General features: G+C 38.9%; 2 protein-coding genes, 1 long non-coding RNA gene and 3 pseudogenes across 10 annotated transcripts; 3 read left to right on the top strand and 3 right to left on the bottom strand.

Annotated features, from left to right (window-relative positions):
• Window positions 1-12,576, top strand: part of LOC111524497 — a 24,398-nt pseudogene extending 11,822 nt beyond the window's left edge.
• Window positions 12,577-32,405: 19,829 nt separating this feature from the next.
• On the top strand, window positions 32,406-148,108 carry MIA2 (MIA SH3 domain ER export factor 2). 7 transcript variants are annotated; one of them, XM_023189662.1, is made up of 29 exons: window positions 32,406-32,718; window positions 35,694-35,827; window positions 39,376-39,462; window positions 45,844-47,074; window positions 51,941-52,159; window positions 52,264-52,364; window positions 75,338-75,463; window positions 77,627-77,648; window positions 77,739-77,827; window positions 87,500-87,577; window positions 89,741-89,851; window positions 90,471-90,542; window positions 91,389-91,493; window positions 96,676-96,798; window positions 98,561-98,681; window positions 99,915-99,961; window positions 100,737-100,827; window positions 104,848-104,986; window positions 109,364-109,465; window positions 110,752-110,812; window positions 111,652-111,687; window positions 113,979-114,046; window positions 115,266-115,348; window positions 116,989-117,117; window positions 122,464-122,622; window positions 142,950-143,072; window positions 145,182-145,240; window positions 146,205-146,439; window positions 147,553-147,878. In XM_023189662.1, the coding sequence occupies exons 1-29, from the start codon at window positions 32,604-32,606 to the stop codon at window positions 147,717-147,719; spliced, it is 4,233 nt and encodes a 1,410-aa protein (XP_023045430.1). In that variant the 5' UTR covers window positions 32,406-32,603; the 3' UTR covers window positions 147,720-147,878. The 7 variants fall into 7 exon arrangements, with proteins under 7 accessions (XP_023045430.1, XP_023045431.1, XP_023045434.1 ...); XM_023189663.1 differs by lacking the exon at window positions 51,941-52,159 and having other exon boundaries at window positions 32,604-32,718; XM_023189666.1 differs by lacking the exons at window positions 32,406-32,718; window positions 35,694-35,827; window positions 39,376-39,462; ... (1 more) ...; window positions 51,941-52,159; window positions 52,264-52,364 and adding an exon at window positions 63,140-63,297 and having other exon boundaries at window positions 147,553-148,108.
• A 31,703-nt stretch (window positions 148,109-179,811) lies between these two features.
• On the bottom strand, window positions 179,812-181,501 carry LOC116418836 (annotated as a pseudogene).
• A 5,201-nt stretch (window positions 181,502-186,702) lies between these two features.
• LOC111524480 lies at window positions 186,703-187,356 on the bottom strand (annotated as a pseudogene). The gene has a single exon (XR_002725799.3). The product of XR_002725799.3 is annotated as a 60S ribosomal protein L21 pseudogene (transcript).
• Window positions 187,357-193,378: 6,022 nt separating this feature from the next.
• FBXO33 (F-box protein 33) lies at window positions 193,379-225,262 on the bottom strand. The gene is made up of 4 exons (XM_023189670.1): window positions 224,327-225,262; window positions 198,097-198,207; window positions 196,869-197,554; window positions 193,379-195,485 (listed from the first exon to the last, which is right to left on the bottom strand). Exons 1-4 carry the CDS (start codon window positions 224,923-224,925, stop codon window positions 195,214-195,216), a joined length of 1,668 nt encoding a protein of 555 aa, XP_023045438.1. The 5' UTR covers window positions 224,926-225,262; the 3' UTR covers window positions 193,379-195,213.
• LOC111524482 lies at window positions 199,391-222,669 on the top strand. The gene is made up of 3 exons (XR_002725800.2): window positions 199,391-201,073; window positions 217,989-218,108; window positions 221,524-222,669. It is a non-coding gene; the product is annotated as an uncharacterized LOC111524482 (long non-coding RNA).
• Window positions 225,263-270,264: the final 45,002 nt, after the last annotated feature.

The following is a 270,264-nucleotide window of genomic DNA, read 5'->3' as shown; positions in this document are numbered from 1 at the left end:
TTTTGAGACGGAGTCTCGCTCTGTCGCCCGGGCTGGAGTGCAGTGGCTGGATCTCAGCTCACTGGAAGCTCCGCCTCCCGGGTTCACGCCATGCTCCTGCCTCAGCTTCCCGAGTAGCTGGGACTACAGGCGCCTGCCACCACGCCCGGCTAATTTTTTTATTTTTTATTTTTTAGTAGAGACGGGGTTTTGCCATGTTAGCCAGGATGGTCTCGATCTCCTGACCTCGTGATCCGCCCGTCTCGGCCTCCCAAAGTTCTGTGATTACAGGCTTGAGCTACCGCGCCCGGCCCTAATTTTGTATTTTTAGTAAAGGCGGGGTTTCACCATGTTGGCTAGGCTGGTCTTGAACTCCTGACCTCAGGTGATCCACCCGCCTCGGCCTCCTAGAGTGCTGGGATTACAGGCGTGAGCCACTGTGCCTGGCCTTCTACATGTCTTTAATAAAGAGTCAAACGTGTTTTCTAGCACATTTGTAGTTTTTTAACATTTAACTGTTAATATATCTGAAATGTATTTAGTTGTTAAGAAAAGGTAAGAATGGCTGGGCGCGGTGGCTCGCGCCTATAATCCCAGCACCTTGAGAGAAGTGTGGGTCACCTGAGGTTGGGAGTTTGAGACCAGCCTGACCAATATGGAGAAACCCCGTCTCTACTAAAAATACAAAATTAGCCGGGCGTGGTGGTGCATGCCTGTAATCCCAGCAACTCTGGAGGCTGAGGCAGGAGAATCGCTTGAACCCAGGAGGCGGAGGTTGCAGTGAGCCAAGATCGCGCCATTGCACTCTAGCCTGGATGACAAGAGCAAAATTCCGTCTCAAAAAAAACAAAAACAAAAACAAACAGGTACGAATCAACTTTATTTTTTTTTCAAGTTGTTGTTCGTTCTTCCAGTATAATTTATTGAATAATCTTTGTCTACCTCTCTGAATTAAAATGCAACCATATAACAAATTACCATATATTCTTGGGTCTATTTAATTGAAGGCTGTATTAATTTTTTTTTTTTTTGAGAGGGAGTCTGACTGTCGCCCAGGCTGGAGTGCAGTGGCGCCATCTTGGCTCACTGCAAGCTCTGCCTCCCGGGTTCACGCCATTCTCCTGCCTCAGCCTCCAGAGTAGCTGGGACTGCAGGCACCCGCCACCACACCAGGCTAATTTTTTGTATTTTTAGCAGAGACGGGATTTCACGGTGTTAGCCAGGATGGTCTCAATCTCCTGACCGCGTGATCCACCAGCTTCGGTCTCCCAAAGTGCTGGGATTACAGGTATGAACCACCGTGCCCAGTCTAAAATTGTTTTATAGTAGATTTTAATATCTGGTGTGCTAAGTCCCCCACCCCATATGCTGCTTTTCCAATTTTTCCAAAATATTTATTTTTATTATTATTATTTTTTTGAGACAGAGTGCCCAGGCTAGAGTGTAGTGGTGTGATCTTGGCTCACTGCAAGCTCTGCTTCCTGGGTTCAAGCAATTCTCCTGCCTCAGCCTCCTGAGTAGCTGGGATTACAGGCGTGTGCCCCCACTCCTGGCTAAGTTTTGTATTTTTAGTAGAGACGGAGTTTCACCATGTTGGTCAGGTTGGTCTCAAACTCTTGACCTTGTGATCCGCCTGCCTAGGCCTCCCAAAGTGCTAGGATTACAGGCGTGAGCCACCACGCCTGGCTATGTATTTATTTTTAATGAAAACTTTACAATCATTTTTCAAGTTCCCCAAAAAGTTAAAATTTCATTGTGATTATATTGCCTTTATAAATTAAAGTAATCAACATCTTTAGAATATTGACTGTAAACAGAAACAAGTATAATTCTGCATTTATTCTATCATCTATATTCTGCAGTAACATTTTATAGTTTTCTTCATCAGGTCTTGTACATTTTTATTAAGTTTAATCCTAGAGTGTTTTTTGCTAAAACAAATTATTTGCTATTGTGAACAGGATTTTTTTCTTTTTATTGCATTTCCACCAATTCGTTGCTTATGTATAGGAAATTTAAAAATGTTTTTCCAGTTTGCAGGAAGCTCCTTCGTCTACCTCTTGTCTCCAGTGGAAACTCCTGTGACTATCTTCTGAGCTAAGCTTGATTGGATCACAGTTAAAGAAAAAGTGAGGCACTTCTCCAGGAAGACAAGAAAATTTCTTTTTGTGGTTGGACTTATAAAATGTTGGAATAGTAAGTCTGTCTTTGTCCACTCTGGCTGCTATAACAAAATACCATAAACTAGGTAGCTTATAAACAACAGAAACTTCTCACAGTTCTGGAACCTGGAAAGTCCAAGAACAAGACAAGATTAGGTGTCTGATAAGGGCCTGCTTCCTCATAAATGGTACCTTCTTGCTGTGACCTCACGTCGTAATATAAGGGATGAGGAGTCTCTCTTCGCCCTCTTTTATAATGTCACGAATGCACTCAAAGACCTCACTTTCTAGTACCATCACCCATGGGGGCTAGGATTTCAACATATGAATTTGGTGGGGGGAGTGGGACACAGATATTCAGATAATAGTAAAGTCTTAATTCATTAATATGTAATTTTTTGCCTGGTGCAGTGGCTCACACCTGTAATTCCAGCACTTCCAGAGGCTGAGGCAGGTGGATCACTTAAGCCCAGGAGTTCGAGATCAGTCTGGGTAAAATGGCAAAACCCCATGTCTACAAAAAATACAAAAATTAGTCAGGCATGGTGGCGCACCTGGAGTCCTTCCTGAGGCAGGAAGATCACCTGAGTCTAGGAGGTGGAGGTTGCATTGAATCATGATCGTGCCACTGCACTCCAGTCTGGCAGAGCAAGGCTGTCTAAAAAAAAAGAAAGAAAGAAAAAGGCTGGGTGTGGTGGCTCAAGCCTGTAATCCCAGCACTTTGGGAGGCCGAGGTGGGTGGATCACGAGGTCAGGAGATCGAGACCATCCTGGCTAACATGGTGAAACCCCGTCTCTACTAAAAATACAAAAAATTAGCCGGGCGTGGTGGCGGGCGCCTGTAGTCCCAGCTACTCGGAGGCTGAGGCGGGAGAATGGCATGAACCCGGGAGGTGGAGCTTGCAGTGAGCCGAGATCGTGCCACTGCACTCCAGCCTGGGCGACACAGAGAGACTCCGTCTAAAAAAAAAAAAAAAAGAAAAGAAAAAGTGTTTAGCACCCCATTAATTAAAAAATAAATAAATGTATAAAATATGTAATTCCCCCCCCACCCCGGAAACTGTTACCAAAAATGTTCTGTTGACTTATCCTGTGATATCAGGCAATATTCACAATTCAGTCCAATTCTATAACCTTAAAAAACACGTTTATTGATTTTTTTTTTTTTTTTAAATTTTATGAGACAGGATCTTGCTCAGTCTCCCAGGCTGGAGTGCAGTGGCAGGATCACGGCTCACTACAGCCTCAACATCCTGGCTCAGCCTTCCAAGTAGCTGGGACTACAGCTGCATGTCACCACGCCCAGCTAATTTTATTTTATTTTTTATATTTTTTATAGAGACAGGGATCTCACCACGTTGCTCAGGCTGGTCTCGAACTCCTGAGCTCAAGTGATCTTCCTGCCTTGGCCTTCCAAAGTGCTGGGACTACTGACATGAACCACCATGCCTGGCCAAAAACCACTTTTTTTTTTTTTTTTTTTGAGACGGAGTCTCCCTCTGTCGCCGGATCTCAGCTCACTGCAAGCTCCGCCTGCCAGGTTTACGCCATTCTCCTGCCTCGGCCGCCCGAGTAGCTGGGACTACTGGCGCTCGCCACCTCGCCCAGCTAGTTTTTTGTATTTTTTAGTAGAGACGGGGTTTCACCGGGTTAGCCAGGATGGTCTTGATCTCCTGACCTCGTAATCCACCCGTCTCGGCCTCCCAAAGTGCTGGGATTACAGACTTGAGCCACCGCGCCTGGCCAAAAACCACTTTTATTATTAAAAGTTTTAAACACACGAAGGTAGAAAGAATATTATAATGAACCTCTATGTACCTATCACTCAGCTTTAACAATTATCAACTCTGCCTGGTGCAGTGGCTCATGCCTGTAATCCCAGCACTTTGGGAGGAAGAGGCGGGTGGATCACGAGGTCAGGAGTTCAAGACCAGCCTGGCCAAGATGGTGAAACCCTGTCTCTACTAAAAATACAAAAAAATTAGCTGGACACAGTGGCAAGTGCCTGTAATCCCAATTACTCGGGAGGCTGAGGCAGGAGAATCGCTTGAACTCGGGGGGCAAGGTTGGAGTGAGCCGAGATCATGCCACTGTACTCCAGCCTGGGTGACAGAGTGAGACTCCATTTCAGAAAAAAAAAAAAAAAATCAACTCATTGCTATTTTGGTTTCAATGTTCCACATATTCCTCACCACACACACCCTTATTCTCTGCCACTTGAATCATTTCCAAAACTTTGTGATGGCGTGGGTTTCCTTGCCCAATGGGGCAACTAGCCTCTTTTCACAATGTCTATTTGATCATGTGGACAGTCACATATTATTATGCCATATAGTAGGAATACCTTGGTCCCACCCCTCCTTTCTTTTTTGTTCATTTCTTTCTCTACTGAGTGGCAGCAAGCCTGAGGCACTGGATATTGTGCTACTTTTTTGGTTTAGCTATCTACAGATGACACTATGAACAGATCCTGACTTGGTAGATGGGTTATGAACACCTCCTAGTTAAATAGCAAGGGGGAGGGGCCAAACTGAATGCCAAACATCCCCATTCCCATCCCTGCACATTAGAAGAGAAGGGGGAAGAGATGATTGACACTACTATGAGCTCTGTGTGCTACCTCCCACCTCCCTGAGTTAGATTTATAGAAGCCTTACAAAGAGATTACTGGACTCAAAGATGTCAGTTTTCTGAAAATAGAATATAAAAGTACTCAGTGCCATTTTTGTTCTCAGCTGTAAGTTCTGTCAGGAAATACATGGAAGACAAGAAAGATACTGCTTAACACATCTATCACCATGTTACACATATAAACTCAAGAAATGCAGGAAATGGCTCCACTGCTGCACTGCTGTTCTGCCTTGCAAGAGAGCTCTGGCACAGAATGTGGGTCCAGAGACCTGGCTCTGCTTGCAGTAGCTCCCCCTTGCCCTATTTCATTCTGCAGGGCCACCAAGGCCTTGGGACACTGCAAGTGCTAAAGCTACAGACCGTTTGGTTGCAACGTGGAGTCCCTCAGGTGTATAGACTCTCTCTCTCTCTCTCTTTTTTTTTTGGAGGTGAAGTTTCGCTCTTGTTGCCCTGGCGGGAACACAATAGCACGATCTCATCTCGCTGCAACCTCTGCCTCCTGGGTTCAAGCAATTCCCCTGCCTCAGCCTCCCAAGTAGCAGGGATTACAGGTGTCCACCACGATGCCCAACTGATTTTTGTATATTTAGTAGAGACAGGGTTTTACCATGTTGACCAGGCTGGTCTTGAATTCCTGACCTCAGATGATCCACCCGCCTCAGTCTCCCAAAGTGCTGGGATTACAGGCGTGAGTCACTGCGCCTGGGCTAGACTCTCTTTTTAAAGATTGACTGGAGATCATCATGGCGGATGGGAGGCAGAACTAGACTGCAGCTCTGACTTTGATGGACAGAGCGGTGTGTGGAGGCTCGCACCATGAATTTTAGCTTCAGATCAACTGCAAGAACAGACCACCAATCTTGAGAGGACCCACAGACTCTCTGACGGAAGCAGACTGCTCCTCCAGGACCCTGGAGACACCCCAAATATTGTGAGAGCCCAAACTGCAAAAGTGGGAAAGGTAGATCCTCCTGTCCCAAACACACACCCTCTCTGGAGAAATTGAAGGACTGTTTGCAGGAGAAGTTTCTGATCTTACCTGGAGCTGAGTCAATTAGAGAGCCCAGTGAAATACAGGCATAGAGGAAGCAGGAGGAAAGGCCCTGGAAACTTGCTGGGTCCCCAGCATGCCATTCCTGCCTGAAACCACAGGGATCTATCAGGAGAGTGGGCAGAAGAGTGAGGGACACCACCACAGGGAGAAGGAAGTGTCCAGCTGAACTTTGTGACAATTCGAACCTGGTGAGAAGCCTCCTGGCCAGAACTCAAGGGAGGGCGCAAATCGATGTGCAGACTCCACAGAGGGGGGAAGAACTAAAGCCCTTTTCTTTTGCAGCTGGGAGGAGGGTAGCCTGGGGCAAGTTCTCAAGCCCAGCTCACCCACTGCCCAGAAATAGACTTGAAGCTGTTAGGGGGTACATAGTGGGAATGAGACTAGCTCTTCAGTTTGTGTGGGAAGTGGGTAAGGCCCGTGACTGTGCTTCCCCCCACTTCTCTGACAAACTGCATGACTCAGCAGAGGCAGCTATAATCCTCCTAAGTACACAACTCCATTGACCTGGGAACCTTACCCCATCCCCCACAACAGCCACAGCAAGACCGGCCCAAGAATAGTCTGAGCTCAGACACACCCAGCCCTGCCCCCACCTGATGGGCCTTCCCTATCCACTCTGGTAGCTGAAGACAAAGGGCATATAATCTTGGGAGTTCAAGGGTCCCACCCACCACTGGTTCCTCTCCATACTACCATAGTTGATGTTTTCTGGAAAGCGCCACCTCCTGGCAGGAGGCCAACCAGCACAAAAATAGAGCATTAAATCACCAAAGCTAAGAACCCTCACAGAACCCACTGCGCTCCCCTGCCACTTCCACCGAACAGGCACTGGTATCTACTCTGTGCGGACAACTCCCAGTACCAGCCCAGAGCCGGGTAGACGTGCTGGGTGGCTAGACCCAGAAGAGAGACAACAATCACTGCAGTTTGGTTCACAGGAAGCCACATCCACAGGAAAAGGGGAGAGTACTACATCAAGGGAACAACACCCCGTGGCTCACAGGAAGCCACATCCATAGAAAAAGGGGAGATCCGTGGGACAAAAGAATCTGAACAACAGCCTTCATCCTTCGACCCTCCCTCTGACAGAGCCTATCCAAATGAGAAGGAACTAGAAAACCAACCCTGGTAATATGACAGAAAAAAAGGCTCTTTAACACCCCCCAAATAATCATAGTAGCTCACCAGCAGTAGATCCAAACCAATAAGAGAGCCCTGATTTACCTGAAAAAGAATACAGGAGCTTAGTTATTAAGCTAATCATGGAGGCACCAGAGAAAGGCGAAGCCCAGGGCAAAGAAATCCAGAAAACAGTACAAGTGAAGAGAGAAATATTTAGGGAAATAGCATAAAGAAAAAACAATCAAAACTTCAGGAAACACTGGACACACTTATAGAACTGCAAAATGCTCTGGAAAGTCTCAGCAACAGAATTTGAACAAGTAGAAGAAAGAAATTCAGAGCTCGAAGACAAGGTCTAACAAAGACAAAGAAAAAAGAAAAAGAAAATATGAGGCTGGGCACAGTGGCTCACGCCTGTAATCCCAACACTTTGGGAGAGGTCACGAGGTCAGGAGATTGAGACCAGCCTGGCCAACAGGGTGAAACCCTATCTCTACTAAAGATACAAAAATTAGCTGAGTGTGATGGTGTGTGCCTGTAATCCCAGCTACTCAGGAGGCTGAGGCAGGAGAATCGTTTGAACCAGGGTGTTGGAGGTTGCAGTGAGCCGAGATGGTGCCATTGCACTCCAGCCTGGCAACAGAGCAAGACTCCATCTCAAAAAAAAAAAAAAAAAAGAAAGAAAGAAAGAAGAAAATATGAACAAAACCTCCAAGAAGTCTGGGATTATGTGAAATGACCAAACCTAAGAATAATTGGTGTTTTGAGACTAGCCTGGCCAATATGGTGAAACCCTGTCTCTACTAAAAGTACAAAAAATTAGCCAGGAGTGGTGGCACGTGCCTGTAGTCCCAGCTACTCAGGAGGCTGAGGTAGGAGAATTGCTTGAACCCGGGAGGCAGAGGTTGCAATGAGCTGAGACTGTGCCACTGCACAACAGCCTGGGTGACAAAGCGAGACTCCGTCTCAAAAAAAAAAAAGAAGAAGAAGAATCAGTGTTGCTGAAGAAGAAAATTCTAAAACCTTGGAAAACATATTTGGGGGAATAATTTAGGAAAAGTTCTCCAAACTTGCTAGAGACCTAGACATCCAAAAACAAGAAGCGCAAAGAACACCTAAGAAATTCATCACAAAAAGAACATCATCTAGGCACACTGTCATCAGGTTGTCATCAGGTTATCTAAAGCTAATACAAAGGAAAAAATCATAAGAGCTGTGAGACAGAAGCACCAGGTAACCTATAAAGGAAAACCTATCAGATTCACAGCAGATTTCTCAGCAGAAACCCTACAAACTAGAAGGGTTTGTGGGGCCCTATCTTCGGACTCCTCAAACAAAACAATTATAAGCCAAGAATTTTGTATCTAGCAAAACTAAGCATCGCATATGATAGAAAGATACAGTTTAGGCCGGGCGCGGTGGCTCAAACCTGTAATCCCAGCACTTTGGGAGGCCGAGACGGGCCTATCACGAGGTCAGGAGATCGATACCATCCTGGCTAACACGGTGAAACCCCGTCTCTACTAAAAAATACAAAAAAGTAGCCGGGCGAGGTGGCGGGTGCCTGTAATCCCAGCTACTTGGGAGGCTGAGGCAGGAGAATGGCGTAAACCCGGGAGGCGGAGCTTGCAGTGAGCTGAGATCCGGCCACTGCACTCCAGCCTGGGTGACAGAGCGAGACTCCGTCTCAAAAAAAAAAAAAAACAGTCTATTTCATACAAACAAATGCTGAGATAATTTGCCCCTACCAAGGCACCACTACAAGAACTACTAAAAGGAGCTCTGTATCTTAGAAGAGGCCGGGGGCAGTGGCTCTTCCTCTGTGCCAGAAGCAGAAGTGTGTTGTCATTATTCCTGGGCAGACAGGAAGATGAAAATTTCCTCCTCTCTTCTCAATTTTTATTTTTATTTAATTTATTTATTTACTTATTTTGAGACGGAGTTTCGCTCTTGTTGCCCAGGCTGGAGTGCAATGGCGCGGCATCTCTGCTCACCACAACCTCCGCCTCCGGGATTCAAGCGATTCTTCTGCCTCAGCCACCCAAATAGCTGGGATTATAGGCGTGCGCCACCACACCAGGCTCATTTTGTATTTTTAGTAGAGATGGGGTTTCTCCATGTTGGCTATATTGGTCTTGAACTCTGACCTCAGGTGATCCGCCCTCCTCCGCCTCCCAAAGTGCTGGGATTACAGGCCTGAGCCACCGCGCCCAGCCTTATTTAGTTTTTTGAGAGGGAGTCTTGCTCTGTTACCCAGGATAGAGTGCAGTGGCACCGTTTTGGCTCACTGCAACCTCCCCTTCCTGGGTTCAAGTGATTCTCCTGCCTCCACTTCCTGAGTAGGTGGAATTACAGGCGCCTGCCATCACGCCCGGCTAATTTTTGTGTTTTTGGTAGACGTGGGGTTTCACCATGTTGGTCGGACTGGTCTCAAACTCCTGACCTCAAGTGATCCGCCTGCCTCAGCCTCCCAAAGCACTGGGATTACAGGTGTGAGCCACCGCGCCCAGGGTCTCCCCATTTGCAATTAAGTGGAAGCACGAAATTATTTCTGGCCAATAGAAGTAAACAGAAGAGGCTGGGTGCAGTGGCTGACTCCTGCGATCCCAGCACTTTGGGAGGCTGAGGCGGGGGATCACTTGAGACTCAGGAGTTCCACACCAGCCTGGCCAAGGTGGCAAAACATTGTCTCTACTAAAAACACAAAGATAATTAGCCAGGTGTGGTGGCACGCACCTGTAATCCCAGCTACTCGGGCAGCAGAATCATTTGAACTGGGAGGAGAAGGTTGCAGTGAACCAAGATGGCACAACTGCACTGCAGCCTGGGTGACAGAGCAAGACTCCTTATTAAAAAAAAAAAAAAAAAAAAGGAAACAGGAGTAATATAAATATACAGCACTTCCGGGTTCCAGGCCTGGTCTTTTTTTTTTTTTGAGACAAGCTCTCCCTCTATGTCCTCCAGACTGGAGAGTAGTGGTGCAATCTCGGCTCACTGCAACCTCCTTCTCCCAGGTTCAAGCCATTCTCATGCCTCAGCCTCCCAACTAGCTGGGATTACAGGCACATGCCACCACGCCCAGCTAACTTCTGTATTTTTAGTAGAAATGGGGTTTCGCTGCATTGGCCAGGTGGGTCTCAAACTTGTGACATCAAGTGATCCACCCACCTTGGCCTCCCAAAGTGCTGGGATTACAGGCGTGAGCCACCGGGCCCCAGCCAGGCCTAGTTTTTAACTGAGTTCTTTAGTTCTCTTTGCCTGCCATGGTGACCTTGGCTAACTCAACTTCCAGATGGTTTCGCTACTGGTTAGCTGCATAAAGGACAGTTCACAGCAGACTGCAGTGTGAACAAGAAACAAACTTTCATTGTGTTAAGCCATTGAGATTTATGGGTTATTTGCAACCTTAGCTAATGAATTACCTTGATAAATACACATTGTGGGGATAATGCTGTATTAACTCCTGCTTTGTGTAACCTCCTTAAGTATCCATATTTGCCATTAAGGAAGTTTTATATTCTGTAACTGTTGGTGGATTTCCATATATCATAACACCATCACTCAGTGTTGGCCATTTGGTAAACAAAAATGTGTCATGCAGCATGATTACTTTTGGTAGTTTATCAGATTTGTAGGAAACAATAGTTTCTCTTGTATTCAAAAGTAAAGAAACTCTGGTTCATAAGGTGGCAAACTCCCTTTTCAGAAACCTCACTGTGTGAACAACGGTGGAGTCTTCCAGTGCTTCCACTGCAGTAAATCAGCATTAGCAATGTGACATAAGTGAATCTTCACCCTCCACTGCACTACACTCTCCTCACTTTCATGTGAGGGGAGCACTGAGACCACTGCAGTCTGATACTATGTAAATATCAACTGTTTCCAGCCATCACTGTAGACATACAATTTTTCTGCTTTTTGATATTTAAGATTACAGAGCAGGGAATATTAAGACCGTGCTTATTTTGCTTGTGAATAGTATGATTTCCCAAAATCCCCAAATTATATTGGTTATTTTGAGACTTCAAATCCACTCCCATTCCTACTCCCTCGCCTATGTTGGCATACACTATTTTAAAAGCAGAACTTACGTTTTAGAGGAGGCGCTGGCAATTTGGAATATGAAAGAATGTGGCTGGTTTTATCTTGGTTGTTCTTGAATGGCTATTCTTACCCGAGTGAGGCAAACCCAGCATGGGTAGGCGCCCTGGAAGTGGACAAAATAAACCTGTGCTTGTGTCAATTTGTATCTCCTCATGCTGTTTCCTGTATGTCTTCCTTGAGAAAAACTGAGAAAATTGACCAGACTTTTGTTTTGTTTTGTGTTTGAGACAGGGTCTTGCTCTGTCATCTAGGCTGGAGTGCAGTGGCACAATCTCGGCTCACTGCAGCCTTGACTTCTTAGGCTCAGGTGACCCTCCTGTCTCAGCCTCCTGAGTAGCTGGGACCACAGACACATGACACCATGCCCAGCTAATTTTTTGTTTTCTGTAGTGATGGGGTCTCCCGATGTCGCCCAGGCTGAGACTTTACAAAAAAAAAAAAGAAAAATATCTGGCCAGGCGCGGTGGCTCACACCTGTATACCCAGCACCTTGGGAGGCCAAGGCAGGTGGCTCACTTGAGGTCAGGAGTTCGAGACCAGCCTGGCCAGCATCGTGGAACCCTGTCTCTACTACAAATACAAAAATTAGTCAGGCATAGTGGCGTGCACCGGTAATCCCAGCCACTTGGGAGGTTGAGGCAGGAGAATGACTTGAACCAGGGAGGCGTGGAGGTTGCAGTGAGCCATGATTGTGCCACTGGACTCCAGCCTGGGCAAGGCTCCATCTCAAACAAAAAAAAAAGAAAAAATATCTGGGGTCCCCGGCCTTATGACCACCTTGCTGCTCAGCCTGCTGGCTGGCCCCCAAAAGGTTGCAGCCAAATGTGGTCTCTCCTTCGCCTGCCCCAAAGGATTCAAATGCTGTGGCGACAGCTGCTGCCAGGAGAATGTGTTCTTCCCTGGCCCCTTGAGGATCTTCGTCATCATGTTCCTGATCACCCTGCCCTCTTGTGCATCTGTGACTGGCTAAGCACTACTGTCCCAACTGCAGAGACCCGGACCCAGACGCCCTGACGGATTGCCGGGGACCCTGGGAACTGCCCTCCATCATCCCGCTAGAGAGGGTCAGAGCATCCCTCTCTGCACCCCCACCCTCCTACAGTGAGGTGATTCTGAAGCCTACCTGGGGCCCAACTTCCACAGAGCCACCCCCTCGCTACAGCTTCAGGCCTGAAGAATATACCGGGGATCAGAGGGCCATTGACAACCCAGCCTTCTGAGTCACCTCCTGCCTAGAATCTTACCATCAGCAACCTCCTCTGCAGTGCCTCCTGGATCAAGCTAGAGACTGCTGGCACCCCAGGAATGTCCCTGCCCATCCTGCCCTGTCTCTGTTCATTCTTGGATTTAACTTGTGGCTTTTTCTGCCTCTGTTCCCAACCCAGCAGCCTCTGTTGTCCTGAGGGTCAGGCTGGAGTGACAGTATCTGCCCACCCCCCAACCCAAGAAAGAGGCTGCTGGAAGGAAAATGCCGACCATTGGAGGTGCCCAACAGCACAATGGGCTACTCTGAGGGGTAGTAAAAGCCCCATTTCTGGAGTTATGCAAATCTTGACTGGACAGTCAGCTCTGAGATTTTATCAGGGCACTTCTATACCTGTGGGAGACTGGACTGGATGGGCTCTGAGCCAGCTTCCAATCTTACTTGAATAGAGAACTCACTGTACCCACCCCCAACACGTGGTAAACACACATCCTCACTGAAAACAAAAAAATCTCTGATCTATGTGAAATATTTTATAAACTATAAAGCCACTAAAAACACTAGCTCTTCCACTTTCAATGAATTGACTGTTAAACCTATATAGAAAGTCACTTCATTCAGTCGCTTAAGTGTACATTTTGCAACTCTTCTTATCCTGAAGAGTATACTAGAAAGATATATTGTTCAAGTTGCTCTGTGGTTGCTTTAATGCTCATACAAAAAAAAAATTAATGACTAATATGAGCATTTGGTTAACATTTTTTGTTGTTGTTGTTGTTGTTGAGACGGAGTCTGGCTCTGTCACCCAGGCTGGAGTGCAGTGGCCGGATCTCAGCTCACTGCAAGCTCCGCCTCCCGGGTTTAGGCAATTCTCCTGCCTCAGCCTCCCGAGTAGCTGGGACTACAGGCGCCTGCCACCTCGCCCGGCTAGTTTTTTGTATTTTTTTAGTAGAGACGAGGTTTCACCGTGTTAGCCAGGATGGTCTCGATCTCCTGACCTAGTGATCCGCCCGTCTCAGCCTCCCAAAATGCTGGGATTACAGGCATGAGCCACCGCGCCCGGCAACATGATTTTTAAGACTTGAAATGTTGCTGCCATGTTCTGTACCTGTGCTATTCAATATGGTAGCCACTAGCCACATGTGACTATCGAGCCTCTGAATTGTGGCTAGTTTGATTAAAGAATTGATTTTAAAATTTTATTTGATTTTAAAAAACTTAAGTTTAAATAATCATGTAGATAACACAAATATAGAAGGCTTCTGTAGTATAAAAAGTACTATTGGATAGCACTATTCTACACAAAATCCTCATAAATATTAGTTATTATTTAGAACTATGCCATCTGATATATAGCTGTTGGTTACATGTAGCCATTGAACACCTGAAATGTGGTTATTCTGAATTGAGAAATGCTGTCAATATAAAATACATTAGATTTCAAAGGCATAGCATGAAAAAATGAAAATATGTAAAATGTCATAATAATTTTTATATTGATCATCATAGTAGGTAGAATAATGGCCCACTGAAGATCTCCATGTACACATCTTGAAAACCTGTGAATATGTTTCATATATTACATGGTGAAGGGGAATTAAGGCTGTAGAAGGAATTAAGATTGCTAATCAGCTGACCTCATAACAGTGAGAATATGCTGGATTATCTGGGTAGGCCCAATACAACTACAAGGGTCCTTAACAGTAGAAAAGGAGATGTGACTACAGAAAAAAGACATAGAGGCTGGCCATCATGGCTCACACCTGTAATCCCAATACTTTGGGAAGTCAAGGTGAAAGGATCACTTGAGCCCAGATGTTTGAGACCCTGTCTCTACAAAAAAAATTTTTTAATTAGTTAGGCGTGGGGCTGGGTGCGGTGGCTCACGCCTGTAACCCCAGCACTTTGGGAGGCTGAGGTGGGTGGATCGTGAGGTCAGGAGGTCGAGAACATCGTGGCTAACATGGTGAAACCCCATCTCTACTAAAAATACAAAAATTGTAGTCCAGCTCCTCAGGAGGCTGAGGCAGGAGAATGGCATGAACCCGGGAGGTGGAGCTTGCAGCGAGCCAAGATCAAGCCACTGCACTCCAGTCTGGGCAACAGAGCGAGACTCTATCTCAAAAAAAAAAAAAAAATAGCTGGGCATGGTGGTGCCTACCTATAGTCCCAGCTTCTCAGCAGACTGAAGTGAGAGTATCACTTGAGCCCAGAAGGTTGAGGCTGCAGTGAGCCGTGACTGTGTCACTGCACTCCAGCCTGAGTGACAGGACAGACCCTGCCTCAAAAAAGGAAAAAAAGATGCAGAGATGCAACATTATTAGCTTTGAAGATAGAAGAAGGAGGCCTCTAAGAAGCTGAAAAATACAAGGTAATATATTCTCCCCTAAAACTTTAGAATAGAATGCAGTCCTGCTAACACTTTGGTTTTTGCCCATTGAGATCTATATTGGACTTCTGACCTATATAAATATGAATGAACAAATGAATGGGCCATGCATGGTGGCTCATGCCTGTAATTCCAGCACTTTGGGAGGCCCAGGCAAGTGGATCACTTCAGACCAAAGAGTTTAAGACCAGCCTGGGCAACATGGTGAGATCTTGTCTCTACCAAAAAAAAAAAAAAGAAAAAAAAAAGAAAACATTAGCCAGGCATGGTGGCGCATGCCTATACTTGGGAGGCTTGAGACGGGAGGATCGCTTGAGCCTGGGAGATTGAGGCTGCAATGAGCCATGATCATGTCATTGCACTTCAGCCTGGGCAACAGTGTGAGACCCTATCTCCAAAACAACAAACTAAAACAAAAAAGCCTAAATAAATCAACAAAATAAATAAGTTTGTTTTAAGATACTGTTAGTAGTAATTTGTTACAGCAGCAAATAGACGATGAATACAATAATATTAAATAATATCTTGTATATAGCGACTTAAGTAAAATATAATGTTGAAGTTGATTTCACCTGTTTCTTTTTACTTTAAAAAATATGGCTATTGGGAGGCCGAGGTGGATGGATCACGAAGTCAGGAGATTGAGACCATCCTGGCTAACACAGTGAAACCCCGTCTCTGCTAAAAAACAGAAAAAATTAGCTGGGCGTGGTGGCGGGTGCCTGTAGTCCCAGCTACTCGGGAAGCTGAGGCAGGAGAATGGCGTGAACCTGGGAGGCAGAGCTTACAGTGAGCTGAGATTGTGCCACTGCACTCCAGCCTGGGCGACAGAGTAAGACCCTGTACACCCCACCAAAAAATATGGCTACTAACTCTTATGTTCATCACAGCACTATTCACAATAGCAAAGACATGGGATCAACCTAGGTATCCATCAAAGGTGGAGTGAATAAAGAAAATGTGGTACATATACACCATGGAATACTACACAGCCATAAAAAAGAGTGAAATCATGGCCTTTGTAGCAACATGGATGCAGCTGGAGGCCATTATCCTAAATGAATTGATACAGGAACAAAAAATCAAATATCGCATGTTCTCATATATAAGTAGGAGCCACTACTTATGGGTATACATGAACATAAAGGTGGCAACAATAGACACTGTGGACTACTAGAGGGAGGAAAGAAGGAACTGGATGTATTAGTCTGTTCTCATGCTGCTGATAAAGACATACCGAAAATGAGTAATTTATAAAGAAAAAAGGTTTAATTAACTCACAGTTCAGCATAGCTGGGAAGGCCTCAGGAAACTTACAATCATGGCAGAAGGGGAAGCAAACACGTTCTTTTCACATGGCAGCAGCAAGGGGAAGTGCCAAGCAAAAGGGTTTAAGCCCCTTATAAAACCATCAGATCTCATAATAACTCACTCACTATCATGAGGACAGCATGAGAGTAAGCGCCCCCATGATTAAATTACCTCCCACTGGGTCCCTCCCATGACACGTGGGGATTATGGGAACTACAGTTCAAGATGAAATTTGGGTGGGACACAGCCCAACCATATCAGGGGTCAAGGGCTGAAAAACTACCTATTGGGTACTATGCTCACTATCTACCCCAAACCTCAGCATCATGCAATATACCCATGTGAGAAACCTGCACATGTACTCCCAAATCTAAAATAAAAGTTGAAGTTATTTTTTAAAATAGCAGAGAAAAATTCCCCAGTGGTATGTTCCTAAGTTGTACAGCCAAAATTTATTATTAAAAAAATTAACATGAAAAAAACCTGTATGCAAATGTTTCTAGGGGTTTTATCCATAATCACCCAAAACTGAAAATAACTCAAAAGTCCATCAACTAGAGAATGGAATGAACAACCTGTTATATATCCATACAAATGGACTACAACTCAACAATAAAAAGGAACAAACACACGCGAAGTAAAATGTGGCTACTAGAAAATTACATATGTGGCTCACTCTGTCACTCTCTTTTTTTGTTGTTTTTGATTTTTCTTTAGAGACGGGGTCTTGCTGTGTCATCCAGGATGGCGTGCAGTGGCGCAATCATAGCTCACTGCAGCCTCAATCTCCTAAGCTCAGGCAATCCTCCCACCTCAGCCTCTCATCATTCTCTATTTCTATTGGACAATGCTGATTTAGAACTTTTTGGCTTGATCATTTTGTGTTGGAGCAAAAGCAAAATTACTTTTTGAGAAGATTCTTGGGCTGTTTCCAAGTGCTCCTTTGGCTTACTTTCAAGGTGGAGTTGGGAAGTGACTTTCTATTTAGTCACTTGACCTCTTGAACTCCTTACCTTTCATAAGATAATATCAGTCTTATCTCTACTCTGTTGAGAGTTAAAAGTATATGATTCAGCATTTAACAGGCCATATAGAAAGTTAGAGTCTACATATTGTCAGTGAACATGACCTCAGACTCACAGTTGTTTGTTCAGTATTTATCAATGTGAACAAAACAAAATCACAGTTTAATGTTCATTTAAAGAAGTCATGGCCAGGCACAGCGGCTCATGCCTGTAATCCCAGCACTTTGGGAGGCCTAGGTGGGTAGATCACTTGAGGTCAGGAGTTCAAGACCAGCCTGGCCAACATGGTGAAATGCAAAAATTGCAAAAAAAAAAATTCCAACTACTCGGGAGGCTGAGGCAGAAGAATCGCTTGAATCTGGGAGGCAGAGGTTGCAGTGAGCTGAGATCACACCACTGCACTCCAGCCTGGGCACACCGTGAGACTCCATCTCAAAAAAAAAACCCAAAAACAAAGTCATGATAACTGCTGAAATTACAGAGACAAAGATAAGCATTTCACACCTTTGGCAGTCCTAGTTCAGAAATAATGGTAGATATTTGCATAAAACCATACTGTAGAGATTTTGTGGTAGAAGCATTTCCTCCTGGGCACACGTACTTTTTAGCCTTTCTTGCAGTTAGACTATAGCCACATGATTGGGTTCTATCTAGCGGGAGTTGGCAGAGGGAATGTACTTTCAGACCTGACCATAAAATTCCATGCATGATTGTCTACACATCCTGTTTTGCTTCTGTGATGACCTCAGAGGCCACATGCTGAAGATAGCAAAGTCACAAAATGAAAGGACTCCAGATCCCTGAGTTACCAGAGGAAAGAAAGTCAACATGGAAAGTTGCGTGACTGACTTTGTGAGTGAGAAGTAAGCCACTGCTGTTTTAAGTCACAGAGATTTCATTGTTTGTTATCACAGCATATCTTCGCTTACCCTAAGTAATATATTTCTATTTAAAAATGACTTTTAGGTTGGGTGTGGTGGCTCATGCCTGTAATCCCAGCACTTTGGGAGGCCGAGGTAGGCGGATCACTTGAGGTCAGGAGTTTGAGACCAGCCTGGCCAACACAGTGAAACCCTGTCTCTACTAAAAATACAAAAATTAGCCAGGTGTGGTGGCGCATGCATGTAATCCCAGCTACTCGGGAGGCCAAGGCAGGAGAATTGCAAGAACCAAGGAGGTGGAGGTTGCAGTAAGTCGACATTGCACCACTGCACTCTGGCCTGGACGACAGAGCAAGACTCCATCTCAAAAAAAAAAAAAAAAAAAAAAAAAGACTTTTAGGGCTGGGCGCCTAAAATTAGATGCATGTAATCCCAGCACTTTGGGAGACTGAGGCAGGTGGATTGCTTAAGCCCAGGAGTTCGAGACCAGCCTGGGCAATGTGACGAAACCCTGTCTCTACTAAAAATACATAAAATTAGTGGGCTGTGGTGGTGCATGCTTGTACTCCCAGCTACTTGGGGAGCTGAGGCACGATAATTGCTTGAACCTGGGAGGTGGAGGTTGCAGTGAGCCGAGAACACGCCACTGTACTCCAGCCAGCACTGCAAAGCAAGACTCGGTCTCAAATAAATAAATAAGACTTTTAGGCTGCAAACAGAGGCTCACATCTGTAATTCCAGCACTTTGGGAGGCTGAGGTGGGTGGATCTCTTGAATCCAGGAGTTTGAGGCCAGTCTGGGTAACATGGTGAAACACTTTCTCTGTCATAAAAATATGAAAATTAGCTGGGCGTGGTGGCACATGCCTATAGTCCCAACTACACAGGAGGCTGAAGTAAGAGGATCACTTGCGCCCAGGAGGTGGAGGCTGCAATGAGCCAAGATTGCAAAACTGCACTATTGCCTGGGCAACAAAGCCAGACTCTGTCTCTAAATAAATAAATAAATAAATAAATAAACGTAAAAGTAAAAAAAAAGTAAATAAATGGTTTTTTAGGAGTTGTTTAATTCTGGAACTCATAGGTAAATTTATCTTCAATTACTTTTTTTTTTTTTTTTTTTTGGGGGGAGGTAGCTTCTCATTCTGTTGCCCAGGCATGGAATGCAGTAGCACAATCATGGCTCACCACAGCCTTGACCTCCCAGGCTCAAGTGATCCTCCCACCTCAGCCTCCAAGTAGCTGGAACTACAGCCGTGTGCCACCACACATGGCTAATTTTTTATTTTTTGTAGGGATTGGGTCTTGCTATGTTGCCCAGGCTGGTCTCAAACTCCTGGGCTCAAACGATCTGGCCTGCCTCGGCCTCCCAAAGTGCTAGGATTACAGGCCTGAGCCACTCTCCAATTACTCATAATTGTTATAATTTGCAAAGTACATATGCCCATCATCCAACAAGTAAACAGTTCTTGAAATATATCTAATGCAAAAATATGGAAAGGGCTCATATGTCCTTGGGAGCTGGTGTGATGCTTCATAAATTCATATGAGAGAGGATCAATCAATTTTGTTATAGTTCTGTGAAGTAGCAGTTTAGTACTCTACCTCAAATGGAATACTTACAAATTCCAAACAAACAAAAACAAACAAAAAGACGGCTCTTTTCCTGTTTCTATTTATAATTTCAGGGTCTTAGTGTTTTCCCAAAGAGAAAGTGCTTCTTTAACTAAATTTTGATTATCTCTAACTGCGCTCCCAGATTCTTCGGGGTAGCCACACTGTTAAATCACAGCATTTCTGGATATTTTGGAAGCTTGAACAATAAAGGCAAATCTTCTGTGTTCTTTTTGCTTTGTTTATTGTTTTCATTGTTTCACATATTTATTCTTCAACCAATAAGAATTTTAACTATAAATCAAAGCTGACTCTATTACTGCAGCTTTCCATAGCCTATGAAGTATTTACACTATGACAAATTGATGAGTCTATTCTCTAAAAATTCTTTTAGAAATACATGAATATTACTACATATTCTGTGGTGAAAAAAAAGCCACACAAATAAAACTCATTTCTATATTTTTATCACCTGACTATAGTGATATCAAATAACATTTGATCTGGAATCCTAGGTTCATACCAATGCTACCAGTGCTTCACAAAACCAAACTTATACTTTTTTGAAGGGGAAGGTGGGAATAAAGGCTGTGAAGAATGATAATCAAACAGAACTCATCTATATAGTAATGAATTACTTGCCTAAGACTTTAGAGGGATATCTTCACACTTTGTCTTGCTGAGCTGAGTCGCGGAATCATGCACTTCACAGCTGTATACTAGTGGCAATATCATGGTCTTCAGTTGTGATGTTGTTGTTGTTTTTTGAGACAGTCTTCCTCTGTCACCCAGGCTGGAATGCAGTGGTGCCATCTCGGCTCACTGAACCTTCCCCTTCCAGGTTAAAGCGATTTTCGTGCTTCAGCCTCCCAAGTAGCTGGGACTGCAGGCATTCACCACCATGCCCAGCTAATTTTTTGTATTTTTAGTAGAGATGGGGTTTCACCATCTTGGCCAGGCTAGTCTCGAACTCCTGATCTCAGGTGATCTGCCTGCTTCGGTCTCCCAAAGTGCTGGGATTACAGGACAGTTGTGCCGTTTCTAATAATGCACATGTTTAAAAACGTAAGAGGACTAATCACAAGGGCTTTTAATCCTGAAAGTACAAAATTTCTACCCCATGGCCTTTGGGAATGAGATCTTGAAAAGAAAGTATTGGAAGTTGTAATAGAATCAAACCTAGGCATAATATATAATGGTTATAACATGAATTTTGACTTCTCTGATTATTTGCAGAAAATTTTAAGCCCTAGCCAATTTCCTTTGCTCCCAGTGATACCTTCAAGCTGATTCTTCTCGTCATCAGTTTGCGTTTGCACAGAGAAATAAAAAATTCATTGTAATATAAGTTTAAGAAAAATGTTACTAGAAAAGTAATGGACAGTTATTTCTCAGGATTTCATCTTATGTTCCAAATCCAAATATAAATGAATCAATTATTTTTATTGTTAATGAGGTTAACTGAGAGTTAATATTGATGCTTTTCCAGTCGTAGAAGACTGCTAAATCCAGAGGGAAAACTTGTGTAGAAGAAAAAAATTATTAGGAATAGTAAAGTTAATATAATAGTGGAGACCCTTTGCAGTCTCCTTCAGAGATATTAAAGTGAGTATCAGTGTTGAAGTGAACAAGAACATAATTAACAAGCTTTTAAATTTATATGTGGGAAGGGAACTTGTTATTCTTTTTTTTTTTTTGAGACGCAGTCTCGCTCTGTCGCCCAGGCTGGAGTGCAATGGCGTGATCTTGGCTCACTGCAAGCTCCTCCTCCCAGGTTCACGCCATTTTCCTGCCTCAGCCTCCAGAGTAGCTGTGACTACAGGCACCCACCACCATGCTCAGCTAATTTTTTGTATTTTTAGTAGAGATGGGGTTTCACCATGTTAGCCAGGATAGTCTCAATCTCCTGACCTCATGATCTGCTCGTCTTGGCCTCCCAAAGTGCTGGGATTACAGGTGTGAGCCACTGCACCTGGCCGGGAATTTGTCATTCTTAAACCAACTACAATAATCTCAATGTTCAGATAATTCCAGAAACTCCTGACATAGTGTGGCTTGTAAAGAGGTATTTCCAATCTCTTTTTCACCGCATTGTAGGAGATGAAGAAACAAAGCATAATCCCACAGGACCCAGGAAGAAATCATAACTTGTGATATACAGTCAACTGCTCAGATTGACTGGCCAGGATGACATCACGGCATGGATCTCAACTAGCAATCTTGCCCCATGGAAGTTTTCTAAGTCAGTGAAAATTGCCTTGGATCCTGATGATTTCGTATAAAGTAAAATATTACTTGGTGGAGGAAACATATACTTAAGAAGGTTGTTTTGTGATATCTTGTTGTAATGAAAAATGTAGGCTCATACACATGAATGGTAAATAGTGTTTGAAAATATTTTGAGTCTTGAGGAAACGTGAAATAAATTCTTAGGTGATAGTAATAAAAAATGCTTGAGGCATTTGTTATGTGATTGCCTTTTATGTAGCTATTGTGAGATGAAGTTGTGGTTACTCCTGAGTGTAAAAGGATGGATGTGTTTAGTAATATAATCAGAGTGGGTTTGTGGAGTATATTTTTGTTGGTGGTCAAAGCCTTGGAAAGCATCTTCTCAAATGGTTTTTTGTTATCAGTAGTATCTTGTTAATCGGTAAGAGTTTGATGAATTAAAATATCATACACTCGAGACAAAAAACAATTAAAACTGAGAAATATTGTATGTTGTTGCAACATAAGAAAGGAGATGAGAAAGCCTATTACCTCATTTTAAAATGATGTCATGCTTATATTTGAGGTTAGTCAGAGTGTACATTTTGTTGTTGCTTTTAAGACTAGGTAGGCTTGTTTCTAGTGGGTCATCGAGTGTTATCCTGTAGACATAGGTTTAACGGAAGATATTAATAACCATGAGTGCTTGAATAAGGGCACCGCCTGCTGAATCCACTCCATCTCCCTTCTCGTCTGCTCCATGGAGCCACCTGGGGAGGTGAGGCCAGTATTCACAGTCCAGAGCCCTGCTGTACCCTCCCACCTCATTCAGCCCTTACCGGAGGCTGCAGAGACTGAGGCTTCTGTTGTTCCTCCCTTCCTCACCTTCCTCTTCTCTCTTCTCTTCCTCACGCTCTTCTGTTCCCTACCCACTGCCCCTCTCTGCCATCACTTCATGAGGAGAAGCCTAGTTGGAGGACAGTTAGGTAAAAGCAGACAGACAGTTACCTGCCAATGTATTAGGACCAGAATGAGTCATGGAAATTATTTTCATGAGAAATAACATTTTAAAAAGCAGTTATTTTGTTTTTAAAATTATTTTAGCACATTTGAGGCTTCTAATAATTTGTTTTTATTTTGCATTTTTGTGTACCCTCAATGTCAGATACATGTGATTGATCTGATTCTTCACTAATGACAAAAGGCCAACAAGATACATCTATTTAAGCTTTCTCACTTTTGAGCTGGTGGAAAGCCTCAAAGGTAACCTTTATTGGAGCATTATATTGCAAAGATGAAGAAACAAATAGATATTTATTTTGCTTTCAATGATCTTATATATTAAGGTTCTATTCTGCTAAAGGATTAATAAGCCTCAGGAAGAGAATCAGCAAAGTAAGAATTCTCTACATAATTCAGATACATTTTCAACTTAAATGTTAACTTTAAAATGACTTTGGGCCAGCCACGGTGGCTCACACCTGTAATCCCAGCACTTTGGGAGGCCAAGGCAGGTGGATCACTTGAGGTCAGGAGTTCGAGACCAGCCTGGCCAACATAGTGAAACCCTATCTCTACTGAAAATACAAAAATTAGCCAGGTGCAGCGGTGCATGCTTGTAATCCCAGCTATTTGGGAGGCTGAGGTGGGAGGAACACTTGAACCTGGGAGGTAGAGGCTGCTGATCATGCCATTGTACCCCAACCTGGGTGACAGAGTGCTCTGTTTCAAAAAAAGAAAAAAAAAAAGGAAAAAATATTAAATGAAATTAAATGAAATGACTTTCAGGCTGGGGTATGGTGGCTCATGCCTGTAATTCCATTACTTTGGGAGGCTAAGGCAGGTGGATTGCCTGAGGTCAGAAGTTCAAGACCAGCCTGGCCAACATGGTGAAACTCCATCTCTACTAAAATAAAAATTATCCGGACATGGTGGCGACCACCTGTAGTCTCAGCTACTTGGGAGGCTGAGGCAGGAGAATTGCTTGAACCCGAGAGGAGGAGGTTGCAGTGAGCTGAGACTGTGCCACTGTACTCCAGTCTGGGCAAAAGAGTGAGACTTTGCCTCAAAATAATAATAATAATAATAATAATAATAATAATAATAATAATAATAATGACTTTGAACTGTTCTGTATGGTATAGTGGTAGTGGGCATATGACTATGCATTTGTCAAAACCCATAGAACTGTATACTTATACTTACACCACAAAGAGTTAATTTTACCATATGCAAATATAGAAAAAATCAACTAGAATGGCAGGAGGACCCCAAGATGGAATGTACTTTGAAGCTACAAGAGGCTAAGTAGTTTGCCAAGACTTAGCATGAGTTCACTGGCAGAGGGGTTGTTTATTTCTATGTCCCAGGGAAGTCTGAACAAGGGGGAGAGAGGAAGAAAAAAAAAAGAGAAGAGGGAAGATAATAGTATCAGATCAAGGTTTTTTTTTGGGTTTTTTTTTTTTTTTTTTTTTTTTTTGAGAGCGTTTCACTCTGTGACTGTGGCTGGAGTGCAGCGATGTAATCAGGGCTCACTGCAACCTCTGCCTCCCAGACTCAAGCGATCCTCCCACTTCAGACTCCTGAGTAGCTGGGACTACAGGTAGGTGCCATCATGCCTGGCTGATTTTTATTTATTTTTTATGTTTTTTTTTTTTTGTAGAGACAGGGTATTGTTATGTTGCTTAGGCTGGTTTTGAACTCCGGGCTCAAGCATTCCTCCTGTCTCCCAAAGTGCTGGGATTACAGGCATTAGCCACTGCGCCAGGCTTTCAAGGTATTTTTATTTTATACATCTTTGAAAGAAATTGATAAAATAAATAATCGTAAATAACTTATCTATTCGTTTTCATGTAGAAATTTTATGCAATACACGCTTTTAAAAATATAATTATTGGCCGGGCGCTGTGGCTCACGCCTGTAATCCCAACACTTTGATAGGCCGAGGCAGGAGGATCACGAGGTCACAAGTTCGAGACCAGACTGGCCAAGATGGTGAAACCCCGCCTCTACTAAAAAAAAAAAAATACAAAAAAATTAGCTGGGCACATTGGTGGGCACCTGTAATCCCAGCTACTCGGGAGGCTGCGTGAGGCAGGAGAATCACTTGAACCTGGGAGGCGGGGGTTGCAATAAGCTGAAATCACGCCACTCTAGCCTGGGCGACACAGCAAGACTCTGTCTCAAAATATATATATATATAATTATTTGGGGGAAGTGTAAATATTAAATTACTGACTTTTTTTTTTTTCTTAAAGACACTTGGAAGCACGAGGTATCTAGTACTGTGGACACCAAAAAGGCAAGAGGGAGGAGAGGGTACATAAAAGAGAAAGGGATGGCTACAGGGAATGAAGGAGGATGATTTGGGAGAGAATAGTGTAAGAGTATCTTACGTTGCCACATCTGAGTCATTTTTTCTTTTTTGAGACCAGATTTCACTCTTGTCATCCAGGTTGGAGTATAATGGCGTGATCTCAGCTCACTGCAACCTCCGCCTCCTGAGTTTAAGCTCCTGCCTCAGCCTCCTGAGTAACTGGGATTGCAGGTGCACACCACCATGCCTGATTCATTTTTGTGTTTTTAGTAGAGACGGGGTTTTGCCATGTTGGCCAAACTGATATTGAACTCCTGAGCTCAAGTGATCCGCCCACCTTGGCCTCCCAAAGTGCTGGGATTACAGGCATGCGCCACTGCACCCAGCCCATCTGAGTTCTTTGTAGACATCTAGGGTATTGATGATTGGGAATTAGTAGGAATATTAAATATTTTTAGGCTGTTGCTCATTAACCTATTTATGTACAGGAACCTGTCCAACATTCTTGAAGTATCTGGGAATCCAAAGGCTTTTCATAGCTTTGCATGCTGGATGTTTGGACTTTCACTGCTACTGCTACTATCAATCCAGTGACAAAGATGAATATGGGAAAAGCTAGATCTGTTTGAAAAAAATTAATCAAAAGATATAATCGAATTTTTTTTTTTTTGAAATGAGAGAGAGAGCAGTTGAGCTACACAACTCCGTACAGAATTTCATTTAGTCATGAGGCATGACTTCTTGAAAAGGAATCACTTCATTTATTTATTCATGTATGTATTCATTCATTCAGTAAAAAGTTATTGAGTGATATATATTTACTAATTTTTTTGAGACAGAGTTTTGCTCTTATTGTCCAGGTTAGAGTGCAGTGGTGCAATCTCGGCTCACTGCAACCTCCGCCTTCCGGTTTGAAGCAATTCTCCTGCCTCAGCCTCCCAAGTTGCTGGGATTAAAGGTGCCACCATGTCCAGCTAATTTTTTTGAATTTTTAGTGGAGACGGGGTTTCACAATGTTGGTCAGGCTCGTCTTGAACTGCTGACCTTGTGATCCACCTGGCTTGGCCTCCCAAAGTGCTGGGATTACAGGCGTGAGCCACTACGCCTGGCCCTATTTATTAAGTAATTTAACCTAAGAACCTAAGTCACCTAAAGAATAAGTAGGAGTTACCAAAGCAAAAAAATAACGTTATATGATAAAAACACAGATTATATTACTCTCTTCCTTAAAACTTCCTATGGTTTCCCATTGTACTTAGAAAAAAACTCACACTCCACACTTCCACAGCAAAAAGACCCTGCACGATTGGGTTCGTCGTGTCTGTGCCTCTTGCTTCATCTCCTAGTACTCATCACTTGCCTTGATGTTTCTTGAATATATAGGTCAAGTTCATTTCTACCTTAAGACAGAGGCGCCCATGCTGGAGTGCAGTGAAGCAATCTCAGCTCACTGCAACCTCTGCCTCCCAGATTCAAGTGATTCTCCTGCCTCAGCCTCCTGAGTAGCTGGGTTTACAGGCACATGCTCCATGCCCAGCTAATTTTTGTATTTATTTATTTATTTTTTTAGTAGAGACGAGGTTTCACCATGTTGGCCAGTCTGGTCTCAAGCTCCTGACTTCAGATAATCTGCCTGCCTCAGTCTCCCAAAGTGCTGGGATTACAGGCGTGAGCCACCGCGCCTGGCCAAGGCCATTTTTTTCTGACATACTCTAATGCATTTATATGCCTTCTTTATTTTTTTCTTTAAATCTGGGGTAATGAAGCTTCAGACAATGAAGTATAACCTCCTCATTAATTCTTTCCTCTGCACAGTAATTCTGTCTCCCCACTCCCCTCGTCTTAAGTCAAATGTCACTCCAGTGATGCCTTCCAAGACAACCTTATCCAAGTAGACATTTTTCTCCATAATAACTTATCACTACCTGAAGTTATCTTGTTCATTTGTTTACTTGTTCTTGTCTGCCTCCCTTCAAAAGCATGCAAGGTCTATGAGAGCTGGAACTTCGTCCTGTTCATTCCTATATCTCCAGTCCCTAGAAGAATGCCTGACACATCATAGGCATTCAACAAATAATACCTATCTTAGAAGTGAGATTTGTATGCGAGATATTAAGCCCACTTGTTCAAAGTTGGTGCTCAACAAACTTTAATTTTCCTTCCTGTCTCTTGATGAGACTAATCCGTTTGGTTCCCTGATGAGCAAAAATCACACACATATCTTGGATATAAAGAATGCTGCATATACTATTATTCTGAAACAACTTGAAAAGGAATAATGACAGTGTGTGGGGGTATTCTCTTTTTGCTACCCTTAACCCTTAATCCACTCTTAATTCTGCCATTCTGCTCAGTGTCCCTGGAACACAGACCTTTAGGACTGCTTCAATGGGTTCCATTATTTGCTGGCATTTGGCTGGGTTTGGCAAGTGGGAGGCTGCATCAGGAGGTCAGAAGGTGGGAGCAGGGTGAGGTTATCTTGACTGAGTTCCTTTACTGAAGACTTCAAGTTCCTGTTCGGCCGTCCTCTCCTAAGCTCTCTCCAGTCAGTGGTCACATTCCTGCCTACCTGGGTATGTTACATCCTTTGTTGGTTTCCCTTAACCCTGTCCCCACCTTTGTAAATAGTCCTTTTATTAAATTCTCCTAAATCATTGAGGAGTGCTATCTCCTTAAAATTGAATGTCCATCTGTTCCCTGGTAAAATTCTTATTGATACAGACAGAATGGGAAAAAGTGGGAGAATTACAATGTGATCTTCAACAACACAAAACAACAAACATAGGAAAAGCCATTGGCCGGGCATGGTGGCTCATGACTGTAATCCCAGTGCTTTGAGAGGCCTAGGTGGGTGGATAACCTGAGGTCAGGAGGCCGAAACCAGCCTAGCCAACGTGGCAAAAACCCGTCTCTACTAAAAAAATATGAAAATTAGCAAGACTCTGTCTCAAAACCAAAAAAAAAAAAAAAAAAAAAAAAAACACAACAACAACAACAAAAAAAAGGCAAGCCATGGAGTGACTGGCACAGATGATGCGTTAAGTCAAAATGTGCATGTTCTGTCATCTCCTCTTTTTGTGCCTGTGAATCACCAGCTTCTGAGGTTAGGTCCTCTAGAAGCAGATGCTAAGATAGAGTTTGGGGTTCAAAGGATCAAACCTATGAAAGGAAGTGGCAGATAGCAGGATTGGACAGAGTGAGAAATCAAATTGTAGTGCAGGCCTTACAAAGACTCAGTCAACCCAACAGGAAGCTCTGGGTGAGAAATGCCCATCAGGTTGTCCCACATGAGGCTGAAATGACTCTGCCTTTGTACTCTCTTGTTTATTCACTAGATTCACTAGATCACTCAGGAAGGGGTGAGCTTGGGTAAGGGCATAGGCCAAATGATCCTGAAATGCAGGCTCTATTAGATTTTTTTGAAGAATATGAAAATCTTAGCTCTGAGAGAGCAGGCTTCCTACTGATCATTGATTTTGGAAAACAAACTTCCTTTACTTAGGACCTTGAAAGCAAAAGTCCTTCCTTCACTTTAGCTTGCTTAGGAGCTGGGTATTTGTCTCTGCAGGCGCTGGTATAGGTCTCTACAGCTGAGGCAGGCCCTGACATAGCTGCTAGTGGAGGCTGTTTACTAACTGTACTCCCTGTAGCTGGGCAGAAAGTACTATCTTGGAGAGGGGATATGGAGGGCCATCTCCATGCCTTCCCCACAAGACTAACATCTTAATCTCTCCCGGGTCTTATCTCTCACTGCACACACATCATACCATGGGAACTCTTTCCAAAGGCTCTATCCTCATCCATAGTAAAATCCCTCTAGATTAATCAGTTCTCGTCATCCCAAGTACCTTCTAATTAAATTTCCCTGTCTTATAAGTTGCCAGAGTAACAGGCAGGTGTTGAAGAAAATATGTTCCCACTTTAGGAAACCTGAGATACTAAGAGAGAAGACTGTACTATATAGTATCAGAAATAACATCACCAAGCGGTAGAAGGACAGCATTCATGATTCTGTCTTTATATTCTCATGGAAAGGGTTGCTCTGTGATTCTATCTCTAGGTACTGAATATGTGTGGCTTTGAGGGTTCATTTTATTATTATTATTATTATTATTATTATTTTTGAGACAAAGTCTTGCTCTGTTGCCCAGACTGGAGTGCAGTGACACCGTCATAACTCACTGCAGTTTTGAACTGCTGGATTCAAGAGATCCTCCTGCCTTAGTCTCCCAGATAGCTAGGACTACAGCGTGTGCCACTATGTCTGGCTCATTTAATCTTTCTTTTTTTGTAGAGATGTGGTCTCCCTACGTTGCTCAGGCTGTCCAGGCTGGTCTTGAACTCCTAGGCTCAAGTGATTCTCCTGCCTTGGCTTCTCAAAGTGCTGGGGTTACAGGAATAAGCTGCCATGGCTGGCTGATGATTCATTTTTTAGCATTATGCAATAAGTACTCTTACTTCCCATATGGTTTGTGAAGAATAGTATAGGCCTTCCAAATCAGTATTCCTGGCTGAGTTGTGTTACCATGACACCTTCCTCAGTTTTAACATTTAGCATTACATTTGATGAATTTGATATATTCTGCAAAATGCATCAGCAATTAGATAATATCTGGCTAAGTTAATATGACTATTTTTTATAGTGAAAGTCACACTTTGGTTTCTTTTAACCAAATGCTCTTTTCCCTTTCATGTGCCATCTCCTCATCCAGCTTTGTTAGAGACAGTTCATCAACATTGTGCTAACACATTTTCAGATATCTGTTAAATTATAATTTAAATAATGATCTGAACATAAAATGAGATAATCTGAGTGCATTAAGTAGCAAGAGTGTGGGAGCATTTCTAGTAGGAGCAAATCTCTCCAGACCAGCATCTTAGGCAAAAATTTTCCTCCACTCAAATCTCCCTCAGGCCAATCAATACCAAATTTAGAATTTGCTGGGCTCTTGCTGTTGTTAACTTAGAACACGATTAAGTCAATTACTTCTGAATTTATCTCTAAATTCTTTATATTATCTTTAATATTTAATACAAAAAGAAGGAGAGTTAAACTACATTAATTACTAAATGTTCTTGATTTAATACTGGATTTGGTAATATGCAAATAACCCTGCAAATATGCAATATTACAAAATATGCAAATAACCCTGAGCTAAATTTTGATGCTGAAGAGCTGATCCTTCTTTAAATATCTTTAACAACAGAGCTAGTAGATTTGCAAAGGTACTTAATAAACTAACCTACATCTTTTTTTAAAAAATAGAGACAGGGTCTCACTGTGTCACCCAGTGTGACAATAGCTCACTGCAGCCTCAAACTCCTGGGGTCAAGCAATCCTCCCGCTTCAGTCTCCCAAAGTGTTGGGATTACAGGTGTGAGGCACCTGGCCTAACCTACACCTTTTTGTATGTGTTTGCATACCACTATGCAGTGCTCCGTTGCAATCCAAGTGATCCTGAAATGCATACTCTATCAGATTCTTTTGAAGGATATAAAAATCTTAGCTCTGAGAGAGCGGGTTTACTGCTGATCATTGTTTTTGGAAAACAAAGCCACAAACAAACTTCCTTTACTTAGGATCTTGAAAGCAAAAGTCCTTCCTTTACTTTAGCTTGCTCAGGGGCTAGGTATTTGTCCTATTTGTGTCAGGCACTAGAGGGGAGCGTGACATCATACGAGTGCTGGGTTCTGACCTGAGAATCAGAAGACCAACTGTATGCCCACTGGTATGCCCAAATACAGTGAAAAAGTATAGCAAAGGAGGGCTTAGACCAATATTTTCCAAAGAATGAAATTGGACAACCATGGTTTCTGAAAATCGACGGAGACCTAGAGTTTTTACCCAAAAATTTCCAATGTGGGATTTTGATCCTTTTTGAGTGACAATAACCTTCAAATGACTGGATTTTCATAGCTTTGTTATTTATTTATTTATTTTTCATTATGTTTTTTTTTGAGATGGACTCTCTTTCTGTTGCGCAGGCTAGAGTGCAGTGGCGCAATCTCAGCTCACTGTAACCTTTGTCTCCTGGTCTCAAGTGATTTTCCTATCTCAGCCTCCCAAGTAGCTGGGATTACAAGTGCCTGCCACAATACCTGGCTGATTTTTGTATTTTTAGTAGAGATGGGGTTTTACCATGTTGGCCAGGCTGGTCTTGAACTCCTGACCTCAGATGATCCTCCTGCCTTGGTTTTTCAAAGTGCTGGGATTACGGGTATGAGCCACTGGGCCCGGCTGATTTATTTTATTTTAAAATAATATATGGGCCAGATGTGGTGACTCATGCTTGTAATCCCAGCACTTTGGGAGGCTGAAGCAGGAAGATCACTCGAGTCCAGGAATTCAAGATCAGCCTGGCCAACACTGTGAGACCTCATCTCTACTAAAAATAAAATATTAGCCAGCTGTGTCCCGCATGCCCGTGGTCCAGCTACTCAGGAGGGAGAGGTGGGAGGATTGCTTAAGCCCGGGAGGCTGACCTGGGCTAGAGTGAGACTCTGTCTCAAAAACAAAACAAAACCAAAAAAGATATATGCTTTCTTTTTTAAAAAATAAAGCCAAACAATATAGAAAAAGTCAAACAATATAGGAAACTACAGAGAAGAAAATACCACCGGAAATCACACTATATACTTCCACCATGTGGGAAGCACTTATTCAGGTATCTTTCTTTCATTCTCTGTCCACTTACAGAAATATGCATAGAGTTTTTAAAACATGGAGTAATACTCTACCTGTTGTTTCTGGAGTAGTATTGTTGCAGACAGAGTGACATCTTTACACGGCAGATGACTTGATTCTTGGTGGTAAAGCAAGTGGTTGGTTGTAAGTATGGGGTCTCATCGTACCTAGGTTAACATTTCTTTTCCACTCACTATGTGTCATTGTGATTTAACCCATCTCTCTGTGCCTCAGTTTCCTTATATACAAAAGTGGGGATGATAATATTACCTACGTCAGAGAGTTGGTGTGAAGGTTAAATCAGATCAAATATTTAAGTACTTACTTAAGACAGTGCCTGGAACATAGTAAGTACTTACCACATTTTAACTATTTTTCTTAACTAAATAAGTTTTAACTTCATAGTAACAATAAGGGGTTTTTAAATATACAAGTGGAATCTTTTTAAAAATACTTTTCACCATGATATTTCAAAGCCATTCTTTTAACATAAATTATTACTCTTTTTGCACACACTATGTACATTATCCACTGAAATTAGTATTTGCAGGTAACTATGCTTTTGTGGAGACCTACTTAAAAACTATCTTGCTGAACACAAGGTACCTTTAAGTGAGACAGTTTTACATGGGCTTCCTTTATAAGACATTAGTCCAACTAAAAATCCATGTTAATTATTAAACCCTTAGGTTTTACAGGAATACCTGACACTGCAGATTGGAAACAGACAGTGTTTGTCTCTCAAGTTAAACCAACAAGCCGGTAGAAAAATGTAGTTATCAAGAAATTTTTAAAACTTCAACCCTTTTTCTCTTATATTTAGTAAAGAGAGTTAAATATCTCCTGTTTTGACTGACATCTCTAAAACCTGAACAATTGGCTTAAACCTCACTTGGGATTCCTGGTTGCTTGTTTTAGCATGGAGAAACTTGGCGTTCACAGAATCTTTCTTCTGGCTATTTCTCTGACAAAGTGTCTGGAAAGTACAAAACTGCTGGCAGACCTGAAAAAATGTGGTGACTTGGAATGTGAAAGTAAGTTTGCTTCCCCCGCTTCTTCTCCTCCTAAACTGAGGCTCTGAAATGACATAAAATCTTATTGTGGTCATGCATGATAAAAAGGAATACTGATATCATTGAGAAATATTTGCATTATGAAGCATAGCTTGGTATAAAAAAGAAATGTTGGAAGCAAAGCATTTTGTGATAGTATTTAATGCAAATATACAAACAGCAAAAATCAGTCTGCTATAGAAATATATCAGAAGTTAAAATGATATTAATTTGTACCTCAAAAACAAACTAATCAGCCCTTTCACTGTTTTTAAAGATAAATCTGGGAGTCTCTGAGCCTATTCTGGCTCAGAAGGCTGCCCCATTAAAAAAAAAAAAAGGGTAAATCTAATTGATTCATATAAAAAAAAGACATCAGGCTAATTTGATAGTCCTTTATTTACGAAGACCTTTTACTTTTTAGTTTCTGTTTCACACACAGAACTTTCTGATTCTCATGACGTTCCTAAAAAGTGTTCTTATTTCAAACCATCATGATTTATTCTTCTAAACTTTATCAAATGTTAATCATTTCTGTGTTATTTATTATGTAAAAATACTGAAACCAGAGTTAGAATATAAATTTTTTATTTGTATCATTGAATATAAAGCTTTCTTTACTGTAAATGGAAATTAATTTCCATTCTATTAAGAACTAATTTTCTGTTATTTTATGGTGCAAAATAAATTACACCCCAATATATTAGAGTTGCTTTAAATAAGTTATTTTTCCTTTTGTTTTTATGTTATAATAAATATGTATTTTTTCTCTCTCAGCAAAATCAAGAGTTGCTTTAAATAAATTCTACCTTTTTGTTTTGTTTTTCTGAGACAGAGTCTTGCTCTGTCACCCAGGCTGGAGTGCAATGGCACGATCTTGACTCACTGCAACCTCCGCCTCACAAGTTCTCCTGTCTCAGCCTCCAGGTGCACACCCGGCTAATTTTTCGTATTTTAGTAAAGACGGGATTTCACTGTGTTGCCCAGCCTGAGCTCAGGGAATCCACCTGCCTCAGCCTCCCGAAGTGCTAGGATCACAGGCATGAGCCACTGCGCCTGGCTGTGAGAATTACTTCTAATTTGTAACATGAAAATTAAAAATGGAAAACATTATTAGTATAAACATAAATAATTTATAAGTAATAATTTTGAGTAAACATTCTTCCTTAACTTTTTGGACATATAATGTAATATATTATATAGAGAAGTTTGCTAGATGATGTTTTATTATCACAATAATCTTCTGGCTGGGTGTAGTGGCTTGCACCTCTAATCCCAGCACTTTGAGAGGCTGAAGTGGGAGGATCACTTGAGTCCAGGAGTTTGAGACCAGCCTGGGCAACATAGTGAGACCTCATCTCTACAAAAAAATCAAAAAAGTTAGCTGAGCATGGTGGCATAAGCTATAGTCCCAGCTACTAGGGAGACTGAGGTTGGAGGATGGCTTAAACCTGGGAAGTGGAGGCTGTAGTCAGCTATCATTATGCCACTGCACTCTAGCCTGTGCAACAGAATAAGACCCTGCCTCAGAAAAAATATATAAAGAAAAAAAAACTTTCTTTCCCTCTTTATATTACAACACCATTTTAGTTTCCTTAAGGCCAGACATAGAACCTGAAAAGGGAACATTCAAATTTATAGAAATTTATAATGTTATTTTAACTTTAATTGCATGACAATAAAATATCTTGTTTTACACATGTCAGATAATATGGTGTGTATATTACTTCATGTGTTGAACTGCTGAATCTGGCATATGTGGCTGTGATTCGTTCATAGTTATTGAGGGCCTACTACATGTTGGGTTGGACGGGGGGCAGGTGCTATGCATCTAAGGGGAATAAAATGAGATGTAAGATAAGTTTCTTCCCCTTCAGAAAATTTAATTTTAGTGAACGATGACAAGACAGGTTAAAATGAAACAGTAAATAATGATGCAGCCTAGTTAAGGTTAATAGGTAATATTAGAGTTCAGAGAAAGGGCAATTGGAGTAGGTTGGAATAATCAGGCTGCCTCACAGAGGAAGCAGGACATGACTTAAGCATGAAGGGGCAAACAGGTGTCTAGACTGGGAAAAGGACAGAAAGAAAAGCTCAGAATAAGGAAGGAGATTTTGCAGTGAGAAGAACCTCGGAGCAAATCGGGCTCCACTAGGGTTGTGTGACCAATTCTCTGAGCCTTCACTAAAGACTCATTTGTTAGACTGAGATGAAATGATTTACCTCACAGATCTGTTTTGAGGATTTAATAAAATAAAAATATGAGAGCAATTATCATAATGTCTAGAGTATGGTAAGTGCCAGGAAGAAAACTGATTATCTTTTTTCCTTTCCTACAGACTAGAGAATGATAATGATACGTTCCAGGGACGATGGATAAACAAGCTTGAGTGTAGCCAAGTCTGTGTGAAGGGATAGGAGGAGGTCCTTTCAAAGAGAGAAATGGGACCAGGTTATGGACAGCCTTGGATACCAGGTCCAAAGGCTTAGACTCGCTAAGGCTACGTAGGTTTTTTTTTTTTTTTTTTTTGAGACGGAGTCTCGCTCTCTCGCCCGGGCTGGAGTGCAGTGGCCGGATCTCAGCTCACTGCAAGCTCCGCCTCCCAGGTTTACGCCATTCTCCTGCCTCAGTCTCCCGAGTAGCTGGGCCTACAGGCGCCCGCCACCTCGCCCGTCTAGTTTTTTGTATTTTTTTAGTAGAGACGGGGTTTCACCGGTTTAGCCAGGATGGTCTTGATCTCCTGACCTCGTGATCCGCCCGCCTCGGCCTCCCAAAGTACTGGGATTACAGGCTTGAGCCACCGCGCCCGGCCGCTACGGAGGTTTTTGAGGCCGTAAATGATATAAAGATATTAGCATTTGGAAACATATAGGATGGATTGAAAGAGAGCAAGATGAAAGGGGAGAAATAACATTTTAATTTAATGTGTGTGTTTTTCTTTACATGTTTTACATAGCTTTAATAAGCAGAGTCTCAGCCATGAGAGATTACAGAGGACCTGACTGCAGATACCTGAACTTCACTAAGGGAGAAGAGATATCTGTTTTTGTTAAACTTGCAGGAGAAAGGGAAGATTTGTGGGCAGGAAGTGTAAGTAACTACTTTTAAAAATTGAATGCAGAATAAATGACCAACTTGCACAAGGATTCCTTCCTTTTCTTTTCTTTTCTTTGGAAACAGGAAACAGGGCCTGACTCTGTTGCCCAGGCTGGAGTGCAGTGGTGTGATCACAGCTCACTACAACTTCCAACCTCCATGTCCTGAGTTCAAGCCATCCTCCCACCTCAGCCTCCCGAGTAGCTAGGACTACAGGTGTGTGTCACCATGCCCGGCTAATTTTTGTATTCTTGATAGAGACAGCATTTCACTCTGTTGCCCAGGCTAGTCACGGACTCCTGAGCTAAAGTAAACTGTCTGCCTCGGCCTCCCAAACTTCCAGGATTACAGGTGTGAGCCACCTCACCCAGCCAAGGATACCTGCTTTTCATCTTTAAAGAAACGTTAAGAATTTCAAAACATAGTGTATATATTAAAAACCCTTAACATATTTAAACAAACAAAAAATGGTCATGTTCAGTGGTAGTTCCAATATTTCTATAAAAGAGGCTTTTTGGGAAGGCAGTATGGTTGGGATGGAGGGCTAAGAGAATGCCTTGAATTCTTGAATTTATTTTACATAGCATGCATCATTTTTAAAATTAAATTTTTATATTTATTTGGAGGGACTTCATATTATGGGATGGCTAGGCAACCCCAGTCATTTATTGGTGCTGCCAAAGGTCAAGGTTTTTTTTTTTTTTCATTTTTGTTGTTGTTGTTGTTGTTGTTTGTTTGTTTTTTGAGACAAAGTCTCGCTCTTGTTGCCTGGGCTGGAGTGCAGTGGTGCAATCTCTGCTCACTGCAACCTCAGCCTCCCAGGTTCAAGCAATTCTCCTGCCTCAGCCTCCTGAGTAGCTGGAATTACAGGAGCATGCCACCACACCTGGATAATTTTTGTATTTTTAGTAGAGATGGGGTTTCACCATGTTGGTCAGGCTGGTCTCAAACTCCTGACCTCAGGTGATCCACCTGCCTTGGCATCCCAAAGAGCTGGGATTACAGGTGTGAGCTGCTGCACCCCGCCAATGGTCAAGTTGTAAAGAGACTGCAAAGTTTTAGTTAATCAGATTAAAAGACATTTCTTTCTGAGCAAATGAAGGGCTGAGTTGTTATTGAAGAGATCCCCAGAAAGGTTGGTAGCCTAGGGAAGCTAGGTGTATAAGTTTTGTTTGTTTGTTTGTTTGTTTTTGAGACAGAGTCTTGCTCTGTCACCCAGGCTGGAGTGCAGTGGTGTGATTTCAGCTCACTGCAATCTCTGCTTCCCAGGTTCAAGCGATTCTTCTGCCTCAGCTTCCTGAGTAGCTGGGATTACAGGTGCCTGCCACCACGCCCAACTAATTTTTGTATTTTTAGTTGTGACGGGGTTTCATCATGTTGGCCAGGCTGGTCTGGAACTCCTGACCTCAGGTGATCCACCTGCCTTGGTCTCCCAAAGGGCTGGGATTATAGGTGTGAGCCACCGCACCTGGCCCTGCTACGTGTGCGGTGGCTCACACTTGTAATATCAGCACTTTGGGAAGCTAAAGTGGGCAGATCACTTGAGGCCGGGAGTTTGAGACCAGCCTGGACAACATGGCGAAACCTCATCTCAACTAAAAATATAAAAATTAACTGGGTATAGTAGTGCATGCCTGTAAACCCAGCTCCTTGAGAGGCTAAAGTGGGAGGATCGCTTGAGCCCGGACGTAGAGGATGCAGTGAACCGTGATTGCACCACTGCACTCCAGCCTGGGTTACAAAGTGAGACACTGTCTCAAAAAAAAAACAAAAAACAAAAAAATAAAAACAAACAAAAACAAAAAAACAAAAAAGACAACCCAGCTGAGAGAGCCTTTTATTTGGCCCAAAGCTTTAGTATGCTGAAATTCCTAGAAGGTTAAATCATCTCTGAATATGTAACATGGGAAAAGTAATGATTAATACTTTCCATTGAAAAAAGGTTTCTCTTTGATTGTATCAATATGGTTTATAATGCAAAGGTGCTATGATAAGTAGTTTTGCTCCCAAGCTGAACAAACATGATAGACTTGATACATATATCACTTCCATATTACATATGCACCAGACCTCTTTTTTTGTATAGCCCCTGTGGTCACTGTTTGAAGAAGCAGATTTTATTTAAAAATTCTCCTTTACCATCAGGGGCTGTAGGACTGGACTTCTAATTGTCACTGGCCAGAATTGCTTGTCTGGCCTCTGCAGTTCTCAACTTTCCCTACTGCTTCTGGTGCCTTTAAAATGCCAGTCTGAGGCCAGGTGTGGTGGCTCATGCCTGTAATCCCAGTTCTTTGGGAAGCTGAAGCAGGAGGAACACTTGAGGCCAAGTGAGACCAGCCTGGGCAGCCTAGCAAGAATACACACACACACACACACACACACACACACACAAATTAGTGGGGTGTTTACATGTCTGTAGTCCTAGCTACTTCGGAGGCTGAGGGAGGCTGAGGCAGGAGGACAGCTTGACCCAGGAGTTAGAGGTTACAGTGAGCTATGATTGCACTGCTGCACTCCAGCCTGGGCAACAGAGCAAGACTCTGTCTCTATTAAAAAACGAAAATGAAAAAATTATCTATGTCTTGAATTCATTGGAGGCATCCAATGCAGCCGTACAAAAAGTGACATCTTAGGTGTCATAAAAGGCAAAGAAAGCATTCTTTTTTATTTACTGTATGTGAACATAATGGTTCCACATAAAAGCAGTGTTTGATGTGTGAAGCCAGGGCAAAGTTTTAGGCACATTTACTTTTGTGCATTTGATGTTTAGTTCAGGCAGTTAGCTGTTTAAGAAACCACACTATGGACCCACAGGCTGTCAGTTTCCAAATAGTTACAGCTATGGAGAGCTGGACAAATCACAGTTGAGGTACAATGGTGCTGGATTAGAGGACCAAAAGAAATATGTTCTTTAAAACTTCAACAGGGTTAGGAAATGGGCTGAGGGTGGCTGTGTAAAACCTTCACCCTTGGGGGACAATCTGCCTTGCTTGAACTGGATTAAGAAGATCTCTGTTATTAAGGTAGCCCCAGAAAAGTAGAATGGAACCAAATCCTCCCTGGAGGACTTGTAGACCTTTACTATCTTGATGAATCCATTTGTGGCCCTTCAGAGTTTACACCGCCTGTCTGATTTTAACATCCTGAAAACATTGAATATGTCACTACTCCATCTAGCTTGGCTACCGCCACCATTGCCTTGCCTTTTGATATCCCAGGTCTACTCGTGTAAATCTGCAGTTGACCTGGACGGGAAAGGTTGTTAAAGAACAGAAAAAGGAATAAAATGAGTAAGTGGAACAGGTTTCCTTCTGAAGTTCGAAACAGTGACATTTTACGATTTGGCTCTTTGTTCCTTAAATAAATGCTCTTCTTTTGAATAACAAAATAATATGATTTTACTCTCTTTTATATGGAAATTGATAGTCAATGTTTGCGATTTGGAGTAGATGAAAGCCAAGGACATGGGACAAAATTAGGTTCAATCATTATTATTGCTTTGATCATTCTTCCTCGATGATCTTTGTTCTTCATTTTGACAGAAAGGAAAAGAGTTTGGATATTTTCCCAGAGATGCTGTCCAGATTGAAGAGGTGTTCATATCTGAGGAAATTCAAATGTCAACTAAAGTGAGTAAACTCATTCTCAGTTGTTAATTGACTTTAAAATTTCTTGGTTAAAACAGTTTTCCCCAGTATCAGTGCCTATTGGTTATGTACCTTTTATAGTGAATGCATGAAATAGTTGACCTGAGAACTTGCTCTAGGAATAGCTTGAGTATCTGAATAAAATTAAGTAAGACAAATTTGGTGACAGTAAAATATTTTGCTTTCTGAAAAATTAACAGACAGGCAGTAGAGTGTAGTTGTTAAGAGCATGGATTCTGGAGATGGACTGAGTTCAAAGTCTGACTCAACCACTTACAAGCTATGTGGCCTGGTATGCCTCAATTTCCTTATCTGTAAAATGGAGGTGCTGAGTATAATACAGTGGTTCACATATACTGAAGAATAAATGAGTATATGTAAAGTACATAGAAGAGCACTAAGTGCTCAGTAAGTGTTAGATATTATTACTAATGCTATTGTCTTACTAAGATAAAAGTTTATTTTCCACCACACTCCTTAGTCTCCTATCTGCACATCCTCTTTTGCTGTTGGAGTTTTTCATGAGCATGATAATGTTGGGCTTCAAGGGAATCAGGAGGTGACTTTTCAATTAATAAACTTGGTTAGCCCATTTAATTCAGATTCTAGCTTAAGCCAATTTACCTTAAATGAGGTCAGTGAGAAGGGAGTCTATCTAGTTAAACAAACTGCCTATTTTCTGGCTCTTTCCCATCACAAACTCTGGGATTAGCTGTCTATTTACTGTATAATAATTGGTCCTGTCAGTTCTATTTCTAAAATATATCTGGAGTATATTGTCTTCTCTTCAATTCCATTTTCATTATCGCCCTAATTCAAGGCACCATCATCTCTTGGTTGGAACGCAGTGGTACAATCAAACTGTACTACAGCCCAGAATTCCGGGGGCTCAAGCAATCCTCCCATCTCAGCCTCACCAATGGTTGGGACTACAGGTGTGCCACCACAAGCGGCTTCATCTATTGATTAGAATACTACAATAGCCTTCTAACTATACTCCTTGTCTATACTTTTGCCCTTTTCAATCCATTCTCCAAATAATAATGAATCTTGTAAAAACGAAAAATCAGATTATGTCATTCCTTTAAAGCCCTTTAGTGGCTTTTCACTGGACCTGGAATAAAACCCAGACTTCTTACCCTGGCTTCACAGTCCCACATGATCTGCTTCTGCCTCCTTTGCTGACTCTGTCTCTGGTGCCATTCTCCTGTCACTCACCATGATCCTGGCCAATCTGGACTTTTGACTGTTCTTAGAACATGCCAAGCTCTTTCCCAGCCCGGGGACCCAAACAGGCTATCTCTTCTGGCTGGAATGCTTTCCCCAAACACTTCACTTGGCTAGTTCTTTCTTATCCTTTAGGCCTGAGATTAAACATCAGTGCCTCCTAGGAAACTTTTGGAAGCAAAGGATATATTTTAATATCTGGATTGTGGTGATGGTAACACAAATGTATACATTCATTATATGCAGTTTATGTATACCAATTATACCTCAATAAAACTGAAATGAAAGTATGTTGAGTTTGAAAATTAAAAATAAAAACCAGTGCCTTGGAGAGGCCTTCCATGATGATTCCAAAGGAATTGTTGCTTCTTAATCACAGTTTTCTGTTTGTTTCCTTCATAGCACTTATTGCAATTTTTTTTTTCTTTTTCTTTTTTGAGATGGAGTCTCGCCTCTTATTGCCCAGGCTGGAGTACAATGGCACAACTCTGCTCACTGCAGCCTCCATCTCCTGGGTTCAAGTGATTCTCCTGCCTCAGCCTTCCAAGTAGCTGGGATTACAGGGGCCTGCCACCATGCCCGGCTAATTTTTGTATTTTTAGTAGAGACAGGGGTTTCACCACGTTGGTCAGGCTGGTCTCGAACTCCTGACCTCAAGTGATCCACTCGTCTTGGCCTCCCAAAGTGCTGGAATTACAGGTGTGAGCCATCGCACCCGTCCTCATTTATTGCAATTTACAATTAGTTTTTTCTATTGTTTACTGCAGAATCCCAGCACCTAGCACAGTGCCAGGCATAAAGTAAGTGCACAGATGCCCCAAATTCTTATGTGAAGTTCCCTGGGAAACAGATATTGAAACAAATCTTTGCATCCAAGAAGTTTGCTGGGTAGTTTGGGAATAGCACCTCTGAAGGAACAGAAGAAAAAGCAGGACTTGGCTGGGCACGGTGGCTCACGCCTGTAATCCCAGCACTTTGGGAGGCCGAGACAAACAAACAAACAAAACAACGAAAAAGAAAAATAAAAAAGAAGCATGACTGGGCAGACAGAGAAGCTGAATTGTGATGTAGTTGCAGTGAAGGTCTCTGCTGATTTCCTAAGGAGCTCTGGAGCTGGAATGGCCCTTCAGAGTTGTCTTTAATAGACAGAGAGGCAAGACAATTGGGCCTTTTATCCCCACATTTCTGGTTGTATTTGGAATACTGTAACTTTGGGCTGGGATATGCGAGTATTTACTAGAGATAGTTACTATTCTAAATGCTTGACTTATTTAATCCTCACAACACCTCGGTAGAATAGGTACTGTCATTATCCCTGGAGGATTCAAGGAGGAAAGTTCTCTCTGAAAGTCAGATGAAAAGTCAACTTGCAAAAGGAAGATTAATACATCAAAAGGCATACAAATTTATTTGATCACAATTTTACGTGACACAGGAACCTTCACAATGGAGAACCAGGCTGGGCGTGGTGGCTCATACCTGTAATCCCAGCACTTTGGGAGGCCAAGGCAGGTGGATCACCTGAGATCAGGAGTTCGAGACCAGCCTGACCAATATGGTGAAACCACATCTCTACTAAGAATACAAAAATTAGCCAGGCGTGGTGGCATGCGCCTGTTTTCCCAGCTACTTGGGAGGCTGAGACAGGAGAATTGCTTGAACCCGGGAGGCAGAGGTTGCAGTGAGTGGAGATCATGCCACTGCACTCCAGACTGGGCGACAGAGCAAGACTCTGTCTCAAAAAAACAAACAAACAAAAAAGAATGAAGACCCGAAGATACAGAGGAAACTGTCCATTTTTATGCTTAGCTTCAATAACGTATGGATAGCCATGTAGAGATATGACTGAACAAAAAGGGTATAATCTAATTCAGTAGACTGAGTGGGGGAACCCAGAAAGGCCTGTCTGTCTAGATTCTCCCTGGCTTTGCTGAGCATGCATTGCATCTTTCTGGTTATAGGGCAGGGCCTTCCCTGGAATGCGGGTCTTATGCCCTACAATCAAACAAGGTAGGTCAGAGAATTTGTGAATAGCTTTGCATAGAAAAGAGAAGGAAACATTAGAGTAATAATTTTAGATTATATGGCTGGCTTTGGAGAAAAGGGGTTCTTGTTTCTATGAGGTGCCTTGGGAAAGCGGGATTCTACTTTCTATGCCTAGCCTCGGGGGAAAATGAGACTGAAAGGTGGAGAATAGGAGAAGGTCAGAGAAGAATTTTGCTTCTGATGTCTTCATTTTGGGGGTATTTCTGAGCCCCAACATCCCCATCTTACAGAAGAAGGGGGCTGAGCCATAGAAAGATCATAAAATTCAACCAAGGTCACAGAGGTAGTAGATGGCAGGGTTGGGCATTGAACCCAAAGGGTTTGACTCCAGAGTCTGTTCTTAATCATGTACTAGACTGCAGTGCCAAGTATATATTGTAAAATTGCAATTCTGAAGTTTATTCTTTAAAAAATCTGAACTTTATCCTCATTTCATAATGGTAGTATCCAAAGGCAGCACACGTCACTGTTTCTAACATTCAGATTTAAAAAAAAAGTCTTCATCATGTTTCTTCTTAATGATTTGGTTGTTCTGTGAGATGGACAAGTAGATCCTCACTTCCATTGGCTGTATGCAATATCTCAATAAATGAAGCCAAATTGTTTCAGTGCAACTTTTTTTTTTTTTTTTTAAATAGGATCTAACTCTGTTGCCCAGGCTGGAGTGTAGTGGCACAATTATAGCCCACTGGAGCCTCAACCTCCCAGGCTCAAGTGATCTTCCCACCTCAGCCTCCAGAGTAGCTGGGACTACAGCGCATGCCACTACGCCTGGCTAATTTTTGTGTGTGTTTTTTTTTTTTTTGTACAGACAGAGTTTCTCCATGTTGCCCAGGCTGTTTATAAATTCCTGGGCTCAAGCAGTCTGCCCACCTCAGCCTCCCCAAACGCTGGGATTGCAGGCGTGGGCCACTACACCTAGCTAACTTTTTTTTTTTTTTTTTTTAAAACAGGATCTTGCCCTGTTGCTCAGGCTGGAATGAAGTGGTGCAACCATGGCTCACTGCAGCCTTGACCTCCTGGGCTCAAGTGCTCCTCCTGTCTTGGCCTCCCAAAGTGCTGGGATTACAGGCATGAGCCACTGTGTCCAGCCTTTTGGTGCAACTTTTAACCAGGTTTTCATGCTTTAGAGCAGAGGTCCAATCTTTTGGCTTCCCTGGGCCACATTGGAAGAAGAAGAATTGTCTTCTGCCACACATAAAATACACAAACACTAACATAGCTGATGAGCTAAAAAGAAATATTGCAAAAAAAAATCCCATAATATTTTTTAAAAGTTTATGAATTCTTGTTGGGCCACATTCAAAGCCATCCTAGGCTGCATGCAGCCTGTAGGCTGCAGGTTGGACAAACTTGCTTTAGAGTCTCTGGTCTGTCTGAGATATAACCATATGCTGTGAAATTCCCCCTCTGTCTTAGTCAGTGTTGTGCTGCTATAACAGAATACCAGAGACTGGATAACTTATAAAGAAAATAAATTTATTTCTCACAATTCTGAAGGCTGAGAAGTCTTGTTGTTGCAACATCTCATACTGGAAGGCAAGATGGGGAAAAAAGCTGGAGAGAGAGAGCAAGACAGGTGCTGAACTAGTGGTCCTTTTATAAGGGAACCCACTCCTGTGATAATAAGCCCGCTCACGCAGTAATGGCATTAATCCTACTCATTCTGCCCTTATGGAGTGGTCACCTCTCACCAGGCCTCATCTGTCAACAATATTGCATTTGGGATTAAGTTTCCAATATATGGTTTTTGGGGACACAGTCAAACCATAGAACCCTACCTCAAATCACTGCAAAGATGCATGTGTTCAGTCAGTGTGTTCTTAGGAGGTGCAAAATTTTGTGGATATGCATGCGTTTTCATGAGATTTTGTTTGCAGAATACACTGAAAGCATTGATTGTCTCTGCTTCTCAATAATTCCAACTATTTGAAATAAATTTTATTAATTTTTTTTTGAGACGGAGTCTTACTCTGTTACCCAAGCTGAAGTGCAGTTGTGCGAACTTGTCTCACTGCAACCTCTGCCTCCTGGGTTCAAGCAATTCTCCTGCTTCAGCCTCCCGAGAAGCTGGGACTAAAGGTGACCACCACCATGCCTGGCTAATTTTTGTATTTTGTAGTAGAGATGGAGTTTCGCCATGTTGGCCAGGCTGGTCTCGAACTCCTGAGCTCAGGCAATCCACTCGCCTGAGCCTCCCAAAGTGCTGGGATTACAGGCGTGAGCCACCATGCCTGGCCCCAAAATTTCAACTATTTAATAACAAATAAATCATAATGGGCCTGGTGCAGTGGCTCACATCTGTAATCCCAGTGCTTTGGGAGGCTGAGGTGGGATGATTGCTTGAGGCCATAAGTTCAAGAGCAGCCTGGGTAAAATAGCGAGACTCCATTTTCACAAAAGATTTTTTTAATTAGCTGGGTAAAATATCAGCTACTTCGGAGGCTGAGGAGGGAGGTTCACTCGAACCCTGGAGTTCAAGCAAGCTGTGAGCTGTGCTCCACCCTGGACAGCAGAGCAAGACCCTGTCTCTAAAAACAAACAAACAAAGAAACAAAAAACCGTAATGTAAAAGGTTTTTCATTTAGGTTTACAAACTTAGCCTCGAAGTCAGTTGTGATACAAGTGTTTGAGTTTTTGCTCTGCTCTTGAGCTAGTCATGTGTTTTGGGAAAATCACAGTCATCCTTTTTACTTCTTTTTTCTTTTTTTTTTTGAGACAGAGTCTCTCTCTGTCCCCCAGGCTGGAGTGCGGTGGCACGATCTCAGCTCACTGTAAGCTCCACCTCCTGGGTTCACACCACTCTCCTGCCTCAGCCTCCCAAGTAGCTGGGACTATGGGTGCCTGCCATCACACCTGGCTAGTTTTTTGTATTTTTAGTCAAGACGGGGTTTCACCGTGTTAGCCAGGATGGTCTCGATCTCCTGACTTCATGATCTGCTTGCCTCAGCCTCCCAAAGTGCTGGGATTACAGGTGTGAGCCACGATGCATGGCCCGCAGTCATCCATTTTAAATGACTCAGGGAGAAACAAGGAGCTCTAGTACATTCATGTTAATCATATGTACATATGTATATTTTTTCCTTTTAGGAATCTGACTTTCTTTGTCTTCTTGGAGTAAGTTACACATTTGACAATGAAGATAGTGAATTAAACAGTGATTATGGTGAAAATATATATCCTTATGAAGAAGATAAAGATGAAAAATCTAGTATATATGAAAGTGATTTTCAGCTAGAACCTGAATTTTATGCAACTTACGAAAGTACTTTGTTTGAAGACCAATTTCCAGCATTAGAGGCTCCTGAAGATATCGGAAGTACCAGTGAATCAAAAAACTGGGAAGAAGTAGTTGTTGAAAGTGTGGAACAGGATCATATTCCAGAAGTGCGTGTCCCACCATCTTCAGCTGTGCCTGGAGTCAAAGAATGGTTTGGATTGAGAGGAGAACAAGCTGAAGAGAAGGCGTTTGAATCAGTTATTGAACCTGTACAAGAAAGCTCATTTCGAAGTAGAAAAATAGCAGTGGAAGATGAGACTGACCTAGAGGAATTAAATAATGGTGAGCCTCAAACAGAACATCAGCAAGAATCTGAATCAGAAATTGATTCAGTGCCAAAGACGCATTCTGAACTAGCATCTGAGTCAGAGTACGTTACCAAACCTCAACCCACTGATTGGTTTGGTGGTGGATTTACAAGTTATTTAGGTTTTGGAGATGAGGATACAGGGCTTGAATTATTAGCTGAAGAAAGCAATTCACCACTACAAGATTTTCCCAATTCTATATCATCTGATAAAGAAGACACAGTTCCATGTACAGAAATATTAACAGAAAAAAAAGACACAATCACTAATGATAGCTTGAGTCTCAAGCCAAGTTGGTTTGATTTTGGTTTTGCTATGCTAGGCTTTGCATATGCCAAAGAAGACAAAGTTATGTTAGATGACAGGAAAAATGAAGAAGATGGTGGGGCAGGTGAACATGAATATCCTCTAACGAGTGAATTAGACCCTGAAAAAGAACAAGAAATAGCAATGATACAAATTATGGAAACAGAAGATCAAATAGACAAGAAAGCAGTCTTAGAAAAAACAGATGAATCTGATACCATACCATATTTGAAAAAGTTCTTGTATAATTTTGACAACCCTTGGAACTTCCAGAACACTCCAAAGGAAACGGAATTGCCATTTCTCAAACAGATACTGGATCAAAATAATGTAATTGAAAATGAAGAAACTGAAGAATTTTCCATTGATAATTATCTCACAGATAATACAAAAGTTATGATGTTCGAAAGTTCATACAGTCTGTCAGGTTGGTGTGAAAATATTTATATTAGAATTTATTTTATTTTTAAACATAATTTATTTTCAAAAGTGCAAATCAGATGAAAAAGTCCAGGAATCCGCATTTTTCAAAATATTTAGCTCTTTCTTTTTTTTCTTTTTTCTTTTTGAGACAGAGTTTCACTCTTGTTGTCCAGGCTGGAGTGTAATGGCGTGATCTCAGCTCATCACAACCTCCACCTACCAGGTTCTGGTTCAAGCAGTTCTCCTGCCTCAGCCTCCTGAGTAGCTGGGATTACAGGCATGCGCCACCACACCCAGCTAATTTTTGTATTTTTAGTAGAGACGGGCTTTCACCATGTTGGCCATGCTGGTCTCGAACTCCTGACCTCATGATCCGCCCACCTCAGCCTCCCAAAGTGCTGTGATTACAGGCGTGACTCACCATGCCCGGCTCAAAATACTTAGCTCTTTCATCAATTTCTGGTTTACTCTGGAATTTAGATCTTAATATTATAAAATAAAATCTCAACAGAAAAACAATGACTGGAGATCTAAAGATGTTCCAAGAAAATCTTAGTTTACAATAAATTTTAATTTTTATCAAAATATTGTATGTAAATAGTTTAAAATTTGAAATAGTGCTAAGACATTTTTTTTTTTGACAATAGCAATGTCTGTTCCCTCCATCTACCTCCACTCCCACTGCTTTCCCAGAGATAATAATTTTCTTTTTTTGTTTTTAAAGCAGTATCTTTTTAGTATTTAAGAGTTTCCTAAATCGAATCTTTATACTGTTCTGCTTTGATTGCCCTATTTTAGACAATGTCTATTGACTTTCTATGCTGGTAGGTGTGGATTTTCTCATTCACATTCACTTTTTAGCCCAATAACACCTTCCCAATACAACTATATTTGAATGGTTTTCTTAGAAACCTAAGCTAAGAGAAACTTTTTTTTTTTTTTTTTTTTTAGATAGGGGTCCGGTTTTTATTTTATCATCTAAGCTGGAGTGCAGTGGCATGATCTCAGGTCACTACAGCGTCGACCTCCTGGGCTCATGCAATTCTCTCACCTTTGCCTCCCAAGTAGCTGGGACTATGGGCACGTGCCACCATGACCGCTAATTTTTGCATATTTGTAGAAGCAGGGTTTCATTATATTGCCCATGCTGGTCTCGAATTCCTGAGCTCAAGCGATCTGCCCCACTCAGCTGCCCAAACTGCTAGGATTACAGGTGTGAGCCATTGTGCCCGGCCAACTAAGGGAAACTTTAATTAAATAGTTTTGATTCCTAAATTAGATCTTATTCTAGGTCTGTAGATTTGCTTTTCCTAAGAAGGACTATGATAACAAGAGTTTTCTTTTGTTTTTGTTCTGAGACAAGGTTTCACCCTGTCATCTACGCTGGAGGGCAGTGGTGTGATCACAGTTCACTGCAGCCTCAAGCTCCAGGGCTCAATCTATCCCTTGACCTCAGCCTCCTGAGTAGCTGGGACAACAAGTGTGCACCACTACACCCAGCTAATTTATTTTTATATGTTGTGGAGATGGAGTCTCCTTATGTTGTCCAGGCTGGTCCCAACTCCTAGGCTCAAGGGATCCTCCTGTTTCAGCCTCTCAAAGTGCTGGGAATACAGGCATGAGCTACTGTGCCCAGCTGATAACAAGGGTTTCCTTTAAGTGTCAATGTAATAAGAAAACTCAAGCAAAAGGGAAAAAGTTTTCAACTTTCTCCCTCAAGCCCCTCAATTCTGAGAGTTCAACAGAGGGCAACAGAAGAGAGCAGAATATAAGATAATACTTTCAGATCTAGATGTCCAGGTATCTAGCAACTCCTATTATTAAAAACATGTGGATTGTATTTTAAGTAGAAAATTTTATAATATGACTTTTCCACATCTCCATCCTTATGACTCTGTGATGGACAGAATATAAACACAGCAAATATTGACCAATAATACAAAAACAATTAAACCCTAGAATGACAGAAAACCTTTCACAGGAAGAGGGCAACAAACTCAGAAGGAAACACATTTCCATTAGAACCAGGTGATTTTTTTGAATTTCCAGAACTATATGTAACACCTTAACATTCTCTAAAATGGGAGCTCTCTACTCAACATCCTCAACCAACATATAGATATTTAGATTCTAACCCTTTTCCAAATGAGAAAAGTGCAGGTGTGATGCTTTTTATGACTAAAAAGCTTAGAGACCTTTTTAGGTTGTTAAAGGCTAATTAAAAGGTAAATTATCTTGTTCTAAACTTGTTAGATCCTAAAGGAATATTTAAGAAAAGGCAGATCTACAACAAAACAATATTAGATACAGAAATCCAGATGATTCCAAAGATTGACATATAAAAATATTTTAGAGCACAATCATAGAAACTCCAGGAATTCAAAAGGATTTCACAAAAAAATCATTTTTGTAAATTTTATTTAGCTGGGAGTGTTGGTGTGCTCCTATAGTCCCAGCTACTTGGAAGGCTGAGGTGGGAGATCGCTTGAGGCTAGATGTTCGAGGCTGGCCTGGACAACACAGTGACACTTTCCCTCTGAAGAAAATATTGGTGGGGTGTGGTGGCTCACGCCTATAATCCCAGCACATTGAGAAGCCGAGGCAGGCAGATTACTTGAAGTCAGGAGTTTGAGACCAGCCTAGCCAACATGATGAAACCCCGTCTCTACTAAAAATACAAAAATTAGCCGGGCATAGTGGTGTGCCCCTGTAATCCCAGCTACTCGGGAGGCTGAGGCATGAGAACCATTTGAACCGGGGAGGCGGAGGTTGCAGCGAGCTGAAATTGCAAAACTGCACTCCAACCTGGGCAATAGAATGAGACTCAGTCTCATATACATATATATACACATATATATATTTAAAATTTATTATTTCATATAGAGATACTGGAAGAATTTCTAAAACTGGTAAATAGTTAAATGAAAATAGGATGTTGCTGCAATTTTAACTAGTTTTGAAGAACTTTTATGAAAATATTCATAAATTCTTTTAAATTTCAGAAAAAAAAGATGTCATTTATTAACAAAGTGGGTTATTCCAAAACACTACAATATTAAATAAAAATTGAATGAAAAACAACCTGAGATCATGCAAAAATTTGTTTTTAAAAAAGCATCCTAAAAGAGAGATTTCTATAAAGCCACAGGCCCTATTTTCTGGATATTAGAGGAAGAATTAAACAGCAAATCTTTTCAGATTTCAACAACTCTTTCAGGGAATAACAAATGAAAACTTGCCGTAATTATAGTGCATAAGCAAGATGAATCACTGATCTTGAATCTATGTTTGTGAAAGGCTCAGACTTGAGATAACCACATTTACAGAAAACTAACATACTGATTTAGGAATTTACAAAACAGGTAAATTAGGGAACAGTTATTTACATTACAATGTGAATAACGACTTTACAAAAGGATTCCAATTGTGCATACTTAAATAATGATTTTCCCAAGTACAGTTAAATATTAAAAATTATTATTTTATTTGACTTAAAATTCTGCTAATAAGCAATAATAAAGAAAAGCATATCCATATTTAATGTAAATCTTAAAACTTAGGTTTAATTGTGTAAATAATACCTAAAAATATAATTAAATATGAAAATAGAATAGGGAATATTCATTTTTCTTATTATATATTTATTTCAAATGCAGTTTAAAACAACATTTTAAAATAATCAATATAGTTATGTATAAATTTGAGTATATTTATTGAATAATCTTTTTATTCTTATAGCATTAAATGTTATTGTAGATCACTACTTGAGTCCTGTATGTACAATAATCCCTTTGAATTCAGACTCCTGATTTGAATGCTTTTAAGTATTATTATCCACAGGTGCTATTACTAAATTACTGATATGTGTTTGCTCAATTGGGACTTTCATCTTTTAAACAATGATAAATAAATGACAGTGTCAAAGTGCTATGTTAAGACTCATTAGCTCAAAGAGCAAAATTAGACATTGAATAATTCACTTCCTACTCTTTATTATTGTTTTTCAGGACCACACTGATACTTTATTTTAGACATTACACCTTCTGGTTAACAAATGCATACATAGCGGGAATAAAATCTGAAGGGAATCTATGTGTTGCCTTATTCTTAGTCATATGCTTATATAGTACAACAGAATTGTTGACAGTTATGTTAGTTTTAGGGTTTTTTTAAAAAGTAATTTTTAGGACAAAAAGGCATGTAGAGAATAGAATTACATATAGCTTTTGTAATTCTTCCTTGGCTGAGGAATAAAGAAAAGGCTATGTAGTATAAAAGCCCCCTAAAAGATGTCTATATCTTAACCCCCAGACCCTGAGAATATGCTACTTTACATGGTGGAAAGGACCTTGCAAATGTGATTAGGGACCTTGAAATGGAGAGATTATCCTTGTGTGTCTAATATAATTACAAGGCTCCTTATAAGAGGAACGTAGGTGTATCAGAGTAAGAGAGACAGAAATTAGAAGATGCTACACTGCTGGCTTTGAAAATGGAGGGTGGGGCCATGTGTCAAGGAATGCAGGAGGCCTCTAGAAAGTAGAAAAAGCAAGGAAATGGATTCTGCCCTAGAGCCTCCTGAAGGAATGCAGCCTTGCCAACTTCAACACCTTGGTTTTAGAATTTCTGACTTCCAGAACTCTAAGAGGATACATTTGCATTGTTTAAACCACCAAGTTTGGGTAATTTATCTTACTAGCAATAGAAAGGTAACACAGGATACAATTTATGTTTTAGTGTATCCTTTCTTTAATGAAGTATCATAATGACCTACAAAAGTTCAGAAAAAAGACCTGCCTAGAAAACAAAAGGGGAGCCCTCAACAAAGCAAGTATTTGGGAAAAACACATTTCTTTTTATTTATTTGTAGATATGGTCTCTAACATAGAGTTACCTATGAGAATTCACGAAGAAGTACATTTCAAACCCTCATCTTCTAAAGATAGTGATGAAAATTCAAAACCATCAGTAGACACTGAAGGGCCTGCTCTGGTTGAGATAGACAGATCTGTGGAAAATACCCTGCTAAATAGTCAGATGGCTTCAACTGATAATTCTTTGTCTTCTCAAAATCATATTTCTCAAAAAGGTAAGAAGCAGGTTATTTATTCTCCAATGCATCAATTAAGGAAGAAATTAGAATCAGAAGTTATATAACATCACGTTAACATATTTTTATTTATAAATCAACAGAAGATGCTTCTGAGTTTCAGATTCTGAAATACTTATTCCAAATTGATGGTTATGATTTCATGAATTCTGCATTTTCATCCATTGTAATTCTTACAGAAAGGGTAAGTTTGCCTTTTAAACCTTTAGCAATAATTTTACCTATTTTGCTAAATATAAGATTGGCTACAAAATATGTTTGAGTGAATCCTCCCTGTATAATGTTTATGTAATATTTCTCTTTCCATGACATCTTACCTGTAAGATTTCTGTTTATATGAATGTTTTGTCAAATGGATATTGATTTTTAAAAACATTTCCCTAAGCTTTGTTGATGTTGACCTTGAGCAGTATTTGCTTTTTACCTCGCCCTCCCCATTTTTCAAATTAGGGAAAATTATGTACGAAATAAGTTAACTCAGGAATAATAGGAACTAGAGCTAGGTATGGTGGCGTGTGTCTGGAGTTCCCACTACTTAGGAGGCTGAGGCAGGAAGAGCTTTTGACTGAATGTAACAAAGAGAATAAAAGGGAAGAGTGAGCCCAAGGGTTTGAGACCAGTCTGGGCAACGTAGCTAGACCTTATCTCTTAAAAAACAAACAAACAAACAAACAAACAAACAAAAAACCGAAAATGAAAAGCAACTTGTTTGTATTCAATTGAGAGTTGTAACCTCAAAATGGTATAATGTAGGAGTACAGAAGCAACTAAAATATCAAAATTTAACCAAACGGTAACTGAAATTCCAAATTCTATTCACTTTTTCACTTGTTGTAAATTTTACTATTAAATGAGATATTGCAAAAGGACTAGCTGTAGTACTTGGCATATAAGAGGCCTTTTACAAATGTTGCTTTTCTCATCTATTGCTATGATAGAAATAATTGAGGAAGTGCTTTTATCTTCTTATTTATATTCTAAGCTGTAATTAATAGTGGTTGTTTTCAAGGAGCTCACTCTAGTTGGAGGACACATATAAAAAAGTAATCCTTTTAATATAGTGCTCTAATAGCCACAGGGTGCTACTGATATGCAGGAGTAGCTGCCTAGTAGATTGATTGGGAGGGTTAGGTAGAGAGGGCGGGGAGAAGGAGCCTGGGAGAGTGTCCCAGAGAAGATCTTATTGGAGCTGATTTTGAAGGAAGAGTAGGAGTTAGTCAGACAAAGAAAGGGTAGGCATTCTAGGTTGAGAAGAGCACTTTTAAAGTAGTGAAGTGGGAGGGAATACGGCACTTTTGGAGCACAATAAACAATTGAGTTTGAACATAGATTGAAGTTGAAGAAGTACAGAGAGGTCAAATAATAGGGAGTTCAATTCTATCTTATAGATGATGGGGCACTATTGAATTTTAAGCAGGCAGTAAAATGAAAAAGTTTTATTTATAAAGTCTGTCAATGCTGTCAAATAAAGATTAAAGGGGTAAAGACCGGAGGCACAGAGTTCAGTCTAGAAGCTGTTGTGTTAGTTCTGAAAATGAGGAAAAGGCGAAAATCTAAATCAGCATTTACTAACTCAAATGAAATGAGTGAAGTGTGGGTAAAGGTGAGAACTGTAGCCAACTAGAGATTGTATGCCCTGTCTAAAGGATAACGGTACTACTTACCTTCAGCTTTGTTTCCCCAGATACTCTGATTTTCAAGAAAAGCTGGAAATCTGGATTTTTGTGTGTGAAATTTCACAGTTTTTAATACTGGCAAATATTCAGAGTAAAATAAAACACAATGTAGGTCAGAAAAAACATTCTGTGAGTGGGATTTGGCCCACTGGCCACATTTTTTAGCCTCTGGCCTAACATCAATGGTTGTAGTCGAAATGATTGGAAGGACAAATTGGATAGATCTTTTGTAGACAGAATCATTGGATTTAATGACTGACTGAATGCAGCATGGAGAATTACAAGGAAAAGTGAGGATACCAGGTTTTGAGCTCGGGGACCCGATAACTTATGAGGTTTCTAGCTTGGGGGACCCTTTAGATGGTGGTGCCACTGAGTCTTTGTGAAAACTGGGCTTAATAACACACATCATTTTGCTTTGGGAGGCCTCTTCCTCAATTGTTTTTTTTGCTTGGTTCAAGAGAGTTGACATTACGTGATAAATAAGCCCAGAGAAATCATTAATTTATTCTGTATGATTTGGTGTTGAAGATGTTGATTATAAAACGTTAGTTAGGCCGGGCACGGTGGCTCCACTTTGGGAGGCCAAAGAGGGCTGATCACTTGAGGTCAGGAGTTCAAGGCCAACCTGGCCAACGTGGTGAAAACTCGTCTCTACAAAAAATACAAAAATGAGCTGGGGGTGGTGGCGCGTGTCTATAATCCCAGCTACTTGGGAGGCTGAGACACGAGAATTGCTTGAACCTGGGAAGCAGAGGTTGCAGTGAGCCAAGATTGTGCCACTGCACTCCAGCCTGGGCCATAGAGTGAGACTCTGTCTCAAACAAACAAACAAACAAACAAAACAAAAACAGAAAAAGTTAGTTAGAAATCTGTCCCAGGTTAGGAGAAAAGAAAAACTAATAATAATGATAATTACAAAATAGTCCATAATAAAACTTTCAACTCCCCATGGAATTAATTCTATTTTTTGGTATGTCTTGCTGACATAACCCTCCCCTTTTAACCCCCTCCTCCACAAATTATATGAATGAAGTTAAATAATTGAACAGATAATTTGCTAATCAATACCATGATATTCACTTCTGTATAAAGTGCTTGTTTATTAATAAAGTCTACACTAAATATGCTCTTATTTGGACTCAGTAAACATAGTTAAATACATTTTACTTGGACCATTTTGGATGAAATTATTTAGACATGAAAATATTGAATTTGCATTTATGTTAATTATCTTGTGATCTTGGAAGGTCACTTATTGTCTGGGAAGGAGTCCCAGTTTGAAAACTCCAGTATCAGAGCTGAGATGAGATCACAGGCTGCTGGTCAAAACTGGCTTTGTATTGTCTAAGAAAATTATGAATGAGTTGTCAACATTTAAAAGGTGAGCTCATCTTAAAATCTGAATTTCTGGGTTCTCTTGAAAAAGTAGAAGACTGTGATATATAGCTGTCAATTTTTCTGGAGCAGAAAGAAACTCAAGTTTGTTAGTGCTTGCTTACATAGACGTGGACTCTCCATTTTCCTACATTTATGTCAACTGTTTGGTCTCTATAGGGCTATAAGTTCATAATCTTCAGACTAAATATTCTGAGAGTTCCTGCTAGATCTAGGATTCTAGCAATCTGAATGTATCTATGAAGCACCCATAATATAGATTTGAATAGCTGTAGTAAATGGAAAATTGGAGCAATTTTCCAGTTACATTTAGGTGAAAGGTTTCCTTGTCTTCTTGTCTAAATACTTTAGGTAATTCTTCCAATTCAATGGTCGTTTCAGGTAGATTTTGTGCAGAACATACCTTCTTTGTAATGTTCAAGTACTAGGGATCAACACTACATTTTTCTTTTGAAAATTAAAATGATATTTCTTAAATGATTCCATCACATCAAAAGCAATGGGAAATTAAATGAGGCAGTTATTTTAAAAAATATAACAAAAAAATTCTGAGAAAGCAAAAGGTTTTGGAAAAAAATGATTTTTAAGTTTAAAGATTCCAAAATTGTGAAGAAATTGGAATCAGCACTACTGAAAACTGAATAAGTGTTTTGAAAGTTCAAATATAGAAACTATCTAAAAAAGAAAAAATAAACATAAATAGAAATTATGAGCAAAAAAAGAAAATACACAACAAGCCAAGAGACTTATGCCAAGAATAGAATTTCCAGAAAGAGAGAAGGCAAATGAAGAGAAGGAAGCAATAATTCAAGAAATTTTAGAAAGAAAACTTATCTGAGCTTTAAAAGTAATCAAGTTGGTTTTGAGTGAGATTCTTAATCCTGAGTTCTAAGTTGATTGCTCTGTGGTCTGAGAGACTGTTATGATTTCCATTCTTTCGCAGTTGCTGAGGAGTGTTTCACTTCCAATTATGTGATCGATTTTAGAATAAGTGCTGTGTGTCATTGAGAAAAATGTATATTCTGTTGATTTGGGGTGGAGAGTTCTGTAGATGTCTATTAGGTCTGCTTGGTACAGAGCTGAGTTCAAGTCCTGAATATCCTTGTTAATTTTCTGTCTCGTTGATCTGTCATAATATTGACAGTGGGGTGTCAAAGTCTCCCAATATTATTGTGTGGAAGTCTAAGTCTCTTTGTAGGTCTCTAAGAACTTGTTTTATGAATCTGAGTGGGTGCATATATATTTAGGATAGTTAGCTCTTCATGTTGCATTGACCATTATGTAATGCCCTTCTTTGTCTTTTTTGATCTTTGTTGGTTTCAAGTCTGTTTTATCAGAGACTAGGATTGCAACCCCTGCTTTTTTTTGCTTTCCATTTGGTTGGTAAATCTTCCTTCATCCCTTTATTTTGAGCCTATGTGTGTCTTTCCACATGAGATGGGTCTCCTGAATACAGCACACCAACGGGTCTTGCCTCTTTATCCAATTTGCCAGTCTGTGTCTTTTAATTGGGGCATTTAGCCCATTTACATTTAAGGTTAATATTGTTATGTGTGAATCTGATCCTGTTGTCATGATGCTAGCTGGTTATTTTGCCCATTAGTTGATGCAGTTTCTTCATCATGTCGATGGTCTTTACATTTTGGTGTGTTTTTGCAGTGGCTGGTACTGGTTTTTCCTTTCCATATTTAGTGCTTCCTTCAGGAACGCTTGTAAGGCAGGCCTGGTGGTGCCAAAATCTCTCAGCACTTCCTTGTCTGTAAAGGATTTTATTCTTCTTCACTTATGAAGCTTAGTTTGGCTGGGTATGAAATTCTGGGTTGAAAATTCTTTAAGAATGTTGAATATTGGTCCCCACTCTCTTCTGGCTTGTAGGGTTTCTGCAGAGAGATCTGCTGTTAGTCTGATGGGCTTCCCTTTGTGGGTAACCCGACCTTTCTCTCTGGCTGCCCTTAACATTTTTTCCTTCATTTCAACCTTGGTGAATCTGATGATTATGTGTCTTGGGGTTGCTCTTCTTGAGGAATATCTTAGTGTTGTTCTCTGTATTTCTTGAATTTGAATGTTGGCCTGCCTTGCTAGGTTGGGGAAGTTCTCCTGGATAATATCTGGAAGTGTGTTTTCCAACTTGGTTCCATTCTCCCCAGGACTTTCAGGTACACCAATCAATCAATCATAGATTTGGTCTTTTCACATAATCCCATATTTCTTGGAGGCATTGTTCGTTCCTTTCCATTCTTTTTTCTTTAATCTTGTCTTCACGCCTTATTTTAATAAGTTAGTCTTCAGTCTCTGATATCCTTTCTTCCTCTTGATTGATTTAGCTATTGATATTTGTGTATGCTTCACAAAGTTCTTATGCTGTGTTTTTCAGCTCCATCAGGTCATTTGTTCCTCTCTAAAATAGTTATTCTAGTTAGCAGTTCCTGTAGCCTTTTATCAAGGTTCTTAGCTTCCTTGCATTGGGTTAGAACATGCTCCTTTAGGTCAGAGGAATTTGTTATTACCCACCTTCCGAAGCCTACTTCTGTCAATTCATCAATCTCATTCTCTGTCCAGTTTTGTGCCCTTGTGAGAGAGGAGTTGCAATCATTTGGAGAAGAGGCATTCTGGTTTTTGGAATTTTCAGCGTTTTTGTGCCAGTTTTTCCTTTTCTTCATGGATTTATCTACTTGTGATCTTTGAGGCTGGTGACCTTTGGATGGGGTTTTTGTGTGGGGGTCCTTTATGTTGATGTTGATGTTGTTGCTTTGTTTGTTAGTTTTCCTTCTAACATTCAGGCCCCTCTTCTGCAGGTCTGCTGCAGTTTGCTGGAGGTCCACTCCAGACCCTGTTCGTCTGGGTATCACCAGTGGAGGCTGCACAACAGCAAAGATTGTTGTCTGTTCCTTTCTTACATCAAGGGGCACTGGCCTGATGCCTGCCGGATATCTCCTGTATGAGATGTCTGCCGACCCCTGTTGTGAGGTCTCTCCCTGTCAGGAGGCGTGGGGGTCAGAAACTTACTTGAAGAGGCAGTCTGCCCCTTAGCAGAGCTGGTGCGCTGTGCTGGTAGAATCCCTCTTGTTATGATCACCTGCTCTATTCAGAGCTGGCAGGCAGGAACGATTAAATCCTCAGAAGCTCTGCCCACAGCCGCCCCTTCCCCCAGGTGCTCTGTCCCAGGGAGATGGGGGTTTTGTCTGTAAGCCCCTGACTGGGGCCCTACCTTTCCTTCAGAGATGCCCTGATCAGTGAGGAGGAATCTGGAGAAACAGTTCTGCCCAGTCCAGACCACCTGGCCAAGGAGGCAGATTTTGGAGAGCTACTAGTATACTGACTCTCCTGGTTCAACAATGGAAAGAGAAGAAGAGTATCTCTTTCAAATCTCCACAAGGAGCCTTGGCAAGGGTAATTTGAATATTTAATGGATGTCTTTTGAAAATTTATTTACCCTTAGCACTTTTCTTTTCTCTCTCTCTCTCTCTCTTTTTTTTTCCTATTTTTTGAGACATGGTCTTGCTCTGTCACCCAAGGTGGCGTGCAGTGGCCCTATCACAGCTCACTGCAGCCTCAGCCTGCTGGGCTGAAGCAATCCTCCCACCTCAGGCACCCGAGTAGCTGGGATAACAGGCATGTGCCACCATGCCTGGCTAGTTTTTCTTTTAAATTATTATTATACTTTAAGTTCTAGGGTACATGTGCACAACGTGCAGGTTTGTTACATATGTATACATGTGACATGTTGGTTTGCTGCACCCATTAACTCGTCATTTACATTAGGTATTTCTCCTAAGCTATCCCTCCCCCATTCCCCCAACGCAGGACAAGCACCGGTGTGTGATGTTTCCCACCCTGTGTCTAAGTGTTCTGATTGTTCAGTTTCCACCTATGAGTGAGAACATGCGGTGTTTGGTTTTCTGTCCTTGCGATAGTTTGCTCAGAATGATGGTTTCCAGCTTCATCCATGTCCCTGCAAAGGACATGAACTCATCCTTTTTTATGGCTGCATAGTATTCCATGGTGTATATGTGCCACACTTTCTTAATCCAGTCTATCACTGATGGACATTTGTGTTGGTTCCAAGTCTTTGCTATTGTGAATAGTGCTGCAATAAACACATATGTGCATATGTCTTTATAGTAGCATGATTTACAATTCTTTGGGTATATACCCAGTAATGGGATCGCTGGGTCAAATGGTATTTCTAGTTTTAGATCCTTGAGGAATCGCCACACTGTCTTCCACAATAGTTGAACTAGTTTACAGTCCCACCAACAGTGTAAATGCATTCCTATTTGTCCACATCCTCTCTAGCACCTGTTGTTTCCTGACTTTTTAATGATCGCCATTCTAACTGGTGTGAGATGGTATCTCATTGTGGTTTTGATTTGCATTTCTCTGATGACCAGTGATGATGAGCATTTTTTCATGTGTCTGTTGGCTGCATAAATGTCTTCTTTTGAAAAGTGTCTGTTCATATCCTTTGCCCACTTTTTGATGGGGTTGCTTGATTTTTTTCTTGTAAATTTTATTAAGTTCTTTGCAGATTCTGGAAATTAGCTGTTTGTCAGGTGGGTAGATTGCAAAAATTTTCTCTCATTCTATAGATTGCCTGTTCACTCTGATGGCAGTTTCTTTTGCTATGCAGAAGCTCTTTAGTTTAATTAGATCCCATTTCTCAATTTTGGCTTTCGTTGCCATTGCTTTTGGTGTTTTAGACATGAAGTCCTTGCCCATACCTATGTCCTGAATGGTATTGCCTAGGTTTTCTTCTAGAGTTTTTATGGTTTTAGGTCTATCATTTAAGTCTTTAATCCATCTTGAATTAATTTTTGTATAAGATGTAAGGAAGGGATCCAGTTTCAGCTTTCTAGATATGACTAGCCAGTTTTCCCAGCACCATTTATTAAATAGGGAATTCTTTCCCCATTTCTTGTTTTTGTCAGGATTGTCAAAGATCAGATGGTCATAGAAGTGTGCTGTTATTTCTGAGCCTCTGTTCTGTCCCATTGGTCTGTATCTCCATTTTGGTACTAGTACCATGCTGTTTTGGTTACTGTAGCTTTGTAGTATAGTTTGAAGTTAGGTAGCTTGAGGCCTCCAGCTTTGTTCTTTTGGCTTAGGATTGTCTTGACAATGTGGGCTCTGTTTTGGTTCCATATGAACTTTAAAGTAGTTTTTTCCAATTCTGTGAAGAAAGTCATTGGTAGCTTGATGGGGATGGCGTTGAATCTATAAATTACCTTGGGCAGTATGGCCACTTTCATGATATTGATTCTTCTTATCCATGAGCATGGAATGTTTTTCCATTTGTTTGTGTCCTGTTTTATTTCGATGAGCAGTGGTTTGTAGTTCTTCTTGAAGAGGTCCTTCACATCTCTTGTAAATTGGATTCCTAGGTATTTTATTCTCTTTGTAGCAATTGTGAATGGGAGTTCACTCATGATATGGCTGTTTGTCTGTTATTGGTGTGTAAGAATGCTTGTGATTTTTGCACATTGATTTTGTATCCTGAGACTTTGCTGAAGTTGCTTATCAGCTTAAGGAGATTTTGGGCTGAGACGATGGGGTTTTCTAAATATACTATCATGTCATCTGCAAACAGGGACAATTTGACTCCCTCTTTTCCTAATTGAATACCCTTTATTTCTTTCTCTTGCCTGACTGCCCTAGCCAGAACTTTCAACACTACGTTGAATAGGAGTGGTGAGAGAGGGCATCCCTGTCTTGTGCCACTTTTCAGAGGGAATGCTTCCAGTTTTTGCCCATTCAGTATGATACTGGCTGTGGATTTGTCATAAATAGCTCTTATTATTTTGAGATACGTTCCACCAATACCTAGTTTATTGAAAGTTTTTAGCATGAAGAACTGTTGAATTTTGTTGAAGGCCTTTTCTGCATCTATTGAGATAATCATGTGGTTTTTGTCTTTGGTTCTGCTTATGTGATGGATTATGTTTATTGATTTGCGTATGTTGAACCAGCCTTGCATCCCAGGGATGAAGCCAACTTGATCTCGGTGGATTTTTTTTTTCCTATATTTTTTGTAGATGCGAGATCTCACTATGTTGCCCAGGCCGGTCTGGAGCTCCTGAGCTCAAGGGAATCCTTCTGCCTTAGCCTCCCAGAGTGCTAGGATTCCAGGCTTGAACCATTATGCCTAGCATCTTTCTTTTCTTTTTTTCTTTCCCTTACCTTCCCTTTTCTTTTTTCTTTTCCCCTCCCTCCCTTCCTTCCTTCCTCTCTTTCCTTTTTTATTTTCTTTCTTTTCTTTTATTTTCCTTTCTTTTCTTTTTTCTGCGATAAGAGTTTCACTCAGTCACCCCTGCTGGAGTGCAGTGGAGTGATCTCAGCTCACTGCAACCTCCACCTCCTGGGTTCAAATGATTTTCCTGCCTTAGCCTCCCGAATAGCTGGGATTACAGGTGCACACCACCACGCCTGGCTAATTTTTTGTATTTTTTAGTAGAGACGGAGTTTCACCATCTTGGCCAGGCTGGTCTCGAACTCCTGATCTTGAGTGATCCACCTGCTTTGGCCTCCCAAAGTGCTGGGATTACAGGTGTGAGCCAACTGCACCCAGCCCTTTCTTTCTTTCTTACTTCCATTTTTATTTTGGATTCAAGGGGTACATGTGTAGGTTTGTTACAAGGGTAGATTTTGTGGTGCTGAAATTTGGGCTTCTATTGATTCTGTCATCTAGATAGTGAATATTATTCAGTGGGAAGTTTTCCAGTCCTTGACCCCCTCCCTCCCTCATTTTTAAGTACCTAGTGTTTATTTTTCTCATCTTTATGTCTGTATGTACCCAAGATTTAGCTGCCACTTATAAGTGAGAACATGTGATATTTGGTTTTCAGTTTCTGCGTTAATTCACTTAGGATAATGGCCTCCATCTGCGTCCATGTTGCTGCAAAGAACATGATTTCATTTTTTATGGCTGCATAATATTCCATAGTGTATATGTACCACATTTTCTTTATCCAGTCCACCGTTGATGGGCACCTCGGTTGAGTTCATATCTTTGCTATTGTGAATAGTGCTGCGATGAACATAAGAGTGCATGTGTCTTTTGTTAGAACAATTTACTTTCTTTGGGTATATACCAAGTAATGACATGGCTGGGTCGAATGGTAGTTCTATATTTAACACTACTTTTTTTCTATTTTACAATTGAGGAGCCTTTTTGGGTTCTAACATTTATATATTCTTAAGTAGAATGCTTCATTTATTCACAGCATATACAATGGAAATTACCCAGCTATTGTTCAACAGGTAGATCCTGATTCAATATGTTCTGAGAACAACTCTTACATCACTAGTACAGAGATTAAAGATATGGCTCCACAATTTTGATTTTCTTCCAAAGGACTAGATCTTAAAGTCTGTAACACTGCCTGTTTAATTAAAAGGGTGTAACTAGTACTTACAGCTTTGCAATGGGACCCTTCATAAGGGATGTCAGTGTCTAGGTTGTGAACAAAGTTTACTGGTTAGCATGTTTCTGATGTTCTTGGATGTTTTCTAGTACCTGTCACAAACACTAACAGCATTTGTTCTAACATCTGCTTTAAAACAGGCACTATATAAGACCAAAAAATCCCATGTCTACTTATGGAGGACAGTCTTTGAATATCTTTTAAATGATAGAGATCATGTACTCTATATGAATAGGCTATAGAATAAAACATTTTAGTGTTTATCATTTATCAAATTCAGGATTTTTCTTTTCAATTACAGATTGTAAGAGGGTAATGATATGTACGACACTTAAAAAAATATATAGGTGCGTATATATGTGTGTGAGTATATATATACTTAATAAGGATTGAGGTCCATGAAATTGGGTTATGGGTTGGTAGTCACAACTCCACCTGTAGCACCCCTTCACCACACAAATGTCAAAACAGGATCACAGAGTAGAAACAGAAGAGTGCAGGATATATTAGAATCTGAAATCTTTCTCAAGGATATGAGGTGCCTGGTAGAACTTTATTTACATGTTAGGAAATTTTAACATGAGCTTTTTAAGAAATGGAATTCAAAAATCCAGAGGAAGAGGTGAGTTTGTAACTATTAAGCATACTGAAAAAAATTAGGTTTGGAATTTTGCACTAAGTTTGTTAAGCTTTACTGTGTTTTTGCTATGGGGGACACTTGGATTTTTCTTTTTTTTAAAATTTTCTCCTCTGTCCTTACTATTTTTAATATTTGGAATGGTAATTATTGAAAATTGGAGAGGGGCATAGAGTGACTTGGGAGGGCAAAGGGACGTTTTGTTTTGTTTTTTATTTTTTGCAAGTTCTAAAACCTGAAAATGATTCTGGAGTCTCCTGAAAATGTTCAGACACACTGAAGAATTTTTATCGAGTAATACAATGTTCTAATTGAGGCATACACATTGTTCTAGGAGACTGTGAAATTCTAAAGATAAAAGTTTGATTATGCTTCTGTTTTGACTTCAATAAAATATTCACATAATGTAATTTTAATATACACTAATACGTATGAAAGTTGTGTATGCTCTCCAAAGTTTAAGGTATAAACCTGGGAGAATTACTAAGGTAATGGAGAATTACTAAGCAATTTCGGCTACTCTGTTATTAGCATTTCCTGAAACTCCGCAGGCTGATGTGGCAACGGAGAAATAGCAATCTGAGTTGTGAAAAGCTAGGCCGCATTTTGGTCCTGAAAAATCACTTGCTGTGAACTTGGGCCAGTTTTTGATTTTTTAAATGGCATAACAATTCGTTGCTACAAGAGGTTACATCAGGAAAATTTCCTAAGGATTTAAGATTTTGTTCATCTATTGAGTTCTTTTGGGTGATTTATTTAGGAGGAAGTATCTGCTCCTTTTTGAGTTGCTTCACCAAAGACTTGAGTGAGAAGGCAGAATATAATAAGAATGATTATGCTGGCAAGGAAGACATATATATGAGATGGGTTATCCTTTACACCTACGTCAGCTAAAACCGTCTCCTACGAACAAATCCAGCACTTGGCACTTTATTCGACGGTCCTAAAAATAGGGTCCTAAATTTGGAAGGCAAGGTGCTACTTTTAGTTCCTCTTCTCGGAGGAAAACAGCCGCGCCGAGCCAGGCCAAGGTCCACGGGGATTTGATTTAGTATTTGGGTAACTGGGTGCTAATGGAATTGAAAACAGCTGGGCCTAGCAAATGCCCAGGTGACTCAGGTAAGCGAAGAAACCCGATCGAGGTTCTCTTGCGTGGGACAGGTTAAACTCTGACTAGACCACAGCTGAGCCTGGACGCCTTCCTGTCCAAAGTCCAAGGTCCGGACATGGTTGGCAGGGCGCACCGGCACCGGCGCGTGCCCCGCAGGCCATTTTTCTGACTGGAATGACGGCGGCGGCTGGCTTCCCGGGGCCGCCGGGGTCTCCCGGGGTATGCCGCCGTCAGGGCTTCTGCAGGGCGCAGAGAGCAGGCTCTAGCGGGACTGCGGCAGGAAAGCCTTGGGTGTCGGGGCTGGGCCTGGCGCCGGTCTCTGGGTCGAGGGGACGCGCTGCGCTCGCCCCCAGGGATTGTGCCGAAACGCCTCTAGGAGAAGCCTCGCCGCCGCCACCGCGGCCGCCCGAGGCGGGGGACCTTGGGACATAGTCCTGGTCTTTGGGGCTGTGCGGCTCACAGGACGGCGCACAGTATGAGGGTGAATCCCATCCTCTAGTCCCAAGCCTCTCTACTACCACGGCTAGGTGACTTCGCTAGGTAGAGCGCCGGCCCCTTTAAGAGCGAACGACCGGGACACGTCTGCGAAGCTTGCGCGAAGAAGGGGAAGTTTGCGGCTGTCCGCTCCTCCCCGCCTTCTCGCGGCTGCCTGGCCGAAACCAAACCGAGGGTTGGGGTGGCGAGGACAGGGTGCGTCGCAGGCTTGTGCAAGTCGGGCTCGGACCTGCGCTGCCTCAGGATGTAAAGTGTAACAAGGGGGTCGGGATGGGCAGCGTGGGCCTGTGAGGCCTGTGGGTGCCCGCGTCCCCCAGCTCCCCCCGCAGCCGGCTCCGCAGTGGTCCGCTCCTGTTGCCGGGTGCGGATTCGGGTTCCGGACCGAAGGCTGTGTGTTCTCAGCCGTTTATCTTGGCCGGGACAGGCCGGGGTTACTGCGGCGACCACGAGAGCAGCTTTGGTGCTATGGAGGAGCCCGGGGCTACCCCTCAACCGTATTTGGGGCTGATCCTGGAGGAGCTACGCAGGGTGAGCCCAGGCGCGATGAGTGTTACGTGGCCCAGGGGTCGCGGGAGCCGCCAGGGAAGGAAGCAGTAGATGGGCTTTGGGGTGTGAGCCGCAGTGGTCAGAGGTCCCGAAGCCAGTCCTCGTCTGCTGCCCGGCTCTGGCCTGTGTTCGAGGCAGTAGTGAGGCTCGTAGGGCGCTTGAGTGGTTTTTGTGTGATGGTGGAGGACCTGGGGCTCTGGAAGGTGAAGAAAGCACTTGCTTAGCTGGACTTTGCAAGGATGTAAATGTTTCCCGATTCCTGAAACTAATTAGCCTTTCCGCTATGTTGTTTATTTTGAGCAGGGGTCAGTGACACGTGGTTCCTTCGACTGTGAGAAACTTGAGGACTCTTCCTTTAAATTAGTTACATTTAGTGATGTAACTTTTCGTTGAACCTTGAAAGGACACCTGAGGTTGGGCGGGGAGTTGAAATTTTGATTCTGCATTTTTTTTTTTTTTTTTTGGTAAAGAATGCCCTTTTGAGATGCTCTACCATGAGTGAGTTTGTTCTTCGCTTCTGTCTTAATGTACAGTCTAGAGATAGTCAACCCCCAGTGTTCAAATTTTGTTTTTTTTCAAGTCTAGTTTATAATCATCTTTTAGAGATTTTTCTCCTTAAGTGTTTCTAGGTATCTTTGTTCACATGTGTAGGGGCATTTATGTTGCCGTGTTTTTAAAAACTGGATTAAATCTTTAAAAAGACCACGTAATTATTGAGGCAGTTATGATTATGTTTTCTTGTTATGTGAATTAAAAGTACTGTTGCCATGGTGTTAGTTTATGAGTTCATAGTTTGTCTAGTGCATACGTATATGTATTTAATATGAAAGGAGAACCTTTATGGAGATTCTAAATGGACTAAGACATAGTTTTGGTCACTAGCATCATGTTGTCTGTTAAGAGAAGACCAAAAAAAAAAAAAAAAAAAAGTACAAAGTAGAAACTGATGAAGTGCTTACCTAAGCATACACACAAAGTGCTTGGGAAATTGAGGGGTGGGAGAGAATACATTTTATTGAGCGTTAGGAAAGTCTTTCCAAGGCTGAGCAAATAATTTAAGCAGAGGAGGCATGAAACAGCACAGTGGGTGCAGGGAACTAGGAGCTGTATTACTTAGAGTGTAAAGTGGGCTTAGGGAGTGATGTGCAGTGATGCTTGTCGGAGATGTAAGTAGGTTCCAAGTGCTGTAGGTGTTGGAGAGCTGTTGAAGGCTTTTCCGTGGTCAGGCTTTGGTTTAAAAGCTCTTGATAGTAGCATGTAGATTAGATGTCAGGGAAACAAAACTTGAAATAGGGATTAAGGGAGAGATAACTAACAGTAATAGGGATAGAAAAGAGGGTACTGTGTGGGGAAATAACCTCATAAGAGCTAAAATATATTTGGCTTTATTGATTGCATGTGAAGGGTGAGAGAAAGAGAAGGAATCTAGAAGGACTTCCAGGTTTCTGGCTGTGGTAACTTATTCATGGAGGTAGGGTTTATAGGAAGAGAAGCATATTGTGGGATGGGAGATAATTTCGGATTGCACATTATTTCCCTTTCTTCACTAAAAACAATAATAATCGAGATTTAGTTTTTATAGGACTGCCAATTTACAGAGACTTGGAGAAATGCAGCCAGATTTTGCAGTTTTCTCTAGTCTGGTGTGTTGTATCTTCACCTGCACAGTTTTTTTTTTTTTTTTTTTGCTAAATGCAACTACCCTGGCCTGGAGGCTAGGATGGTGCAACATTGTTCTGCTTTAAAATTTTTTTTTAGTTTTAAAAATTATTTTGTATTGAGATGTATTCACACAACATAAAATTAATCCTTTTATAATGTCCATTTCAGTGCTTTTTTTGGTATATTCACTATGTTATGCAACTGTCAGTACAGTTCCTCAACATTTTTATCACTCCAGAAAATAAACTCTGTACTGATTAGCAGTCTTAATTCCCATCCCTCATCCCTTGACAACCACTAATCTATTTTCTGTCTGTATGAACATGTCTATTCTGCATGTGTCATGTAGTCATACTCTATGTGGCCCTTTGGCTTCTTTTACTTAGCATGTTTTCAAGGCCTATCCATGTTGTAGCATGTAACAGAGCTTCATTTCTTTTTTCTTTCTTTCTTTTTTTTGAGACAGAGTCTCACTCCTGTCACCCGGGGGGAGTGCAGTGGCACAATCTTAGCTCATTGTAGCTTAGACCTCTCCGGCTCAGGTGATCCTCCCACCTCAACCTCCTGAATAGGTGAGACCACAGGCATATACCACCAGGCCTGGCTAATTTTTTTGTATTTTTTGTAGAGACAGGGTTTCTTCATGTTACCCAGGCTGGTCTTGAGCTCCTAGGCTCAAGTGATCTGTCCACCTCGGCCTCTGAAAATGCTGAGATTACAGGCATGAGCCACTTCACCTGGCCCTTCATTTCTTTTTATAGCTGAAAAAATATTCCGTTGTGTGAATATATCCCATTTATGTCATAGTTGATGGACATATGGATTATTAATACTTTTTGGCTGTTACGAATAATGCTGCTATGTCTACAAGTTTTTATGTATGTTTTTAGTTCTCCTGGGTAGGTACCTGGGGTGGAATTGCTAAGTCATATTTACCATATGTTTAACTTTTTGAGAGTTGCCAAATTGTTTTCCACAGAGGTCACACCATTTTACATCCCCACCAGCAGTTTATGAGGGTTTCAGTTTTCTGCATCCTCTCCAACGCTTGTGATTTTCTGTTTTCTTTTGTTTTTAATTGTCACCCTTGTGGGTGTACAAGTGAGTGGTATTTCACTCTGTTTTTTTTTTTTATTTCGAGACCACGTCTTGCTCTGTCACCCAGACTGGAGTGCAGTGGCGTGATCTCGGCTCACTGCAGCCTCCACCTCCCAGGTTCAAAAGATTCTCCTGCCTCAGCCTCCTTAGTAGCTGGGACTACAGGCAGTAACCACCATACCTGGCTAATTTTTGTATTTTTAGTAGAGACGGGTTTCACCTTGTTGGCCAGGATGGTCTCAATCTCCTGACCTTGTGATTCACCTGCCTCACCATGTTGGCCAGGATCGTCTCAATCTCCTAACCTTGTGATTCACCTGCCTTGGCCTCGCAAAGTGCAGGGATTACAGGTGTGAGCCACTGCGCCTGGCCTCACTTTTTTTTGTTTTGTTTTGTTTTTTAAGAGATGGGGGTCTTGCTTTGTTGCCCAGGCTGGAGTGTAGTGACATGATCATAGCCCACTGCCACCTTAAATTCCTGGCCTCAGGGGATCCTCCTGCCTCAGCCGTCCAGAGTGCTGGTATTACAGATATGAGCCACCACACCAGGCCTCATGGTTGTTTTGATTTGTATTTTCCTAGTAACTAATGATGTTGAGCATGTGCTTATTGTTTATATCTTCTTTGGAGAAATGTCTATTCATTTCCTTTTGCTCACTTAAAAAATGGGTTATTTGTCTTTTTATTGTTGAGTCGTAAGCACTCTTTATACATTTAGGGTGCTAGATGCTTATCAGATAAATGATTTAGAAAGATTTTCTCTCATTCTGTGCATTTTCTTTTCACTTTCTTGGTGTGTCCTTTGAAGCATAAGCGTTCTAAATTTTGATTGAGTCCAATTTATCTTTTCTTCTTTGGTTGCTTGTGCTTTTGGTGCCATAGCTAAGAAACCATTGCTTAAGACAAGGTTACAAAGATTTACAGTTATGCTTCCTTCTAAGAGTTTTAGCTCTTACAGGAAGTTCTTCGATCCACTTTGAGTGATTTTGTTTTCATATGTGTTGTGAAGAATGGGTCTAGATTCATTCCTTGGCATATGGATATTTATTGGCTTATTCTAGTATGATTTGTTTGAAAGGACTGTTTTTTCCTCATTGATTTGTCTCAATACTACTGAAAATAATCTACCATAAATTTAAGGGTTTATTTCTGGACTCTCATTTCTATTTCATTGGCCTGTGTCTGTCCCTATATCATTACTACATTATCTTTAAAACATTTTTTTACCCAATGTCTTGATTATTGTAGCTTTGTAGTAAGAAACAGTAGGGAAGTATGAGTCCCCCAATGTTGTTTTTGTTTGTCAGTATTCTTTTTCTTTATCAATATTGTTTTGGCTATGTGGAGTCCCTTGCATTTCTATATAAACTTTAGGAATTCAGTTTTAGGAATTTAGGATTCAATTTGTCCATTTCTGCAAAAAAGGCAGTTGAAATTTTGATAGGGGTTGCATTGAATCTGTACTCTGAACTCAGTTGCTGTAGATCAGTTTGGGGAGTATTGCTCTCAATAATATTAAGTCTTCCAAGCTGGGTGCAGTGGTTCATGCTTGTAATCCCAGCATTTTGGGAGACCAAGGTGAGCAGATCATTTGAGCCCAGGACTTTGAGAGCAGCCTGGGCAACTTGGTGAAACTGTTGTGGTCTTTCTGCTCCTTAGCTCAGCTAGATCTGAGTTCTTGTCTCACAACCAAGAAGAATTAGGCATGCAGACCCCGGAGAGTAGCGGAGTAGTATTTATTAAGTGAAAGGAAAGCTGTCAGCAAAGAGGGAATGCAGGGGGTGGTTCCCCTACCCGAAGGTGGGAAAGTCACCCTGTGTGACTGGGTCTGAGGCCTTTTATGCACTCAGAATGGGGAGTGCATGCTGACTGGTTTGTGAGTATGCAAAAAGGTTAAAGCAAAGACACCACTCAAAGGTGGGCATGACAATGTAGACAACTGATTAGGAGGCCGGGTACGGTGGGTCATGCCTGTAATCCCAGCACTTTGGGAGGCTGAGGTGGGTGGATCACGAGGTTAGGAGTTTGAGACCAGCCTGGCTAACATGGTGAAACCCTGTCTCTACTAAAGATACAAAAAATTATCTGAGCATGGTGGCGTGCATCTGTAATCCCAGCTACTCGGGAGGCTGAGGCAGGAGAATCGCTTGAACCTGAGAGGCGGAGGTTGCCATGAGCTGAGATTGCGCCATTGCACTCTATCCTGGGTGACAGGGTGAGACTCCATCTCCAAAAACAAAAACAAAAACAAAAACAAAAACAAACAAACAAAAAGAAAACATTAGTAAAGGGGTAGGTATATGTAAAATAGGTGAAGGATGGGAATCAATCAGAGGAAAGCATGCCAAGCAAGAGGGCAAGTTCTCAATCTGGTCCAAGGATTTAACTTGTAGCTTGGCTTTCAAGCTTTAAACTGTCTTTGGCTTGAAGTTGGGGTTTCACTAGGGACCCACTCCTATCTGCCTAAGCATTTGCCTGCCTCCTGCCACTCTCAAAATCGTGTCTCTAAAAGAAATACAAAAATTAGTTGGGCGAGGTGGCGTGTGCCTGTAGTTGCGCTGCTTGGGAGGCTGAGATGGGAGGATCAGCTGAGCCTGGGTAGGGCGAGGCTGCAGTAAGCCAAGATCACACCGCTGCACTCCAGCCTGGGCAACAGAGTCAGTCCCTGTCTCAAACAAAGAAGTCTTCCAGCCCATGGACATGGATTGGCTTTACATTTGTTTAGGTCTTCCTTAGTTTCTTTCCACAATGTTTTGTAGTTTCAGTGTGCACTTCTTTTGTTAAATGTATTCCTAATAATCTTACTTTTTTGATGCTAATGTATATGGAAATGTTTTCTTTATTCCATTTTCAGGTTGCTCATTGCTATTGTATAGAAATTCAACTGATTTTTCTATGTTGATTTTGTATTCTGCTATTTTGCTGAACTTATTAGCTCTTGATAGTTTTTCTATAGGTTCTTTAGGATTTTCTCTCTATGTTGAATAGCACTGTCATCTTCAAACAGTTTTTCTTCTTCCTTTCCAGTCTGGATGCCTTTTATTTATTTTTCTTGCCTAATTGCTCTGGCTAGAACCTTCATTACAATGTTAAATACATGTTGATAGAGTGGATGTTATTGTTCCTGATCTTAGGAGAAAAGCTTTTTTTTTTTCATCATTAAGTATGATGTTACCTGTAGGTTTTGCATAGATGTTCCTTGTCAGGTTGAGGAAATTCCCTCAAATCATACTTTGTTGAGTGTGTTTTGTTTTGTTGTTGTTTGTTTGGGACAGGGCCTCACTCTGTTTGCTGGAGTGCAGTGGCATGATCGTGATTCACTGCCGTCTCAACTTCCTGGGCTCAGGTGATTCTCCCACCTCGGCCTTCTGAGTAGCTAGGACTACAGGCATGTGCCACCATGCTTGGCTAATTTTTGTTGAATGTTTTGATTATGAAAGGGTGCTAGATGTAGTCAAATGCTTTTCCTGTGTCTATTGAGATGATCATGTGTTTTTTTTTCTCTTCATTTTCTTAATATGGTTTATAACATTATTATATGTTAAACCAACCTTGCATTTCTAGGATAAATCCCACTTGGTCATGGTACATAATCCTTTTTATATGTTGTTGAATTTGGTTTGTCAATATGTTTTTGAAGATTTTTGCATCTGTAGTCGTAAGATGTATTGGTGTGTTATTTTCTTTTCTTATGATGTATTTGTCTGGCTTTTAGGGTAAATACTGGCCTCATAGAATAAGTTAGTAAGTATTTCTTCCTCCTATATGTTTGGGAATAGTTTAAGAGTAATTGGTGTGAATATTTTATCTTGGAGAAGTGTACCTTCATGGAACTTTGTGTTTTAATCAAGTATTTACAGGGCCTGCATATTGACATTCTTTTTGTTATTAATATATATCATGCTTGAGATTAGATGAAAAACAATTTTAGTTCATTCTTAATATATTTTATCAACTTGATTAATTGATTTTTTTTAAAGCTACTTGATCTTGAACCCCTTTAGTACTTACGTTTTGGAAATGAAATAGATTTTAAGTGTTCTGTGGTTAGTCACTACCTTATTTTATGGAGGGTTACTCTTGGGGGGGGTTACCCATCACCCTTTCAATTCCAGTTTATCAGATTACATGTAATTCTGTATTATATTTGTTGATATTTGAGAAATTTGGTTGTTCTTTCTATGTTTTTGTGAGATAGGGTGTTATGTTGTAGATAAAATTTAAGGGTGAAAATCTCCTTGAGAAAGCTGGAATAATTTAGACCAGAGCAATGAATTTGAGATGAATCCTTTAGAACTCAGTTGCTTTTTTTGTTTTTGAGATGGAGTCTTGCTCTGTCACCCAGGCTGGAGTGCAGTGGTGCGATCTTGGCTCACTGTAGCCTCCTCCTGGGTTCAAGCAATTCTTGTGCTTCAGCCTGCCTAGTAGCTGGGATTACAGGCTCATGCCACCATGCCCAGCTAATTTTTGTATTTTTGGTAGAGACGGGGTTTCACCATGTTGGCCAGACTGGTCTCAAACTCCTGACCTCAAGTGATCCGCCCACTTTGGCCTCCCAAAGTGCTGGGATTATAGGCTTGAGCCGCTGTACCTAGCCAAGACTCAGATTCTTTGCTTTTCTCCTATCTACCACATCTAACCAGCTCAAGGTTTTATTTTATTTTTTGTTTTTAAAGTCTTTTTTATTTTTATTTTTTGTAATCCCAGCACTTTGGGAGGCCAAGGCAGGTGGATCACTTGAGGTCAGGAGTTTGAGACCAGCCTGGCTAACATGGTGAAACCCTGTGTCTACTAAAAATATAAAAACGAGCTGGGCATGGTGGTGGGTGCCTGTAATCCCAGCCACTCAGGAGGCTGAGGCTGGAGAATTGCTTGAACCCAGGAGATGGAGGTTGCAGTGAGCCTACACGGTGCCACTGTATTCCAGCCTTGGCAACAGAGTGAGACTCTGTCTCAAAAAAAAAAAAAAAAAAAAGGTTTTAATATGGTTTATAACATTATTGTATGTTAAATCAACCTTGCATTTCTGGGATAAATCCCACTTGGTCTTGGTACATAATCCTTTTTATATGTTGTTGGATTTGGTTTGTCAATATGTTTTTGAGGATTTTTGCATCTGTAGTCGTAAGATATATTGGTGTGTGATTTTCTTTTCTTGTGATGTATTTGTCTGGCTTTTAGGGTAAATACTGGCCTCATAGAATAAGGAAGTATTTCTTATACTTCCTAACTTAAAAAAAAAAAGTTTTTTTTTTTTTTAAAATCCCTAATTTCAGTGTTTCCTTAATCCCCCACCCCCGCCCCCCTTTTTTTGAGACAGAGTCCAGAGTCTTGCTTTGTCCCCCAGGCTTGAGTGCAGTGGTGCCATCTGCAACCTTTGCCTTCCAGGTTCAAGCGATTGTCCCACCTCAGCCTTTCTAGTAGCTGGAACTACATGTGCCTGCTACCATGCCTGGCTAATTTTTGTATTTTTAGTAGAGGCAGGGTTTTGCCATGTTGGCCAGGCTAGTCTCGAACTCCTGGCCTCATGTGATCCGCCTGTGTTAGCCTCCGAAAGTGCTGGCTTGAGCCACTGCGCCCGGCCCTAGCTCAATGCTTTAAACTAGAATTTACCATGCCCTTTTAGAGGAGAAGAGCTGATAAAATATGATTGAATCAAAGAAATATTATTGCACTGAAGATAATTACATGTTTGATCTGAGAGATGCTTTTGAAATTGCCTTTTAAAGTAGAGTATCATAAGTCATACTGATTACACAATTTTTGAGGTAGTGTGCATCTTATGTGTGAGTAAGTTAGCTAAAAGTAAGATGCTTGGAAAATGCGTAAACTGTGAAGAAAACTTTTCTCACTGGTATTATGTATTGAATGCCTTTTTCCCCAATTGACAAAATAAGTATTTTAAAAAATCATTAATTGCCTGTAATGATACTAGATTTCTGCGAACTGGTACCTAGGGTAATGTAGGGAGAGGCAGAAGCAGAGATCAGGGTAAAGGGATATTTTTTAGAAGTGTAATCAGGTTTGTTTGCTACAGGTTAATGAAGTATAGATAGTACCTTAGAAGGAGTATATATTTGGATTAGAGTTATAAAAGATTTTGGAGAGGAAAATAACTATAAACAGGAAAATAACTATAAACACTGTTCTTATAGGCAGAAAGGGCCTAAAAGGAAGATTTGCTGTAGACGTTTAGGGTTAAAGCCTGAAAAGAATCAAACCCAATCATACTTCAGATTGTTCTTAAAATGGCATTTTTCTTTTTTCACCTTACCTTTCCCCTTTTCTTTTTGATCGAGTGATATCCTGGGCCTGGTAACAAAGAGCAGAATAACCCCATTAGGTAAGGATGAGTAATGAACTGACCCAGAGAAAGGTGAAATATAGAAGCAACAGCAAAAGCCTTAGGCTGTGTTGTGCTGAAGGTCTGCTATGGGGAGAAGTAATGTGGAAAGGCCATGGTCAGAAGATCAGGACCTTTGGAGGAGATAATAGAAATAATTACCCTTTATTGAACACCTATCTGGCATGTTCAAACAGCATTATTCTCATTACACGTAAGAGAGGGACCCGCAGAGGTAGGGTGGAGAGATTCAAACTCCAAACCCAAAGCTCTATCAGTGGTGTTCAAAACTTTTTTTTTTTTTTTAATTTTTTGAGACAGGTCTTACTTTGTTGCCCAGGCCGACTTTGAATCAAAGTTTTTATTTTTAAAGCTGCAAATTGATTTTTTCTTCCTGTAAGGAAATTGTGTATTAGGGAACTGATTATACTCTACAGATAAAACCTAAACTGGTTGAAATCAGGGTAAGAGTACCTGAACCCCAGGTCACTCAGTTTCTTTCTCTGGCCTTCTCTTATTCTCATCCTTGGAAGCTTTAAGGCACCTCTGTAGAACTCCAGTTTGAATATAATTGCATTTCACCATACTGCTGTTCTTTACTTGGTGATAGTGATTGAAAGTTGCCAAAAAAATGTACTCTGATACCTTCTGTTTCTATGTTAGTCTGGTAGCCCATTTTGTGTTGACCACATAAACTTGTACCTGTGTTTTGTAATCAATATTTTTATCAAAAGTGCATTTTAAAGAACTTAACTTTTCTTTATCTTGAAGGTTGTGGCAGCATTGCCTGAAGGTATGAGACCAGATTCTTATGGTTTTCCATGGGAATTGGTGATATGTGCAGCTGTTGTTGGATTTTTTGCTGTTCTCTTTTTTTTGTGGAGAAGTTTTAGATCGGTAAGTAACCAGTGCTATACTAAGAGAATGTTCATTCTGTCACTGGGCTGAACAAATAATATGAGAAACTTACTTATTTGTTATTTTAAGGAAACAAGTTAGAAACTACATAGGGATTCAGAGTCCTTTTTTTTTTTTAGAGATGAAGGTCACGAATGAGAGTCAGGCCCAGTGCTGTGGCTCCCACCTCTAATCCCAGCACTTTGGGAGGCCAAGGCAGACAGATCAGGAGTTTGTGATGAGCTTAGGAGTTTGTGACCTGGGCAATGTGGTGAGACCCCATCATTACAAAAAATACAAAAATTAGCTGGACATGAGGACACTCGTCTGTGGTCTCACTCAGGAGGCTGAGGTGGGAGGATTGCCTGAGCCTGGGAAGTCGAGACTGCAGTGAGCCGTGATTGCAACACTGCACTCCAGTCTGGGTGACGGAGAGAGACCCTGTCTCAAAAATAAAAAAAAGAATTGAGGGTCTCGTGTTGTTCAGGCTGGTCTCAAACTCCTGGGCTCAAGTAATCCTCCTGCTGGGCCTCGGAGTCTTGGGATTATAGGTGTGAGCCACCATGCTTGACTGAGATCTTTTAATGTAAGATTTTTCATATATATATATATATTTAAAGAGATGGAGTCTGACTATGTTGCCTAGGCTGTAGTGCAGTTGCTATTCATAGATGCAATTATAGTGCACTACAGCCTCAAACTCCTGGGCTTAAGCTATCTTATCTCAGCTTTCTGAGTAGTTGTGACTACACAGGTCCATGTCACTCTGCCCAGCTTCATCTTTTTTTAAATTCTGGGAAATTTTATTTATTTTTGAGACAGGGTTTCACTCCTATCGCCCAGGCAGGAGTGCAGTGGCACGATCTTGGCTCACTGCAATCTCTGCTTCCTGTGCTCAAGCCATTCTCTTTCCTCAGCCTCCTGAGTAGCTGGGACTACAGGTGCGCACTAGTATGCCTGGCTAATTTTTGTATTTTTTTGTAGAGATGGGTTTCACTGTGTTGCTCAGAACTCCTGGCCTCAAGCGATCTGCCTGCCTCAGTCTCCCAAAGTGCTGGGATTATAGACGTTAATCACCACGCCTGGCCTAATTTTGGGAAATTTTTAATGCATTTTTGGGACTGCTATTTTTCAGATGTTGGCCCTTCTACTTCTGACTTCCCTATCTCTTAACTTCTATTTTTCAATTTCTTTATGGTTTTCTATACCTTTTGAGAGAGTTTCTTAATCTGAGGAACTGAAATCTATTCTTCATCTATACTCATTTTAGAGTATCTTGTCTTTTAAAGGTTTTCCCTTTTAATTTTATCTCTATCCATATTCCGCAGATGATTGAAGTCCTCATTTCTTTTCTACTTGTTTGTGTTACCTCAACCCTAAGGCTGATCCTTTTACAAATGAATTCCCCCTGCTTCATTATTTGAGAGAGAGGTTAAGGAAGAAAAAGGTTTGGTTTACTGTTTCTTTAGTCAGTTCAGATCTATGGCCCTATGGTAGTGTTTCTCAGACTGTTTTATTTAGGATATTAGCATCAGGGGATATGATAATGGGGCTTCTTGAAATTATTTTTTTAGGGTCAAATATGTTTGGGGAGCAATGGGTTGCAAGTATCTTTAGAGTAAAGTTATTTCAGAGCATTTTAATATGCTAATTCACAATGTGAATCTTCAATAGGGAGTCTTTATTTAATAAGTAGTATTTCGGCTGGGCTTGGTGGCTTACGCCTGTAATCCCCACACTTTTGGGGGCCCAGGCAGGTGGATCACCTGAGGTCAGGAGTTCTAGACCAGCCTGGCCAACATGGTGAAACCCTGTCTCTACTAAAAATATGAAAATTAGCTGGGCATGGTGGTGGGTGCCTGTAATCTCAGCTGCTCAGGAGGCTGAGGCAGAGGAATCGCTTGAACCCGGGAGGCAGAGGTTGCAGTGAGCTGAGATCACATCATTGCACTCCAGCCTGGGTGACAGAGCAAAACTCTGTCTCAAAAAAAAAAAAAAAAAAAAAGGAACATTTATTTTCTCACTGGAAACAGAATACTTTTGGCTTGTATTTATACTAAGGCAATAAGAAACCTGTATTTTTAAGTTGGGAGAAGTTAAATAAATTGATTTATTTGAGAGTATATTTGTTTTAATGTAATTTTTGTTAAAAATTTGTTTCAGGTTAGGAGTCGGCTTTATGTGGGTAAGTTATTTTTTCTGCTTTAACTCTCATTGTTGTGATGTAAATACTTATAATAATTTACTCATGATAATATTGACTTGACTCTTTTAGGAAGAGAGAAAAAGCTTGCTGTAACACTTTCTGGACTAATTGAAGAAAAATGTAAACTACTTGAAAAATTTAGCCTTGTTCAAAAAGAGGTAAGATATTTTTGAAAATAATATTCATGTTAGAGTCAGAGAACTTTATACTTCTCACTGTAGGTACTTCTGTGTAAATTTAAGATTATGAATGCTTTCTTTGCAGAGTATGAGAGTTCTCTTGCTCTTCATATTCAACACTTAACCAGTCTTACTAATTTTAACCGTTGTAGTAGGTGTACAATGGTGTCTCCTTGTGCTTTCCTTTTGAGTTTTCCTGACTGATGAGGTCGAGCACACAAACACATCCTCTGCATGTGCACATTTCTGGTATCTGTTTGTATATCCAAATGTTCTCTTTTCCTAAAGACAGCAGTCAGACTGGATTAGGGCCCACCTTAACAACCTTATTTTATTTTGACCACCTCCAAAGGCCTTGTCTCCAAATATAGTCACATTCTGAGGTACTGGGGTTGGAGCTTCAACATATGAATTTGTGGGGACACAATTCCGTCCATAATAGTCTTTGATCCATTTGAAATCAGATCTGCGATGGTGCAGTTGAGGGTGTGTGTGTGTCGTGTCGAGTTAACCAATGCCATTTATTGGAAGGACCATCTTTTCTCTGTTGTTCTGTAGTGTCATCTTCTTAAGTCACTGAATATATGTGAGTCTGTTTCTGTTAAATCTTCCATTTTGTTGGGCTTTTTCTTGTTTGTTTTTTGCCAATAACATACTTTTTTATATCCTGTAGTTTTATAATAAGTCTTAGTATCTGGTATGGTTAATTTACAGTTCTTGGCTATTATGAATAAAGTTACTGTGAACATTCTTCTACAATTTTTTTTTTTGTGGGCATGTATTTTCATTTCTCTTCAGTAAGTAGTATTGGAATTGGTAAGTCATTAGGGCAGGTAGTATAGTTTAACTGTATAAGATAAGAAACTGGTCGGGTGTGGTGGCTCACGCCTGTAATCCCAGCACTTTGGGAGGCCGAGGCGGGCCTATCACGAGGTCAGGAGATCGAGACCATCCTGGCTAACACGGTGAAACCCTGTCTCTACTAAAAACACAAAAAAATTAGCCAGGTGTGGTGGTGGGTACCTGTAGTTCCAGCTACTCGAGAGGCTGAGGCAGGAGAATGGCGTGAACCCGGGAGGTGGAGCTTGCACTGTGCTGAGATCATGCCACTGCACTCCAGCCTGGGTGACAGAGCCAGACTCCGTCTCAAAAAAAAAGAAACCCTTCTGGCTATTTTTATCATTTTTTCTTTGTTTTTGGCTTTCAGCAGTGTTACTATGATTTGTCTAGGTGTGTTTTTTTTTTTTTCCTGTTTATCCTTATTGGGGTTTATGATGCTTCTAGAATCTGTGCCTTAATGTCTTTTATTAGTTTAGTTTTTTTTTTTTTCTTGAGATAGTGTCTCTCTGTGTTGTCCAGGCTGCAGTAAGTGGTGTGATCTTGGCTCACTTCATCCTCCACTTCCTGGACTCAGGTGATCCTCCCACCTCAGCCTCCTGAGTAGCTGGGACTACAGGCATGCGCCACCATGTCCAGCTAATTTTAAAAAATTTATTGTAGAAATGGGGTTTTGCCATGTTGCTCAGGCTGGTCTCGAACTCCTGGGTTGAAGCAGTCCTCCTGCCTTGGCTTCCTAAAGTCCTGGGATTACAGCTGTGAGCCACCGTGCTCTACCTTTTATTAGTTTTGAAATGCTCTTGATTGTTACTTTTCCACATACTGTTTTTGCCCTTTTTTCTTCTTTCTTTCTGGGACTATAAAAATGGGTATTTTAACTTTTTATTCTTTCTCATCTGTCTCTTATGTTCTTTTCTGGGATTTCCATCTTTTTGTTTGCCCACACTTTAGTCTAGACATATTCTTCTTTAACTTCCATGTTACCAATTGTTTTCATTTATGTCTAATCGTCTTTTAAACCATCCGTTGAGACCTTAATTTCATCTCTTGCCTTTTTCAGTTCTGCAGTTTTATTGTGGCTCTTTTTGTAGTTCTTTTTCTCTGGTACAATACTATTTTTTAGTTCCATTTACATTATGCTCTCTTATTTTTGTTTTGTTTTGGTTTGGTTGTTTTTTGGAGACGGAGTCTCCCTCTGTCGCCCAGGCTGGAGTGGAGTGCAGTAGAGCGACCTCGGCTCACTGCAGTCTCTGGCTCCCAGGTTTAAGCGATTCTCCCGCCTCAGCCTCCCAAGTAGCTGGGACTACAGGCACACGCCACCATGCCTGGCTAATTTTTTATATTTTAGTAGAGATGGGTTTCACTGTGTTGCTCAGGCTGGTCTCAATCTCCTGAGCTCAGGCAATCCACCCGCCTCGGCCTCCCAAAGTACTGGCTTACAGGCATGAGCCACCATGCCTGGCCTATGCTCTCATTTTATTTATTTATGTGTTATTTTTATTTTCTGATTTTCAGACACCCGCCAACAAATGTGCTCTCCTATTTTAATGTCTACTGCATTTTCCAGTAGTCTGTTTCTGGTGCTAATTTTTTTCTCTTGTTTCTTAGTCAAGTCTTGTCCTCTTGAATGCCAGGTTATTTTATGTCAGCTGTCAGTGATAATATAATAAAAACTGTAGAGATAATTTTGAAGCTGTGAGTGCTGTCATCTCTCTTCAGTAAGGATTTACTATTGCTTTTCATAGGCAGCTAGGCTAGGGACATTAGAAATTTTAGATAACTTTATTTATTTGAGTTTCTTTTTTGTAAAATAAATTTTATTGTATATATTTAAGGTATAGAAATTTCAGATAATTTTGAGTTTCTTTTTTGTAAAATAAGTTTTATTATATATATTTAAGGTATAAACATGTTGAGATACATATATAGTAAAATGGTTACTATAGTGAAACAAATTAACGTATTCTTTATCTCTCAGTTACCCATTCCCTGCCCACCCACCCCCCAAGGGCAACTGTAATGTACTCATTTAACACAAATCCTGAATGCAATACACTATTATTAACTATGGAACTCAGTTGAAATCTTTTAACTTGTTCATCCCACATGTTTTCTTTTCTTTTGTTGAAACAGGGTCTCATTCTGTCACCCAGGCTGGGGTGCAGTGGCATGATCTTGGCTCATTGCAGCCTCTATCTCCTGGGCTCAAGTAATCCTCCCACCTCAGACTCCTGAGTAGCCACGGCTACAGGCACATGATACATGTTTGCCTGATTTTTAAATTTCTTGTAGAGATGGGGTCTCCCTATGTTGCCCAGGACAGTCTCAAACTCTGGGGGCTCAATGATCTTCTCGCCTCAGCCTCCCAAAGTGTTGGGATTACAAGTGTGAGCCAACATACCTGGCCATATTTTCTACTTTGTATATTTTGACCTACATGTCTCTGTTTCCTCCCTCCCACCCAACACTGCTAACCACTGTTTTATTCTCTATCTCTATATATTTGACCTTTACAAAAATTCCGCATGTAAGTGAGATCATGCAATATTTTTCTTTCTATGTATGGCTTATTTTACTTAGCAAAATTCTAGGTCCATCCATGTTGTAACAAATGGCAGGATCTCCTTTTTATGGCTGAATAATATTCCATTGTAAATATATACCACAGTTTCTTTATTCATTTTTTCATTGATGGATACCTAGGTTGTCTCCATATTGGCTACTGTGAATAATGCTGCAGTGAACATGGGCGTGCAGCTATCTGTACAAGCCGCCAATTTCATTTTTTTCGGATAAATATCTGGAAGAAGGTTTGCTGGATGTAGTAGCTCTATTTTAAATTTCTTTAGGAGTCTCCATACTATTTTCTATAATGACTGTACCGATCTACATCCCTGCCAATAGTGTAGGGCAAGCCCTCAATGTCCTTGATAGTTTCTTGAAAATTGACTTTAAGTGAAACAATGTATATACTGAACTCAGTTTTTTCCCCCTCATCAATGTTATAATGAAACAATGTTGAAGAAAACAATGTAATTCAAAGGACAAAGGACCTGCTCTATGCCTTTCTCTTGTCTAGAAAAAAGGTTCTCTCTCTTTTTTTTTTTTTTTTTTTGGAACTTTTATTTTCAGTTCAGGGGTACAAGTGCAGATTTGTTACATAGGTAAACTTGCGTCTTAGGGTTTTGTTGTAAGGTTCCCTTTTCTCCATAACTTCACAAATATTTTTTGTCTCACTTGTCTTTTTGATAATAGCTATTCTAACAGATATAAGGTAATATCTCATTGTGTTTTTGATTTGCATTTCCTTGATGATTGGTGGTGTTGAACACCATTTCATATACTGTTGGCCATTTTTATGTCATCTTCAGAGAAATATCTGAGTCCTTTGCCTGTTTTTTAATCAGGTTATATGTTTGCTTGCTGTTGAGTTGTATGAGGTCTTTTAAAATATTGCATATTAACCCCTTATCTGATATATTTTTTCTCAATCTGTAGGTTGCCTTTTTATTGTGTTTACTTATGTGTGTATATATATATATATATATGTTTTACCTTGCAGCTTCGCCTCAAAGGAACTTTCATTTTATTGTTTCTTTTGCTGTGCAAAAGCTTTTTATTTTGATGTAGTCCTGTTCACTTATTTTTTGCTTTTGTAGCCTAAGTTTTTGATGTGATATTCAGTAAATTATTGCCAAGGCCAGTGTCAGGGAGCTTTTTCCCTGTGTTTTCTTCTAGGAGTTTTGTAGTTTCAGGTTTTATGTTTAGGTCTTTTGTCCACTTTGAATTGATTGCTATGTATTGTATAGAATAAGACTTCAATTTCATTCTTTTGCATGTGAAATCCAGTTTTCTCAGTTCCATTTGTTGAAGAGACCATTCTTTCTGCATTGTGTATTCTTGGTACCCTCTTGAAAATTTGACCATATCTATTTGGATTTATTTCTGGGCTCTCTGTTCTGTTCCACTGGTCTGTGTATTTGTTTTTATACTGGTACCACACTGTTTTTATTACTACAGCTTTGGAATATAATTTAAAATCAGTTAGTCTGATGCTGCCAACTCTGTTTTTCTCAGAATTGCTTTGACTCTTTGGGATCTTTTGCTATTCCATATTAAATTTAGATTAAAAAAATTTCTGTGAAGAATGCCATTGAGATTTTGGCTGTCTTTCCATTTCTTTGTGTGCTCTTCAATTTCTGTCATCAATGTTTTATACTTTTCAGTGTATAGATCTTTCACCTCCTTGGTTGAATTTGTTCCTAAGTATTTTATTTTATTTTTTGATGCTGTGTAAATAGGATTGTTTTCTAGGTTTCTTTTTTGGCTAGGCCATTATTTGTGTATAGAAATGACATAGTTTTGTTTTGATATTATATCCTGCATCTTTACTGAATTCAGTTATTAGATCTGTATTTTTGATGGTATCTTTTGGGTTTTCTACATATAGGATCATGTCATTTGCAAACAAATAATTTTACTTTTCTGATTTGGATATCTTTTATCTTTCTCTTCCTTCTTTCCTTCTTTCAGTTTTTTTTTTTGAGACAGGATCTCACTCTGTTGCCCAGGCTGGAGTGCAGCAGTGTGATCTCAGCTCACTGCAACCTCTACCTCCTGGGTTCAAGTGAGTCTCCCACCTTAGCCTCCCAAATTGCTGGGATTGCAGGTGTGCACCACCATGCCTGGCTATTTTTTTTTTTTTTTTTTTGTATTTTTTGGTAAAGAGAGGGTTTCATCATGTTGGACAGGCTGGTCTTGAACTCCTGACCTCAAGTGATCTGCCCACCTTGGCCTCCCAAAGTGTTGGGATTATAGGCATGAGCCACTGTACCAGGCCTTTTATTTCTTTTTCTTGTCTAATTGCTCTTGATAGTACTTCCAGTGCTATTTTATTTTTGTTTTTTGAGACAAGATCTCCCTCTGTTGCCCAGGCTGGAGTGCAGCGGCATGGTCATGGCTCACTGCAGCCTCAGCCTTCCAGGTTCAGGTGTTTCTCCCACCTTAGCCTCCCAAGTAGCTGGGACTACAGGCATGCGCCACCACACTCAGTTAATTTTTTGTGTTTTTTTTGTAGAGATGGTGTTTGGCCAAGTTGCCCAGGCTGGTCTCAAACTCTGGGGCTCAAGTGATCTGCTCGTCTCAGCCTCCCAAAGTGCTGGGATTACAGGTGTGAGCCACTGCACCCAGCCCTTCCAGTACTGTTTTGAATAGAAGTGTTGATTGTGGGCATCCTTGCTTTGTACCAGATCTTAGTGAAAAAGGTTTCAGTTTCTCCCCACTGATGATGACATTTGCTGTAAGTTTTTCATAAATGGCTTTTGTTATGTTGAGGAACTTTATTTCTTTTTCTTTTTTCTTTTTTTTTTAATTATTTTTAAAATTTTATTATTATTTATTTATTTATTTTTTTGAGATGGAGTCTTGCTCTTTCACCAGACTGGAGTGCGGTGGCGTGATCTCAGCTCACTGCAACTCTGCCTCCTGGGTTCAAGCATTTCTGCTTCAGCCTCCTGAGTAGTTGGGACTACAGGTGTGCCCCACTACACCCGGCTGATTTTTTGTATTTTAGTAGAGATGGGGTTTCACCATGTTGGCCAGCATGGTCTTGATCTCCTCACCTTGTAATCTGCCTGCCTCGGCCTCCCAAAGTGCTGGGATTACAGGCATGAGCCACTGTTATTTAGTTTTTTGAGACAAGGTCTCACTTTGTTGCCCAGGATGGAGTGCAGTGGCATGCTCATGGCTCACTGCAGCCTCAACCTCCTGGGGTCAAGTGATTCTCCCACCTTAGCCTCGCTGGAGTAGCTAGGACTAGAGGTGTGTGCGACACCAAGCCTGGCTAATTTGTGTATTTTTGGTAGAGATGGGGTTTTGCCATGTTGCCCAGGCTGGTCTCAGACTCCTTAGACTTCCTAAAGTGTTGGGATTATAGGTATGAGCCACCATACCTGGCCGGAACTTTGTTTCTATACTTAAACTGGTAAGAGTTTTTTTAATCAAGAAATGATGTTGTGCTGGACGTGAGGGTGTGTGCCTATAGTCCCACCTACTTGGGAGCCTTAGGTGGGAGGGTGGCTTGAGCCCAGGAATTCAAGTCCAACCTGGGCAACATAGTGAGAACCTATCTCTCAAAAGAAAAAAAAAAAATGGATGTTGAACTTTGTTGAATGTTTTTTTCTGTGTCAATTGGTATGATCATGTGGTTTTTCTTTCAGTCTGTGAATGTGATGTAGCACATTAATTGATTTATATATACATATTTTTATTTTTATTTTTTTTGAGACGGAGTCACTCTGTCCCCCAGGCTGGAGTGGAATGGCGCGATCTCAGCTCACTGCAACCTCTGCCTCCCGGGTTCAAGCTATTCTTTGGCCTCAGCCACCTGAGTAGCTAGGACTACAGGTGCCTGGCTAATTTTTGTATTTTTTAGTAGAGACAGGGTTTCACCATGTTGGCCAGGATGGTCTGGAACTCCTGACCTCGTGATCCGCCTGCCTCGGCCTCCCAAAATGCTGGGATTACAGGCGTGAACCACTGTGCCTGGCTGATTTGCATATATTAAACTGGCTTTGCATGCCAGGGATACATCCCACTTGATCACAATGCGTAATCTTTTTGATGTATTGTTGATTTCAATTTGCTGATATTTTATTTAGGATTTTTGCATCAGTGTTTTTCAGAGATATTGACCTATAGGTTTGTTTGTTTGTTTATTTTTTGTGGTTTCTTGGTCTGGCTTAGGTATCACAGTGATGCTGGACTCAAAATGTGTTAGGAAATATTCCCTCCTGTTGTTTTTCTTGGAAGAGTTTAAGAAGTATTGGTAATAATTCTACTTTGAAAATTTGGTAAAATTCAGCCATGAAGCCATCTCTTCCTGGGCTTTTCTTTGTTGGGAGGTCAGATTAATAACAGATGGAGATATTTGGAAGCTGAGCCTCAGTTCAGAGGATTAGTCTGTTTTTGGTTTCGACTTTGTTATAAGGTAGGCAGGTTTTTTTTCTTCTTTGTTTTTTGAGACAGTCTTGCTGTGTCACTCAGGCTGGAGTGCAGTGGCATGATCTCGGCTCACTGCAACTTCCGCCTCCTGGGCTCAAGTGATTCTTGTGCCTCAGCCTCCCGAATAGCTGGGATTACAAGCACACATCACCGCGCCCAGCTAATTTTTGTGTTTTTAGTAGAGACAGAGTTTAACCATGTTGGCTAGGCTGGTTTTGAACTCCTGATCTTGTGATCCTTGTGATCCAGGCTCCCAAAGTGCTAGGATTACAGGTGTGAGCCACTGCGCCCATCCAAGGTACCAGTTTTGCTTGGTAAAGATATTAATTTCCTTTTGCTGCTGTAACAAATTACTGCAAACCTAGTGGTGTAAAACAACACACATTTATTCTCTTACAATTTTGAAGGTCAGAAGTCTAGAACTAATCTTTTAAAAATTATTTTGTTGTAGAGATGGGATCTCACTATGTTTCCCAGGCTGGCCTTGAACTCTTGACCTCAAGTAACCCTCCCCCCTCGGCCTCCCAAAGTGCTGGGATTACAGACATGAGCTACCATACCCAGCCTTAAAACCAATCTTAGGGGCAGAAATTAAGATAGCAGCAAGTCTGTTTCTTTATGCAATGTTCTAGGATAGAATCTGTGTTTTTGTCTCTTACATGGAGTCTACCAACATTCCTTGTCTCATAACTACATCACCCCAATTTCTGCTTCTATCTTCATATCATATCATTCTTTTCTAAGTTTGGTCCTCTTGCCTCCTCCTTATAAGGACCCCTGGCATTATATTGGGCCCACCAAAATAATTCTGGATGCTCTTTCCATCTTAAGATCCTTTATCACACCTGGACGTTCTGGGGTAGAATATCTTTGGACAGGTCATTGTTTAGCCAAGGACAGGGTTCATCCGAGTTGGCAGGTCTTGAACTCCCAAGTTTTTTTTCTCAGTTTCGATTCTTCTGAAATCTCTGCTGAGTTTCTTAGCCCATCAGCTTCTTCTTCTAGGAGGAATAGACATGCCAAATACTAGACTTGCCTTTCTGAGGATTCCCACTTCTTTCACAAATTCTCACTGTTTTGATAACTTTCTGAGGCTTTCAGACAGATACTGTTTTTTTTTTTTTTTTTTTTTTTTTTTTTTTAGTATTTTCATTAAGCTTTTCTTGTTCTTGCCAGAAAGGTGGATCCAGAACAACCTAGTCTTCAATTTAATCACTTTTTTTTGGAATAATTGAAGTGCATTTTGCCAAATGTTATAGCATTATATCTTTTATTGTTCTTTTCATTTTTTGATGGCTGTTCCCTACCTTTTACAGATTTTTATATTCCCCACTTGCTATATTTGTTGTATGGTATGAAGTAAAAGTGAAAAGTGTTGATGGTCAGTTACTATAAATTTCTCTTTAATGAATAGGCTTAAAGAAAGGGTTTACTTGTTGTGGCCATAATTCGATAGCTTACATAAAAATACGCTCTTTGAGTACATCTTTGGATAATCTTTAGTACAATCTTACCATTAGAATTTTTACCTCATTTTTAGTAAAAGATGCTAATATGAGTTATAGTCCTATGTTCTCTGAGAAGCAGACTTTACTCTTATAGGTGAAGTTCTGACATTTGTTGCCTGAGCTAGTGGTCTGTGATGTGTTAGCTGCTCTGGCATTGTTATAGTGGTCAGATTTGAAAAACTTAAAGCTAAGTAAATCCAAGTAAACTTAATGTACGGATTCTGTCTGCTTCTTAGGCATCTATCCAGACAAGATTTAGAATAAAATTGGTAGAGTTTTTACTTGTGCTGTTGCTTTGTTTCAGTATGAAGGCTATGAAGTAGAGTCATCTTTAAAGGATGCCAGTTTTGAGAAGGAGGCAACAGAAGCACAAAGTTTGGAGGTAAAAAATCAAATGCTATAATTTAAAAGCTGGGAAAAAATGCTAAATAACAAAAACTTTAAAAATGTGTTGTCTGGAAACTAACTGTTTGAAAGAAATGTGAAAGAGCATCTCTGGATGTTAAAACTTAAAGAAGAAAATTAATATAGGACATGGGACAATAGTAGGTAGCATAAAATATTATAAAAATTTGAGCTTTTATTGCTAACTTGTTTTGAGTCAGGCATGTTTATGGTCAAGGAATCAGGAGCTATAGAGAAACTTCATTCTGTCAGTCCTGGGAAACATATTAAGGTGATCATTCCTTTTTTGACTCAGTTTGCTCTAGAAAGGAGAAATAAGATTCATTTTTACAAACTTAGGAATAGTTGGCAACAAGAACTTGCGTAGATTATGACAGTATTTGCCTTTACTTTCATCTTGAGGATATTAAGAGCTAACTAGAATTAGGCCAGAGGCTTATGTTATAAGTAATGGTCCGTTGGTAAATGTTTAACAACTTTTTTTAAAAAACCAGCCTTATTTGTAGCCATTTGCTGAGTTCTGTAGTATGAATACTTCCACCGTGGCCAGTTTCAAGCTACCAACATGATGTCACTGAATAAGGAGTCTGGGAAGATAATGCTTAAAGGAGGCTTTCCTGAGCCAAGTGTCATTTGGTTAATTTTAAGGAAAGAGAGTATGGTAATTTGTAATTTAGCTAAACTAAGACTGATTAGGGTAAGTGATGGGAATGCCTTACTACTGTTTAGATATGGATGTGTTGTAAAAAGCAGAGTAGTGACAAAAGTTACCAGAGGACTCCTGCATCTGCAAATATTAAAATAGAAAACAGTAGACCTTGTACCTTTGATAAGTGTCCAGTACAGTATGGCAGTTCTCAATCACTGCTGTCCATAATCATCAGAAACTCTTATTTGTTATGATTCAGAATTTTCTGGTAGAGTCCAAAGGAAGTTATAAATTGGATTCCAAATAAGTTTCTTGATATTTTCTTCACTTGTTGTCTATTACTGTCTTCAAGAAGTTGTTGAAATTATATTTTATTTGCTGACCCTCTGTCTTAACTACTCTTCCAGTAGTAATTTATTAGTTTGATAAAAGAATTTTAGAAGGCATTTGGCTTGCTAACAGAAGAGCAAAAAGTAGGTAGCAAAGACATTTACTCAAGCTTCATAATATCGAGGATAAAATATTACACACTAATTTATTTTCAAGGTAATGAATTATTATAGGAGTAAAATTGGCTGAATTTTTAGCTGCATTCAATATTTTCGAAAATCTTCTATTTTAGTAATTTTTTAGCATGGTATTTTCAGTAATAGTAATCATAATTGAATTCAAACTATAATGTAATGCAATTTAAAAAATATGATAGCTGAATCTGTACATAAAATCAAACCAATAGAGTAATTTTGATTCAGGTCAGGGAATTCCTATAATGAAATAGTCAAATTTGGGGTAATATGTATAAACAAGTTTTTAAATCACTGTAATATAGTATGTGTTTGTTCTGCTTTTATTTTGGCCTGCATTAAAATCTTTGAATCTTTTGGTTTATTTTTCTTTAACAAGTTTGTTGAAGGATCACAAATATCAGAGGTATGTTTATTATAGTATTTAAAATCCAGTTGGAATAATCCAATAACTAATCATTTGAAATTAAAAAGATCATAGAAAATAGGTCTTAATTCAATGTGGAATATTATCATGAAGCAGCGTTGATGGTTTTTTAGTTGATTTTTTATGTCATGCCTTTAATTATATTAAATTAGGTTTATTTCTCATTTTTTTCTTTATAATGTTTTTAAGCGGAGGTTGGCAAACTGTGCATAGTGGGCCACTTTTTTTAATAAAAAATTGTATTGGAACACAGCTATGCTCATTCATTTAGGTATTGCTTTTGTTTCTCACTACAATGGCATAGTTGAGTAATTGCGACAAAGACTGCATGGCCTATAAGCCTAAAATATTTATTCCCTGGCTCTTTACAGAAGTTTGCTGACCACTGCTACAGTTGCTGTTATTTTGATATTATAAAAATGAGCAAATATATAAATGAAAGTTATTTAACTTACAGTACATATTTTTGATTATGCTCATCTGATTTTCTCTAATGAAAAATTCTTATATCTGTTTTATAAAGTTCGCTTTCTCTCTCAGGCAACCTGTGAAAAGCTGAACAGGTCCAAGTCTGAACTTGAGGATGAAATACTCTGTCTAGAAAAAGAATTAGAAGAAGAGAAATCTAAACGTTCTGAACAAGATGAATTGGTAAGGCTTTTTTATTTGAGGAGAATATAAGAAAAAGAAAGTTACTGAGCTTTACAAAATTAATATGATAGCGGTTAAAGTATTACATTTTTGTTAAAAATGTAAAGAATACAGAAGGTTGTAGGGAGCAAAATTTTCTAGATCCACTCTTTTCACTTCCCCTTAGATGTTACTGTGTTAAATTTCTTGCATATTTTCATAGAAAATTTCTATATGCACTATGCAAGTAGCTCATGTAAATAAAAACTGAATCATCATGTACATAGTGTATATTTGTAATCACTTAACGTGTATATTAACATAACTGTTTCTTTTAAAAAACCTATCTCAATGAAAATCTTGATGTAGATGAGATTATTTAGTAAAACATGTTAGTGGACTTATCTTGAGCCTATATAACTTAAATGTTATGAAATATTAAAGTTGATATGAGATATTATAGTTATGTAATGTTCATATAAAATCCCTTTAAGCATATGGCTAAATAAACTGAGAAGGTTTCTTAATTTGAGCTGTCGCTTATGGAGCAAAATTGTTAGATTAACAGTATATCTAATATTTATGGTATTTTGGAAACTAGAGTTTAGTAAATATTTATTGCCTGATACTGTCTTTCTAGATGGCGGATATTTCTAAAAGGATACAGTCTCTAGAAGATGAGTCAAAATCCCTCAAATCACAAGTAGCTGAAGTAAGTTGAATTAGTCTAGTAGGTCTGTTGCTTTTGAAAATCATTTTAATTTAATTTTTTTAAATTAAAAAGATATAATAGTAGAATTTGAGATATAGGGGATCCCAGGTGTATATATATATATATATATTTTTAATAATACCTATATGAATGAGCATGGCTGTGTTGCCTAGGCTGGAGTACAGTGGCATGATCTTGGCTCACTGCAACCTCCACCTCCTGGGTTCAAGCAATTCTCCTGCCTTAGCCTCCTGAGTAGCTGGGATTACAGGCATGTGCCACCACACCTGGCTAAGTTTTGTATTTTTAGTAGAGGCGGGGTTTTGCCACGTTGGCCAGGCTGGTCTTGAACTCCTGAGCTCAAGTGATCAGCCCACCTCGGCCTCCCAAAGTGCTGGGATTACAGACATGAGCCACCACACCCAGCTTGTATTTTCTTTTTTACATGAAGTACTTCAGAAAAGTTCATCTTTTCAATGGATAAGTGTTTGTTGAGCTATTACTATATATTGAGGACTGGTTGCTTGACACTTAACATTAATAGACAAAAAAGTCCCCAGGAAGCTTAAATTTTAGTAGGGGAGACAGAACAAATAGTTATCAAAATTTGCTGCACAGTGCATAGAAAGTTAAAAGAGGTTTGTCCAAGGTCACATCGTAGCAAGTTAGTGGGAGAGGCAGGACTAGACCTCAATTCTAGACAGCCTTTTTTCTGCTATACCGTGCTGCCTCTGCTGTTAATATTGGCATGGTTTTGCCTTTGTTTAATTCTGTGTGCTAGGGAGTATGTGTAAAGATGTGTATTAAATTAATTGTTACAAACTTGATATTTTTTGTTTTACTTAGGCCAAAATGACCTTCAGGATATTTCAAATGAATGAAGAACGACTGAAGATAGCAATAAAAGATGCTTTGAATGAAAATTCTCAACTGCAGGAAAGTGAGAAACAGGTTTGTGCTCTGTAGGGACTCTTCAACTTGTGAATATCTAATTATAAATATTCTTGGCATCCTCATGACTGACCCATGCTAGGGACAAGTGTAGGCTTTTCCCTGAGAGCACGAGAGTGGGACAGTCTCCCTTACATATTTCAGTGTCTGTCTCTTTTGTATAGTATACCAAAGTGTATACTTTTGGCAGCCTCTACCCCCAGGGCAGGGAAAGTAAGCCAGGGCATTTAGCATTTTGGTAATCATAACCAACTTAAAACCAGACTGAAGGGGTACAGAGAATGCGAATGAGGATTATTGAAGTTATAGATCTGGGACCTAAAGATAGAAGCAGTTCTGGCGGCAGATCACATGAGGAGGTGGCATTTGCCCTGTTTCTCGCCCACATACATGGATACTCCCAGGTATATTTCTTCTTCTGCTTTGCCAATGTAATTGTAACTTTTCAGTGGGAAAATTTTTCAGTGATTAAGTTATTATAATTATCCAAGTATTACTCACACCAGAGCCACATTGGTTTTTTTTTTTTTAAAAGACGGGGTCTCACTCTGTTGCTAGCCTGGAATGCAGTTGTGTGATCTTGGCTCATTGCAACCTCTGCCTCCCAGGTTCAAGCAATTCTCCTGCCTCAGCCTCCTGAGTAGCTGGGACTACAGGCGCGCATACAGGCGCGCGCCTCCATGCCCAGCTAATTTTTGTATTTTTAGTGGAGACAGGGTTTCACCATGTTGACCAGGATGGTCTCGATCTGTTGACATCATGATCCGCCCGCCTTGGCCTCCAAAAGTGCTAGGATTACAGGCGTGAGCCACTGCGCCTGGCCTCGTGGTTTGTTCTTATTACATATTCTGTCTTATTCAATATTTTCCTTAAAGTTAATAATTGTTTTGTTTCTTGTATACTTATCTGGTTCATCTGTACACGGTCTTCTAGAGATACAGGTATCTTATTCATGCCTTCAAATGCTTTGTTTAATCTGTTAATTTCGTTTTCTTTTTCTTGGAGCAGTTTTTTTTTCTCGGGCCTCTCTTGGTTTAATAAGAACTTACTCTGAGGCCGGGTGCGGTGGCTCAAGCCTGTAATCCCAGCACTTTGGGAGGCTGAGACGGGTGGATCACGAGGTCAGGAGATCGAGACCATCCTGGCTAACACGGTGAAACCCCGTCTCTACTAAAAAAATACAAAAAACTAGCCGGGCGGGGTGGCGGGCGCCTGTAGTCCCAGCTACTCGGGAGGCTGAGGCAGGAGAATGGTGTGAACCCAGGAGGCGGAGCTTGCAGTGAGCTGAGATCCGGCCACTGCACTCCAGCCTGGGCGACACAGTGAGACTCCGTCTCAAAAAAAAAAAAAAGAACTTACTCTGTAGGTGTGTGTTCTGTTCTGTGTCCTGAGATTTCACTTCACCCCCATCCTAAAGATTCCTCTTGTCTTTCTCCTGTGTTAGATCTTCTATTTCCCATATCTAAGCTCTTTTGTGGTTAATTCTTTTGGTTGACTTTCTGAGGAAGAGGTATAGGAAGTAATTTTTTTAGAACTTACATGCCTGGAAATGTCTTGTTTCTCATACTTGTTGATATTTTGGTTGAAAATATTCTGGGTGGGCATATTTTTTTTCCTCAAAATTTTGACACTGTCACTCCATTGTCTTGACTTTCCAGTATTGCTTTTAATAAGTCAGAAGCTATTCAGATAATTGGACATTTTTGGTAATCTGCTTTTTTCCTCCCTAGAAGCTTTTAATATCTTTTTATTGTTTCCTCTTCTCTGAAATTACAGATCATTACACATCTCTTGACCTCATGATCCACCCGCCCTGGCCTCCCTAAGTGCTGGGATTACAGGTGCGAGCCATCGTGCCTGGCTACTGGTGGGGTTTACTTTTCTTTTCTTTTCTTTTTTTTGGTTGTTTTTTTGTTTTTGAGACGGAGTCTCGCCTTGTTGATCAGGCTAGAGTGATCTTGGCTCACTGCAACCTCCACCTCCTGGGTTCAAGTGATTCTCCTGCCTCAGCCTCCCAAGCTGGGATTATAAGCGTCTGCCATCACACCCGGCTAATTTTTTGTATTTTTAGTAGAGATGGGGTTTCACCATGTTGGCCAGGCTGGTCTTGAACTCCTGACCTCAAGTGATCCACTTGCCTTGGCCTCCCGAAGTGCTGGGATTACAGGCGTGAGCCACTGCACCCAGCTGTTTGCAGGCTTTTCTATAGGATATTCTGGTTAGAGTATTTCTTTATTTCTTTCTTTTTTTTTTTGAGACAGAGTCTCGCTCTGTCGCCCAGACTGGAGTGCAGTGGCCGGATCTTGGCTCACTGCAAGCTCTGCCTCCCGGATTTACGCCATTCTCCTGCCTCAGCCTCCCGAGTAGCTGGGACTACAGGCGCCCGCCACCTCGCCCAGCTAGTTTTTTTGTATTTTTTAGTAGAGACGGGGTTTCACCGTGTTAGCCAGGATGGTCTCGATCTCCTGACCTCGTGATCCGCCTGTCTCGGCCTCCCAAAGTACTGGGATTACAGGCTTGAGCCACGACACCTGGCCATGGTTAGAGTATTTCTTTTCTTTTTTTCCTTTCTTTTTTTTTTTTTTTGAGACAGAGTCTCACTTTGTCACCCAGTCTGGAGTTCAGGGTGCTATCTTGGCTCACTGTAACCTCTGCTGCCCGGGTTCAAGTGATTCTCCTGCCTCAGTCTCCCGAGTAGCTGGGATTACAGGCATGCACCACCACATCTGGCTCATTTTTGTGTTTTTGGTAGAGATGGGGTTTCACCATGTTGGCCAGGTTGGTCTTGAACTCTTGACCTCAAGTGATCTGCCTGCCTCAGCCTCCCAAAGTGCTGGGATTACAGACAGGAACCACCGCACCTGGCCAGGTTAGGGTATTTCTAATTGGAGGATTCTCAGTTGTTGGTATCTGACGACCATTTGCACGGGGATGAATCCTCCACATTTCCCATTTGGGAGGTGTAAGCCTGTTTGCCAACAGTCTTGCAACTCAGTCAGGTAAAGAGTGCTGGTGTCTGACTGTTCAGTAAGTCAGTTTCCTCTCAGTACTTTTATGTTTTCAGTATGTTATTTCCACCTTCACCTGGATAGATGTCCCAGAGTCTTAGGTTCCACCTCTCCAAAGAATAACCCTGTAGGGTTTTGCGTGTCTGTGTGTGTGTGTGTGTGTTTGTGTGTGTGTGTGTGTAAGAGACAGAGATACAGAATGAATGAGAGAATAAGAATGTGTATATATATCTATGTCATGGGAGGCTTTCCAACTGCTTTTTATACAGACTTTTGGCCAGTCCTCCTTTTTTCCAATCCTGCTTATTTTCCCTACTATTTGTGCCTTCAAATCATGAGCCTTTCTGGGGTATATCAAATCAGCCTACTTTTGGGTGTTCCTACGTTCTGGCTTAGATTGTAGTTCTCTCTAGTAGGTTGAGTCTTTTTATCACACTTCTATCTCTTTCCATTTTCTACTTCTACAGTTATCTTTTGTCTCATCTCCTATTCTTTTTTCCTTATGGGTTTATGCCTTTGGAAAAAAAAAATCTGTTTTCTCCCATTTTAGTAGATTTGAGTAGAAAGTGGTGGTAAACCCCGTGTTAAATTTGCCATGTTATGATAAACAGTTACCTTTTCCACCTTGGAAAATATTTCACCTAGATCAGTCTTACTCTTTACAACTGCTTTCATCTAACTCCCTTGTAATAATCAAAGTTTTTGAAACAAACTATTCACTGATGCCATGTTCTAATGCACTCCTTCTCTCATGTTTTAATGCTGCATACTGTGTACTCAAGTCTCTTTACTGACTCATAAGAGATGACCTAATCACCAATGTGAATTGTTTCCTGAATTCTCATTTGTTTTTACCTGTTTCATCTGATTCTGTTATATATACATAGAAAAGGGTTACTTTTCATGTATTAGGAAATATGGTAATGAAGCTTTAGTTTTGCAGAGAAATCCAATAATTACTGTTTGGTAGAACATAGTTTCGAAGACTGAATACATTTAGACTTTTTCATATATATGAGCCATTTCTTTTGTGAATTGCCTGCTCAGTCTTTTTTTTTCTTTGCCTATTTTTCTTATTGAGGTCTAAGAGCTCTTTGCATGCTAAGGTTATTAACGTTCTGCTACAAATGTTACGAGAATTCTTTCTTGGTGGGGTGCAGTGGGTCACACCTGTAATACCAGTGATTTGGAAGGTCCAGGTGGGAGGATCACTTGAGGACAGGAGTTCAAGATCAGTCTGGGCAACATAGCAAGGCCCTGATTCTACAAAAAATAAAAATAAAAAAATTAGCAGAGTATGGTGACATTGTGCTTGTAGTCTAGTTGCTTGGGAAGGTGAGGTGAGAGAATATCTTGAGCCCAGTAGTTAAGATTGTGGTCCAGTTTAAATGAGAGAATGAGACCCTGCCTCTAAAAAAAAAAAAAAAAAGAATTCCTTTCTAGTCTTTAAATTTCATTTGTGTTATATTTGATTTGTGAAGCTTTTAAGCTTTATGTAGTCAAGTCTGCCTTTTATGATGATCTTTACTTTTTGTCATGTTCAGAAAGGCTTTCCTGTGAAAGTATATGTAGTAGAATACTTTTTGTGCAGAATCTGATCTGTTCTAGATTAATGTTGTTATTATTATTTTTTCTTTGAGATGGAGTCACTTTCTGTTGCCAGGCTGGAGTGCAGTGGCGCAATCTCAGCTCACTGCAACCTTTTCCTCCTGGGTTCAAGTGATTCTTCTGCCTCAGCTTTCCTAGTAGCTGGGACTACAGGCGTGTGTCACCATGCCCAGCTAATTTTTGTATTTTAGTAGAGACGGGGTTTCACCATGTTGGCCAGGATGGTGGTATTTCTGAAGATTAGCTATTTTAAGTACAAAATTGCACAATGATTTAAAATATAAATTTTAATGCAAGTAAGGTATGACATTTTATATGGGATATGAGGAACGGTAAGAAATGATCAAATCTAAGATATGTATAACTCAGAAAACCTTTATTTGATATAAATATATGATGTAAACTAGTTGAAGAATGTGTGTGTTATTTTACACTACCCCATTTTGAAAGTTCTTTGAAAACAGGAGCCATGTCTTTCTTTTTTAAGTGGCTACACAATGCCCTCTTAGTATCTTTTAATGATTCACTTATATGATGAGTTGCATTTTTAAAATTTTCATTTTCAGCTTTTGCAAGAAGCTGAAGTATGGAAAGAACAAGTGAGTGAACTTAGTAAACAGAAAATAACATTTGAAGACTCCAAAGTACACGCAGAACAGGTTCTAAATGATAAAGAAAATCACATCAAGGTAAATGGTTCTACTGGTTTTAGTGACCAAGTTGGCTAGAATTTTACACTAACTCTGAAGTTTGAAAACTAGTGTTTAGCAGCTTTTATTTTCACAACATATTTTCATAACGTATTTGGCCAGATTTTCAAATGTTTCTTGAATACTTACAGATTTGCAGTATGTACATGCACATACACACATGCATACTTATATGAATATTCTGTGTGTCCTTTTTTCTTCTCTGTATTTTAGCCTAGGTATTTAATAAAGAAATAAAAATAATGGTTTTTACTGTTTCTCTTCAGGATGCTGTCTGCTCCTGTTAGGTGGTTGGAAGAGTTTGAGAATTTGGACACATAGTTATATATATTAATTGAATATCTTTAACTGGTGTATGTACTTTCATGGAGAGGAATACTTTTAAAAAATAAATTTAATTGAAACTTGACTCTAATTGTAGGAATAAAATAATTGATATTACTCTTAGGATTTTTTGACTTTTTTCATTTCCTACTCATTTAAAAAGTCTTAATGCTGGTAAATACAGATACTCACGTGTATCAAATACTATGTAAAACTAATGTTCTGTAATTTACACAGTGATGTGGATGTTGTCATATTGAAAGTGGTGGATTTATGCTAGTTATGTTGCTGCTAAGAATATTTTCAAAATTCCAGCTGTCTTTTCTTCAGAATTTGGCACACACATATATTTAGTAAATAATATATATTACATATAAAAATATATATTAAGTAAATGATATATATAAAAATATATGTACTTAATTATATATATATAAAGTAAAAAAATATGTATGTGTGTATATATATATATTTTTTGGAGACAGAGTTTCCATCTTGTCACCCAGGCTGGAGTGCAGTGGCACCATCTCAGCTCACTGCAACCTCTGCCTCCTGGGTTAAAGTGATTCTCCTGCCTCAGCCTCCTGAGTAGCTGGGACGACAGGCATATGCCAATATGCCTGGCTAATTTTTTTGTATTTTTAGTAAAGACGGGGTTTCACCATTTTGGCCAGGCTAGTCTTGAACTCCTGACCTCAGATGATCCACCTAGAATGAGATGCTAACCTCAAGCTCTGCTCAAAGGTATAGGCCATGTTATTTGTGCTTGGAACTCTGAAGAGAGGGATGAGATCGAAGGGTGAAAATTGTAAAGCAGTGCATTATTTTTAGGTGGGTTCCTCCAAAGGAATACGTGACACGTCATTTGATTACCTGTAGTGTTGGAAAATATTTCTTTATTCAACAAAATTCAAAAAGTACTTTTGGAAAACCTCTAATGTTCCATTCAAATTCTATTTTATAAATATCTTTATCTCAGTTTAACTCCTCAGCTAATTGTTTCCTTGAATAAATCAAGTAAAAATCTACGATCTTTTTATACATTATGTATCTCACTGCAGATGTGTTTGGTGTCACACAGAATTTACTCTTATGTTAAATTAGGCCACTGTTATTTGTGGCATGTGAGAAATGTCATATACAAAAATATTTTACTACTTTTTAGTTGCATGATATTAATATGTACTGTACTTGATTTGGGAATAACTAGTTTTGGTTTTTATCTTGCAGAGTTTAATAGTCAATAAATGTTATCATTTCTCAAGACTTTACAATATCTTAAGAGGTGGAAAATAAGAGCTCTTGTGTTGTTATTTATGCGGATTGATTTTTAAACTATAACTGGACATTCAGAAGCTGTAAAGCTGTTAGCATAAGGCATTACTCTCTCTTTTTTTCCCCTTTGTTAAATGTCAAGACTCTGACTGAACGCTTGCTAAAGATGAAAGATTGGGCTGCTGTGCTTGGAGAAGACATAACGGATGATGATAACTTGGAATTAGGAATGAACAGTGAATCAGAAAATGGTGCTTACTTAGGTATTAAGTCATGACTCATCTCCTTTTGCTAAAATGGTGACTAGCTCTTCTATTTCCTTTTTTTCCCTATGTGCACCATGTTCTTTATATGCTTTTACTTTGGCACATTCTGTCTGTCTGCAACATACTCTCCTTTCTCACCATCCCTTATAGTTTAGCTTCAGCTGGAGCATTGCCTTTTCAGTAAGTCTTTCTCCAGCTGCTCAGACACACTTACAGCCTCCTCGCTTTGTTTTCTTTGTATATTATGCATATCTTTATTATAGCCACTTTCAAAATTACATCATAATCATTTCAATACCTGTTTTTCCCTGTACTGTAAGCTAATCAAATGGATGAATGACTAGTTTGAGAAATGAGTGTTCTATAAGTGAATACTTCAGGATACTTCTTTTGCTTTCGTCAGAGGTTCAGGTGGTTACAGTACTTTTAATCTTAGCCATTCAAATTGTTATTGCCATTGCTGGTTGTGCTCTGAAGTTGGTGAAAGTGGCAAAAGTTAGTTTCACTATAACCACTTACTGTATTCTCACACCAATTCCTTTGACCTGAAAAAAACCTTTTTATTTTGAAATATGGCATCATAGGAAGTTCTAAAACTAGTACAGAGGTCCCATCTACCCCTCTCTCATTTTACCCCAGTGGTAGTTCTTCAGACTTTTATGTTATTTTTCTGTTCTCTTCCTCAGCCCCCTGCATAATTAACAAATTTATTAAGGAGGAAAAAGTGTGATTAAAAGTTTTTTCATGATAACATTAATATGTTGGTAAAAATTACATCCCTAAAATAAGTATATCAAGTTCTGTTTGTACTTTTTCATTTCTAGTTGATCATATATAAAATAATCCTTTCTCTATTTGAGAAAACTCATGCTTGTATAATGTTGTTTTAACTTGGGTTATAATTTTACTCATATTTTGGATGCTGTAAGAATCCAAGAATAGTTAACGGTTGTGGTCTATATTTAGATGAATATTGAATCCTTGTTATAAGTCTGTTCTTCGAGTTAGAGCTGCAGAACATTGTTAAATGATATGGCACTTCAGTGCTTTTATTGTTTAGCTTCCTGGGAGCAGGTCCAAGGCCATTCTGCTTTATACCAAATGCTTTATTGTAGCAAGAAGAGGGATTATAAGTTTCTGGTTGAGTGAACTGATAAAATCATTTTGGTGTCTATTGTCATATTGTACTATTTTCCCAAATCATTGTTGTGCTTTTGATTTTCACTGTAGATAATCCTCCAAAAGGAGCTTTGAAGAAACTGATTCATGCTGCTAAGGTTTGTGCTATTAGATACATATAAAGAATAAGGAGGAAGAAAGAGAACATGGATTACTCATGTCTCCTTTATAGTAACTGTTTAAAAAGTCCATTTTATTGTTCCCATATAAAAATATTTAGGAAATTACCAGAATTTTCATCATCAATTACTTTTTACTTTCAGTTATTAACTTTAGAAGTTCATATAATTTTTGGAATTTATCAAAATAAAAAATTCCAAGTTCTGTACTCATTTTTTCAGATAAGAATATATTTAAAATGTTTCTTGTATTTTATCTCATACTTCCTTCAGTGCGTTCTTTTTCTTCTAGTCTCGGTATTTTCTTACCCCTTCTGCCCTATATCCTATTTTAAGTAAACACTAGATTCCTTTTTTTCTGGTTTATTCCTTCTCTTTTCCACCCTAGTAGTGGTATTCTCATTTTTGCTGATCTATGTGAAGTCTTGGTAATGTAGTTTGAAGGCTGCTTTAATAAAAACTTCTGTTGAAAGTAAATAGAATGAAAATAGTCACTTTCTTAAGCATCCAGTGAAAAGCATTCACTACTTTTCTCTATCCCTTGTTCTGAGATTTACAAGTATTGATGACTTTGCTGATTTTTTTAAGATGGAAGTTGCATTATTGGTTTCTGTATTCCAGGTGATAATTTCATCAAAATGATAAAAGAGCTTAAAAAGTTTTGGGGTTGTTATAGTGAGGTTTTATGTTATTTTTGTTGTTGTTGTTGTATAAGTAATTAATGTTACTTTTTTCCTTCTTCCCTTCTTTAAAGTTAAATGCTTCTTTAAAAACCTTAGAAGGAGAAAGAAACCAAATTTATATTCAGTTATCTGAAGTTGATAAAACAAAGGAAGAGCTTACAGGTAGGTCATCTATATATACACTTTTAATGTTTTTCTAAGTAAGTACACCTCCTTTCAGAGAATGGTAAAAATGAATTGAATTAATTTTGGGAAGATCCAATTATATATATATTTTAACTTTTGTTCTTGTTTGGTATTTGTGAAACAGTCCTGGTTTCTGTCGTCATTGTTGCTAAAGGTATATTGATTTCCTCTATATTTATGTGAAGTTAAAATAATGAAATTTTTTAAAAAACATGTAAAACTGTATTTATCTTTGAATTACAGTGTTATGTGTTTGTTATGTTTTAGATGTTAAGTAGCAAATTGAAACTTAACGTTTAAAGTCTTTGTTAATTGAAAAATTGATCTTCGGTAGTGGTACTACTTGCAGTATGATTTGTTCCTTTAATGTACATACATAGTATATTAGCACATACAAGAGTGATGTTAGACCTGTAGAAACAAAGGTTTTTTTGTAATTGAAAACATTTATGTTTATTTTGCTGAATAGTGTTTGTATTTTTAAAAAGTAAACAAGTTCCGTCAATATGTTTGACAAATTTTAAAGTTGGCGTAAATAGCATCTCATTTTGTAAAAATAAAAAAGAATAAGTAAAAAGATTTACCATATACATTTGGAAGGACATACTCAAATGTCAATAATGATTATCTCTGAATATGGGATTATGGACAGATTTTTATATTCTTTTTACTTATCTATATTTTCAAAAACTTCTACAGTATGTGAACTACATTTGTAATACTATTTTAAAAGATTGAACCACCAAAGATAGAGGTTATTAAACAATTATATCCCTACTCACATGATTTTAGTAATTGGATTATTTTTGGATTTAGAGAAACATTAGTATTAGTTTAAGAGAATGTTGCTATATGTAAAGCATTACCCTAAAAGCCATGGGAGATTCACAGAAGGAAAAGATAGCTTACTTTCAAGGAAGTGGTATTTGAAGAAACGTGTATATGAAGTGCCAGAGTAGCAAGGAAATTTGCTCACCAGTTGTCCCACTCCTTAATACAGTTTTCCTGGCAAATCTTTGTTTTTTTTCTTAGATTAATATTTGGAGACTCTATGTCTGCCTGTACTCTTCTTCCAAATCTAACTTTTTTTAATGGATCATGAAAGATAAATTTCTGTAATTGATCTTTTATTCATAGCATGAAAATTTTCCTCTAAACTGTTTCTGCCTTTTCTTGTAATCATTTACAGTGGTCTTTAAGTCACAATTCAAAACAAAATAGCTAGAGTAGAAGTACAAAAATATGGCCAGGCGTGGTGGCTCATGCTTGTAATCCCAGCACTTTGGGAGGCCAATGTGGGCAGATAACTTGAGCTGGGGAGTTCAAGACCAGCTTGGCCAACATGGTGAAACCCTGTCTCTACTTAAAATACAAAAATTAGTCGGGCATGGTGGCACATGCCTGTAGTCCCAGCTGCTTGGGAGGCTGAGGCACGAGAATCTCTTGAACCTGGGGTGAGCCAAGATTGCACTGCTGTACTCCAGCCTAGGTGACCGAGCGAGACTCTGCCTCAAAAAAAAAAAAAAAGGAGTACATAAATACATTAATTATTGGGTTGTAGTTTGCTTGTTTGTTTTACAGTAGGGATGATTGAATTTTAATAGAGATAAGACCCAATGTTAATTTCTTTACATGATTGTTCTTGGCAATGGCTTAAAGCCTAGGTCAATGGATTTTTTTTTTCTGATGTAGATTAAAAAATTTCTGTGGAAAGATAGTTACATACAATTTCCTGTAATTTAATCATTTAATATTTAAAGATTTATGTAAACTGTTATTTTGGTTTGTATGTTTAATGGGTTATATTAGTCCATTCTCACATTGCTGTAAAGAACTACCTGAAACTGAGTAATTTGTAAGGAAAAGAGGTTTAATTGGCTCATGGTTTTGCAGGCTGACAGGCTTCTGCTTCTGGGGAGGCGTCAGGAAATTTAGTCATGGTGGAAGGCGAAGGGGAAGCTAGCACGTCTTACATGGTGGGAGCAGGAGGAAGAGAGTGAAGGGGAGGTGTTACACACTTTAAAACAACCATATCTCTTGAGAACTCTATCACCTAGCGGGAGACAGCACTAGGAGGATGGTGATAAACCATTAGAAACCACCCCCTTGGTCCAATCACCTCGCGTCAGGCCCCACCTCTAACATTGGGAATTACAATTCAACATGAAATTTGGATGGGGACACAAAGCCAAACCATGTCATGAGGGTTTTAGAATAATTAAATACCATTACATGTAATTACTAAAATTTTCATGCTTGTCAATACGATTTCCAAAACTCTCCTCTTTAGGCAGATTGAGTTTTGTCTGTTAAGATTTGTGGTGGTGATTCATATACATGTTATGGGAGATGATACCTTCCTTCATCTTAGAGGAGTTGAGGTTATTATCTTGGTACCTTAATATTAGAGATGTTCAGAGTTGGTACTTCAATTTTGGAGGAGCTCAGAGTTGAGGTAATTACTTTAGAAGAGAAAGGAGGTTTTTTAAAAAAATTGGTGCATAAATTATAAAGCATTCATAATTATTTAGAATTATTCATTTTTATTTTATAGATTTTTTTAAGATCGTTTAGCAGTTGAAACAAAGCTTAAAGTTGGTATTTTTCTCTCTGGTCTTGATCTGCTTTAAACTAGGAGTATGTTTGAGCATTTGTTATGAGAAGATCCAGATTTCTGGCTTGACTTATATGTCAAAATTTTAGCTTAAAAGGGAGGGCTAGGTAGAATTTAAGTATTTATTGAGAGATAAAGTTTTTACTAGATAAAAACAGGCATTATTCATCACCTGGAAATAGTTTTACAGGGAATGTTGAGCTACATTATCTCCCTTTAAATCTCTTATCTCCAAGACCTTCCTGAGAAAGTGGCATTTAGTTCCAAAATTGAAAACTAGGTGCTAGAATTAGAATGTTTAAGGTTTTGGGAATCCTATAAATAATAATAAAAATTAGAAGAATTTTTTTTTTTTTTGGAGACAGGGTCTCGCTTTTTCACCCAGGCTGGAGTGCATTGGTGTGATCTTGGCTCACTGTAAGCTCTGCCTCCCAGGTTTAAGCAGTTCTCCTTCCTCAGCCTCCCAAGTAGCTGGGATTACAGGCATGCCCCACAACACCTGACTAATTTTTGTATTTTAAGTAGAGACAGGGTTTTGCCATGTTGGCCAGGCTGATATTGAACTCCTGGCCTCAAGTGATCCACCCACTTCGGCCTTACAAAGTGCTGAGATTTACAGGCGTGAACCACTGTGCCCGGCCAAAATTAAAACAATTTATATAGCTCCTTAATTAAAATATTAATACACTCAGTGGAACTCTATTCAGTCATCAAAAAATAATGGGATCCTGTTTTGTGGCAACATGAGTGAGCCTATTTTAAGTGAAATAAGCCACACCAGAAAGAGAAATGGCACATGTTCTCATTCATATATGGGAGCTAAAGATGTTGATCTTATACAAGTAGAGAGTGGAATAGTAATAGTAATATGAGGTTGGGAAGTATAGAGGGTAGCGGATTAAGGAGAGGTTAGTTAGCAGATACAAAATTATAACTAGATAGGTGGAACGATTTCTAGTGTTCTATAGCACTGTAGGGTGACTAGTTAACTTTACATTTATTTTTCTTTTTCTTAGGTCTACTTTGTCATATTGTTATTTTTAAATAGCTAGAAGAGAGGATTTTGAATGTTCATAACATAAACAAATGACAAATGTTAGAGGTGATGGATATGCTAATTACCCTGATAGGATTATTACACATTGAATACTTGTATTGAAATATCACACTGTACCACATAAATATGTACAGTTTTTATGTGTCAATCAACTAATAACAATAAAAGCATTTAGGTAAACAAAATACCTTATAGATTTTCTGTTTTTGGATAGAGTTCAGTTTATTAATAATTTATTATTTTTAGTAATTTTTATGTTTCTGAAATGTTAGTATGCAACTCAAAATGTTTACTCCTTTAATTATGACTTAAACTTTTTATATAGAGCATATTAAAAGTCTTCAAACTGAACAAGCATCTTTGCAGTCAGAAAACACACATTTTGAAAATGAGAATCAGAAGCTTCAACAGAAACTAAAAGTAATGACTGAATTATATCAAGAAAATGAAATGAAACTCCACAGGTAATAAAAATTATGTTAACTCCATTGAACAGCAAGTAAAATAGCTTTAGGGATACATGTTACATGGTTAGCTGTAGTGATTACTGAAAGTTCTCAATTTGTGATTAGATTGTATGTCATCAACTTATTTTTAAGAAAGGTATTTGATCTGGAATACTTTTCAATAAATCTGGAAACACTTTTTTTTTCAACAAAGAAAATATTGTAAATGATGTTGGAATTTCCAAGCTAGTTAACAGAATCCTCTTTAGCTTCTAGTAAGTAGTCAGCAAATTATTGCCTTAAACTTCCTAATACTGGCAGGGTTTCTGAGTGGACACTTTTGATTGAACTGCCCATTTAATTCCATCTCTGATATATGTAAAACGGATTTCTCTGTTCTGTGCAAGTTGCTTTTTCGCAAGTGTTCCTTGTCGTAGTAAATGGCAGTGTCCTTTACTTAGTTATATAGGGTGGCTCCTCAAGCCATTTTTGACTTCTCTCTTGCTTTTATATCTCCTATTTATTCTGTCATTAAATCCTGTCAGCTTTTTTATAGCCTGAATCTGACCACTTTTTACCATCTCCCATATTAGTCTAGTCCAAGTCATCAGTAGTTAACATCTGGCTTATTACAGTAGCCTTATGAGTAGTCTCCTCCTTTCCACCCTTTCTCCTGCACTATGTTTTCTCTGCAGCATGCAGGATGACCCTTAAAGTGTGAATTGTGAGTATGGTCACTCTTGTGCTCAAAATCCCCGGGTGCCTTTATATCACACTCAACCCGCAGCTTTTATATCTTGGCCTACAAGACAGTACAGGATTGGACCCTTGGCCACCTCTTCAATTTTAGCTTATTCATGTTCATTTTCCTCTCAGTACCCTCCATCCAACACTGGCCTTTTTGATGCTCTTTAGCACATTGACCTCAGGGTCTTTTGCACTTGTTTCTTCTGCCTGGGATGATGTTTCCTATATATTTGCATGACTCAGTTCTTCATTTTGTTAGACCTGGGTTCAAATGTTACCTCAAAGAATCCTTCCCTGGCTACTCTAACTAAAATAATACCTGCTACTCTTCATCCCCTTATTTTGTCTCATAGCTCTTATTGTCCTCTGATGATTGATTGCTTTTATTTCTTTTATCTTCCCTATGTTAAATATGAGCTCTGAGAGAGAATTATTTTCTTCACTTCTGTATTCCCAGTGCCTAAAGCATGTGAGACACATGATAGCTGTTCAGTACATGTTTGTTGAATATATGTACAAATATGTTCAGTGCCCTTATATGTTGGAGTGAAGGAGAGTGTGTGTGTGCATGCTGTTGCCTAAATGCCTAAGTACACTGAAGACCCTTGAGATATCTGAAGACTCTAGATTTTCAAATAGTACCATAGCACATATTTTTTTCATTGTAAAGGCTAATAAGATGTAACAGACTTTCAGGTTCCTTTAGGCTCTTAATGAAAGTTATTACAGTTGTTTTTCATTATTTATAGAATCTGTATTTGTGAATTCACTTACTTGCTAAAATTTATTTGTAAATCAGATCAATACATGCAGAGCTTTTGCAGCCATTCATGAACACATTCCGAATGATGAAAAATTGGAGTTGCCCAATGTGCATGTTCCCAGCTGAGGTCAAACAAGGCGATACTCTGCTTTCTTGTTTCAGCTCTCATTCTGCAAACAAGTATCCTTTTACAGTATATTTGTACCTCATTTTTTACATTTTTATGCTTTTTGCTGGTGATTAAGCTGTTTTAAATGCCCCCTAAGCATAGTGCTGAACTGCTATGTGGTGTTTTGAAGCACAAGAAGGCTGTGATGTGTGTTACAGAGAAAATACATGTGTTAGATAACCTTTGTTTAGGCATGAAGTACAGTGCTTTTGGCTGTGAATTCAGTGTCAGTAAATTAACAATATATGTTAAATAAGGTATCTTTAAACAGAAATGCACAAAAAACAAGGTTATATATTGGTTGGTTGATAAAATTGTTGTGACCAGAGGCTATAGCAGGAAGCTAACCCTGTATTACCCTTGGGAGCAGTGATCTAGTATTTGCTAATTTACGATTTATAGTGGCTTTATGGAACATAACTAGCACAAATAATGACAGTCTACTTTATATATTTGGAAACTGGTAGAGAGTACTAATGCTTCTTTGAGATCAGGATACTGGGTAGTGCTTGGCTCATTCACTGCCAAGTTCTATACTTCAGTCATGATTTGGACTCAGTTCACAATTAAAAAGTTGTTATTTGTTATGAACCTTTGGCCATTTGGGACTGCTCAGGGTATGCAAGAGAATAAACTTGACAAAATGGAAGAATTACAGTATAACCTCAGGGTTTTTCAGCCAGTACCTACGAGTGGGCCCTTCTTTTTAGATTAGAATGAAAGGTATTAAAGTAAAACTTGGATATAAGTGATTGAGGTGAAAGAAATATTTTTGAGTGTATCTTTTGAATAAAAAAAGTATATGGTTGGTTATAGAATTTTGATGAGTAATGTTTAACATTTCAAAGAAAAGGTATTTTCTTTAGATTTTTAAAGGATAGGAAACTGAGTAGTATCCTAGTTGTGTGTGTTGTTCACATGATTTCATTCATTAGTTTGAAATTATTTGAAATTCCTAAAATTTACATTTCCTTCTTATATTTACGTTAAACTACTTGCTACTGAAATTCAATGAATTATGCCATTGGTACTTCTTCAGAGTAAAATATTGAGTCGATAGTACCAGTGAAATGTTAAATTTATATTCTTACTGCATATAGTATAATTTAAGTTCAGTTTAGATGTTGGCGTGATGTTTTTCATGACTGATATACCATTTTCCCAAATTTAATAGTGGAAACAAATGAAATGGTAGGACCTAGAAGCTTGATGTGTTACTTTTGTTTTTTTTTTTTTGGGATGAAATCTCTCTGCTATCCCCAGGCTGGAGTGCAGTGGCGTGATCTTGGCTCACTGCAACCTCCGCCTCCCGGGTTCACGCCATTTTCCTGCCTCAGCCTCCCGAGTAGCTGGGACTACAGGTGCCTGCCACCACACCCGGCTAATTTTTGTATTTTTAGGGGAGACGGGATTTCACCATGTTAGCCAGGCTGGTCTCAAACTCCTGACCTCATGATCTGCCCGCCTCAGCCTCTGAGAATGCTGGGACTATAGGCATGAGTCACTGCGCCTGGCCAAGATACGATATTTTAAAGTCATATCATCAGGTCTCCTTTCACAGTGTAATTTCTGTTATTAATAGGCCCACCCAAATTCAATGGGAAGTTATATAGACCTCACCTTTTATCAGGAGGGGTGTCAAAGAATTTCTAGCTATCTTCAGTCTACATGGTCTGTAAAAGCACATCTCTCTTCCATATCCGTGCCCATCGCACTTTCGTGCTTTTCCTAAGGAGATGACTTATTTTTTTTTTACAACGTCCATGAATGTAATTGACTTTAGGGAATGCTTTCTAAGCAATAGGTAATGTAGTGTGTAGAATACAAAACATTTACTGCCATGCTGCAAGACTTCTTCAGTCGTTTGTTTTGTTCTTTCTCAAAATTCATGACGGAGGGAAGTTACCCATTTAGGACTCCAAATGTGTTTTCCTGTGGTATTCAATAAATGTTTCTTGGGTGACCAAGGTTATTAATGATAGTATGTGAAATGAAACAACTTGGGTGTTATAGCATAAAAGAGTCACTGCTTATGAACTCTAGGCCTTGGTTTAATGATTTCTCTGTGCTTCATTTTCGTTTTTGTAAAATGGGAATAACAGTACCACCCTTCTTGTAGAGCTGTTGTGGTAATTAAATAATACATGCAAAAGTCTAAGAACAGTTTTTGGCACATACTAATGGCTCAATAAGTTATTATTAATAGAACTAGATGTAGTAAATAGGACTGCTACTACCACTGTTTACTTTGGGTCATTGTAATTATAATTGTGTGTGTGTGTGTGTGTGTGTGTGTGTATGCTCACCTGGAAGCCTAACACTAACCAATATAAAAATTAATGAAACACATTTTATTAATTGGTGACTTCTTACTAGCAAATGTCGTGCTTGTTTATACAGAAAGACTTGATAAGTGATAGTCATAATAGTTTTTATTAAATATATCTTTGATCCTGTTTTTAAGATAAATTTATATAGAAAACTCTTGAAACTGTTAGTAGTTGTGTATTAGGCACGATGCTTTACAATTTTGGTTTTTAATATTAAATTTCACACCAGGAATGTTTATACAGGTACTTTTTTTTTCCTTGTAGGTAATGCTTTCACTGGTATTTTAGAAGTCATTTTATAGGAATCGCCAGTTTTGATACAATTAAAAAGAATTGATTATCTTATGACATGTATTAAGAGAATTAAAACATTTTTTGTTTTTAAGGAAATTAACAGTAGAGGAAAATTACCGGTTAGAGAAAGAAGAGAAACTTTCTAAAGTAGACGAAAAGATCAGCCATGCCACTGAAGAGCTGGAGACCTATAGGTATTAAATATGTTTTCCTGATTTCTTTATTGGGATGGGAAGAGTATCAAAAAAACCTAATGCCAGAAAAAATAATAAAATAGAAAACATATTAAAATCTGACAGGTGGTACAGACAAAAAAAATATATTTTTGTCTCATCACTTTTCGTTCAGATTTCTTGGTCAGCAATTATACAGAAAATATAAAAAGGAAAAATGTTTTTCTTTCAGGTTGTGCGATTTTTAAAATCTCTCAAACTTGATATGGACAATTCTATTTCGTGTTAGTGTCAATATGAATAGATTTTAATTTTAAGGTCTTTCCTCATTGGTTCAAATGGAGAAGAATATATGTAATATTAGTGAATCAATAGGTGTGCCACAAAAAGAAGAGTGAGCCACAGAGCATTCTGAAGTATTTAAAAGACTATAAATCTAGATTTTACCTTGGTTTGATTTACTAGATCCCAGGAAATAGAAAATATAGAGAAAAAAAGGGGCAAGATTCATCCATATCCCGAATAGTTGTGATACTTCATTTTACCTCAGCAAGCTTGAGTTTTATCCAAAATAAGTTATCTTATTAGTCTCATAAAAGTAACAAGTAAAATTTTACTTCACAACAATTGCTAATTTCCTAGAATTCTGTTAAGACTACCCACATCTGGCTGGGTGCGGTAGCTCACGCCAGTAATCCGGACACTTTGGGAGGCCGAGGTGGGTGGATCACCTGAGGTCAGGAGTTCTGAGACCAGCCTGGCCAACATGATGAAACCCCATCTCTACTAAAAATACAAAAACATTAGCCCATCGTGGTGGCGGGCACCTGTAATCCCAGCTACTCAGGAGACTGGGGCAGGAGAATCGCTTGAACCCTGGAGGCGAAGGTTGCAGTGAGCCGAGATTGCGCCACTGCACTCCATCTTGGGCAACAAGAGCGACACTCCGTTTAAAAAAAAAAAAAAACGACCACCAACATCTGAATGAATCTTCTAGGATCATTCTCCTTAAAAATAAAAACAACACAATATACCACATAAATATTTGCGTGACTTTTGGTTTAGGTAAACTTAAGTAGTAGTATTATGTTGTAATCAATGTTAAAATTACTTTAGGAAGAAATTTACTGTAGAACCTCTCAGAGGTGATTATTTCTTAATGTGGAATTGTGGAGTTTTTTTTTTTTTTTTTTTTTTAACATGAAATAGAGCATTCCGGGTTTTTTAATAAATATTTTTTAGTAGAGAGTATGTTCTGTCATTTCATATTATTTGTTAATAGTAGAATAATTATTCATTCCATTTAGAAAGCGAGCCAAAGATCTTGAAGAAGAATTGGAGAGAACTATTCATTCTTATCAAGGGCAGGTATATATATGTGTGTGTGTATATATATGTATGTGTATAATTGAAAACAATTCTGATTTGTTTGAATTGATGCAGGAATATAATTACCAGTTGTACACCTCTTTTGAGGTGTTGCATGTGGCTGTGGGACACTTCCCAGGAGCCAAAGATTCTGGGATAAGACATCTTATTTAAAGTTGCCATATTGGCTGGGTACAGTGGCTCACGCCTGTAATCCCAGCACTTTGGGAAGCTGAAGTGGGTGGATCATTTGAGGTCAGGAGTTCGAGACCAGCCTGGCTAACATGGCAAAACCCTGTCTCTACTGAAAAAAAAAAAAACAAAAACAAAAGTTAGCCAGGTATGTTGACGCATGCTTGTAATCTCAGCTACTTGGGAGGGAGAGGCAGGAGAATTGCTTGAACCCTGGAGGCAGAGGTTGCACTGAGCTGAGATTGCGTCACTTGTACCCCAGCCTGGGTGACAGACTGAGAGTCCGTCTCAAAAAAATAAAATTGCCATATCTCCTGCTGCTTTGAGAAGGTAGAGTGCATCACATAAACGTGTATCAACAGTAGGGTCTCATACTCAGTCAGGCTAGTTATATGCTAACTGGCAGTTCCTGTTGATTATTGCATAAAGTAAAAGTTTACTGGACAAAAAATGTAATTGTCTTTACATTCAGTTTTTGTTTTAAAATATAATAGATTATATATGAAAATTTGCTTTGAAAATGTTGCCTACTCTTCAAAGATGCTTGGGATATTTTTGAGTTGTGTGCTACATCATAGTGGTAGATATGAATGTCTTTTACTTAAGAAAATAATTGTTAGTGGCATTTTAATTACTTTCTTTTTCAGATTATTTCCCATGAGAAAAAAGCACATGATAATTGGGTAAGTTTTAAATTTCCTTAAGTCTCTTTTGTCAAATTGTATTTTTTTTTTTCCAGAAGATATGTTGCTTATTTAAATTAGATGAAAATATGTTATTCTAAAAAATCAGTTTCTTTTAATTTTACAAGTAGTGAAATTATGTTCCTTGTGAACTAAACAGTTTGTTCCAACACAGTTATTCAAAAAATCTGATTTTTCCTTCTTTGCTTTTATCATATTGCTTCTTTGAAAGGAGTTTATGCTCCATGGGGAAGGTGATATAATCATGGATTGATTGTTTCAGGGCACTAAATTGCCACTGATTAGTTGTGGACAAGCTACTTAAAATTCTTTGGGCCTATTTCCTCATTGGTGTAATGATGGGATTAGATTAAGTGATCTTCAAAGCCCCTTCTAGTTCTAAAAGTCAAAGTTCTGTTACCTGATTCTCAGTGTTGAATTACTGGGTACACATTAAGAAAAGGGTCATCATGAGAAATAGTGTATCTGTGCTCCAAAGGAACTGACTGTGTGGGGAAGTGATAAGGATGCAGATTTTGACTAATTATAAGAAAGACACTCTAACATATAGGACTGTTGTAATAACTGGCCTTTGTCACTAGGAGTCTTCAACAGTAGGCAGTTTGCACAGTGGGTGAATACATGGAGTCTGGAATTAGGCTGTCTTGGCTGGTATCCTGGCTCCATCACCTATCATCAGTTTTCTTATCTGTAAGATAGAGATATCAATAGTACCTATTTCATAGGGTTATTGGGATGATTAAATTCATGTAAGGTTGTTGCCAAATGCCTGACACACAGTATACATTCAGTGAATGTTAACTGTTGTTATTGTTATAGTGAAACTTGGTAGATGTTTCTTAGACATGTTGGAGTAGAGATTCCCACCTAGGGTGAGAGATTAGATATGTTGAGAGGTATCTCACCTATTAGGTAGGGTGAGAGATTAGGTCCTCCTCAGTTGTAAGATTCTGTATGCTTTGGTATTGAGGGTTCAAATGAAAATTTGTTACTAAATTAAGCTGGGCTTGGAGATGAATTAGTTAACCACTCCTCACCACTTGTAAAATACTTAGATGTAGATTACTCTTTGAAGATGGAGAGGTCCACATACAGTCCCAGGGTAAGTTGGTAAGAAGGCTGTTTCTGGAAGGGCAGCAGGAACATCTTACAGATCTTAGAGGGACACTGACTTGTAAAGATTAGAATAAAAACCACAGACAACAATGGACAAGAAGGGAATATGCTGAGACCTAGAGGTAACAATTCCACATCCCTTCCTCACCCCTGCATATTAATTAAAGTCTCCTAAGGTAAAGGTTATCTCAGACGACATGGGTAGAGGCTACAAAGAGACAGTTAAGCAGTTGGATATACACATCCAGGACAGCCAGATGACAACCTAGGATATATCTGTCCTCACGTGTTCTAGAGCACAGGGCAGGCAGGAAAACCCAAGGAACCACAGGCTAAAGAATTATGTATCAGGAAGGTCACCTGGGAGACGCTCCACAGACAAGGTGTGTTTTTAGCTGAATTGGGATTGGTAGAGGGAATGAAAGTGACACTGAGCAGTAGCTTGTCACACGCTCCAGAGCTGAGCTACCCACAGGAGCAGACTGGGGTCTGGGCAGAAGACAGTTAATAGGAGAGGCTCATATTAGTTTCTGAAAAGTCATGTGGTAACAGAGTTTAACTTGTTTTTTAGGGAAAAAGTGTTCGTTTCAAGGAACTAATCACCCAATCAGATAGAACTCAGACTGGCTCATGGACTCTAAACTCAGCCTACCCTAGCTAGAACACAAGAGATCTCTAAAGTTGACAGTTTGAGCCATGTCCTCGTCCCCATCCATCCTGGGGTCATGGCTCAAACTGTCAACTTTAGAGATTTGAGGGTAGGGGGATAATAAAGTCTCAACTACAATAATAAAAAGATAGGATGTTTATTAAAATCTCTTGTGTTCTAGGCACTGTACTTAGCCTTTTACATACATTACTTGTTCAATCTACTCAGTAACTCTGTAAAGTAGGTATTATAATCCAGGTTTATAGATGAGGAAACAACCTAAGGTCATATGACTAGAGGGTAAAGAGTAGATACAGAAATTCTGATCTTTCAGGGTCCAGATCTTACACTTTTTCTTACTTAAGTGATTATGATTTGTATACCATTGTTGTGATATATATATATATATATTTTTTAAAGTTTAATGAGTGTTTACATTGACATGTTTATGCTTATGTTTTAAGTTTATATAAATGTATTTTTAAAATGTGTTATTTTCTTGAAGTTGGCAGCTCGGAATGCTGAAAGAAACCTCAATGATTTAAGGAAAGAAAATGCTCACAACAGACAAAAGTAAGTATGTTAGTGGGAACATTTAAAATTAGTTATTATTATTATGTTATTTCATTAATTAGGTAATACTTTTATAAGGTTAAGTAAGAAAACTTACAGTGAATCCAGATATCTCGTGAGATATCTATTAGTTTTAATAGGAATGTCTAGTTTTTTTTTGTTTGTTGAAGTACTTGTCCCAGGTCACTGAAGTGGCACTTGGAGGAAACTGTTAACAGATCCTTCTGCAAAAATTATAGCTAAAATTTTTTTTTAAACCAGTGTAGATGGATGGAGGTAAAAATGGATGGAAAGCGAAAGGATGAATCTCTCTGACATAGTAATGCTGAGAATATCAGCCTCTTTTAATGGATAAGTAGATAGGATAATATTCACTAATTTCTCTCATTTCCTGGTTTTGTAGTATTGGCTGATATTGTTTTATAATAAAATGAAACGTAGAATAAAAGTCTACAATATAGAATAGCAGGGAAGAGTAAGTGCTTTTCTATGAAGATTATAACAGTCTTCCTAGAATGTTACAATTTCTTGTCACAATGTACTGTTAACATTATCCAATATTAGTTTTTAGTCCTCTTGCTTGTCTTTTCTAGTCTCAGAAATTAAAATCAAATTATTAAATGTTTTATTTTATATCCCATGATTAAGAACTAGAAACAAGACTCTCTTAAAATGTCACATTTGTAGGGTAAAACGTTTACGAGTAAGATAGTAGGACAAATTAATGGGATTTCCAGTGTTATAACTGGAATCATGAGTGTCACATTACAATGGAAAGCATACATGACTCAAAGCCAGGAACTCTATGTCTTAATCCTGGCACTTTCGTTGTGAATAAATCATTTAAACTCCTAGCCTCAATTTCCTTAGTTGTAAAGTGGTAGACTTGAACTGGTTGACGTTGGAGGACTCTTGTATTTCAAAAATTTGGATTCTGTGATACGGCATTCATGGTAGTCTAGTTTTGAAGAAGAAATAAAACAATTGTAAGGCTCCACAAAACATCACTATCCCTAGGGCAGCAAGAAACTGGTTACCCTAGTTAATAAGCAGTGGGAGATAAAAGTGTTTTGGTCAGAATAATAAATTTTAGAGGATCTGTTTGTTCTGTGTAGATATTAAGATAGTGAAGAGTAGCTTGTACTTGGTAGAGGCATTTTTTTTGTTGTGGTCCTTCTCTTGGATGAGTAACTTAGAGATGTTTGTTCTTTATTTGCAGATTAACTGAAACAGAGTTTAAATTTGAACTTTTAGAAAAAGATCCTTATGCACTTGATGTTCCAAATACAGCATTTGGCAGAGGTAGTCTTTTTTTTTTTTTTAACTCCTCATTTAAAATACATATTATGTATATATATATATATTTTTTTGCACATATAGTTTCTATTAATGTAAGTTAATTAACACTGTTATTTATAAAAATATTTTAGATTTTAGAACCAAGGTTCTAGTCTAAGCTTTCTCATAGACTCACAAGTTTCTAGGTTTTGTTTCCTGTGCAATAATGAAAATTATTGTTGCTTTTATTTCTCAGTGGGATTTTGTGAGATGATATATATTTAGTGCCTTGAGCTTGAAAAGCCAGGTGCTTGGCACATAGTAAGGTGCTCATTAACAATTTTCTAGGAGATTGAATGAATAAGGAATGCTTACTTGGAATAACATTGTGACTGTTTATATATTAACTATAGTTGGAATTTGCTTGTTTGATAATTAAAAAATAGTTTTTAATTATTTAAAAGTATTAATTTAAAATGTGGGGAAAACTCAGTCTGAGTTTTGATTGCTTTAATTACCTTCAAGGGAGAACCAATTTTTTTTTTTTTTTGTAAGATATATTTAATATTTCTGTCCATTGTTGAGTTAGGGTCTGCAGTGATCTCAAACTATTGCAAACAATTTAAATTTTTTCATAATAATTTTGGTTGAATTGGAATGAAGCTTCTAAGGTAGTGAAAAATAAATATATATATAGGTAGAATTCCATTTTAATAACTTTGAAAAGTTATAAAAATCACTTTTGAGAGTAAAATTTCATTAAAATTAAAGTCTATTTCTACTTTTAAAAAATATTAGATTATTACGAATTTCAGGTAGTAAAGTTTGGATTGGGGTGAAGTATACAGAAGGATTTTTTTTTTTGTCTGAAGCCAACACAAAAGTTTCAAGGAGGGTAGATAATGCTTTGATCTTTTCTTGTAGCTGGTTTGAATATTATACCAGCTACACTCATGTTTTACATTTAACATGTTTTAAAAATGTTATTTTGGTGATTTTTGTTTGTATTTTGTTTTTGATTTTTGACTTTGGAAACAAAACCATTTGAGAGTGGTAAAGTTTGTAAAGTGGTAGGTGTCTTGGCTGTATAGATTATAGATTAAGTGATTTATTTGATAAATTAGTATTTATAAACTGACTTACTGGTAATGAATCAAAAGTAAATTGTAATCTTGTTTCAAAGTATTTTATGCATTTTTCTCCTCTTCATAATCTGAGCATTATTTAAACAATTCGTGGCCCAATGCAGCCTACCTGGCCCTGATTTAAACTGAGTAATTCTGTGTTGCAACTCTCACTAGCTGAAATGTCCAGATGCATACTGCCAGTAAAAACAACCCCCCAAAAATCTAACTTTATGCTCCTATAACTCTAAAATATGTCTCCAATATCCCTTCTTAATATAAATGATTGTTTAAGTGTATTAATTCCCAATAGGTTGATGTTTTTATTGGTTAAAGTGTCTGGTAGACAAATATTGAAAACACCAGGGTCTATATTTAATTCTGTTCTATATTAGCAAAATCAAAGGATACATTCAGGACATAGATTAAACTTAAATTGGCAATAGGATGACCTGATGGTAACTGTTGAAATGGGATTCTAACTCTATAGTGTAGCTAAGTGAAACTATGAATTTAAATATGCTGTTTTAATTATTCCAGAGCATTCCCCATATGGTCCCTCACCATTGGGTCGGCCTTCATCTGAAACGAGAGCTTTTCTCTCTCCTCCAACTTTGTTGGAGGGTCCACTCAGACTCTCACCTTTGCTTCCAGGGGGAGGAGGAAGAGGTATATTGTTTAAACATCTTTATTACTCTAGATTTCATCCTTACTTTATATTTTCATTTCAACTTACCTTAAAAATGATCTGTAAAATAAACATTTGGAAAATACAAGCATTCCTTGCACTTATTGTAAATAACTTTTATTTGGAAAAGGATCTCTATGATACCAATTTTGATGTATTTTTCTCTTAGAAACAGTGCTATATTAGATAACATTTTGATCAAGGACTTGATATGTATCTTTTTAAACCATATTTTTGACTTCTTAAAAACTATTACATGATGTAATATAAAATTTTATAAGACCACATGAAATAAAATAACAGTATAACCTAGCATAAAATTATATATGTGTATGTATATATATGTAATTTTTTTTTTTTTTTTTTTTGAGACAGTTTTCGCTCTTGTTGCTCAGCTGGAGTGCAGTGGCGCGATCTCAGCTCACTGCAACCTCTTGCCTCCCAGGTTCAAACGAATCTCCTGCCTCAGCCTCCCAAGTAGCTGGGATTACAGGCACATGCCACTATTGCTGGCTAATTTTTTTTGTATTTTTAGTAGAAACGGATTTTGCCACGTTGGCTGGCCAGGCTGGTCTCGAACTCCTGACCTTAGGTGATCCACCTGCCTCAGTCTCCCAAAGTGCTGGGATTACAGGTGTGAACCACCATAAAATTATATTTTGATGAAACATTAGAATTTTGATGGGAACCTTTACTGTGGTCTACATCATTTGTTAATACACTGGGGGCCGGGCGTGGTGGCTCATGCCTGTAATCCCAGTATTTTGGGAGCCAAAGGGGACAGATCATGAGGTCAAGAGATCGAGACCATCTGGCCAACATGGTGAAACCCTGTCTTTACTAAAAATACAGAAATAAGCTGGGTGTGGTGGTGGGCGCCTGTAGTCCCAGCTACTCACGAGGCTGAAGCAGGAGAATTGCTTGAACCAAGAAGGCAGAGGTTGTAGTGAGCTAAGATAGTACCACTGCACTCCACCCTGGCAACAGAGCGAGACTCCATCTCAAAAAAAGGAAAAAAAAAAAAGTTGGGAAACCAAGCCACAGTTGTCCACTGTCACCCCCTTGTATGTTGTTGAGAATTTCTGTAGGTACCTCAGGCCTAATCATTAGCTATTCTACATTTATCTCATCAGCATCACCCTGGTGTTACAAAAGGCCCTATTACCTTTGAAAACTCCTGTGTACCTGGTGTTTTCCTTTTTTGATCTCTCACCATACTTTCTTTGTCAAGTTGCTTTAAAGTTTTCCCTTAATTTGTGTCGAAATTCAAAGATATAGAGCCCTATTTATTTCAAAATCAGAAGTCTTACATTTTCAGTTCCAAGTATGTGTTTTATAAGAGTTAATGGCATTCTTCACCAGTGAAACATTCCCACCCTTTGTATCAGTGATTTTACCAGATTGAATTTGAGATAAGAACATAAATTAATGAATCTAAACAAAAACACCAAATTAAATACAACAAATCAAAGTTCGTATACACAGATGGATATTACTCATCTAAATAGTATCTCAGGAAGTCTGTGTACTTGTTAGTTGAAGCTGCCATTATTCCAAATATTTTTGGAACTCTTCCTTTGGAATTGCCTTCAAAGAATATGAGAAAATCAACTTTCTACTCTATGTTCATGAGATATTCTCCCTTTGCCCATACCCTGTTTGTATCCTCTTTCTCCACCCTCATTGTGCTTCACTTAGAACTGTTCCTGTCCACCTCCCAGTCCCCCCAGTAGATTGGGCCACAGCCTGGGGTCCCTAAAGAGCCTTTGCTTGTGTTGATTTTGAACTGGAAGCTCCTAGGGAAAGGGACTGCCCTATAGACTGATACTTAGAGCCTTAGGGAGGCTTTGCATTGTGCACTTCAGGAAAGGGACTGATTTTGATATTAACATGTCTGCTGCAAGCTTAGGACTTAGTTATCTAAGTCCACTCCCACCCCTCCATTTTTTACCTTGACTTACATTAAGAAATGTATTTTATATCATGTCATATTGTACACCAACATAAATATGATTGAAATATAATTGAAACCAGCTACATGAAATAGTACTCACCATTACAGTTTCGATGCTTTCTTTTCAGTTTTATCCCGTTTCATTAATTTAATCTTAAATTAGTATTATTTTTTAAACTTCACACATCACAAATGAGTAGGAGCTAGCAGTCTGAAAAAACAGTGCCCTAGAAATAAGGGTATAATTGGCTAATCTGCAAATATGAATCACTGGAAATTGAATTACATAAGTCAAGGATTGCTTGTAGTCAGTTGAATATTTGGAATGATTAAAATTTACATTTGATTTCTCCTCTTTCCTCTCCTATTTAATTTAAACATGCAGTGTCTTTAGATTATCTGCAAGGGTGTTTTACTATTTGTTTAAAAAGCTTACAGAAGTTCTAGGTAAGTTGTCATCGGGTCTTACAGAGTTGATTTGAACTAAAACTTTCTATGATCCACCAAAGGAGGATGGAGAGTACCTGTTGTTTTCCTTACTTTTATTATCTTTTTAATTTGAAGTTTGGGTGAGTGATATATTTGAATAATATTGAGTATGAGTGAAACAATTTCTTCTTGGAGTAAATTGTATGTAACTTGGTTTGAATAGAAAACTTTAACCATTAGCATTTTTAGGTTTGTAATTTTCACTGGGTAGTCAGTTGACCTGTAACTTTGGTCTTCTGGAAGTAAGCAATCAGGAGGGAAAGCCTTTGAATGTCTCCTTTAAATCTCTGTGCTTCATTCCAGATGAACTCAGCCTAACTGACAGCTTGCACATTTTCTGCTTTCCCAGCCTTCTTCTTCTAATGAGCTAATTATTAGGATGAAGAAGCGAGAAGGAAAGATTTGGGGAATCTGATAGAACGTATACTCATAAGGCAAAATGATAGTTTACCTCCTGATGTAAAAGTCAGTTGATCTGATTCTACTAAAGGGAGTAGATGGAAAATTTGTTTTAAAGATTACTATATATTAAACTTGAATGCTTATGCTGATTTGTACTAGTTACCGAGAAAAGTTAAAATTAATTTTGGTTTGTTCTCTTAAAGGAGGTACTGAAATAGAGTAAGCATTTTTGTTAGACTTTTTTTTTTTACTTTTTTGAGATAGAGTCTCACTGTGTTGCCCAGGCTGGAGTGCAGTGGCACGATCTCGGTTCACTGCAACCCCTTTCTCTCAGGTTCAAGCGATTCTTGTTCCTCAGCTTCCTGAGTAGCTGGGATTACAGGCATGTGCCACTACACCCAGCTAATTTTTGTATTTTCAGTAGAGATGGGGTTTCACCATGTTGGCCAGGCTGGTTTCGAACTCCTCACCTCAGGTGATCCACCCACCTCAGCCTCCCAGCGTGCTAGGGTTACAGGCATGAGCCATTGCGCCTGGCTATTTTAGTTAGGCTTCTATTGAAAAAAAATTGTCCGCTGGGTGCAGTGGCTTACACCTATAATCCTAGTACTTTGGGAGGTCAAGGTGGTGGGATTGTTTGAGCCCCGGAGTTCGAGACCAGCCTGGGCAACACGGCAAAACCCTGTATCCACAAAAAATACAACAATTAGCGAAGTGTGGTGGCACATGCCTGTTGTCCCAGCTACTTGTAAGGCTGAGGTGGGAGAATTGCTTGAGCCCAGTAGGTGGAGGTTGCAGTGAGCTGAGAATCGCACCACTGCACTCCAGTCTAGGCAACAGAGTGAGACCCTGTCTCAAAAAAAGATTTTTTTTAAAGCTATTCCTTGAGAATAATAAGCTTTTGTTTCCTGGACAATATAATTTTGAGAAGACCCCCCTTTTCCCTCTCAATGACACATAAATGAGGTATTAATGTATTTTATTGAATGTTAAATTTTTTTTTTTTTTTGAGACGGAGTCTCACTCTGTCGTCCAGACTGGAGTGCAATGATGTGATCTTGGCTAACTGCAAGCTCTGCCTCCCTGTTTCACGCCATTCTTCTGCCTCAGCCTCCCAAGTAACTGGGATTACAGGTGCCCGCCACCATGCCCGGCTAATTTTTTGTATTTTTAGTAGAGATGGGGTTTCGCCATGTTAGCTAGGGTGATCTCGATCTCCTGACCTTGTGATCCGCCTGCCTCCATCTCCCAAAGTGCTGGGATTACAGGCATGAACCACCACGCCCGGCCAAAATTTTTTTATATTTGTCTTTTCCATTTTAACTGAATATGGGTTTTGTTTTTTGTTTTTTTTGAGATGGGTTCTCACTCTGTCATCCAGGCTGGAGTGCAGTGGCACGATCTTGGCTCACTGCGACCTCCTCCTCCTGAGTTCAAGCCATTCTCCTGCCTCAGCCTCCCTTGTAGCTGGGATTACAGCACCTGCCACCATGCCCAGCTAATTTTTGTACTTTTAGTAGAGACAGGTTTCACCACGTTGGCCAGGCTGGTCTCGAATTTCTGATCTCAGGTGATCCACCCTCCTTGGCCTCCCAAAGTGCTGGGATTACAGGCGTGAGCCACTGCGCCCCACCCTGAATGTGGGTTTTTAATTAAGGTACTATCTTTTCTGTGGTCATTAAGAAGGGAACTTTAAAATTACCACCCTTTATAAATGTAAACATACCAGATTTTCTTATCCAAAATGGATGTTGCTCATTTAAAGTGATTATTTCAACAGTGCTGTTGTTTTTGAAACTATTATTTTAGACTTGTCTTCAGAACTTATGAATTCTCCTTTTGAATGTGAATTTGATATTTAGAAATTACTAAAAGCCATTTAGTGCCAATTTATCTGTTGTACATAATGTTTTAAATCAGGCTACTTAAAATCATTTTTGGGCAGAAGTATTTATCTTTTTTATCTTCTCATTGACTCCTAACACTATTCAGTGAATTTGGACAGAAGTAGAGAGTCATGTTTTAACTTTGAGATGCAGTTTTTTACATGGCTCTTAAGTTAATCTGAGTGCATTTCCAAAACAGTTTTTCTGAAAAATACTTTAAATAGTAGCAAAATTACTAAAATAGATATAGAACTGCTAAGATGACCGTTTTAAAGGGATCATGCTCATTTGGACTATTGACATATTAGTTTAAGCAACAAAATCATTTATATTTTTATTTAATCATTTATTTTTATATTTATTTTAAATATTTTATATTTTATTTATTTTATATTTTTTATTTAATTATTTCTTATAATTAGTTTATAATTATCCTGTTACATCTGGCATAGGAATCATAGCAATTTACTTTCTATACCCTTATTTTTCAGACTTCGTATTTATAACTTATGATTTAACCACTGATTGTATGTGTAAAACAAGCATATAAGACTTGCTAAGATGAAACAGATTTGTATGTTTTTTTCTTTAATTAGGCTCAAGAGGCCCAGGGAATCCTCTGGACCATCAGATTACCAATGAAAGAGGAGAATCAAGCTGTGATAGGCTAACCGATCCTCATAGGGCTCCTTCTGACACCGGGTCTCTGTCACCTCCATGGGAACAGGACCGTAGGATGATGTTTCCTCCACCAGGTATGTAAAGACAATAGTTATTATTTCTCTTTGAAAGGCAGCTGGGATGTGGAATACACAGGAATGGAAGAAGAGAGGAGTGTATGTTTGTTTTCTCTTAAGAAATATCATCATACATTTTTGAAAACAACAATGATAAGTAATATAAACAGAATGATTGGAGGTGATTGTTCATATTATAGAAAGCTGTTTTCTCCCTCAATGGAATGTTTTTATTGTTTTTGTTGCTTATAGAGGTAATAATGCATGTTTACTTTAGAAAATCCAAACAACACAGAAATGTATAAAGAAGTGAAAAATCCCTTTTGTCATCTTAGTGTGTCCTTCCCAGAATTTAGTTGTAGGTATATATCTTTTAGAGATTTTTTTGGGTATACATTTATGCACGTAGCTATTCAAATTCTTTTAATCACTCTGTGCAGTTGTACCATTCACCCTCTTTTGTAATTGTCTTTTTTCACTGACCATTGTATCTTTCCAAAATAAATATATTTACCAGAAGAGTGACAGCAGAATATCTTGAAATAAGATAATAACTGCTGTTCTAACAGCTACATCATCTACATTAGGTATTTCTCCTAATGCTATCCTTTCCCTGGCCCCCCACCCCCAGACAGGCCCGGGTGTGTGATGTTCCTCTCTCTGTGCCCATATGTTCTCATTATTCAACTCCCACTTATGAGTGAGAACATGTGGTGTTTGGTTTTCTGTTCCTGTATTAGTTTGCTGGGAATGATGGTTTCCAGCTTCATTCATGTCCCTGCAAAGGACATGAACTCATTCTTTTTTATGTCTGCATAGTATTCTATGGTGTGTATGTGCCACATTGTCTTTATCCAGTCTAACATTGATGGACATTTGGGTTGGTTCCAAGTCTTTACTATCGTGAGCAGTGCTGCAGTAAACATACTTGTGCATGTGTCTTTATAGTAGAATGATTTATAATGCTTTGGGTATATACCCAGTAATGGGATTGCTGGGTCAAATGGTATTTCTAGTTCTAGATCCTTGAGGAATCACTGCACTGTCTTCCACAATGGTTGAACTAACTTATGCTCCCACCAAAAGTGTAAAGCGTTCGTATTTCTCCACATCCTCTCCAGAATCTGTTGTTTCCTGACTTTTTAATGATTGCCATTCTGACTGGCATGAGATGGTATCTCATTGTGGTTTTGATTTGCATTTCTGTAATGACCAGTGATGATGAGCTTTTTTTCATATGTTTGTTGGCTGCATAAATGTATTCTTTTGAAAGTGTCTGTTCATATCCTTCGCCCACATCCTTCACCTACTTTTTGATGGGGTTGTTTGCTTTTTTTCTTGTAAATTTGTTTAACTTGTAGATCGTGGATATTAGCCCTTTGTCAGATGGATAGATTGTAGAAATTTTCTCCGATTCTGTAGATTGCCTGTTCACTCTGATGATAGTTTCTTTTGCTGTGCAGAAGCTCTTTAATTATATCTCATTTGTCAATTTTGGCTTTTGTTGCCATTGCTTTTGTTGTTTTAGTCATGAAGTCTTTACCTATGCCTATGTCCTGAATGGTATTGCCTAGGTTTTCTTGTAGGGTTTTTATGGTTTTAGTTCTTACGTTTAAATCCTTAATCCATCTCGAGTTGATTTTTGTATAAGGTGTAGGGAAAGGGTCCAGTTTCAGTTCTTTGCATCTGGCTAGCCAGTTTTCCCAACACAATTTATTAAATAGGGAATCCTTTCCCCATTGGTTGTTTTTGTCAGGTTTGTCAAAGATCAGATGCTTGTAGATGTGTGGTGTTATTTCTGAGGCCTCTGTTCTGTTCCATTGGTCTATGTATCTGGTTTGATACCAGTACCATGCTGTTTTGATTACTGTAGCCTTGTATAGATTGAAGTCAGGTAGCATGATGCCTCCAGCTTAGTTCTTTTTGCTTTGGATTGTCTTGGCTATATGAGCTATTTTTGGTTCCATATGAAATTTAAAGTAGTTTTTTCTAATTCTGTGAAGAAAGTCAGTTGTAGCTTGATGGGGGAATAGCATTGAATCTGTAAGTTAGTTAGGGTAATATGGCCATTTTCACGATATTGATTCTTCCTATCCATGAGCATGGGATGTTTCTTCTTTTGTTTGTGTCTTCTCTTACTTCCTTGAGCAGTGGTTTGTAGTTCTCCTTGAAGAGTTCCTTCACATCCCTTGTAAGTTGTATTCCTAGGTATTTTATTCTCTTTGTAGTAGTGTAGCAAATGGGAGTTTGGTCATGATTTGGTTCTCTGTCTGTTATTGGTATATAGGAATGTCTGTGATTTTTGCGCATTAATTTTGTATCCTGAGACTTTGCTGAAGTTGCTTATTAGCTTAAGGAGTGTTTGGGCTGAGTTGATGGGGTTTTCTAAGTACACAATCATGTCGTCTGCAAACAAAGACAACTTGACTTCTTCTCTTCCTATTTGAATACCCTTTATTTATTTCTCTTGCCTGATTGCCCTGGCCAGAACTTCTAATACTATGTTGAATAGGAGTGGTGAGAGAGGGCATCCTTGTCTTGTGCTGGTTTTCAAAGGGAATGCTTCCAGCTTTTGCCCATTCAGTATGATACTGCCTATGAGTTTGTCATAAATAGCTCTTACTATTTTGAAATACGTTCCATCACTACCTAGTTTATTGAGTTTTTTTTTTTTTTTTTTAGCATAAAGGGGTGTTGGATTTTATCGAAGGTCTTTTCTGCATCTATTGAGATAATGTTGCGGTTTTTGTCATTGGTTCTGTTTATGTGATGGATTATGTTTATTGATTTGCATATGTTGAACCAGCCTTGCATCCTAGGGATGAAGTTGACTTTATGGTGGTGGATAAGCTTTTTAATGTGCTGCTTGATTGGTTTGCCAGTATTTTGCTGAGGATTTTTGCATCAATGTTCATCAGAGGTATTGGCCGGAAATTTTCTTTTTTTGTTGTGTCTCTGCCAGGTTTTGGTATCAGATGATGCCGACCTCATAACATGAGTTAGGGAGGAGTCCCTCTTTTTCCCTTGTTTGGAATAGTTTCATAAGGAATGGTACCAGCTCCTCTTTGTACTTCTGGTAGAATTCGACTGTGAATCCGTCTAGTCCTGGTCTTTTTTTGGTTGGTAGGCTATTAATTACTACCTCAATTTCAGAACTTGTTATTAATCTATTCAGAAATTCGACTTCTTCCTGGTTTAGTCTTGGGAGGGTGTATGTGTCCAGAAATTTATCCGTTTCTTCTACGTTTTCTAGTTTGTTCACATAGAGTTGTTTATAGTATTCTCTGATGGTAGTTTGTATTTCTGTGGGATCAGTGGTGATCTCCCCTTTATGATTTTTTATTGTGTTTATTTGATTCTTCTCTCTTTTCTTCTTTATTAGTCTGGCTAGTGGTCTATTTTGTTAATCTTTTCAGAAGACCAGCTCCTGGACTCATGGATTTTTTGAAGGGTTTTTTTGTGTCTTTATCTCCTTCATTTCTGCCCTCATCTTAGTTATTTCTTGTCTTCTGCTAGCTTTTGAATTTTTTTGCTCTTACTTCTCTAGTTCTTTTAATTGTGATGTTAGGGTGTTGATTTTAGATCTTTCCCACTTTCTCCTGTGGGCATTTAGTATTAAAAATTTCCCTCTAAACACTGCTTTAGCTGTGTCCCAGAGATTCTGGTGTGTTGTGACTTTGTTCTCATTGGTTTCAAATAACTGATTTATCTCTGTCTTAATATTATTATTTACCTAGTAGTCATTCAGGAGCAGGTTGTTCAGTTTGCATGTAGTTGTGCGATTTTGAGTGAGTTTCTTAATCCTGAGTTCCAATTTGATTGCACTGTGGTCTGAGAGACTGTTTGTTATGATTTCTGTTCTTTTGCATTTGCTGAGGAGTGTTTTACTTCCAAATATGTGGTCAATTTTAGAATGAGTGCTATGTGGCACTGAGAAAAATGTATATTCTGTTGATTTGGGGTGGAGAGTTCTGTAGATGTCTATTAGGTCTGCTTGGTCCAGAGCTGAATTCAAGTCCTGAATATTGTTGTTAATTTTATGTCTCGTTGATCTAACATTAACAATGGGGTGTCAAAGTCTCTCACTATTATTGTGTGGGAGCGTAAATCTCTTTGTAGGTCTCTGAGAACTTGCTTTATGAATCTGGGTGCTCCTGTATTGGGTATATGTATATATTTAGTATAGTTAGCTCTTTGTGTGGCATTGATCCCTTTACCATTATGTAATGCCCTTCTTTGTCTTTTTTGATCTTTGTTGGTTTGAAGTCTGTTTTACCAGAGACTAGGATTGCAACCCCTGCTTTTTTTTTGCTTTCCACTTGCTTGGTAAATCTTTCTCCATCCCTTTATTTGGAGCATATGCGTGTCTGTGCACATGAGATGGGTCTCCTGAATACAGTACACCCATGGGTCTTGACTCTTTATCCAATTTGCCAGTCTGTATCTTTTAATTAATTAAAGATTAATATTGTTATATGTGAATTTGATCCTGTGATGCTAGCTGGTTATTTTACCCATTAGTTGATTCAGTTTCTTCATCATGTCCATCGTCTTTACATTTTGGTGTGTTTTTGCAGTGGCTGGTACCGGTTTTTCCTTTCCATATTTATTGCTTCCTTCAGGAGCCCTTGTAAGACAGGCCTGGTGGTGCCAAAATCTCTCAGCATTTGCTTGTCTGTAAAGGATTTTATTTCTCCTTCACTTATGAAGCTTAGTTGGGCTGGATATGAAAATCTGGGTTGAAAATTCTTTTCTTTAAGAATGTTGAATATTGGTCCCCACTCTCTTCTGGCTTGTAGGGTTTCTGCAGAGAGATCCGCTGTTAGTCTGATGGACTTCCCTTTGTGGGTAACCCGACCTTTCTCTGGCTGCCCTTAACGTTTTTTCCTTCATTTCAATGTTGGTGAATCTGACGATTATGTATTCTGGGGTTGTTCTTCTCAAAGAGTGTCTTTGAGGTGTTCTCTGTATTTTCTGAATTTGAGTGTTGGCCTGTCTTGCTAGGTTGGGGAAGTCCTCCTGGATAATATCCTGAAGAGAGTTTTTCAACTTGGTTCCATTCTCCCTATCACTTTCAGGTACACCAATCAAACCTAGGTTTGGTCTTTTCACACAGTCCCATATTTCTTGGAGGCTTTGTTCATTCCATTTTATTCTTTTTTTCTAATCTTGTCTTCATGCTTTATTTTAGTAAGTTGGTGTTCGATCTCTGATATCCTTTCCTCTGATTGATCCATTTGGCTATATTGATACTTGTGTATGCTTCATGAAGTTCTTGTGGTGTGTTTTTCAGCTGCATCAGGTCATTTATGTTCTTCTCTAAATTGGTTATTCTACTTTGCAATTCCTCTAACCTTTTATCAATGTTCTTAGCTTCCTTGCATTGGGTTAGAATATGCTCCTTTAGCTTGGAGGAGTTTATTACTCACCTTCTGAAGCCTACTTCTGTCAGTTTGTCAGACTCATTGTCTGTCCAGTTTTGTTCCCTTGCTGGCGAGGAGTTGTGATCCTTTGGAGCACAAGAGGCATCCTGGTTTTTGGAATTTTTAGCCTTTTTTTGCCGGTTTTTCCTCATCTTCATGGATTTATTTACCATTTATCTTTGCTGTTGGTGACCTTCGGATGGAGTTTTTGCGTGATCAATCACAGCACAGTCCCTCACGCTTCCCTTGGCTAGGGGAGGAAATTCCCTGAACCCTCACACTTCCCGGGTGAAGCGATGCCAACCCTGCTTCTGCTTGCCTTCTGTGGGCTGCACACACTGTCTAACCAGTCCCAATGAGATGAACCAGGTACCTCAGTTGGAAATGCAGACATCATCCACCTTCTGCGTTGGTCTCACTGGGAGCTGCAGACCGGAGCTGTTCCTATTTGGCCATCTTGCCTGGGAATCAACAGTTTCTTTTGATCTATATTCAGGTTTACTGACTCTTTCCTTTGTCATTTCCATTCTGCTATTAAGCCTGTCTTATAAAAGTTTTACTTTAGATATATTTTTCAGGTCTAAAATTACCATTTGGTTCCTTTTTTATAATTTGATTTCTCTGCTGAGTTTTTAATCTTATTATTCTTTATAAGCATTTTTTTAAACCACTGAGTATATTAGTTTTATAATAACTGCTTTAAAGTCATTGTATGGTAATTCTAACATCAGGGTCATCTTGAGGTTAGCCTCTAGTGATAATATTTTCCCTTAAGGATGGGTCACATTCTCTTTCTTGATGAGTTTGTATTGGATACTAGACATTGTGTCAATTCTAGATGCTCTTCTGTTCCTCTAAGAGTGTATTGGTCTTACTGTAGAAGACCATTAACTTGGATGGGCTCAGACTGCAGCCTTTTCCCTTCTGTGGTGGGGAACAACTCAAATATTAGTTCAGTCCTTTTTGCTTTAGCTGAAAACTGCTTAAATTTGCCATACACATGTGTTGCTCAGGAATCAGCCATAGACTTGGGCAGAGATTGTACCCAGAATATTGGGCTATACCTTTCCGGCTTTCTCCTTTCTAGGATATCCCAAACCTGTTGTCTCGGGCTTGGGCTCTGTGCACTTGTTCTTCAGGCAAGAAAGTTTTATCAAGTTTTGACTGCTGTGTGCTGCAACTCACTGTGGTCTTCCATCAGGCTAAGACATAAAAATGGAACACTCACCCCATACCTAGTTGTTATTCCTTTCTTCTTCCAAGCTCTCTCTTCTTTTCTAAGTCCTCCTGCTTTTGTTCATGCCCAAGGGCTTCAGGCAGTTATTTTTTTGCATATCGTCTGGAATTTATAGTTATGTGTAGGAGAGTCAGTCTGAGTTTACCATACTAGAAATGGAACCTGGTCTCCGACTTTTCAATAATTTGTTAGCTTCTTAATTGATACCTTCATCGAAGAGATATGTGTCCATTCTATAGAGTATCTCCAAATCATGAACCTGATCCCTTTGGTTTGACAGAGGGCCAACCTGTGTCAACTGTAATCTCAATGTCATAGACAAGAGTAATTCTACAGACACAGTAAAGGAATTTTCTGTATTGTTCCAAAATTTATGATGAGTGAGAAGGGCTAAATGACTCCTGAGGCTCTAGCATGAATTAGAGTAATGCTGATAAATGTATTTCTCAGGTAGCTTCATTTCTACCTAAAGTTACAAAAATATTCTGTGTTTGCTCTTGGTACATTGGTACATGCTATTTAAATAGTCACTGAACAGGACATGTGTGGTGGCTCACGCCTGTGATCCCAGCACTTTGGGAGGCTGAGACAGGTGCATCACCTGAGGCCAGGAGTTTGAGACCAGCCTGGCTAACATGGCAAAACCCTGTTTCGGTGAAAAATACAAAAATTAGCTGGGATGGTGGCAGGCGCCTGTAATCTCAGGTCCTTGGGAAGCTGAGGCAGGAGAGTTGCTTGAACCTGGCCTGGCAACAGAGAGAGAGACTCTGTCTCAAAAATAAAAAAAAAAAAAAAAAAAAAAAAAAAAAAGTCACTGAACAGATTTCAGGGTTCTTTTCTTTTATGTTGTGTTTCAGTTAACAAAATGATAATGAATGAGGGGACTTTTTTTTTTTCTTTTTTTTGAGATGGAGTTTCACCTTTGTCGCCCAGGCTGAGGTGCAGTGGTGCTATCTCGGCTCACTGCAACCTCTGCCTCCCGGGTTCAAGCGATTCTCCTGCCTCAAGCCTCACGAGTACTGGGATTACAGGGCATGCGCCACCATGCTCGGCTAAGTTTTGTGTTTTTTGTAGAGACAGGATTTCACCATGTTGGCCAGGCTTGTCTCGAACTCCTGATCTCAGGTGATCCACCTGACTCAGCCTCCCAAAGTGCTGGGATTACAGGTGTGAGCCACCACCCCCAGCCTAGGCTTTTAAAATCTTATCATTGATATTACTTTTTTGTGTAACCTTGAGCAATAAATTTTACCTGTCATGGTTTTCTCTCTTTCAAAATAATGGTCTCCTGGCTGGGTGCAGTGGCTCATGCCTGTAATCCTAGCACTTTGGGAGGATGAGGCAGGAGGATTGCTTGAGGCCAGGAGTTCTAGAGTAAGCTGGCCAAAATAGTGAGATTCTGTCCCTACAAGAAAACAAACAGAATAGTGACTTCTGTAAAACAGAGATGGTGATGTTCTAAAGTAATCTGCCTCTCTTTTATGTACGGTTGACTTACTGGGACTCATGAAGAGTCCTTCTCACTAATAATTGTCTTTAAGATTTTTCTTCAATTTTAAAATATTTTAGTTTAAAATACTTATGTTAAAAAATAATGTGACAACTAAAATAGCTAAGTGTCTGAAGAATATGGATTCTGCATTTGAGATGATCTGTCATTAAGTCTGTTAGGCATAATTTATAAAATGTATATATTTTCTTAACATGTTACTGCTTGGAAGAAGTGTTTTAGATTTCCATTGACTTAGGGTGGAAGTCAGTCTTAGCATCTTAGCATGCTAAGATGAGTTAGCAGAAATGATTTTAAATAGTTCCATAATTACAAGGTATAATTTATCTTTGCACCGTTAAATACTTTGAAAAAGGAGAAAACTTTACTTAGCTTATGTAGTCAGAAAAAACTGCTCCAACTTATCTTTTTTCTCATGTGCTCCATTCCAGACATTCTTTTAAAAAATATTTTAATAATGTTAACTTTTATTTGAGATTCACAAGGTACATGTGCAGGTTTGTTACATGGGTGTATTGCATGATATTGAGGTTTGGGCTGTGTCTGAATTCGTCACCCAGAAAGTGAGCACAGTACTCACGGTTTTTGAGCCCTTGCCTCCCTCTCTCCCCTCGCTCTACTCTGGTAGTCCCCAGTGTCTCTTGTTGCCATCTTTATATCCATGTGTACCCAGTGTTTAGCTACCACTTATAAGTAAGAATGGGTTAGTTTTATGTTTCTGCATTAATTCACTTAGGATAATGGCCTCCAGCTGCATCCATGTTGTTGCAAAGGACATGATTCTATTCTTTCTTATGGCTGCGTAGTATTCTATGGTATATATGTACTGCATTTTCTTTATCCAGTCCGCTGTTGGTGGATATCTGGGTTCATTTCATGTCTTTGCTATTGTCAGTAGTGTTATGATAAACATATGAGTGCTTGTGCTTTTTTGCAGAATGACCTAGTTTCTTTTGGATATTACCCAGTAGTGGGATTGCTGGGTCAAATAGTAGTCCTGTTTTAAGTTCTTTGAGAAATCTTCAAACTGCTTTCCACAGTGGCCTAACTAATAATTTACATTCCCACCAACAGTGGATAAGCATTCCCTTTTCTCTGCAACCTTGCCAACATCTGTTATTTTGACTTTTTAATAGTAGCCATTCTCACTAGTGTGAGGTGGAATCTCACTGTGGTTTTGATCCATTCTTATTACTTAAAGGTTTTATTAGCAAGTATACACCTAGTTTCTTCAAGTAATGAACATTTTATTCTCATTATTTTCAGTAGCAGACTCAATCTTATAAACTAATAAGGATTTTAAAACGTTTAAGTTTTCTTTTAAAACTCTGTGGAATATAAATGGTTATTAAAGGTTAGTACACAAATTTGGCTACCTTATTAGGATAGAGCTAATTCTGCTGAAGCACAATATGTGTACAAAATTTTATACAGTGTTGAACAGTCTACAATGTATCTGTTCATCTGACATTCTTATATGTGCTTTTATTTAGTTTGCGTGTTTAGAACAAGACTGGCTTAGGTGAAAAGGCATTTGGACTGGAAATCAAGAAATTTGCTTTCTGGTTTTTACTCCTTTATCTTTCAGTGTGATTTAAAAAATTTATTAAAAAATTTTTTAGAGACAGGGTCTCACTTTGTCAGCCAGCTGTAGTGCTGTGGCATGATTATAGCTCACTGTAGCCTTGAACTCCTGGACTCAAGCAATCCTCCACTCTCAGCCTCCCAAGAAGCTGGGACTGTAGGCACATGCCACAATGCCTGGGTAATGTTTATTTTATTTTAAATTGTTTTTGGAGACAAGGTTCCTCTGTGTTACCCAGGCTGGTCTCAAACTCTTGTCCTCAAGCAGTCCTCCCTCCTCAGCCTCCTGAATAGCAGGGGATTATAGGCACGACCCTTTGTGCCTGGCTTTTAGTGTGATTTTTAAAACTTGTTTCATTTATTTGGACCTTGTATGTTATATAGTGACATAACTATATACAGTCTATAATAAACTCATTCAAATATAATAGTATAAGTAGGTGGAAAGTAAAAGGATAAAAAAGATACACCATGCAAACATTAATCGAAAGAAAATGAGGTCAAGAAGATATAGCAAATGTTAAATGTGTATATGCCATCAGCAGCTACAAAGTATGGGAAATAAAAAGTGATAGCACTGAAAGGAACAAAGACAAATCCAGTTATCATTGGAGACTTCAACATCCCTTTCTCAGCAATTAACGGAACAACTGAAGAGAAAATTCAGCAAGTATGTAGAAGAACTGAACAGTGTCCTCAACCAACAAGACCTAATTGACACTTACAGAGCAAGTTACCCAACAGCAGCAGAATACATATGCATTTCAAGTAGCAGTGAAACATTTTACAAGATAGATTGTATCCTGGGCCATAAAACAAACCTCAACACATTTAAAAGAAGTGAAATAATAGAGAATATGTTCTTTGATCACAATGGAATCAAACTATAAATAATGAACTATTGATATATGCAACAATTTGGATGTATCTCAATAGTTGAGTGAAGAAAACCAGTCTCAAAAGTTTACATACTGTATTATTCCATGTATATGACATTCTTTTTTTTGAGATGGAGTCTCACTCTGTCGCCCAGGCTGGAGTGCTGTGCTGTGATCTTGGCTCACTGCAACCTCTGCCTCCCGGGTTCAAACTGTTCTCCTGCCTCAGCCTCCTGAGTAGCTGGGACTTCAGGTACACGCCACCATGCCCGGCTAGGCTAATTTTTTTATTTTTAGTAGAGACAGGTTTCACCATGTTAGCCCGACTGGTCTTGAACTTCTGACCTCAAGTGATCCACCCACCTTGGCCTCCCAAACTGCTGGGATTACAGGCGTGAGCCACTGTGCCCGGCCATATATAACATTCTTGAAATGACAGTATAGAAATGGAAAACAGATTGGTGGATGCAAGAGTTTGAGATAGTAGTGGGGAGGGGAGTAGGTATGACTATAAAGGGGTGGCACGAGGGAGGTGTTTTTGGTGGTACAATAATTCTGTATCTTGAGAGTGGTAGTGATTACATAAATCTACACATGCAGTAAAATGTCAGAACTATACACATGAGTTGTACCAGTGTCAATTTTCTGGCTGTTACAATACACTATAATTATGAAAGATGTAAACATCGAGTAAAGGGTGTGCAGGACCTCTCTGTAGTATTTTTGCATCTTTCTGTGAATCTCTAAAAAAGTAAAAATCTTATTGTATATCATACACATACAGGAAAGTGCAAGTATTAAGCATATAATGTGATTTTTTCCCACAATTTGAGCACAGTGATGTAACTAGCACTCAGATAAAGGGATAGTTTTCAGTTTGGTTTTTCATAAGTTTAATTAGAAGTCTTATTCATAATTTTAGCAGAAAAAATGTTCTTGAATAATATAAGTAAGTTGGTAATATTCACATATCATATAGTAATCAGAATTAAAATTTTAACAGAAATATGTCCTGGGAATGACCAGTTCATTATAAATTCCTTATAAATACTAACCTGCAACAAAAATTTATCAATGTGACTTACCTTGCTCAGCACTTCAGTCGAAAGAAAAAACGCCAAAGTGTTTTCATATGTAGAATGAGAATATTATAGATCAAAGAGACCTGGTGAGAAAGTAGTTTAAATTGTTCACATAATTCTTTTGCCAGGGTTAACTGTAACAAAGGTGTTTCTCATAAAAACTTTCAAGTTGTTATGTGTTGGCTTGTTTTGTTTTCACTTTTGGAAATGAAAGTGAGGTATCATAATTTATTAAGTAGATAATGTCACTATCCTGTAGATCAGCAGTCCCTAACCTTTTTGGCACCAGGGACTGGTTTCATGGAATCCAGTTTTTCCACGGAGGTTGCGGGGAGGGGGATGGTTTCGGGATGAAACTGTTCACTTCAGATCATCAGGAATTAGTTAGATTCTCATAAGGAATGCACAGGCTAGATCCCTCACATGCGTAGTTCACAGTAGGGTTTGTGCTCCTATGACAATAGAATGCCTCAGCTGAGGAGTTGGAGGTCAGGTAGTAATGCTTGTTTGCCCTACTCACCTCCTGCTGCGCAAACAGTTCCTAACAGCCCACGGAAAAGCACCGGCCCACAGCCCAGGGGTTAGGGACCCCCACTGTAGATGACGACATACATACATACATACATACATACATACATACATTTATTTATTTCCCTGTCTTATGGTGCTGATTAATGACTACTTGTAACTGTAGCTCAGGTTGGGATATATAGTTTGAAAATTGTTGGCATATATTTAGATAGAAAGATACAGTGGGTTAGTAGCTTTCCCAAGGAGAAGGAGTTAAAATGTTAACTCTGTATTTTTAGTTCTAAATATATTTTCAGAATCTATGTGCTATAGTTTGTTTCATTTTTACAAGAATTTCTACTGAACATCTTATTCAAGATGTTGGGACAAAAAAAGAATCAATTATTAAAAATGTGTAGTTATGTATTTCAATGATGAGTTAATATAATGAATGTAATACTGAAACAGATCTTTTTCTACAACAGCTCTGTCCAATAGAACTTTCTGCAATAATAGAAATGTTTTATATCTATACTGTCCGGTACAGTAACCACTAGGCACATGTGGCTAGTAAATTCTTAAAATGTATCTAGTACAACTTGAGAAACAGAATTTTACATATTATTGAATTTTAATTGTCAGTTAAAATTTATTTTCTTTTCTTTATTATTTTGTTTTGTTTTGAGACAGAATCTCACTCTCATCCAGGCTGGAGTGCAGTGGCATGAACATAGCTTACTGTAGCCTTGACCTCCTGGACTCAAGTGACCCTTCTGCTTTAGCCTCCCAAGTAGCTGGGACTATAGGCATGCACCACTAATGCCTAATTTTTAAATTTTCTGTAGAGACGGGGCCTCGCTATGTTGCCCAGGCAGTTTCAAAATCTTTGGCTCAAGCAGTCTTCCCACCTTGGCCTCCCAGAGTGCTGGGATTACAAGCATGAGCCACCATGCCCTCCTCCATACCTTTTTGAGCTTTATTATTACTAGTTTTCATTGTTTAAAAGAACAAGGAGTGTGTATGTGGTTTCTCCTTATTTTTGTCGGTGCTTATCCTTTACTGATTTGGATAATATATTTTATGTAAGCATAGCAAAGAGACTAAGCAACTATACCTTGGTGGTGTAATCATGAGTTAAGTGTGGTCTCTACCTTGGCATGTTTAAAAACTATTTTTCTTAAAGAGCTGAGCAAATAAGAGACATACAGTGTACAGCTAAATTGATGAGAACAGTTTTGACTTTTTCCTTGGGAAACAAGTGTGCGAAGCAGATCAAAATGTCTTGGATAGCTTTGAATGCACAGGCATAGATTTTTACTTCACTGGCTCTGATTCATAGACATTTATGCTGACCATTGCCCTACATTCTGAATAGTTTCGGACAAGACTCATTTCAGACAAGACTCATTAGAATTATAGTTTGTCTTAATTAAGGCTCATTTTGATCTTCTTGATGAAAACTTGTGGTCTTCACAAACTTAATAAGGTGTTCTAAAGTCTTGGTATATATGCTTTTATGCTCTCAAAGGATGATATTTACTTAAAGTTGTTCCCAAATTTTAGGCTACCACTTTTTTGGGAATATGTATATCTTAATCACTTATGTCTTATAATGATCCTTTATACATTCTCATGATTATTCGGTTGATAAATTGCCACTGTATATGTTTTTATAAACATTAAAAATCTGTGTTTAATTTGTCAGTCTTCCTGGAGAGACTGGGTTGAGGAGAGATTAAGATCTAGGGACAAATGTAGACAACTTTTTGAAAAATTTGACTTTGAATGAAAAAGAGATGGTAGCTGGAGGGAGAGGTGTTTTGGTTTTTAAAGATGGATAATATTGGCTGGACATGGTGGCTTACGCTTGTAATCCCAGCACTTTGGGAGGCTGAGGCAGGTGGATCACCTGAGGTCAGAAGTTCAAGACCAGCCTGGCCAACATGGTGAAACTCCGTCTCTACTAAAAATACAGAGATTAGCCGGGTGTGGTGGCATGCGCCTATAGTTCCAGCTGCTTGGAAGGCTGAGGCAGGAGAATTGCTTGAACCTGGGAGGCAGAGGTTGCAGTGAGCCGAGACCACACCATTGCACTCCAGCCTGGGCAACGGGGTGAGACTCTCTCTCAAAAAAAAAAAAAATATGAAAGATGAATAATATAACATATTTATTTGCTGATGGGAATAATTCAGGCTAGAAGGAGAAATTAATGATGGTTGGGAGAGGGTCTGGTTATAAAAGTGAAACCGTGGAATATTAAGCACAAAAGATGCTATCCAGAGTGTAATTGCAGAAATTGTGGTAGCTGGGTCACTTTATCCATTCTAAAAAGAAGGAAGGCAGAGCAAGTGAGCACAGATGTAGCGATTGGGTGGAGGGTGAGTGGAGGTGTCCAATTGTTTCAATTTTCTTGATGTGGCAAGATCATCAGTTGAAGCAGGTGGTAGAGGAGAGGCTTGTGAGATTTGAAGAGAAAAAGGTATGGATAGCTATTTAGGAGAGTGGAAAAATTTGATCATTAGTAAAGTGTAGTATGATTATAGGGCATTGTTGAGCATCGGTTTGAAATTTATGGTCATAAATTTGACAAGCAGTCCATACTATATTTTTAATATAGTTTATAATCATAACAACAAGCTTAATTTATCAGATATTTATAAAGCTGTATATAAAATGTATTTGTGTCAGACTAAATGCCTTTTAATCATTCTAACACTCTTAAGAGTGTTATTCTGTTATTCCCATTTTACAGATGAAGAAACACAAGCACAGAAAGGTTGGGTAACTTGGTGAACATCACAAATTGAGATATTACAGCACAATCCTGGATATCACCCTTGAGAATTTACATATTAATATTTGCTTCAGATATATATGTATTTGTGTGTGTAAATGTGTAAATAAAACATGAAAAAGCACACTATATAAATTAATTGAACACTATTGCATTTCCTTTCCTGGGCATATTACCTTCCTTTCCTAGAAGCAGCTATTCATGAGTTTAGTGTGTGTCAACTTTCAGTTCTAATAATGATTTTTTAAAAATTAAAGTTCTCAAAGACAAAAACCACATGATTATCTCAATAGATGCAGAAAAGGCCTTTGACAAAATTCAACAGCCCTTCATGCTAAAAACTCTCAATAAATTCGGTATTGATGGAACATATCTCAAAATAATAAGAGCTATTTATGACAAACCCACAGCCACTATCATACTGAATGGGCAAAAACTGGAAGCGTTCCCTTTGAAAACTGGCACAAGACAGGGATGCCCTCTCTCACCACTCCTATTCAACATAGTGTTGGAAGTTCTGGCTAGGGCAATCAGGCAAGAGAAAGAAATAAAGGGTATTCAATTAGGAAAAGAGGAAGTCAAATTGTCCCTGTTTGCAGATGACATGATTGTATATTTAGAAAACCCTATCATCTCAGCCCAAAATCTCCTTAAGCTGATAAGCAACTTCAGCAAAGTCTCAGGATACAAAAATCATGTGCAAAAATCACAAGCATTCTTATACACCAGTAACAGACAGACAGCCAAGTCATGAATGAACTCCCATTCACAATAGCTTCAAAGAGAATAAAATACCTAGGTATCCAACTTACAAAGGATGTAAAGGACCTCTCCAACGAGAGCTACAAACCACTGCTCAGTGAAATAAAAGAGGACACAAACAAATGAAGAACGTACCATGCTCGTGGATAGGAAGAATCAATATTGTGAAAATGGCCGTACTGCCCAAGGTAATTTATAGATTCAATGCCATCCCCATTAAACTACCAATGACTTTCTTCACAGAATTGGAAAAAACTGCTTTAAAGTTCATATGGAACCAAAAAAGACCCCACATTGCCAAGACAATCCTAAGCCAAAAGAACAAAGCTGGAGGCGTCATGCTTCCTGACTTCAAACTATACTACAAGGCTACAGTAACCAAAACAGCATGGTACTGGTACCAAAACAGAGATGTAGACCAATGGAACAGAACAGAGCCCTCAGAAATAACACCACACATCTACAACCATCTGATCTTTGACAAACCTGACAAAAACAAGAAATGGGGAAAGGATTCCCTATTTAATAAATGGTGCTGGGAAAATTGGCTAGCCATAAGTAGATAGCTGAAACTGGATCCTTTCCTTACTCCTGATACAAAAATTAATTCAAGATGGATTAGAGACTTAAATGTTAGACCTAAAACTATAAAAACCCTAGAAGAAAACCTAGGTAATACCATTCAGGACATAGGCATGGGCAAGGACTTCATGTCTAAAACACCAAAAGCAATGGCACCAAAAGCCAAAATTGACAAATGGGATCTAATTAAACTAAAGAGCTTCTGTACAGCAAAAGAAACTACCATCAGAGTGAACAGGCAACCTACAGAATGGGAAAAAATTTTTGCAATCTACTCATCTGACAAAGGGCTAATATCCAGAACCTATAAAGAACTCAATCAGATTTACAAGAAAAAAACAAACAGCCCCATCAAAAAGTGGGCAAAGGATATGAACAGACACTTCTCAAAAGAAAACATTCATACAGCCAACAGACACATGAAAAAATGCTCATCGTCACTTGCCATCAGAGAAATGCAAATCAAAACCACAATGAGATACCATCTCACACCAGTTAGAAAGGCAATCATTAAAAAATCAGGAAACAACAGGTACTGGAGAGGATGTGGAGAAATGGGAACACTTTTACACTGTTGGTGGGACTGTAAACTAGTTCAACCATTGTGGAAAACAGTATGGCGATTCCTCAAGGATCTAGAACTAGAAATATGCATTTGACCCAGCCATCCCATTACTGAGGATATACCCAAGGGATTATAAGTCATGCTGCTATAAAGACACATGCACACGTATGTTTATTGCAGCACTATTCACAATAGCAAAGACTTGGAATCAACCCAAATGTCCATCAGTGACAGACTGGATTAAGAAAATGTGGCACATATACACCATGGAATACTATGCAGCCATACAAAAGGATGAGTTCGTGTCCTTTGTAGGGACATGGATGCAGCTGGAAACCATCATTCTCAGCAAACTATCACAAGAACAGAAAACCAAATACCGCATGTTCTCACGTATAGGTGGGAATTGAACAGTGAGATCACTTGGACACGGGAAGGGGAACATCACACTCCAGCTCCTATTGTGGAACGGGGGGAGTGAGGAGGGATAGCATTAGGAGATATACCTAATGTAAATGATGAGTTAATGGGTGCAGCACACCAACATGGCACACGTATATATATGTAACAAACCTGCATGTTGTGCACATGTACCCTAGAACTTAAAGTATAATAATAATAATTAAAAAAAATTAAAGTTCTGTTTTATCAACTTTCCTTATCAGCCTTACATACTTGAATTCTTTCCTTGTTAATATATAGAGAGTTTAAACCTTAATTGTGGTATGGTATTTCAGTGTATAAGAAACCACAATATATTTATCCAGTTCCTGTTGGTGACCGTTTAGAGTGTCTCCAATATTTCACCATTACTAACAATGCTGCAGCTAACAACCTTTTTGTACATATGTTCTTTCAAGATTAGTCCAGGAAATGGAATTACTAGGTAATAGGATATGCACACTTTTGGTTTTATTTTTAATTTTTTTTGTCAGGGGTAGGGTGTTGCTTTGTCGCCCAGGCTGGGCGCCCAGACTGGGGTGCAGTGGCGTGATCTTGGCTCACTGCAATCTCCGCCTCCTGGGTTCAACTGATTCTTGTGTCTCAGCCTCCCGAGTAGCTGGGATCACAGGCCTGTGCCATCACACCTGGCTCATTTTTTTGTGTTTTTAGTAGAGATGGGATTTTACCATGTTGGCCAGGCCAGTCTCAAACTCTTGGCCTCAAGCAGTCCACCTGCCTTGGCCTCCCAAAGTGTTGGGATTACAGGCATGAGCCACCACGCCTGGCCTGTTTTTGGTTTTAGTAGATATCTCTCCATCGTCCTCAACAGAAGCCGTGAATGAACTATATGAGAGTAGCTTATTTCTGCGGTATAATCCTTAGTTTGCAAAACTGCTTCAGAATGCCCTGTACACTTATTCCCACTCCTTATTCATTTTTTTCTTATAATTTTTTAACTTCCATTCTTTCTTTCTAATCATGTCTTCTATTACTTTTTTTTTTTGAGACGGAGTCTCACTCTGTCCACCAGGCTGGAGTGCAGTGGCGCGATCTCGGCTCACTGCAAGCTCCGCCTCCTGGGTTCACGCCATTCTCCTGCCTCAGCCTCCCTAGTAGCTGGGACTACAGGCGCCGGCCACCGCGCCCAGCTAATTTTTTGTATTTTTAGTAGAGACGGGGTTTCACCGTGGTCTCGATCTCCTGACCTTGTGATCCGCCCGCCTCGGCCTCCCAAAGTGCTGGGATTACAGGCGTGAGCCACCGCGCCCGGCCCATGTCTTCTATTATAAGGGTAGAATACTATTATAGAAAACAGAAGTTTGAAAGCAAAAAAGAAAGGGACCTTTCACGTCCTTCTTTTCTGTAGTTCAGTTCAGTCTTTAACTGGTCATATGCTTTCCACATAGCTGTATCTTATTACATGTATATGTGTGTGTATATGTGTGTGTGTATATGTGCATATGAGGGTGTGTGTATATGTGTGTGTATGTATATGTGCATTTGACCAGAATACCCTTGATTACTTGTTCATCATTACTTTTCTTTCAAGGCAAGCTTTATTGCCTCTGACTCCATTTCTGATTCCTGCAATCAGAAATAGATGGGCTGCCTCTTATCTTATGGATATTTCCTTTTATTAAGACATTAATCACATTGTATTTATGTGTTTCTATCAGAATTAGACTGTAAGGGCAGGAGGTATATCAAGACCAACATTGTATTGTTTGTGCCTGACACATACTAGGCCTTGGTAAGATTTAAGGAATGAATTGCTTTTGCCAGTGGAGGGCAACATAGCCATGTAGTTTATAAAGTAGCACATTTGTAACAAAATTTTTTATTTCTGAGATTGTTGATGAGTGGGGATACAATTTAGAAGCAAAATAATGATGTAGTATATTGAGACCTAGTTAAAAAAGAGTTGGTGTTCAGGTTTCCTTATTTCATCCCCTCACCCAACTCCACCATTTAATTAATCCTATGTTTGAAGTAGAAAGGGAAAACTGAGTTTAGATCTCAGTGGTTGGTACTGACCTTTTCTTTCATTAGGCTAACTCAAACCCGTTGAAACAGCTCCTCGCTAGGATTTTGAAAGGGAGTGTAAATGAGCCTTCAAACTATCTGGATCTTTCTCTCTTCAGTCACATTTCCCGACCATTGGGAGCTCATTAAATATAATCACTTTGTTGACTCTGGTTGATGCCAGGTGGTTTCTTTGGTTTTGTGTAGGAGAGATGATGTGTCGGTAAGGTCCTCTGTAGTAGTAGAGATAGGGTTTCACCCTGTTGGCCAGGCTGGTCTTGAACTCCTGACCTCAAGTGATCCACCCACTTCGGCCTCCCAAAGTGCTGGGACTACAGGTGTGAGCCACCATACCCATCTCTTTCCATTTGGTTTGGAATAGATACTAAATTCCAAAATGTCAGTATTACTAAAAGTTTGACAGTGATGACCTCTGAATGATACTCTTTCTGCTTTGATGACGAATTATCACCTGTTCTGGTAAATTTCTTGCTGCGCTTATGTTTTTTCTCTTTACTTTTTCCCTGTGTTAGTAGCTGTTTCCTGGGTCTTTTTTGATATATGGATGTATTTACTTCCATCCATTCTTAAAATTGAAAGTTAAATGAATTTACATATATTATATATAGTTTATATAAACTATATGTATATAAATATATATTTATATAGCTTTATATATAGTTTATATATATAAACTAAATTCTGTTTTCACATGTTCTACTTTACACATAGTAACTGAAACTTTCAAAATTCAAAGTAGCAGATTATGCTTGTGTTTACTATAAAAGTTATTGCCTATAGTAAAATATGCAATTCTTCTGAAATTGTCTACTATTGTCAACCAAGAAGATGAGTTTAAGTTTTAGAATGCAGGTCAAAAGTCTTAAGTTCAATACATTAAACTTAAGTAAACTTGATTTATATTAAGACTTTTAAAAAACTTATTTTCTAGGACAATCATATCCTGATTCAGCCCTTCCTCCACAAAGGCAAGACAGATTTTGTTCTAATTCTGGTAGACTGTCTGGACCAGCAGAACTCAGAAGTTTTAATATGCCTTCTTTGGATAAAATGGGTAAGAAGTACTTTGTGCTTTTCTTCTTTAAAAATGTTGGTGGCACACTAAAGAACTGGAAGTTAGAATAAACACCAATATAATTGCTATCTCTAGTAGTTCCTAAGGCCAAAATCTCTTTCCTGAAAATGTCCTGGTTTTATGTTTCTTGTTATATTGTACACAGACATGGCATCCAAATATATGTTGGTGGGTTGGTTTGAGCACCATGGAAATAGGTTTACTCCATATACCTATGATGATAAATTTTTCTCTGCTCTATGACTAATTTTCTAATTTTTCTAGTCCACTTACATGTGTCCTGTTTAGTAATCAGGGAAATAAGCCAGGCAACTGTGAATGGATACATAAAAACCCACCAGACAATTTAGATGCATGCTCTGTTGATATTGTGATCAGTTATATTATTTAAACATTTCAAACTTATATATAACTAACATATACTGAGCAATCTATTTGTCCGGCTCTCTTTTACTTAGACTACCTCATAGCAACCCATTAAAGTTGGGAAATAGATGTATGTAGTATATCAACCAGAAGTATACAACATTAAGAAAATAAATTTTTTTTTTTTAAGTCAAGATTTAAATGTATTGGTAAAAGGTTTCCTCAGGAAAGGAAATATATTTATACTTTATTAGATATATATGTGTGTATATATTAACATATATATAATATATATAATTTAAAAAATAATATTGATTTTCTGAAATAGTAAACTATATAGTATAGCTGGGACTACAGGTGTGCACCACCACATATGGCTAATTTTTTGTAGAGATGAGGTTTTAACATGTTGAGGCTGGTCTTGAACTCCTGGGCTCAAGCAATTCACCTGCCTTGGCCTCCCAAAGTGCTGGGATTATAAGTGTGAGACACCTTGCTCAGCCTAGAAAATCAGTATTTTATTTTATGTTTTTTATTATTATTTTTGAGACAGAGTCTCTGTTGCCCAGGCTGGAATGCATTAGTGCCATCTTGGCTCCACTGCAACCTCCGCCTCCTGGGTTCAAGCAATTCTCATGCATCAGCCTCCCAAGTAGCTGGGACTACAGACACCCATCACCACGCCCAGCTGATTTTTTGTATTTTTAGTAGAGATGGGGTTTCACCATGTTGGCCAGGCTGGTCTCAAACTCCTGACCTCAAGTAATCCACCCTCTTTGGCCTTCCAAAATGCTGGGATTATAGGTATGAGCCACTGTGTCTGGCCAAAAATCAGATTGTAAAAGTAACAAGCAAAGAAAGCTTTAAGGACCAAGGTCCTTACCGAATTATAATGAATTCTTTCTGTTTGGCTTTATAAATTGTTTTCCCCCCATTAAATCAGGTTTAATGGAATGAAAGTAATGGGTGATTAAACATCAATTTCTACACTATTTAAAAATTTTCACATTTGCCCATTTTTTAATACTAGTTGACCAGTACCTAATATGGCATAATAATATTTAAGTGCTACCGTTTGTAGTTGAATGTTGTCAAGCACAAGTGAAAAATGACTAGTAAGACAAGGACATTTATAGCTGGCTGAAGTCATGGACTTTGGAGTCTAGTTAATTGGGGAAGGAAGTGAGGGAGTAAACTCAGTGGTCAGAAGCATCAGTGACTTCTAAGGACAGATGTAGTGAGAATAAATGAGAAAGCTACAAGAGGATAGGTAGTTATGGTCAGAGAGGATTGCATTTCTTGATGATAACAAAGTTCAGGAACATTTATTTAGGAACAGTAGCTGAATTCCAGTGGCTAGTCTCTCTTACTTAATGGAGGAATAAGGACAGAAGGAAGAAGGGGAGGAAGGAGAAGAGGATAGGAGGGAAAAATAAAAGGGGGGGTGGAAAAGAAGGAAGGAGGGAGATGCTTTCTCCCAGATGTCTTCTTAGTTAGGAACGAGCCAGAGAAATCACTGCCACATGCCATCATAGAACTCTGAGTCTGCCAGAATTTCTAGGGACCTCAATCTGTTCTTGTGGCTGCAATATAGGATATTGGTGTCCAACTGGTTTATGTGCCAACAAGGGGAGTGGGAAAATACCAATTTTGTGATCTGGAAATACTCTAGGAATAAAGTGGTAAATCATGTACTTTTCATGGTTTAACTTTTATGTCTAGATGGGTCAATGCCTTCAGAAATGGAATCCAGTAGAAATGATACCAAAGATGATCTTGGTGTAAGTATTGAAAGAGTGAAATTGTATCCATGTATTCAGCAGCCTTCTTTTTTTTTTTTGAAATAGAGTTTCACTCTTGTTGCTCAGGCTAGAGTGCAGTGACACTATCTCGGCTCACTGTAACCCGGGTTCAAGCAATTCTTCTGCCTCAGCCTCCTGAGTAGCTGGGACTACAGGCACGTGCGACCACACCCAGCTAATTTTTGTGTATTTAGTAGAGACAGAGTGTCACCAGGCTGGTCTTGAACTCCTGACCTCAGATGATCCACACGCCTTGGCCTTCCAAAGTGCTGGGATTACAGGTGTGAGCTCCTGTGCCCGGCCCTGAGCCACCGCGCCTGGCCTGAGCCTTCTAATCTCATGGTTTATTAGAATAGAAATACAGCTAATAATCTGGGTTTTGATATGAGGCTGATTTTGTCTTTTTGATTAATATACTTTCTACTTAGCATTAAAGCTGTTTCTTTTGTAGATGGTAACCTGTGGTGATAAAATACAATTTTCAGACTAGGAGTTTGAGTTAGTTTAGTAGTTAAAGAAGATTTCAGTTCCCCTCGCCCTTGGATTTTTATTTGAATATTTTAAAATATATTTTTGTTTATTAAGATACTGTTTTTTTGGAAAATATAAACATAGACATCTTGCTTTTTCTTTTTTTCCAGTATATATTTGATAAAATAATATATATTTTTGTGCTCTTGGGTTATATTTCTGTTTTATCTTTAGACAGACTATTACTTTGTTGGATAAAGCTGTTTTCTGTTGACTTTATAAAATATTTGTGATAACTAAAATGTGATAGCTAATAGATTAATGTGGAAAGCTATTTGAATCTTTCTCTAGAGCTTTCTAAGACTATCATGGAATGCTTTCTGTCTAGATGGTTTCTTTTAAGCCTGAGATTTTAAGGAAAATGATTGCAAATTTGCTGTTTTAGTGACTGCTATATGTCAATTTGTTGTAGAATTTAAATGTGCCTGATTCATCTCTCCCCGCTGAAAATGAAGCAACTGGCCCTGGCTTTGTTCCTCCACCTCTTGCTCCAATCAGAGGTCCATTGTTTCCAGTGGATACAAGGGGCCCATTCTTGAGAAGAGGACCTCCTTTCCCTGCACCTCCTCCAGGAGCCATGTTTGGAACTTCTCGAGATTATTTTCCACCAAGGGATTTCCCAGGTCCACCACATGCTCCATTTGCAAGTATGCTTTTTAAAACTGTTTTTTAAAGCTCAATATGTGTTTTATTAATCGGAGATTTAATTTTACTATCTGTTAATGTAGTAACACAGCGGAGGAAAAATTTTTCTAGCATTCTGTGAGTGTACCATTACTTTTCCGAATTGGGAAGGCAGCCAGCCATAAGTGGACTATAATGAGGTTTCACCTTGATTCATCTTAATAATATGGAATTATTTCTGTATTTTGGTAGTCAAGAAAATAATTGACTTTTTGCAGGTCTTATGATAAAACTAAAATTATCTGTACCTTATCTGGTAGCAACTAGTCATTTTGGCAGTTAGTGAAAATAATTAAAACTTATATTCTAGCATTACAATTACTGGCTATTTTTTAGTCCTTTTCATAAGTAGTTCTGATGTAGTCCTACTTATTTAAAATTTAAAATGTATTTAATATGTTTGACCTAATTTTTGGATTTATTGAATTCTTTTAAAGCTTCACATAAGAAACAGGGAAGAATACATTGCTTTTATATTCATACTTTACTGTTTTGAACTATAAGGTTCTGCAGAATAAATAAGTGGTTACCAAATACTAGGCTTTTCCTATGAATGTCTCATATAATCATTCCTTTCCTTATTTCTCCTCTCTTTTTAAAGTTAAAGGTGAATTAAAATGAATTTTGTTTGGGGGAATTTTAAGGTGGCCTTTGATATTACTGGAAATGTTTCAGTATAATATCAAATCAGAGTCGGGAATCACTGATACGAATTTTAAGTTTGGTGAAAATATTACATGAAAATGTTTTTTGAGAAGGACTTTGATAATGAAAGATAAAAATGTTATTTTTACAGTAAGTTTTATATATTTTGAAATAATTCCTCTTTTTTTAAAAACAGGTGTTAAGATAGGACAAAAATTACATACAAAATTAATGATATTTCCTTTAATCTTCTGTATTGGCAGAGGTACATTTTTCTCAATGTAAAAAGTAATTTGTTAGGTGAAGTAATTATCTGGTGTCAATTTTCAAAGAAAAGAATAGGTAATGGAAGTTATAAACTTAATGATTTATTAGGGCACAGTACGGGTTATTAAAGTTAAAAAATGTCTTTTACCAATCTCTTTGAACAGTGAGAAATGTCTATCCACCGAGGGGTTTTCCTCCTTACCTTCCCCCAAGACCTGGATTTTTTCCCCCACCCCCACATTCTGAAGGTAGAAGTGAGTTCCCTTCAGGGTTGATTCCGCCTTCAAATGAGCCTGCTACTGAACATCCAGAACCACAGCAAGAAACCTGACAATATTTTTGCTCTCTTCAAAAGTAATTTTGACTGATCTCATTTCCAGTTTAAGTAACTGCTGTTACTTAAGTGATTACACTTTTGCTCAAATTGAAGCTTAATGGAATTGCAGTTCTCAGGATAGTATTTTGTAAATAAAGATGATTTAAATATGAATCTTATGAGTAAATTATTTCCATTTTATTTTATTCTAGATGGTATAACTATTTTAATTTGATTAATCCACTATTATATAAACAATAGTGGGAGTTTTATATATGTAATCTTGCAGGTGGGGAGGCTTTAAATTCTAAAGGCTATGTCTTTATGCCAAGAACTGTATTTACTGTGGTTGTAGACAAATGTGAAAGTAACTTTATGCTTAAATAAATTTTAGTTGATTTAAAGATTTGTTTGGCATTGATAATAATAAAATCAGCTAGTTTTTCTATAAGTTTGACTCTATTAATTAACTTTTTTCCTTTTACCAATAACTTTGAGGTACAAAACTCAAACTTATATGGGTCTTTCGTGTTCAGTTATGTTATGACAAATGTGCCCTCTTTCTTGTAAATAGACATGAGTGGCCCAAAGCAACAAATTAATACACTCTTAAAAGTCAAACTGGATTATATATATATATATATATATTTTTTTTTTTTTTGAGACGGAGTCTCGCTCTGTCGCCCAGGCTGGAGTGCAGTGGCCGGATCTCAGCTCACTGCAAGCTCCGCCTCCCGGGTTCCCACCATTCTCCTGCCTCAGCCTCCCGAGTAGCTGGGACTACAGGCGCCCGCCACCTCGCCCGGCTAGTTTTTTGTATTGTTAGTAGAGACGGGGTTTCACCATGTTAGCCAGGATGGTCTCCATCTCCTGACCTCGTGATCCACCCATCTCGGCCTCCCAAAGTGCTGGGATTACAGGCTTGAGCCACCGCACCCGGCCTTGGATTATATTTTAAAGAAAACCAGGATATTATCTAATGGTCAGTTGTAGACTTTTGATCTTCTTATTCACTGAATTTCTTGCACAGTTTCTTTATTGCTTTCCCTGTCCCCCCACCCCGCTCTTCTTTTGTAAGGTATTTACTGTTTTCTGTGGGGAATATTGAGATTTACTACAGGATAACTGTAGTGAGTGATGTGTCATCATTTTGCACTTTGGACTCAATATCTGTAGTGTTTCCCTGAATCAGGTTTGTAGGTCGTGTTAGGCTTCTTGCACATTAATGTGATTATGGAGGAAAGGCAGTGAAGCATATCTAATAAACATCACAATACTTATGTTGACCAGTTGGTTGTTTTAGTATTAGACTTTTTTTTCAGTGCCGAAAAATAGAAGATTAAATATTCTTGAATAAAAGCAGTGATACATTTGTAATTGGAACACTTCCCGCCAGCATTTCCCCAGGTGTTCTTTGGAACACTGATCTTGTGAAGTATTTTTGCTCCCTTTCTATTCTAACCCTCACCTCAAAAAAAAAAAAAAAAAAAAAAAGGCTAAAAAGAAATACTGGAAGGGAAATGAACGCTTGATTAAAATACTAAGTAAAATGAGGACTGTGGAAATGTCATTACATTTCGTGCTTACCATGGTCTGAATGTGTTCCCCAAAATTCTTACGTTGAAATACTAACCCCCAAGGTGATGTGTTAGAAAGTAGCCTTTTGGGAGGTGATTAAGTCATGGGGGTGGAACCTTCATGAATGGGATTTGTACCCTTATAAAAGAGGCTCAAGGGAGCTCGTTCACCCCTTCAACCATGTAGGAGTATGCAGCAAGAAGGTTCCATCTCTGAGGCAGGGAGCTAAAAACCTCACCAGAATCCAAATCTGAGAATGCCTGATCTTGGATTCTCACCCTCCAGAATTGTGAGAAAGAAATTTCTTTTGTTTAAAAGCTGCCCAGTTTATAGTGTTTTATAATAGCAGCCTAAATGGACTAACACAGTGATTAAAAGATTTCAGAGGAAACAAAAGATTTTTAAAAGTATTAAGTTTTAATTATTTATTATTATTTTTTAGAGAACAAGGTGTCACTATATTGCCCAGGTAGGTCTCAAGCTCCTGGGGCTCAAGCTATCCTCCTGCCCCTGCCTCCCTAAGTGCTGGGATTCCAGGTGTGAGCCACCATGCCCAACCACTTTTCAAATTAATTAATTAATTAATTAGAGACAGGGTCTTGCTCTGTTGCCCAGGCTGGAGTACAGTGGCACTATTATAGCTCACTGCAGCCTCTATCTCCTGGGCTCAAGGGATCCTCCTACCTCAGCCTCCCAACGTGCTGGGATTACAGGCATAAGCAACCACACCTGACTGAAGACTGTTTTTTAAGTTGGAAAGTGAAAGAAGAAAAGTAGGACAGAAGTTACACAGAATATTCCAATTAAATTAATCTTTTAATAAAATAATATTTGAGGATAAAGAGTAAGTTTTCTCTGTTTATTCTTTATTCCCAGCTATATTTTCTAGATAGTTTGTTTTTAGACAATTTAAAATTGTTTAAAATGTAAAAAAAATTCTTTATTCTGGTGATTCTAGAATCTTAGGAGATATGCTTATACCTCTAATTCCTGATTTATCAGCTCAACTTACTAAATATATTAATTTGTGAACTGATTTCTTGAGACGAATATTTAGATTCAACACACTTGTACTGTTTTTGTTTCCATTTTTCTTTCCTCATGTTTGATATTTATCAAAATTAAAGTTTTTGTTACCTTTGTAATTTTAATATGTTTAAGTCTCTGTTAGCACCCCTTCTTTTATTCTATCTTCCTTCTCCCCTATCCTGGCTAATATCCTCATTTCTATTAGCTGTACATTTATATTTTCAAATTTTCTAATAATTATGTTATGCCTACAAGTATAATCTATCTTTAGTACTTGGTTCATAGTTGATCTAAGATTTAAAAAACAATGAGTAGCATTTACATTACTATAATTATTTAAATACTGTTCACCATTAGGCCTAATAATGTACTCAGTTTATATATATATATATATATATATATATATATATATATATATTTTTTTTTTTACACAGAGTCTTGCTCTGTCGCTCAGGCTGGAGTGTAGTGGTGCGATCTTGGCTCACTGTAGCCTCTGCCTCCTGGATTCATGCCGTTTTCTTGCCTCAGCCTCCCGAGTAGCTGGGACTACAGGCGCCCGCCACTATGCCCAGCTAAATTTTTTTGTGTTTTTAGTAGAGACGGGGTTTCACTGTGTTAGCCAGGATGGTCTCGATCTCCTGACCTCATGATCCGCCCGCTTCGGCCTCCCAAAGTGCTGGGATTACAGGTGTGAGCCACTGCGCCTGGCCAGTTTATATTTCTTTCTCAGTAAATCCAGTGTTATAATTCCTGAGTCACTCAGAAGGGAATGTTCTTAAACATCAAAGTCAAATGACCGATTTTTTTCTTACCTTTTATTCTTCCCTCATTTGGCAGTAATAGGCAAATGATACATTTGCTTTATACTTAGGCCAGGTATACACTTTCCCCTTCTTACTGTTCTGATGAATTTTCTTCTTCTTTTTTGTCTCCTCATATTTACCTTTGGTATATCCTGATTAAAAAAAATTCAGTATTGTTTTTGACTTTTTTTTTTTTTTTTTGGTTGAATACTTTCATCATGGAGGCCTGCTGCAAACCATACTGGTTGCTCTCTTGGCCTGTGAACAGAGCCTGCCTTTTTACTGATTTCTTGGGATTGCTTCTCTGTTGCATGTGAATCATCTATCTTGGTGTTTTTATTTCTTTATTTTATTTTGTTTTGTTTATTTCATCTTTTGTTTTGTTGGAATTCACTCTCAAGTAAAATCCTAAGAAAGAATTTATGCAATATAAAATGTGAATCCTTTGATGTCTGAAAATCTCAATTCCCCTTCTTCCTTTTATTGATGTTAGTTTATCAGGGTATGAAATTGTAGGTCAGAATGTGGAATAGAGTCACCCCTTAGGTATCTCTGGGGGATTGGTTCCAGGACCCCCACAGATACCAAAATCCATGGATGCTCAAGTCTCTTATATAAAATGGCTTAGTATTTGCCTATAACTGCACTTCTTCCCATATATTTTAAATCATGTCTAGTTTACTTGTTAATGCTATATACATAGTTATTCTACTGTAAATTACATTTTTAAGGTTATTTAAATTGACTAGAAGTGTATATGTTGCATACAGAATGATATTTTGAAGTATGTATGCATGTAGAATGGCTAAGTTGAGCTAGTTAACATATATATTACCTTGGATGCTTATTTTTTATATTGAGAATATTTCAAATGTAAACTTTTAGTGGTTTTTCAAGTATTAAGATATTGCTATTAGGGTCTTCAAATTGTGCAGTAGATCTCTTGAACTTATTCCTCCTGCCTGACTGAAATTTTGTATCCTTTGACCTGTATCTCCCCAGTCCCCCTTCACCCCGCCCCATCCTCTTCCACTGATTCTTTTTCTTTTATTGGCACACAACATTTTACATATTAATGAGGTACACGTGAGTGTTACTTGCATAGACTGTGTAATGATCAAGTCAGGGTATTTGGGGGTACTCATCATCTTGAGTATTTGTCATTTCTGTACGTATGGTATCATTTCAAGTCCTCTTTTGTAATTACTTTGAAATATATAAAATATTGTTACTAAGTATCATCACTATCAAAATTACCAAAGATAGGAATTTATTTTATCTAACTGTATGTTTGTACCTGTAACCAACTTCTCTTCATGTTCCCCTCACACCCATCAACCCTTTCCAGTCTGATATCTATCATTCTGTTCTCTGTGTACGTGAGATTAAGTTTTTTAGCTCCCGCATATGAGTGAGAACATGTGGTATTTATCTTTTTGTACCAGGCTTATTTCACTTAATTTAATGAACTTCAGTTCCATTCGTGTTGCTGTAAATGTTGTGATTTCATTTTTATGACTGAATAGTATTCCATTGTGTATATATACCACATTTTCTTAATTCATGTGTCCATTGATAGACACTTAGGTTGATGATGTATCTTTGCTATTGTCAGTAGTGCTGTGATAAATACACAAGTGCAGACATTCCTTTGATATACTGATTTCTTTTCCTTTTTATAAAGACCCAGTTAGTGGCATTGCTGGATCATAAAGTAGTTCTATTTTTAGTCTTCTGCAAAATCTCCATAGTCTTTGCCATAGTGGTTATACTAATTTACATTCCTACCAACAGTGTGTAAAAGTTCCTTTTTCTCCAGATCCTCTGCAGTGTGTTTTTTTTTTTTTTTTGTCTTATTAATAGCCATTTTGGCGGGGCGCGGTGGCTCATGCCTATAATCCCAGCACTTTGGGAGGCTGAGGATGAGCTCATGAGTTGGAGACCAGCATGGCCAACATGATGAAGCCCTGTCTCTACTAAAAATACAGAAATTATCCAGGCATGGTGGTGTATGCCTGTAGTCCTAGCTGCTCGGGAGCCTGAGGGACAAGAATCACTTGAACCTGGGAGGCAGAGGTTGCAGTGAGCCAAGACTGTGCCACTGCACTCCAGCCTGGGCAATAGAACTGTCTCCAAAAGAAAGCCATTCTAACTGTGGTAAGATGATATCTCACTGTGGTTTTGATTTACATTTCCCTGATGATTTGTGAGGTTGAACATTTTTTCATATACCTGTTGGCCATTTGTATATCTTTCAGAATGTGAATTCATGTCCTTTGCCCATGTTTTAATGTTTTTTTTTTCTTTTTTTGGTTGTTGTGTTTTCTTTTTGAACCATTGAGTGCCTTGTGTATTCTTTATATTAGTCCTTTGTTGAATGAATAGTTTGCGTATATTTTCTCCCATTCAACCAGTTGTCTCTTAATTGTTGATTGTTTCCTTCTGCCCTTCTGCTGTGCAGAAGCCTGTTAGTTTAATATAGTCCCATCTGTCCATTTTTGTTTTCGTTATCTGTGCTTTTGAAGTCTTAACCATAAAATCTTTGCCTAGACCAATGTCCTATAGTGTTCCCCTTATATTTTCTTCTAGTAGTTTTATAGTTTTAGGCCTTATGTTTAGGTATTTAATCCATCTTGAGTTTAATACATATGGTGAGAGATAAGGGTCTAGTTTCATTCTTCTGCATATGGATATCCAGTTTTCCCAACTCGATTTATTGAGAGTGTTCTTTCCTCCAATGTATGTTCTTGGAAATTCGTTGAAAATCAGTTGACTGTAAATATATAGATTTATTTTGGGGTTTTCTGTTTTGTCTGTGTGTCTATTTTTATACCAATATTATGCTGTTTTGGTTACTACAGCCTTGTAATATATTTTGAAGTCAGATAATGTGATGTCCCCCACCTTTATTCTTCTTGTTCAGGATTGCTTTGGCTAGTTCTGGCTCTTTATTGGTTTCATATGAATTTTAGGATTTTTTCTATTTCTGTGAAAAATTATGTTGGTATTTTGATAGCCATTGCTTCAAATTTATAGATTGCTTTAGGTAGTATGAACATTTTAACAATATTAATAATTCCAATCCCATGATGGTGGGATGGGATCTTTCTGTTTATAGCCTCTTTAACTTCTTTTATCAGTGTTTTGTAGTTTTCCCTGGGAAGGCCTTTCACCTCCTTGTTTAAATTTATTCTTTGGTGTTTTACTTTTTTCTTTGTGGCTATTGTAAATGTGATTTCCTTCTTGATTTCTTTTTCAGCTATTTCATTCATTGGTGTTTACAAACACTACTGATTTTTGTATGTTGATTTTGTATCTTGCAGCTTTGCTAAATTTGTTTTTTGGATCTTAAGAGTTTGTGTGTGTGTGTGTGTGTGTGTGTGTGTGTGTGTGTGGAGTCTTTGGGTTTTTCTAAACATGAGATCATTTCATCTACAAAGAGGGATGATTTGACCTCCCTGTTTCCAATTTAGGTGTCTTTCTCTTGCCTGATTGCTCTGACTAGGACTTTGAGGACTATGTGTGTGTGTGTGTGTTTTTTTTTCTGAGACAGAGTTTTGCTTTTGTTGCCCAAGCTGGAGTGCAATGACAACATCTTGACTCACGGCAACCTCCGCCTCTTGGGTTCAAGCGATTCTCCTGTCTCAGCCTCGTGAGTAGCTGGGATTACAGATGTTCACCATCATGCCCAGCTAATTTTTTGTATTTTTAGTGGAAATGGGGTTTCACCATATTAGGCTGGTCTCGAACTCCTGACCTCAGGTCATCCTCCTGCCTTGGCCTCGTAAAGTGCTGGGATTACAGGCTTGAGCCACTGCACCCAGCCCTTTACTACTGTATTTGATAGGAATCATACAAGTGTCTTATTCCAGTTCTTAGAGGGAAGGTTTTCAGTTTCATTTGGGTATGATGTTAGCTGTGGGTCTGTCAGAAATAGCCTTTATGATGTTGAAGAATATTCTTTCTATATTTAGTTTTTTGAGTGTTTTTTATCGTAAAGGGATGTTTAATTTTATCTGCATCTATTGAGATGATCTGTTTTTTGTCCTTCATTCGGTTCATATGATGTATCACATTTATTGATTTGCATATGTTGAACCATCCTTTTATCTGTGGGATAAAACCCACTTGGATATAGTTTATTACTTTTTGATGTGATTTTTGATTCAGTTTGCTAGTATTAGTATTTGTTGAGGATTTTTACATCCATATTCATCAGAGATATTGGCCTATAGTTTTATTTTTTTGTTGTGTTTTTGTCTGGTTTTGGTATCAGAATAATGCTGACCTTATAGAAGGGAGTTAGGGAGAATTTCCTTCTCTTCAGTTCTTTTGGGAATAGTTTGAGGAGAATTGGTGTTAATTCTTTATAAGTTTGCTAGAATTTGGCAGTAAAGCTCTCTCATTCTGGGTTTTTCTCTGTTTGGAGACTTTTTATTACTGACTTAATTTTGGTACTTGTTATTGGTCTGTTCAGGATTTTGCTTTCTTTCTCATTCAACCTTGGTAGATTGTATTTGTCTAGGAATTTATCCATTTTCTCTTAGTTTTTTCAGTTGGTCAGCATATTGTTCATAATAGCCTCTGACGATCTTTTATATTTCTGTGCTATCAGTTGTAATTTCTCCTTTTTCATTTCTGATTTCTTTATTTGGGTCTTCTTTTTTTTCTTGGTTAGTCTAGCTAGCAGTTTATCAATTTTATCTTTTCAAATACCCAACTTTTTGTTTCACTAAACTTTGTAATGTTTTTCTAGTCTCTGTTTTGTTTAGTTCTGCTCTGATCTTTATTATTTATTTCCTTCTAATTTTGGGTTTGATTTGTTCTTGCTTTTCTGTTTCCTTGAGGTGCATTGTTAGATTATTTGAAATTTTTCTACTTCTTTTATGTAGATGTCTTTTGCTATAAAATTCCCTCTCAGCACTGCTTTTGTTGTATTACATGGGGTTTGATGTGTTGTGTTTCTGTTTTCACTTGTTTTAAGAAACTTTTTTATTTCCTTCTTAATTTCTACGTTGACCCAGTGGTCTGTCATTCAGGAACATGTCATTTAATTTCCATGTATTTGTATAGTTTCCAAAGTTCCTTTTCAAAGTTTCCATGTATTTGTATAGTTTCCAATCAAAGTATTATTGATTTCTAGTTTTATCCCATTGTGTTCTGATAAGATATTTGGTATGATTTCAAATATTTTAAATTTGTGGCCTAACATATGGTATAACCTGGAGAATATTCTATGCCAGTGAGAAGAATGTGTATTCTACAACTGCTGGATAAGATTTTCTGTAAATAGTCTGTTAGGTCTCTCTGGTCTAAGGTACAGTTTAAGTCTAATGTTTCTGGCCAGGTGCTGTGGCTCACACCTGTAATCCCAGCACTTTGGGAGGCCAAGGTGGGAGGTTTTCTTGAGACCAGGAGTTGGAGACCACTCTGGCCAACATGGCAAAATCCTGTCTCTACAAAAAATACAAAAATTAGCTGGGTGTGGTGGAATGTGTCTGTAGTTCCAGCTACTCATACATAGGCTGAGTTATGAGAATCACTTGAGCCTGAGAGGTGGAGGTTGCAGTATGCTGAGATTGTGCCTTTGTTCTTCAGCCTAGGTGACATAGCAAGACCCTGTCTCAAAAAAAAAAAAAAAAAAAAAATTGATGTTTCTTTGTTAATTTTCTGTCTGGATGATCTGTCTGATGCTGGGAGAGCAATGTTTTGTTTAAGTCTGTAACTATTATTGCATTGGAGTCTGTCTCTCCCTTTGGATCTAATAATATTTGCTTCAGGTATTTCTTCTAGGTGCTTCATTGTTGGGTGCATATGTATTTAGATTTGTTATAATCTCTTGCTGAATTGATTCCTTTATTGTTTTGTGATGTTATTCTTTGCCTCTGTGTACTGTTATTTGACTTAAAGTCTGTTTTTTCTCATGTAAGTACTCCTGCTTGCTTTTGGTTTCTCTTCACATGGAGTATCTTTTTCCACCTTAAAGAGCTGAAAAGTAAAGCTTTCAGTCTATGTGTCTTTACAGGTGATATGATTTTCTTGTAGGCAGTATATAGTTGGGTTCTGGTTTTTAATTCATTTAGCCATTCTATACGTTTTAAGCAGAAAGTTTAATTTCTCTGTGTTCTAGGTCATTGTTCATATGTGATGAACTTATTTTTGGCATTTAAAAAATTGTCTTCTGGGGCCGGGCGCGGTGGCTTATGCCTGTAATTCCAACACTTTGGGAGTCTCAGGACGGTGGATAATGAGGTCAAGAGATCGAGACCATCCTGGCCAACGTGGTGAAACCCCATCTCTACTAAAAATACAAAAATGAACTGGGTTTGGTGGTGCACGCCTGTAGTCCCAGCTACTTGGGAGGCTGAGGCAGGAGAATCGCTTGAACGCGGGAGGCAGAGGTTGCAGTGAGCCGACATCATTGCGCTACTGCACTCCAGCCTGGGGACAGAGTGAGACTGTAAAAAAAAAAAAATGTTTTCTGGTTATTTTGTATATCTCATGTTTCTTTCTCCCTTGTTTATTGTAGTTTGTTGGTTTTTTTTTTTTTTTTTTTTTTTTTGTGGTGGTAACATTTGAATCCTTTTTGTTCCTTATTTGTATTTGCTTTACCAGTAAGTTTTATACTTTTGTGTTTTCATGCTGATAGATACTGTCCTTTCCTTTCGATGTATAGGACTCCCTTAAGCATTTCTTGTAGGTCTGTTCTAGTGGTGATGAATTTTCTCAGTTTTTGCTTATCTAGAAAAGACTTTATTTTCCCTTAATTTACGAAGGAATACTTTACTGGGTGTAGTATTCTTGGCTGATAGTTTTTTTTTTTTTTTTTTTTGAGCACTGCAAATGTATCATCTCATTGTCTCCTGGGCTATAAAGTTTCTGCTGAGAAATCTGTGGTTATTTGGATGGGGATTCCCTTTTATGTTACTAGATTTATTTTTTCTTGTTGTTCTTGGAATCCTCTCTTTGTTTTTAACTTTAAACATTTGACTATAATGTGCTGTGGAGAACACCTTTTTGGTTTTACGTATTTGGAATCTCTGAATTTACTGTATCTGGATGTTTAAGTGTCTTGTTTTATGTGAGAACATTTCAGCCATTATTTTATTAAGTAGGTGTTAGGTTTTCTTTTTCTTTTTTTTAAAATTTTTTTTTTTTTTTTTTTTTTGAGATGGAGTCTCATTGTGTTGCACAGGCTGGAGTGCAGTGGCATGATCTTAGTTCACTGCAACTTCCACCTCCCAGGTTGAAGCAATCCTCCTGCCTCAGCCATCCAAGTAGCTGGGATTACAGGCATGCGCCACCACGCCTGGCTAATTTTTGTATCTTTAGTAGAGATGGGGTTTCACCATGTTGCCCAGGTTGGTCTCACTTTCTGACCTCAAGTAATCTGCCTGCCTCAGCCTCCCAAAGTGGTACAGGCGTAAGCCACTGCACCTGGCCATTAAATAGGTTTTTGGCGCCTTTAGCCTTCTCTTCATTTTTCTGAAACACCCAGAATTCAAATATTTGGTTACAGTATGGTGCTCTGTATGTCACATAGGCTTTGTTCATTCTTACTATTTTTTCTTTTTTTTGCGTGTGTGTGTTACTGAGTTATTTCAAAAGGCCTGGGTTTAGATTCTGAAATTCTTTCCTCTGGTTGATCTAGTCTATTGTTGAAGCTTTCAAATGTATTTGTCATTTCATGTATTGAATTCTTTTATTTTAGGATATCTGGGTTTTTAAAAATACCTATCTATCTATCTGGTAATTTCTCATTTATATCCTGAATTGCTTTTCTGATTTCTTTGTATTGTTCATCTGTGTTCTCTTACATCTCACTAAGCTTTAATAACATTATTTTGAATTATTTCTCCAGCATCTTATAAATTTCATTTTTATTGGAATACAATGCTGGAGAATTAATTTGTTTCTCTGGCTGTGTCACATTTCCTTTCTTTTTTATGTTTCTTGTCTCCTTTATATTGATATTTGCATGTCTGGTGTAACAGTCACTTCTTTTAATGTTTTGTATTGGCTTTTGTAGGGCCAGACCTTTTCCTAAAAGTGTGCCTGTGTTGTTGGTTGGGTAGGGCGTTTTAGCTTTGATTCTGGGTGCATGCAGTAGTGTAGTCTCTATGCAGTTTCTTAGACTTTAAGCAGCTTCAGTGATGTTTGTGATTTCATCATTCGCTTAGGCTGTAGCTATTAGTGGAGGCTGTGGTGAGGTTTTGCTGGATATAGGGATGCCAGGTGGGCCAGGCTGTCTTCAGGGCCCAGTAGTGGGAACAGTGAGCTGAGTGTGCCTGTCCTTGGGCCTCTGGGTGGCCATACACAGATACAGGTATTAACAGGTCCAAGTAGCCTGTTCTTGGGCTTCCGGGTAGCTTTCTTGGGTGCTGGTAGTTGCATTGGTGGGCCAGGGGGGTGAGTTGTTGGGCCCCTGGGCAGCGCGTGTATCATGGGCAATGTCTGTAGTGGTGGTAAGACAACTTTTGAGTTTCCAGATGGCACACACTTGTTTTGGAAATGGCTGTGTTGGGCTGGGTGGGCCAGTCCCCAGGCCCTCAGGGCACGTGCCAGTAGGTACCAGCTGTGATGTTAGTGGCAGGCTAAGTGAGCCCATCTTCAGGCCCCTAGGAGTAGTGCACAGATACCAGCAGTGGTGGATGGGTTGGGGTGATCCCCACACCGCTGGATGGTGTGTTTGGAAATAGCCTGTCCTCAGTCTGTCCTGTGGTGTGCATGGTGCAGTTTGTGGTGGACACATTGGGGAGACCCTTATGTTTCCTGGCAGAGCACTTGGATGGTGGTTGCTGCATTGTGGTGAGCAGAGAGAGCCCATCCTCAGGTTACACACTAGTGCACTGTTGTCCTTTTGCTGGTGGGGATGGGGTTGCTGTCAGTGCCCACAGCTGCAGGTAGGCAACTCTTAGGCTCTAGGGAGGACACACTTCAACCTCTAGCATTGGTGGCAACAGCAGAAATAGTCCTCAGAAGAGTGTGTGCAAGTGCATGGCTGCTGTGCTGCTGAGGGGCAGAGAGTTGCTGCCAGTGGCACACACTTGGGTCCCTGGTGGCAGCAGCAGTGGTGGCACACTGGAAAGCCATGCAATTGTGTTGTGGCCCTGCTGCTGATGGAGTCAGGGTTTTTATCAGTGGCAGTAGCTTTAGGCAGGCAGGTTTCAGGCTCTGGGGAACTTGTAATACTTTGGCTCCCTTTGTTCTGGGGGGCACCTCCCTTGTGTGCTACACTACCGTATCCTTGGGGTACAGGATACTGTATGTGCTAGAGTGTCAGCGACCATGTCATTCCACTGAATCCAGTCCACTGAGTCCAGTTGATGCTATGCCACTGCAGTCATTCTGGTGAATGCAGGGGAATCAGTGCCGCTTCAGGGATGTGAAGATGCAGGGGCTGTTGAGCCCTAGAGCAGAAGGCTTAGTCTGGTGGGGCTGGATTTTGAAGTGGTACTGGGCTGCAGCAGCTTCGATTTCAGGGGCTGTGTGGTACTCGGCATGAGCTCCCTCTCGAGAGCAATGCTAACATGCTATGTCTAGGCAGCTCCTTATGCTAGTCTGAGGGTTCTGTCCTGTGGCTAATGTTGCAGGAGTTTGCAGTGGGAATGTGGATGCCTGGGGATCCCTCACCCTTTTCCCACAGTGGAGAGCCTCTTTGGGCACCCAGCTGAGCCGGCTGCCCGACTTCCTTCTCCTTCCATGCCTCAGGTATTTCCTGTCACTTCTCTGTTCAATTTCAGTGTTCTCTCTTAGGTGGTCTATTCAAAGTGTGATTATCTACATGCTATTTTGGTTCTTTGTGGAGGAGGCAAATGTCAGATGCCTCCTAGTCTGCTGTCTTGAAGCCCCTTCTCTTCTCTATTTGTATTATTTGTTATTGTTGTCTGTTATTTTTCCTGCAAATATTGTGATCTGTGGTTGATTGATTCTGTGGATGCAGAACTCACAGTTACAGAGGAACTACTGCATATTGTTTTCTAAGTGTCAGTTAATATCAGTATATCATCTTTTAATGTTGTTGGTGAGAAGTCTGAAGGAAATTTCATTTTGTTCCCTTTGTTGGTAACCTGATTTTTTTCTGATGGAAATTTGCTTTTTCCCCCCCCTTTATCTTTGGTGTCTGAGAATCACAATATAATGCATTTACATGTGAGACGCTTTTAAATTATTGTTTTGTTAGTTAAGGTTCTCTGAGAAACAGATTCCAAGATGGAATTAGACAATGAAGAGATTTATTGAGGAAGAACACCTGTGAAGGATTAAGGGGCGAGAGTGCAGAATTAGTTTGAAGAGGACTTTCGGATAATGATTCAGGTCTGTCATCAGTGAGTGGAGAGAGGGAAGGAAGAAAGATTGGGTGTAAACAGTCTTAGTGCAGCTCTGAGAAAGTCTCAAGCAGGGCAATGGCAATTCCCAGGGTAAAAATTGCCTGTTAGAATAGTCCCTCATTAGGTAGGAATGGCTGTATTCTGGATCCCCTGCTGTGTTCTGTCCTTGGCTTGGAGAATCTCCCGGGAGGAACCTGGTATTTGTGTGAGTGCTGAAGGCTAAAGAACTATACCTCATAGCAGGCTTTTCTGCAGAGGAGAAACATGATTGGTGTACCATGGCTGCCACCTTGTGTTCAGGCACTTATACCTGAAGACTTATGTTCTGAAATTCTGGGATTCTGGGATTTTTTTTTTTTTTTTTTTTTTTTTTAATCATTGGAAGATTCCTTTTCTACTTCTCTTTTTGTTTTTTGAGACGGAGTCTTGCTTTGTCGCCCAGGCTGGAGTGCAGTGGCCGGATCTCAGCTCACTGCAGGCTCCGCCTCCCGGGTTCAGGCCATTCCCCTGCCTCAGCCTCCTGAGTAGCTGGGACTACAGGCGCCTGCCACCTCGCCCGGCTAGTTTTTTTTGTATTTTTTAGTAGAGACGGGGTTTCACCATGTTAGCCAGGATGGTCTCGATCTCCTGACCTCGTGATCCGCCCGTCTCGGCCTCCCAAAGTGCTGGGATTACAGGCTTGAGCCACAGCGCCCGGCCTTTTCTACTTTTCTTATATTTTTAATCTCTACTTTTTTTCTTTTTCTTTCCTTTTTTTTTGGTAATTTTTTTACCTATAGATAATTTAATCTTTTATCTTTTGTTCTGAAAATTTTTTTCAGTTATGTATTTCTCTTGAAATTTTTTTCAGTAAACGTGTTTAATCTTCAAGAATATTTTTATTATACTTGTTTCTTTAGTTCATACTTTGTTTCATATATCTTGTCCTTTTTGTAAAGATTTATTATCTTCTTGAATCTCTCTATATTAAATTAGAGCTTTCTGGAAGTTGTTTTCTAAATTATCTGTTTCCTCTGGAGTTAATAATTAAATTCCGTTTGCTCCTCTTGGGTCTTCTGTCCTCACCATGCTTGCTAAGCCTTCAGTTATCCATGTTTCAGAAAGACGAACTAGTTAACTGGTACTGGCTCGTATTTTTTTTTTTTTAAATATAAGATGCACTTTTCCTGTTAGATGGCTTTCTCAGGTGAGAATTCAGACTGGGAGATCTTTTTTCTTGTGGGTAGGGCTTGGGGAGAGGAGTCTGTGACTGACAGGGTTTGCCTTGGGGTGAACAGATAGGGACCTGGTTGGCAGGGTGAATGCTGTTCAGATGCCAGAAAGAGATCTAGTCGCACTAGAAGCCTTTGCTTGTTCCAGTTTAATTTCTTTAGGCAAGATCTGTCCAGTGTTTTAGCCAGAGGCAAATCCAAGCTCACTGCCATGTGCCTGGGATTATAGGACTAGAATGGTGGTACCAACAATTAGGTATTCTATGTACAGATCTTTAATCTTCGTCTTTTCACACTCATCCTTAATTCTGTGTATAGTATAGGGAACACATCTTCAGGTACCACCAGCAGGTAGACTGGCGTCTAGCCCCTGGTAACAGATTCTGGGCTGTGGCTTTCTCTAGTTATTTTATCTTCCACCCTAATCCTCACTGCTCCTCCTTTCCTCCAAAAAAATGGAAAACCTCTTATTCATTGGTGGCCTCCTTTATTCTTTGTACTGTTATGGGATTTCAGTCGACTCTGTGTTTTTTTCAGTGGGGTCTCAGGAGGGGCAGATGGTAAATGCATGTGCTTTGTCTGCCATCTTGAAGCTTAAGTTTTCTACTATTAATGGTTACCACCTTCTGAAGTGATAGTGACATGAATAGGTAAAAGTTCAACTGAGCATTATTTTGTTTTGTTTTGTTTTTCTCCCCCTGTGTTGGCAGTTGTTTTAAAAAACAGCACCCCGTTTATTACAGTTTCTTCTTTGTCCATCATTTTGCTTATCAGAAGTTACACAAAATTTGGGGGGATATATTGTCTTTGCAGACTGTCATTTGCAGAGGAGTCATGAAAAATGATTCCAAAGCCCCTAGTTTAGTTCCTGAATCAAAGAATAAATGACAATATAAGAATGAATTTTTTACAGCAATATCGTAATACAACATTGAATTACTACAGTGAAGTGGTTGCAATTTTCACAATAAAATATTACTAGACAAACTAAAATCACCCAACTGCTTACAAACCGAAGTGATCAGTGCAAGCAGTTGTTGCCTCAATAGCGAAAACCAAAATCGGTAAAGCTTTTCTGGCAGCCTCTGACATGAACACTCCATCTCTGCTCAGTGAGGACCCGGGCAGCCACACTTTGAATCTTGGTGTTTCTTTTTATCTAAAAGGGTGGAGTGGGTCCCCAGCTTTCTCAGTTCTGCCACCAGGTCCTCTTTCTGGCACATCTGCAGAAGAATGTTACAGCCCCTCACAAACTCTCCATTGAGATATGCTTGTGCGATGGTGGGCCAGTTGGAAAAGTCTTTAATGCCTTGTCGGAGCTCAAGGTCATCCAGCACTTGGTAGGCCAGGTAGTCACGGAGGCTGTGCAGTTGGCAGGATATGCACCACCATGTTGCTGAAGCCTCACTGGGGCTGCTCTGGCGTCCTCTTGAGGAAGTCCAGCACCTTGTCCTTCACCAGCGCCTCTCCGCCAAGCCTCCATTGCCCGAGTCTGTCGCCGGTGCTGCATCCTCAGCACGGTAGAGCCACCACTTTTCACCGCTCATCCCCACACATTTGCTGGAGCCCACAATGACCCAGGCCCTCGAGCATTATTTTGAACTGATTACAGTAGTCTTGAAAATTTCAAGAAAGACTACTTCTGGGTTCTATTTGGATAACTTTTCCCTTTGCTTTGATCTTATAACCTTTTAAATGGAAAACGAATACATGGTCCTTGAAGAAAAGTTGGAAAATGGTCAAAGATAGAAGAAAAATCACTCCAAGGCCATCACCAAAGCAGAGTTGCATTTTGCATTTACATATTTCCTTCAAGCTTTTATTCAAGTATCTTTTGAATTGTTGTAATTATATGTGTCTGTAATTTTATATTTTTTCCTGAAACTTAGTCCTCTAACATAAATCATTTTTATGTTACATACTCTTTTGTAAATTTCACTTTTAGTGTTTGTAAGTGGTCCATTTTGTGAATATAGTTTACTTGACTATTCTTTTCTTGGTGAGCACTTAAGCTGTTTTCATTTTTTAAAAGGTTTTTAAAATAATTACATATGATGATGTAATATTTAATATCTTTATATATCCACTTTTCTGGATTTAGGATAAGTTTAGGAATGTATTCCCAGAATTGGTGCCAGAATTTGGGGAAGGGGAGAGAGGGTAGTTAAGAAAAAAGGAGAAGATCATATTCTTTGTAACCAGGTTAGTTGCAAAAAAAGACTTTTTAGGGCCAATTTGTAGACTTGGTTAGATGCTATAGAATTATTTTGTTAACATACTGAGTGATTTTTAGTCTGTTTTTGCAGATGTGGTTCAGGGTTCATCGTGTGTCTATTTAGACAAGCATCCAGTGTTATAATCATGACAAACTAAACCTTCTGGTTTTTCAAAATAGCAGCTACTTTTACAGAATTTGATGTGAGTGCTACAAAAGATGATGGGTTTTTTGTGTAATAGGAGAATGCTCTGATAATTTTCTATAAAGAGCAGTTAAGCAAATTATACATTGTGTTAGGTCCCTTGCTTGCAAGATGGAAGTGCGACTCAAACTGCTTTGAGAAAAACAACTGAATTTTGTTTTTTGTGACTAAGTGTTTCAGGGTTTCACAGTTGCATCTAATGACTTAAATTATATTATGAAAACATAGTCTTTCTGTCCTAGTCTCTTGGGCTCTGCTTTTTCTCTGTTAATTTCATTCTCATGCACATTATCTTCCTGTGTAGGGGCAGCATCTCTAAGCTTAACGTGGTATTTAGTATTTACTACTACTTCAGAAGGTGGAGAGAGTCCTTTTTTCTTTTTCTTTTTTAAATTGGAAAATTTCAGCAAAAGTCTTAAAGATGGCTCTAACTTTTCTGTCTTGAGGTAAATTTCCATCTCTGAACCAATCCGCTTGGCTGGGCCTTGGGATCGGGAGCTTCCCCCTGTGGCTGGGCAGGGTAATCCTCATCTGAATTATGTGGGATACATTTCTTGTAAGTAGAGGGATTCTGTTATAAGAATGGAGTACTGTGTAGGCAGAAGCAGCAGGGTCCATTTCACATAGGAATAAGCTTATTCCTCTTTTCCTAGAAAGCCAGGTGTGTGTTTTAAAGGTTCCCACTTGCTGAGTAGTATTGACTCATTTTTGTGTGAAAACGTAAAAAAAAAAAAAAAAGTTGATGCAGGATAAATATGAAGTCTCATTTTTCCATTTAAATTATTTTAGAAGTTGTTCTTACGTCAAAGGTCTATGAGTTATAAGTGAATAGAGCATAAGGTGAGTAAACAGTATAATGTGGGAGCTAAAGCAATTAAGGATGTATATAATAGAAGTTCAGTTTCCAAACTGGACCAGGCAGCAGTTTTTGGAAAACTTTGTTCATTCTGGGTGCCATATGTTAAATGCGCCTGCAGATTGCATGAACTTCGTAAATTTTACATAACTTGTGGGTATGTTTAGTTGAGAAGAGGGATCTAAGAGTATAGGAAAGGAAAATATCCTTGGTGCCAGAATTAAAAAAAGGATATTAAAACCTTTTTAATGAAAAGTGATGAAAGGATATTAAAACCAGATATAAGTTGTATGGACTAATGTTTTAATGTATAAATTGATATAGAGGTTCCTGTACAAAGCTAAGACTCTTAAAGGAGTGCTAAAAACTGAATGTAACATATCTGGAATACTTGGCAGAAACTGTACTGTAGTAATACTTAAGACTAGTTGTGACTAACAGCTTGTCCATAGACAAGCAATTCCTACTGAAATTGAGGACCCAATAAAAAGTGTGTGTATTGTATATTTCAAAATAAATAGAAGAGAGTAATTCAAATGTTCAAGGGGATTGGTTTAGAGATGGAAATTTACCCCAAGACAGAAGAGTTACAGCCATCCTTAGCACAAAGAAAAGACAAATATTTAAGGTGATGGATGTCCCAGTTACACGGATTTGATCTTGAACTACATGAACATATTAAATTAGCACATGTACCCTAAAAATATGTACATTTATTGTGTTTCAGTAGAGAAGTGAAAAAGGATTTAATTATGGTTTTAGGGTATCACTAAGAAAATATTCCAGTATGTTATGTCTTTTTAAGTGTATGTATCTGTAATTGCTTTATTAGTGTAAATACATACTGGCTGTCTATGTTAAAAAGCAAAAAATTCTTAGCGCTCCCCCCCCCCCAAAAAAAGTAAGCGTGCCACTGAGGGAAAACTAGAAGACATAATAGACTGGAAAATTAGCAACCTATGTAATTGAATTAAAAGAACAACTTGAATGAGATTTTAAAGTATATTTTTAAAATAATTTGAAAGATAAAAGAATAAAAGCCACAAAGAGCAGAGCATTATGAAAAAGGCTGAGGCATCGTTGATAAGAATCAATTAGAATGTATAGAAATGAGAAAATAGGGCCAGGCACGGTGGCTCACACCTGTAATCCTAGCACTTTGGGAGGCCAAGGTGGCGGATCACCTGAGGTCAGGAGTTCGAGACCAGCCTGCTCAACATGGTGAAACCTTGTCTCTACTAAAATCACAAAAAATTAGCTGGGCATGGTGGTGTGCACCTGTAATCCCAGCTACTTGGGAGGCTGAGGCATGAGAGTCACTTGAACCTGGGAGGCAGAGGTTGCAGTGAGCTGAGATCACTCCATTGCACTCCAGCCTGCGTGACAGAGCAAGAGTTTGTCTAAAAATAAATAAATAAAAAAAACATGAGAAAACAGTCATTAAAAAAACGAACTCTTGCCAGGTGCAGTGGTTCATGCTTGTAATCACAGCACTTTGGGAGTTCAAGATGGGAGAATCACCTGAGCCCAGAAGTCTCTCCCAGCTTGGCAACATAGCAAGACTATCTCAATAAGCAAACTCAAGGTGTGAGATTGGACCCAGCTAAAAAGAGAATATGTGAAATTACCAGAGTATATTAACAGATAAATAAATGGGGGAGGTTACGGGACAGAAGCAGAATGAAAAGTCCCATATGAGCCTTGTAGGAATTCCAGAGGGAAGACTGGAAGAGCAGCAACATTCAAAGAAATGGTACCTGAGAATTTCTCAGAGTTGATGAAAAATGTAATTCTTCAGATTGCAGAAGCACTTTGAGTCCAAAGCAGATAAATAAAAGTATATCTACACCTAAGGTCATGCCATTGGAAATCTACAGAATACGAAGGAAATTTGAAAGCAACCAGCAGGACAAATTACCTGTAAACAGCAAACTAATAGTCTTCTCAGCAGTAATGATACAGGTCCAAAATTATGTATATACAGATGCTAACACATGGTAAATGCTCAATGAGTGATAAAATATTAACTTTGAGAGCAGGTATGATTATGGCTATCTTTTTTTGAAAAAAGGAAATGTGATCTTTCAAAAGGCAGAACATCAGAGAGTCTTGGGGTTGGAGAAGACTGAAAAATGACTCAGTTCATTTCTATAGATATGGAATAGATATTTTGCTTAACCAGGGCCAGTGTGTGTTCATCCCGGGAGATCTTGTCTAATATTCAAACAGGCAGTTAGAGGAGGCTGTCCTCTTCCTATCAAGGTATGTGTTCACATGGAAATTGGGCAGCTATTTAACGGGTCTGAAGGATGTTTCTGTATTGAGACTGACCCAGTAGCCTCTGGGATTACTTCCAAACTCCTATTCTCTGAATGTTAGTAATATGAGAAACTCATTTTTGCATGTAATACTTCATATTTTTCAAAACAATCCTGTGAAGCAGTTAAGGCAGGTATTTGAATTCTCATTTTAGACATAACCTTAGGAAGCAGCTCTTTCAAATTGGGTTTTATAACTAAAACTGACTCATGATGAGGTGCTTTAAAACTTCCACAGTGTGCTTCATTTTTCACTTCTGAGTTATGAAGGTTTGGATGTGGCAAAGAAAACCAGGGATTAGACTTGGATTGGTATGAGGTAAAGGAAATGTGTAATCAGGAAATAAGTATTCTTCCTACTGCTTGTTAGTAAGGGGAGAAGCATGTGCTCCCAATTAAAACTTAAGAGGCTTCTGCTTTCTAAATTGTTTTTCATTTATGGAGAAAGCTATTCCTTCAATTCTAAGGAATTGACTAGGCAGATGAATAATTGGCTCTGTTGATTAAAGTTGCACTTCTAGTATTTTTACTGGTGTTAACTGAAAATGTTATCATTAGTTCATACTTTATTCAGTATTTACCTTGGATAGAGTTTTTGCCATGTTAAGTTCAGCCTGAAATGGTAAAGCTTTTAGAAACTGTGTAAAATGAGAGCATTATTAAAGTTGTGGATCCAGGCCAGGCATGGTGGCTTACACCTGTAATCCCAGCACTTTGGGAGGATGAGGCAGACAGATTGAGCTCAGAAGTTTAAGACCAGCCTGGCTAGCATGGCGAAACCCTGCTCTACTAAAAATACAAAAAATTAGTGAGACATGGTGGCGCACGTCTGTAATCCCAGCTACTTGGGAGGCCAAGGCAAGAGAATTGCTTGAGCCCCGGAGATGGAGGTTGCAGTGAGTGGAGATCAGGCCACTACACTCCAACCTATGTGACAGAGCAAGAGTCTGTCTTTAAAAACAAAATGAAAAAAAATTGTGGATCCACTTGAGAGATGAGAAGTTCAAGGAAACAACCTGAAAATTAATATTTTGTTACTGCTTCACTGAACAAAATCATGTAACTGAAGTTCATCTTTCATAAGCTCTTGAAATTATGAATCTTATTTAGAGAAAAAAATCTATAGTCTCATGAGCTTTTTAAAGTAGGATATTGTTATTTTAGTTATATAGCTTTTTTTGTAACCTAAAGCGAAAAGTGAAAAATTGATTTTTTTTTTTTTTTGAGACAGAGCCTGGCTCTGTTGCCCAGGCTGGAGTGCAGTGGCACAATCTCAGCTCACTGCAACCTCTACCTCCTGGGCTGAAGTGATTCTCCTGCCTCAGCCTCCTGAGTAGCTGGGATTACAGGTGCATACCGCCACACCCAGCTTTTTGTATTTTTAGTAGAGATGGGGTTTTGCCATGTCGGCCAGGCTGGTCTGAAACTCCTGGCCTCAAGTGATCTGCCGGGCTTGACCTCCCAAAATACTGGGATTACAGGTGGGAGCCACTATGCCCAGCCAAGTGGTTTTACATTTCCTTATCTATAAAGTGAGGGAATTAGACAAGTTGATTTCTAAATGATTTTTCAATATTATAATTACATGACTTTAACATGATAAATTATTGTGTCATTTTATGCTGTGGGTTGATTTAGTGTTTTTAAAAGTTAAACATTTGAAACATTTTAATATATAAACATTTTTAAAGAAAATTAGCTCTAGCATTTAAAATGATGTTTAATATCATAGGTTTAATATAAATTTATGAAAACAGAAAACATGGCCAATTTGAAATCTTTATTAACTGAAACATAAGAGAATATACTATTTCAAGCTAAGGGTGAACTAAGTATTTAGGAAGAGAGTTTGTTTTTTCAATCTCATGTAAAACAAAAAGTATGTGAGACAAATCTCAATCAGTTTAGAAGTTTATTGTGCCACAATTGAAGACACACCCAGGAGACAGATCTGTGCCTTTCTCCAAAGATGATTTTGAGGGCTTCCGTATTTAAAGGGGCGAAGCAGGCTGGAGGGGAAATAGGGAGTGCAGGGTCACATTACTGAATCCACAGGTTGCAAGATAAAACCACATAAGGGAATAGTCAATTATGTATTCGTCTTATGCTCAGTAAATCTGTGCTGTACGCAAGATAAGGTGATAGAATGGAGATATTTGACCTTTATCTGTAGCTCTCTGCTTAGGAACTAAAGGAAAGGCAGTTGCTTGCATGACTCAAGTTTTTAGCTTAAATTTTTCCTTTTGGCCTAGTGAATTGGAATCCTGAGTTTTTATTTTCCTTTCACATTTCTCACCACTTTTCTTTTTAAAATCTTTCAGAGAAAGCATTTTAGAAGAAAACGATTCTCTGATCTTGGGTTTTGTCTGATCTTTTGTGGCTAGGACAGTTTATTCTTAGACGAATAGGTCTCTATGTTGTTAGTAAGCTAATTTTTTGGCAGATTGTGAAGTCTCATGTCCTACAAAGAGAACATAGAGGGAGGAAGAAAAACAAAAAAAGATGGAGAACAATCCTGGAAAAATGACAAAGGCCATATTATATTACTCTGAAGTCCATTCATCAGTAGGCAGGTATGAAAGTGGTTTATGTATGTAAGTAGGTTGCTGTTGTTTTCTTCTGAAGTTTAAGTTGTCTAGCTTCAGTTCACAGGGCTTTAAGAAAAGTAGAGCTTAATTTTCAGTGATTTCAAATCAGGAAAAAGAAAAAAAGAAGGAAAAGAAATAAGGAAAAGAAATTGAAAACATTATTTTGGAGAGTCATAGCCAGCAAAATTTTTTAGAATTCAGTCCAAATTGTAGAAAATAATAAAAATGAAAGCATTTAGGCAAGGCTGGAGTCTAATAACAGGTATACTGTAATTTAATTTGAACAAGATTTTTCTGTCTCCAATAACCCAATTTTATTTAAAATCATAGTAGGACCAACTTATTTGTAAAATACATCTTAGACCTATTACACTTGGCTTGATTATTTGCATAAAGTATAGCAAGAATAATCATTTGTTATACAGGCTCTCTCCCTTTTTTTCTTTTTAATTGGCTTTGCTGGAAACTTTTTTTTTTATAAGGAATCTAAGATTTGACTTTCTTAAAAGCCTTGAGCCCAGCCAGGGATTTATATCTGTGCCTTCAAATACCTGTGTGAATTAGGTGATTTTTTTCTCTTTTTGAGGTTCCAAGAAAACTTGGGGTTCCTGGGCCTGTCAGAAAGTGACATTCTTTACTTACCACAGATCAGGACCCTGTAAAGAACAAGGTATGAGGCCAGTTTTTCCAAGGGGCTCCAATTATACACTTGTATAAAAGAAAATAGCTTCTTATTGAAGTTATGCAAATAACTATATTTTCATATTCTCCTGGGTGTGTCTTCAGTCTTGGCACAAGAATTCTCACAAATAAGTTACCAAATTTTGGAGAAATTAGGTTGAGTGAAAGGAATTATGTTTTAAATTTTATCATAAGAGTATACATTACTAAATTGTTAAAAGCTGCAAGTAGCCTAAAAGAAAAAAAAGTTTTCTTGACTCTGAAAAACAAAACAAAAAGAATCAGCAAATGTTTTAAATAAAAAGTCATAAAAGATTATTTCCAGTCTGCTACTAGTTCAGCCCATGCAATTAACTCCTACTCTGCTCAATATTGGATCAGCAAACCTCATGAATACATCAGCTCTTCCATGAGAATCCTGGAAGTTTTCCTCTTTATTCCAATGACACCATCTCTAAATTTATCCATAAATCTATATTTAAGAGTACTCCTTGGAGTTCTATAGCTGATTAGAAACTGCCTTATAAAAGGATCAAAGTAAAACAACAATTGTGGATGACAAAAGTCTTAGAACAGCCATGTTTAAAGACACAATTGACAAGGAAATTTAGTTACTTCTCTGGCATACAATAATTTTACATAATCATAATTACTACTGATAACATATACTAAAACATCAGAATCACAGGAATCTCTTATAATTTTGGCACACGTACTAATAACACATTTATATAAATATAATCCAAAGAAGACTAAACACAATTTCATATTTGAGAATATTTCCTGTGTGAATTTATTATACCAAATAAGCCAAATGTGTCTCTTCGACTTAAGGGTACTTAATATCAAAAAATTAATGAAGACTGAATTTAGAATTTGATTTTGGAAAGTTTGTCAAATATAAAGAGTTTAAAATACTTGATATCACAAAATAGGATCACAGATCATTGTAAAATAAGTCATTCATTTAGCCAAAGTGATAAAGATTTTGTTAAAAAGGCAAAAATCTTTATTCTTTGAGAGGGGAGACTTAATTCCTCAAACAATAAGCCAAAATAAAGACAGCATAAGGTCAATTAAGTCTGTCTCTCAAACCTATTAAATTTTAATCATCTTGACCATAAAGATGGAATTTCCATAAACCTTTTTATAGTCTTTTATAATTTTTTTTTTTTTTTTTTAAAGTGGGTAAATGCTCCAAGAAAAGCTTGTTAATCTGACATGGGGGCCCAGATGCTGGTCCTGCATCAGTGTACCTTTGGTATTAATGTTTATAGAGAAACTTTGAACTAATTTTCTCTCTCAAAATCAGCCCTTACAGTCTTATGCACCCACCTCTTTCAGGATAGTCCCTGGGCCTAGAGTGGTTGAATAGTTTTAATTTCTGGCCCTGTGTCTCACGAATGCAGTTCATGATGTAATAACCTAATTTAAAACCTTAAATCACCTTAAATTTAAAAATTTAGAATTTGATTTTGGAAAGTTTGTCAAATATAAAGAGTTTAAAATACTTGATATCACAAAATAGGATCACAGATCATTGTAAAATAAGTCAGTTTTCCTGAGACAAACTCTCCCCTCCCCCCATACAGAACTAACAAAAAATCCACCACCTTCTGCCGTGTGATTGCTTTTCAATATGGGGAGTACATTTAGATAACTTGCAAGCTAGGCTGGGCATGGTGGCTCATGCCCGTAATCCCAGCACTTTGGGAGGCTGACGCAGGTGGATCACCTGAGGTCAGGAGTTCGAGACCAGTCTGGCCAACATGGCGAAACACCATCTCTACTAAAAATACAAAAATTAGCCAGGCATGGTGGCGCGCACCTGTAGTCCCAGCTATCAGGAGGCTGAGGCAGGAGAATTGCTTGATCCTGGGAGGCGGAGGTTGAAGTAAGCCAAGATCGTGCCACTGCATTCTAGCCTGGGCAACAGAGCAATACTCTGTCTCAATCCCCCCAAAACCTTAAATTACCTTAAATTTAAAAATGTTTTTATCTCAGTTTTCCTAAGGCAAACAAAAAACAACAACAACAAAACCCCACCACCTTCTGCAGTGTGATTGCTTTTCAATGTGGGGAGTATGTTTGGATAACCCGCAAGTCAAAACGAATGAAATGAAAACCATTGTCTTCCACAATGGTTGAACTAGTTTACAGTCCCACCAGCAGTGTAAAAGTGTTCCTATTTCTCCACATCCTCTCCAGCACCTGTTGTTTCCTGACTTTTTAATGATCGCCATTCTAACTGGTGCGAGATGGTATCTCGTTGTGGTTTTGATTTGCATTTCTCTGATGGCCAGTGATGATGAGCATTTTTTCGTATGTCTGTTGGCTGCATAAATGTTTTCTTTTGAGAAGTGTCTGTTCATATCCTTTGCCCACTTTTTGATGGGGTTGTTTGTTTTTTTCTCGTAAATTTGTTTGAGTTCTTTGTAGGTTCTGGATATTAGCCCTTTGTCAGATGAGTAGATTGCAAAAATTTTCTCCCATTCTGTAGGTTGCCTGTTCACTCTGATGGTAGTTTCTTTTGCTGTACAGAAGCTCTTTAGTTTAATTAGATCCCATTTGTCAATTTTGGCTTTTGCTGCCATTGCTTTTGGTGTTTTAGACATGAAGTCCTTGCCCATGCCTGTGTCCTGAATGGTATTGCCTAGGTTTTCTTCTAGGGTTTTTATAGTATTAGGTCTAACATTTAAGTCTCTAATCCATCTTGAATTAATTTTTGTATAAGGTTTAAGGAAGGCATCCAGTTTCAGCTTTCTACTTATGGCTAGCCAGTTTTCCCAGTACCATTTATTAAATAGGGAATCCTTTCCCCATTTCTTGTTTTTGTCAGGTTTGTCAAAGATCAGATGGTTGTAGATGTGTGGTATTATTTCTGAGGGCTCTGTTTAAAGACTTGGAACCAACCCAAGTGTCCAACAATGACAGACTGGATTAAGAAAATATGGCACATATACACCATGGAATACTATGCAGCCATAAAAAAGGATGAGTTTGTGTCCTTTGTAGGGACGTGGATGCAGCTGGAAACCATCATTCTCAGCAAACTATTGCAAGAACAGAAAACCAAACACCGCATGTTCTCACTTATAGGTGGAAATTGATCAGTGAGAACACTTGGACACAGGAAGGGGAACATCACACACCGGGGCCTGTTGTGGGGTTGGGGGAGAGGGGAGGGATAGCATTAGGAGATATACCTAATGTAAATGATGAGTTAATGGGTGCAGCACACCAACATGGCACATGTATACATATGTAACAAACCTGCACATTGTGCACATGTACCCTAGAACATCAAGTATAAAAAAAAAATTGATGCCGTGGTGAGGTGGCTCACACCTGTAATTCCAGCACTTTGGGAGGCCGAGGAGGGCAGATCATGAGGTGAAGAGATTGAGAGCATCCTGGTTAACATGGTGAAATCCCGTCTATACTAAAAATACAAAAATTAGCTGGGCGTGGTGGCGCACCCCTATAGTCCCAGCTACTCAGGAGGCTGAGGGAGGAGAATTGCTTGAACCTGGGAGGTGGAGGTTGCAGTGAGCCGAGATCGCGCCACTGCACTCCAACCTGGCGACAGAGCGAGACTCAGTCTCAAGAAAAAAAAAAAAAAGATGCCAAGTCAAACATAAAGTTATAGAAATCTACCATAGGATTGTATAAGGAGACCAATTTTATTTAGATTGGTAGTTTTAAATTTAGTCTCTATCTTTTAACTAGATTTCTGAGCTCTGGGCAGAGCCCACACTGAACCCCTGGTTCTCCAAAGAGGGAAACATCATGGGCCTGTTCCGAAGAGACTAAGCCATGTAGTGCTTTTACAGTGCACTTTGTTACAAAGACTTTTCTGTAAGTGTCTAAACTATGTCCTTTCTTAAACACCCAAGAGCAGCCCCTGTGGTAATAACTATTTTAGTTAAAAACAAAACAAAACAAAACAAAACAAACGGGTAACAATAGAAAAGGAAGCAGTTTAAAAATCTGAGAAACTTGTCTGTTTACACTCTTGGTATCATAAGGAAAAACAGAACTTCTCCCTAAAAAGGAATCTGGCATCTTCTTTGTTTTCATTAAGGAATCCTAGTCTGTTAGAAACTGTTTTAGGTCCCTCATGCAGCAGAAGGTGGTAAGAGGAAGGAAAGATAGGTAAAGTAAATGGAAAAGACAGAATTCAGTCTACTGAGAAGAAAAAAACCTTTTTCTCAAAAAAAAAGATTCTAGGAGAGAAAGAAAGCATAAAGGCCTTTTAAATACACACACACACACATCTTGATAGCAGCTTTTAATAAAGCTGACTTTCAACCATCAAACTGTTCAAAACATCCTTTTATATCTCATTACCACATTTTAGCTGGGACAAATTGCTTATATTTAAAAAGTAACATAAATATAAAAATATAAAGCCAGAAAGGACTTGATTTAAGAACCAATCCCAGGTGTCACGGTGAAAAAAAGGGCAAAAGAACGAACCACAGTGTGGGGTGGTGGCCGAAGTTCTTTCGGTTTCACTTGGCTAGCAAAAGGTGGCCTTGTTACATAAATAAAGTCCCTGTGTAGTCAAATCTTTTTTTCTTTTGCTGGCTGGTTTTTTTTTTTTTTTTCTTCTCTCTTTTTTTTCCCTCCAGCTGTGGGAATTTAACCAATTCAGAAGCCTTATTCCTTTTAATTTGGAATGTTCCTTTGCATTTGATCAGGTCAGGTAGAGTTGGTCAAACCCAATGGGATAAAGACCGAAAAAACAAAAACAACAAAAAAACCAGAAACAAATCAACAACAACAACAAAAACAATTAAGCAACACAAACGATGCTTGCACAATTTATATGACTACTGAACTCTTAATGGTAAGGAGAAATTAAGACCAGCTAGTTGTTAATCTTAACCTTTAGTTAATAAGGAGAATTTCCAAGACAAACCCTAGTTCAACTAACTAGGAATGGGGTCTAGGCTAAAGATTGTTCTCTCATGTCCTAGAAGCAGGAAAACACTCAAACTTGCCTTCCCTGTTGGAAGCGAGCTGAAACTCCAGAAAGGAGTTGCCTGCTCTCCATTGTCATGGAAGCAGGCAAACTCACTTTTTCTTGTTGGAAGTGAGTAAAACTCCAGAAAAGGAGTTGTATAGCAAAATAAACCTTAGATCTCAATCAAATTTTGGGAGATCAGGGATTCTCTGGAAGGAAGAACTCACAAGCCTCAGCAAATCATCCTATTTGAGCAATAATGATAGCCCAAGCTGGTACCAAGCATCGACAGGAAATTTATTAAAGGTCAGGGGGACCTCCACTGAGCCCCTTCCTGGTCACAAATTTGTAAACCAAAAAGTTCCTGAGACAAGTCTCAACCAATTCAGAAGTTTGTTTTGCCAAGGTTGAGGACGTGCCCAGGAGACAGCTTTGTGCCTTTCTGCAAAGATGATTTTGAGGGCTTCAGTATTTAAAGGGGAAAAGCAGGCTGGAGGGGAAATTGGGAGGGTATGGTCACATTACTGAATCCACATGTTACAAGAAAAAAGGAGCAGGTAGGGGAATAGCCAATTATGCATTTGTCTCATGCTCCATAAATCTGTGCTGTACACAAGATAAGGTGAACATAGAGTGGAGATATTTGACCTTTATCTGTAGCTATTTGCTTAGGAACAAAAGGAAAGGCAGTTGCTTGCATGACTCCACTTCCAGCTTCAGTTTTTCCTTTAGCATAGTGAATTGGAGTCCAGACTTTTTATTTTCCTTTCACACTCATAAGAGATGTCTAGTAACAAAAATGTGTTCTAGTTTATTATTTGAAATGCTATTTATTATTTATAATTAGTTGCAATCACCAAATAAGAATTGGACACTCTTTACTAATTGAACAGCTTTTAAATATATACCTGCTATGGCCACAGTTTTTTTTTTTTTTTTTGTAAGATATATAGCTTTTGTTTCTTACAATAGTCCTTCTATGGGTCCTGATACAATTCCCAAACAATGGTGGAAATTATAAAGAAACAGGTGATATGACTATTACCTATAACTCATGACCAGAAATATAATACAGACCTACTTCATTTTGTTACACTTCATTGTGCCTCACAGATATTGTGGTTTCTTGTTTGTTTTAACACATTGAAGGTCTGTGGCAACTCTGTTGAGCAAGTCTATCAGCACTATTTTCCCAACAGTTTGTTCTTGCTTTGTGTCTCTGTGTGACACTGGTAATCCTCATAATATTTTAGACTTTGCATTATTATTGTATCTGTTATGGTTATCTATGATCAGTCATCTTTGATGTTACTATTGTTATTTTGGTGTACCACAAACCACATCTATAGAAAATAGCTAACTGAATTGATAGATGTATGTGTTCTGACTACTCTACTTTCCCCATCTCTCTCCCTCTCCTTGAGCCTCCCTATTTCCTAAGATACAATCATTAAAATTAGGCCTATGAGTAACCCTACAATGACCTCTAAGTGTTCAGGTGATAGGAAAAGTCCCATGTCTCTCACTTCAAATCAAAAGCTAGAAATGATTAAGTTTCATGAGGGAGGTATGTTGAAACTAGGCTTCTTGTGCCAGACAGCCAAGTTGTGAATGCAAAGGAAAAGTTCTTTAAGGAAAGTATAGGTGCTACTTCATTGAACACATGAATGATAAGAAAGTGAAATGGCCTTATTGTTGATATGGAGAAAATTTTAGTGGTCTGGATAGAAGATGAAACCAGCTACAGCATTCTCTTAAGCCAAAGCCCTTACTCCAAGTCTATGAAGGATGAGAGAGGTGAGGAAGCTGCAGGAGAAAAGTTTGAAGCTAGCAGAGGTTGGTTCATGAGGTTTAGATAAAGAAGTCATCTCCCTAAAAATGCAAGATGAATCATCAGGTGCTGATGTAGAAGCTGCAGCAAGTTATCCAGGATGTCTAGCTAAGCTCATTGATGAAGGTGGCTACACTAAACAGCATATTTTCAGTGTAGATAAAAACAGCCTTCTGTTGCAAGAAGAAGCCATCTAGGACTTTGATAGCTAGAGAGAAGTCAATGCCTGACTTCAAAGCTTCAAAGGACAGACTGACTCTCTTGTTAGAGGTTAATGCAACTGGTCACTTTAAGCTGAGCCATTTGCAATTCCAAAAATCCTAGGGTCCTTAAGAATTATGTTAAATCTACCGTGCCTGTGCTCCATAAATGGAAAAACAAAGTATGGATGTCAGCAGATCTGTATACAGCATGGTTTACTGAATATTTTAAGCCCACGACCTACTGCTCAGAAAAAGGTTCCTTTTAAAATTCTCATTGACAATGCACCTGGTTATTAAAGAGCTCTGATGGAGCTGTGCAAGGAAATTCATGTGTTCATGCCTATGAACACAGCACCCATTCTGCAGCCCATGGATCAAAGGGTAATTTTGACTTTCAAGTCTTATTTTTTAAATTTATTTTTTAGTTCAAAATGGTTGTATTTAAACATGTGTACAGCTGAAGGGGGGATCTGATCTTTTGTTAGGTGAAACCAATTTTCACAGTTCATATTTGGCCATTTTAGCTTTGTAGTGAATAATGACAGAAAAGGAAGTTTCTGTTCAAGATCCTCACTCCAGCACACTCAGCCAGGTGCCTGGCAAGATGACACATTTCCTGGTCTAAAGTTCACAGCCAATCCTCTCACTGGTGTTCAAATGGAACACCAGTTCTCCTCCTGGCATCCACACACACATACACATCTTATTTTCACTGCTCTACACAGGGCCCTGAGAATCCTTAATTTTAAAGTTGGGAAAAACATGAAAAGGTCCCTTAACTCATTGTCTGTGACAAATTCAACTACCTTTTAACTCTTAACAATTGCAAGTATAAAATACTTGAAATTTATGAGATGCTCCACTTAATGGAACAACTCAAATGCTAAAAAATTAGGTCAAGTAACATGCTTTAATATTGTAAAATGTTACTTAAAACTTATTGAGACAAGATAGCAGCACATTCTTGGTATTATAAACTCCTACTGACGACTGCTACTTGATAGCCAAAAACACTGAAAAAAGAGAAGAAACCATACTGGTATACAACAATGTCTGCAGGGAATGTCATGTTTTACATTTTGTTAACTGAAATTAAACCTGACAAACCCAAAGATCTACAAAACTGACACTCATGTTATTTTAGATGATGAGGTAGGTTGTTTCCTATGCAGTAAAGTGAAGATAACAAAAAAAATCCACACAACTTCCAAATCCTCTTAAATAAATTTCGGGTTACAGTCACTTTCACAAACAAGACATTCATAAACTGTAAAGTAGAGAGGTTATACTCAGGCAGGTTCTGTACTTGATGTGTTACTTGGAGATTCAATAATCAGTCTTGGGTCAATCAACTCTCTCCAAAATACAGTGATTTTGCTCTCCTGTGTCACAGAGTACTCCACTAACTCGGTTCCATTTTCATTGTGATAAACCAAATCAAATTTCCCAGGTTCTCTCAAGGCAAGTAAGGATGGTAGAATTTCTGTATCTACTTGCTGGGTCTTTGGATTAGGGCTTAATATTCTTCTGGATGTTAGTTCTAAAAGCTTAAATGCAATCTTTTCTCCAACTTGAGGGGCAGCTGCTTACAGTGGTAACAGACTATAGTCCTCCTTGTGTGTCTTTAACGGATTCTGGATAATAGATGAATTTGTTACCACGTCACTTAATTGCTGTTGCCTCTGGTTGTCAGTGCTTCTATTTCCAAATACAGGAAACAGGATGCCGTCATCCTCAACCTCTCCCCCGCATGCCCCGTCCCCTAGCTCCCTTCCAAGAAAAAAGGTTCTCTCCTCTACCCCATCCTCTTCCTAAACTAGTGGGGAGAGACACACTAGGAGATGGACCAGGAGTCTGTCCACCACCATTTGAGCCAGAATGCCTCCATCCAGCAGCACCTGCAGTATGTGATGACAACTCTGGTCCTGGACAACCTCTTCCTGCAAAAAGGCCTACTGCCTTTAAGAAACCAGCAGCACACTCCAGGGTGCTTGATGACATCAAGCATTGGTCATCTGACTCTGAACTACAGTCTGAAATAGAAGATGTTCCAGAAGTCTTGTCCTTGCTGGGGGTAAGGCTAAAGCCAGATTTTATACCCAGTTTGTCTGCACTTGTATTTTTGGTAGAGGGTCCTTCCTTTGATAGCTCAGTTGGTAATTTCTCTGAGGAATTTCTGGCCTCCAAAGTGACTTTGCTGGGACCATCACTGATAGATTCATCACAAGACTCAGCCTCCGAGAAGGAACTGGGACTCTCTTTTGAGCAAACGCTTACACTTCCTTTCCTTTTGGCTTTAACAGGCTGTTTCTAGCAGAACCTTTTGGAGAACTACATCTCTGATTGGCCCAGTCTTTTACTGCCTGTACTTCTGGAGACTTGGTATTCTTGGCCTTTTTTTTAATATTCACTTTTCTCTTTTTTCTTTGCTGATTTTCTTTTGGTCTCTTTGTTATCATCACCCGCTGTGCCACAGGTTGCTTTATTTTTTTTCTCTTTTTTTTTGGCTGACAGTCTGATCTGTAACAGCTTTTGGTTCCAGATCCAAGACCTTCTCATTATTGTTATTGTTCTCTTGCCTCTTCCGATGCTTCTTTGAATATTTGTAATCTGGTTCGGTTTCTTCATCCTCTAACTGAAATGCCCACTTCTTGCTTTTCTAAGTGATAAATTAGCGTCACCATTACTGATGATTACAGAATTCTCAGCAACTCCTCTCTCTTCTAATTTAACTCTGAGGCAGTTGTTGTCTCTCACCAGGCGCACGCTCTCCGCCTGGGGCAGGAGCCCCCACTCAAGGTAGAGGCCTAGGAGGGCCCCAGAACTGCAGCTGAAGCGCTGGTGGATGAGACTAGTGAGATCTGTGACGACTCGTCAGCTGTTCAAATCGACCAGAAGCCAGAAGGCCATACAGTGCAGGGTAGCTGGCGGTGGGTAATCAAATTGAAGCCTTAGCCTAACCGTTTCGGAGGCTGCCATCTTGCTCCGTGCTCAACGGAAGCCGACTTTCAAGTCTTATTGTTTAAGGAATACATTTTATAAGACTATAGCTACCATAGATAGCATTTCATCTGATGGATTTGGGAAAAGTAAAGTGAAAACCTGAAAAGGATTCACCATTCTAGATGCCATTCAGAGTATTTGTGATTCACAGGAGATCAAGGTATCAACTTTGTAAGTACTTTGTAAGGAGTGGCTTCCATGGATGGAATCCATGGAATGATTTTGAGGGGTCTAAGACATCAGCGGAAGAGGTCACTGCATATGTGGTAGAAATAGCAGGAAAACTAGAATCAGAAGTGGAGCCTGACAATGTGACTAAAGTGCTGCTGCAATCTCATGATAAAACTTGAACAAATGAGGAACTGCTTCTATGGATCGGCCAAAAAGTGCGTTTTTGAGGTGGAATTTACTCCTGTTGAAGATGCTGTGAACACTGTTGAAATAACAAAATATTTCAAATATTCCATACATTTAAGTCAATAAAGCTGCCGCAGAGTACAAGACGATTGAGTCCAATTTTGAAAGAAGTTCTGTGGGTAAAAAGCTATAAAACATCATGGCATACTACAAGGAAAATGTCCACAAAAAGAAGGAATGGATGCGGCAAATTTCATTGTTGTCTCATTTAAGAAATTGCCAGATCCACTCCAGCCTTCATCGACTAGTACCCCCATCAGTCAGCAGCCATCAACATGGAGGTGATATCCTCCACCAGGAAAAAGACTGACTTGCTGAAGGCTCAGATTATTGTTAGCATTTTTTAGCAATATTTTAAAAGTTAAGGTCTGTACATGTTTTAGACATAATGCTATTGTACACCTAATACATTTCAGTATAAACATAACTTCCATATGAATTGTGAAACCAAAAAGTGTGTGACCTGCTATATTGTATTATTCTCTTTATTGCAGTGGTCTGGAACTGAACCTGCGGTATCTCTAAGGTACAGCTGTACCCTAATGCCAAGTTCCCCCATCTGCTAATCATTTAGTGCCTTATGGAGAAACAACTGTTTTTATCAGAAATTAGAATTTAACTTTGGTCAATATACAAGGCTGTTGATAAAGTAAGGCATACCCATGTATTTACTGACAGCTATGCAAACAATCTTACCTTTTTTTCTTCATGTTTCTTTTAGAGAGGCAGTTTGTTTTATTCTGCTGCATTGTTACTGTAATTTCAAACTTTATAATTTAAACCTTTTTTCCACATCTTTCCACATCCTTTTAAGTCTATAAATTTTATGTCCTTACCCAATTCCTCTGAAAAATGTTTTCCAGATGTAGCGATACTGTAAAATTAATGCCAACCCAAATGTTAATATGCCATTCATTTGAGAAACATATCTGAGAGTCTTCTGTGTGCTCGTGTGTCTGGAATCGGTGGGTTCTTGGTCTCACTGACTTCAAGAATGAAGCCGCGGACCCTTGCGGTGAGTGTTACAGTTCTTAAAGACTGTGCGGAGTTTTTTCTTTCTGATGTTCGGATGTGTCCGGAGTTTCTTCCTTCTGGTGGGTTCATGGTCTCCGTGGCTTCAGGAGTAAAACTGCAGACCTTTGCGGTATTACAGCTCTTAAAGGCGGCGCGTCTGCAGTTATTCCTTCCTTTGATCCGGAGTTGTTCCTTCCTCCCCTTGGGCTCATGGTCTAGCTGGCTTCAGGAGTGAAGCTGCAGGCCTTGGCAGGGAGTGTTACAGCTCATAAAGACCACGCATGAGCAGCAGTAAGATTTACTGCAAACAGCAAAGCTTCCCCACCATGGAAGGTAAGGCTAGAGGGTTTCCACTGCTGGCTCGCCCATCCTGCTTTTATTCCCTTATCTGACCCCACCCACATCTTACTGCTTTTACAGAGAGCTGATTGGTCCGTTTTACAGAAAACTGATTGGTCCGTTTTGACATGCTGCTGACTGGTGCGTTTACAAACCTTTAGCTAGACCCAGAGTGCTGATTGGTGCGTTTACAATCCTTTAGCTAGACAGAAAAGTTCTCCATGTCCCCACTAGATTAGCTAGACAGAGAGCGCTGATTGGTGTGTTTTTACAAACCTTTAGCTAGACCCAGAGTGCTGATTGGTGCGTTTACAACCCTTTAACTAGACACAAAAGTTCTCCAAGTCCCTTCACCCAGCCCAGAAACCCAGCCAGCTTCATATCTCACCCTCTGCTGGACCCAGCCCAGGCACTGTGGCAGCCCAGATCCCCCCATCAAGCCCTGCAGGCGCCTGCTAGCCGCGGGGCCCACTGAGCCCTGAGCCCGCGCCCACTTGGAACCCGCGTCCGTCGGAGAGCACCGCGCGCAGCCCTGGCTCCTGCCCGCGCCTCTTCCTCTTCCTCCACAGCTCCCTGGGAGCAGAGGGAGCTGGCTCCTGCCTCGGCCAGCTCCAGAGAGGGGCCCCACAGCACAGCGTCAGGCTTAAGGGCTCATCAAATGCAGCCAGAGCCAGGAGCGATCGAGGGCTGCTGGCACGTTGTCACCTCTCACTAGGCATGTTCTAAGTGCACAGGAAACAATCAAGAACAAGACGGACAAGGTCTGATCTTGTGGAACCTTACATTCTGTTAATAGCGGGGAGACAGATTTTAACAATGAATATGTTAAAAAGGCACTTGCAAATAGTGCATGCCAAAGAAAATGAAAACACATAATAATAGAATGTGTTCCAAAAAGCTGCTTTGAGGTGGTGAATTTTTTTAGCTGAGTTGTGAATAATAAAAAAGAATGTGAATATGGATAGGATAGCATTCCACAAAGAGGAAACAAGTACAAATATGGCGCTGTGCAGAAAGAAATGGGCTTTCATTTTCAGGGAAAGAAAGATGGCTGGTATGATATGGAGTGGAGTGAGCACAGGAGAGCCTGAGACTCGATCAGATCAAGAAGTAGGCAGGGCCAGGTTGTGCCTATCGTTTTTTTTTTTTCTTTTTTCCATGTCTGTATGAGAGATACGTTATGCCTGTCTTGAAGGCCATGTTAGGAAGTTAGTATTTTATTCTAAGAACAAGATGCCAGTGGAATATTTTTATATGACCTAACAACATATAAAATGAAAAGCACTTTTATTTGTGTGTAGAGAATGAACTTTAAGGGGAGAAAGATGGAAAGTAAAGAAATAAACTGAAAGACTATTGAAATAGTACAGCTGAGAGACAATGGTGGCAAGAAGAGATGGAGAAGGAAGAGAATTGGATGACCTTAGGATGTATTTTAAAGTTATAGCCAAGGAGTTGCTGGTGGATTAGATGTAGAGAGTGAGAGAAAAAAGGAATCAGGAGTGACTCTTGGATTTTGATTTGAGCAATTGGGTGAGCAATAATGCCATTTATGGAAATGGGAAAAACTGGGGAGAAAAGTTCTAGAGGGGGTGAAAATCAAGAACAGAGAATTCTATTGAAGAATACAGACTAGAGATTGCCCTATTAAGTTGGAGAGGCCCATTTAGACATCCCAGTGGAGATTACTAAGAAGGAAGTAAACTCTGTGAGTCTGGAGCTTGTGGAGGAAGGCACTTTAGGGCCAGGGAAACTAATCTGGGAGTCATCAGCTTACAGGTAACCATGCCAGTGGATGAAATTATGTGGGGAGTGAATGTAGACAGAGCTGTGAAAATTTTCACAGTTTACATCAAGTATGTATGGAAGTCGCTTAACACTTTCAATTTAGAAACCTTTGCGATACATTTGGGAAGGTTAAAAAAAAAAAAAGTGTCCATGAAATGCCTGAAAACCATGCCATCCCTTTCTGATGAATTTAAGCCTTGCAGTGCTTCTTCCAAGCCAAACATCCTCTGGCATGGTTTCCTCCTCCATGGGTCTAAAAGTTTTATGACAAAATAGAGAAATATATTTTTAATTAAGGGGATTAACCTCAGAGTGAGTGAGAACCTTCCTGCTTAGATTTGATGAATCTTTCTGGCATCTAGTAAGAGAAATTTTATCAAAAGGGAATGAGTATCAGTCTGTCTCGGACTATGTTTTACTTTTTTTCCTGTCACTTAGCTTTCTTGACTGATATGCTGGCGCTAAGTTTTAGGAGACCTTTGCATTAATCTGTTTCTCAGTAGGCTGTGCTGTGGGTATGTCTTACAAACAAGCAGCATAATTTGGCTACATACAAAGAGAATCCTTCTCTCAGGTTACTTTTCTGGATTGAGTGTGACTTAGGAATCCTTGCATGAAATGCTATTTATCTTCCTTCAAAGGTGAAGATTTACTGGTAATGGGATTTTTCTTGTGCTAGAAAACACCCATCCTAGATTACCTTCAGTTCAAACTATTTAAAACAGTATTTCAGAAATTTAAAATATTTCAATATTTGAAAATATTTAAAATTCTGTCTAGAATGCTCTTGTAAGCCAGAAAAATTCTAGTGACAATGTTGAAAAATTCTAGTGACAATGTTAACATTTATCCTATGAGGCTAAATGTGACCTGTATGTTCCAGAATATTCAGGTGCAGCAGAGCTTGGAAATATGTAAATTAAAACGATTTCTTCCTGTATGTTTCAACTCCAAAGCTAGTTTTGATGCTTTAATTTCATGTATATTCTAACAGATTACATGATATTTAGTCATGTGTTGAATTTGTACAATGCATTATGCATTAGCTTTTAAAAAGTTTTCATACCTATTTGTAGTGGCTTTATATCCAGTGATTAGGCAGGACAGCTGTTAAAATTCCTGCCACAGACAGAGCTAGTAATGTGCCTGGGCTGGAATCCAGACTATATTTCTATAAGATAAGGACCCTTAAGCAAACAACAAACATAACTACAATACCAGTGTCCATCCTTTAAAATCCCAATAATTTCCTAATATCATCAAATACCACCTAACATCCAGGAATCATAAAGATCCATTCATATTTTTGCAATTGTCTTTAAAATGTTTTTTTTTTTTTTTTGGTTTGAATCAGTATCTAAATAAGGTCCAAATAGTATCTTCAGAGTGTCTGTTTTACTTTTGTCTTTAAATCCATGCAAAAAAATCTTAAAGTCTAGCTTACATAGTGTTTTAGTAAGATTATAGTATAATTGTTATATATTATCAAAGAATCTACTATGTCAAAAGAATATTTTGGAGGAAAAAAATAAGGTAACTATGTAGATCTGAAAAAGTTTTATCAGTCAACTTTTTTTGTCCAGCCCAGAGGTCTTTTATTTATTTATTTATTTTAACACCTATTATGCCATGAATTCATTGGGAATAGGTTCCAGCAGCTCAGGCTCCTTCCCATTGGTTCTCACAAAGCGTGCTTCTCTGGGTGGAGCAGGCTGGCGCTTCAGTTGAACCCAGGTACCTTTCTCTTTGGCTTCTTTCTTTTTCTGATCATTTTCCTTCACACGTTTCAGGAAGCCATCTCGGCTCTTAGAGTGCTTAATGTGCTCAATACACACATTAATTCTCTTGGCAAGAATCTTGCCCTTAACTTGTTTGTTTGCAATGCCAACAGCATGCTGGGTAACATTGTAGACTCTTCCGGCTTTGCCATGGTAACACTTGTGGGGCATCCCTTTTTGAACAGTACTCATTCCCTTGATGTCTACCATATCACCTTTCTTATAGATTCGCATATACGTGGCCAAAGGAACAACTCCATGTTTTCTAAAAGGCCTGGAGAACATATTTCGGGTGCCTTTCCTCTTTCCCTTTGTGTTCGTCATTTTGGCGAATTACTGGAAGATGGCGGTTCCGGCGGAAAGGTGATCTGTGAAGTTTATGACATGATGTCAAAATAGTCTGTTGATTTTATTAATTTAGTGGAAAACATGATCAATTCAGTCAGCTCAGGTATTAACAAAACTGCAAATTAATTAGCCTTTAAAAAATGTCTTCTATTTGTTGGGTCCACATATACAGCCAAGATAATATTTATAAAGGACCACAATTATATATTGACCACAATTATGTATAAGACCACTTCAGGTCAGGTGTGGTGGCTCACGCCTGTAACCCCAGCACTTTGGGAGGCCGAAGTGGGTGGATCTTGAGGTTAGGAGATGGATACCATCCTGGCCAACATGTTGAAACCCTGTCTCTACTAAAAATACAAAAATTAGCTGGGTGTGGTGGCACGTGCCTGTAGTCCCAGCTACTCTGGAGGCTAGGAATGAGAATCGCTTGAACCCGGGAGGCAGAGGTTGCAGTGAGCTGAGATCGCACCACTGTAGTCCAGCCTGGTGACAGAGCGAGACTCCATCTTAAAAAAAAAAAAAAAAAAAAAAAAAAAAAAAACCACTTGAAAATCTTTAATAATGTCACCTCAGTTGAGTAGTTCTTAGCTTTCAGAAATAATTACAACTATAGTGCAGTGCCTATTCTAATTTTAGAGCTGTCTTGTCTAACAATTGGCTAATCACATACCAACTTTTTTTTTTTGAGACAGAGTCTCACTGTCACCAGGCTGGAGTGCAGTGCTGTGATCTTGGCTCACTGCAACCTCTGCCTCCGGGGTTCAAGCGATTCTCCTGCCTCAGCCTACAGAGTAGCTGGGACTATAGGCTTGCACCACCATGCCCAGCTAATTTTTGCATTTTTAGTAGAGATGGGAGTTTCACCATGTTGATCAGGATAGTCTCGATCTCTTGACCTTGTGATCTGCCCGCCTCAGCCTCCCAAAGTGCTGAGATTACAGGCGTGAGCCACTGCACCTGGCCAATTATGTATTTCTTATTAAAGATTAGAATAAAATTATATGCATAGATTAGGTTATATAGTACACATACACACTTTGTATGTGTTACATGTGTTAGGCATAAATTCATACACTTACATGATGATCATTCTGTTGCTTTGTGATTCCACAGATTTGGTGATACTGATAAATATACCAAGGGCAGTTTCATATAATGAAGGAGTTCTATCATCTGGGTTTAAATTCTACCCAAACTCTTAACTGGCTTTACGACCTTAGACACAATTGTTAATTTTTCTATCCCTGTTTCCTTATACGTGAAATGAAATGATATCTACTCCAAAGTTGCTGTGAGAATTAAATGACAAAATACTTGTTTGTGAAATGCTCAAAATAGTGCTTTGCGCATAGTAAATAGTTAATACATATAAGTTATGGCATGTCTTAGCCAATTTATTAACATTGTTTCTTAGAGAATTTACTTGTGTGTGTTTTTTTTTTTTTTGAGATGGAGTCTGGCTTTTGTCACCCAGGCTGGAGTGTAGTGGTGCGATCTCGGCTCACTGCAACCTCCGCCTCCCGGGTTCAAGCTTCTCCTGCCTCAGCCTCCTGAGTAGCTGGGATTACAGTTGTCCGCCACCACGCCCGACTAATTTTTGTACTTTTAGTAGAGATGGGGTTTCGCCATGTTGGCCAGGCTGGTCTCCAACTCCTGACCTCAGGTGATCTGCCTGCCTCGGCCTCCCAAAGTGCTGGGATTACAGGCGTAAGCCACCATGCCCAGCCTTAAGTGTGTATTTTGTAGCTAAAGGCTAGTCTTTTAAATACATACTTTTATTTTAGCCATCTTCAGTAGAAATATTTCCAAAATGTATTAAATGCTCCATTAATTTATCCCAATATTCTGAACACAGTGTAATATTTTTATATGGATTCAAGTTCATTACAAATACTTACCATTGCCCTGTATTTCAGGCTTGTTATAGGGGTTGAAGTCTGTTTCAAACACCAAAATGGCCTAAGACTGATTATGTTCTCGCTTTCATGAATGTGTAAGCTTCTGTGCCTTTCACAGTCACCTCTTTCCCTTCCCTTTCTAATCCACTGTAGACTGAGAAACCTGATAAACAGGTTTATTAGAATTATGCTGAGAAGAAGACAAAGTGAGCTAGAAGGAATTGGAAATGGCTCTTCTGAGTGTGACACCTTTACCCATTAGTCAGGGACTAATCCAGTGCCACGAGTCTTTTATATTTATATCTGGATCCTTGGCTACACTTCAAATAGCTGAGGTTGTTGGATATAATGTCCATATTAAATAAGTATTCATCTAATGACAATAGTGCTTTAAACTGAAATATGGTAGAGTCATTTACAGTGCCATTTTGCAGCTTTATTGAGGTGTAATTGGCAAAACTTGCATATATTTAAGGTACACAATGTGTTTTGATATATGTATATAGTGCGAAATGATTACAATACTCAAGCTAATTAAAATATCACCTCATATAGTTACCATTTTTGGTGTGGTGAGAACACCTGAGATCTACTCTTAACAAATTTCAAATATACATTAACACGTCACATACTGTAAGTTAAATCTCCAGAATTTATTAATTTTTAATTGAAAGTTTGTACCCTTTGACCAGTATCTCCCCTTTTCCCCCACACAGTGACATATTTTGAAAAACCTATTTAGAACTTCCCTGCAAACAACTAGGCCTTAAACTCTCAGTAGATCTTTGAGCCTCTTTCAAGTTACCGTGATTCAGTAATGCATGAAAGGATAGAAAGCAATACTCTGTCCTTCTGCCTTGGTCACTGCCATCGTTTGAATGTGTCCCCCTTCAAAATTCATAGTTTAATCCCCAATACAAGAGTTGGAAAGTGGGGTCTTACAGAAGTTTAGGTCATGAGGGCTTCACCCTCAATAATGGATTATTGATTGCCCCTATGAAAAGTGCTTACGAAAGTAGGTTAGCTCTCTCTCCCCTCTGCCATATCATACAGTGTTGCTTTGGAGGATGTTGCATTCAAGGTGCCATCTTGGAGGTGGAGATAGAGCCCTCACCTCACACCAAACCTGCTGGTGTCTTGATCTTGGGCCTCCCAGCCTCCAGAACTGTGAGAAATCAATTAGTATTCTTTATAAATTACCCAGTTTCAGATCTTCTGTAATAGCACAAAATGGACTAAAACAGTTGACTTTAGACTCAGGATTATGAAACAAGTCAGTCCATGAACATTCATTTGTTGGCAACTTGGATCAGTAAATTACAAATTATTTTTAAAAATAGAAAATAACAAAATATGAATGCCTATGCCCAGTTACAGATAAAATGACCTTCATGTCCATCCATACTGATCCTTGTCCTCATGCCTGCCTCATAGGTAAGCACTCTTGTGAAGAGGGTGTGAATGTTTTTTGTTTTTCATTATGAGAGAGTATATATTGAAGGATGCATTCAGAGCTAAAAGGCAAATAAACTGATAACTGACAGAATATATAAGCTTAAGGAGGAAAATGAATGACAAAATTTCTAGTGATCAAGAGTAAATAGCTTTTTAAAAACAGATGGTAAGTAGGCTGGGTACAGTAGCTCATGCCTGTAATTCCAGCACTTTGGGAGGCGAAGGTGGGAGGATAGCTTGAGGTCAGGAGTTCAAGACCAGCCTGGCCAACACGATAAAACCCCAACTCTACTAAATACAAAAATTAGCTGGGCTGGGTGGCATATGCCTGTAGTCCCAGCTACTTGGTAGGCCCAGGAGGTGGAGGATGCAGTGAACTGAGATTGCACCACTGCACTCCAGCCTGGGTGACAGAGTGAGACTCTGTCAAAAAAAAAAAAAAAAAAAAAAAAAAGATGGTAAGTACTAAATTCCTATAGCATTTAGATTCCATTATACATATTTTAAGTAGTCATGTATATAATTTAAACTGCTAATGTTTATAGCTGCTAAGATTATGACCAATGTTATATGTTTAACTTAAAAATATGCAAAGGCGTACATTTTTAGGGGCTAGGAAAACAAGTTAGAAAACATGGGATTAAAGAATACATCTAAAAGTGAAAATTCTGGGTTACAGGGCACAGGCAGCTTCAACTTTACAAGATACTGCAAGTTTGCTTTCCAAAATGGATATATCCAGTTCCAGCTGTTTCCTCTTCCTTGCCAACACATGGTGTATCTTGCCCTTTTAAAAAATCTTTCAGAAAGGACGATTCAAGTATCCCCTGAAAACTTACTTATGATACATCATCCATTTCTTTCCACAACCAGCAAACCAAATTTATTAGTATACTGTACCAGAGGTGATACCCTGCAAGGACACCTAATGAGTCCTGGGGTGGCTGGAGCCTGGGTTGGTTGCCTTCTGATGCTTTCAGGCTCTTCTGAGCAGTGGGTGTGGAGCTGATTCTGAAAGTAGGCCCCGGACAGAGAGCAAACTCACTCACTACTCCTGGCCAGATGAGAGTCACTGTCCATCACAGAAAAGGAGGGGCAGTCTACAAAGCTGTGAAATCAATACGTTCCAGGTGTTCAAAGAGCAGGAAGGAACCCCAAGTGTGAAGGCCCCCAGGTGTGGCTAGTTGGATTTGAAAGGGTTGGGAGCTGGAGGTGGGAGGGCGGCTTCCTGCAGCCTCTAACTGCCTTCACATATATATAAAGTTGGTGGCTGTTTACTCTTCAGTGGTGTCTCACCTAACAGGATTATGTAAGGGAGATCACAAATTAGAGCATCATGATTTTAAAATAATTCTAACAAACATCAATTTGAATTTAAAATTAACTCACAACATTATTTCCCAAAGAAAAAGAAGCGTTAAATTTCTTAGTTTCAACTGCATAAATTATGGGTTATTTTTTAAAAAGATCTAAAAATTACCTGTTTGTGGGGTGTTTCTCATTGGTGACAGTATTAAAACATTTTAATCAAATGTTAATTAAATCAATTAAAACATCTGGCAAGATTTTACTTGAAAGTTCCAAATTCAGTATTTTTTCCTCAAATCTTCTACATTTTTCATCAATTATATAATTTAAAAAAAGTAATTTTCCTCTAATTCTTTCTGGTTTATACCAGTATGCTGTACAATATTTTCTATGTGTACTACAACATGACAAAGGTTGGGAAACATGGATACAATGTGGTATGTTCCCTGGGTATCATTCACATGTGCTATGTTACTCCATTAGCACGGTGTTATGTTACTGGCTTCATAAGGATCCAATCTGATTCATGCTCTAAGTCCGAAGCAAGTTCCTGCATCTTTGTGTTCAATTTCTGCATCTTTGTGGTGGGGAAATGGAAAGTAATTTTAGATAGATACGTAAATTTCATATAGTTTAATAAGCTATGTTTTGAAAATATTTAATACTTTTGTTTAAAGATGATCTTGTGTATCTGTGAGCTACTGAGCTAACAGCAATGGAAAATTTCAATGAAGAATCGGAATTTTAGCTAGACAAGTCCAATCCTTCATTTTAGAGATGAGGAAACCAAAGCTGAAAGAGGTGTTTGTGCTCGGAGCCAGAGCTTAGACTAGAAAATAGATGTCAAGCCTCCAAAATTTAGAGCTTCACTACAATGACCTTAACTTGCATGCTATTCACATTAGATTTTACTTTTTCATACATTTTGGGTATGTCTTAAATATATACTTAAACATGTTGATTCATTCAAAGGAGTTAGATATTCCAGGAAGTAATGAAGTGGTAAGTATAAGGACAATTATTTGTGAACACCAGATTATTCCAAGATAAAGCAGTACCTGGAAGAGTCAATGTCTGGAATGATAAGGAAGGGAAGATGGAAGGAAGAAAAGAAGTCCTTTTGTTTCCTATAAATAAGAGCTGTGAATCTCAACAACCAAGAACAGAGATTAGAATACCAAAATAAAGGAATATAGGGGTTTATGAAGAATTTAATATTGGCATATCTAAGTATTTCTGCATTTGGTATCTTTTAAAAAACAGCCCCTCTAGTCTATAAATTAAGTTTTACCATATTGATAATGTATTCTAGGTGCATAATATATTGAGATTTTGGGCTAAGAAATCCAGTGTTTGCTTTTAAGCTTGTATTTTGTCAAAGTGAATTTTTGTAAAAAAATTCTCCAAACTATTCAGCTAAGACTTTTTATAATGTATTCTAAAATTTAAGCTTTGCTGCACCAGAATACAACCAGAATACTAACACATTATTATACACAATGTAAGGATTATTGCAGTTTATTTAACACTAAAAGTAGTCATGCTTCATATACAATAAAATATATTACAATGATCATTTTTAATGCTTTATTCATTGATTAAAAGAATATACATTTAACATAAACCATACAACATCAGTCATCAGGTCAAACATTCAGCTGGTTTCCTTACAGTTTCTGTCAGGAGTTATTTTATCTGATCACATTTATAAGATAAAATCTCACCACATCTGGCATTTACACACACTGTGCCAGTGGATTCACACTACTGATGTACATATAAAATCCGCATGGTATGTGCTCACTGGAGACAAAACAGTGCATACCTGTCAAAAGGTCATTTTAATATAAGATGGTAAAACCATTTGTAAAACACATATAAACTTTTTTCCATAAATAGAATCATATCTGGACATCTGTTGCATAAATTGTGTTTCCAAAGCTTACAATAGAGCAGCCAGGTCTCAGCACTGCTGGGCACCCAGGTTGGCTACTTACTTTATTATTGCAGACTGTCCTTTAACATTAAATGCACAACATTCGTACCACTTAAAACTGGGGTCAGGTGGAAGTCTCACAGAGACCACGTCTGTACCGCGGTTGCCCTGAAACAGTTAATAGGCTTTTAAAGCCTCTCAGATATAACAAGGTTTTAAAACATACTTCATGGAATGTTCTTCATGTATCATAGCAGCTCATACCTGTGATAGAACAAGCTTTCAGTTTTTCCTTTCTTTCCTTTACATTCACTATTCACAGTGAAACAGGTGCATGTTTTTTTTTTTTTTTTTTTGTTTTGTTTTGTTTTTTCAGAGTTCTGAGGTTGCTGACTGAGCCACAGCACAGCTGTGTACCACAGGTCGAAATTCGACCTTAAATATTACAATCTAGCAGTATCTGGCTGGCCAGAGTGGGCCGGCCCCTGCCAGCATGTGGGCACTTCTTCATTAAGTCTATTCTTTGGCAGCTGACACGCGTGCTGACAGAGAAAAATCCAGTGACTTGTTGTTAGGGATTTCACGACTAATGTTTTTGCAAGCATGTGTATTTACAAGTCTGTATTTTTATTTCCTTTAGGAGGTTTTACTCTGAAATACAGTTTCTTTCTTCCCCCACTATTTGAAATCTGGGCTAAATGAATGTGTAATGTAATTGATGAATAAAATTATGTCAAATATAGTTAAAAAAAATCCAACGATTTCAGTATTCATGTTTATGTAAATGCATTTTTTTTTTTTTAAAAAGGATTAAGCAGTGTTCTAGTACTATACAAAATTCAAAATGGTAACTGGTGATACCGACTATTAGATATGTAATGAAAGTTAAAGTCTTGGCTTTTGTGTTACAGATAATTCATTTGGGATATTATTTATCTTCCATTTGAAATCAAAATTAATGAAATGCTATCAGAATGCATGGATGCAGTGCATTGCATATAAATCTACCAGGCTATGGATATATATCTATATATGTATAAAAATATTTTGGCTCCTGAGCTCTGAACTCTGACACACAAAGAATAAAAACGTCAAAAAGGCAGAGTAACTCAGTGAAAAATAAAGTTAGCCAGCAACCTCAGACAATCTTCGGCTGTATATCCTTAAGGTTTGCTAACAAGTCCATTAACCGTGAAAGCCCTATACATTGTCACTTTGAACTTCTAAACCAATACCCGACTACGTTCTTTGATCAAGAAGTAGAATATACATATATAATTCTATAAAGCTAATACTGATTAAACACAGCACAAAAGGATTAATTCACACTATTGGAAAAAAAAAACATAATAGGACCCTACTTGCATATGTAACCACAGGAATTCTACATTTAAAAAAAAGCTAAATGTCTTCACTGAAGCTTTGCATCTCTCTGTAAAAATGACGATTTGGTTCAGTGAAGACACTGAGTGATTCGATGTCCATGACTGCGTGCCAAGGTTGACCCAGGCCCAGGGATACCTGCTCAATAAGGTTATGCACTGGATCTACATCCTGGTCGGCCAGTTCACCTTGGTCAAAATCAATGCTTTCTTCGGTGACTTCAAGCACTTTCAGATCAGAGCCCCGAAGACGAGCAATGGCAATGAGGTTGTGTGCCCATACCGTGTAACCTGAAAAATTAACAAAAGACAATACTGTCATTTCCTTTTCTCTTTGATAAGTCTGTCTTTTCCTCATTCAAAGCTTCTAGAGAAGCTTCAAATTTGTATCTCACTTACCATTTTGGTCTTTTTCCTTTAGAAATATATTGAAATTGGAATAGGAAACATGGTTGTATAGCCCAGAAAAAAAAAAAAGGCTACAAGTTGTGTTCAAGAGTACCACTATAGGTGGTGAACTGGCAGTGGATCTAATCCTTTATGATACTACTTCATTCAGTAAAATAGACATTTAAAGTATATACAAATAAATTTTACAGCTTTGGGTAACGATGTACCATAAGGATGAAATTTTTAGTTCATATATACACGTATCTGTTAACCACACATGGTAAATGTATTTTTCATTTGCGAAAAATCATCTCCTATAATGCTTCACAAAGTTACGAAGTGACACTTTAAACTGTTAATTGTCAGTAGCAAGTATGTAAATTATAAAACAATCATGGGAATGATATACACCAACTTCAAAATAATAACTACTTCCGGGAAGGAATAAAGGGGGATGAATGTGGGGAGCTTTAGCTTAAAGAAGAAAAAGGCTTTAAAAAGACTGGCTTAAATTAACTTTTAAATAACCTGATTTGTCTTTACCCCACTGTGTTTACCACTTTCAGTACTGATCTAGTCTTTTCTACCACCTCTGACGACTAGCATAAAGCAAGACTTGAAAAGCAAGACATACATTCCCAAATACAAAGGGACACTAAAAAAAAATAATGAAACAGTGCTGGTAAGATAGCTAATAAGAGAGTTTAAGACATTCTTATAGACTACTTTGTAATTATCTTACAAGTATCTGAAAAAGGAAGTAAATTTATTTGTCAGAATACCAACTCTCGATCCAAATGAGAACAGGTCACATTAAAATGAAAGAAGCATATCAATGGAACCATTGTTAAAAAAAATTGCACACATTAATACTTTGATATCAAGAACCTAAACGATGAGGTAGTGAGCATGAAAGAAATAATACGTTCTCTTCCCCCGCGCTATGTTTTAAGGGGTCGGGTGATTAGAGGAAATGTATCTACCACAGGTATGTGTGCTTTCTTAGACAGTTAAATTAATTTCATTGATTTTTTTTTTTTGAAATACTGCCAATCAAATGATGGACAAAAAAGTAACAGGGAAGCTGGAGCAGAACACTTAGGGTTAAATATGATTTTCCTTTTGTAAGTGATATATCTTGCAAGCTTTAGAAAGCATAAGAATCTGCATATCAAGTTGATACAAGATTTCTTGATACTATAAAGGTCAGTGCTCTCTCTTTACTGGCATAAAATGTTTTCGGTGTAATTCCAGTATTAGATTATAATGAACAAAATCACCTACCATGAATTGCCAGAAGCGAGAGCTTTGTGCACCTCCATGCTAATAAAACCAACGGATCTTCATTTCGGTTGTCACTAAGATCTGGAAAACCAGACGTGTCAATCACATCATTCATTAAAATAAAATGAGTGAGGAACTTGTCATATTGCCTGGATATAAGATCAACAATAGCCCCTGAAACACAAGTGATATAGCTATCAAAATGAATCCTCTCTAGTGGTATACTGGGTTTCAGAATCTTTAACATATCTTCACTCTTGATATCAAAAGCCATTATATAGACCCGAAAGTTGGTGCTCTTTCGTGACAGGGCTTTCCAGTGCTCATCATTTGGCATGTTGTCCAGAGACTTGTGCATTACGGAAACATTGTGAACCAGAAGAGACAGTCGCTGCAAAGGCACATGGTTGCTATCAGTTAAGACTCTTGCCATCTCAGCTGTAAAGTCACAAAAATCCAAGGCAAGTGAGTGCAGATTCACGAATCGCTCCAGTTCAACTGCAGTAATAAGAGTGCTGTTACCAGGAATATTATTGTCAAGTAAACTCAGGTGCTCCATGGTGTTGGCAACAGCATTAGAGAGAGATGACAGCGATGTTGGCGTTACTATTTCCAGCATAAACCCACAGGACAGCCATTTCAGTTGCCTACTATTACTCAGGATTTCTTCAAACAGTTGCTGAATTCTATAAGGAAAACACATGCCACGGTGATCCCATTAACATTCAGTTCTAAACTTTTAACACTGACTTTTGAAAATAGGCAATGAAAAACATGCAATTTTGAGATCTAGTTTTCCTCATTAGGTAATTTCTATTCAACCCACAGTAAATACCATTAAAATTCACATTAAAATGTAATGAAAAGGTATATTAAACACACAGATCTACTAAACACACAGAAATATGTTCCTCATCCAAGAAAAGCACCACTTATACCCGTTTAGTAGAAAAGTATGATGACATACAATTTATGTTATAGCAAAGGCAAGTAGGGAAATAATTTTATATAGCAATAATTATTCACCAAGTTATCTGATTTGTCTTAAAGATTTATGAGATGGAATGGCAGATGCTGATCACTGTATTTCATCATTAAAACATTTCCAGGACCTATGTTCCTTTCAGGAAAAAAATCATTACTCTTCTGTTTGTATCTCATAATTTATTAGAAAAAACACATTATTAATAAATAGTACAACCTCCTTTCTATTAACCATGTAACTTACTGTTTAATTTTTTTGCCATCAGGGTCCACCTTGCTGAGGTATGTATTTGACAAACTTCCTTGCTGTTGTAGAACACTTATGTCTCCAAAAAGACTAAACTTCTGAAGGTTCCTACAAGAAAAATCATTAAAATGATTTTCTAAATAATTTATACTTAAAAAAATGTAAATATAAAAAGTAAGAATATGCAAAGGGGATATTCTAGCAAGGTTTCTATTTTATAACTCACTTAGAATCCAGTTAAGTACTTTCAGATTTCTTTATACATACATTCAGATTTCTTTATACATACAAAGCAACACGATACAGGAGAAGTGGCAAAAGCTTTAAAGAACAAGGACTAGGGTATAAAGATTAGTTCAGGAACTCAATATTATAATGACCATGGAAAAGTCTCTTAATGTGCCTGAGACTCAATTCTTCATCAGTAGTAACAATACCTACCTTATAGGATTATTTATACTATATGACAAACTATATAAGCTCTAAATTTTATAGAGATGATAATTACAGTATAAACATTTCCTCAAACCAGTTAATTTAGTTAACATGTTAAATGCTCCAGGGTAAATCACTGCCCTGAAGATACCTACTCAGTAAGAAATATTCCTTAACTAAAATCTAAAGAGAACCTTCTCCAGTTTTATGATCAAACCATACAGCTTATGAACAAGGGAAGTAGAAAACTATGTAAGGCTAGGTGCGGTGGCTCACACCTGTAGTCCTGGCTGGCACTTTGGGAGACCAAGGCCAGGGGATCGCTTGAGGCCAGGAGTTCAAGACCAGCCTGGCCAACATGGCGAGACCTTGTCTCTACTGAAAATACAAAAATTGGCTGGGCATGGTGGCATACGCCTGTAATCTCAGCTGAACCGGGAGGCGGAGGTTGCAGTGAGCCGAGATTGTGCCACTGCACTCCAGCCTGGGAGACAAACTCTACCTAAAAAAGAAAATGATGTAAAAATCTTTTGGTTTTAGATAATTTTAGCTACCAAACATATAGTTTTCTAATAGTAAAATTGTAAATAAAATAGGAGAAAAACAAATGGATAAAGATAAAACTCCTGAGTCCAATAACAACCAACTAGTGATTCCATTTATAACATAAAATGAGATAATTTTAATTAAAAAATATATCGTCTACAACAGTGATACAAGATTTTGGAGACAGTTTCTCGCTCTGTTGTTCAGGTTGGAGTGTAGTGGTATGATCATGGCTCACTGCAGCCTCAACCTCTTGGGCTTAAGTGATCCTTCCAGTTCAGCCTCCTGAGTAGCTGGGACCACAGGCATGTGCCACCATATGTGGATAATTTGTAATATTTTGTAGAGATAAGGTCTTGCTATGTTCCTCAGGCTGGTCTAGAACTTGTGGGCTCAAGTAATCCTCCCATAGTGGACTCTCAAAGGGCTGAGATCACAGGTATGAGATACCATGTCTGGCCCGAAAAATACCATTTCTTGACGGTATGTCACATTTTCTCAAGTAAATCACCTTAACTGCACTGAAAAGCCCAATGATTCTAAAATTTAGCTTGAGGAATAATCATTAACTCGTTTATTCATTTAACCAACAATTCCCTGAGGGCCTACGAAGTACCAGGAACTGTGCTATATATTAGAGACACAATAGTGATTCAGTGCTGTGAAGGACAAGTATCCATAAAAGTGGATATTTGGCTTTGGAGAATATAAGGTTTTATATAAAGTAGAAAAAATATATCACACTCAATTTCTAATAATACTCAGGCAAGTCATACAATCTCAGTACTTTCCTCCTTTCAACTCAACTTTCATTTATTTGGTGGTATTAAAATACATATGGAAGAGACTTTTACTTCTTTTACAAAGAATTAAACAAGGACAACTGCCTTCCCTCTGTAAACAACTATAAAACTAGACAAAACATAAAATAATTGTTTTCAGACACTGGACAATAAGCAACATAGGACTCTGATCCTGGAAAATGGGGAAAAAATGAAGTGTGTACTATAATTGCCTGAGATTATGGCCTGGAAAGAGTTTTCAGGTTACAACATAGCTTGGTAGTCTGAGTCGAGGAGACAGAGATTAGGGAGTTTGCAGTCTAGAATTTTAGGGCAGAGTACCAGAGACAAAGGAAATGTACAGAGAGAGCTTCACAGATTTGCAAAGACTCTATATTACCCAGGTTTTTGGCTGAGTAATGATTTGTACACGCGTGGGGCAAAACTACAAGGCTGAAGAAGAGAGTACCGCTGGAAAGCAGTAGAGTCCACACAGTGGTAAGGAAACATGGCTCACAACTAGGCGAAAAATCCATCAACAGAAATATACTCAGAAATGGCAGATGAAGGATTTAGGGAACGAATTTAAATCAGCTATTACAACTATACTCCATAAAACTATTTATCAATAAAAAGAATATGGATTAGATAGGAAGAAGCAGAAGTGTCTTAATTTGCCAATTACATGATCATTTACACAAAAATTCTAAGGAATCTAAAAAAAGCTACTATGAGTTTAGTAAGGTTAGTGAGTTGAGTAAGGTCACATAATACAAGGTCAATATATAAAAATCAATTGTATTTCTACATGCTAGCAATGAACATTTGGAAATTAAAATTTAAAAAAGAACTATTTACAATAGTATCAAAAATACAAAATATTTAGGAATAAACTGAAGTATCAATCCTATGCATTGAAAACTACAAAACATTGTTGAAGTAAATCAAACAAGATCTAAGTAAATGGAATTCCACATCTGTTGGCTGGAAGTTTCAATACTGTAAACATGTCAATTCTCCCCAAATTGATCAACAGACTCAACACAATCCTAATAGGTACTATGCTTTACAACAGATCTCTAGAAATTTTTCATCTTGCAGAACAGAAATTTTATACTCATTAACAATTTTCCATTTTTCCCTCCCTACAGCCCCAGCAATCACCATTTTATTCTCTGCTTCTGGGAGTTTGACTATTTTAGATACCTCACGTAAGTGGAGTCATGCAGTATGTATCCTTCTGTGACTGACTTATTTCACGTAGCATAATGTCCTGTAGGTTCATCTAGGTTGTTGCATATAGTAGGATTTCTCCTCTCTCTCTATTTTTAAGGCTTAGTATTTTTCCATTGCATGTATATATCACATTTTCTTTATTCATCTTTTGATGGACATTTGGATTGTTTCCTTATATTGGCTAATGTGAATAATGGTGCACTGAACATGGGTGTGCACATATCTTTGAGATCCTGATTACAATCTTTTTGTATACATATCCAGAAATATTCCATTACTGGATCATACAGCAGTACTATTTTTTAATGAATCTCCATATTGCTTACCACATATTGCTTACCACAGTGACTGCACCATTTTACACTCCCACGAACAGTTGTATAAAAGCTCCAACTTTTCTACATCCTCACAAACGTCTATTTATTTAGAGACAGGGTCTCTGGTTGCCAAGGCTGAAGTGCAGGGCGCCATCTTGGCTCACTGCAGCCTCAACTTCCCAGGCTCAGGCGATTCTTTCACCTCAGCCTCCTGAGCAGCTGGGACTACAGGTGTGCGCCACCATGCCTAGCTAACTTTTTTTTGTATTTTTTAGTAGAGACAGGGTTTCACCATGTTCGCCAGGCTGGTCTTGAACTCCTGGACTCAATCAATCTGCCTGTCTCAGCCTCCCAAAGTGTTGGGATTACAGGTGTGAGCCACCAAGCCTGGCCTTAAATTTATTTTTTGATAACAGACATGCTAAGATGTGAGTTGATATCTCACTGTGGTTTTGATCTGCATTTCCATGATTAATGATACTCATGGAGGCCATTTGTATGTCGTCTTTGGAGAAATGTCTATTTGTTTTTTGCTTGTTTTAAGATTAGGTTAAATTTTTTTTTTTGCTATTGAGTTATACGAGTTACTTATATATATTGGATATTAACCTCTTATCTTGATAGATGTTTTGCTAATATTTAACTTCTATTTCTCTTTGTTTTCTGGACATGGAGTCTCACTCTGTGGTCCAGGCTGGAGTACAGTGTGCCATCTCGGCTCACTGTAACCTCTGGCTCCCAGACTGAAGCAATTCTCCTGCCTCAGCCTCTCAAGCAGCTGGGATTACAGGTGTGCACCACCACACCTGTTTTTCTTTTTTTGTATTTTTTTTTTAGTAGATACAGGTTTCACTACGTTGGCCAGGCTGGTCTTGAACTCCTGACCTCAGGTGATCTACGCCTCAGCCTCCTTACTTTTATCTAACCTTTTTTTTTCTTTTAGACAGGGTCCTGCTGTTTCCCAGGATGGAATGCAGTGGTGTAATCATGGCTCACTGTAGCCTTGATCTCCTGGGCTCAATGGATCCTCCCACCTCGGCCTCCCAAGCAGCTGGGACTACACATGCATGCTACCACACCCAGCTACTTTTGTATTTTTTTGTAGAGATGGGGTTTTATCATGTTGTCCAGGCTGGTCTCGAGCTCCTGGGCTCAAGCAATCTGCCTCCCTCAGTCTCTTCAGCTTGCTTTTTAATTTTGTTGATTGTTTCCCTTTCTGTACAGAGCTTTTATTATGATACAGTCCCACTTGCCTATTTTTGGTTCTGTTGCCTTTGTTTTTGGTGTCAAACCACAAAGTCATTGCCAAGACCAATGCCAAGAAGCTTTCCCCCTATGTTTTCTGTGAGAAGTTTTACAGTTTCAGAATTTATATTTAAGTCTTTGATCCATTTTGCTTTGATTTCTGGCCATGGTCTATGATAGGATCCAATTTCCTTCTTTTGCTTGTGGATTACCAGTTTACACAACACCATTTGTTGAAGAGACTATCCTTTCCCCATTTTATGTTCTTGGTACCCCTGTCAAAGATCAGTTAATCATAAATGAGTGGGTTTATTTATGGGGTCTCTCTTCTGCTCCATTGGTCTATACATCCATCTTTATGCTAGCATGATACTGTTTTGATTACTGTAGCTTTGTAATGTATTTTGAAATTAGGAAGTATGATGCCTCCAGTTTTGTTCTTTTTCAAGACTGCTCTGGCTATTTGGGGTCTTATGTAGTTCCATGTTAATTTTAGGGTTATTTTTCTATTTCTGTAAAAAATGCCACTGAGGTTTTAATAGAGATTGCATTGAATCTGTAGACTGATTTGGGTAGTATGGAGATTTTAACAATATTATTTCTTCCAATCATGAACATGAGATGTTTTCCCATTTATTTTGTATCTGCTTTAATTTCTTTCATCAGTAAAACAGAAGACTTTCACCTCTTTGGCTAAGTTTATTCGTAAATATTTTATTCTTTTTGATGTTACTGTCAATGGGATTTTCTTAATTTCCTGTTGAATGTATAGAACTGCAACTGATTTCTATATGTTGGTTTTGCATCCACCAACCTTGCTGAATTTGTTTATTAAGAGTTTTATTTTGGGTGGTGTCTTTAGTGTTTTCTATATATAATGCCATGTCATCTGCAGACAATTTTAGTTTTTCTTTTCAGATTTGGATGCTTTTATTTTTCTTCCCTAATTGCTCTGGCTAGGACTTCCAATACTGTGTTGAATAGAAGTGGCAAGAGCAGGCATCCACATCTTGTTCTTGATCTTAGAGGAAAAGGTTCCAGTTTTTCACTGATGAGTATGATGTTAAGCTACGGGCTTGTCATACATGGCCATATATGGACTTTATTATAATGCTGAGGTACATTCCTTCTATGGTTAATTTTTTGAGTGCTATATCATAAAAGAATGTTGAATTTCATCAAATGCTTTTTCTGCATCTATTGACATGGTCATGATTTTTATCCATTGTTACAATGTGGCGTATTATATTTATTGATGTGCATATGGTGAACCATGCCTGCACTCCAGGGATAAATCCCATTTAGGATGTACGATCCTTTTAATGTGCTGTTGAATTTGGTTTGCTAGTATTTGTTGAGGATTTTGGTATCTATGTTCATCAGAGACACTGACCTATAGTTTTATTGTTAGTGACCTTATCTGGCTTTGGTATCACAGCAGTGCTAGGCACATAAAATGAGTTTAGAAGCATTCCCTCTTCCTCAACTTTTTGGAAGAGTTCAAGAAAGACTGACATTAATTCTTCTTCAAATATTTGGTAGAATTCACCTGTCAAGCCATCCAGTCCTGGGTTTTTCTTTTTTGGGGGGAGGTTTTTAAAAATTATGGATTCACTCTCATTTGTTATTTGTCTGATGATATTTTATATTTCCTTCATGATTCAGTATTGGAAGGTTTATGTTTCTAGGAATTTATTTATTCTTCTAGATTATCCAATTTATTGAAAATGAAGGCTCACAGGAGTCTCTTATAGTCTTATTGTATTTCTGTGGTATCAGTTTTAACGTCTCCTCTTTCACTTCTTTGAGTCTTTTGTCTTATTCTAAAGGTTTGTCAATTTTGTTTATCTTTTCAAAAGCAACACCTGGCTTTGTTAGTCCTTACTACTGCTTTTTCTAGTCTGTATTTACTTCTGCTCTAATATTTATTATTTCCTTTCTTCTGCTAACTGTGGGCTTTGAATGTTGTTTTTCTAATTCCTTAGGGTTTAAAGTTAAGTTGTATGAAATTTTTTTTTTTTTTTTTTTTTTTGAGATGGAGTCTTGCACTGTCACCTGGGCTGGAGTGCAGTGTGTGATCTCGGCTCACTGCAACCTCTGCCTCCCAGGTTCAAGCAATTCTGCCTCAGCCTCCCACGTAGCTGGGATTACAGGCAACCACCACCACACCCAGCTAATTTTTTGTAGTTTTAGTAGAGACAGGGTTTCACTATGTTGGCCAGGCTGGTCTCAAACTCCTGACCTCGTGATCCGTGTGCCTCTGCCTCCCAAAGTGCTGGGCTTACAGGCGTGAGCCACTGCGCCTGGCCTTTTCTTCTTTCTTAACATTTTTTTGCTATAAATTTTCCTTTTAGTATTACTTTTGCCACTTGCTATACGTTTTGGTAAGTTTTTATTTTTATTTGTATCAAGACATTATTTGACTTCCCCCCACTTTTTTTTTTTGAGACAGTCTCGCACTGTCGCCCAGGCTGGAGTGCAGTGGCGGGATTGCAGCTCACTGCAACCTCCGCCTCCCAGGTTCAAGTCATTCTCCTGCCTCAGCCTCCCGAGTAGCTGGGACTACAGGTGTATGCCACCACGTACAGATAATTTTTGTATTTTTAGTAGAGACGGGGTTTCACAATGTTTGGCCAGGATGGTCTCGATCTCTTGACCTTCACCTTTCAAAGTGCTGGGATTACAGGCATGAGCCACTGGCATCTGGCCTTGACTTCCCTTTTAATATTATATTAATTGACATTAATATATCAATTATCAATAGATTATAAATTAATATAATTAACATCAATTATATATTAATTAGATATTAATATATCAATCGATATGACTTCCCTTTTAATATTTATTGACTTCCATTTCCACATATTTGTAAATTTTCCTTTTATTGATTTCTAGTTTTATATTATTGTGGTCAGAAAAGATATCTGACATGATTTCAATCTTACATTTGTTAAGACTTGTTTTGTAGCCTAACATGTGATTTATCCTGGAGAATGTTCCATGTCTGCTTGAGAAGAATGTGTATTCTGTTGTTGTTGGATGGAATGTTCTGTATGTATCTGTTAGGTCCATTTGGCCCATAGTTTGGTTAAAATCCAGTGTTTCCTCATTGATTTTCTGTCTAAATGATTTATCCATTGTTGAGAGTGGTGTCTTGATGTCTTCTTTTATTACTATATTGTTTTGTTTGCTTTTCCCTTCAAGTATGTTAATATTTGCTTTATGTATTTAGGTGCCCTGATACTGGATGCATATATATTTATAATTGTTATGTCTTCCTGACTGACCCTATCATTCTATAATGACCTTGTCTCTTGTGTCAGTTTTTGACTTAAAGTTGATTTTCTAAGATATAAGGGTATAACTTATATACCCAGAACATGGTGGGTTCCTGTTTTTTTTAATTCACTCAGCCACTCAATGACTTTTGATGATGGAATTTAATCCATTTATATTTAAAGTAATAATAGGTAAAGACTTACTATTGTCATTTTGTTTGTAGTTTTTTCATTCTTCTCTTGCTGTCTTCCTTTGTGATTTGATGATTTTTTTGTAGTGCTATGTATTTATCTTTTGTGTATCTACTACAGGCATAACTTGGAGATATTGCAGGTTCACTTCCAGACCACTGCGATAAAGTGAATATTGAAATAAAGAAAGTCAAATAATTTTTTGTTTTTCAAGTTAAAAAGCAATATACATACCTTAACTAAAAAATACTTTATTGCTAAAAGATGCTAACAATCACCTGAGTCTTCAGCTAGTTGTAATCTTTGGCTGGTAGAATGTCTTGCCCCCATATCGGATGGCTACTCACTGATCAGGGTGATAGTTGAAGGTTAGAGTGACTGGCAATTTCTTAAAGTAACACAATGAAGTTTGTTGCATCTGTTGACTCTTCCTTTCATGAAAGATTCTTTGTAGCATGCTATGCTGCTTAATAGCTTTTTATCCACAGTAGAGATTGTTCTTACAATTGGACTCCATCCCCTTAAACTCTGCTGCTACTGTATCAGCTAAGTTTATGGAATATTCTTAAAGCCTTTGTTGTTATAATTTCAACAACATTCACAGCATCTTCATTAGAAGTAGATTCTAATCTCAAAAACCACTTTCTTTGTTCATACACAAAAAGCAACTTCTCATGCATTCCAGTTTTATGATGAGATTGCAGCAATTTAGTCAAACCTTCAGGCTCCACTTCCAATTCTAGTTCCCTTGCAATTTTTACCACATCTACAGTGACTTCCTCCACTGAAGTCCTAAACCACTCAAATGATCCATGAGTGCTGGAATTCAACCTCTTACAAAGTCCTGTTAATGTTGATATTTTGATCTCCTCCCATGAATCATGAATGTTCTGAATGGCATCTAGAATGGGTGAATCCTCAGTTTACTTTTCCCAAATCTACCAGAGAAATCACTATCTACGGCAGCTATAATCTTATAAAATGTATTCCTTAAATAATAAGACTTGAAAGTCAAAATTACTCTTGGATCCACAGACTGAAGAACAGATGTTGTGTTCGCAAGCATGAAAACAACAATCTCCTGGTTCATCTGCATCAGAGCTCTTGAGTGACCATGTACATTGTCAATGAGATTAATTTCAAAAGGAACCTTTTTGTAAGCAGTACCTCTCCACAGTGGGCTTAAAATAGTCAGTAAATTATGCTGTATACAGATGTGCTATCATCCATGCTTTGTTGTTCCACTTATGGAGCACAGGCAGAGTAGATTTAGCATAATTCTTAAGGGTCCTAGGATTTTTAGAATAGCAAATGAGCATTGGCTTCAACTTAAAAGTGACCAGATGCATGAACCTCTAACGACAGTCAGCCTGTCTTCTGACGCTTTAAAGTCAGGTATTGGCTTGTCTCTAGCTATCAAAGTCCTAGATGGTATCTTCTTGCAATAGAAGGCTGTTTTATTTACACTGAAAAATCTGTTGTTTACTGTAACCACATTCATCAATGACCTTAGCTAGATCTTCTGCAGCTTCCATGACAGCACCTGCTGACTCAGCTTACATTTTTGTGTAGATAACTTTTTTCTTTAAACCTCATGAACCAACCTCTACTAGTTTCAAGCTTTTTCTCCTGTAGCTTCCTTACCTCTCTCAGCCTTCATAGACTTGAACAGCATTAGAGGCTTGCTCTGGATTAGGCTTTGGATTAAGGGAATGTTGTGGCTAGTTTCATCTTCTATCCAGACCACCAAAACTTCATCAGCAATAAGGCCATTTCCCTTTCTTATCACTCATGTGATAGATGGAGTAGCACTTAGACTTTCTTTCAAAAACTTTTCCTTGCATTCACAACTTGCCTGTTTGGTACAAGAGGCCTAGTTTTTGGCCTCTCTGGGCTCTTGAAATGCCTTATGAAGCTTAATCATTTCTAGCTTTTGACTTGGAGAGACGTGGGACTCTTCCTTTCACTTAGCAATCAGAGGTCATTGTAGAGTTATTAATACCTAATTTTTTCTTTCTTTCTTTTCTGAGACAGGGTCTTGCTCTGTTGCCCAGGCTGCAGTGCAGTGGTGTAATCATAGCTCACTGCAGCCCTGATTTCCCAGGTTCAAGTGATCTTCCCACCTCAGCCTCCTGAGTAGTTGGGAACACAGGTGCACACCACTATGCCCAGCTAATTTTAAAATATTATGTAGGGATGGGGGTCTATGTTCCCTAGGCTGGTCTTGAACTCCTGTGCTCAAGTGATCTTCCTGATGCTGAGATTACAGGTGTGGGCAACTGTGAATGGCCAATTGGCCTAATTTCAATATTATTGTCTTAGGGATTTGGGCAGCTCAATGTGAGGGCAAGAAATGGGGGAAGGGCCGGTTAGTAGTCAGAACACACACAAAATTTATAATTAAATTAGGTATTTTCTATAGGTGTGGTTCGTGGGGTGCCAAAATGATTACAATAGTAACATCAAAGATTACTGACAACAGATCACATCAGATATAACAAGAGTGGGCTCAGCGTGGTGGCTTACACCTGTAATCCAAGCACTCTGGGAAGCCAAGGTGAGGATCTCTTTAGCCCAGGAGTTGAGGTTGCCATTAGCCATGATCATGCCACTGCACTCCAGCCTGGGTGTCAGAGCAAGACACTGTTTCTAAAAAATGACGACGACAACAACAACAACAACAACAACAACAAAGGTATAATAAGGAACACAATGTGAGCACATGATACTGGACAAATGGTGCCAATATAGTTGCTTGATGCAGGGTTGCCACAACCTTAATTTGTAAAAAACACAGTACCTGTGAAATGCAATAAAGTGAAGCATAATAAAACAAGGTATGCCTATATATCTTTTTGCTTTATGATTAACATGCAGCTTACATAAATGATCTTATATATATAATAGTGCATTTTAAGATAATATAATTGTATGCAAAAACTGTACACATTTACTCCTGCATACTTTGCTACTGATGTTCTAATTGACGTATTTTAATATTACATATCCACTAATTAACTATTGGAGTTAGTCTTCATACTGTTGGCTTTTTCTTTTTTTGAGACAGAGTCTTGCTCTGTTGCCCAGGCTGGAGTGGAGTGGCATGATCTCGGCTCACTGCAACCTCCGCCTCCCAGGTTCAAATGATTCTCCTGCCTCAGCCTCCCAAGTAGCTGGGTTTACAGGTACCTGCTACCATGCCTGACTAGTTTTTGTATTTTTAGCAGAGACAAGGTTTCACTACGTTGGCCAGGCTGGTCTCGAACTCCTGACCTTAGGTGATTCACCTGCTTTGGCCTCCCAAAGTGCTGGGATTACAGGTGTGAGCCATGATGTCCGGCCTAATCCTGTTGGCTTTTAACATTTGTACAAGAGTTACAGTGATTTATTACCAGCAGTACAACATTAGAGTATTCTCTATTTGTTTATATATTCACTAGAGTTTTTTACTGTCATATGCTTTGTGTTATTTATTGTTCCTTTGTTTCATATTGAAGAACTCCCATTAGTATTTCTTGTAAGGCAGTTCTAGTAATGATAAACTCCTTTAGCTTTTGTTTATCTGGTAAAATCTTTCTCTCCATTTTTGGGGGATAGCTTTGCTGGGCATACTATTTTTGGTTGACAGTTTTTTTTTTCTTTTCTTTCAGCACTTATCTCACTTACCTTTTGTCTTTGATTTTTGACAATTTGATTATAATATGTGTTGGTGTAGACCATTTTGGGTTCATCCTGTTTGGTATTCTTTGACCTTCACATTTCCCTCACCAGATTTGGGAAATTTTCAGTCATTATTTCTTGAAACAGCTGTCTGCTCCTTTTCTACTTCTGTGACATCCATTGCTTATCTTTGCTTGAGTTCCACAGCTTCACTCCTTTTCATTCTTTTTATTTTGCTCCGCTAACTTGATAATTTCAAATGACCTGTTTTCAAGTTCACTGATTCTTTCTTCTGCTTGATCAAGTCAGCTGCTTGTTGAACTCCTGTAGTGAATTTTTTGGTTGAGTTACTGTATTCTTCAGCACCAGTATTTGCTTCTTTTTAATTGTTTCTCTTTGTTAACATCCTTACTTTGCTCATGTATTCTTTTCCTGATTTCATTTAGTTTCCTACCAGTGTTTTCATGTAACTCAGTGAGCTTCTTTAACAGGATTAATGTAAATTCTTTGTAGGTAATTAACACATCCACTTTTTTAAAAATTGGTTACTAAAGAATTATTTTCTTCCTTAGATTGTGTCATGTTTTCTTGATTTTCCATGTTTATTGTATGGCTGCATTATTGTTTGTGACTTTGCAAACAGTACTTTTCCCAGTCTCACAGAGTACTGTTTGCCGTAGGGGACACCCACCCATTTCCCTTTATTCCTAGCCGTCACAGGCATCCAGGCTCCGCCAGTCCTTTAGTGCGTGGCATGAACTGAGATGGAAACCAGCCCTTTGGGTACCATACTGAAAGGCTAGAGACAAGGCTCCCTTCATTTCCCTCCTAAAGGGAAACACTCTGTTCTGAGCCTTTTCCCAATCTTGCAGAACAGTGCCAGCTGTAGGAGGCCACTCACCCTTCTCTTGTTCTCAGTTGTTTCAGGCATCTGGGCACTATCAGTTTTTCAGCACTGGATATGAGGTGAGACAGAAATTGGCAGGGATGCACTAAAATGCCAGGAGGCCAGATGGCCAAGTGCACGCTCCATTCTTTCCTTTCCCAATGTGGGAGAAGTCATGGCTGATCCTCTTGGCTCTGAACTAAGCTAGTCTGGGGGAGAAGCTGATGTGGGCAAAGTGAATTTGCTCTCTTTACCTATCATGGTGTGGATTTTCTCAGTTACGTATGTGGCTGGGGTGCTACAACTTATTAACCGGATTCTGCATTTCTTATAAAGGTATTTTAGTAGGAGTGTTGTTTTGAAACGGAGTCATGCTCTGTTGCCCAGGCTGGAGTGCAATGGCATGACCCTGGTTCACTGCAACCTCCACATCCCGGGTTCAAGCAATTCTCCTGCCTCAGCCTCCCAAGTAGCTGGGACTACAGGCATGCACCACTATGCCCTGCTCATTTTTGTACTTTTAGTAGAAATGGGGTTTCACCAAGTTGGCCAGGCTGGTCTTGAACTCCTGACCTCGTGATCCACCTGCCTTGGCCTCCCAAAGTACTGGGATTACAGGTGTGAGCCACCATGCCTGGCCCAAGTATTGTTATCTTGATGTTTCTATGGGAGAGCAAAGGCTAGGACTTCCTCCTACCCTCTGTCATCTTGCCCTCATGACAGGATTTTTAATTATGTGAAAAAATGCATGACCTAATCAATGGAAAAAGGAATAAAACCATACACAGACTGTTATTCCAATTTTGTAGAAGGATGCATCACATTTTACCAGTGATCATATCTGGTGGACTTTTTTCTTTGTAATTTTCAAGTTTTCTATTATTATAAGCACACGTTACTTAAGAATTCAGAAAAAAAATGTTAAATTTGATTTACAGAGACTCTAAGTTCGTAAGAACTTAATTTACTTTAAAATCATTTTAAAAATTAACAAACTGCATTACAGTAAAACTTAAGTTAATGTAAAGATTCTCTCTGGAATAGTTCCAGCAATACAATAATTTAAAAATGTTCTAGCAGTGTTAGAAATATGCCATTCAAAGGAAACTGAAAAAAATTCTAATTGCAGCAACAAAATGGTAATAATCCCTTTACAGTATGGTACACAACATATGCACGAACTTTTCCTACATATGTAACAAGAGATATACTTTTAAAGCCAGAAGATTTGTGGGATTATCGAATTCATTCCTCTCCTGTTGTAGACAAAGAAATTGAAGTGACCTGTTTCAGACTACAACACTAGTTAAAGTACAGCGAGGTAGAGAACTGAGGTTTTAATTTCCACTTAGTGATGCTTCTTATAATTAAACCAGGTGCTTGAATACAATGGTTTTATTCAAGTGATAGGAAAAATTATAAGACATATTTTAGAGCAGTATAGGATGAACATTTGCAAAAAACACTTTTAGGTACTTATTTTTCAATTCAAAATGAAAATTTATTAAGTGATATGGAAAACAGTAATTTAAAAGTTAGAAAAACAAAAAAAATGACAACTCAAGGGCAGCTTTCAAACGTATGGTGTTGAAACTAGATTATAGACCACATGGTAAAGCCAAGAAAACTGCATGTAGCCTCCAAGTGGCTCATTGTTTCAGATGGTAAAAAAGAGACTGAAAAGAACATCTAGGCAGCAATATTGGAACAGAACCTACTGGGCTGTGGTAATAAACAGATGCCTCATTTTGAGGCCAGGAGACTATACCAGTAATAAATAAGGGAATTGTGCTACATAATCCTTTTAATTAAGGTGAACTCAGTAACCTCAGTTTAATTTATTTACTCATTCATTTATTTATTGTTGAATAGCAAGTGAACTAAAGAAATCAGCAGGGTTATTTCCTGCAGAATGTCACAAATAACACTTGCTTAAAAGACATGTTTAACAAAAAATACTGGAAAAATATTACAGTTGGCTAGAAAGTTTCTTCAATGTACTTTGATTCCATGGTAATATTGATAGGATATAACCTATTTACTAGTCCCTATGTAAATCCTAAAATGTGTTGTGAAATATCACAAAGTCATAAACAGTGCTTGATAATCTTTCTAAAGCATGCAAAAGGCCACATACTATCGTCAAAAGAGAATGAATTTCTTCTACTTAATTTTGTCCTTCTTTAACAGTATTTTAAAGTAATGAGTTCCAGACCTACAGCTAAAGCACATACTTAAGCACTTACAACTTAGAAACAGCCTATACACCGCTCTCCTACAATTTGCTTATTTAATTACTAAAATATGCATATTGTGTGCCAATGACATGAAAAGTTATGGTGGTTAAGTTCTAAATATCTGTGGGCTTATTAGATTGTTGGAATAGAAATAAAGGTTTTAAAAACAACCTTGTTTTTAAAAATTAGATGATACCAAGGAATTACTGATAACTCTGTTAAGGTATCAATGGTATTGTAGAAATGTCCATTACATAGAATGGACATAATTTTCAGACCTGCATACTTTAGTAAGGTAAAATGGCAATGATATCTGGGATATGCTTTAAAATACTTCAGTAAACAAGAAAGTGGCTGGGCGCGGTGGCTCACGCCTGTAATCCCAGCACTTCAGGAGGCTGAGGTGGGCAGATCACGAGGTCAGGAGATCGAGACCAACCTGGCTAACACGGTGAAACTCTGTCTCTAATGAAAATACAAAAAATTAGCTGGGCATGCTGGCAGGCGCCTGTAGTCCCAGCTACTCAGGAGGCTGAGGCAAGAGAATGGTGTGAACCCAGGAGGCAGAGCTCGTAGTGAGCCGAGACTGCACCACTGTACTCCAGCCTGGGGCACAGAGCGAAATTCCGTGTAAGAAAAAAAAAAAGCAAGCAAGCAAACGTGGTAAAATCTTCAAATTACTGAATCTGAGTGATGGTATTAATGGGGGTTCCTGTGTCTAGTTTTTGTGTGTCTTAAAAATTTCACCAGTAAAATTAGAAAACAAGGCAGTCACTTCTCTAATTGTGTAACCCTAATAATTTCACTTAATTACTCTGTGCTTCAGTTTCACCATCTGTAAAATAGAAATAATAAAAAAGCCTAACTCCTAGAGTTGCTGAATACTACTGTTAATATAGGAAAGCTAGTTTAGGATTTTAGGGGAGTCAAGAACACATCCACTCAGTCCTTTGAAGCATGGCACTATGAATGGGCATTACCCAGCCCTGTGACCGTGGTGGTGACTCCTGTGGTCTATGTGTGGATTCTAATAGGACATCGGTATGAAGGTGGGTGGCTTGCGAAGGTGGGGTTAAGATCAAAGACTCTTGCCTCAGGTTACTATGTTTCCTCTTCTTTTCCTTGATCAAAAATTGTCCTTTTGAGGTTTTGAAAAGTAGGTTTCATTTTTGAAGTTATCAGCAACAGTTGAGTAACAAACCACATTAAAAGGTAGCCCAATTCTGGCCCTTATTTCCTCCCTTATTTGGTTCAACTTAAGGAGTACACGTGATGAGCATCTGCATGGAAAAACATAATTACCTTGGTCTAGTGTCACAGGTGATTAGATCACTGATTTGGATGCAAGGAGAGGAAAAAATCCACATAGGGAATACCATTGGCTTCTTCCTTTCTGCTCAGTCCTACCACATATGGACTTCATATGAGTCCACAGCTCATATGAAGGTTAGACCTAGGCAAATTTCAGGGAGTAATGAGTTTATACGAAGCAGAAAAGTGAGAGAAAAAAGAAGAAAAATGAAAATTTCAGGTGACCACAGTAACGAAGACCAGGAAGTTTCTGGGGGCAATTACACAGACTAAGCCAAATTTATATAACACGATATGAACAGAGCACTGCTGTACAAGTGCTTGGTGGTAAAGGAGTTAAACACCAAAGTAAGTTATGTCTTCAGATAATAAACTGTATCTAAACCCTAGCTTTTTTTTGAGTACAAATCATACACACACACACACACACAAACACACACGAGTAAGAACAACCAAAAAGTGGAAAAATATTTTTAGATGTATTTAGGGAAAAGCAACTACAAGGGCATTGTAATGTTAGAACATCATATCTAACTTTTTGTACTTTATTCAACTTCTAGAAAACCTCCAGCTAAAAATAAATACAGACGAGGCACAGTGGCTCACGCCTGTAATCTCCGTACTTTGCGAGGCTGAGGCAGGTGGATTGCCTGAGCTCAGGAGTGCGAGATCACCCTGGGCAACATAGTGAAACTCCGTCTTTACTAAAAACACAAAAATTAGTCGGCCTTGGTGACATGTGCCTGTAGTCTCAGCTACTCAGGTGACTGAGGCAGAAGAATTGCTTGAACCCAGGAGGCGGAGGTTGCAGTGAGCCAATATTGCGCCACTGTGTTCCAGCCTGGGCGACAGAGCTAGACTCTATCTCCAATAAAACAAAAAACAAAGTAAGTACAGAATCAGACTACTCATCATTTCTGTTGCTCACGCCCTGGTCTAAGCCACCATTACTTCTTGCCTGGATTACTGCAACAATCTCCTAACTCTGCTTATTGCTTCCACCCTTGCCCTACTACAAGCTATTCCTAACACATTAGACAGACTGATCCTTTTGAAATGTCAGATCACATCACTGTCTTGGCTTAAAACCCTCTCATGGCACCTCATCTAAGAGTATAAGTCAAAGCCCTTACAAGAGCCTCACAAATGCCTACAGATTTCCATATCACCTTCCCCCTTACCTGGCTGACCTCTTCGACATTTCATTGCTTTCCATGCTGTGTCTTTTTCTTTTTTCACCCTTCATAAGAATTTATTACCAGGTAGAGTGTAAAACAATAAAGCTTCTAAATGGTGACATAAGAGAATATCTTTTTGACTTTGCAGATTTTTTTCTAACAAAGTTTTTGTTTCAATAGAACACAAAAATCTCTACCCATAAAGGAACAAAATGATAAACTGGAATTTTTAAAATTAACAACTTCTAAATATTAAAAAATGCTTAAGGCTTGGCGTGGTGGCTCACGCCTGTAATCCTAGCACTTTGGGAAGCCGAGGCGGGTGGACCACAAGGTCAGGAGTTTGAGACCAGCCTGGCCAACATAGTGAAACCCCGTCTCCACTAAAAATACAAAAATTAGCTGGGTGTGGTGGCATGTGCCTACAGTCCCAGTTACTTGGGAGGCTGAGGCAGGAGAATTGCTTAAACTGGGGAGCGGAGGTTGCAGTGAGCTGAGACCACACCATTGCACTCCAGCCTGGGTGACAGAGTGAGACTCCATCTCAAAAAAAAAAAAAAAAGAGCTTAATATAATGACAGAATTTTGTAATAACTACAACTATCAAAGGACTCATTTAAGACATATAAAAAGTTATCGGAAAAATACAAATTAAAAGTACAATGTAATACACTTGAAATTAAAAACACTGACACTTGCTAACACGTTAGTAAGACTGGAAAAACTGGAACTCAAATATATTACTGATGAAAGTGTCAAATAGACAACTCATTTTGAAAAGTTTTTTGGTTATTTCTACTAAAGCTGAGCATATGTATATGTTATGATCCAGAAATTTCATTCCTAGGTATAAGTCCAATATGAATGACTACATTAATGCACTAAAAAGAAGTGCACAAATATGTATATAGATAGCAGCAATGATCATTAAATACAAAAACTGGGAACAATTCATATGTCCATCAGCAATACAATAAATTATGGTCTACTCATCAATGAAAATTAATGAACAACTATTATGTTGAGGTCTCAGACATACAACATTGAGCAAAAGAGGTCAGACTCTAAAGATAACATACGGTATAATCTCACTTATATGAAATCCAAAAAGAGGTAAAACTAACTCACAGTGTTAGAAGTCAGGATAATGGCTACCTTTGAGGTAAGGGAGTGGTAACTGGTAGGGGGCACAAAGGGAACTTCTAGGGCTCTAGCAATGTTCTATTTCTTTTTAAAAAATTACAACAACTTTTATTTTAGAATCAGGGGGTACATGTACAGGTTTGTTACAAAGGTATATTGTGTAATGCTGAGGTCTGAGGTAAAAATGAATCCATCACCCAGGAGTGAGCATAGTATCCAACTGTTACCCTGCTGCCTCCCTCTCCAATCCTGTATTCCCCAGTGTCTACTGTTCCTATTTTTATAACTATGTGTACTCAATATTTAGCTCCTACTTGTAAGTGAGAATGTGTGGTATTTGGTTTTCTGTTTCTGTGTTAGCTTAGGATAATGGTTTTCACCATGCTGTCTTTAAAACATGTCGTACTTGCACTACAGAGCTACTCCACTTAGTGCTACTTCTGTCTGGAATCACTTGCCCCAAAGAGACACACGGCTTGCTCCCTCCCTACCTTCAAATAACACTTCAGCAGTTAAGACCCTCCTTAACTTCCCTATTTTAAATAGCAACACTCCTAAGTCCACCATTCTCATCTCTCTTCACTGCTTTATATTTCTTCGTAGCATATATTACCAACTGAGATACTATAATTTCACTTAATGTGTTTTCTGTCTTCTTTTCCATAAGAAAAAGCTCTATGATGGCAGGGCCTTTTCATTATTGCTATATCTCCAAATACTAAAACAGGGTCTGGCATTCAAAAATATTTGTTGAATAGTATATTTACCTTAGTTCACAACAAAAACTAGTCTATTTAGCTACATCTCACACATCACAAATTTAGGGGGCAGACCAGTTTTCAGTTACATTATACATTAGGAATCCCTCTAAAACAATATATTTTCCCAGAAAACTAAAAATCCCATTCTCAATTATTTCTTTGACGTAGTATATAGTACCAGTGGAAAACCGCAAAATGCAGCTACCTTATATTACAGTTAATATAGCTAAGTCAAATTAGCTGTAGAAACAGAAAATAGAAACAAACAACTTAAGTATGTATGCTGGGGTGTGGTGACTGAGGCCTGTAATCCCAGCACTTTGGGAGGCCAAGGCAGGCGGATCATGAGTTCGGGAGATAGAGACCATCCTGGCCAATATAGTGAAACCCCATCTCTACCAAAAATACAAAAATTAGCTGGGTGTGGTGGCGCGTGCCTGTAATCCCTGCCACTTGGGAGGCTGAGGCAGGATAATCACTTCAACCTGGGAGTGGGAGGTGGAAGTGCGCTGAGATCGTGCCACTGCGCTCTAGCCTGGTGACAGTGAGACTCCATCTCAAAAAAAATGTTTATTAAAATTCCACTGAAATGAGATATCTTGTTTTCTGTGCTGCACAAGAATTTCCTTATGAATTAAACAACCATCACAATTTTTTATTGTCTTATTCTTCTTCTCAGACTCCTGTTGGGACTGTTTAGCACAATTGTGACCCAATGCTTGAGATTTCAGACCTGATGATCTTGGTCTCTCTTCCGTGGGTCAGAATTGGGGAACTTCATCTATGGTAGTAAATGTTGGTAAGTTTCTTTTCATTCCAGAGGATCCAAAATTATTTCTTTAATACATAGGAACAATAGAAAAATGCAAACTGCAGCCACCTTAGAGTTATTACAGCTAAGAAGAATTAAGTTATGCAAACATAAAAGAACATGGTTCTTTAAAAAGATTCTCTTAAAAACATTAAAATCTTTTCCAATGCCATAAAAGAGATCATGACATATAATTTTTTTCCTTTTTTAAATTAATAAAAGCTAAAATAATCCACCATCATTGCATGAAATTATCTCAGGCTGGTTCTATTCTTCTTAGTCCACTTTCAGTATCATGTTTTAACATCCACATTATACTCTTTTAATAATATTATTTCCTTTCCTCACAAATGCTAATGAATGATCATAGCCAAATCAAATGAACACAAATAATTTAGAGATGTGTTGTCCAGTAGAGTTTTCAATGGATGGAAGTGTTCTATTCTATGTTGTACAATATACTAATCACTAGCCACATGTGACTATTGAGCACTCGAAAGGTGGCTAGTGCAACTAATAGGATCTTTAATTTTATTTATTTAAAATTTAAATAGCTGTCTGTAGCTACTGGCTGCCATATTTGACAGTATGACATTAGAATCCAGAAATAAGTCACCGGCCTACAACAGTATTCCTTATTAGCTTTATTAGGACCCATTAACCAGAAGTTATTTCCCAGAACTTACAATTCCATCTAAGAATTGCCATCCTCCAATCTAAGAATAACTACCATCCCCAAATCCCAAAAGTTACACACAAAAGGTATATTTAAATAAAGCGAACACTTAAGGTTGTTATTTAACATGCTATTAAAAGATAATTTTAACAGTAATAAGGACAAGAAAATCCAGTGAGAAAGAAATGATGAAAAAATATTGTTTTTTCCTTTTCTCTTACTACTCACATCCAACTGTTAAGTACTCTGGGCTATACTTCCAAAATCCATCCACTTTTTTTCATCTCTCCTGTCTCCATGGTAGTTAAAGCGACCATCATCTCTTGCTTAGATTACAGCAAAAGCTTCCCAACCTGTCTCCCTACTTTCTCTCTTGGTCCTTAAGTCGCTCATAAAATGGCCAGGGTGATTGTCTTAAAATTCTTGTCCTCAAATTTTTTTTCAGTGACTTCTTCTAGCCTTAGAATATATTCCAAACTTCATTAAATAAGCCTACCTAAACCCAATCCTTCCTTCCTTCTGCTTCTCAGAACTCATCATGGCACCATTTTCATCCTCACTTGCCACAGCCCTCTCACACTTTCTTTTCTACTGCTCGAACAGACCAAAGATTTGTCTGGTTAAAGATCTTCGTGCTTACTATTTCTTGTGTGTGGAATGCTATTTGCTCAGATCTTCAGATGGGCAACTCTTGTCATTCATGCTGCAGCTCAAATATCCTTCTCAAAAGAGGTTTCCCCTGATACTTTACCTAATGTTGCCACCTAGTCACTAATACATCCTTCTGTTTTATTTTCAGATTTTATTTTCACAACCTGAAATAATCTTTCTTTCTTTTGTTTACTTGTTTCTTTCTTTCTTCCTCCTTTAGAATGACTCCATGAGAACAGGAAGTATGTCTTCCCTGCCTGGCACAAAGTATGCTCTCAATAATTGGAGGAAAAAAACCATAGATTTTCTACAACTATCATTTTAGCTCCTAAATAAATTGATAGAGTTTGGTGAACTCTCCCAAGGCTGCCTCAGAACTAACAAATTAAAATGGAGATGTTTAATCATTCCACTCAAAAGCTGCTTAACACCCTCATTTAACACAGTCAAAAAATTTTAACTTTTTTTCCCTTGAGTTTTACAACCTATTCCATCTATCAGTTGCCAATACAGCTGTGGAATAAAAAGTCCTAAAACCTCTCAAAACAGCCTTCCAGGAGGTTAGTTTCTTTAGCCTTCCTTCTCAATAACTTTGAGGCTATCTCTAAGGAAACTCTTTGTCAGCTTTTAGGTAAGGAGTCTGCTGGGAATGCAGTGCTACAGGAAACTAATTCTTGAAGAGGGCAGATTGGTTACAGGGCCAGTATATTTTAATATATTTATTCTGTAAATGGCCTTTTTAAAGTAAATAATGAAACAAAGTAAGCTGTCAGAAATGAAACATTGTTATACATATTTATTATACTACCACAGGAGAAATATTTCAAGAAAAATAAGGCTAAAAACTGTTGGAGATACCTTCAAGGCATTTTCTACCATCTTAGGTAGTAATCTGAAATGTCCAAAGAATTTTTAACTCATTTTGAAATGCATTTTTAGGCAGGGCGCAGGGGATCACACCTGTAATCTGGGAGGCAGAAGTGGGATAATCATATGAGGTCAGGCATTACAGACCAGCCTGGGCAACACAGTGAGATCCTGTCTTTACTCAAAATTAAAAAAAAATATACCAGCCAGGCATAGTGGTGCATGCCTGTAGTCCTAGCTACTAGGGAGGCTGGGGTGGGCGGATCATTTGAGCCCAGGCATTTGAGGCTGCAGCGAGCTATGATCATGATTGCTCCATCCTGAGTCACAGAGCAAGATTCTGTCTCAGAATATTTTTAAATGGTTTTATTATTGTTTCCTGGTAGGAAACAATACAAAGGTAAGATTCTCCTTCACTGCGCATGCCAAATCAACAAGACCCAAATCTAAGCATTATTAACAGATCCTGTTTCACTTATAGGGTATATAAGCAGAGTCATGAAATGGTTAATTTACATACAAGCAGTTAGAGCTATACCCAGAATATTAAAAAGAAAATCAATCTTACACAAAATTTCTCTGGTCTGTTACAATATGCATTCTTTTTTCTTATTTTTTGAGATGGAGTCTGGCTCTGTCACGCAGGATGGGGTGCACTAGCACGATCTCCACTCACTGCAACTTCCGCCTCCCGAGTTCAAGCGATTCTACTGCCTCAGCTTTCTGAGTAGCTGGGATTACAGGTGTGCACCGCCACACCCAGTTAATTTTTGTATTTTTAATAGAGATGGGGTTTTGCCATGTTGACTAGGCTGGTCTCGAACTCCTGATCTCAAGTGATCCACCCGCCTCGGCCTCCCAAAGTGCTGGCATTACAGGTGTGAGCCACCACCCCTGGCCAACAACACTAATTCTTAAAAAAAAAAAAAAAAAAAAAGTACTGCCCCCTAATAGCATTTCACCCAAGAAGAGCTTATGTAAAACATTTATACAGCCCATAAAAGCACAAGCCAGATGAAGACAATGTGCCTGTGGCTACTGTTTAGGTATTTTTAGTGACTGAGTCCATTACCTATTATCATAAATCTCACCATGAACTCGTTTTTCCTAAGGAGTCTGAAATACAGCATTTCAATAGGCAGTACTCAACCTGACAACTGGTTTGAATGCTAAAAATGCATTTATAGATTTGTTGTTTTGCACTTCTAGGTACGATTTCTTCTAGAACGACTACAGAAGAAATTCAGCCTATGTGACCTAAAATACAGTTGAATGAGTACTTACTGCCTTTCTGTTCTTACTTTTCATGAAGAAGACAGGTATTCTAGTGCCCTGTAGAGAAGGAATTTCTGAAACGTGAAGGACTGTGTTTTACCCTCAAAGAGGCACTTCTGCACCTTCTTTATCCTTATTAGTTGTTCCTAAAACCTAAGATACAGGTATGGCAACTATAATCACTGTGAGAATGCATGTACATATATAACCCGGGAATCAAGCAAAACAAAACACCAATTGTCCTCTCTGAAGATCAGTACCCTTGAAAAGTTCCCACAATTCAAGTTTATACTTTCAGTTATTTTCCTGAGGGACATGAAAATAACTGGAACAAAACAAAATAACAGTTTGAATTGTATGAACTGTATAAAGGAATTCAGCACAAAGCCTGGAAGCAGAATGCTTATGATCTGGTATGATTCACACCCCCTCTTTTCTACTTATAGAATGGCAGAGATCATAAAGCAAAACCACTGTAAATTTAACTCGGAATATAAAGAGCAATGTCAAATGTCCCAAGTCTATAGTTTAAGTGATTATAGAAAGAAATAATAGGCTTTACAAGTCACTGAATAAACAACCTGGTTTAAAACATTTTCAGATTTGTTAAAATTTAAAGGAAACTAGTCCTATGTATGGATTTAATATTCATATTAACTTTTCCAATATCACTGGAGTATCTCAAAACACTTTCAACAATAAAGATGAGATTAACTTATTTCCAAACATATGAATAGAATTTTTAAAAACCCTTTGATGTATCACTAGTACAAACAACATGCAATTACACTACACTTTAATTTGAGACACACAGAATGAATATGCTACCAAAGCAGCACGACATACAGCACCATGCTAATAGTAGATGACAAGCAAACCTGAAAATTAGGGATGACAGGTGTGATGTTTTTGCATAGAAGCAATAGCTGACCCAGAAGGGCAGGCATGGGTGGCCTTAGAGGGAAGCAGATTGGGATGTTAATAAAAATTGTAGGGGTAAGGAAGAGAAGGACAGGAGAATTAAGCTACAAAGATGTGAAATACCTCCATTTTGCCTATGTGTTATCCACGCATCCAACCAACCAGTTATTAAAATACTTAAAAGGAACTAGACACTGCTCAAGGCTTGTTCTTACTTGGGTCAAAGGCACATACATTGTTTGGATGGTTGCATAAAAATACAATTTGATCTCAGTACAGAAAAATCTAATTGGTACTCACTCACTGAATTCACCCTCAACCTTGGTCTCATTAGTAAGTGCTCACTGACTGAAACTTTGCAACTTTTGGGTCAGTCGGTCCTCTAGCCATACATTCAACTCTGAGAAAGTCTCTAACCTAATTAAGACCTGTTTTTAGCTTCAATGGCCTCTCCTGCCAGATAAAACCAAAGTAACGAAATGGAATGTCTTGCGAAAAGCTGGGGAAACACACACAGGCAACTGGAATAATGGAGCCATATCCCAGATACAACTTGGAGCTATATGCTTATCTCTTGACTTCTGGATTAAGACACAGAATAATGGTGCATATATATATATATATATATATATATATATAACCTTATAATATATCTATATATCTATATATATCTCCTAGCATTAAACCAGGGACCGCTTTTAACCTTGTTCAACATAATGTTCAGTATATTTACTGCAAAAGGACACACTTTTGGAGAAAACCTATGTCGTACAGCAATGTGCAAATCACTTGATCCTATAAAGGGTCAGTTTCCTTTCTATAAAACAGGGATATTAATCATTGCCCTGCCTTACAGTGTCACTGAGAGGCTCAAATAACACAGTGAATGTGAAACTGCTGAAGTGTTTTTACTATGCAAGGTGCTCCTTTTGTGAACTTCTAAACTTTCTTCTAATAAGAGTTTTACTGTAAGGTTCTTTAGAATATCCATATACAGAAGATATAAATTAATAGGGTTTTGGAGGTGGCGATGGAGAAAAATGATGATTGGAAGGGATACTGGGTCAGAACATAAGGTGTTGGTTCCAGAATTACAGGGAAGTCCTGATGCAAAACCAGAAGAGTTATGTACTTACCCTTTGCAGACCCTGGCCAACTCCCTCGCTGCCCACCCCCTCCTCCGCCCGACTGTTACTTTTAAGTGACTACTGGGGACAAGTTGAGTGTGGGGGTGTATGGGGAGGGTCTTTCAACCCTGAAGATCAACTTCTTCCCCAGTCCTTTTAACAAACACTCCTCCTTCTTCTCTTCGGGCCTTGTTCAGTTGGCCGAAACTATTTCTGGTAAGAAAATGGCTGTTACAAAATTTCTTTTACGCAGCGTCCTATGAGTACTCCTTCCCCCACAATGAACTATTTCTAACAGACAGATTCAGAGTCAGAAAATCGTGTTATGTGTATGTTTTGTTTCTTCCAAGGCTCACCCATAGGCCTCACCCTCCCAGCCTTAACTCTCCCATCTATAAAACGAAAAATGACGGCGCCTGTCAGCTCCATCCCATGGCTACCGAGAGGATGAATGAGTGCCTAGAAGGCGCCAGAAGTGGTGTCTGTTAAACACCCAGTCCACTACTGTTTATAAAGTATCATGATGAGTCCCGTTATGCCCTTCCGCCTGGTTAGAACCAACATTCTCCGTCACTGAAGAAGGCGACGCTGAAGTTGGCCGGGCGCGTATTACGCACAGAATCTATGTCGGGGTGCGGGAACCGAGCCACCTCCGTTACATGGCGGGGCGGGGCTCACGGCAAGCCTACCTGTTGTTCCGGATGCTGACCAGGACGCAAAGCACCAGCTCCAAGTAGGTGCGCAGCACTTCCAGCCAACGAGCAGAGAGCTGCAGGGCCTCGACTTCCTCCCCTCCAGTCCCGGTGTCCGCGCCACCTCCGTCTCCTGGGCCGCCGCCGCTCAGGTAGTTCTCCGCGGCGAATTCAACACGCAGCTCCCGCACGAACCAGCCGCACTTGCGCATGAGGAATTCCAGCCGAGGCTGCTCCGCGGGCGAGACGCGGAGGCAGATACGGAGCTGGGGCCAGAGGGCCGGATAGAAGAGGCACTCACGCCAGTGCGAGCAGGAGGCCGAGGCCCGCAGCCGGTCGGGCGCCGGCAGAAAGGAGAAGATGTGCACGATCAGCTCGCTGGGCAGCGACGCAGCGCCCGCCGCCTGCCCGCACAGAGCCATCCGGCCCCGTCGCCGGGTGCCGGCTTCCGGCCGCCCCCGCAGTACCCGGAGCAGCCCCCGCAGCTGTCGCAGCTGCTGCAGCCGCAGCCGCCGCCACCGCGCCACCCGGGCGGCCCCGGCTCGGGTTCGAGCTCCCGGCGGTCGGGGCTGCGGCACTGACAAGAACAACAACATCAATGACAAGGAAGAAGGGGGCGGAACCGTCGTGGGTCTCGGCGGAACCAAGTAGAGCACAAGTTGTAGAGAGGGGGAAAGGCCTCTGCGGGCGTGGCCTGTCGGAGCCAGCCTCTGTCCTCTCAAACTCTACTCAAGTGCGTCCGAGGCTGGCACACTCAGTAACTGCAATGCCCTCCCTCCTAAAGTTCAGTGGCCCAGAAGCCTCAAGGCATACTGTAAGGGAAAGGCAACCCTCCCTGCGCCAGTCGGGGGAGACAGAGACGTGGTAGGAGCTGAGCTTGACGTCGCCGCAGGTGGGAGGAGTCCGGCGCGCACCAGCGCGACTTCCGGAAGAGGGGAGCGCCCGATTGCCTGTAGGGACGGGAGACGCGGCACGTGATCTCTGACGCACGCAGACCGCGGGGCGGGGCGGCACTGGGCGGGGTGGAACCAGCACTTGGCGCTCCTTACGGCTTAGGGCAGCCGCTGCGCCCAGTCACATCCGTAAGTCGGTGAATTTTGGCGCTCCGCGGATGGAGGTGGCGGTACTCTGGCTTATTGCGAGAGGTCGTCACGCTTCTCTGTAAAACGTTTCTCAGTTTGGGCTGAGGACCCTGAGCCCAAGTGGCGGCATGCAAGGTCTTTCTCAGCCATCCCACCTGTCCAAAGTAGGGTTAAGAATTCCTGAGATTGCGCCTGTAAGAGGGAGCCGGAGGACCGGCTGGCTAACCCCGGCGGGCTGTGCCGGGAGGGGCGGCGTGGGGCGTGGCAGAGGCCGCGAGTGGACCTGCCCCGTCGGTCGGACCACGAAGGTGGACTTTCGCGCACTCGCTAGTGTGTGGGGAAGCAGTGAGGACAGCGTCACCCTTTGGATTCAAAGGGCGAGACAAAAATTGGCAAATGAGTCTGAGATCCGCAGGTTGTTACCAGCCTCTTCTCCGGGGCTTGAGGAAGGGTCTCTGTTCCCAGGGCTGAGATTTAAGTCTCATTGAAGAGAAGTTCACAGTGATGACAGAGCTTTGATTTTCTTTTTCTTCTTTTCTTCTTCTTCTTTTTTTTTTTTTTTGCCTGTTACCCCTAACTTAGATTGTCTAAATCATGTCCCTAACTTCACCACAGCCTACCTGCGAAGTAAACTCTGGTTGCAAAGAGTGGTGAAGTCAGAAAGGATTAAGTGACTTTATGTAATAATCGAGGGTTGCTGCTTTAGGGAGGCTGCCTCTTTATGTAGTAATTGAGGGTTGCTTTAGGGAGGCTGTGATTTTGGAACAGCCTCGTTCTTTTGTGGTAAACACCAAGACTTTTTTGTTGTTGTTTTAAGGGGCGGAGAATTTAATAGGCAAGAAAGAAGGAAGAAGTAGGAAGGAAGAAGCTCCCCTCTACAGAGACAGACGGAGGGGGCCTCCAAAGCAGGAAGAGGAGACCCCCCCCGCCCCGTTGTAGATGTTCTTAACCCTTTGAGGGCAAAGCTCTCCGTTCGTGTTTCTTAATGCCTGGCACATACCAGTTTGCCAACATGATGTTGTTTATCAGTTGTGATAGGTTACTTCTCCGAGCCCCTGTTTGCAAGAGTTTCAGGTAATTATACCTTATTAATTTTAATGAACACTTAGAGGGCGACCCCAGCCGTGGGTTCGGCAGGATGAAACACTACCCATTTACCAGTTTAGAGACATTTAGGTCGTTTCCAGTTATGAATACTGTGAACATTTATGTGCAAGTCTTTGTGTGGACGTATGTTTTAATTTGTCTTGGTTAGAAAACCTAGGAATGAAAGTGGTGGGTCGTAGGGTAGTTCTGTGTATAACTTTTTGAGAAACTGGGAAACTTTTCCGAAGTGGCTACATCATTTTTCATTCCCACCGGCAATGTATGAGAGTTTTCAGTTCTGACTTTTTTTTTTTTTAATATTCTAGAAATACACTCTAATTTGAGATTGATACTTGTTTCTTAGCATTTTGCTAGCAACAAGCTACCTTCTTGAATATCGTTAATAATTAGTCTTTAATTATTAAGAATGGTTCCTGAGTAAAATGAAAATATGTCAGTCTGCCATAAATGAAATTCATTAGTTTAGAATTTCAAACTTTCTTATTAAATGAAGTGTGGTAGGAATCCTGTTTTAATAACTGTAAGCTAAATAATTAGCTGCGAATCTTGCCCAGTTTCAATAATAAATCAGTGAATTCCAATGGTTGCCCAAAATTTATCTTATCAGGCCAATACATTTGCTATTAATTAAATGTATATTTAGCATGTATATTTAGCATGTTGAGTTAGATTCTTTTGACATGTATTCTATACTGCTAGAATAAAATTGACTCATATAGGGCAGAATGGAATTGCATTTTGTGAAGTTATAAAATCTGAGCTATGATTCAGAGTGTGGGAAGAAGTACTGACGTTATGAAGCTCATAAGTACCTAGTAGTACTAAGCTCCAGGTTCCAAAAGTGGCATATTGTCACTATAGCAACCACCATGCTTATTTGGATTTGAAACCCACGCAACGAGTGGTGGATAGGACTATAACACTAAGGTAGATATGTGCTCTGGTGGATTGATATGCCTGCCTGTTGATAGTCAATGGTCTGTTCTGTTTTTCTTGTTACACTTACTATGATTAATTCTTTTAGAGAGAAATTAAGCATTTAATACTTTTATATTTCTTCTTTTCTAACATGCTAAGTTTAGTGTTTTTCCTAGTTAGGTAATTGGGATATTAAATATGTCTTTACTATAGCTTTTTTTCCATTTTTGCTTAAGTTTGGCAACTTTCTTTGGGTTAAATATAACTTTTATTGTACGGAATCACTTGCAATTTTACAATAGAAAAAGGTAACCATGACAGATTTTATTTTAGCTGCATCATGAAACGCTGTTCAAGGCTACCAATAAACATGAAAATTGCCTAAATTCTAATATTTCTTGAAAAAATATTGTTTTCTGAGTGATTTCTGGGTTTCAGACATTGTTGACAGGTAGAGGTGACATAATACCTTTCCAGTTTTCTCTTAGCATGCACCCATAGATTTACCTAGTGGCACAAGAGCCTCCTGGGACAATAGATCTGGGGACCTGATTCCCATCACCCTTGTCTGATGGAGTGAAGTGTTCCTAGTGTGATCATATTACAGTAAAAAGAAATGAGGGATTGAAAGGAATTCATCTTTAGAGGGGGAAGTCTGCGATGGTGAGCCAGATGACAGAGGACCAGGTCATTGGTTTGTCAGTCTAGATGCAGCTTGTTGCTGATATCACAACTTTTTCTAACCAAGCCACTCATGAGTTGATTGTGCAAGACCTCTCTCCATAAACAGGGATTGATAGTTCATATCTCAGAAGAATCAGACAGGTGTAGTGAGAGAAGAATTGGGTCCTGTGCAACATAGGGAGATGGAAAGATTGTGTCTTACAGGAGGATGCTTTTCACAAATGGGAAAGTGGGCTCTGTGTTTCCAGATTTCCTAGTTTTTCAAAAGTAACTACAATCCTCATTTTTAAAAAGGCTAAACCTTCAGATTGCCAATTTATTTACATTAAAAATGATCTGTGGGCATAACAAAACCAGATTTAGTCTTCAGGGCACCAGATTTCAAATTCTTTATCAAAGCTCTCAAAACTGTGGGCCAAAGCCATTTTTTTTGTCTCTGTAGCTAGGCCTGCTAGCTAATCCCTGCGTTTTAAGTCCACTTCCAGAGCTATTTTTTCCCCATCCATCCCGTTTAGTTAAAAAATGAATTAAAAAGGTTTAACTTGAATGCTTCTTTTATTGCATTACTGATTTCTTCCCTTTTATTTAAGAGGATGGGTGTTTTCAGAGGTACCCTTTATTGCTTAAGTACATATTAAAAACTGAGTGTTATGTTTAACACAGGTGATTCAACCAACAAAATTCCTTGACTTCTAGTTAAAATAAGGAATTGACTAATGATCTTCGTTGGAGTTGTGCAGCTTAGATTATAGGCAGGATCCCACAATGGGACTCACAGGACTGTTACTTAAAAGGCACAGTCTCCAAGTAGTCAAAAATTTTAAGTGGGTTCCTTTGGTTGTTTAACCTAACTAGCTTAAGCACTGAGAAGATTTTCTTCCCTCCTTCCCTCTGGCCCTCTTCCTCCTCTTCCTGGAGTTTTGAGGACATCCACAGGTATCCTTTGATGCATAGGGACCAGAATGGAAAACTAAAAGCAGGAGCTAATGTTACTGTCTTCATCTCTGAGTACCATAGTTATTTGGAATCTTCATCAAGCTTTTCCAGGTCATACTGGCTGAGTAATCATAAGACTTTGTCATGAAGAAATATATTATTCATGGCTAATTACTGCAATATTCTCATTGCAAAACTTAGTATTTAATCCTTTGGAAAATCTTTTTAGCCCATTAGGTGCTGAAAAGGAGAAATGATGTGAATATTTTCATATAGTAGCATTAATGGGAATGTTGTCTTGCTCTAGGCTAAAGGGGTTTCACTTGATGTGCCAACTGTAATTAGTTTTGGAGGTTGAGAAGTACTATGTTAAGAAAGATTTTGTGGTTGTCCTCATTCTACTGGAAGGGGTATCATTTGATTTGTGATGTCTGCCATAGTTGGAAAGAATTGGTTATCTGTTTAGTTAAGTATTGTCTAATGTGACTATATGTTAGTATTTGTTTTCTACATTTGTTGCACAGTACATATACAATCTTTAGTGGATTGTATTCATGCTAATTCCTTATTTTGTGAATAGCAACAGATGACTTAAATAAATTTTATAAATTATTTCAAATTAGGAATTTTTATAAGCTACAACGTATTAAGTAAATTTTGATATCTATAAGTGAATCAGCCCTTAACTGAATTCTCTGTGAATGGTAATCAGTCCTTCATTTATATTGAATATTAAAAGGGGAGTCATACTTTCATACCACAAGGGAAATAAAGCAAATTTTTCATTCACTTGAAGGTTATGGAATTTCTGCCATAGTATTCAGTTTATGTAGGAAGATTCTCACATCTCTAAAATCTAACCCTTTAGCAAGAAATTTCTAGTAGAAATTCATTATTTTTTTTTCGTAAGAGTAATACATGACCATGGTAACAAAAAAATGTAGTACAAAAGTACTGTTGATGAAAAGCAACAAATTTTCGTCTCTTGCCTCCCATTGTCAGTCCTACTCCCAAAAACGTTTTTAACCATTTTGGTATTAGATTCATTAGGTAATTTTATTTCATTTAACTTATTTTTCTTTTTTTCCCCCAAACCTTGCCCCCTTCCTTCCCCCTTCCCACCAGTAGTCCCCAGTGTCTGTTGTTGCTTTGTTTATATCCATGAGTACCCAGTATTTAGCTCTCACTTATATGTGAGAACATTTGGTATTTGGTTTTCTGTTCCTGCATTAATTTACTTAGGATAATGGCCTCCAGCTCCATCCATGTTGCTGCAAAGGACATGATTTTTGTTATTTTTAATGGCTGTGTAGTATACCATGGTGTATATGTACCACAATTTCTTTATCCCGTTCACATGATGGGCATCTAGGTTGATTCCATGTCTTTGCTGTTACAAATAGTATTGTGAACATGTGAGCATGTATGTCTTTTTGGTAGAATGATTTGTTTTCTTTTGGATATATACCCAGCAATGGGGTTGCTGGATCGAATAGTGCTTCTGAGTTCTTTGGGAAATCTCCAAACTGCTTTCCACAGTGGCTGAACTAATTTACATTTCCACCAAAGTGTGTAAGTGTTCCCTTTTCTCTGCAACCCTGCCAACATCTGTTATTTTTTGACTTTTAAAATAACAGCCATTCTGACTCGTGTCAGATGGTATCTCATGGTGGTTCAGATTTGCATTTCTCTAACAGTTAGTGATGTGGAATATTTTTTCATATGTTTGTTGGGTGCTTATATGTCTTATTTAGGGAAGTGTCTATCCCTGTCTTTTGCCCATTTTTTAATGGGGTTATTTGTTTTTCACTTGTTCAGTTGTTTAAGCTCTTTATACATTCTGGATATTAGACCTTTGTTGGTGGTGTAGTTTGCAAATTTTTTCTCCCATTTTGTAGGTTGCCTGTTTACTCTGTTGATAGTTTCTTTTGCTGGGCAGAAGGTCTTTAGTTTAATTAGGTCCCACTTGTCAAATTTTGTTTTTGTTGCAATGGCTTTTGAGGACTTAGGCATAAATTATTTCCCAAGGCTGATGTCCAGAATGGTGTTTCCTAGGTTTTCTTCTAGGATTCTTATAGTTTGAGGTCTTACATTTAAATCTTTCATCCATCTTAAGTTCATCTTTTTATATGGTGAAAGGTAGGGGTCCAGTTTAATTCTTTTGCGTATGGCTAGCTAGCTACCCCAGAACCATTTATTGAATAAGGAGCCATTTCTCCATTGCTTATTTTTGTCAACTTTGTCAAGGATTAGAAGGCTATAGGAGTGTGGCTTTATTTCTGGGTTCTCTGTTCTGTTCATTTGTCTGTGCTGTCTGTTTTTATATCACTACTATGTTGTTTTGGTTACTGTAGCCTTATAGTACAGTTTGAAGTCAGGTAATGCAATGCCTCTGGCTCTGTTCTTTTTGCTTAGGATTGATTTCACTATTCAGACTCTTTTTTGGGTTCTATATGGATTTTAGAATAGTTTTTTCCAATTCTGTGAAAAATGACATTGGTAGACATTGGTAGTTTGTTAAGAATAGTGTTGAATCTGTACATTGCTTTGGGAAATATGGCCATTTTAACAATATTTATTTTTCTAGTCCATGTGCATTGAATGTTTTTTCATTTGTTTGTATCATTTATAATTTTTTTCAGCAGTGTTTTGTAGTCCTTTTTGTAGAGATCTTTCACCTCCTTAGTTATATATATATCCCTAGGCTTTCTGTGTGTGTGTGTGTGTGTGTGTGTGTGGTTATTGTAAACGGGATCATGTTCTTGATTTGGTTCTCAGCTTGAACATTATTGGTGTGTAGAAATGTTACTGATTTTTGTACATTGATTTTGTATCCTGAAACTTTACCAAAGTCATTTATCAGTTCCAGGAGCCTTTTGATGAAGTCTTTACAGTTTTCTAGGTACACAATTATACTGACAGCAAAGAGAGATAGTTTGACATCTTTTCCTATTTGGATGCCTCTTTAGGTAATTTCAAATTGTATGCCTTTACTTATACTTTTTTCTCTTCTGTTTTTTTTGAGAAGGGGTCTCACTCTGTTGCCCTGGCTGCAGTGCATCAGCAGGATCATGGCTCACTGCAGCCTCAACCTCCCAGCTCAAGCAATCCTCCTGCGTCAGCCTCCCAAGTAGCTAGGACTATAGGCAGGCACCACCACAACTGGTTTTTAAATTTTTTGTAGAGATGGGGTCTTCAGCTCCTGGCCTCAAGCAATCCTCCCACCTTGGCCTTCCATAGTGCAAGGACTAGATGTATGGGCCACTACGCCCAGCCACTACCTATGCTTTTTAACTGATTAACTTTAGACATCATCTGTTTACTCCCTTTTTGTAAAATATGTAGTTCAATTATGTTACTCTTTCCCTCTTCCATATTCCTACCAATATTTGATAATTGTAATGTTTTGTTTTTCTCTTGGTTTTGTTTTTTTTTTTTTTTTTTTTTTTTTGGAGATGCAGTCTTGCTCTGTTGCCAAGGCTGGAGTATAGTGATGTGGTTCTGGCTCACTGCAGCCTCCACTTTCTGGGTTCAAGCAATTCTACTACCTCAGCCTCCTGAGTAGCTGGGACTCCAGGCGTGCATCATCACACCTGGCTAATTTTTGTATTTTTAGTGGAGATGGGGTTTTACCATGTTGATCAGGCTAGTTTTGGACTCCTGGCCTCAAGTAATCTTCCCATCTCAGCCTTCCAAAGTGCTGGGATTACAGGCATGAGCCACCGTGCCTAGCCTCTTGGTTGTTCTTACATTAATCAGCTTTTGCTACATAGCAGTCACAGTCTTTTGTCTATAATTGGCTAGATGATAGTAGATTAGATAACTATTCTGCAAATATTCACTTTTTCTCCCTTTATCCACCTTTATGGAAAAAGCATACTTTCTCCCATGATTATTAATGTTGAACTTGGGTCTTATGATTTGTGTAAAGTTAATTTTTCCTTTCTTCCTTTTATAAGAAGGGCTCTAATGAATAAGGATGCTAGTTGCTATAAAAGGGAAACCTGAAGATCTTAATGACAATAAAATAGCCCTGTATTTTTTTACTCATTTAACCGTCCACTGAAGGTGTTCTTATCAGGCAGCTTTCCTTCATGTGATGATTCAGTGACCCTAATTCCTTCTGTTTTATGGTTATACCATCCTTAAAATGCTCTGTGATTCTCTGTCTCTTGTAATGGATGGGGAGAGACAATGGAGAAGGCACTTCTTAATTGCCTTAGCAAGGAAATGACAGATTACTTCCTACATTCCATTGGCTAAAACTAGACACATGGTCCTGCCTAGATGTAAAGGGTCTGAGAGATGAAGTTTTGCTACAAAGGAGGCCCATCCTTTTATTACTATTTTTAGCTGGAGGTAAATACTAGGGCCCTTGTATTTGCTGTGGACAGAGATGGAAGAAAATGGATTTGTTTGGTATAGTTTTCTTATATTCAGATCTTTAATTAATCTCTGTTGCTAGCTAACCTTCTCACTCTTTCCTTAATGTTCCTTAGAGATAGTTCCTCAGGTGCTCTGAACCCAGAATCTCTAAGATTTCAGTGCACAGGCCAACTTTTATCTCAATTGCAGCTTCCTCCTAGTGATGGTGGCGGCTCATCTGGAGCAGCTGCTGTGGTGAAGCCAGCTGCAGTAGGGGAGGTGCACCTGGGGCTGTGCCCTCCGTAAAGCCAGCAGGGGGTGGGAACAGGTGATCCCAGTGGAAGCCTCACACTCTACCAAGTCGGCGGGGCAGGTCCTGCGCTCCTAGGTGCAGCTGCAGCCACCCAGCCATGGCTCCGGACCTGGGCATCCCTGTGCTCTCTGTGGCCCAGGAAGCCTCTTGTCCCTGCAGGTTCGGAAGTGCCTGCTCCCACTCTCCCTGGCCTCTCCCTACTCTCAGTGCTCACTCTGGTGTGGAGCAAAGTTGTAGCTTAGCCCAGGCACTGTCGTGACCCAGCCAGGTGTTTGCATGCTTGGGGTAACACTGACACAACAACCCCCACCCCGCCCCCCCACTGCTGCCTTGGGCACTGATGAGCTCAGAGGGAGGTTGGGGGTGCTGAGGGCAGCTTGGTGTGGACCTGTGAGCTCCCCTCAGCACAGACAGCCTGGGCACAAATGGCATGTTGATGGCAATGGGAGGCAGACATATTCCTAGGCGGGAAGGGGCAGGTCCCTGGTGAAACCCTGTCTTGAAGCCAGAGATGGCCTGAAGCCTGGGGGCCAGGCTGTCAATTACAAGTGGAGTCCGTGACCCAGAGTGAGAACTTACGGTGTTTTTTCCATGCCTGCTCATGGCTACCCATGAATCAATCAGCATGTACTTCCTCCCTTCTGAGCCCATAAAAACCCTAGACTCATCCACACTCAGATATTCTTCAGGATGACCTAATGACAGAAAGGAGCTACCCACTATGCATCTTCTTTTACTGAGAGCTGTTCTGCTGCTCAATAAAGCTCCTCTCTGCCTTGTTCACCCTCCAGTTGTCCATGTAACCTCATTCTTCCTGGACGTGGGACAAGAACTACGGACTCACTGAATGGTGGGTGTGAAAGGAGCTGTAATGCTTTCCTGGCCTGCTTGCCAAGCTACAGGCAGTGACACACTCCTGGACTGTGAGAGTGAAGAGTGACAACCCTTTTGGGGGCCCAGACCTTGGGATTTCCTGAGGCAGAACTGCTATAACACTATAGCACTCCCACCCTTTATTTGCGCCAGGCGGCTGCCCCATGCAGTGGGAAGCAGCAGATGGGGCTGGGCCAGCCACGGGCTGCAGTGGGGCAGTGCGACTGAAAGAGCTATACCACAAACGAGCTCTGAAACACTCCCCACTGAAACATGTTGCCCCACTTAAACACTCCCCACTGAAACATGTTGCCGTCCCCTGCTCTCTGCACTGCAGGCAATGAGAAGGAGAGAAGAGCTGCAGCCCTTCTGGAAGCCCAGACCTTGGGGGTTCCTGCCCCAGAGCTGTGACATGATGTAACACCGGTGCTCTGTGGTTCCTGGCATCTCCAGGCTTTTGGGTGCCACCTTGTTCCCCTTATCCAGACACTGGTCTTTGCAGCGGAAGCTGCTTGCGATACATCTGGTCCAGCCAGAGCCTCGCATGGAGCCAGTGCCTGTGCTGGTGCTTGGAGCTGCCCACTCTGCAGCAGCAGCTGGTATGCCTGGCTGTGTGCAGTGGCTGGATTCCACACTTGATTGCTCATACATCCCTGTCACTGAGTGCCTAGCTTACCCTTAGCAGCCGTGGGATCCAGGCCAGTAGTGAGAGCCAAGTGCAGCAGGCTGGGTCAAGTGGGTGAAACAGTCCAGTGGGCGTGAGCAAAACTCAGGCAGAGGCACCGCCAGCCACGGAAGTTTCCGGCTGGCAAAGCGACACCCAGAGGAGCATGGATCACTAGTATGTTAGGTTCTGCTTCGGTTGTCAGTACACTCCTGTCCACTTTTTGCCTTTGAGGAAATATTTGGAATCTCTTAGTGGCCAATGGTTATCTCTTTCCTAGCTGAGTTCTCTTCATTATTTTACAGAGTCAAATATCTGTACATTGTTTTTTAAATTTTAAGTTTCAGGAGTCAGATGAAGTAAATCTGGAATACCTTCAATTAGTACCCTTAACAGAGTTTTAGTTTTTGAAAAAATATATGTTGCTTGAACAAGATGCATTTTCTATCCATGATGGGCTGAAGACCAATAAATAGGGGGTTCTGGAGGATATGTAAAAAGGTATAATATATAATCCTTGCAACCTGAAGAATTTCTACTATACTCCAACTTTGATGTCACTACTGGCTTATCTTTCTAGAACATAGATTGTATTGCAGTTCTTCTTCTTCTTCTTCTTCTTTTTTTTGAGATAGAGTCTCGCTCTGTTGCCCAGGCTACAGTGCAGTGGCATGATCTTGACTCACTGCAACCTCCACCTCCCCGGTTCAAGTGATTCTCCTGCTTCAGCCTCCCTACTAGCTGGGATTACAAGTATGTGCCACCATGCCCAGCTAATTTTTGTGTTTTTAGTAGAGATGGGTTTTTGCCATGTTGGTCAGGCTGGTCTTGAACTCCTGCCCTCAAGTGATCTACCTACCTCTGCCTCCCAAAGTGCTGGGATTGCAGGCGTGAGTCACCACACCTGGCTATCATAGTACTTCTTTAGAAATGTTCAGTAATTTTTTTCCTTGCTCATATTTCTGTGTGAACTCTGATTGGCTTTCAATACCTGCATATCAGTACTTGTCCTTCTACTGAGAGCTACTCAGTTTATTGTGTTATCTACATGCCATGTTCATTCTTTTACTTTTGTACATGTGGTCTCTACTCTCTAGAGTAACTATCTTTTCCATATCTGAGTCCTATTGAAACATAAATGTTGAATTCAGATTTCACTTTTTTCAAGTCTTCTGTCCTGACTACTGCAAATTTAGTAATGTTTTTCCTCTAATTAGCAACAAAGCTTATTTATCCATATTATTTGTAATTGTTTTACACTTCTTCGTGTTCTTCCTTACAAAGTATAGAAGTATAGACTCTCTAAAGGAAAAGCCTTTGCTTTATACCTTTGTCATTGTCCTTCAGTGTCTAGCATGGTGAAGATTTCATGCTGAGTATATCATAAATATTTATTGACTGAAGCCCTGAATTGTTTATTTCTACTCAAAGTGTGTTCTGTAGACAGATGTCAGTCCATGAACCGTTTATTACTGCTTTGCTGGAATATAAGTAAAGAAATTGAGAATAAGCTTTAGAAATTTTTATAGTCATTTGACAGGGTAGTTTTATATTGGTTGAAATTCGTAATAAAAAATTTGACTTCTAATTTCCTTTTTTTTTTCTCCTGAGACAGAGTCTCGCTCTGTCGTCTAGGCTGGAGTGCAGTGGCGGGATCTTGGCTCAGTGCAAGCTCTGCCTCCTGGGTTCACGCCATTCTCCTGCCTCGGCCTCCTGAGTAGCTGGGACTACAGGCACATACCACAACGGCTGGCTAATTTTTGTATTTTTAGTAGAGACAGGGTCTCACTGTGTTAGCCAGGATTATCTCAATCTTCTCACCTCACGATCCGCCCACCTTGGCCTTCCAAAGTGCTGGGATTACAGGCATGACCCACCGCGCCCGGCCTAGTTTGCATGTTTATAAAAATTTCTGTTAATCATCTTAATTTCATTTTATAAAAGTATCAGTCCACAATGGCATAGAAAAATTTAAAAATGGCACCTCACCGTAGATTGCTTGAGAAGCACTGATTAGACTACAAGAGATATGAGAATTTAGCAATGAAGCGATCAGTATGTTTTGGCCTGGTTGAAGATGATTTTATGTTGGAGGTGAGATCTTTACTTGACGGTTAAATAGCATTTGGATGGTTGTAGTGCACTGGGTCGTTTCAGGTAGGAATGATAAGGTTTTGGACCACAAATGGAGTAGAGGTGTGGTGATATGTTTTGTGGTGACCAGGGAGGAAAGAGTTCTGGCAGAATTAAAAATCAAATTTATGGAAAGCTGAAGACACCAGATAAAAGGAGCATTTCCTATTCATTTGGTTAGTACTTGAGCTATGGCATGATGAAAACCTTTCATTCCCCATATGTTTATGGCTGACTTTCCACGGGGCTAGTAGTACTAAGTATGTTTTAAATTTTATGTATTTGAAACATTGCTTTTTAATTTAACCTTTAAAACATTAGATGGTTGACTTATTAATGTAATTGCTAAATGTATTGTAGCTTTAATATGAAGTGACATAAGTAAAATGTAAGGAGAAATAGTTGTTAAAAATTATTTTAGGCCAGGCATGGTGGCTCTCGCCTGTAATCCCAGCACTTTGGGAGGCTGAGGTGGGTGGATCACCTGAGGTCAGGAGTTTGAGAGCAGCCTGGGCAACATGGTGTAACCCTGTCTGTACTAAAAATACAAAATTAGCAAGGCATGGTGCTGTGTGACTGCAGTCCCAGCTATTCGGAAGGCTGAGGCAAGAAAAATCACTTGAACCCAGAAGGTGGAGGTTGCAGTGAGCGGAAATTGCACCACTACACTCCAGCCTGGGCAACAAGATTGAAAATCTGTCTCAAAAAAAAAAAAGAAAAAAAGAAAAAAATTATTTTAAATAGAAAAACCCTGTTTTTATCTTGTTCTCTATTTTCCTTTGTCAGTTTCATCTTGGACCAAAGCTTTTCCTCATTATTGAATTGCAATAATGAATTCAGAGACCTGAGATTAAAAAGAATATTGATATAACCATTGTTCCTGGAGAATTAACATTTAGCTTATAGCATAAAATGTGAGCTGAACTAGTTATATTTTTTTATTGTGGTAAAATATACATAACATAGAATTTACCATTTTAACTATTTTAGGTGCACAATTCAGTGGCATTAGGTACATTCACATCATACAACAGTTACCACCACCCTTTTTCATCTTCTCAAACCAAAACATTGTATCCATTAGACAATAGCTCTCCATTTCCCATTTCTCCACAGAATTAGTTACTTGAAATCTACCCATTTTGGTATTTTCTTTCTTGTCTTATTTGCTACTTTTATAAATGAATATACATTAAATACTCTTTATATATATGGAACTGGGCCACATGCCGAGCAGGGTTGAATTACAATTATAAAGAAGGCTGCACAACTTTCCATGATATTATGTGGATTCCTGGGTGACAGAGACTTGTTGCATCACATTCTTTATCTTACATCCAAACTACAATCCAATTAAATGTGCAAAAGTATACGAGCTGATTTTTGTTTCAGAGGTTACCAGGAAAATAATAATACCAGTCTGACAATTTTAAATGAAGACTGAAGTATTGCTTTGGTTTCATCTGAGATTTTGAGTACCTAAATGAGCATATTTGCAAAATTATTAAATATGAAAGTGGTGGTAGTTTGGTTATTTTTAAAATCCTGAATAAATTTTTATATTTATATGGATTTTTGACGTGTCCTGGTTTTATTTTTTCCTCTTTAACTTCCTTTTGTCTGTCATGTTCATTTGCACCCCTTGTTTCCCCTGACCTGTAAGTTCACCTATTTCCCATGGTGTTCTTTAGTCTTTTGGTTAGAAATCTCACCTTTTTCAGTTTCAATTCTCTGTAGTGGGGAAAACTCTTCTAATTCTGTATTTCTTAAAGTTGTGAGTCACAGTTGTCAGGCTAGAACTGAGACCTGAAATTTCCACTTATATGGTCTGCTGTCACCTCAAACAAAGCATGTATAATGTTGGACTAGTCATTTTTCCATTAATTTTATACACACTCCCCCCTTTTAAAAGTGGCACTATGTTCGTGTCATTTTCTAAGCTTGAAAATTTGTGGTGTTTCTTTCCCTGTTCAAGTAATAGCCAATCTCTACCAACTGTTTCTGTCTATTGTGATAATCACACCTGTCCTTTCCTTTCCATTTTTTTTTTCATTATGTTCATTATAGGGCCTGATCCCCTGATGCCTAGGCTGCTGCAGTAGTTCCCCGCCAGTGGAATTTTCCGTCAAGGCCTTATAGCATTTTCTTTGTGAAAGTTGTGAATATTTAGATTACAGTTAATTGTGTCTCTCTCTCACATGGTCTTTTTATCTTTTCATTCTCCAGAAACCTTGCAGCATTGTTGCTACTAAACACATATTTTTGAGAATTTGAGAATATGGTATTCTAGTTATAATATTTTCTCCTTCTAATGTAGTTTGTATAGCATTGCCAGGTTCTTCATTAATTAAACAAATATTGGGTGTCTATTATGTGCTAAGGACTCTTTTAGGAACTAAGGTTATCGTAAACAGCAAACAAAAACTTACGACCTTGGATGGCTTATCTTCTAGAGAAATAAAAAGGACTGATAAATTAGCAAAGTACATTAGCATGTTAGGCAGTGATAACTGCAACGGAGAAAAAAAATGAAGGAAGGAGGAAGACAGGGAGTATGGAGTATGAGACATTGACATTTTGTCAGAACAGGGCTTTCTGAGGGAAAAAATATTAAAAAGATTGACATTTTGGATTAAAGTGGCTAGGAAAGCCCTTCTATAAAGGTAGTGTTTGCGTAAAAACTTGAAGGAATTGAGTGAGGAAGGCAATACATATGGAGAAAGAAGGTTCCAGGCAAAGAGAAAAGCAGGTGTAAAGGACCTCAGATGCAAGTGTGCCTGTCATGTTTGAATATCGACAGGGAGCAGAGTGAGCTGGAAGATGACTATGAATATTGACGGGGAGCAGAGTGAGCTGGAAGATGACTAGTAGGAGGCAAGGGTGTGTGTTGGGGGAGAGGTATGATGTGGAAAAATGCAGATTGAATGGGGCCACATAGATCACAATTAGAGGTGTGGTTTTGACTCTGAGCTGGCTAGCCTTTGTAGGAATTTGAACATGCAAGTGACATCTGACATACATGATAAGAGAATCATTCTGGCAATGATGCTGAGGTAAGAGAGGAAGCAGAGAGGCCAGCTAGGAGCTTTGGCACAAATCCAGTGAGAGGAAGAGTCTGGTTTGGGATATACTTAAAGTAGAACTAACAGAATTTCTGATAGATTGGATGTGGGGTGTGAAGGGAAAAGAAAAGTCAAGGATTATTTGAAAATCTTTGGCCTGAGTAGCTGGAAGAATGGAGTTGCCATTAACTAAGATGGGAGTAGCCCTGAGAGGAGCAGATTTGGCAGGGGGTTTTCAGGAAGTACAACTTTGAATGTGCTGAATTTGTGATGCTTGCTTGATGTCCAAGTCGAATAAGACGGCCTGGCTTCATGTGAGTGTAATAGATTAGACTGAAGTTCAGGAAGGAAGTCTGGGAGTTGGCATCACAGAGATAATATTTAAAACTATGAGACTTGTTGAGTCATCTAGAGAAAAAGTGTAGAGAGAAAAGAGATTACACTTTTTGAAATACTTTACTTTCATCTTTCAACTTAGTACATACCCTCAAAGGCTGCAGGTTTTCCATGATGTTTCATAGTGGAATTTCATGTAAATCTCTTACTTCAGTCAAACTGGAACACTTATGTTGCCTAAGCTCTCCTTTTGCATTGCTGCTTTCCTATGCTCATTTATTCTTTGTACATAGAATGCTTTCTTACCTGCTTTCTCCCTAACTTAAATGCAGTTTTCTCCAAGCAGCATTATCTTATTACCACAGAGTGTTATATTTCCTTTTGCAAAATTTTGCATCTTTATTTCATCCCTCCTAATCTTGTCTATAAAGTTCATCATATTTTTATATGTGTCTTTTTTTTTTTCCTGATGAGCTAATTAGATCTATGGCTGGTGCCATAATTTTGGATATTTCATCTCCACAGTGATCAGAACCCCAGTTCTACTTCACAGAGGCAATCTGTGGGGAATCAGTCTTTCCAAACACTATCAAGCTGGAGGAAGTGAGGCTGTTCAGGAATATCTGTACATTGATCCTGCTTCATCTTCTTAGGTAAAGTTGTGGCCTTACTGGCACTGGGTTTGGCTCAAGAACCAGCAAGAACCCAGATATTTGTAATTTTCCATTAAAGGGCATAGCTTGTTAGAGTTTGTTATTCCCCAAATGGTGATGTAAGCCCTGAGCATCAAAGAGAAGTGTCACCCTAATAACTGAACTTGTTAAATATGGCAAAATGTCACCTTGTTATCTCATTGGTAGTGCATGACTCTGGAGGCCAGTGACAGCTGTGTTGAGCCATGCTACATCTGTTCTTGCTCTGAGTGGCAGTCTGACTGCTAATAAGATTTTGGATCCTTAGCTAAGTAAGTCAGGAACTAAATGTAAATCTATTTTCTGTGTGTGTGTGTGTGTGTTTTCTTTCCTGTAGTTCATAGCTGATAGCTAATACTTGTTTAAGGTTTACTTATTATGGGCCAGACATAGTTCTAATGCACTACTTGCATTAACTCTTCTAATCTTCATAACATTCATATGAATTAGCCATCTCCATATTTATAGCCATTTTCTAATAAGAAAATTGAGGAGAAGAGAAGCTGAATAACTTTCTTTAACAGACTGTAATGTTAAGTGGAGGAATGGGGTTTGATCCCAAGAAGGTTTGATTCGGAGTTTATATTTTTAACTGCTGTACTAGACTAGCGATATGGTTAGCCTTTGTGTCCCCAGCCAAATCTCATCTTGAATTGTAATCCCCAGGTGTTTAGGGAGAGACCTGGTGGGAAGTGATTGCATTAGGGGGTCGCTTTCCTCCATGCTGTTCTCGTGATAGTGAGTGAATTCTCATGAGAGCTGATGGTTTTATAAATGGTAGTTTTTCCTGTGCTGGTACATGTACTTCTCTCTCCTGCCACCATGTGAAGAGGGTCCTTGCTTCCCCTTCCCCTTCCATCATGATTATAAGTTTCCTGAGGAAATAAAGCCATGTGGAGCTGTGAGTCAATTAAACCTCTTTCCTTTATAAATTACCCAGTCTTGGGGAATTCTTTATAGCAATGTGAAAACGGACAGATACAACTAGTTTATTTGAAATGCTGCAAGCCAATTTTGATTATTTCATTTTGTCTTGCGGGGTGTTTCTATAATTTTAAATAATATGCTTATACTACTATTTCTTGATTTATCAATTAAGGCGATAACTATTGATGATGTTTAAGATGATCTACTCTTCTGCTACTCTATTGCCCTTCTTCAAACTTCATATAGTTATATATTATTGTTGTTATTTCCTCTGTTGGTTATCTTTGTGACTCCAATATGCCTGAACCTCTATTTCATGTTCCATTAACTTTTGGCAGTACTGTATCCTTTATTCCCCTTTTTATATAGTGAGAGTTTATCACCCATACCCTCAACTTTAATTTTTACCTCCCTTCTGTCTTTTAACTTCTGTCAAATATCCGTTTACTTTAAAATTATCAAAGTTTATAATAGTTATATTCTATTTAAGGAAGGCAGTATAACTTTGTGGTTAAGAATGTAGAGATTGGAATTAGGTTGCCTGGGTTTAAATCCAAGCACTACCACATCCTAGCTGTGTCACCTCGGCAAATTATTTAATTTCTCTGTACCTCAGTTTTCTCAATTATAAAATGAGGATAACGTACTCTTATTTCACAGGATTATTGTGAGGATTTATGTAAAACATTTGAAACAGGGCCTGATACATAATAAGAACTATATAAATGATTGCTATTAGTGTTATAATTATTCTGTAATCATAGTGAACTCTTCCATGCTTCCAATTTATTCTAAAAGTTAAAAACCAATACATGATATTTAACTAATTAATTTGTTATGATTATACAACGGAGAACCAAATAGTACACTGTGATTACATTTCTTTGTGTTCAAAGTCGCGACCCTAAAAATAATGTTTCTAGTATCAAGGTCAAATGGGTTATCTTTTCTTCCACTCCCTAAAATTTAAAACATATGATATAGTCGGGAGCAAGATGGCCGAATAGGAACAGCTCCAGCCTCCAGCTCCCAGCGCGAGCAATACAGAAGATGAGTGATTTCTGCATTTTCAACTGAGGTACCGGGTTCATCTCACTGGGGAGTGCTGGACAATCGGTGCTGGTCAGCTGGTGGAGCCTGACCAGTGAGAGCTGAAGCAGGGTGAGGCATCGCCTCACCTGGGAAGTGCAAGGGGGAAGGGAATTCCTTTTGCTAGCCAAGGGAAACTGAGACACACAACATCTGGAAAATTGGGTAACTCCCACCCTAATACTGTGCTTTACCAAGGGTCTTAGCAAATGGCACACCAGGAGATTATATCCCACACCTGGCCCGGAGGGTCCCATGCCCACGGAGCCTCCCTCATTGCTAGCACAGCAGTCTGAGATCTAACTGCAAGGCGGCAGTGAGGCTGGAGCAGGGGTGCCCGCCATTGGTGAGGCCTAAGTAGGTAAACAAAGCCATGGGGAAGCTCGAACTGGGTGGAGCCCACCACAGCTCAAGGAAGCCTGCCTGTCTCTGTAGACTCCACCTCTGGGGACAGGGCATAGTTAACAAAAAGCAGCAGAAACTTCTGCAGATGTTAGTGACCCTGTCTGACAGCTTTGAAGAGAGCAGTGGATCTCCCAGCATGGAGGTTGAGATCTGAGAACGGACAGACTGCCTGCTCAAGTGGGTCCCTGACCCCTGAGCAGCCTAACTGGGAGACATCTTCCACTAGGTGCAGACCAACACCTCACATCTCACACGGTAGGGTACACCCCTGAGACGAAGCTTCCAGAGCAAGAATCAGACCGCAACACTCGCTGTTCAGCAATATTCTATCTTCTGCAGCCTCTGCTGCTGATACCCAGGCAAACAGGGTCTGGAGTGGACCTCAAGCAATCTCCAACAGACCTACAGCTGAGGGTCCTGACTGTTAGAAGGAAAACTAACAAACAGCAAGGACACCCACACCAAAACCCCATCAGTATGTCACCAGCATCAAAGACCAAAGGCAGATAAAACCACAAAGATGGGGAAAAAGCAGGGCAGAAAAGCTGGAAATTCAAAAAATCAGTGTGCATCTCCCCCTCCAAAGGAATGCAGCTCATCGCCAGCAACGGATCAAAGCTGAATGGAGAATGACTTTGACGAGTTGAGAGGAGAAGGCTTTGGTCAATCAAACTTCTCAGAGCTAAAGGAGTAACTACGTACCCAGTGCAAAGAAACTAAAAATCTTGAAAAAAGAATGGAAGAATGGATAACTAGAATAATCAATGCAGAGAAGGCCATAAACGAACTGACAGAGATAAAAACCATGACACAAGAAATACATGACAAATGCAGAAATGCACAAGCTTCAGTAACTGACTCAATCAACTGGAAGAAAGAGTACCAGTGACTGAAGATCAAATGAATGAAATGAAGCGAGAAGAGAAGTCTAGAGAAAAAAAAGGAAAAAGAAATGAACAAAGCCTCCAAGAAATATGGGATTATATGAAAAGACTGAATCTATGTCTGATTGGTGTGCCTGAAAGTGAGGGGGAATATGGAACCAAGTTGGAAAACACTCTTCAGGATATCATCCAGGAGAACTTCCCCAACCTAGTAAGGCAGGCCGGCATTCAAATTCAGGAAATACAAAGAACACCACAAAGATACTCCTCGAGAAGAGCAACTCCAAGACACATAATTGCCAGATTCACCAAAGTTGAAATGAAGGAAAAAATGTTAAGGGCAGGCAGAGAGAAAGGTCAGGTTACCCACAAAGGGAAGCCCATCAGACTAACAGCAGATATCTCGGCAGAAACTCTACAAACCAGAAGAGAGTGGGGGCCAATATTCAACATTCTTAAAGAAAAGAATTTTAAACCCAGAATTTCATATCCAGCCAAACTAAGTTTCATCAGTGAAGGAGAAATAAAATCCTTTACAGGCAAGCAAATGCTTAGAGATTTCATCACCACCAGGCCTGCCCTACAAAAGATCCTGAAGCAAGCACTAAACATGGAAAGGAACAACCGGTACCAGCCATTGCAAAAACATGCCAAAATGTAAAGACCATCGAGGCTAGGAAGAAACTGCATCAACTAACGAGCAAAATAACCAGCTGATATCACAATGACAGGATCAAGTTCACACATAACAATATTAACTTTAAATGTAAATGGACTAAATGGTCCAATTAAAAGACACAGAGTGGCAAATTGGATAAAGAGTCAAGACCCATCAGTTTGCTGTATTCAGGAGACCCATCTCACATGCAGAGACACACATAGGCTCAAAATAAAGGGATGGAGGAAGATCTACCAAGCACATGAAGAACAACAACAACAAAAAAAAGCAGGGGTTGCAATCCTAGTCTCTGATAAAACAGACTTTAAACCATCAAAGATCAAAAGAGACAAAGAAGGCCATTACATAATGGTTAAGGGATCAATTCAACAGGAAGAGCTAACTATTCTAAATATATATGCGTCCAATACAGGAGCACCCAGATTCATAAAGGAAGTCCTTAGAGACTTACAAAGAGACTTAGACTCCCATACAATAATAATGGGAGACTTCAACACCCCACTGTCAACATTAGATCAATGAGATAGAAAGTTAACAGGAATATCCAGGAATTGAACTCAACTCTGCAGCAAGCGAACCTAATAAACATCTATAGAACTCTCCACCCCAAATCAACAGAATATACATTCTTCTCAGCACCACATCGCACTTATTCCAAAATTGACCACATAGTTGGAAGTAAAGCACTCCTCAGCAAATGTGCAAGAACAGAAATTATAACAAACTGTCTCTCAGACCACAGTGCAATCAAACTAGAATTCAAGACTAAGAAAATCAGTCAAAACCGCTCAACTACATGGAAACTGAACAACCTGCTCCTGAATGACTACTGGGTACATAACGAAATGAAGGCAGAAATAAAGATGTTCTTTGAAACCAGTGAGAACAAAGATACAACATACCAGAATCTCTGGAACACATTTAAAGCAGTGTGTAGAGGGAAATTTATAGCACTAAATGCCCACAACAGAAAGCAGGAAAGATCTAAAATGGACACTCTAACATCACAATTAAAAGAACTAGAGAGGCAAGAGCAAACACATTCAAAAGCTAGCAGAAGGCAAGAAATAACTAAGATCAGAGCAGAACTGAAGGAGATAGAGACACAAAAAACCCTCCAAAAAATCAATGAATCCAGGAGTTGGTTTTTTGAAAAGATCAACAAAATTGATAGACCGCTAGCAAGACTAATAAAGAAGAAAAGAGAGAAGAATCAAATAGATGCAATAAAAAATGATAAAGGGGATATCACCACCGACCCCACAGAAATACAAACTACCATCAGAGAATACCATAAACACCTCTATGCAAATAAGCTAGAAAACCTGGAAGAAATGGATAATTTCCTGGACACTTACACTCTCCCAAGACTAAACCAGGAAGAAGTTGAATCCCTGAATAGACCAATAACAGGTTCTGAAATTGAGGCAATAATAGCCTACCAACCAAAAAAAGTCCAGGACCAGACAGATTCACAGCCGAATTCTACCGGAGGTACAAGTTGGAGTTGGTACCATTCCTTCTGAAACTATTCCAGAATAATCAATAGAAAAAGAGGGAATCCTCCCTAACTCATTTTACGAGGCCAACATCATCCTGATACCAAAGCCTGGCAGAGACACAACAAACAAGAATTTTAGACCAATATCCCTGATGAACATGGATGCAAAAATCCTCAATAAAATACTGGCAAACTGAATCCAGCAGCACATCAAAAAGCTTATCCACCATGATCAAGTGGGCTTCATCCCTGGCATGCAAGGCTGGTTCAACATATGCAAATCAATAAACATAATCCAGCATATAAACAGAACCAAAGGCAAAAACCACATGATTATCTCAATAGATGCAGAAAAGACCTTTGACAAAATTCAACAGCCCTTCATGCTAAAAACTCTCAATAAATTCGGTATTGATGGAACATATCTCAAAATAATAAGAGCCATTTATGACAAACCCGCAGCCAATATCATACTGAATGGGCAAAAACTGGAAGCGTTCCCTTTGAAAACTGGCACAAGACAGGGATGCCCTCTCTCACCACTCCTATTCAACATAGTGTTGGAAGTTCTGGCTAGGGCAATTAGGCAAGAGAAAGAAATCAAGGGTATTCAGTTAGGAAAAGAAGAAGTCAAATTGTCCCTGTTTGCAGATGACATGATGGTATATTTAGAAAATCCCATCATCTCGGCCCAAAATCTTCTTAAGCTGATAAGCAACTTCAGCAAAGTCTCAGGATACAAAATCAATGTGCAAAAATCACAAGCATTCTTATACACCAGTAACAGACAAACAGAGAGCCAAATTATGAATGAACTTCCATTCACAATTGCTTCCAAGAGAATAAAATACCTAGGAATCCAACTTACAAGGGATGTGAAGGACCTCTTCAAGGAGAACTACAAACCACTGCTCAGTGAGATAAAAGAGGACACAAACAAATGGAAGAACATACCATGCTCATGGATAGGAAGAATCAATATCGTGAAAATGGCCATACTGCCCAAGGTAATTTATAGATTCAATACAATTCCCATCAAGCTACCAATGACTTGCTTCACAGAGTTGGAAAAAACTGCTTTAAAGTTCATAGGAAACCACAAAAGAGCCCGCATTGCCAAGACAATCTTAAGTCAAAAGAATACAGCTGGAGGCATCACGCTACCTGACTTCAAACTATACTACAAGGCTACAGTAACCAAAACAGCATGGTACTGGTACCAAAACAGAGATACAGACCCATGGAACAGAACAGAGTCCTCAGAAAAAATACCACACATCTACAGCCATCTGATCTTTGACAAACCTGAGAGAATCAAGAAATTGGGAAAGGATTCCCTATTTAATAAATGGTGCTGGGAAAATTGGCTAGCCATAAGTAGAAAGCTGAGACTGGATCCTTTCCTTACTCCTTATACAAAAATTAACTCAAGATGGATTAGAGACTTAAATGTTAGACCTAAAACCATAAAAACCCTAGAAGAAAACCTAGGTAATACCATTCAGGACATAGGCATGGGCAAGGACTTCATGTCTAAAACACCAAAAGCAATGGCACCAAAAGCCAAAATTGACAAGTGGGATTTAATTAAACTAAAGAGCTTCTGCACAGCAAAAGAAACTAGCATCAGAGTGAACAGGCAACCTACAGAATGGGAGAAAATTTTTGCAATCTACTCATCTGACAAAGGGCGAATATCCAGAACCTACAAAGAACTAAAAGAAATTTATTAGAAAAAAACAAACAACCCCATCAAAAAGTGGGCAAAGGATATGAACAGACATTTCTCAAAAGAAGACATTCATACAGCCAACAGACACATGAAAAAATGCTCGTCATCACTCGCCATCAGAGAAATGCAAATCAAAACCACAATGAGATACCATCTCACACCAGTTAGAATGGCAATCATTAAAATGTTAGGAAGCAACAGGTGCTGAAGAGGATGTGGAGAAATAGGAACACTTTTACACTGTTGGTGGGATTGTAAACTGGTTCAACCGTTATGGAAAACAGTATGGCGATTCCTCAAGGATCTAGAACTAGAAATACCATATGACCCAGCCATCCCACTACTGGGTATATACCCAAAGGATTACAAATCATGCTGCTATAAAGACACATGTACACGTATGTTTACTGCAGCACTATTCACAGTAGCAAAGACTTGGAATCAACCCAAATGTCCATCAGTGACAGACTGGATTGAGAAAATGTGGCACATATACACCATGGAATACTATGCAGCCATAAAAAAGGACGCGTTCATGTCCTTTGTAGGGACATGGATGCAGCTGGAAACCATCATTCTCAGGAAACTTTCACAAGAACAGAAAACCAAACACCTCATGTTCTCACTCATAGGTGGGAATTGAACAATGAGATCACTTGGACTCTGGAAGGGGAACATCACACACCAGGGCCTATTGTGAGGAGGGGTAAGGGGGGAGGGATGGCACTGGGAGTTATACCTGATGTAAATGATGAGTTGATGGGTGCAGCACACCAACATGGCACAGGTATACATATGTAACAAACCTGAATGTTGTGCACATGTACCCTAGAACTTAAAGTATAATAATAAAAAAAATTTAAAACGTAACATTTTAATGTTATGTATAATTACATAATGACTTTCTTCTGTAAGTCCCCTCTCCTACAGAATTTGGAATTGCTTTTTTTTAATTGACAAAAGAATAAATTATTTTAATCGTATTCGCAAAATTATCTGACTTCTCTGTCACACTTGGTTGTAATAACTCGCTCTGTTTTTGGAGACAGTCCTTTTATGATCCATGAAAGAAAAAATTGATTAATTGGACTTATCAGAATTAAAGACTTTGCTCTACAAAAGATACTGTTGAGAGAATAAAAACACAGGTTATATCTGGGAGAAAATTTCAAATCACATATCTGTTAAAGTGGATATCAAAAATATAAGAAAAAAATTAAGGAAACAGCCACTTTTAAAAAATGAACAAATGATCTGAACAATTGCTTCAAAAAAGACTTATGGATAGCAAATAACCATCTGTAAAAAGATCCTCAACATTATTTGTCATTAAGGAAACTAAAACAGCAAGATATTACTGACATACCTATTAGATTGGTTAAGAGAAAAAAAAAAACCTGACAATACTAAATGCTGGTTATCTCACACTTGCTGCTTTGGAATATGGTTTAGCAGTGTCTTATTTAAGTTAAACACAGACTTTCCACATGACCCAGCAAAAGCACCTTTAGATATTTACCAAATTGGTTTGAAAATATAAATCCATACACGTGCTTTAATCATAGTTGCCAGGTTTGTTCATAATCATCAAAAACTAGAAGCAACCAGGAAGTTCTTCAGTAGGTGAATGCATAAACAACAGTGGTACATGCAGTGGGTTATTATTCAATGATACCCAATTGATGATACAACATGGATGCTTCTTAAATGCATTTTCCCAAGTTATAGCTAAGCCAGACTGAAAAGGCTACATCATATCGAATGATTCCATTCATATGGCATTCTAGAAAGGGCCAAATTTAGGAATGCAAAGCCAATCAGTGGTTGCTAGGGATTGAGGAAAGGGGAGTTTTGACTTGGGGGAAAGAATGGGAGAGTTGTAGAGTTATCAGTAAACTGTAGTGGTGACATATGATACTATACGTTTGTAAAAACTGACAGAACTTTATAGCATAGAGAGTTTAATATGTGCAAGTAAAAAAGTCAATCAACCAAGAGTTAGGGATTCCAGAAGGGAGTGCAGTGGTGACAAAATAACCTAACAAGTGTGTTTCAGATATGTGATGTAACTTCACTAAAGGGATGGGGGAAAAGGTGCTGACCTAAATAATTATTGGAAAACAGTGTTTTAACTAGAAACTGTAAGATTAAAGACAAAAGTGTACATAAATACTGCAGTTGGTAAAGTTTTCTCACAGGGGTATTGGTTAACAATTCTGAAACTGCTGTACATGTATACTGGAAACTGACAAGTAAATATATTACCGTACATTTGGTGATTGATGGGAGCCAAATTTCTCACTATTGGAGAAGAAGGCTGCAGAAAAGCAAGAGAAGGATGGAATGAACCACGTGGTACTGAATTAGATTTGGAGACACCAATATGAAATTATATTTACTTTAATATCAATACTGCTGGGCTTTGTAGCAGGTGGCTAGTTTCATAGTGTGCAGTGTTCTCATTTTCCCCCCACCATCACCCATCCAGACCACAACCCAAACACAATTGTCTTTATTTTTCTTTGTCTTTTTTCCAGTAGCCAAACTGTTACTTGTTCATTCCTGAGATAAGTTGTTACGCAAAATTCTAATGAACTAGTCCAAACGCTTAACTCTTGTAGCTGGAAGACCTTCAAACATTTTAAACAAAGAAAAAAAGTCTTGTTTTTTTCTTTTTCTTTTGGATAGCATAGAGAACTTTTTATTTTTTGTGAAGTAGAATGTGAGTCCTTTTGGGTGTATTGGAATTTCTCTGGGGACAATTTTGAAAGAAACTACTGCATATATCAAAAGAGCATAAGGACTTCTGTTGTCCAGCTCTCTTCAAAATTTTACCTAAAGAGTACCATTAAAAAAGGCTACTAAGTAGAACTACTGAAATGAATAATAAAAGATATAAAATGAATAATAATGAAAAAATACAAAAAATAATTCAAAAATTTACCTAGAGTACCATTTAAAAAAGGCTACTAAGTAGAGCTACTAAAATGAATAATAAAAAATATAATGTAAATTTCAAAGTAGCCTAATGTAGCAAGTTGAGAAGTAGAGCTTTTCCCATTCCCTGTGATTTTGGGCTGAGGGTCCAGAGCTGAGAACAAAGCATATTAGTGCCTGGATTTCTAAAGATGGGATGCTGCTCCATCTGTGTGAAACTAGCTATGGCCATAGTCATTGCCAGGGAAGCCGTTCTAGGCAGTTCCTTGCATATGGTGGCTCTGTGTAGTGCCATGTGACTTTGCCAGCTTGTTTATAGCTAATTGGTGATTGTTGGGTCTAGTGCTCTTTCATTCTAAGTGTAGCCAGGCCAGTGGGCTACCAGAAGATGCAGTGAAGACATTGCCTATGTAGAAGTGGCCATTTGCTGGTCAATAAGATATTTCTTTTTCTTTTTTCTTGTTTTTGAGACAGAGTCTCAGTCTGTCACCCAGGCTGGAGTGCAGTAGTGCCATCATGGCTCACTGCAGCTTTGACCTTCTGGGCTTAAGCGATCCTCCTGCCTCAGCCTTCTCAGTAGCTGGGACTATATGTGTGCACCACCACACCTGACTGATTTTTTTTTTTTTTTTTGAGATGAAGTTTCACTCTTGTTGCCCAGGCTGGAGTGCAACGGCATGATCTCTGCCTCCCGGGTTCAAGCGATTCTTTTGCCTTAGCCTCCCAAGTAGCTGGGATTACAGGTGCCCACCACCACACCTGGCTAATTTTTTTTGTATTTTTAGTAGAGACAGGGTTTGTATTTTTAGTGGAGACAGGGTTTCACCATGTTGGGCAGTCTGGTCTTGAACTCCCTGCCTCAAGTGATCCTCCTGCCTTGGCCTCCCAAAGGGCTGGGATTACAGATGTGAGCCACCACTCCTGGCCCTGGCTGATTTATTATTATTATTATTATTATTATTTTTTTTTTTTGTAAAGATGATGTCCCACTATGTTTCCCAGGCTGGTGTCAAACTTGGCTCAAGCGATCCTGTTGCCATGGCCTCCCAAAGTGGCATGAGCTACTGCACCTGGCTGAATCTCCTTTCTGAAATTCTTTTTTTTAGTTTAGTTTTTTTGTTTTTTTGTTTGTTTTTTTTTGAGACAGAGTCTTGCTCTGTCACCCAGGCTGAAGTGCAGTGGTGTGATCTCGGCTAACTATACAATTCTTCTGCCTCAGCCTCCTGAGTGGCTGGGATTACAGGTATGCGGCACCATGCCTTGCTGATTTTTGTATTTTTAGTAGAGATGGGGTTTTGCCATGTTGGCCAAGCTGGTCTCAAACTCCTGCTCTCAAGTGATCCACCTGCCTCGGCCTCCCAAAGTGCTGGGATTACAAGCGTGAGCCACCACGCCTGGCTAGTTTTGATTTGTTTTTAAACAGAAGTTATAGCAAGATAGGCAGTTGCTTACAGGAGCAAAACCCAGTAAAGCATAGATAAATAACTGAGTCATGTCCATGTTGAAACATTGAAATATGACTCCATCAACTCCTGCTAGAGCTGCCTGAATCTAAATTAAAACATTTTTTCATAGCATCAAATTCTATATAAGTTTCATGTAAGCTTGTTTTCAGGTATAAACAGTTTTTGGTGTTGGGAATAGAGCTCTTGTCAGTTTATGGGAGACATTCTTTTTGTTTCTGTTCTCCATACATATCCACTTGAAATCCTTATCTGAAAGGCTACTGTTGTTGCATCAGTGATTCTGTTTGAAGCTTCCACTATAATTCTTATCCACTTGAGCTATAAGGACTGACAGCATCTTCTTTTGCCATCAGGACTCCTTTAGGCTCAGGGAATGTGGTTAGATTTAGTATCTGTTAGCAAAGGCAGGCTTTAAAATTGTAAAATTGTGTTTATTTTATAGAGTAAAATAGTATTATTTTACAGAGTGGTAATAGTCTTAGTGTTGTTCTCTATGCTATTTAAAAAGTGTCACTATCAAACAAAAACTTCACTTCTAAGGAGAAAACATGTAATAGGATGACTGACCAGAAGGTTCAAACTATTGAATTTTGGTGGGTTTGTATTAAAATGTTAATTTGTGGGTTATATAGAAATCTCAACTAGAGGAAAGAGAGAGAGAGAGGAGGAGAGAGAGGAGGGAGAGAGAGAGAGAGAGACGACAGGAGAGAGAGAGAGAAAGGAAAGAAGGAAGGAAGGGAAGGAAGGACAGTCATCTTTTCCAGGTTTATGCTTTCCACCATGAACCCAAGAGAGTAATGCAGCTTCTATAAATAACTGCAGGCCTCACCTTGTTGCTGTAGATTTCCTAGAGGGAAATTGTATTGAAATTCTCATGATCACTGTCATCTGTCCCTGTTAAGTAGATGGTGGGGATGTCCCTCTCTCCCTCCAAGGTTGGAATGTGTGAGTTAGAATCACAGAACACACTGGGAACTCCAACTTGACCTTCTGCCTGTTCCAAATGAGGCTTTTTCTTGTTTTCCTTTCTGGTAGCTTTTCAGTCTGTCTAATACCACTTGACAACCTTTTTCCATGATAGCAGCTCTCAGCACTTTTTCTTATAACTGACTTTCACCTTCGGGGGCTTTCTTTAGCAGTTGCAACTCTTGCATGCAGGTTCTTAGTCATGTTTTACATCTAGTGCTGAGCACAGGCTCTGGGCAGTAAGAATTTGTTGGATGAATGAAGGAATGGGCTCGTGTAGCTAGGCAGTTTAAACTTACTTCCCCAACACCATCTTTTTCTATGTATTTTAATTAACGAATGGGATCTTGCTCTGTCACCCAGGCTGAAGTGTAGTGGCATGATCAGTACAGCCTCAAATTTCTGGACTCAGGTGATTCTCCCACCTCGGCCCCCCAAGTAGTGGGACTGCAGGCTCAACACCATCTCTAAATGATAGCTTTTATCGGAGCTCCTGCCAGCCTTCTGGGGGTAGCTACATGCTCTTTACACTGCTCTTTAAAAAAGAGCAATAATGTTTAGAACCTTAATTCTATGTATGTTTATTATATAAGGCAAATGTTAGTTGTTATTGTTACAGGGGACACAAAATAACCACAACATAATCCCTGGTTTCCAGGAGTTTTTAATATAGTGGAGGAGACAGGTGTTAGTAACTTTAATGTAGGAAAGGGTAAATTCTGCAAAGACTTCATGAATATGGTGGCTTTTGAGCTGGTCTTTAAAGGCTGGAGGAATGTAACACTCGGATGTAATGCAGAAGAAAGAATGTTATTCCATGTGGAGCAACATGAGTAAAAGCATAGGCACAAGGAAGAAGGAAGCATAACTAGGAAATGAAGGCAACACTCTGCAGCTTTGTCTGTGTGTAATGACTGGAAGGGTAACATGGTAACTAACCATTGTTTAAAGGATTTTGAGTGCCAAACTGAGCACGTTGGATTTTGTTTTGAGCAAAATTGAAAGCCATCAAATAGTTTTGAGCAAGGAGATGACATATAGTAGAATTGTTTAATAAAGTGGTTTTTAATTGGTACTATGTATGAAAATATTCTGTGAAGTTTGTAGGTAATGATCATTCTAGGTTTTCACTCAAATTGACTGTTCCCAATTTATGGAGTGGAACATGGGCATGTGGATTTTAGGTTCTACAAGTAGTTCTGTTACAAGCTAGTGATTAAGAACACCTGAAGTAGTAGAATGGACATTATAGAAGCTATCAAAATGTCAGACTGTTTAATGCCCAGTGACTTCTGAATTTTAGTTTCTACATCTGAAAAGAATTAGGAATAATAATGTTTGCAAGATATAACTCCTAGGGTTATTGGGAAGATCACATGTGATAATATACAGTCATGCACTGCATAACAATGTTTTGATCAGTGATGGGCTGCATATACACAATGGTGGTCCCATAAGATTATAATGGAGCTGAAAAATTCTATTGCTTAGTGATGTCATAGCCATCCTAACAGTAGTGCAACACATTACCTTTTCTATGTTTTCTGGTGGAGCTTTTGGGTTTTTCCAAATACAAGATCATATTATCTGCAAACATGGATAATTTGACTTCTTCCTTTCCATTTGGATGCCCTTCCCTTTATTTATTTCTCTTGCCTGATTGCTCTAGCTAGGACTTCCAGTAGTACTATGTTGAATAACAGTGGTGAAAGTGGGCATCCTTGTCATGTTCCAGATCTTAGAGGAAAGGCTTTCAGTTTTTTTTTTTTTTGGGGGGGGGAGTGTAATGCTAGCTGTGGGTCTGTCATATATGGCTTTTAATATGTTGAGGTATTTTTCTTCTATACCCAGTTTTTTTGAGGGTTTTTTATCATGAAGGGATGTTGAATTTTATCAAATGCTTTTTCAGCATCAATGAAAATGATCATATGGTTTTTGTCCTTCATTCTGTTGATATGATGTAGCACATTGATTAATTCGGGTTTGGATATGTTAAATCACTCTTGGTCCTTGTTCTTCTTGTTTTATCCCTGTGATAAATCTCACTTGGTCATGATGAATTATCTTTTTTACATGTTGTTGAATTCAGTTTGCTAGTATTTGTTGAGGATTTTTGCATCACTGTTAATGAATGATATTGGTTTGTAGTTTTCTTTTTTGCTGTGTCTTTGTCTGGTTTTGGTATTGGGGTAATCCTCTCCTCTTAGAATGAATTTGGCAGTACCCTTTTCTATTCTATTTTTTGGAATAGTTTGAGTAGGATTGATACTAGTTCCTTTTTAAATGTTTGGTGGAATTCATCAGTGAAGCCATCAGATCCTGGGCTTTTCTTTACTAGGATAATTTTATTACAACTTCAATCTCATTACTTATTATTAGTCTTTTCAGATTTTGGGTTTCTTTATGGTTCAGTCTTGATTACATTGTATATCTTCAGGAATTTATCCATTTTTTTCCTAGATTTTTCCATCTTCTTTTCATATAGTTCGTCGTAATAACCACAAACAATTCTTTGAATTTCTGTGGTATCAGTTGTAACAGCTCCTTTTTCAGCTGTGATTTCATTATTTGGGTCATCTCTCTCTCTCTCTCTTTTTTTTAGCCTGGCTAAAGATTTACCAATTTTGTTTAACTTTTCTAAAAACCAACTATTTGTTTCATTAATCTTTTAGTTTTTTCATTTCAATTTCATTTATTTCTGCTGTGATGTTTATTTTTTCTTCTACTAATTTCAGATTTGGTTTGTTTTTGTTTCTCTAGTTCTTTAAATGCATCATTAGGTTGTTTATTTGAAGTTTCTTTTCTGATGTAGGTGCTCGTAACTATAAACTTCCCTCTTAGTACTGCTGTTGGTATATCCCATAGGTTTTGGTATGTTGTTTCTATTATCATTTGTTTCAAGAAATTTCTCAATTTCCTTCCTAATTTCTTCATTGACATACTGGTCATTCAGGAGCGTGTTGTTTAATTTGCATGTGTTTATATAGTTTCCAAAATTCCTCTTGTTGTTGATTTCTAGTTCTATTCTATTGTGGTCAGAAAAGATGCTTGATATTATTTCCGTTTTTTGAATGTTTTAAGACTTGTTTGGTGACAACATATGGTCTATTCTTGAGAATAATCTATGTGCTAAAGAAAGAATGTGTATTCTGCACCCTGTGGATGAAATGTTTTGTGAATATCTATGAGGTTCATTCGTTCTGTGGTGCAGATGAAGTCCAATGTTTCCTTGCTGGTTTTTTTTTTTTTGGTCTGGAAGATCTGTCTTATGCTGAAAGTGGGGTGTTGAAATCTCCATGTATTTTTGTATTGGGGCCTATTTCTCTCTTTAGCCCTAATAACATTTGCTCTATATATCTGGGTGCTCCAGTGTTGGGTGCATATATATTTGCAATTGTTATATCCTCTTGCTGAATTGACCTCTTTATCATTATATAATGAACTTCCTTGTCTCTTCTTATAGTTTTTGTCTTGAAATCTATTTTGTCTGATATAGGTATAGCTACTCCTGTTCTTTTTTGCCTTCTATTGGCATGGAATATTTTTCCCATCCCTTCATTTTCTGTCTATGTGTGTCTTTATAGGTGAAGTGTGTTTCTTGTAGGTAACAGGTCGTGGCCTTGTTTTCTTATCCATTCAGCCACTGTCTTTTGATTGGAGATATTGGTCCATTTGCATTCAATATTATTATTGATAAGTAAGGACTTATTCTCGCTATTTTGTTATTTATTTTCTGGTCGTTTTATGGTCTTGTCTTCCTTCTTTTCTTCCTTCCTGTCTTCATTTTATTGAAGGTGATTTTCTCGGTGATATGATTTAATTTTTTGTCTTTTATTTTTCCTATATCTGTTGTATGATTTTTTGATTTGAGGTTACCATGAGACTTGCAAATATTATCTTATAAACCGTTATTTTAAGTTGATAACAGCTTATCACTGTTTGCATAAACAAATAAGCAAAAACAAAATTAATAAAACCTCTATATTTTAATTTTGTCTCTCACTTTTTAGCTTTTTGTTGTTTTTATTTATATCTTATTGTAGTGTCTGTGTCTTGAAAAGTTGTAGCTATTATTTTTTATTGGTTTATCTTTTAGTGTTTTTATTTAAGTGTAACTTACATACCACAGTTGTAGTGTTATAATATTCTGTTTTTTTTCTATGTACTTACTCTTTCCAGTAAGTTTTGTGCCTTCAGATGATTTCTTATTGCTCATTAATATCCTTTTCTTTTTGATTGAAGTATTCCCTTTAGCATTTTTTAGTAGGACAGGTCTGATTTTGATGAAGTCCTTCAGCTTTTGTCTGTCTGGGAAAATCTTTATTTCTCCTTTACGTTGAAGGATATTTTTCCTGGATATACTATTCTAGGATAAAAGTTCCCCCCTCTCCCCCTTCAGCACTTTGGACATCATGCCACTCTCTACTAGCCAATAGGGTTTCCACCGGAAAGTCTGCTGCCAAATGTATTGAAGCTCCATTGTATGTTATTTGTTTCTTTTCTCTTGCTGCTTTTAGGCTCTTTTTTTTTTTTTTTTAAATCTTTGACCTTTGAAGGTTTGATTATTAACTGCCTTGAGGTAGTATTCTTTGGATTAAATCTGCTTGGTCTTCTATAACCTTCTCATACTTGGATATTGATATTTTCCCCTAGGCTTGGGAAGTTCTCTCTTATCATCCCTTTCAATAAAGTGTCTACCTCAATCTCTTTACCTCCTCTTTAAGACCGATAACTCTTAGATTTGCCCTTTTGAAGCTGTTTTCTAGATATTGTAAGCATACTTTTTTTTGTCTCCTCTGTGTGTTTTCAAATGGCCTATCTTCAATCTCACTAATTCTTTCTTCTGCTTGATCAATTTTGCTATTAAAAGACTCTGATACATTCTTCAATATGTCAGTTGGATTTTTTTTTACCTCCAGTACTTTGGCTTGATTCTTTTTAACTATTTAAATCTCTTCGTTAAATTTATCTGATATAATTCTGAATTCCTTTTCTGTGTTATTTTGAATTTCTTTGAGTTTCTTCAACACAGCTATTTTGAAAGGTCTCATATTTGTGTTTCTCCAGGATTGATGTCTGGCACCTTACTTAGTTTGCTGAGGTCATGTTTTCCATGGGTGGTGTTGATGCTTGTAGATGTTTGTCAGGCATTGAAGAGTTAGGTATTTACTATAGTCCTTGCAGTCTGGGCTTATTTGTGCTTGTCCTACTTGGGAAGGCTTTCCAGGTATTCAAAATGACTTGGGTGTTGTGATGTAAGCTGTATCTCCATTAAGGGGCACCCCAAGGCCAGTAATGCTGTGGTTCTGGTAGACTTGTATAGGTACTACTTTGGTGGTCTCGGATAAGATCCAGGACATTTCTCTAGATTACCAGGCACAGACTCTTGTTCTCTTCCTTTATTTTCTCCCGAACAAAAGTGGTTTCTCTCTGTGTGATGAACCACCTGGGGCTGGGGATGGGAGTGACACAAGCACCCCTGTGACCACCACTACTGAGACTGCACTGCATCAGACCTGAAGCCAGCACAGCACTAAGTCTTGCCCAAGGCCTGCAGTAACCACTACTTTGGTACCACCTATGTTTGCTCAAGGCCCTAGGGCTATACAGTCAGCAGGCGATAAAGTGGGACAGACTTGTGCCCTTTCCTTCAGGGTGGCAAGTTCCCCCAGACCCTGGGTTGGTCCAGAGATGTCATCCATGAGCCATGTACTGCAGTAAAAAACCTTAGACATCTACCTGGTGTTCTGTTGTACTGCTGCTGAGCTGACACTCAAATCATGAGATGCAGGCCTTCCCACTCTTCCTTCCCCTTTCCACAGGCAAAGGATCCTTACCCTGTGGACACCACCACCACATGCCTATGAGGAGTGCTGCCAGGCTTCCACTGATGTTCACTTAAGGCCCAAAGGCCCTTCAGTTAGCTTGTGGTGAATGTTGCCAGGTCTGAGACTCATCCTTCAGGGTGCTGGGCTCCCCTCTGGCCCAGGGTGGGTCCAGAAATACCATCCAAGAGCCAAGGCCTGGAATCAGGGACCCCAAGAGCCCTTCTGATGCTCTACTCCCCTGTGGCCAAGCTGGTATCTAAGATGCATGACAAAGTTCTCTTTACTTTTCTGTGCTTTTCTCAAGCAGATGGAGTCTCTCCCCTTAGTCGCCACAGCTGGGAACGTGCTGTGTCTTACCTAAAGCCAGCACATCTCAGTGTCTCTCCTATGGCCCACAGCATACCACCTGGGTATTACTGCTGGTTACTCAGGGCCCAGGTGCTCTTTAGTCAGCAGGTGATGGGTCCTGCCAAAACTGGTTCCTTCCCTTCAAGGCAGCAGGTTTTCTTCTGGCCCAGGGTGTGCCTAGAAATGTCATTTGGGAGCTAGGGCCTGGAAAGGGGCCCTTATGACTGTGCCCTATCCTGTGGTGGCTGAGCTAGTATTCTAGATGCAAGACAAAGTCGTTTGTATTCTCCCCTCCCCTTTCCTCCCCAAAAGGAAAGTCCCTTTTGGAGCTGTGAGCTGTGCAGCCTTTATCTGGGGGAGTAGTGCAAGCACTCCCTTAGCTGCCTTGGCTGGTGTCTCAATCGGTTACATGCCCCACCCACCCCAGTCCTCTGCCTCTGAGCCCAGTTCAGCAGTAGGACTTGCTTAGGAATTGCTGTCATTGTGGCCTAGACTGACTTTCAAGTTTATTTAGAGCCTCAGAGCACTCCAGCCCACTGTGGCGAGACTTGCCTGAACTCAAATTCTGACCTCTGAGATGGGTGATTGCCCTCTGGCTATGGCTGGTCCAAGTGCTCCCTCTGTGGGCAGGCTTCAGCTAAGTACAGACTGGTTCTGCTTTCTTCTATGACAGAATAGCACTAAGTTCAATGCAATGTCTCACAATAGCTGCATCCTGCTTCTTCAAGTGCACAGATTTTCTGTGCCATGCAACTGCTGCTGGAGGATGGGGGCAGGGATGGGGGAGGTGTGGTGTCGGCAATTCAAGACTGTCTTTCCTACACTTTATGGTGTCTTTCAGTAATATGAAGTGAAAACCAAGTACTGTGAGTGCTCACCTGATTTTTGCTTCTTATGAATGTACTTTTTTTATGTGTAAATAAGTGTTAAATTTGGTGTTCTTGTTGGGGGGATGATTGGTGTAGGATTCTATTATGCCATCTTGTTCTTTCCCTCAGTCTTTGGTCTTTTCATGTTTTCTTTTTTGTATTTGCTTTAGAATAAATTGCCTATTTATATTCATTGCCTAATTTTCTATTGACTTGTATATTTTTCTTGTGAAAGGTAAGAATTCTTCATATGTTACAGATATTAATCGTTTGTCATGTATGTTCCTAATACTTTTCTTCCAAATCTATCATTTGTGTATGATCTCATTTATGATATATTTTTCAATTTTCCAATTCATTGATTAAGTTAATGTTTTATACTTCTGTAGTTCCTGGTGTTGAAGTAATTTATATTCCTAGAGTACACTCTACTTGGTCATATGGTAGTATTCATTTGATAAGTTGCTAGGTTCTATTTAGTTGTACTTTATTTAAGGTTGCTGCATCTTTATTTGTTTTATAGATTGCATTTCTCTGGAATGACCACAGCAATATTTCCAGCCCTTGATGGTCTTCTAGAACTTTACCACTTCACTGCATCAGGAGGTAGAATCCATTTCTATTCTCTTGAATTTGAACTGGACTTTGCTTCAGTGAGTTGAGTGCTGAAGAATTAACACTGTGACTTCATGACTTGTTGGAAATTCTGAGGAATCTCAGGCCACATGGAGGGGCCAGTGAAGATGTTCCAGCTTATAGCCCCAGCTAAGGTTTCAACTAACAGCCAGACTCAACCACCAGGTATATGAATGAATCTTCAGATGATTCTAGTCCCCAGCCTTCAAGCTTCCCCAGTCGATGCTGAGTGGAGCAAAAAAAGGAATTATTCTCACAGAACACTGTCCAAATTGCAAATACCTGACAAAAATAAATATTGTTGTTTTAAGACACTAAATTTTGGAGGAACTTGTTACGCAATCATAAAAACAGATTTTGCTATCTGGAAGTGGAGTGCCGTGTAAGAAATCTAAAACGTGGTAGTGGCTGAAGCTAGACTAGACAGAATTAGACAGGACTAGACAGAGGGCAGGTGAGAGGACTTTGAGGTGACTTTGGAAGCCTGATGGACCTCAAAGAGGCTGTCAGAGAGGATTTAGAGGAGAGTGAAAAAATATCATTGGAGCTGGAGGAAAGAGGATCATTGTTAGGTAATGACATGAAGTTTGGCCACCTTACCACCTGTGGTAATGTGAAAAGCAGAAAATGGTGATTGTCTGGCTTCTTTTTCCTGCTTATAGTAAAATCATAGGAGAGAGGTAAGCTAAAGAAATAATTGTTAAATATAAAGGAGCCAGGACTTCTTGGACTTGAAAATAAAGCTTTCTCTTTTCCAGTTTTTCCAGATGGTAGACAATTCTAAAATTAAGAAAAGCCTTTATGGAAGGAGAGCAAATCTAGGGTACTGTCATGAAAACATGGTTTACCATGAAGCCAAGGGAGTAATTGTAAAAATCTTAGTTCTAATACCTCAGGAAATGTAATGTCATGCCTCACACAGACAGTAGTCCCTCTAATTATCTTAAGGACATGACATGCCTTACAGATCCTCGTTATTAAAGAAAAAGTCCTTTGAGAATTTTAAGAGCATTGTCCCTCGGCACCCTTATAGGAAGCTCTGGGACTTATCTTGAAGAGATTTGTGGGTACAGATTTTGTCTAATGGAGTGGATTATAAATTGATTAACAAGAAATCCACACAGCTTTTTGTTGTAAATTTTTTTAGAGCAGTTTTAGTTTACACAAAATTAAGCTGAAAGTAGAAAGTTCCTATATTCTCCCCATTCCCCTCTCTCCCTAAAATATCCCGCACTATCAATATCCCTCACCAGAGAGGTACTTTTTTTTTTTTTTTTTTTTAAATAATCAGTGAACCTACATTGGTACATCTTTCTCACCCAAAGTCAACAATTGACATTAGGGTTCACTCTTGGTGTTGTATATTCTATTTATACACCAATATGTTTTGACACATGTATAATGACACATATCCATCATTATAGTATCATGTAAGGTAGTTTCACTGCTCCCCAGATCCTCTGTGCTCTGCCTATTTATCTTTCCCTTCATATCCGTGACAATCACAAATCTTTTTACTGACTCTTATAGCTTTGCATTTTCCAAAATATCATGTAGCTCACATAGTAATATACATTTATTTCTTCCATGTCTTTTTGTGGCGTAACAGTTCATTCCTTCTTAGCACTGAATAATATTCCGAACTCTGGATGTACCAGAGTTTGTTTATCCATTCCTCTACTGAAGCACGTCTTGGTTGATCTCAGGGTTTGGCAATTGTGAATGAAGCTGCTGTAAGCATCTACATGCAGATTTTTGTGTAGACATAAGTTTTCATCTCATTTGGGCATATACCAAGGAGCATGCAATTACTGCATCGTATGGTAAGAGTATGTTTAGTTGTGTAAGAAATTGCCAGACTGTCTTCCAAAGTGATTGTGCTATTTTGCATTTCTACCAGCAATGAACGACAGTTCCTGTTTCTCCACATCTTCACTATCATTTGGTCTTGGCAGTGTGTTGGATTTTTGCCATTCTAATAGGTGTATAGTAGTATCTCATTGCTGTTTTAATTTGCAGTTTCCTAATGACATGTGATATGGAACATCTTTTCATATGCTTATTTTTCATTTGTATATCTTCAGTGAGGTGTCTTCATATCTTTTGTCTGCTTTTTGACTGGGGAGTTCATTTTCTTATTGTTGAATTTTAAGAATTCTTAGTATATTTAGGTAATGGTACTTTATCAGATGTGTCTTTTACAAATATTTTTTCCCAGTCTGTGGCTTTTTTCTCTCTTGATCCACACAGACTTTTAGAGGATTATGTCATTTTGGACTGAAGGCACAGAGACAGTATAAAATGAAAAGAGGCCTTTGACCCCAAACTTCTACAGACAGGCAGCATGCTAAGAACATGGCTATTTTTTATGAAAAAAAAAAAGAATAATTTAGAGGGTAGAACCAACAGCCCAGAGTGGAGAGCCATGAACCATAGCGAATCATTCTTAAGGAGTACAGCTGAGCCCTAATCAAGTACTAGCACCCTTGTTCCTAGCTTGATTTCAAGCTTTTAGTGGACCGATGACTTCTGTGTCTCTCCTTTCCTCCTTTTTAAATGGGAGTGTCTATAACAGTTACCCTGTACTTGCTCCACCATTGTGCATTTGGTGTTTGTTGAGGCAGATAATTTTTCTCTTTTAGTTTATAGCTCTTGAGATCACAAGGAACTGTACGTAAGGGGCTGTACTTGAGGAACTATACCCAAGAAGTTCATCCATACCTGGACCTCAAGCCTCAGCCTGATGTTGTAGGTCTTGAGGGAGTGCATGAGTGTATTTTGCTACTGTGGTTAGAAGGTGGACTGTGGTATTTTGCATTTTCCAAAACTGACTTCAGCAATATTTGTGGTCCCACATGCTCTTCTAAACTTTGTCACTTCCCAACAAGAGTTACAGTTTATTTCCCCTCCCCCTGAACCTGGGCTATACTTTGCACTGTTTAATAGAATGTGGTGGGAATGAAACTATGGGACTTCCAAGGTGAGGTCATAAAAGGTGGTACTGCTTCTGCCTAGCTCACTCAAGAATCCAGCCCCCATAGTGTGAGGAAGCCTAGGACAGTTACAGAAGCCATATGTAGGCGTTCTGGCCCCAGCAAAGGTCTCATCTGACAATATCAACTATATGTTAGTGGGTGAGCATTTGTATGATTTTAGTCCCCAGCCTTTGAGACACACTAGCTGATGCTGAGGGGAGCAGATATGAGCTATCCCCCGAGACCTGTCCAAATATTGTTGTTTTAGGTTACTAAGTATTGGAGTAATTTTTAAATGTAGCCATAGTAACTGAGATAATTAGGTTCATAGTTTTTAGGTTTATTTTTATGTTAACTTTTGGTAATAAAGTTATGTTGGCTTCATGAAATGAATTGGGAAAGATTTCCTCTTTTTATTTCATATGGAATAATTTAAATAACACTATAAATGCCCATTCTTTTTTTTTTTTTTTTTGAGACGGAGTCTCGCTGTGTTGCCCAGGCTGGAGTGCAGTGGCGCGATCTCGGCTCACTGCAAGCTCCGCCTCCCGGGTTTACGCCATTCTCCTGCCTCAGCCTCCCAAGTAGCTGGGACTACAGGCGCCCGCCACCTCGCCTGGCTAGTTTTTTTGTTTGTTTTAGTAGAGACAGGGTTTCACCGTGTTAGTCAGGATGGTCTCGATCTCCTGACCTCGTGATCCGCCCATCTCGGCCTCCCAAAGTGCTGGGATTACAGGCTTGAGCCACCGTGCCCAGCCAAAATGCCCATTCTTTAAAAGTTAGGTAGAACTCAGATTTGAAGGTTTTTTGGGCATAATGCTATTATTACTATTGTTATTTAAAATAATGGTTACCTTTCATTTTTTTTCTTTGCTAATTATTCATTTTGGGTTTGCTTCTTGGTTCAATTTGGATTATTTATGTTCTCTAGGAAATTGTACATTTATCTTTATTCCTAGTCTTGCAAATATTTTTTTTTCCTCTTATATTCTTAAGCAGTACCATAAAGGGTTTATTTATATTTTTGGTTAAAAAACTCTTGGAATTATTTATCAATTCTACTACTTTTTTCCCTTTTATCATCAATTACATCTGTTCATTCATCAACTCATTCACTCTTCACTTTTCTTAAAAAAAATTCAGGTAAACATAATAATGTTTCTGCAGTTTCATTCTTCTTCGTAATGAAAAGATTTAGGGGCATACATTTTTATCTAACTGTGGCTATTGCTGGGTTCCATACATTTTTATGTAAAGTATTTACCTTTTCATTAGCCTCTAGAGTATTTGTAATTATTCTCTTTTATCAAAAATTAGTTTTGAAGTCATTACGATGTTTCAAGCTATTTAAAAATTATTTGTAATATTATTGTATTATGATCAATGACTATGGTCTGTTACATGTTTACTTTGAAATATTTGTTATGGTTTGCATTGTGGAAGTTTCTATAAAACTATGATTAAATATAATTCTTTCATTGAGGAAAGTAAGATTCTGTACATAGGTAGAAAACAAATCTTTTTTTTTCTTTATTTTACTTTAAATTCCAGGATACATACGTGGAACATGCAGGTTAGTTACATAGGTATACATGTGCCATGGTGGTTTGCTGCATCTATCAACTCATCATCTAGGTTTTAAGCCCTGAAAGCATTAGATATTTGTCCTGATACTCTCCCTCCCCTAACCCCCTAATCCACGGCAGCCACTGGTGTGTGTTGTTCCCCTCCCTCTGTCCATGTGTTCTCATTGTTCAACTCCCACTTACGAGTGAGAACATGCAGTGTTTGGTTTTGTGTTCCTGTGTTAGTTTGCCGAGGATGATGGCTTCCAGCTTTTGCATGTCCCTGCAAAGAACACGATCTAATTCCTTTTTATGGCTGCTTAATATTCCATGGTGTATATGTACCACATTTGCTTTATCCAGTCTATCATTGATGGGCATTTGGGTTGGTTCCATGTCTTTGCTGTTGTAAATAGTGCTGCGATAAACATATGTGTGCATGTGTCTTTATATTAGAATGATTTATATTCCTTTGGGTATATGCCCAGTAATGGGATTGCTGGGTCAAATGATATTTCTGGTTCTAGATCCCCGAGGAATCGCCACACTGTCTTCCACAATGGTTGAACTAATTTACATTCCCACCAACATTGTAAAAGCATTCCTGTTTCTCCAAAGCCTTGCTAGCATCGGCTTTTTCTTGATTTTTTAATAATCACCATTCTGGCTGGTGTGAGATGGTATCGCATTGTGGTTTTGATTTGCATTTCTCTAATGATAACAATGTTGAGCTTTTTTTCATGTTTCTTGGCCACATAAATACTGTCTTTTGAGAAGTGCCTGTTCATATCCTTTGCCCACTTTTTGATAGGGTTCTTTTTTTCTTGAAATTTGTTTAAGTTCCTTGTAAATTCTGGATATTAGACACTTCTCACATGGGTAGATTGCAGAAATTTTCTCCCATTCTGTAGGTTGCCTGTTCACTCTGATGATAGTTTCTTTTGCTGTGCTACAGTTCTTTAGCTTAATTAGATTCTATTTGTCAATGTTAGCTTTTTTTGCAATTGCTTTTGGTATTTTAGTCCTGAAATCTTTGCCCATGCCTATGTCCTGAATGGTGTTGCCTAGGTTTTCTTTTAGAGTTTTTATGATTCTGGGTTTTACATTTAAGTCTTTAATACATCTTGAGTTAATTTTTGTATAAGGTGTAAAGAAGGGGTCGAATTCCAATTTTCTGCATATGGCTAGCCAGTTTTCCCAACACCATTTATTAACTAGGGGATCCTTTCCCCATTGCTTGTTTTTGTCAGGTTTGTCAAAGATCGGATGGTTATAGATATGTGGTGTTATTTCTGAGTCCTCTCTTCTGTTATAATCGTCTATATATCTGTTTTGGTACCAGTACCATGCTGTTTTGGTTATTGTAGCCTTGTAGTGTAGTTTGAAGTCAGGTAGCGTGATGTCTCCAGCCTTGTTCTTTTTGCTTAGGAGTGTCTTGGCTCTATGGACTCTTTTTTGACGCCATATGAAATTTAAAGTAGTCTTTTCTAATTCTGTGAAGAATGTCAATGGTAGTTTGATGGGAATAGCATTGAATCTATAAATTACTTTGGGTAGTATGGCCATTTTCATGATATTGTTTCTTCCTATCCGTGAGGATGGAATGCTATTTCATTTGTGTCCTCTCTTATTTCCTTGAGCAGTGGTTTGTAGTTCTCCTTGAAGAGGTCCTTCACATTCCTTGTTAGCTGTATTCCTAGGTATTTTCTTTTTCTTTTTCTTTTCTTTTCTTTTTTTTTTTTTGAGACAGAGTCTTGCTCTGTCACCCAGGCTGGAGTGCAGTGGTGCCATCTGGCTCACTGCAACCTCTGCCTCCTGGGTTCAAGTGATTCTTCTGCCTCAGCCTCCCAAGTAGCTGGGACTGCAGGCACGCACCACCATGCCTGGTTAATTTTTTTGTATTTTTAGGAGAGATGGGGTTTCATCTGTTAGCCAGGATGGTCTCGAACTCCTGACCTCGTGATCCGCCTGCCTTGGCCTCCCAAAGTGCTGGGATTACAGGTGTTAGCCACCACACTCAGACCATTCCTATGTATTTTGTTCTCTTTGTAGCAATTGTGAATGGGAGTTCATTCATGATTTGGCTCTCTGCTTGTATATTGTTGTTGTATAGAAATGCTTGTGATTTTTGCCATTGATTTTGTATCCCTAGACTTTGCTGAAGTTGCTTATTAGCTTAAGGAGTTTTTGGGCTGAGATGATGGGGTTTTCTAAATATAGAATCATGTCATCTGCAAACAGAGACCATTTGACTTCCTTTCTTCCTATTTGAATACCCTTTTTTTTCTTTCACTTGCCTGATTGCCCTGGCCAGAACTTCTAATACTATGTTGAATAGGAGTGGTGAGAGAGGGCATCCTTGTCTTGTACCAGTTTTCAAAGGGAATGCTTCCAGCTTTTGCCCATTTAGTATGATGTTGGCTGTGGGTTTGTCATAAATGGCTCTTATTATTTTGAGATATGTTCCATCAATACCTAGTTTATTGAGAGTTTTTAACATGAAGGGATGCTAAATTTTATTGAAGGCCTTTTCTGCATCTAACAAGATAATCATGTCGTTTTTGTCTTTAGTTCTGTTTACGTGATGAATTACATTTATTGATTTGTGTAGGTTGAACCAGCCTTGTATCCCAGGGATAAAGCTGACTTGATCATGGTGGGTAAGCTTTTTGATATGCTGCTGGCATTGGTTTACCAGTATTTTATTGAGTACTTTTCACATCAGTCTTCATCAGGGATATTAGCCTGAAATTTTCTTTCTTTGTTGTGTTTCTGCTAGATTTTGGTATCAGGATGATGCTGGCCTCATAAAATGAGTTAGGGAAGAGTCCCTCTTTTTCTCTTGTTTGGAATTGTTTCAGAAGAAATGGTACCATCTCCTCTTCGTACTTGTGATAGAATTTGGCTGTGAATCTCTCTGGTCCTGGTCTTTTTTTAGTTCGTAGGCTACTAATTAGTGCCTCAATTTCAGAGCTTGGTATTGGGATTCGACTTCTTCCTGGTTTAGTCTTGGGAGGGTGTATGTGTCCTAGAATTTATCCATTTCTTCTAGATTTTCTAGTTTCTTCGTGTAGAGGTGTTTATAATATTCTGTGATGGTAGTGTGTATTTGTGTGGGGTCAATGGTGATACCCCCTTTATCATTTTTTCTTGTGCATATTTGATTCTTCTATCTTTTTTCTTCATTAATCCAGCTAGTAGTCTATCTGTTTTTTTAATTTTTTTAAAAAAAAGCAGCTCCTGGATTCATTGATGTTTTTGAAGGTTTTTTTCATTATCTGTCTCCTTCAGTACTGCTCTTAGTTATTTCTTGTCTTCTGCTAGCTTTTTTGTTTGCTCTTGCTTCCCTAGTTCTTTTAATTGCGATGTTAGGGTATCGATTTGAGATCTGTCTAGCTTTCTGATGTGGGCATTTAGTACTAAAATTTCTGTCTTAACACTGCTTTAGCTATGTCCCAGAGAGTCTGGTACATTGCCTCTTTATTCTTATTGATTTCGAAGAACGTCTTGATTTCTGCCTTAATTTTATTATTTACTCAGTAGTCATTCAGGAGCAGGTTTTTCAGTTTCCATGTAATTGTGTGGTTTTGTGTGAGTTTCTTAATCCTGAGTTCTAATTTGATTTTACTGTAGTCTGAGACACTGAAAAACAAATCTTTGAAATAAAACTTCAGTAGATGGATTTAAGGAGAGTCACTGTGGAGACCTGACTGAATTAGTGGGTTGGAAAAATTACGAGGAATAACTATCTAAAAACTAAGAACAAATACATACAGAGAAGTAAATTATGATGAAGATATTTTACTCAAGATTCTTTTCCATACCCTTTCTATGAAATTGCTGGAGCTTGTGCATCATCAAAGTAATGGCATAAACCTAGGAAGAACAAAACAGAATTGAGGAAATGGGATCCAACACAAAAGAGAGACAGGATTAACTGAGTGTTCGTGAAAAGCCACAACC

This window comes from Piliocolobus tephrosceles, chromosome 6 (genome assembly GCF_002776525.5).
Source record: "Piliocolobus tephrosceles isolate RC106 chromosome 6, ASM277652v3, whole genome shotgun sequence".
Classification (NCBI taxonomy): domain Eukaryota; kingdom Metazoa; phylum Chordata; class Mammalia; order Primates; family Cercopithecidae; genus Piliocolobus; species Piliocolobus tephrosceles.
The sequence above is the reverse complement of the archived record's forward strand: the minus strand, read 5'-3'. Positions and strand labels throughout refer to the sequence as shown.

Excerpts from the sequence above, each read along its gene's own strand:
- FBXO33 (XM_023189670.1), bottom strand. The coding sequence starts at position 224,925 with ATGTTGTTGTTCTTGTCAGTGCCGCAGCCCCGACCGCCGGGAGCTCGA. Across the intron at positions 198,208-224,326 it reads GTCAGCATCCGGAACAACAG|GAACCTTCAGAAGTTTAGTC; the intron begins GTAGGCTTGCCG and ends TTTTTCTTGTAG. Across the intron at positions 195,486-196,868 it reads CTCGCTTCTGGCAATTCATG|GTTACACGGTATGGGCACAC; the intron begins GTAGGTGATTTT and ends TTAATTTTTCAG.
- MIA2 (XM_023189662.1), top strand. The coding sequence starts at position 32,604 with ATGGAGAAACTTGGCGTTCACAGAATCTTTCTTCTGGCTATTTCTCTG. Across the intron at positions 90,543-91,388 it reads TCAAATCACAAGTAGCTGAA|GCCAAAATGACCTTCAGGAT; the intron begins GTAAGTTGAATT and ends TGTTTTACTTAG. Across the intron at positions 122,623-142,949 it reads GATGATGTTTCCTCCACCAG|GACAATCATATCCTGATTCA; the intron begins GTATGTAAAGAC and ends CTTATTTTCTAG.